At 49.4% G+C, this 284,062-nt stretch overlaps 6 protein-coding genes and 3 long non-coding RNA genes across 35 annotated transcripts; 6 read left to right on the forward strand and 3 right to left on the reverse strand.

Annotated features, from left to right (window-relative positions):
• The first annotated feature begins 15,674 nt into the window (after window positions 1-15,674).
• On the forward strand, window positions 15,675-73,482 carry RSPO1 (R-spondin 1). Of its 19 annotated transcripts, none has more exons than XM_043532457.1 (8): window positions 15,675-15,872; window positions 34,080-34,127; window positions 34,602-34,843; window positions 49,718-50,110; window positions 61,011-61,202; window positions 63,095-63,244; window positions 65,308-65,496; window positions 67,804-73,482. In XM_043532457.1, the coding sequence occupies exons 4-8, from the start codon at window positions 50,017-50,019 to the stop codon at window positions 67,950-67,952; spliced, it is 774 nt and encodes a 257-aa protein (XP_043388392.1). In that variant the 5' UTR covers window positions 15,675-15,872; window positions 34,080-34,127; window positions 34,602-34,843; window positions 49,718-50,016; the 3' UTR covers window positions 67,953-73,482. The 19 variants fall into 19 exon arrangements, with proteins under 19 accessions (XP_043388392.1, XP_043388383.1, XP_043388388.1 ...); XM_043532448.1 differs by lacking the exon at window positions 15,675-15,872 and adding an exon at window positions 33,498-33,604 and having other exon boundaries at window positions 61,011-61,280; XM_043532453.1 differs by lacking the exon at window positions 15,675-15,872 and adding an exon at window positions 33,554-33,604.
• On the reverse strand, window positions 54,524-82,099 carry LOC122463363. 3 transcript variants are annotated; one of them, XR_006286630.1, is made up of 4 exons: window positions 81,966-82,099; window positions 72,480-72,576; window positions 60,878-61,216; window positions 54,524-60,382 (listed from the first exon to the last, which is right to left on the reverse strand). It is a non-coding gene; the product is annotated as an uncharacterized LOC122463363 (long non-coding RNA). The 3 variants fall into 3 exon arrangements; XR_006286629.1 differs by lacking the exon at window positions 81,966-82,099 and adding an exon at window positions 78,822-79,802; XR_006286628.1 differs by lacking the exon at window positions 81,966-82,099 and adding an exon at window positions 78,137-78,300.
• Window positions 82,100-83,448: 1,349 nt separating this feature from the next.
• GNL2 (G protein nucleolar 2) lies at window positions 83,449-101,382 on the forward strand. Its single transcript, XM_007060682.4, has 16 exons — window positions 83,449-83,801; window positions 84,468-84,552; window positions 85,542-85,636; window positions 85,847-85,986; window positions 88,755-88,939; window positions 89,673-89,739; window positions 92,503-92,661; window positions 93,200-93,313; window positions 94,117-94,245; window positions 94,625-94,729; window positions 95,298-95,456; window positions 95,643-95,750; window positions 97,287-97,714; window positions 100,136-100,215; window positions 100,942-101,045; window positions 101,199-101,382. Exons 1-16 carry the CDS (start codon window positions 83,738-83,740, stop codon window positions 101,346-101,348), a joined length of 2,172 nt encoding a protein of 723 aa, XP_007060744.1. The 5' UTR covers window positions 83,449-83,737; the 3' UTR covers window positions 101,349-101,382.
• Window positions 101,383-104,919: 3,537 nt separating this feature from the next.
• DNALI1 (dynein axonemal light intermediate chain 1) lies at window positions 104,920-111,528 on the reverse strand. Its single transcript, XM_037881934.2, has 6 exons — window positions 111,390-111,528; window positions 109,934-110,073; window positions 108,805-108,974; window positions 107,622-107,800; window positions 107,014-107,178; window positions 104,920-105,278 (listed from the first exon to the last, which is right to left on the reverse strand). Exons 1-6 carry the CDS (start codon window positions 111,468-111,470, stop codon window positions 105,243-105,245), a joined length of 771 nt encoding a protein of 256 aa, XP_037737862.1. The 5' UTR covers window positions 111,471-111,528; the 3' UTR covers window positions 104,920-105,242.
• A 348-nt stretch (window positions 111,529-111,876) lies between these two features.
• SNIP1 (Smad nuclear interacting protein 1) lies at window positions 111,877-121,688 on the forward strand. Its single transcript, XM_037881823.2, has 4 exons — window positions 111,877-112,313; window positions 112,710-112,812; window positions 116,584-117,173; window positions 117,884-121,688. The coding sequence occupies exons 1-4, from the start codon at window positions 111,877-111,879 to the stop codon at window positions 118,152-118,154; spliced, it is 1,401 nt and encodes a 466-aa protein (XP_037737751.2). The 3' UTR covers window positions 118,155-121,688.
• A 2,922-nt stretch (window positions 121,689-124,610) lies between these two features.
• Window positions 124,611-134,835, forward strand: MEAF6 (MYST/Esa1 associated factor 6). Of its 5 annotated transcripts, none has more exons than XM_037881775.2 (8): window positions 124,611-124,770; window positions 125,585-125,700; window positions 126,306-126,522; window positions 127,096-127,141; window positions 128,517-128,709; window positions 132,521-132,550; window positions 133,357-133,390; window positions 134,044-134,835. In XM_037881775.2, the coding sequence occupies exons 1-8, from the start codon at window positions 124,675-124,677 to the stop codon at window positions 134,050-134,052; spliced, it is 741 nt and encodes a 246-aa protein (XP_037737703.1). In that variant the 5' UTR covers window positions 124,611-124,674; the 3' UTR covers window positions 134,053-134,835. The 5 variants fall into 5 exon arrangements, 4 of the variants coding, with proteins under 4 accessions (XP_037737703.1, XP_037737707.1, XP_037737704.1 ...); XR_005222800.2 differs by lacking the exon at window positions 132,521-132,550 and adding an exon at window positions 132,655-132,712 and having other exon boundaries at window positions 124,612-124,770; XM_037881778.2 differs by having other exon boundaries at window positions 124,616-124,770; window positions 126,306-126,393.
• Window positions 134,836-137,799: 2,964 nt separating this feature from the next.
• Window positions 137,800-142,255, forward strand: LOC122463311. Of its 2 annotated transcripts, none has more exons than XR_006286547.1 (3): window positions 137,800-137,968; window positions 141,862-142,031; window positions 142,123-142,255. It is a non-coding gene; the product is annotated as an uncharacterized LOC122463311 (long non-coding RNA). The 2 variants fall into 2 exon arrangements; XR_006286546.1 differs by lacking the exon at window positions 137,800-137,968 and adding an exon at window positions 141,376-141,466.
• A 25,689-nt stretch (window positions 142,256-167,944) lies between these two features.
• ZC3H12A (zinc finger CCCH-type containing 12A) lies at window positions 167,945-184,521 on the reverse strand. Of its 2 annotated transcripts, none has more exons than XM_037881907.2 (6): window positions 184,352-184,521; window positions 182,092-182,698; window positions 173,563-173,702; window positions 172,113-172,347; window positions 171,196-171,302; window positions 167,945-171,088 (listed from the first exon to the last, which is right to left on the reverse strand). In XM_037881907.2, the coding sequence occupies exons 2-6, from the start codon at window positions 182,559-182,561 to the stop codon at window positions 170,043-170,045; spliced, it is 1,998 nt and encodes a 665-aa protein (XP_037737835.1). In that variant the 5' UTR covers window positions 182,562-182,698; window positions 184,352-184,521; the 3' UTR covers window positions 167,945-170,042. The 2 variants fall into 2 exon arrangements, with proteins under 2 accessions (XP_037737835.1, XP_043388107.1); XM_043532172.1 differs by having other exon boundaries at window positions 184,430-184,477.
• A 38,608-nt stretch (window positions 184,522-223,129) lies between these two features.
• On the forward strand, window positions 223,130-227,087 carry LOC122463333. Its single transcript, XR_006286592.1, has 2 exons — window positions 223,130-223,195; window positions 226,631-227,087. It is a non-coding gene; the product is annotated as an uncharacterized LOC122463333 (long non-coding RNA).
• The last annotated feature ends 56,975 nt before the right edge of the window (window positions 227,088-284,062 follow it).

Raw genomic sequence — 284,062 nt, forward strand, 5'->3', positions numbered from 1 at the left:
GGTGCGCTCGCTTCGATGAGCATGAAAGAGGCTCTCTCCTTAAATACAGAAGGGGCTCAGCTGGTGCTGGCAAGGAGAGACAGGCTCCAATGGAAACCAGCGGACAGCCGGTTGGTAACAGCAGTACACTAGCATGGGGCTAGGATGTGCCTCTCCCGCTCCCCAAGGCAGGTTTGGGAGGCTTCCTCTTGTGCCTGCCGCAGCCTCACTCCACTGATCACTTACAAATCCCTCTCCCCCAGCCCCTTGCTGCTTGTGGGGAAAACAGACCAAGGCTGAACGCTATGAAGGAGAGGAGCTACAGGCCCTTTTGGCGGTAGAGCTTGAAGGCCCCCATCAGGACCAGGCCCCATTGAGCTGTTTGAATGATGGGAAGATACAGTCCCTGCCCAGCAGCTCCAACCAGGTGCTTTCAGCTTAGCAACGGGCAAGCGTGCCATGCTCTGGGGGCTGGCTGGGTTTGACAAAACATCTTAAAGCCCCGATGCTTGAAGTGAAGCTTCAGCAAAGCAGCTGGGTCTCCTGAAAACAGGGATTTGTTGGTTCCTAAAATGCATCGTGGATCAGGGGACAGTAGCAGGAGCAGCAGCCGTTCCCCCTGGGAAAACAACAGGCCAGCTCTTCTGCTGGCCAAACAAAAACTGGTAGTAAGTGGGGACAACTCACAGCTGCACCTCTTGCCCCAGGGTGAAGCCAGGGAGTGTGAAGGCAACCAAGTGGAGGAGCAGGGAATTGGGGGGGAAGTGGTTAACTGTCAGTAGTGCCTTTGAAAATCTCCCCCCACCTACATGGTTTATACCCACTAGAAGGCTCAGATATGAGCCAAGTTTTACACAAAGGTTTGGGCTGGTTTGTGTTTGAGCTGAACCGGTTCCATTAGCCCTGGGTCTGTTTGTTCTCCCTTAGCCAGGACTCTGATGTTGCTTTTGATTGTGGCAATCAAAGTGTTACCGCGACTATCCCCTCGCCCACAGGCCAGGCAGGTGGCTGTCAGAGTCATTGTAACTACAGTTCAAGAGGGAGAAGGTAAAACCAGAGAGCTGCAGACCATAATTGCTTTTTCTTTGTTTAGAAACAGAAGGGAGCAGGCCAGAGCTACAGAATCCAGCGCTTCACAGCCGCAGAACTTGGCACGGCCTGGGCCAGGGACGGGTTCGCTCTCTAGGCTCTGGCGCTCTGTATTCTGTTCTTTATAATGCCTGTCAGCAGATGAGGGGATCACACGCACGGGAAGGTCTCAAGCCGCCCCGCTGGTACGGAGTCACTCCCAGGCTGTTCAGAGGGCCTAGTGCTGGTGGCACCGCGAACAGGAACCCTAACCAGGTCCTCTCCGCTTCTGGTGTCCAGACATTTCATCAGCCAAGTGGCCTATGCTCCCAAATGGCACTGACCCATGCAGTGGTCCACCCCTGAGACCCTGTGGTATCAGCCGGGGGCCACTGGGAACGTGCTGGTCACTGGTATTATCCGTGGAAGGGGAAGGTGCCACAGCGCTGTGTACGGATCACCTCCCTGGGCCTGGCTGGAGTTCGGTCCCCGCGGCTCTCTGATCGGTGTTTTCGCAGCACAGTATTGGGTCCTCCTTCCAGTCGGGACACCGCAGAGCAGGAGAGAACCAGGCCTTTAAAACAATCAGTCTATACGCAGGCCTAGTGACCCAGCGTTTACCATTCCCCTGATGTTGGTCTGGTGGGCCCTCTCCACAGAGCACCTCTCTCGGTCTGCCTGTCCCCTGGACTGTCCCTGACAACTGACCTCCCCCGGCCAGGCTTTTTAACCGTTTGGTGATCTTAGGTCCCGCCCGCAGCCCTGGCAGGCGCCAGGAGAGGTGAGCTCTTCCCAATTTATAGCCCAGACATTGTGTGTCCCCCCCACCCCCACATCTTATCTCTACTCATGGTTTCCTGTCCTGCTTGTTTTTCCTTTCGATTTAACTCCATCTAGTCAGGACACGTCCCTGGCAGCAGCAACTGGATAATCCTGCAGCATAGGTAACAGTCCTAAATTTAAAAAGAGCACGTCCATGTCCTCTGCAGCTGGTAGGATGGATGCTCAGCTTTGTCCTTCCCTTACCAAGGCGGTGGGCTAGTCGCAACTGAACAGCAATGGCTCAGTGGACTGGGAACCCTCGTTAGCGCCATTGGCCAGTACGGCAGCACTGCCGTGGGATTTAAGAACAGCATGAGGTCCCCACCTTGTGAGCCCACCGGACCCCTCCTCCTTGACTGGAACCAACCTCCTCCCACAGGACGGCTGACCCAAGGCACAAGGAGACAGTGAGAGAAGCAGAGGAGGTTCCAGCTGGATATCCTGCTCAGTCAGTCTCCTCTCTCAGCCAGGGCCAAATCGCAGCCCCTGTACAATCAATGGGTACTTTGCCACTGACATCAGTATGAACTGTCCATATGTCTGGTGGAGAGGACGTGCTCCATCCCTCAGGATGGTGATCCAAGCTCACGTTCCCTGCTCCATGCGTTAGGGAAAATTCAAAGCACGAAGTCCTGAAGCTAAAGCTGGCCCGCCGCCCAAGCCCCTTTCGTAGGAATGCCAGTTAGTTCCAATGGTATTTTTACTTCCAGCATTAACGTACCCCGCAATATGATAGTCCTGCAGCCAAGCCCCGCGAGCCCAAGTCAGCTGACCCAGCCCAGCCAGGCCATGCCACGAGTCTTTCATCGCAGCGTAGACGTACCCTGAAGGGAGCAGGGACCAGGGTGTGCTAGCACCTTGTTGCTTCACAATGGGCTGCCTTGGTTTTTAAATACACAATGCACGCTCTCCAAGTCCATATTCACAAATGTTGGTCACCTAGACAAAAGGCAGAATCACTGTCCACCCCGATTAGAAAAGGAGCTAGAAAATGGAGCCGGGGCAGGAGTGTGTGGATAAACACAAATTAAAACTGCTTCCCACAGACCTTGCTGAAAATCTGCTTTCCCCATCTCCAGTGCCTCTGCGAGTAGCTCTGACCTTCTCCAGGGGTGAGTCTGCAGCAGCTGTGAGCAGCTGTTCCAAGCCAGGCCTTGAGCTGCTTGGGCGTGGAAGTGTCAGATGCGAACATGCCACAGTTAATTATGTGAAGTCATGTCACGCTAGGTATCATCAGTAAAACTGGTGCAGGAGCCTAAGGAGCTGCTGACACATACACCAGGCACGCCCTTCCCCCCCAGCCCTTTGATACAGGGATGGCACTCCCCTTCTAGTTCACCTCAGTGTTTAACACAACCTGCACCTGGTTCTGTGACAGCCACCTCGCTCTGGAACTTTGTTAAACAGAACTTCATTGCGTGTTGCTATGAGGTGTGGATGATCAGTTTCTGGAGCAAGATCAGCATTCCTAAATACACGTACATCCCAGATGAGTTGAGTCAAGGGTTTCCAAACTAGAATGTGACCCCAGGCTGCACTGTTGGCCAGTAGATATCAAAATGTATAGTCATAGAAATTATTGTACTGAAACCAGGTAGCCATTAAAAATAGTCCATGTATGGATGAAAATTCTAGTAGATGCACACCATTCTCTGATCTCTTTTCCAGTAAGCTGTGTGGTCCCAGCACCAGAGCAAATTCAGTTCTATCATGGCCAATTCTCTCATTCATATCTCCTAAAATTGCAATATGAAGTTGGGATGACATACTAGATATAATGTCAAGGATCTTTTTCAGCATTAGGCCTCCATTAGATGCAGCATGTGCATTAACAACTACCACACATCCTACCTTCAAACTGAAAGTGATGGCTATTAGGCATGGAGAATAAGCCTGCCAAGTCAGTAATGCAGATTGCTCCCTTGGGGACAAAACCAGAGCAACACCAGTGTGCTTGTCAGATGTATCACAGGTATGCAACAATCAAAAGATCTGACCACTACGAGTAGGAGCTGTGCTCTGGGTGTTCATATTCCACCATGCTTCTGCACAGCGCATATATAAACATTCAACCTTTCCCATTTTTCCACCAGGAGAGTTGTTCTTCTGATGGCTCTTAATGACTGAACACCCCACAATCTTATCCTCAGATACGGACGTTGCTGCAGAAGCAGACATACTGTCTTTATATCAGGCACAGGTGCTGGAGCACCCACAGGGAAAAATTAGCGGGTGCTCCACACCCACCGGCAGCCAAGCTCCCCCCTCCTCGCCTCCTTCTCCCCCACCCCCCAGCATGCTGCGTCCCCGTTCCTCCCCCTCAATCCCAGTTCTTCCCCTCCGCCTAACAGCTGTTTGGTGACGCTTAGGACTTTCCGGGAGGGAGGGGGAGGAGTGGGGACGCAGCGCACTCGGGGCAGGAGGCGAAGAAGAGGCGGGGCATGGGCGGGGACTTGGGGGAAGCGGTGGAATGGGGGCAGGGCAAGGGCGGTGCAGGGGCGGGAAATGGCAGGGAAGAGGTGGGACCAGGGCGGGAGGAGGGGTTGAGCACCCACCGGGCAGAGGGGAAGTCGGTGCCTATGATATCAGGCACTTCCCCCGTCTCCGATTTATGGAGGTGACATCATCACATGGTTCGACACCTCTGCATATAGGAGAAGATTTAGATGAATCTTGAAACTTGGTTCTTGAAACTGCCAGAGCAGATGAAGCCAATGAAACTGCCAACATTTTATGTCCTTTTCTTCTGCTTGACGAAGCTAGAGACGTATTGCCAGGCTGTCGCCCAACCCTTATCTGGACTTGGGACTGGCACTAGGAACAAGGAACCCAGTGGTGCGGTTCTATTGGAAAGCTTCACGATCAAGTGATTGCTAATAGTTATGTGGCAGCAACTTCCAACAAATATTCTCTACTGGAAGCCTGCTGTCTACTGCAGAGAAGAGCGGACTGTATGTCAGGATTCCAGCACAGAGATTGCTGGCAAACAGCTGGGACTAAGGAGAATGAGATTGCAGATGATACCATGAAATTATGGGAGAGAAGAAAAGCATTTTGCTGCAGAATGGATGCACTGGAAGGCCAGAACTGAGTCAGTAAAGAGAGGATGAAGTGGTCAATAGAGGAAAAGAAATGTCTTTGATGAACAGTCAAGAGGGCCTGTTGGAATGATCATAATCAATGGTGGACTAGTAAGGTGCCATGCATTGAGGAAGCCTCTGATCAGAACTATGTATTTGAGACTTTGAAAGTCCTAACTGGATGCCCATTCTCAGTTCAGGACAAAAATGAAGAATGCTGTCAGGAGACGGTTGCACAACTTAAGTGTTGGCTTGAGCATTTTTGTGAATTAATGAACAGATCCCCCCACTGACATGTAAACTACAACCTAATCTGATGATAAACCCAGCAGAAAACAGGCTGGTGACCTTAGAGGAAGTAATGCTTGTGGTCAAACGGTTATGAAATGATAAAGTGCCTGGTCTTGAAGATATTGCATCGGAACTGCGAATGAGCAGAGGCCTGGATTTACTTCACTGACCTCATAGAGTTGGCTTAAAAATTTAAGAGATTGGTCGCATTCCAGAAAACGGGTGAAGGGCTGCATCATCCCTTTTTCAAAAGAGGAGAGTGATCCCACTTGCTCAAATTATAAGGGAATAACGTTGCTGTTAGTCCCCTCAAGGGTGTTTATGATCATACTATTGAACCAGCTGAAATACTGTCTCAGCCCCAAAACGACAACCAGTGTGGTTTCTGTACAGGTCGATCGGCGATCCATGCTACATATGCTCTCCAGAATGTTGCTGAAAAATAACTGGAGAAACAAAAGGAAGTTAACGTTGCATTTATAGACTTGGCCCACGCTTTTGACTCAGTGCATCGATCTGCACTGCAGATCCTGTTACACCAGTCGGGGATGCTCGAGCACTTCGTGAGCCTAGTGGAGGAACTGTCTCACTGTATGTTTATAGCTGTGTGAGGGTCAACGGTTGTATTCCAGACTGGTTTCGTAGAATCAGGAGTACACCAGAGTTGTGTTCTCTCACTTTACGTTATTCGAGGTCCTAATAGACTATCTGACGACAAAGCTGATTGGCACTAAAGTAGGAGCTATAAAATTTAAAGATTCATCTTTACAGGATCTCAAGCATGCGGATGATATTGCCTTACTTGGAGAGACTACTAATCAACTGTAGCTAATGCTGGAAGAGCTGCAAAAAACTACTGAATATACAGGCCTTAAGATCAATGGTGATAAAACCAAAGCTGTGCATGCTTCCTATAAAATGGAAACCAATGACCTGTTGATACTGCATGTAGATGTGAATAATTTTATCGATCTGGGTAGTTGGTTGAGAGCAGGAGGTTCTATATCTGAAGAAGTCACACCTCAGACTGTGCGGGGGAGGCTTGGCATGGCATGCTTGCACTGTCCTGCTTGGGGCAGGGTTACTGTATTGCATACCATCAGAAACAGGAGCCATGTCACTGGGTGTGGAAAGAAGGGGCTGATTCCCCTCACTGGCTTCAGGAAAGCGTCTGTCAGTTTGCACTTGTCAGGAGAGCCAGGCCCAAACCGGGTCCTTCTGGCATTATTTCATGGAAAGAGGACTTATCCCAGCCCTGGATTTGATTTCCTGGGGTTGTGCTGATGAGACCGGCTCTTTGAACAGTGTCTATTTCAGCTTCCTTGTCTCTGCCATTTGGAGCTGTATTGACCCGTCTCTTGTCCTTCAGACCCTCCAGTTACAAGCACAGGTTAGTGATGTCAATACCATGAGGCTGAAGGATTCTAGGCCTGTTCTCTCACGGATATCTAACGGGGATGGGGACACCCCCAGCCCCACAGGAAGCGGCTGGGGAAAGCAGGCAATTTGCACTGGAGGCGTGGGCCTTACCACCTCTTTTGGTCTGGAATGCCAATGCTGCACGGTGGCTATAACGTTTTAACCACGAAAGAAGGCGCGGGACGGGTTAGGAACGGCGAGCGTCTTGCAGAGCACACAGTGACACCAACTTCGATTTTAGTTATTTTTAAAAACGAATAATAGCAACATGTTGCAAAAGTTGCTTGTTGCGCACCAATGCTGCCCTGAGCCTGCGGAGCAAAGAGAGGCTCCTGGCAGCTCCTGCTCTTCAGGGATTGGCAATTACAGAGCAGAACAAGTCTGTGCCAGATGGGTTCTGGAGAAACCTACTAAGCCTCACACTCTGCAGAGCCAGGGCACTCAAGCCTGCTCCTGCTGGGGTGTGGGTGGGGGACCATCAGCCAGCTCCAAGGGCAGAGCAAAGTGCTGCATTAGGAGGGCAGGGTGGCAGGTGGTGAAGTCCCAGCAGGCCGTGCTCCACCTGGATCTGAGCCACCTGGCATTGCATGCTGGGCCCAGGGCAGCCCTTTGGTGGTAAAGGGAGGGGCGGCTGCCTGCAGGATGCATTTTAGCCTTGGGTCTGGGAGCTGCGTTTTGTGCACCCTGCTTCCCGGTCTTTGGCCAGGGCCCGCCTGTCCATTCACCTGCCCCACCGCCCTGTGCCCCATGGCTAAAGAGTAGCCCAGGGTTTTTTAAAAGCAGGGGGTGGGGAATGTGGGGAGAGCACAGCCCCCCATGCCTGCCTTTATCAGGACAAGGGGCACACTGGAAATGCAGGACCACCCAACTCCAGAATTGTAGCGCAACAGGAGAGAAAGGGGACAGGATACAGGGTCCGTCTAAGCAGCCCAGCACAGGCCGGAGGGGAGGCAGACAGTTCAGGAGGGCGTGCGCTTGCCCTGTAATATGAAGTGGTCCCTCAGGCTTGGGGAGGGCTGGGGGGCTGCAGCGACAATCCTGACCAAGAGTGTAAAAGCACCTGATGACTGTAGGTGCCTAACTTGAGAGACCTCAGAGGGTAGGTGCTCAGTGCTTTCAGGTGCACCCCAAATCCCTAGCCCCTTGTGACAGCCCTGGGCCCTCTCCACATTGCGGCCTGTGTAACAAGCAGCCATAAGGAACCACATGCAACAGCCGCTCCGGGCACTGTCAGGCCCGAGCTGCTGCCGGAAGCAGGAAGAGGCTCGTTAGCATTGGCCAATCCCGATTTACTGACTCCATTTCAGGTCAGGCCAACTGAGGCTGGTGGAGAGGCCGCGGGCATAGTGTCTCCTGCTGAGCCGCGCACTGAAGGGATCTTGGCCCATCCGGGGGTGTTCTTTCCCAGTGCTTCGGACAGGAAATACTTATGGGTTAATTAATCTTTGCGTTTCTAAGCAGAGGCAGATTTATGATCCTGGTAAGAGGCTGGGGCCCTGACATTTCTTTATTCTTCCTCCAGCTGAGCTGAAGGGAACCATAAGGGGAGAGGCTGAGCCACAAAAGCTGGAGTTCGGGCTGGTGCCGGAGAGGCCAAGGAGACCTCGCCCGTGGGCTGCTGTGGCCTGGTGCCTGCCCTCTTGGCTCCTTGGCAGGCTAGCGGTGCGCATGCAAGCAGCCCCTGCTCAGCTGGAGGAGACCTCACGATGCCCAGCTCCCACGGGGTGAAGGAGCCCGTGGGAAACGAGGGTGGGGTCACAGCGGAGAGGTCTCGGCTCCCCTCCACTCGCACTAGGCACCCCCGGGAGGCAGGGTCAGCACAACAGCCCCTGGATCTGAACGGGCTGCAGCCAATGGGCTCGTCTCTCAGCCCTCCGGGGGCGGGGGTGCAGGTCTAGGGCTGTCAGACCAGCCCCTGTTGGGAGCAGCCCGTCTCTGACTGTTCTTTGGGAAGAGAGCACAGCGCTCTATGGAGAGGAGCCTGCAACCTCACTGCCCCATACACCCTTCCTCCCCCTTCCCCTCCCCTCCCCATGCAGCTGCTGGACACACACACACCCCCACCGCTCCCGCACACTCGGTGTCATGAGGGGAAGGTCTGCTCTGGGCCTTCCTGGTGGGTTCAGTGACCTCACCCTGCTCTGACTCCCCCACCTCAACACAGACGTTGTTTCGTGGCTGTCCAGAGAGGGGCTCCGTGGAGAATGGGCTCAACCAGCTTGCAGTTCTCTGGCGCAGTGTCCCAAACTACAGAGGGCGGGATTTACCCTGTGGAGCCCCGTTGCCTTGGCCTGGCGAATCTGTGGAGTTTGATGTTTGTGTAGGGTGAGATCCTACCCTGGGGTCGCGCCATGGCAGCAGGGGAATGGAGCAAAGGCAGCAGTTCTGATTCCCACCGGCTGAGGATCTGATGGGGTATAAGCAAGGCAGAATTATCCAGTTTAGCAAACTCCTCTTCCCCAGAAGCAGCTTGGCAGACGTGGTGCACGAACAAACGACTGCCTGCCTGGGACATGTACGTCTCCTGCAAGGCGAATAGCTTGGAATTCAATTCCCTTTTGCTTCAGCCCCCTTCCTTCAAGCGAGGAGCTTGTGGCATGCACATTCCCCAGCTCTCTGCAATTAGCTGGGTTATCTATTTACCTCAACTGGTGCTTCTCCAGCCTTACTGAGCAGCAAGGCCAAGAGCCGCGGAGAAATGTGGCCACCACATGTTGGCAGCAGTTGAGTTCTGGGCACATTCCTTCTCGGCACAGCCTTTAAACTGTGGGAACCGTGTCAAAGGAAGCCGTTCACCCCGTAACATGCTTGGGATCTGAAGGTCTCTATTTAGATGGCAGCCCGGCATTAATTTAGCAATTCACTACAGAGTTTGGCGTGATGTTTAAAGCACTAAAGTAAATTGTGGTGAAGTCGTTTCCCTCAAACCAGACTGTGTGGTTTACATTATTTGTCAACCCTAAACACAACTGGCATGTTTGTATTGTTCATGCTACTCCCCGGTGCGCCTCTCTCCAGGGGAGAAGAGTCCGCCGACAGTCTCAGCTCCAGTTCCTGTCCCCGTGGGCTTATGCGCCCCTGGGACGTGTGCCTCCCGGGCACTCAGCCCAGTGGTCTGGAATGTTGCCTGTACTTCCCTGAATGAGGTGGGAGTAAGCAGTGTGTGCCCTATTTTGCTAACGGCTGTGCTAATCGAATGCAGATTGCACTTTCTGCCTGCAGTCCCTAAATCCACGGGTCGTGAAGAATGGAGACATGCATGTACACAGACATGCACACTGGAGAGCGCACACGTGTGTGCTCACACTCACACACACACACAGGGACTGTGGGCACACACAAATGTATGGACACACTGTACAGATACATTCACAGAAACTAGGCGTGCACACACAGACTGTGGGAACATTCACACACACACACACACACACGTGCGCACACCCACCCCCACACACTGTGGGCGCTCTCATACACACAGACTGGGCACACAGCAGCACACCCATCGCATGGCAAACTGCATATGCATGTTGTGTGATAATACATGGCCCGGCACTTGGCAGGAACACAACTGCACCCAAACACCTTCCGTCCAGGAAAGCCTTTTTAGGAGCTAGTCGACGCCTTTCCCTTCCAGGGGGCACGACCCTAGGAATGGAATGGGATATTATTTCCTTTCTACTGCTCCTCCATGGCCTAAGGAATCAGTCAGCTCAATATGCACCAGGTCCTCCCTGTGGCGGTTTGCCAGGAGGACCCTGCCATGCTCAGGAAGGAGCCATTTCAATAGGGGCGTGCGATTGGGAGGTGCAGGTCAGGACAAAATGAGGAGGCCGCAGCCCCCGTCCTGGCTCTGCTGACGTGCTCAAGTGGGGACTCGGTAGCTCCTGTCTCTACAAGAAGAAAAGGAGGACTTGTGGCACCTCAGAGACTAACAAATTTATTTGAGCATAAGCTTTCGTGAACTACAGCTCGCTTCCTCTACAAGGAGTGTCTTCCATGATATCCAAGTCATGTCTCTCAGGAATGAGCTTTTCCATAAATATAATCGGGTCAGGAGCAGAGCAGGGGAAAGGACTTCTTTTCAGTTCATGGGTAATTCTGAAAATTTTTTTAAAAAAAGAGTTTTGAGTTGAACAAAAAGATTTGTTTCGATTTCAAGCACTTTTTAACTTTTAAACATTTTTATAATTAAATTACAGGAAATTTCTGAAAAGAAAGTCTCTTCAAAGCAAAACGTTGAAACACTTCATTTAGAAAACCTCAGAATGAAACATTCTGATTTGTTCTTTTTTTTTTTTAAGTGTTTTTTTTCCCCCCAACCAAAACAACTTGAGGAAAGTTACAAGAATTCGCAAAACGTTTCGGCGTTGCCAAATCCGCACTGTTCAGCAAAAGTAAAGGTTTGGTCAAAACTGCTGCCCAGCTGTACTCAGAACACCTTTTGTTCTGAGCTTTCGCAGACCTGGGCACTGCCATTAACACCCTTTGTTTGCCCAGTCCCTGGGTTCTTAACCATCTCCATATTCCTCTCCAGAGGGAACTGTTTCAAGCACAGCAGTTTGGGACCAGTTCTGCAGTCTCTGATGGTTTGCCATCTGCTCACCTTCTACCTCCCCTCTCCATGTCAGACAGGTGCCCTCAACATGCCTTTCTCCAAGGCTAGAGCTCTCTGGGGCCGCTCTGCTTGAGCTTACAGAGCCACCTTAGCTGCAGGGTGTGTGGGAGGGAAAGTCGTAAGGCTGGGGGCAGGGAGTGAACCCAGAGGCTGCACAAGGGCCTTGACACCCGGACGCCAAGGGCCAATGGCTGCCCAGAGGGAAGGGGAGGACACCTTGTCACGCAGGGCCTTTTCTGAGGTGAGATATTATCACTCGATCGGTGCGTGACTCACCTGAGCTCCTGGCCATGCCGCGTGTCCGCCCAAGCCATTCTGCCCAGGAGTGACCCTGTCTCCCTCAGCTGTGCGGCTGCACTCCTCACACTTGTAGTCAGACCTGGATCATTCCTAGACTTTTCTGTCATCTCCTCCTTTATGCCTCCCAGAGACGCATGTGCTTTAAAAGTGCTCTCCCCTGAATCCTTGTAGCCAGAGATGCCCTGGGATGGACAGAGCCAGACTCTCTGCTCCTCCAGCACAGAATGGGTTGGCAGCTCCCAGCTTTTGTTTGAATTTTTCCACCTCCAAACAATTCACGAAGGCAGGAAGAGCTGCGGCATGTGAGGTGGTGAAGGCTTTTGCATTGGCATATGGCCGGTCAGATGGCACCAACAGCAAATGCATCTCCTGGGAACCACCCCCAGAGAATCAGTCCAGGGTGAGTGAGGGGAGCCCAAGGGACCCCAGCACCCAGGGAGCAGCCACCATGCCATGGCTTTATTCTCACATAACGGGCAGAGCAGAGGCAGAAAACTGATTGGCTACCATCCTGCCTTTTTTGGTCAACCACATGGTGCCCCTTTTCCTGGTTTGCTAAGCAAGGGACTGCAGTGCAGGCAACAGCCTGAGAAGCCGACGCGTCTCCGATTCTTCTGCCTTGCTGCACTGAGTCATCCTTTCACTGCATCATGGCAGTGTGTGTTATCCCACTGCACAGCCCTTGTACACTATGCACTACGTGCTCTCCTGCCCTGTGCCCCGCTGGCTGTCCTCCCGCTGGGCAGTTTCCGGCACGTACACCCATCATGCTCCCTGCTGCATGCTAACCCACAAACCTCTTCGTGTCAGTCCATTCTGGCCTCACCATAGCACAGACAGAACAGAGAGGCTGGTCAACTGCTCTTTAGCTGTGGTTTATCGGGATCATAGCCAACAATAGATCCATTAGAAAGGGCATGTAGCCAATGAGAAATGTCCTGTACAGAAGAGCCAGTACAAAGGTGTACTCCTGCCATGGGCATGCTACTGTTTTCATTGAATGATGGCAGAGACCTCAGCTAATACCTTTATCCTTGTCAGATTCAAGCTGGACAGAGCCATAGCAGGGGCCCAAGAATGCAAACAACTGGCAGCACAAGGTCACAGCCTACAGAATCCCAACATCGTTTCTCGGTTGGCATCATTAACTCAGTTCCAAAGCTCCTTGCACACAGTTAACCAGATAAGCAACACACAGTTAATCCACATAGTGTTTATCCTGGGTCATATTTTCCACAAAATGTTACTCAGCACAAATCCATCTATCACAAAAGCTCCAGGACTGTGACATTAAATAATTGTCACATTTTTCTTCTGTAAAGATTAACATTTTTGCTAAGGTTGCAGAGCCCTTATTGAGCTATTAACGCCATCAGAAATGGCACACAATTGCCAAGGGATTAGCATGTCTGGGCAGCAGCCTGGTTTTCCTATTATATTACTCCGATGACCTGCAGAAACCTGTGGAATCAGCTGGTAAGTCTCCCGCTACTAGAAAGCTGGAGGCAGACAGTCGGAAGTTCTGTAATGCAGCTGTGGGAGAGAGTAAAGTTGGGCGTCTCTGACTGCTTCGGGGAGCCATTCCTGGAGCTGAATACAGCGGGTGAAGGCCCTGCCCACACCTACACAGTAGGGGTGAGGACTGGAAAACAATCCAGAATGTGCTATTAACAATACTCAGATATAAACAATAATGAATATGCCAGAAGGCCACACTGAGGACCATTATCACCCCCATGGGGAAACTGAGTCACAGAGCAATTCAATTCCACACAGTGAACTGAGGGCAGAGATGGAGGTAGAATCCACGACTCCTGGCTCCCAGTCTCTTACTCACACTATCAGACAATTATGTCTCTTGTTTGTTTTCTGTCCTGTGTTGCCTCACCCAGGCCTGCTGAATTTGCCTGCAAGGGCCCCTCCTATTGGTTATCACCACAGTTTCACTTGTCCTGCTGGGCTGTGTAGACACCAAGCTGTAGCTGATTCCTTGGTGTTATTTCTCTAGATTGACCCAGAATCTTCGGCAGCCTGAATGCTGTGAAAATACCAAGCCATGGAGGGGAGACTTTGGCGGGGTGCGTAAGCCATCAGCAGTAGCTATTTCCGGGGGTTGTGCCCCTGCACCTGGCAGGAATGCCAGCACACTCTTCCGGCTGCCCTCTGGGAGCTGCAGTGTGTAATACAGCTGGTGGCTAAGGTACAGGCAGATAAAGGGCCTTGGAAACAGGGCCAGCCTTAGGGAAAATGGCACCCTGGGCGCACTTGTATTTTGGCATCCCTGGTACCTGAGGATACAGCACCTCCCCCATTGCCCCTGGCCTCCGTAGGCTCCCCAGGCCCCCGCCTCACTCCCTAACCCCTGCCCCCTCCTGCGCCCACATGGGGAAATTGGCCGGGATGCACGGAGCAGCTGGCATCGCTGCTCGCTCCCCCCTCCAACACTGCTCCTCCACGCACCCCTGGGGTCTGTGTGTGTGTGGGAGAGCGAGGATCAACACCAGGTGCTCCGTGCACCTGGGTTACTTTCCCCGCCTGGGCTGCGTCAGGGGTGGGCAGAGAGCAGCAGCTCCTGATGCCTCAGAGCACAGCCCAGGTGAGGAACATGACCAGGATGCAGGAGCACTTGGTGTTGGTCCTCGCTCCCCCCCCCCCACCGCTCTCTCCGCATGCAGGGAGGAATGTTGGGGACAGGAGCAGTATCTGTGTGTCATTGTTGCCCCCCAAGGAGAAATCTGGGTGCCTCCCCCCACAACGCAGCTCTCCCCTGCAAGCCGAGAGCAGTCTCTGACTCTACACTGGTAGGGCGCACCTCTGCGCTGCTTCAGGGCGCCCCTTGGACTATGGCACCCCTGAGTGGTCGCCTGAGTGGCCCATCCCTAAGGCTGGCCCTGCATGGAAACAGTGAGCCCTGGGGTGAACTCCAGCTCTGATACATGTGGCTGGGAGACTAACAGCAAAAGGACAGGTTAGTCCATGATTTTCCCACCACCTTCTCTTCCTCTTTGCACACACTAGACCTGCTGCAGGGAAACTGGACAGTCTTCTGGGTCTGCAGGTGCATTTAGCATAGTTATCTGATTCCCCATCTATAGCTAATTCAAGGTGATGACATTTATGCAACAGTCGTCCTGGTTTGCCTTTCTGCAACTCTTTTCATCTGAGGATCTCAGCACTGGTAAGTATTAGCTAAGCCTCACAACACTCCCGGTAAAGTGTTGCTATCCCTGTTTTACAGGTGAGTAAACTGAGGCACAGAGAAGTGACTTTCTCAAGGTTGCACACAGAGTTTTTGGAAGAGAAGGGAATAGAACTTCAGAGCCCATACAGCCCACTCCCCTCCCCGAGCAAATAATAAAAGACGAGATTTGTGAAATATTTCTGGGAGTGGAGGAGCTTGGAAGGAAGATGGCAGAGACAACAGAGCTCATTGCTCCTCCTGCCCCACAGGTGGGACTCCAGCTTTCCCCAGTCGGTTGGACTCCACCTGTGCAAAGTGCTGCAAACGTGTGAACCTCGCTTCTATCAGTTATCTGAAAGATGGTGACATCATGCTAATGAGATGGCTAGGTTCCAGCCTGTGCACTGGTTCCAGGGAAGAAGCTGAGAAAGGGAAGGAGGAAGGATTTCTGGAGGAGGAGAGAGCACATTGCCCCAGAGTTGGAGAGACAAAGGAGGGGCCAGGATCAGGACAGCAGCACCAGTGGGTCCTGGGAAGGGAGGCAGGGTACATGAGCAGCTTTGAAAACCAGGAGGACAAATAGGAACTGATTTTGGAAATGGCTGAGAAACCAGAAATGACAGCAGAACCCACCCGGGCTGCACTGGGACACAGTAGATTTCCAGCTAAGGTGCAGCAGGAGGAAAGTTCTGAGTCATTTCAATATGTCTTGAGGGGCCAAGTGCTGAATGCTGGAATGAAATTATTTGGTGGGAGGTAATTGATCATTAGGGCAGTGTGACGGGGCAGAGCGGCCCCGCACTGGTACTGCAGGGGTTAACCCTTCCTCTCTAGCAGAGGAAGCCCCGCCCCTGGGGCTCTGCTGGGCATGCTCCAACTGGAGAACAGGTATAAAAGCCTGCAGAGCTGCCCAGTCTGGGCTGACCGCGGGAGGGGAAGGAGGTGTGCTGCCAGCTCCTGAGGAGGGCCAGCCAAGCCGGGATGTGCGCCGACAGAGTACGTCCCCGAAGGGGAACAGGCCAGAGGACCCCCCGAAATGGAGGACCTGCAGGTTATGGTTGGCGGTGTCCCAGCGGAACTGGAGAGGAAAACGGCGTTAAAGCTGCACGGAGGCTCGGTGTGTTCTGGGTGGATCCCTGCCAAGCTGGGGGCAAGGGGAACTTTCCACTACCAGGGCCCTGGGTTGGGACCCGGTGGAGAGGGTGGGCCTGGGTCCCCCCTACCCCCAGCATGGGAAGCGTATGTACCCTGGCCATTGGGCCACGCTGCCCGATGTTTGGGGTGAGTTACATGGAGTCTGGCCGCTAGGCGGCACTACCCTGCCTGCAAGGGGGGGGATATATGGACTCTGGCCATTGGGCCGCACTGCTCCAAGGCTGGGAGTGATTTATATGGACTCTGGCCCTTTGGGCACACGACCTGGACCAAGGGGTGATTGTGTGGAGGGAGGCCATTAGGCCGCATCGAGCTGCCCACAGAGAGGCGAGCACATGAACTTGGGAGTGGTGAGGTTCTGACACCCCATCCCCCCCTGCCCCAAAGCGGGGGCGATACCAGGCCTGACACAGGCAAGGTCCCAATGCATGTCAGTAGCTGGCCTGGTACAGAGAGGGTCACCAATCTACATGGCTTAAGAGGGGATGAAAGCCTTTTGGCAAAGCATTTAAACACATGGTTATGTCCGTCTCTATTCAGCAGAGCTTTCAAGCACATCCTCTGCTGAATAGGGATGGATTGCTGAGTCAGGACCATTATCTTACAAAAGTGCAGTGCGAGAGGGCGGAGGCAAAGCCCGGGCCCAGCATGCTCCTAGTAGGATTGCTACATAGCTGCTTGCCGCATTTGTCGCATTGGGAAGACGGTATTTTTGTTTTGTTTGTCCCTATGGGATTAGGATTTCACAGTAACTTTTTTCAGCAGCTCAGCACATACTCGATCTCCTTAACAGGGCAACATAGAGAAAAGACTTCGGCTTCCCAGGGAGTGACAGAGCAGCCAAGGGTGCTGATACAGCATGCAGCTCGCTATAAGTCACTGGCGATGGGGTATTTGGCTGCTCTCCTCTTTTGTCAGAGGAAAATGTTCTATTTTCTTCACTGGGGGCTATAACTGGGATAGAAAACGAAGAGTTTTGGTGCAGGTGGGAGGAAGGCTCACTTCTAAAAGAGGGTTTCCTGAGACCCTAAAGTCCAGAAGGACAAACATGAAGGAGCCAGTAGGAACAAATGCTGTCAGTTTATCAAGACCTGTAAGGCCCATCTCACTGCAACAGAGCCCGAGCATTCCAATCAAAATCACCTGATGAAATTAAGGAGATGGGGCAATTCACCCAAAGCTCAAGCGTCATTAGGCCCAAAGAAACGTGAGCTTTGTCTGGAATCCAAAGGCACAAAATGTTTAATTAAATCTGTTCTCTGGCAATTTTGGGTGCCTCTGTTTTTAGGAGCCTGTCTTGAGACACCCAAGCAGGGGGGCTCAGCACTTCCCTGAAATTTTGGCCCTTTTTTAAGTGTCCCAAAATTGCCGGTTGCTTTTGGAAATGTAAGTGATGGTGGCACCATTCCCTTCCAGATGGAGGAGCTGGGGATACCAAGTTCCTTTGCTAATTGCTGCAAGGAGCAACGGCTTAGCTCAGAAAACTTCTAGGCCAGAAATATACATTCTGCAGTCTCAACAAGACTTTAATGGAGCTTGTGTAGCAGGTAGGCTGTAAGATGCACAGAGGCATTCGACAAAATGGTCCAGTGGGTTTCTCTGGCCCTGCTTTCCATGGCTCTGACCGTGGCAGCAGTTCAGCCTAATGAAAACGGACTGCATCCAGTTGCTGGATGTGCTGGGTGAGTGTCATGCACGTTATAGCCACCAATCCCATCAGGATTTATTTGAAACAAACTCAGCAGGAGCTGACGGAGCTGGAAATCACCCTGCACATGAGATACTGGGTAGGTGTTATGTTTCTTTCCAAGAAAAAGATCTCAAAGCCTCGGGAACTGTCTAGTGTCTGCTAACAATAAGTGGACCAGATTAATTCAACAGCTATTTATGCCAATCAAAAAATGCCGGTCATATGAACAGTGCCATCCCATGACTCATTTTTCCCTCATAAAAATGACTGGACACTTTTATTTGTTTCGCAAATTACAAGACCTCTTGTTTCCAAGTACACTTCACAGAAGCCTTACATAAGCCTGGCTCTAGTACAGACGTATCTGTGGTGACATTCAGAGTGGCAAGAAGGGGAGTAATGAAAGGGATTTAGAGAGGAGAGGACAGCCCCCAGGCAGAACTGGAACTCGGGGACAAGTGGGCACAGCTCTTGAGACACAAGGTACAGTGATTTTGAAGAAGCCCGGGGCAGGCTCCTCACTCAGCAGGAGCCGTGGCTTGGGTCAGGTTCTGAGCATGAGCCCAGCAGCAGGAAATGTGCCCTAAAGAGACGTTGGGCTTGTCTACACCACGCAGCTTTTAGTGACAAGGCTGTGTCAACACGGCCTTGTCACTAAACGTCAGCGAGTGTAAACGCTCTTTGTTGGCACTTTTGCCAACAACATACTTCCAGCCCCGCGAGTGGCGTTCGCTTTGTCAGCCGGAAAGTGCTCCTGCCGACAAAGCCACGTTCACACTGCCACTTACGTCAGCAAAACTTTTCTTTTGTGGGGGGCTCTTTTAAGTACCCATGAAAGACCAAAGTTTTGTCAACAACTTCGCAGTGTAGACCTACCCTAGAGAGTCAACAGGAGCAAATCAAGGATTGGTGAAACGGGCTTTTAAGGTAAGAAAGAGAAGCATGCGCCCTGCCTTTCAGCAGCCCAGAATGCAGCGATCTCCCATCCCCCCATCACTCCCTCCATGAGTGGGCTCCCGATGGGGAGAAATGGAGACCACACGTTTTCTTCTCTCACTCTATATTTTAAGCTGTCGTTCTCTCCAGTTAACCCCGAAAACCCGCCTTATCCATCTTGGTTTTATCTCAGCTTGCAGAGAGCAAATATTTAGGGGCTTTCTGCAAGGTTCTGACCTCCAAGAAAGTTCTTTCATTTCGCCTTTCATAAACAAGATAACGAGCTGGAGCACAGGCCGGCTAGCTGGGGAGGGAAACCTGAGCTAGCTGGGTAAAGCTGGCAGCATCGCTGAGCCAGCTCCCAGAGCCGCTAGGCCCCTCTGTCGGAGGAGGCATCCAAGAGCTGTAGGTCTTCAGGCTGCAGAAAAGGCTGATTTCTGAATGTACAGAGCAGTTCGCAGGTTCTAAATCTGGGTTATTTTTCAGCAGCAAGATTGTGAATGTTTCTTTTTACTGCTATGTTATTAATATTTTAACAGAATAAATGCAGTGGACGCATATTCCAGGGTAGCCTCGTGCTTCCAGCACATGGGCTGCAAGCCGGAATACATTGCAATGCTTGCAAGAAATGGCTTCTACAGCATGAAAGTGCAATGTTACAGCCTCAGAGGGGCAGTGGTGAAAGCAACTCAGAAACACGCCAAAGGGGAAAGAGTTGGGAAAGCCCAGGAGGAAATAGCGTGGCTTGAGAGGCCGGGCTAGGGAGATGGACACCTTTAGGCCACAAGTCTGCAGATGGACTTGGGGGTGGGGGGGGGGTAAATAATTAGAAAAGGACAGACACAGGAGATGCTGTGTGTGGAGAGTGGTTCCTAAAAGGATGGCCTCGGAGGTGCTGAGAGGGGACAGGTGCTCCACACCCCACAGGCTCGGGCCTGGAATTTCTCCCATTTTCTAAGACAACGGCGCTGAATCTGAGCCCAGGTTTACAGAGGAGGAGGATGGGCAAGGTGAGGTCCCAGCCAAGCTAGGTGTCTGTGAAGCAATGAATAACACCCACCAAATAAGGTCCTTAGTGTGTGAGTTAGAGAATGCTGAAGAGGGGTAATAGGATATTGGACTATCATGTGCTATTAACCATTTGCTGACAGTTATGCAGGGCAAAGAAGCCACTTGTCTCTGTTTTAATCTTGGGAAAGCAACGGGGCTTACAATGTTTACCTTTTGAGGTAAAGCATCAATCTCCTGGAAATTTGGATTAAAAAACAATATGGGACTAGAGCATCTTGTGTTTTCTCCCTGATTCATTTCACAATATGCCAGACAGCATGGCTTGAGTTAGGGCTTTGGCAGCGGCTTTTATCACGATGGATATAGTGGAGGATGGAAAAGAAATTTGGTTATCAAAGGATGCCAGGACTCAACTTTCTACACATACACTTAATAATGGAAAAATTCTCCTTTAAAGGGCTCCTTAGACAAAGCCTTGGTCATCACAGAATACACAAGATAAATTAGATTACCTTTTAATAGTGGAACACTCGGTCCCCGCCCTAGCGCAACAGTGAAAGCATGTTTTCTGTTAGACAAAAGCAGCCCCGTTTCCAACCCAAATTCTCAGTGCTGCAATGCAGAAAGGTAAATGAAAACTAAACAATTCGGCAGCTTGGAGGACAGAGGCATGGAGAAATGCTTTCATGCTTGTGGTAGCTTTGAGCTGCTATTATAGTCACTGGAATATTCTCCCTCCCCCCCATAAACCAAAAGGCAACCCCGAGAAATAAAATATCTGTGTATTCCATGGGAACAACATTTGGACTTAGCTTGCAATGTACTAAATGAAGTTTGTTCAGCGTAATCGCGTTCTTCCACAGGGAGAAAAGATACAAAGCAACAATCCGCTACACTGAGAAACAACCCCCTGTCCCTGCACCCCTCCCGTACTTCAGAACTCCAGTGGCACACGCATGGAAACGACATGCAACACGTTTGTTAAATTACAGGCGTTGGGGTGGGTTCAGTGGCACAAAGGGGAGTTAGATACACAACGCCCATTAACTTTGATTGTGAGTCAGCTCCTAACTGTGTTTTGTGCCTTCAAATTCCACTCCTTTCCTCTGGAGTATTATCCCTGTTTGTTACACGCGTTGTGTAGCAACATGCAATATAGACAATGCTTGGCACACGGTGCTCGCACTCAAGCTCTGCCTTCTGGATTGGAAGTTTTGACCAGTTTACCCATTACCCATTAGCTGCCATAAGCTGGGGCTGCTCCCCAGAAGTCAACAGAGCAATTCCAAACTACACCCACTGAGGAACGGGACCCAAATGGTCATTTCTCTCAAGGTGGTAAAAGCCTTCAAGATGGGTGAAACATTATAAATGCCACATAATTTTTCCCCATGGGTGCTCCAGCCCCGGAGCACCCACGGAGTCGACACCTATGTGAAACCTGTTTGTTTCTGCGGGGAGGATCGAGCCTTGACTCTGATCCAACCTCCGAGGGGTTTTAGAAATGGTTCAATACTCTACAAGGGATTTGGGGGCATTTTTTCCTGACAGTGATTTATTCTGTGTCTTCAGAGAAGCCAACACAACTCAGAGAATCGGTGAGGAACCAATGAAAAGAAACGCTTTGAAGGTAACAGCTTGGACATTACAGAGAGGAGAAAGAAGGCAAAACAGTTCTGTTAAAAGGCAGAAAAGAGGAGACAAAACAAGGAGGAAGGTGCTCCGGTCTCTGGAGGGTTAATTTGCAGAGTCTTTGTCTCTGGCGTTAAACATGGTCTCAAATACAGGCTTCATGGTCTCTCCAGGCCATTTGGCATGCTTGGTAGATCTCCACATAGGCCAGCAGTAGAAGAGCCGGGGGCAGCAAGGCTGAGGTCAGGAGTGAGGCGTGTGAGCAGAGCTGTGCGCGTAGGAGCCGGTGAGGCTGCTGCGGACGGTCAGCATCGAGAAGCTGCAGTGGGAGCATTCCCCCAGCGGCACTGGCTGCAGGAAGCTTTATTGGAGGATCATGTTAATGAGTCAACACCCCTCCCCGAACAGCGATGAAAATAAACTACAAAGCGGGAAATGCGCATGCGAATGTACTGAGACGTCAGGAAACCAAAGCCCCACTGAGGCTTGTCGAGGGGCGTTTTAGCTCTCCCGTCCAACTGGCTTGTCTCCCTTCCAACCAGCTCTTTCATGGTGGGGACCCACCGCGGACAATGGATTCGTTGTGTTTGTTGATCATGGTCCTAACAACGGAAGGGGGTGGGAGAAAAATGCTTCTCTCAGAGGCAGAAACAGGGACCACGAGCTGTTTTTAACAACTCTGTAAATAAGTGCCGCACAGGTACTTATCTATCCAGCTGCTTATTTGGCCCCCCGTCATGGTGCTGCCTGATACCTATCTGGTGCAGCTCTGGCCCTCCAAATAGTGGAATGAATGACAAGGACAATCATTTGCTAATAGATCCACAGAGGTCTTTCATTCTGGCCCTGGTGTTTTCCTGTGCCCCACACAGACCTGCTGCTACGTCACTCGGGTTTCTGTGAATTCTTTATAGGAGGCTCACGGCTGCTACAGAAAATGCTACAGGAACAAACCTCAGCATCCTGGAAAGCTTCTTGTTGCCCCACCCATGGTGGGGCCTTTGTCATATGCTGGGACCTTAGGGCAGGGGTACAGGAGAAGCCATGAGATGGAGGGAGACACCTCATGGTCGCCACCTCCAGACCTCCCCTTCGGGTTGCTATTTATAAATATCAGGGATATCCTAGGAATGGAATTAGCTGCAGGAGGGCGCTGCACAGGTGTGCAAAGGCAGCCTGCAAGGAGCTGGCACTGGTTTCACATGATGTCCCCAGGGCTGGTCTCTGCTTTGTGCGGACACCGAGGTGGAGATGTGAGGGCAGGGGAGAGTACTTTCACTGTCAGGGGAAGAGCTGGGAAGGTGGACACGGAGGGTCACTGGCAGTTTTACAACCCGCTGCGGGACAAGCAGAAAGATGCCAAGTGTGTGCTTATTTCCCAGAAATGGAGCAGGCAGGGGCATATGAAACTTGCATTTGTGCTGGAATATCCTTTAGGCTGCACCAAAACTCATGGCACTCCTTCTGCTTCCCCTGTGCACGGAGCTGGTGCCTGGCTCCTCTCTGGCAAATGCTTTGTCACTCCGTTGGCCTGATCACGAGGACTGCTAACACCCTGATTCTTGTGCCAGCTCCCCTTGCCTGGCCCTTCGCTGGGATGGAAACACGGCATCAGTCCAGCGTTATGTGCCAATAACCCCCATTAACCCACTGCCTCTCCTGCAAATGGAGTGGTGATGGTAACAAGACTTAACCCTCCAATCACACCTCTCCTGGAGCACTTTATAAACAACCCACTTCCCACACCTCAGTGGCCAGGGGAATCTATGACCCCACCCTTCACAGATGGCAAAGTAATGTTAGGTGTCTTGCCCAGGGTCACCCCGTCTCAGTGGCACGTGTCTGTGACTGAACAGCGCATTGCACAGTAATTAATAACGACAACACCACACACACCTCTTTGTACCTGAGAGGATGTTGGGCTTCCTTTGCCCAGGAAGAACCGCAGGCAATGAACAGACTTAAAATCTCCAGCCCCAGGAGCTGATGCATCAGAGGAAGGAAGGGTGAACAGGGAGCGTCACTGTCGGCTGTATTGTTCCTCCTCTCTGGTGTCAGGACAGAGAAGGATTTTGGTTCCAAACCAACTGGCTTGGCAGTCCCCCAGGCTGTCACCATCTGGCCCTCCCTGACAGAGCATGCTCCCTGGGGAGTGGAGCTGGGGGTCCCCAGAGAGCTGCTCTCCCTCCCAGAGCCAAAGCACTGGTTTGCTTCAAGGAATCTGCAATATCCATCCTACCGCAATTGGAAACAATATTGGGATTAAATTAGCTTCCCTGAGCTGCAGAGAGGTCAGTGCGGAAGGCCGCAGTTAATGCAGAAGGCCAAAGAGAACAGACGCCTCTTTGCATTGGGAAAGGAAAACAAAGGGTCTGATTGCAATAGGCAGGGCTAATTCAAACAGTATTCCTCAAACACTGGGAAGACAGGCCTTCCAAGCAAATGAGAAACCAGCGTTTCCAAATGTAACCTCAGCCATACAAGAGTCAGCAAGGCCCAGGGACACATGGAGCACTGAGCCAATGCAGCCAAATGCCTCACAGAGCTGGATGCACTCCAATGTATGTGCCCCAGCAAAAGATACTGCGTGTCATACCCACTACACTGCATCTGAGGTGTAAAGAGCGACACCAGCTTTCCCAGTGCCCACAGACTTGAGCTGCTCCCATGAGCACTGATTTGCAGCTCTAAATCAATACATAGAACCTTTCTCAGCGGAAACAAGCCATGATGTTCTACACAAGGAAAGAGGTATCGCCTCCCCAAATCCAGGTCAGAGCGTTCCCAGGGAGCAGGGCTATGCACAGACACCGGCAGCTTCCTGAAGAGTGGGGGCATTTTAAAATCAGTGTGTAACGTCGATGGAGCTACACCAATTTGCATCAGCTGAGGATCTGGCCCTTTGTTTTGCAAGAAAGACTTTTGTCTAGAGGGCAGTTTTTACTAGTCCAAAACCCCACTGTTACTAACAGCTTAGCCCAATAGTTTCCGCAAAGAAAAACAGCATATTCCCCTTCACTGATCTAGTAGTGCAGTGCTCCAAGGCAAAATCCACTCTGAAATTGCAGGCAAGATACATTTCACAGCAAAACCCAATGGGCAACATTCTGCAGCAGAAAAACATATTTGTAGTAACCGGTTTCAGATGCTTAAGGAGCTGGAAAAATAGAAAACTGCCTCTGTGTGGTTCTGTGGCAGAGATACGAATCTCCTGTCTTCTTTTTCACAGATATTCATGTCTGAAACATCAGTCTGTTTGCCCCCCATGCATGAGCCTCCACCGCAGCTTGTGCAGGTTGTGTTAAGAATCTGATAGTTATTTTTGCAACTGGAGCCGTTGTTTATGTAATAAGTCAGGCATTCAGGATAACTATATTACTGGGGACCGTGGACCGCAGGTGTTCAGATATATTAAAAACAAATGCCCAGCCTGTCAATCATTCGACATGAGATAATCATTTTGAAAAGGAAACCTTTGTGTTATAAGGCGTGCAAGAAATGCCAGAGCCAAGAGTCTAGGTTTCCAACTGAGTCAGCCATTTTCAAGCGCATCCTTTTGGACCATATTCTTCCTTCCCTTCTGGTCTCCTTTTCTATGGTTATTTTGAGAGATATTATCAAAGGTGGATGTGGAACCAGGGATGGGTAATACACCTTTTCTGCCAGTGACGGAGTGCCAGCCAGAGACCTGTAAGCACTAGTGCATGCCCGTGCGCAACGGGTTGAAATCAAACTACGATATGCTTTACTGGGTGTAGTGTGCGGATGCTGGTGGCCTGAGATAGACCAGATGATCTGGTGGGCCCTTCCGGCCCCAGCTCTGACTCTAGTGCAATCAGAAGTTTATTGGGTTCAAGGCAGGAAACCGTGGGTGGAATTCTACAGCCTGGGCTATGCAGGAGGTCAGACGAAACAGTCGGAACAGTCCCTTCTGGCCTTGAATTACAGTGAAAGACTTAGGAAGCTCAGTCAAAGAGCAAATGAGGAGGTGACTTGATGACCGCCTATAAGCACCTGCATGGGAGAAGATTTCTGATAGCTCAGGGCTATTCAGAACCAGAACTGGTGGCTGGGAGCTGAAGCTAGATAAATGCAAGATAGAAATAATGTGCAAATTTTTCACAGGGTGGGGAATTAATCCTAGGGCAGCTTACTTGGTGACATGGCCTTTTCACTATTTGGAGCCTTTAAATCACAATCGGGTGCCTCTTTCTAAACAGCATGCTCCAGGTTCAACCAGAAGTTACAAGTTTGATGCAGAAACCAGGAGGTGAGATTCTCTGACCTGTGATGATCATAAATGGTCCTAGAATCTATCAATATACGCCCAAACAGATAAACTACCTGAGTGACTCATTAACAGCAAGGCCAGGTTTCTTACCAAGGCGATATTTAGCTCTGGCATTCCTAGGGTAAGTCTCCTTTTGGTGTCACTGGAGTGTATCATCAGGAGGAACTCTGCTGAAGTCAACAGAATTACTCCAGGGCAGATCTGATGTAAGGGAGACCGGGATGGGCCCTAAATCCTTCAGTTCAGCGCAAAAAAAGGGGCGAGCTGATGGGAAATACAGAAAAAACGTATGGACATTTTTATGCTGTTTTCCATTGTCAAAATTCAAAGAATTGGGAGCAGCTCCATCAATGGTCAGAACCCAAAAGCCTTTTAATGAGCATTTAGCCCGCAGGGGCAGCTGGTGTTAGTCTGGGGTTTTGTTGGCAGGGGCGGCTGTTAGTCTGGGGCTTTTGTTGGTTTTTTGTTTGTCTTGTCAAAATTAAAAACTTTGTCACAATATCGAATTTTGGAACCTGGTGCCCAGCTCTAAAACTGGCTCTGTCTTCTCCACTCACACAGTACATGTACAGAGACACCAACACAGGCTTTGGACCTGCAGAGAGGACAGGAAAATAATACTCTGCACTCCCAGACCCACATTGTTTTGTGGGAAACTCCCTTTACCTCGCTGCATCCCCAGAAGAGGGTGGGGGAGCTGCATTCATCCAGGGCTGCTGAGCCCTTGGGAGCTGGAAGAAGCTGGGCATGGTTGACGTCACTCGGAGCGTTACAGAGCGTTTTAGCACAATGCGCATTGCAAACCTTTTCTGGCTGAGCCTCAGGACACCACCTGGGATAGGTGTCGGGATCCCCGTGTTACAGACAAGCGAAGGGGAGTGCTGAAGTCACCTGCCAGAGGCCAAGCAGCCTGCCAGGGACACAGCTGGGATGAGAGAGCCCAGATGTCCTGACTCCCATCTTTTCTTGTTCTAAGCATCTGGACAGACTCCGTGCAGCCAGCCCTCTTCCTGGCTGCATACCCAACTCCCATCAGCACCTGCCTCGTGACGCAGGGTCCCTTACGTATCTGTGCCTGGCACTTGTAGGAGTAAGACCACCTGCTTTTGCATAACTCCCTCCACCCAATAGATCTTGGATGCAATCTGGAGGGACAGTCACTGTCCCGGGGTGGCTGTGGCAGGAGAGGGACCCTGTCCTCAAGGCCCAGCCTACGCCTGGCCCTATATGACACAGATGGCTCCCTCCAGCCTGTGGAACCGCCTTGCTGGAAGAGAGGGAGGCTGCTCCTCAGGGGTCAGCGGAGGGACACAACCAAGTGCCGAACTCTGCCTGGATGGTGCCTGCTGTTGGCAGCAGAGGGGCCATGTGCTGTGCCGGGCATGCCTCTCCCCTGCCCGAGTGCAGACCAACACTGTACTGAAACGTACGGGGCGGACAGGGCGTAGGCACCTCCGGGTCTGGCAGCTCGTAGCCCCGGCACCTCTTTCATTACAAATGGAGCACCGGCTGTGTTGCCTTCCCCAGTAGTGAGGCCAGCTGCTCTCCGTCCCCCTGGGGCCTGGCACCAGTGGGCAAGCACTGGCCGTGGGGGCAGCTCGTCCTGTGCCCTCTCAGTGCATGGCGAGGTGAGGCGGTGGGGAAGGGAATGCCTGCCTGGACTAAAAACCCGTCGGAGGGAGGCCCCGGAGGACGATTCCCGTCAGCCCCCAGGAGAGAGGGGTATATCACTGCCAGCGGCATCCGGCCAGGTACAGTGGCTCCGGCCTCACCTGCTCCATCAGGCCATCCAACACTGCAGGCCAACAACTCTGCTTTCGCTCAAGTGCCCCTTGGACGTTTTTACCCAGCTACATGTGTCGTTTTATCCTGGAAGGAAACAGCTCATTTCGGATTAATTTAGGATCAGGCTCAACAGTCATTAGTTGAAGGAGAACAAAGCAATAAATTAGCCGCCTATCAGCGAGAGGAGAAATGTGGGACTTAATTCTAGATGTATAGCAGCCAGAGCTAAGACAGCATTTAGTGCGATGTACTGTCGTGTGCAAGGATACGTCCCAAAGCAAGGGTCTAGGGAGCACCTCTCTGCCTTTGGCTGGATCTGTTCCACTGCTCACTAATTCCTGGTGCATCCAGTAGCCCTGTTCCTAGGGCAGGATTGTCAGAGTTTCCATTATCAAGCTCTATCTTCAGGGGTTTATTGCGCAGCTATAAACATTTTGCTCCAGGCTGAAACTTGATCTACAGTTGTCGGCTGGAAACTGCAGCGTTTTCAGAAAAAAAAGAAAAGAAAGATTTGGCTGTTCTGTGCAAGTGTAAAAGATTAAACCTTCAAAAAAAAACAACCACAAAGACCCAAGACATTTTCATGCAACGTAGTGAGTAAGACTTTTAAACATTTGCCATCCCATGGACTAAGTGCTTTGGTCCCAGAGGGGGATTTATGGACATTTAAGAATTTCATATACTAAAATGTTAAATAGGTAAAGAAATAGACAAACAGTTCAGCACACAAAACAATAACAATGAGCATGTGGCATCTTTGCGGTTGTCTTCACGTTACCAAGCCCGCCTGTGGGGTAGCTCTTATTACCCTCTTTTTTACAGATAGGGAAAGTGAAGCCTAAAGAGGGTAGGTGATGTACTCACACTCTGGATGAATTTCACCCCTCTGCAGAGGGCCAGCAAAAGGACTTGGGTCGGTACCTTTGCGTAGGGGTGATTTTTCACCTACAGCCTGTCTAATGCTCAGCCAATCCATTGGATGAGGCTGCCTCTGGAAAAGTGGTTTTGATGTATATCCAAGTGACTATAATGCAAAGGAAAAGTCACAAAGAAGTTGACCCTTCCCCCCCCCCCGCCCCAAAATTCCTCTTGATGTCTAAACCCACAGGAGCATAGTGGAGAGAGATGTTTCAAGACTTTTGTGGGTCTGGATTGACACTTCAGTTGGCAGTGTCTGCAAAGGGGATTTGGAGGTTTCTTCTCCAGCCCTTCCAGGAGACGGTATTTTAAAGAAAAGATTTTTAGACAGTAGAAAACAATTTTGGAATCAATAAGAACCCCGCTGTGGTTATTTCTCGTGACTCGCCTTCAGCCCGTGAATGGCACGCAATTCAGCCACTAGGGGAAGAGCTGGGCTGGCAGAAGTTCCTCTAATGAAACCTGAAGGCTCCGGACTTGGATCCTAGGGCCAGCTTTGCACAGTTCACACATTTTTGGCAAATGAAGGCTGTGTTTTTTGTTGGCCAGGCTTTGGGTGACCTTGGAACCAAGTCCCTCAGCACAAAGCTGCGTTTGGGGTGAGTTTGAACAGCATTTGAGGTGAGCCTGAGGCCAGTTCAGGGTGTCAGTTGTATGAAAAAGTTGGCCACCTTGAGTGGAGGTTTGCTCTGGATTTGGGTGGCGGGGGATTCACGGGAGTCCACAGGTTCCTAAGTTACCGAGCTTCGTGAAGGTCTGAATAGACATGTAGGCCTAGCCCATCCCAGGGAGCCTTGCTCTTATAGACCATGTCCTGCAAATTCCTGGACACCGGGGAGTAATGCAATGAGGAGAGCAACAAGGGGACCTTGCATCCCTGGTTCACAATTTCCCAGCTTGTCCGAGTTTTATCAAGATGGTCCTGTTGGAAAGACATTCCCATTTCACTCCCAGACACTTAGCCCATCGGTGCCCAGGCATGGGTCAGCTCTCCTCTGGGCCACATCAGAAAGCCATTCCCCACTTCTCCCCCAGCCCCACTGGATGGGGCACCTGCAGGTTCTCAACCTGGAAGCTGTGAGCAGGCCTGCGGGCTGCCCTGCCGATAGATTCACATGGAGATAATGTTGTTTCTTATTTTCCAGCCTCTTTCTCTGAGCGCTCTGTGGTGAGTCACCCCGTTTGGCTCTGATAATATGTCACCGGCGCCTGCACCATCCCTAGGAGAGTTTGGGAGCCGGAGCTGGAGCATTGCTCATTAAAGAAGAATTATGGCCTTTGCTTAAGTGGATCTTATACCTAAAATAAATACTCAAATGTGTCCAGACAGCTTAAAATGTCAACTTGCTTCCCTGGGAAGAGTAGAGCCATCTGGAGTCAACAGTTATTACAGCTAAAGGAATGGGGTCTAATCACCGCCCAGCACCGAAAGGCATGGGATGCTAACAGTGCATGTGAAAACGCCTCCACCCCACATGAGTAGCACAGGGGGAGACGCTGGCCAGGCTGGAGGGGATGGGCTGGGAAGCCTACCACGGACTGTCTGACTGACCTCTTGACAAAGGTGACTCTTCTACTTCAAATAAACCCTGTTCCACAAAAGTGATCTCATCTGCCTGCCGCTGTCACTGGGGACCATTTTCCTGAGAACGGGCTGTGTCAGTCCTGAGAGATTCCTTGCCCCCAGTACATGCTTTGGGACCATGACACTTCACCCTGTGCCTGCTGCATCCTGCAAATGGTCAAATCCTGGAGCCAGGGTGCGGCATGGCTGCTGCTGTGCTCCTCCAATGCTACTGGGCAGCGAAGGGGACTGCATGGGGCAGGGAAGCCCTTTTCCCGCTGCTGAGGCGTGAACACCCCTGGCAGGGGGCTTCCCCTTCAATGACAATTGTGACTGAATGAATCTAAGCCATGGAGGGACAAACTCCCAAGGAAGGTGGTGGATCCCCCATCTGTTGGTGCCCTCAGATCCAGGCTGGCTGCCTTCTTGGACGATGCTTTAGCCCAGGGGTGGGGAACCTTTTTTCTATCAGGGGTCCCTGCCCCACAGAAAAAACCAGTCAAGGGCCACACAGGCCCGTGGGATGGGGCACAGAGGCTCAGGGCTTCCCCTAGGCTCTGGGGTGGGGCCAGAAATGAGGGGTTCAGGGTGCAGGAGTAGGTGAGGGCTGGGCCTGGGAGTGTGGGCTGTAGTGTGGGGCTGGGGGGTTGGGGTGCAGGAAGGGGTTCTGACCTAGGGCAGGGGGTTCAGGGTGTGGGCTCCGATGGGCTGCCTGCCTGCCTGGGCTCCACACTACTCCCAGAAGTGGCCGCCATGTCTGGCCCCTAGGTGGAGGGGTCAGGGGGCTCTGCGCGGGGTGTGCTGCCCCTGCCCACAGGCGCCGCCCCCACAGCTCCCATGGGCTGCGGTTCCTGGCCAATGGGAGCTGTGGAGCCGGTGCTGGGGGTGGGGGCAGTGCATGGAGTTTCCCTGATCGCCCCTGCACCTAGGGGCCGGACATGTCGGTCACTGCCAGGAGCTGCGCAGAGCCGACCGGTCTTCTGGCAACCTGATGAGCAGGCGCTCATGGCTCCAGCCCCACAGGGGCTCACCGAGGCTCGGGGCTTCCGGCCCATGGCATGGAGACTTGCTGCAGGACGGATTAAATGAAGCAGCGGGCTGGATACGGCCCTCGAGCCGTAGGCTCCCCTCCCCTGCTTTAGTCAGACACAAGTTATTGGGCTCAGTCCCGGGGCTGCTGGGTGAAATGCTCTGGCCTGGGCTTTACGGGACTCAGAATGGAGGAACTAAAGGTCCCTTCCGGCTTTAAATTGACTGTGAATGGGTGGCTCTGATGCTGCTGATGCCCAGGGCTGAGGTGCTACGTCCAGGCAGTGCTAGGGAGGAAGTCAGTCATCTGGACAAAGGTCTCTGGGAGCCGGCCCCTCCCTGGATACCCCCGCACGCAAGGCCTTGTTGCAGTCCCATCGCTGACTCCCCAGAGTGCGGACTGCTCTACGTACACGGACAAAGCAGCCTCACCCATTCCGGTGCCAAGGGGAGCCGCAGGGCCCAGACGATGGGTTTTCACACTCCACCCGGGAGTCCTGCAGCATCCGTGGCTGCTGTCTCTGCCATTCATCCTCCCCATGTTTCTCAGCGTTCCATCGATGGTCTCCGCACTCTCCTTCCTCAGCCCTTTCAGCTGCCCCAGCATTCTCAGGCTGTCCCTTCCCTCCCACGTTTCAGCTGGTGGAGTTTCCTATCAGGGAACCAGCGGGTAGGAGGTGCTGTGCAGTCCTGTGCATCCCAGGGTGAACTCCATTCTGCTCCTTCCAAGCTAATAAAGGCCACTGGTAGGACCAGCCACAGAACCTGGGGTTAGCATTGGAGAGAACTGACAAGGGAGCAGCAGATAAAAGGAGGATGGTACAGACACCGCATTAAGTGCCACTCATGTTTACAACAGTTTCTAGACCATTGTGCCTTGCAAGCCCCTGTCTTGGAACAGCGATGATCACAAACAGCATGCAGGGAATCCCTTCTGCCTGGAAACTCCGCTCAATACCAGTGCCTGGTTCCCAGATAGTTGCCCCACCTCAGGAATTGGCTCCAGTTAGAGATCAAGGTAGAACAAATTCTCCAGCTCCTTGCACTGCTCCAGCTTCTGAACTCACCCCCTCTACACTGAACCTTGCATGGCAAAAATTAACAGCAACACGACATGTCTTCCCAAGTCTGAACATTTGCTCACGTACAAAGGAAAAGAACTTGGAAGAGCATGTGTAACAGCACCCTCTGGTGACCCTTCCCTTGCCTTAACATCTGTCTTGTCTGGCTCCCATCGCCAGAGTGTCCTGTCCTTGCAGACCATGGTAGCTATTATTTATTGCTATTTGTATTGCGGTCAGGGATTGGGGCCCTGCTGTGCTTGGCACTGCACAAACCCTCCCTGCCCCGAAGAGTGGACAGTTTAATGTAAGGTGAGAAATAGCTGGTGGAAACAAGCAGTCGATGAGTGGGTGGGGCACAAGGTAGGAGTCGGACAGTTTTGCTCATGCCGTAAGCAGCGGCTGCAGGACACTATCGGAGGCTGAAGAGGAGCTAAAGCGGTGCCCAGGCCCTAGGCTCTCTGCAATGGGACGAGCTCTCCCACAAGAGCTTTGCTGTGTCGTGAGTCCCTGGAGTGTCATACTGCGGGTGTGGGTCACGCGCTGGAGCCTGAGCTGATTCACTGGACGCTGCCCGCTGCTGGAGCAGATTTAGGGCCTGCTTCCCCTGGGCCCTGCTCCCCGTTCACGCCATTGACGGCAACAGTGCAATGCAGGCACAGTGCCCCAGCTCTGCAAAGCGAGGGGGACTGACCTGCCGGGGGCTCTCCAGCAGCGCACAAAGCAGGCAAGGACGTTTGTGGCTGCTCTGGATGGCTGCGATGTGGGGGACTCTGTTCTCCGAGAGCAGCGCTCCTTGCAGCACTGCAGCTCCTGGAGGTATCGGACTCCTCACTGGGGGGGAGAGCTCGGCAGAGCTCTGAATCGCTCTCCCTGCCTCCTGTTGCTGGCGGGCTCCGTGTGTGGGGGGCAGGGAAGGAGGAATGGACACGCAGGGGGAGTCCCAGCTCCGCCGGCCATATCCCCTTGATGGTGCCCGGGAAACAAATGAGCCCTGTTCTCGTTTAGAACTTTGTGTAGTTTAGAAATAACAGCACTGGGTCAGGCTGGGGGTTTTAACCAACTGCCACCAGGGCCAGAGGACCGGGGAGCTGCTGCCCGGGCTGCACTCCCCCAACATGAAACAAAGAACCTGTCCAGCTTGTCAGCTCATGTTAATCTGCTTGGCGGGGGGGGGGGGGGGGGGGGGGGGGCTGGTGCTTTATGGCTGCTGGGTTTCTTTTAAAGACTGGGTGGGTCATTTACATCATTTGGTGTAACACAGAGAGCATCCCCAAATACGCGCTGGGACGGGACGTTGATATGTCACCGTGACAGTGTCGCGTCAGGACAGCAGTGATGGCCGTAAGAATATCTCTGATCCCAAAGGGTCCTAAAGTGTTCGACAGACATTTTCTAGCCAAATGGATCACTTCCCCACTGCTGAAACGCAGCTGCTGGTCCGGTGGAACCCAGTGTCTGTGTCGCAGGGCAGCACCGCAGTGTCGGAGAGGGACCGGAGAAGAATTCTGTATCGAAGGGAAAGGGCGTGGAGACGTTAGGGACGCAGAAAGCAGTTGACCAATTTGAAAGTTGCCCAGGGCCCTGGAGAAAACATCTAACATGATAATTTTAATGAGCACAAATTACCAGGGCTTCCAGTTTGTGTGTTCTTGGAGAGCCTCCATTCCTGGGCCAGGCAGGCCCAACCCTGTGGATCTGATGGGCTCACGCAGCCTAGCATGGTGTGGCTGCCAGTCATGCTGTGACACATCATTTCTGCATGGCACCGCCTTAGGTATGACCCTGCTGCCATCAAAGCCAAGGGGACGTTTACTATGGGCTATGCTGGGAGCAAATCCAGGGGGTATGCAGAGACAGAGGGTGGGAAAGCTGATTGTCTGTGGTCTCGGGGGTTCCTGCATTTTCCTAGCGTGTTTGAATTAATTCGTGCTGCAAAGTAGAGGTTAGCCATTGACCTTCTCTATGTGTCCATGTTAATGAGAGGAAAGGAAGGGGATACAGCAGCTGAGCAGGAATGGAGGAAAGGCAGATTAGGTATCCGAGACAGCAGGTATCAGAACACAGCTCCCAGCCATAGCAGGGTTGTTTTCCTAAGAAAATCTGTATTTAACTTCCTAAGCATGAATGTTTCCTCCTGCAGCACGGTTACAGCCTGAAAAATAACGAGGCTTTAACGCTCGTCTGCTTAGTCTCTTCTCCCCTCGAGAGGGTAACAAGCTGCTTCTAATATTTGCTGTGTTTATGAACAGATGCAGTAGTGACTGCTGAAGACTTCATATGCCAGTTACCACTGAAATGTAAGTAACAAGTCAGAATTAACGGTCATAAATAAAACAGAAGAACCCTGTATGTTCTGTCCCCCTGCAGGGATTTACTGAGACCCTGTTGGCTCTGGATGTTACATTGGATGGTCCTTTGGTGAGCTCCAGTCCGGGTTTTGCAACAGTCACAATATTTTGGCTGGATATTGTCTTAGGAGGTGGTACTAGTCGGGTGGAATTCCCTCATGCTGGAGTTTGCACTGGATGCTTTTACAAAGCTGGATACTCTGGTAATGATAATAATTTAAAAAAAACAACAACCCACAACCATACTCCTAGAATGGGGATGGAGTCTGCGGCCTTGTGGGCAGGCGTTATTAATGTGCCAATTGCTCTGATATGATCACATACACAGGGAGCAGTGTGGGCTGATGGAGTATAAACTAGCCTGGACAATCTTTACGAGCTTGAAATCCTGCACATCCCAGAAGGGTTTGTTTCTCTCTGCAGAGTTTGTGAGGCTGCTCGAAATCTGCTTCAACCAACCAGCCAAACAACCCCCTGAAGCCCCATTGCACCAGACTTCCCCGTGAGCTCCCAGGGACTTCTTTTTTTTTTTTTTTTTGGACAGAAACTCGCGTGTAACTTTCCCTGGAGGAACAGAGGATTTTTGTGATTGTTCTTGTGGTATTTTAAAACTGAGAAACTAAGTAGAGTCTCTTCAGCAGTCATGAGTGACTGACAGCTCAGAGGTAAGGGTTTCACAATGCATGTTTGTTGAGATTAAGCTTTCGCAATGCAGGCTGTTAGCTAGAAGTGTGAGCATTGTCGGCTTCTGACTTGTGGGTTTGCCTCCTGCAATATTGCTAATGAATTTGGACAATGGAAAGCTGGAAAGAATTACAGCAAACTCTGTGGGGATTTCCTCCGTGCCCCAACCACCAACCTGGGAGAAGTGTTACGGGGAAGGTGGGGTATTGCTTTTTGTTCTCTGCTTGTATGTTACGTGCCAGATCTTAGTGTCGGACACAAGGGGAGTTATTCAGAAATATGTGTCAGGTTATTAAAGTGAGCTTCTGCTACTGGACCAACTACAAAATCCCACCAGCTGCTGCGCAGGAGTCTAGCACTTCGTAACTGGCCGTACCCCCGCTGCCACGGCCACCCTGACTTTCAAAGAGAGTAGCAAGCATGTTGGTTACCGGAACAATCAGGAGGGTAGCTAACTGAGTAGGAAAGTATTTGCATATTTAAATTGCCACGGATAATTCAGCCTCTGCAAAGGAAGGGGCCACGGTGCATAGCAGGTACCTGCACAGCACCCGGTAAGTGCGTTGACTGGCTGTTTCTCCCGGGGTCGCGGCATGGAAAGGATTAGAAGTGATGCTGGTAGTAATCAGACATCTGAGTTAACACCCCTTGCTGATGTGCAGGGGGAGTTCACCCATTGGGAAGTGCTGCTGTCTCCCTGTTTGGCTGTCAAACCGGTGGGAGAACAGGGCACGGGGCTCTGCACTAGGGGGTGCTCCCAGAACCAGAGGGGCTGGCCGCTGATGTTTGGCTTTGCTTTGCTTAATGAAAGGTAGGAGTGTGGAGAAAAAAGCCTGCTCTCTGGGGAGCACCTCTGGGTACAAAGGGCTCCCGGTGCCATCTGCCTATAGCTATGAGAGGGCAGAACGCTGGGAGTTTGGGGACTTTCTGCCCCACAGATTCCTGTTGTCTCCTGCAAAGTCAGGGCTACGGGGTCCTTTGCACCTCCCTCATTATGGAGAGCAGTACCCTAGGGAGACGCATCCCTTGGGAGTGGTAGGCATGTGAAGGAGGCAGGCTCTGCGGGCACTGAGCGTTCTCTCTCTGCCCAGCACTGTTGGGCACAGAGCTGAGCAATGCTAGAAACCTTTGTCTCCTGCCTAGGGATCCATGCACTCAGTGGGACAACTCCCAGGAGTACGTACGCTCAGGGGTGGCCCAACGGGTGCCTGGGGTGGGACTGTTCACAGCTGAGACTCCTGGGAGACAGCCGGCTTGCACTGAGACATCGAAGGTTCCTGGGTGGTTCCCATTATTTCAGACAGTCTAAGGTATTTTTCTGGGACCTGGCACCATAGCATCTGAGCACGTCGGAATATTGACCGGGTCTATCCTCAGCACCCCCGGTGAGGCAGGGCAGGGCGATCCTCACCGTTGTACAGATGGGGAAACTGAGACAGAGAGACAGGGATTTGCCCAAACTCACATCGGACGTCTGCAGCAGAGCTATTAACTGAACCTGCCTTTTCTGCAGCCTAGGCTAACGCCTGAGTATGGGACCGTCCTGCCTCTGTGTCACATACCAGTGCATGTAAAAGGCTGCACGGATTTGCACTCAGACCTCATCTCCTCCCCCCCCCCCCGACCACACACACACACCCGTGGGGGTGTAAAAGGAACACCAGATGTGGCAAAGAGAGAGGCAAACCAAACAACAGGGAGCAAAATATGCTCTCGAGAAGGGCAAGGTTCTCCCATGCCATGGCTGCTCCGAGCTCGACTCCCTGACCTCAGCCAGGGATCTGGAGACAGCCCTGACCCAGAGAGATGCCCTCCTTTGGGGTATGAACAGACAGAATAATCAGGTTTTGCCCAGTATCCCTGGTTCAGACAGCCCCAGCTGACAGCTCCTGGGGATCACACCTTCTGATTTTAGCTTCCCCAAGTTGCTTTTACATGCTGAACTTGGCCTGTGTCTACTGGAGAAAACCTTGCATTACAGACCAACCTGGGCAGGTTGTGAGAGCAGCTGAGCAGTGCCAGGTTTTGGGGGCAGCCCGGCAGCACGCCCCAGGCTTGTGCTGCTGGAGTCCTCCCTGCATCTCTCCTGTCCCTGACCCAGCCCCAGCCCAGTCCCCTGGGTCCCTCTGTTCAAGTGGCAGCAGTAGAATTCCCCTCAGAAGACAGACTGCAAATTAGTTCACAGCTAAACTTGCTGGAACTCCTTGATCAGGGAAAGCACAAGACACCCACCCCCCCAACCTCCTTGTCTTGCCCCAAACAAAGCTGGGGTGTCTCTTGATTTTTCCGTCTTGTTTTTCCATCTGCTTCTGAGGGGCAGCGCAGGACTCTGGGGCTCTGCAGGGTTCAGATTTTGAAGCCAGTGTGACAGTTAGACAGGACGGCAAGAGTGCTGGGAATCCTTTAAGAATCTTGTGTTTAGCGCATGCTTCCTTTGCATGGGGTTTCATCCTCTGCACAGACAGCGCTGCATGCTGCCCTGGGATTCCAAGCCCCTGTGTTTCATCCCTGTTTTGCACAGAGTGATTAGCACATCAGCTTTTGACTCAAGCTGGCTTCTCTCAGGGCAGGTCTATACTGCAAACTTTTGCCAGCTCTGGCAGCTCTGTTGGTCAGAGGTAAGAGGAGATGTGACCACAATAGCTTGCTACCAAAAGGCCCTAATGTAGACACTGCTATAGCAGCAAAACTGCGCTTTTCGTTTATTTTGCCCAGGGGGTTGGAATGAGCTCTACCAGCAAAGGGGCCCTTTTGTGGTATAAACTGTGTCCGCACTAGGAGCGCTCTGCCAACGTAGCATACTGATGTTGCTCTCCTGGCAAAATGCTCTGAATGGACGCCTGGCCTAAGCCATGGAGGCTTGGTGTGAATTTAAAGCAATTTAATTAAATGGACGCAAATTGCTGTGTGGATGCTCTTAAACCGAAAGAACAGGGGCTTGCAGAGGCTTAACCAAAGAGGTTTGTTTGTCGACCAGCCTGCAGCCTTCGGCAGTTTGCTCAAAACTGTATAAGGCTTTGCACTAGTTCTCTGAGGGTCACAGAGGAAGAGTGGGGGGTTCTGTCCTCATGTAGTGTGGGCAGGTGCCTCTTCACTTGTCTCTCAGTCTTTAAGTATTTGTGAGGGAGGCAACACTGGCTTTTGGTGACTGAGGTTAGCAGAAATATTCAGAGGATGCTTCTAAGGGAACAGCTGCACATTTAGCCCCCCCTTGGTCTGCTCTGAAAATGCAGCTGAAAACACCTCTTCTGAGTCTTCTCTCCCTCAGTCTGGTCCTCTGCTTTTCATCTTTAGTTTGCATTTTGTAAGTGCATTACTTAACCCAGGGACAGTTTGTGCAGATGATGCTGAAATTATGCAATGTAAAGTTCTACTGTGCAAAAAAGCACTGGGGGAAATTAGAGAACGTTTGCATTTGACCTGTCTGTGACGCTCTGTACCTCGGGGGAACACTCTACACCCCAATGTTCATCTTTATAAAATGATCGTGTGGTATCCAATGCAAAGTTTGTCATGTTGGGTGTCTTTGGAAGGCTCATAATGCACTGAGCATGGTTGTTATAGTGATGTTATAGTAAGGTTATAGGTTATGATTTCATGTATGTAGTTATGAGGCTGAAAATGTATCCTCATGGTTTAAAGCAAGCCCACACAAAAACTCTCCAAGAACAGAGAGGCAGTTCACACCTCCTCAGGGCATGGATGGGACAAACCCAGCCCAGCCTCACAGGAACAATGGACACTGGCTTAGGCAGCAACAAAAGAATCTGTTAGACCCTTGAGGGAGTCACCCCGCCCTTTCTGTGGGCAGTTTGGGACTGCGATGAGGTAATGCTCACCTGACTCGGGGGCGGGGGGGGGGGGAAAGGAAAGCCAAGAGGGAAGAAAGGACATGATGAAAGGGAGAGATGTTTGCCGTGCGCTCTCTCTTCCACCACATCTACAGACGCCAAGTAACTGAAATGCTGATCAAAGGGGAGAGCCTGACTGAGAAGTAACCAGCCAGCCTGTGGTGAGAAGCATCTAAGTTTTTAAGATCCTTGAAAGTGTTAAGATCAGCCTAGAATGCGTTTTGCTTTTATTTCATTTGACCAAATCTGACTTGTTGTGCTTTGACTTATAATCACTTAAAATCTATCTTTATAGTTAATAAATTTGTTTGTTTATTCTACCTGAAGCAGTGTGTTTGGTTTGCAGTGTGTCAGAGGTACCCTTGGGTGCATGGTACATATCAATTTCTTTGTTAAATTGACAAACTTATATAAGCTTACAGCGTCCAGCAGGCATAACTGGACACTGCAAGATGGAGGTTCCTAGGGTTGTGTCTGGGACTGGAGATACTGGCTAGTGTCATTCGCTTGCAAATAGTTGGGAGCAGCTTACATGCCAGAGGCTGTGCGTGAACAGCCCAGGAGTGGGGATTCTCACAGCAGAGCAGGGTCAGGCTGGCTCCCAGACTCAAGGATTGGAGTGGCCTAGGAGATCACCGGTCCTGATAACACCAGATGGGAACTTCCCACTGTCCCAAACAAAATCCCCATGCACGCTCCTAATCTGCTCCTGATCCCATTTAATGGAGCAGTGCCTGACATGATGCCTCCTGTGCATTTATAATGATACCAGAAGGCAGATTAAGGTGCAGAAGGAACGCAGGTGCTGTGTCTCTCCCTCACTCACACACGCACCTGACCTCGTCATCACTCCCAGAACTTCAGGGCTCCTTTTTGGATTGCTGGGTTTGCTCTGGGAGGTGGCCTGTTTCACTCCAGCGTCTGTCATAGAAGCAAACTGAGAAGATGATGAAGTTTCCTACCTTAAGTGACTGTTTATAATGTGTTGTGCTACAGGCGATCCTGGAGCACTGGTACATGCAGTAATGATTCTAATAAATATTTTAGTAGTACCTAGAGGCCTACTGTGTACTAGGGGCTGTGTAGACACCTAGTGAGAGGCAGTCTCTGCTCTCAAGAGCTTATCGTCTAAATAGACCAGGCAGACTAAGCGTGGAAGAAATGGAGTATTATCACCCCCTTTTCACAGATAAGAATAAGTGACTTGCCCTAGGTCACATAGTGAGTCTGTGGCAGAACCAAGGACCGAATCCAGGTCTCTTGAGGCCCAGTCTTGCCCCTTTACCGCAAGGGCGTTCTTCCTTGTCAGTCTAACCAGCGCTATGGTATCTTCACCCAATGCTGATAGGTGGTGACCGCATGAGCTGCAGGATACAGCTTGGAGAGAGAATCTGGGACCCAGCTCAGGATGGTGGGTGGATGTGAAAGTGACTTGGTAATGTAGCCAAGCAAGGCGGTGGCAAGGGACAGGTGGGACCTCTAGCAGGCAGGAGTCTGTTCTAGACGCAGTCCCTGTTGGTAGGCTCCCAGCAGCGCTGGTGTGAGTGCTTTGCAGAAGCTGGCGGAAGAACTCAGACCTCAACAATGCTGCAGAGAATTCTGCTGCCAGGTTTTGTTTTTTTTCCAGTGCTTAGCTTGATGGTTTATGGTTTTGGCAGAACTTTGGCTCTGAAATATAATATCAAATAAAGACCTTCGGGGTAGGACATTTGACTTAACGCCGCTGATCTTTATTGCCTGAGGGATTAAGCAGAACAAAGTGGCTTTGCGTGTGTATGTGGACGGATGCTTGCCGGACGAAGTGATCCAACTATAAACATACGTGGCACTCTTCACTGGAGCGTCTCAAAGCACTACCCTTGCATGGGTGTTCGCACTCACTTGGTTCTCCAGATGGGGAAACTGAGGCTCAGAGAGGAAAAGTAACTAGTCCGGGGGAACTAGCAATTCAGTGGCAGCTTCAGCGCTAGAGGCCAGATCACCTGCCTCACCCCACCCCTCCTAGAAAACCTTCTAACTACCACCCCTCACTGGCTCCGAGTAACCTCATTGCACATTTTTAATGGGAGGGAAAGGCAAAGCAAAACGGAGCTGGTGTAATATAAACATGGGCTGAATCACTGCGTGCAAGCCTGGCGTTTTACTTTGTTTAACTTGTGAAGATTTATTTTAATCTGTATTTATGAAGTAGGTTTATTTAACGATGCTGAGGACTAGGCACCGTTGTCAGAAAAAGATTCTCCTGTCCACACCAAATCTCTCTGATGATTAGTTGACCTTCCCGACGAGATGTGTAGGTGTATAATAGCTGGGCTTTGCTCCTCCTGGGAACTGGCTGGGAGCGTCACACGAGCAGCTCCAAGTAGGGGTGGGAAGGCCGCCCCGGCTGCGAGATGGAGCAGAAGTGGGTGATGCAGGAGGCCTGGCTTCTAGCTCCAGCTCTGTTGCCAAATTGCTGGGTGGCCGTCGGTACGTCTCTGTTTCTCCATCCATAAAATGGGGATAATGGAAGCTACCCAGCTTTGCACAGAGCACCAGGGCCTAGGAATGCAACGGACTACATTTGTGCTAGGCATAGAGTTTAAGGCCAGACGGGACCAGACCAACTACTAGGACCTCCTGTATGTGTCAGGCCAGCACCTGCACACTAAAGCCACGTACTGAAACGAGCCCAAAGTATCACAGCCCTCAGGAGATGGGACCATTCTGTGCCATGAGGAGCGATGAGGAGGGACCAAAGTGCACCAGGGCGTGAGGCCCCCACAATGGCAGGGAGATGATTACGTGAGAGACACCCAGATCACCCTGGCAAGTGACCCGCACCCAGCTGCAGAGGAAGGCGGCAACAACAACAACAACAACAAAAGACGTAAAACCGCCCTAGGTCGCTGCCAATGTGAGCAGGGGGGAAATTCCTTCCCAGCTCCACATGTGGCAATCAGTGAGATCCTGAGCATGTGAGCAAGACCCAGCCAGGCAAGCCCCTGAGAGGGAGAACGCTCAATGCCGCCACCGAGCCTGGCCCACCTGTTCCGCGTCCCATCTCCAGCCACGGCCACCCTAACGCATCAGAAAAAGGAGTTAAAAGAAAAATCCCGAATACGCTGGGGGAGGGGAGGGGTGGGATATCTCTTTCTGACCCCTGCACCTGGCTGCCTGAAACCCTGGAGCATGAGCTTTTCGGAACACAAGATGGAAACTGTGAGCTCCAGGACTGTTGAGTCCTGGTCCCCACCGTCATACAACCACACGCATACATTAGTCCAATTCTCTCTTAAAACTAATTGTTGTTTGCCCCCATAACTCCTGCTGGGAGGCTGTTCCAGAACCTCACCCCTCTGGTGGTTACAAACCTTCTAATTTCCAGCCTGAATTGTTCATGGCCAATTTATCCCCATTTGTTCTGTGCCAGCATTGTCCTGTAGCTTCAATAGCTCTTTGCCCTCCCTGGTATTTACCCCCGATGTATTTATAGCAGTCAGATCCCCTCTCAGCCGTCTTTATGTTAGACTAAACAAGCCGAGCTCTTCCAGTCTCCTCTCAAAGACAGGCTCTTCATTCCCCTCGTCAGCCTCGTAGCCCCTCTCTGCACCAGTTCCAGTCTGAATTCATCTTTCTTGAACCTGGGTGACCAGACTTGCACACAGGACTCCAGCTGAGGTCTCACCAGGGCCTTGTCCAATGGCGTTAATTTGTCTCTCTCTCTACTGGAAATGCCTTGCCTGATACATCCTAGGATCACCTTTGCCTTTCCACAGCCACATCACTCATCCTGTGCTTGACCCACACCCCCAGGTCTCTCTCCTCCTCTGTCACTTCCAACTGATGAGCTCCCAGCTTGTAGCAGAAATTCTTACTATGAGACCCTAAGTGCATGACCTCGCACTTTGAATTTCATCCCATGATTGAACGAGCACCAGTAACATCACAGTTCAGACCCTTTCCTCGTGGCCCCAGGGACTGCAGGTGATCTTAGTCTCATCACAGTGGGTCTTCTCAGCGGAGCTGCTGCAGACGGATGCAGAATGGACATTTGATGGCGTAATCCCCCTGCAACGTATGTACATGTCAACATTTGAATTGCACCTCGCTCCTTTTCTCCTCTCCTGTGTAGTTGGAGCAGCCCTTTAGGATGAGTTGGGAAAGGCCCGTGTGACAGAGTTGGAGCAGCCTGTACTAATCTGTGGCACTCGTGTACTGGTTGGGTTATTGTGTTGTGGGCTGTCTGCATAACTAGCGGGAATTCACTCTTGGGGTCTGTCGGGGGATACTCAGGAAAAGCACGTTATCCGGATCTTCCTGCTTGGATGAGCAGCAGTGAAGCAGCCAGCGACGTTGACATTTACATGGTCGTCTTTAGGTTTCTCAGCCGAGTGGGGCAGGTCCCACCCCTCTGAGCTATGAAAGCAGGGTCTGTGCAGTCTCAAGTGGCCCATCAAGTGGCTCAAGTCTGTGCAGTGTCAGTGAACCATCAGTCTCACATGCCGTCAGTTACTGGAACCTGACAGACAGGTGGGTGGGAGCAGAGGATAATTTCCTAGCAAGCTGAAAGTAGGAGGGTAGTAGCTTCCTTCTAGCTTTAAAATCTTGGAAGTGTCTGCAGCAAAGCCAAATTTTAGCTAAATATCTCGGCATGCCCCATCTCCAGCCAGGACACAAACTCGCTTGCTCTGCTGGGCCAGCAGCCACCCTGGCTTCTGAGGCTTTGTCTGGGGTAGAACATGGAAAATGAAAGGAATTTGCTTGGAGTCTGTTGGCACCCTCCGTGGCGGGTTTCCAGGTGAAACTCCAAGGCCTTTGCACGGCAGCAGCCCCAACTGGAGGGTTTAAGTGGGATGTAAGTGTTCCACAGACATGATGCTGGCCCTCTGCATGCGGGGAGTTTTCTCTCTGAAAGTCCTAGCAGCTGCGTCTACAGCTGGGAATGTTTGCCTAGACAGCAAATTCTGCAGGAGGACTGGAGACGGTTCTCAGAAGCCAGTTTTGAGTTCATAATCATGATTATTTGAACCAGAAACCTGCTATAATCAGCAAAGGGAAAGCTACCATGTGACCTGTGGGTCCAATCAAAAGGAATAGTGCTGGAATTTTAAATACTGAACACATGCAATGAACCAGGGCTTTATTTGTAATGAAAGAGGTGTCAGGGCACAAGCAGTTTTTTTACTGTCATAACTGACATGGCAAGCCCAGAGGTGCCAGGGCTCTGAACTGCCAGGCCCAGAGGTGCTGGGGCTCAGCCCTGGCACAAATTAACCACTGCAATGGACAGCTTGTGGGCCGAGAATGATCTGCAGAAATTGTTCGCCGACTGATTTTTGCACCAGGAATTCCTTTGGGAGACTCGGACCCCATCTGCAGGGGGAGAAGGAGGCAGGACATGCCAGATTCATTGTTTGTTGCAAATCTTACACCCTGCTCTAGTCTGAGGGGGAGTTTTGGAAACTCTGTTTCACCTTTCTCCTGAATCTGAGTCTGTTGGAGCAGCAAGGGAAATGCATCCCGGAGTCCAGCCCTCTCTCCTCTCTGCAAATTCCCTGTCTCTGGCCTGCAGATGTTACCATGAACTCCTCAGCAGCGGGGTGCACATGGGGAGATTGGTGGGCTTCACATTCAGGTCCCAAGCCACACAAGGCTTTCTAGATCAAAAGCAATGCACAGAATTGCAACGGGAAGCCAGTGCAGATGTCGAGGAATTGGAGCAAAAATGCTCCCTGCGGTGATTGCCATCTAGCTTTAGTCACAAACACAGGGCGGTTGTAACCGTCAGGCAGTATTGTGCTGCACTTGCCCTATGCATAAGTCCGTGTTGTCTAGTCTGTAATAAGAGCCCGGCTGCCTATTTCTCCAGTGCAAGCCCTGCCGTGCGCGTCCAGAGAAGACTAGCCCCCCCGGCCTGCTCCGTAGGCATGCTCCTGGCCTCACTGTGTCGCGGGTGGAGGCTCCCCAGGAGCCACCTGTGGCAGACGGGATCCTGTCCTGGAGCCCCAGACGCTTGTTTAGAGGAGAATTCTTTTATCTGCCTTTGCTAGCTCTGCCTCCCTCCTACGGCGCCTCTGGTGAGAGCAGAGCCCGGGGAGGTGGGGCACCAGCTGGGCCCAAATCCAGGCCAACTCTGCCTCTCCGATGAGCTCTGTGAACCTTGCCTGGGCCCCAGGGAGTAAAATGATAACACTCGGACCAGTCCAAAGCTCTGGGCATGGGAAGCGCCTGGCTGCAGGTGTTAGGAGCTGGGAAGGTGATTGCAGCTGAGGATAAGTGTATCCGACGTTCACTTTGCTGCAGAAGGGCCCAAACTCAGCCACAATCCTCCCCTGCAAAATGTTTCTGCTCCAGGGCTGGATGTCCATGCTGCGCCACGTGACCATGCACACCCTCTCTTCGTGTGTGTGTGTGTGTGTGCGTGTGTGTGTCAGTCCGGGCCAGGGGGAAGGGGCTAGCGCTGCCCAAGGATCAGGCCTCCCCTGCACACATCCCCACTTTGGTTAACGCTCCTCGGCCTAGCTGAAGCTCTTGACAATGTTTATAAAGCAGCTTGCAGCAGACAGCCTTCAAAGCACAGCGCAGGATGGTGTTTACCCGAGTGACTAACTATTTATTTGAAAACCCCCTGGATGCTGCTGCAGGACCTTAACGACAAGCACATGGGAAGCGCTGCGCTCCTGCCAGGGCAGCTTTTGGGGGGGCCATAGCAGGGCTGTGGTGAAGTTCAAAGTCACAGGGACCGGAGGATGGCAATGACCCTTTGCCGGGCGTGTGAGAAATAGTTCCCAGGCCTCAGCATTGTTCTGCAACCAGAGCAGCCCTCAGCTTTCCATTTTAGCATGAACACTCCAATCGGAGATATGCTTCGCAGCACATGGGGCAAATCAGGGGTCGTGTCCCCCTCGAGCAGCTGGTCGATTAGAGGATGATGGTCTATTCCTGCCACCAGCTAACAGGACTTACTCCTTCAGCTCAAGTGGTAGAGGCCTGTAGTTTGGGGCTGGATTCAAATCCTGATGCCAACCAGCGCTCGGGGTCGTTACCCTCTCAGAGCAGGAGAGCGGCAGACTTTCCCAAATCCAGCTCCTCTGTGCAGATTTCCTCTAGCCTGTTCAGTGGAGGCCCTGCCCTGGCCCTCTGCCGCGGCGGGGAGGGGGATCTCCCCCATCCTGGGCAGCGCCAGAGACCCCTTTCCTTACTCCCGTGCTGAGTGCCCAGAGCGGCTAGCTCAGAGTTCCTCTGGGCCATGGGGCCTGTGTTCAGCAATGGAGTTGAATATTCCCCAGCGCTGGCCCTGAGGCACATTCTCACCCTCGCTGCTGCGGAAGCGTGTATCTGTTCCTTCCAGCTGGCGGCAGGCCAAGCCACAGTGAGTGAGAGAGGGGTAAAGGACTTCAGCGGGCCCAGAACTGTTCTCGAAGGCCCTGAGGCACTTCCACCGTCTGCACTGGGCTTTGGCTCAGGTCTCAAGATCGTGTCCCCCTAGATGGGACAAAAGACTAGGAAATGCACTGGGCTGGCCTAGAGGAACTAGCAGGGCTGTCGTGTCTCTGCACGCCAAGGCCAGCCTGGGGTAATGGGAGCGGGATTGCACAAAAAAGATATTTTAAAGTAGTGGGTTTAACACCCAGAGGAGTGCAGTGGAGATATAATTTCTCTGCGCTCTTGGCTACTGTGGTGATGGGCTGGGGGGGAGTGATGGGAATGACCATCAGAATCCTCTTTGTCAGCCCGTGTGTCTCCAAGCCAGGACAGGCTCCCAGGAGAAGTCCCTGGGGTGGCGAACCAGAGGGGTGACCCCCTCCCATAGGTAATGCCTGCACGGGTTTGAAAGATCCATCCAGCCCTCTTCTCCAGGCCAGCTGTCGCTGGTTAGTACCTGCACGCTAGAGGGATTAGAGGCTGTGTTTGCAAGGGCTGGTCTGAAGCCAAAGTCTGAGCACTGTAAAAAGCCCGCTGGCTGCTCCCAGCTGACCTGCTGAGGGAGGGAGAGGCTGCCACGCTGAGCCGGAGGAGGCACCTGCAGGTCGCTGCATAGCTGAGATGAGCAGCACGGCACTCGGCTTGAACTGTTTGCAGACTCATTTTGGAGGCCTAGGGCCAGATCCTCAGCTGGTGCAAATGGCCACGGCTGCACCAAGGGAGCTGCACCAATTTATGCCAGCCAAGCACCTGGGCTCCTAGTGGACAAACTCTGCCAAAGCCCCGTTCCCCTCAGCATGTGAGAGATCCTGGTACCGTGGGGGGTGGGGTCTCTCCGTGCCAAGCGCCTAGCGGTTTACAATCAGCACAAGCCCATTTCCAGCTATGTGTGGGTCTTACTGCAGCCCCCACCGAGCTCCAGCCCCATCTAGACGGGCCCTGGGAGCATCGGTGATGCAGAGTTATTTTAAAGGGATTAAAATCATTTTCCGTTTCATTTGACCTCACAGCGTGAACGTTGTCCCCTTTATTCCCACACAATGGCAGCAGTTGGTGGGGCTTTGCATTGCCAGCTGCACCCAGAAGAGCTGTGTCAGAGCTTTCTATTTAGCCGGGATGTCTCGCTTCCTCCCAGACACATAATACACAGAAAGATCACCTCCTCCATCATTTCCAAAGCGAAGCAGCGCTTTGTTCCCTTGGCTGCACTGTCTGGGCAGTGTGCATATGTCTGAAGTCCAGGCCAACCCTGCCAGTTCTGCATGGTTGCTAGGTTTGTTAGCAAACTCTGTAGCTGTTGATCACACCTCAAATCCTGAAGCTTCCCCCTTTTATCCGTCATTGCTCAGTCTGGGAAGTGTCGTGCTAGAGCTGGAAGGAAACTGCTTTTATCATGAAAACATGTTGCCCTTTTCAGCATCTTTTGTTCAAGGGTCATCAAGATCTTCAGTTAGACCATGGAACTCACTGCCACAGGATGACACTGAGACTAGAAACTTAAGATTCGATGCGCAATTAGGCATTTATCTGGAGGGCAAGAATGTCCAGAGTCGTCATGACAGGTTTCAGAGTGGTAGCCGTGTTAGTCTGTATCAGCAAAAAGACCGAGGAGGACTTGTGGCACCTTAGAGACTAACAAATTTATTTGAGCATAAGCTTTCGTGGGCTAAAGCCCACTTCATCAGAGTCATTATGGATAATCCTGAAAGAAGGGTATTGGAACAGAGATAAAACTCCAGGCTTCAGGGCTTAAACCAATCCCTATTAGGAGTTAGGATGAGACCTTCATGAGGGCAAATTATCCCATACCTGCTACTGCAGGGTTTCTTACCCCTTCCTCTGAGGCAGTTGGTGTTGGCCCCTGTCAGAGGCAGGACAAAGGCCTAGATGGACCCTGAGTCTGATCCAGTCTGGCAATTCCCATGTTCCTGAGAGTGTTTCAAATATGAATGAATTAATCTGCTCTAGGGCACGTCAGTATTACTGGAGTGGAAAAGTGTCTTGTGGTTAAGGCACTGGTCCAGGACCAAGGACATCAGGCGTCATTGTCACAGACCCGTGTGACCTTGGGCAAGCCACTTAATCACTCCGTGCCTCAGTTGCCCAGCTGCAAAATGGGGATAATAATTCTGCCTTGTCTATTTAGGTTGTAAGGTCTTTGGGGTAGGGGCTGTCTCTTACAATGTGTGTGTGCAGCAGTAGTTCAAGGGGGGCCTGTACTTGGTTGAGCATCACTGTAATACAAGTATTAATATAGTACGTCCATTTTACAGATAAAAGAAATGGGGCACAAAAAAGGTAAGAGACTTGTTCAGAGGTTACACAGCAAATCAGTGGTGGAGGCAGATGAGAACTCAGGGGCCCCGACTTCCAATCCCCTATTACAGACAATGGCGCAGAACAATTTGCTTTTTGTCGGAGTTGCCCTTGCCCTGACCTGTCCATCACACCGCCGTGGTTTTCCTCATCGAGCACATGCCGCCATTGCTTCCTGACTGGTACATCACTGTTCGCTGCGGTGATGTCAGCACAGCTGTGAGAATAGTGTTTGTTAATTAACTTGGACTTCCTCTGCTGGCTGGATCTGCAGTAGCCGCAGAGCGAAGGCAGGAGACAGCCCTAAAATGGCAACTCCTGCGCAGGGGTTGGTGAATTTATCAGTTATTTCTGATTTTTAAAACCTGAATGATCTAGGACTCTCTCCAGGTAATGACAATGTTTTAAGGCTGGGACCCTGTTGGGCCTAAGCCTTGTCCCGGGCAGAGCTGACTGACACATGCCAGAAGAGTCATTTTGCTATTTCCAAGGTGTGGGTTTTTTTTAATTTTGTTGTGCAAGAAATTTTGGCTTGTGGTTCTGACCTGGGATTAATGGAAATTTCAAAATGCTGTAATTTCCGGGGGAACAGAACCTCCGAGTTGTGACCTGCCCGAGGGACAATCGTACCTAGTCTGTGTGAGGGAGGATGAGCAGCACTGTCCCTACGCACAGCATGAAATCTCGGTAGCTACAATCACATCAATAGCTACTTGCCCACATTAAGTCACGAGACATTCAATGAGGCCCCCTTGACGGGAGACATCTGTGATGCTGGCAGCCTACAAGAGCCTCACCTACAAGCTGGTAGCGGTCAGATGAGCAGTGATCAGGATTGGCTGCACTTTAAGTAAATTCTAGCCAGAAACAGGCCATCCCTTATTCAATGTCATGTTAACTTTCTCAAAGGAAATAGAAAAGGAGTACTTGTGGCACCTTAGAGACTGTCACAAGTCCTCTTTTCTTTTTGCAGATACAGACTAACACGGCTGCTCCTCTGAAACCTGTCAAAGGAAATAGGTTGCTATTGCTTTTTAAGCAAACAGGAACTTCCAGATATGTCTGTGAAGTAATATTACCAGTCAATCTCCTCCCTGCAGATCGGCTGCCTGGGCCCCCCTTTCTGCCCTTCCAGGGCTCTGTGATGTTGTTATTCCTCCTGGCCTGCTGTTTCGGCACTTGTATGTTAATTCTCGCAGCGTCCCGCTGAGCAGTTTATGCACAAGACGTAAAATAACATTCATTACTCCATAAGGTTAATCTGTTCCTTTTCCCTTCCAGTTTGTGTGGGTGTGTGTTTGGAAGCTACAAGCAGCTAACGCTCACGGCGTGGGAGCCCCCAGATGGGACTAGATCCACGCTCCTGTGCTCCTTATGGGTTTGAAGGTAGACTCATGTTACCTACTACCTAAGTTTTCTGTGGCTGATATTATGGTGTGCGGATATGGTCCCGTACCAGGCATCGTGTACAGACTTTCAGTTCTGATCCAGCCCAAGACACAGTAGCAGGAGCAAACCCAGACACCACGCTGTGGAACGGACTCTCGATCACCCTGCAGTCTAGGCACTGGGAAGTTACTATGCAGCTTGGACTGTTTCTGGTGGTGGTTTTTCTAAGCTTGATGGATCTGACAGGCAGCAGCAAGGTGGTGAAGGGCAAGAGGCAAAGACGAAGTATGTATGAAATGCTTTTCTTCTCCGACTCCCTCTCGCGATGCAGAATGTCAATGTCTGTGCGTAACAGCCCCTGTTGTTCGCTGGCACCCAAAGGGCAGGGGCGGGGAGGAGCAGCTGTTTAGGGAGAAGCTGGCTCAGGGTAAGCAATGCAGAAGGGGGTGGTAGGCGTGGGATCATTACCGCGCCCAAAACATAAGGTAACAGTTTGACATGTCGCTCAGTCCCTGGCTGTGTAAGCTTCTCAGGGCAGGGGCTGGGGCTGTTTGTGTCTTGCCACGTCAGTACCTAACAAATCCCACAAGGAGCCTGGCTGGAAAGATACGTCCCTTTCTCTTGCTGTCAGATAGGGAACATCTATAAGTTTGCTTCCTCTGCACCCAGCTTTTTCTACCGGCTGGACTGATGGTTCCCTCGTCCCTTACTGAGCACAGAGCAGCAACCTGTTCCTCTGACTCCGCAGGAACACCGTGATCTTATGTTCCCCCAAAGCCTGCCCCCAGCTTGTAGCTCAAGGGAGGCCCGCTGGGCTCCACTCTTCCTCCACCGCAGAGTGCTGGGTTTGTAACAACCTGCAGGCCTGTTCCAGATTTCTATTAAGGAACCTGCAGCTTCTAGGCCTGGGAGCAGGAGAGGCAGGGGTGGCCAGTGAGAGCCTGCGGTGGCTACAGAGTGTGTGGAAGAGACCAGAGGCAGGTGCATGGATGCAGGGAGGTAGGAGTAGATTAGCAACAGGGGCTGCCGGTGAATCAGGAAAATTCACTGCGCTGAGGGCTGGCGAGTGCACCCAGGAAACTGAAAAAGGGAGTTTCCTCTCTAGCCTCAGCTCCAGGAATTATGAATGGGCCAAGCCCCTGCCCCTTGTTAACAAAGCACCCAGACTCTGAGCTTTCTGAGGATGGGCTGGTCTGGTCACTCAAAGCAATAAGAGCATGTCAGCCTAAACTTCCTGCCTGAGATTGGCAGAGCCCAGAGACTGTCGCTCACCCTCTGCCCTTCCTGCAAAAACCCTCTGCTTGTCTCAAGCCCAATGAGCTGGCCTCACGCTCTCTAGAGCCTGGTGAAAGTCAGTTGGGCCCACCGGCCAGCATGACTCAGCTGTAAATACCCTGCCTCTCATGTGGGGGTTAACAGCTGGGCCCAGGTTGGCTCAGCAGCTGAGGCTGCATCTCACGGGGGCTCTGAGGCCTGGTCTGCACACAAACTTGCATGGAAATAACAAAGGGGGGTGACTTAAAACCCAGTTAGTTATTTTGGTGCAAGTCAGCATGGCATGAAAGGGGCTGCTGTTTGACTGAGTGGGAGTTGGTTATTGCTTTACAGCCTGCTCTCTGCACAGAGTTGCTCCAGTTTAACTAACAGTGCATTTTAAACGGATGTAGTGACATGGGGGCAGCTTTGTGTGTGGATGCTCTCAGGTCACTTCGGCAGCATCAGGAAGTGTGCAGGTGCAAGTCAACAGCTGATATCTCCAGTTTTAAACTGATGTAAGAACATCCACACAGGGGTTTGCACCGGTTTCACTACTTTGGCTTTTTAATTGATTTAAGTTACACTGGTCCAACTAGTGCAGGTCTGTGAGTCCTAAGGATGCCTGCAGCAGTTGCTTGCTCCAGGGAAGATGTGCTCTCATGGTTAATGTTATAAATTACGAGTCCCAGATGGGTCTCAATTACAATCTTAGCTGGGGGGCCACCCATCAGCACCACAGCGAGGCAATACCTGCCATTGTGTCGAGCTAGTGACTCCTGTGGGCCCTGCGGCAGGGTAAGCATGCCGCCCCTGGCCTTGCAGTGACACCTCCATGTGCAGCTGGAACGAGCCACGCAGTGTCTGCCACTGGGGAGTTGGGGGGAGGCTGCCACCTCCTCCTGCCCCCACCAAATACATGGTTTCCCATCAGCAGCACTCCCACTATAGACATTGTTACACACACACACACACCTCTCTGTGCCTATAAGTAATGCCCAAAGCGCGCGCGCGCGCACACACACACACACACACACACACACCTGTGCCTGTAAGTAATGCCTGAAGCATGTACAGTTGATGGGGGAAGACATCGGGCCTGGAGGACTTTCCCCAAATATATTCATCCGTGGTGCAACTTCAGGGGCATCAGTAGAGTTACAGCAAGGAGGAATTTGGCCCAATGCCCCTCTCTTGTCTTCCTCTCTCCTCCCTACCCCCCCAACAGAGGGGAGCAGGGGGGTGGAACAATTTGTATAGTGCGGGTGCTGAGAGCCACTGAATCAAACTGTAAACCTTGGGTATGATGGAAAACACTTCAAGCCAGGGGGTGCAGCAGCCCCCCCCCCCAGTTCCAGCACCTGTGGAGGGGAGTACAAATGGGCTGGCTGTATCTGCGAACTGAAGTACAGAGCTGTTCTGAACCAATCCAGAGTGAGGCCTCTGTCCCACAGGGCTCCCCACCTCCTTTTTCCCTGGCTAGCACTCACTGGCCCCTTCTCCCAATCCATAACGCACCTGGGAAGCTGCACGCCAAGCCTTGCCCTCCTGGCCCCTTCCAGTCTGATGGTCGCTGCCAGCCCATCCTGCATCGGGGCCATGTGTGGATCCTGTTCCTGCTGCGTGTGAACGCTACATGGCAAGAGATGGTGCTTAGAGAGGTTGCTGCCCTGAGGAAACTGTGGGACCCGCTGGAGCACTCCTGAGATGTTAAAGCTGCCAGGAGTGGGAAAGCCAGGGACCCGTGCTCTCCCCTGCTCTGAGGGCTCACGACAGCCCTTCCCTTTCTGCCTTGTTCCGTACGAGCAGCCAGGCTGGATCAGACCAATGGCCCATCTAGCCCAGTGTCCAGTCTTCCAACAGTGGCTGATGCCAGATGCTTCAGAGGGAATGAACAGAACAGGCCACCTTATCGAGTGATCCATCCCCTGTCATCCAGTCCCAGCTTCTGGCAGTCAGAGACTTAGGGACAGCCAGAGCATGGGGGTTGCATCCCTGACCATTGTGGCTAATCACCATTGATGGGCCTATCCTCCATGAACTTATCTAGTTCTTTTTTGAACCCAGTTTTACTTTTGGCCTTCACAACATAACCCTGGCAAGGAGTTCCACAGATTGACTGTGTGTTGTATGAAGAAATACTTCCTTTTGTTTGTTTTGAACCAGCTGCCTATTAATTTCAGTGGGTGATCCCAGGTTCTTGTATTATGGGAAAGGGTAAACAGCACTTCCTTACTGACTTTCTCCACACCATTCCTGACCTATCACATCCCCATCTCTTTTCTAAGCTGAACAGTGCCAGTCTTTTTAATCTCCCCTCATAAGAAAGCTGCTCCACACCCTTAATCATTTTTGTTGCCCTTCTCTGCACTTTTTCCAATCCCAATATATCCTTTTGGAGATAGGGCAACCAGAACTGCAAGCAGTATTCAAGGTGTGGATGTACCATGGATTTATATAGAGGCAATATGATATTTTCTGTCTTATTATCTATCCCTTTCCTTATAAAGAAAAGGAGGACTTGTGGCACCTTAGAGACTAACCAATTTATTTGAGCATAAGCTTTCGTGAGCTACAGCTCCCTTCATCGGATGCATTGTTGCATCCGATGAAGTGAGCTGTAGCTCACGAGAGCTTATGCTCAAATAAATTGGTTAGTCTCTAAGGTGCCACAAGTCCTCCTTTTCTTTTTGCGAATACAGACTAACACGGCTGCTACTCTGAACCCTTTCCTTATGGTTCCTAACATTCTTTTGGCATTTTTCACTGCTGCTGCACATCGAGCAGATGTTTGCAGAGAACTCTCCATGATGACTCCAAGATCTCTTTCTTGAGTGGTAACAGCTAATTTAGACCCCATCCTTGTATATGTCTACTTGGGATTCTGTTTTCCACTGATGCATTTATCAGCATTGAATTTTATCTGTCATTTTGTTGCCCAGTCACCCAGTTTTGTGAGGTCCCTTTGTAACTCTTGGCTTCCTCATTTTTGTCTAGTTCCCCTTTTTGAAGTTAAATGCTACGTGGTGGGTTTCTGAGTTATTTCCCCCTCACAAGGGTGTTAAATTTAATTAAATTATGGTCACTATTACTGAGCAGTTCAACTATATTCACCTCTTGGACTAGATCCTGTGTACCACTTAGGACTAAATCAAGAATTGCCTCTTCCCTTGTGGGTTCCGGGATTAGCTGTTCCAAGAAGCAGACGTTAAAGGAGTCCAGAAATTTTATCTCTGCATCCCGTCCTGAGGTGACATGTATCCAGACGATATGGGGATAGTTGAAATCCCCCATTATTAATGGGTTTTTGTAGCCTCTCTAAACTCTCTCCGAGTATTTCACAACCACTGTCACCATCCTGGTCAGGTGGTCGATAGTACATTTCTATTGCTAGACTCTTATTATTCAAGCATGGAATTACTATCCATAGAGATTCTATGGTACGGTTTGATTCCCTTTTTTTTTTTTTTTTTTTTTACTATATTTGACTCTATGCTTTCCTTCATATATAATGCCAGTCCCCCTCCAGCACAACCTACTCTGTCATTCCTGTGTCTTCTGTGTCTTTTGTACTTGGGTATTACCGTGTCCCATTGATTAGCATCGTTCCACCAAGTTTCTGTGATGCCTGTTATATCAATATCCTCATTAAATACCAGACACTCAAATTCACCCGTCTTAGTATTTAGACTTCTTGCATTTGTATCCAAGCACTTCTAAAAGGTGTCAATATTTAGTTGTCTGCCTCGTGTGATGTCATTGAACAGGACTCTTCCTTTGACTGTTTCTCTTCAATTCCTACCTGTACTTCATCAACTTCTATCTTCTCCTCTTTACTAGGATATAGAGCATCCCCTTTACTAAACCCTCCCCAAGGGATGGGTCTGTCCGAACCACGTGCTCCTCCGCAGCTGTCGCGTTTGGACAGAAGTAGCATTTCCCCCTCCGAAAAGGGAAGGGGCAGGAAAGCGGTCTCCCTGTTACAGAGAGCCTGGGACTCAGTGTCCCATGGGAGCAGAGCCGGCCCAGGGCACTGCCCCTGGAGCTCAGTGTCGGTGCCTCTCTTGCATGAGTGAGATCTGGCTGGATGCAAGCTGTCATCTCTCCGGAAGGGCGCGGCAGGGTCGCCATGCTGCCGGCCGAGCTGGGAATTAGCTCCCCTTTTCAGCTGCTAAGCCAGGCGGATCAGCTGGGGAAACATGCAGGGTGAGCTTCCTGAAGCAGCCCCAGTTGGGCAGCGCAGAGGGCGATGCGGCCAGAGAATGGGTGCTGCCATTCAGCCATCTGGGTCCTGTCCTGGAGCCTGAGCCTCCAGCGCCCGCACCCAGGGATTCCACCTGCTTCCGCGGTCTCGTCGCCCGCTCCCACCTCTTTGGGAGCTCCTCCTGGGGAACCTGGGGCAGCAGCACCCCCTGGCCGCAGCCACAGAGGACAAGCCCAGGCCTGCAGCAAACGAGAGATTTTGCTCTCAGTGGGGTATCCCCATTCTGTTCCTGAGCCAGCGCAGACCGAGGGGATGTGCTATATCCCAGGGGTTGGCAACCTACGGCACGCGTGCCAATGTTTAATGGCACGCTGAGGCCGGCCGGGTCCCAGCTGCTGGCCCCGCTCAGCCTGCTGCCGAACCCAGGCCGGACCCCGTCCCGGCAGGCAGCAGCGAGCCATTAAAAATCCTGCCTGCCCTGGCCGCTCTTCCCCTGCCCCCCCCGGGCATGGTGAAGAAGCTTGGTCCTGCCGGCTGCTGCTGCAGGGCAGGCAAGTTCCCCCTCCCCTGCCTCTTCCCCCAGCCTGCTGGGGTCCTGCCGCTCCTCCTCCCCTCCCTCCCGGCCGCCCATCAGCGGATGGCCCTTGCCAGGGAGGGCGAGAAGCGGAGCCAGAGCGCCCGAACTGCTCCAGGGAGGAGGCGGAGAAGAGGTGGTGACGGGGCCTTGGGGCAGGGGGGTGGAATCAGGGCATATCCCCTCCAGTCCAGCCTCCTGCACAAGAAACGGGATCCCCCTCTTGGCCCCAGAGGTGGGCCCTGGTGGTGAGGTCTGAGGCGCAGTGGAAGTGGGCAGGCGGGCTGGGAAGCTTGCAGTGGTACTGCCGGTGCGGATACAGAGGAGGTGTCGAGTTCTAGCACAACGTACCCCAAGCCCCGATTCAAACCGCTCCGGTATCCAGCGGAGCCTCGTGGAGCACCCCCTGGGATGAGATGCCCCGGGCTCTAGCTCCGCACTGAAGCCGTCTGTCTGCACGGCATAGGGCTGGTTAATATAAACCATTGCACGATTTCCATTCGGGGAGCGGAGCTGGGTGTCTCTGCTCGGCGGTCATTGAGCAGTCACTATGTTCGGTTTGAAACTCGTGGGTCATTCACTGTTCTGGGCGTGAGGCGAGCTGGTGACATGTACTGATAGTGAGCATGCCTCTGAGCAAACAAGACTTGGGGAGAAGGAGCTGATAAAAACCTCAGCATCTGGCCACAGAGAAGTGGGCTGAGAAGTGAGCACTGCGTTCAGGGACCATGGGGAGAGGAGCTCGCGTATGCCCGAGGCTGGGCTGCAAGCTCTCTGGCCGCACTCCAGAGCGGGATCAGAACATCAAGGCAGAGGGTGGGCTCATTGCTAAGAGGGTCAAAATGAAGTGGTTCTCCGTCCCAGTGGGCAGTGCAGCTCTGCTGAGACGCAGGGAAAGAAGAGGGGAGGTGTCACCCTGCTTAAAGGGAGCCCCTATCCATCAGCACAGTCACCCCTGGACAGATGAGCAGGGCTGCTCGAAACACAGGGAAAGGGTTTCACAAAACAGTGCAAAATTCCTGTCCTGCTGGAGCAGGCACAATGACCGAATGAAATCAGCAGCATCTCCTCTCTGCAGGTAGGGGCCAGATTCTGCCTCCATGCGCTCCCCCGTGGCTCCCTCTCATGCAGCTCAGTGGGAGCCCCTGCACCAATACAAGGGGGAACTTGGCCCTAAAAGGGGGAGGGGCCAAGTCCCAGAGTTAGCAAGAATTCAGTCCTGACCAGTAATTAGAATTTGTTCTGTTGAATCAGGAATCTGCTCCGATTTCTGTTACATTTTCTGTGCTTAGAACAGCCTCCGTAACCCAAACAGAACAAATGCCATCAGCAGCTGCATGGTTCTGATAAGGCAGAGCATAGAGGTTACTGAAGCGATCTAAGGGGTTTGCAAATTGCTCTGGAAGCAAGCGTGAGGTTTTTCTTTTCCTTTGCAAATCCAAGTCCTTGCCGCTCAGTTACTAGCCTGGAATTTAAAGATTCTGTCGTTCCAGTGCTTGCTTTTGAGGTATAATAAATGCAGTATTTAAAATACAAAAAGATGTAGATGTTCTATAAACACAGACAATGCTTACATAATTAACTAATAAAAATAACCTGCATTCTAGCCTGCAAAAAATGTTAGTTTCAAAATAAAGCAGAGTTTTTTATGATAATTAGAAGCAGAAGATGTTCAAACATGAAAGTGGACATTTTTCTTGGCCTGAGATTAGGGCCTCAGAACTGGTCTCAGTTTAGGGGGTACTAAAAGCTCCCTGTTGCCTGATGTAACTGACCTATATAGGAAGTTTGGGACCTGAATCAGCTCCAAGCAGTGTGGAGAGGTATTCGGATGGTTTCCCCTTTTGGAGTCTGCAGACATGTGAGCCCAGCTTATCTGGGGCAGGACCCTGCTCATGAGGGAGGATGCTCCTCAGCTGAGTTGGCTACCTCCCCGTAAAGTATATGGCTGTAGGCAGATGAGGGCGTGTGAGTCTGGGCTGAGTGAGTTGCTCCAGGAGCCAGGCAATAAGCCAAGGCAGGCATGTGACCCTCCCCACTTTGGCCTGCTGCAGGCACATGCTCCCAGCCCACTTCAGGAGCGTGGCCGGGAACCTGCAGAGATGCGTTCCCCTGCAGATGCTCTAGGAGTGGTAGCCAAAGCCAGGCCAGGTGTTATTTCTGAGTGGGAGATGGAGTCGCTGGGCGGGGCTGATGGAAGCGCTTTGGTGAGGGAGTCGGGGGGGGAGGGGCGTAGTTATTCGGGGTTTATTACAGGGTTTGGACGCTGGCCCAAATTGCTGCTGTTGTTTTCATGATATTTATCTCCATGCTCAGAGCAATCAGACCAGGTGTGCAACAGCCCCACTCCCTCCCCACCCAAGTAGATTTGGGCGCGTGATTCCATCCACCGATGCATCCGTATGGACCAAGACAGAGTGCGAGACTCCATCTCTTCTGGGTATTAAGCAATCGCACTCGTCCCAGATATTGCTGCAGTTGCATCTGAAACGAGGCTGAGAATAGTGGCTGTGCGATGCCGGGCTGCAAGTTCAAATCACTTGCTCCTTGGTCATCTCTTCTAGCCTGCTCAGCCCGGGGGAAGGGGGCAGGGAAGGAGAGAGCCCGTCTCTCTGAATATCTAATCCGGATATTTATCGAGCACTCAGCAACGTGCTGTCTGGGTGCCGGTCCTGGAGCATCATGGGATAGGCTCTGGCGTGAGCTGTGCATGCAGCCCTCCTGGGTTGGAAGGGTGCGAGAGGAATAATGGGGAATCCTTGAAGTCTCTTTCCCTTGTGCTGCAAGTTGGACACAGAGGAGTTTTGCAAATGTTACCTTCTCACAGCCAAATATGTTTTTCTCACATTAGCACATATGAAGGCCAATGCTGACCAGGGAAGCCGGGATCCCGAGAATGCTGGGCCGCATTAGCTCAAGGAGCTTACTAAATCTTGCTGAGTTGACAGATGCTTGTGTCCCACTGAGGAAGATGCAGGCCAGGCTTGGAAGGGCCCTCAGGAACAGATGTGTCTTGGCCAGAAAGGACAACAGCGCTTGTAATGGCCACAGGAGCAATCAATTATTTATCTGGGTTTGACTCATTTTCTCTAGGCAGCGTTTAAGCTGGAGCATGAGCTCACTCATTGCATCAAATATTAATGACAGGTCTCCTGAGAGAGGGATTTTTTTCTATGATGCTGCTGATTGGCCAATAAAGGGTCCATTCTTACCTAAGAGCCAGCGCTAGGGAGCATTTCACATAGCAATAAACCATCTCGAAGCTGCAGGATCATTCGTGCCATCTCCCATGAGATGCTGTGTGAGCTATTAGGCCCAAAGACACAGGGCTGCTTGCTGACAAGAAACACTCAGCTCTCTTCATGGGGGCTTTTGGAACTGGAGATTTCAAATGTTCTTCTGGAGTCAGCTTGAGCTGGGTCACGTTTCTGGCAGGAAGGATGTCTTGTGACTCTGAGAACGTTCCAGCACAAAACCTGGGCAGAGTCAATCCCGGTTAAAATGGGAGCTTTTGGGGCGAATTTCAAATGAGAAGCTACTACAGGGAGGAGAGTCAAGGCAGACCCTATCCAAGCATTCCCTGTCCAGCTCTGCTGATGTACCTCCACCCTGAGCTGCAGCATGCTCTGCATTTCCCCTCTCCTCCCCAGCTCTGCTCCTCCACCAGCAGCCCGACCTGCAGCAGCTCTTGCTATGCCGAGTCCTGGTTTTCCTCTTCAGCAGAAACGGCCAAATTAGCCAGTAGTTTTGTCCTAAAGACACATGAACATTGCGGAGAGGTGGACCCAGTTTATCTCCTGCTGGGATTTGAATCTGGGTTCTCCAGGGGCATGTACCTAAACCATTATATCTCCGGGCATGTGTCAGTGCTCACACTCCATCCTCTCCACCCCATCCCTGACTTAGCAACAGTAACGTCTGCTTAGAAGGAACATCAGATTAGATGGGACAATAGGACTCTGCCTGATTCCCTCATCTCAGGGGGCTTCTCTTGGCTCCCAGAGTGTCCCATCTTCTGTTATCCATTGGAAGTTTAGCATTGAATCCTGACCAAATTAATGATGGGCTTGCACTTTTCAGGTTACATTCTCACTGGTATGAGGTTGCATTTGGCCAGGGAGGCACAGCTCTGCTGAAGGTTGGCTTGGGGTGGTGAAAGGTTGGGGTTTGACAGGCTGATATGAAGCGGGTTTCACCAAACAGAAGACAGATTGGGTTAGCTCAGGAACACGCATAGCGAAGGGTTTTCCTGTAATCTCTTCTTTCTGACAACTCCCATGTTGGACAGATTTGTACCTGTTGACACCCACTGGAACATCCTCCTCTCCCGTCATTTAATCATAATTCTTCTACATTTCCCCTATTGTCCACATGTTGGTGCGGCCAAGGCGCCATCCATACTGCGATGTCACACCTAGTAACTCTGCCATGTGTTTCACCACAGAGCCTGGGCAGATCTAAAGCTGGAGCTCGGGAACACTCCTGTCTGAAATGTTCATTCTGGAGCCACATCTGGCCTGCTGTCCTGCAAAGAAAAGGTTGAAGTGAGGGGGAAATAGGAGACAGAGACAAAGGGGGACTCGGAAATGGGGGCTGGGAGGTCAGTGTTTGAGCGACCAGCTTATCTCAGGCCTGAGCCATTTCGTCCATTCTGATGCCTGATAATTTTTCTTGCAAAGAATTCCAAAAGGCTTGTCGGCTATTTTGACACTTTAATTATCAATCCCTGGGCCAGACCCACTCTGCAGGAATTCCACGCCAGCTGGTCTGCCCTGAAAGGCAGCATCCTCTACTTGTCTTTAGAAGGGGCAGTTTCCTACATGTGCTACCCCTTGCCAACTGGAGAGAGGGAGTGCTGGCCTGGAGGAGGGCTCAGTCTTCTTGCCGATCCAGCCCGGGGACTCTTTGCTGAGACCGCCAAAGGGCCCAGATTGGGTTGGGGGTGAGGGGTAGGTTGTGTCTTGCAGACACTTGGCCACAAGGGCTGAGTCCACTAACCACAGGAACACGTTTTATAAACCTGAATAGCAGATGGAAGCCAGCGCGAGAGTGGGCCGTGTAGCAAGCTGCTGTTGTTACAGCCAGTTCCCTGGACAATCTTGCTGCTCTGCAATGTGTTTGTTAACCTGCGGGTATCTCTCTTGCCTTTTCAGTCAGTACCGAGGTGAGCCAGGGCTGCGCGAAAGGCTGTGACCTGTGCTCTGAGTTCAACGGGTGCCTGAAATGTTCCCCCAAACTCTTCATACTGCTGGAGAGGAACGACATCCGACAGATCGGGATCTGCCTGCCATCCTGTCCGCTGGGGTACTTCGGCGTTCGCAATCCAGACATGAACAAATGCATCAGTACGTGCCAGGGCCTGGGAGAGAGAAAGATACAAAACCATGCCCTGCACTTACAGGTCCTCACATCCAGGGCTTGCAGTGAGTCAACCCTTGCCTGCCCCCAGGATGTGGATCAGGGGTAATATCCCCATTATATGGATGGGGGAACAGGCCCAGAGCGGGAAGGTGACTTGCCCAGAGAATATCCATAGAAAGGGATCCCTTTGCGATTTGCTGCTTGCAGCCCTGAATGCGGCATGAGAGCAGAAGAGAGATTTATCCTGTTTTGCACCTGAGACGGGAATGCAGTTCTCTCCCCTGCAGAGGTGGCTGCGTTTCCACCCACGAATGCAATGTCCCATAGGGGTTTATTTGAAACAGATTAAGAAGCAATAGCATGAGCCGAGGTGCCTTAAGCTTTCCCAGTGCCACCTAATAGCTCCTACCAAGCCAGGGTCAGTAGAAGTAGCGCAGTGAGTTTCTCTAAGGTGGGAAAGAGCACGCACAGACTGTCCCACAGAGAGAGAGACATCAATGGACACTCACGTAATGATGGCCTGAAAAGCCTGTCCGGCATCGGTTAGTTTGGACATCAGCCCCTTCTCTCAGCTTTTGACTTGCGTTTTGGCTACTGTGTCTTTGGTCAGGGTCCCCCGGGATCTAAGCTAGGAGCTGACTGCAGTCATTCTTGTTAGGAACAGGAAATTGCAGAAATTAGGTGGGAAGTGCAGAAATGTGGCTTGGAACTACTGCAAGAGAGTGTAAATTGGTGCAACTCTGCTCAAGTCAATGGAGCTACCCCCAGTTACACCAACTAAACGTCTGGCCCAACGTATGTTAAACGTTATGCTTAAACCACGGAGAGCCTCAGCCAGTGACAGACAAAATGTCCTCACGGGCCCATCAGCCAGGGTCAGGTTGCTATCATGGGTCTTTACAAGGTGGGCATGGGGCAGGGGCGGCGGGGGTGGGGGGGGGGAAGGGCTGAAGCAGTGAACTGTCAAACAGACAGACTTAGAGACACAGTCTCTAATTTGGGCATTTCTTATTGTGTTGTGTGAATTGTCTGGCTTACCCACCGGGTCGAAGTGATGCTAACACATTGGTGTCATAGCTGACCTCTCGAGGTGGGCATGCTCTTACTGCCAGGATCTTGTGCGGTATCTGGGGAACCAGTGCCACAGACGCTACCTCTTCCTTCGTCTGCCCATCCGTAATGAATTGGGTCTTTGGCCTGGGTCTGTCTGTCTTCCATTGCAAGGGGCTGGGCCAACTGAAACACCAGTGAGTGAGTTGGACCTATGAACAATCCTGGGGTCATTTCATTAGCAGCTTCATAGAACCTGGCACCACAGCCAGCTTCTATAGCCACACTAGAGCTGGGTAAGGAGTGACTGAAACTGGAGTCAGCTCCTTGTCTTCTTCCATTTTGGCTGATTGTCTGTCAAACTAAACAGGAGCCCAACCCTCTTGCAATCATATTGCCAAGATATAACCCAGCGTAGGCTGCTGCTGATGTGATAACTTCAGCAGAGTGGCTCTATCTTGCAAGGAGCAATGGCAGAAGGAAACCAGTTTCCTTCTTGGTAGCACCACCAGGCCTGGCAGAGTGCTCAGAGACATACACTGGCCGTTTGCAGATTCCGTGGGCCAGGAGGGCTCTCTAGTGGGGTATCTAGTCCTCCCCCTTGCATAGCTCCACTCTTCCTTTCCCCTCTCCAGCAGATGGTGCCCAGTCTCCACCTTGAAATGTAACTTGACTGCAATACGCACTTTCCACTTTCTGTACCTAAAGGCCACAGAAGCCTGCCGGGAGTTGCTTTTCGATCATATCCATGGATCTGCTGATTTTGGCCCTGGGGGTAGAATTCAAACTATGTGGCTGTTTTTTTTTTTTCCCTTTTCCTCCCCAGAATGCAAAATTGAGAACTGTGAGGCCTGTTTCAGCCGAAACTTTTGCACCAAATGTAAGGAAGGTTTGTACTTGCACAAAGGGAGATGTTATTCCACCTGCCCAGACGGCTACTCTGCGGCCAATGGCACCATGGAGTGCAGCAGTCCTGGTAAGTGGCATTAAAGCTGCTAGAGCGATTGATTTTTCTGCCGGGTCCTGTAGCATTCTGAAGGCTCAGATTTGTGCTGCCTGTCTGTATGCAATAGCGTATTAATCCTTGCCCACTTTCCCTGATGCTCCTCCATCACCCTGCTGCATTTCAGTGACGTCCCATGAACAGCAGTGACCTGCTGGGGTGCCAGAGTGGGCAGCCCAGCAAGTATGTGAATGGAACAATTAACAGCTCAGCAGGTGCATTCTAGAGCAGTGCTACTCAAAGTGGTGGTCCGCAGACCGGTGCCGGTCCACGAGCCACCTGCTGCCGGTCCGCACGCACATTGGGAAAAAAAATTGCCGCTCCCCCGCATCAGATAGCTTGAGAAGCACTGGGCTAGATGACCTGGAGGTACCTGAAGTGTTCGGCAACAGACAAGAAATTCCAGCTGACATTGTTGAAAAGCTTTCTTTTCCCTATGAGAACATCCTAGTAAAACTGGGGGAGCTATAGTCTTTCCTCCCAGGAAACACAGAGTGTATATGTGATCTTTCCTGCCTGGAGACAGATTTTCCCTGTAAGACATGCACCTGAACCCCCCTCCCTGCATCCCAGCTGTGCTGTGCAAAGCCAGGCAAACCAGAATCTGCCTCTTCATTTGTTCTTCACTGGTGGCATATTTGCATCTGCAAAAAACAACAAACAGTCAGGGGCTTAACTCTGCAGGAAACTCTCCGCCCTTGCCAATTTAATATTTAGTTGCAAAATGCGTGATCGGTTTTCTGTGCCGGTTGCCTTAAAGCATAGCTGTGGTTTGGAAGATGTCAATAAACCCTGCAAGGGACAAGGCTAGCTGCAGCAGCATTCTAATGAGTGAAAGTACAGCCAGATACTCAACCCTCTGGAGGAGTGTAAAACCTTCTGGCATACTACAGCACACTGTCCCGATTCATTGTTTGTTCGTTACTTCTCCGAAAACACCTGTTGCTGAGACTCACAATCTAAATGACGGACTCAAAGATATAATAGCCTCAGGGAGGGGTGGGGGGAGCACACCTCTGACCTGCTAAAGGCCCAGATGTGGGGTGCAGTGGGTGACAAAGACCCCATATGAGCACGCACAAAAATTAACCATGCAGGAAACTTAAACTGTGGCAGGCTCCCCTCCTCGTGCGAATGGCTCCTCGGTCTCGCCCGTCTTTGTTTCTAAAGTAAATAATTTTCGGCAGTGAAAATGAGGGAGCACCGTGTTTGTGTGGAATGCGGGGAATTTGGGGGCTAAGCGGGTTGGGGTCCCTCAAAATGAGGGACATTCGGGAGGTGTGCGAGGTGCGGCAGAATGCAGGCCACGGCCATGGGGTTATTTGGGTTAGGCAGACATCAAAAAGTGCAGACATGCCCGTTGTTGGCACCCAGCTTCATGTGGGTGAGGTCTGCAGTGACCCACGTCTGGGGTTGCCAAAAGGGAAAGGCCACGTGAGGCTAGGAGACAAGAGCGAGTAGAAAAAGCAGGAAGGGATCGTGGTGACTTGTTCTAGGAGAGGCAGATGTGATGCGCTCTGAGGGTCCAGGCATGTTCGAAGTGAGGCTTCCCATTCCCCTGCTGGGCCTCCAGGACCCTGCTCTGCAGGTGGAGCAGAGAACGGGCCGGGGGAACGGTCCCCTCGGGAGAGATGCACTGAACCTTCTGGCTGAGGCCAGGTGCAGTCAGAACCTTCTCCTCAGGCACACTGACTTGTTACGTGGTCCCTGCCTTGATCACCACAGCCCTGTGTGGTGCAGCCCGGAACTGGCGTTTGGACTCCAAATGTCTCGCAACAGGCCCAGAAAATTCCCATCACAATAGATTTTTCCGCATTGTTTAAGTCTCTGAATAATGCCAGCGGCTCCACCCTAGAGCTCTGGCTGGGCTGGGGTGCGTGGGAGTATTGCACCTCACCAGAGGCAGCTCTGGGGGAGACAGAGATCTGTCTGGGAGGAGCAGGCAGCTGGTGGCACTGGGGAGGGAAAGGGCTCCGGGGACGTGTTGGGGGCACTGGGGAAAGTAGTTTTCTCCTGACTCTCTTGCTGTCTGGCAGCACAATGTGAACTGAGCGAGTGGGGCCCTTGGGGCCCGTGCGCCAAGAAAAGGAAGCTGTGTGGCTTCAAGAAAGGCAACGAAGAGCGATCGCGGAAGGTTCTGCAGGCTCCCTCTGGAGATGTGTCTGTGTGTCCTGCCACCACGGAGCTCCGGAAATGCACAGTGCAGAAGAACCAGTGCCCTGAAGGTGAGCTGATGGCAGGGCATTTCACCCTCTCCCTTTGGGGACACATTCTGTTTGCTTGTCATTAACATGTAGTTTCTCTGCAGGATGTAACAAACAAGGCCCGGTCAGGAACCTGGCAAGGGCAGTCAAGACCCAGGGTCAGAGCAGGGGGAACCTGGGCCTGGAAGTCGTAGACTGCATTCGTAGTCAGGTTCCAGGCTGGGGTTGATACCGAAGGTCAGAATCCAGTTTCCGGTGCCGAGGCGGAAGGCGAAGTCCAAACCAAGCTGAGGGCAAGGCCAGGCACTCAGGAGCCAGGAGCAGGAATGGTCCCGGCAGCTACCTGAGATCCATGCTGCTGCCTGGACTTCCTGGAATGCTCCTTGGTTTATATAGGGCGGGGAGCCAATCGGGAACCACCAGGCTGCCCCATATCAGACCCCTTGAGGAGGGACTTCCCCGATCTGTGTTCTCAGCGGATCATGGGCAGTGGAGCGCAGACTGGGTGGCAGCCTGGAGATGCCCCGCTGCCTGGCAGCTCTGTAGGTCCAGGGGTGAGACCTGCTGGGCCTTACAGCCCCCAAATAGGCCCTGCTTTGTGCTGCATCTCCACAGGACAGGCACGTCTGTGCTGCGTGACCCTCCTTGCCACAGCCCGAACTGACAGATGTGAGCAGCTGTGATGTGTTTCATGCAATGTCATGAGGCACTGAGCATCTTGCCTTGCTCTTTACAGTGTGTGTCCAGTTTGCCTTTCATAGGAACGCAGCCCTGCCAAAAGCCTTTCAGGGCCAGTGTGCAACATGACAACTAGAAAGAACCCTTGGCTGTAAAAACAGAATGAGCCACTGAGCGGTTAGTTTCTAATAGGATCAAGCTTAAAAAATTGTCCCTGGACACAGCTTGCTGTGTCTGCTGTATGTTGGCATTCTTATTCCATTAGCTTCTTCACTGGAGACAGAGAACACACCAAGGGCTGGAGCTCATAGTCCACTTACAATGTGATGGTTGGTAGATGGTTGGTCCACTTACAGTGTGATGGATGAAGAAAAGGAGGACTTGTGGCACCTTAGAGACTAACCAATTTATTTGAGCATAAGCTTTCGTGAGCTACAGCTCACTTCATCCCATGCATTCAGTGGAAAATACAGTGAGGAGATTTATATACACACAGAACATGAAAAAATGGGTGTTTATCACGCACACTGTAAGGAGAGTGATCACTTAAGATGAGCTATTACCAGCAGGAGAGTGGGGGGAGGGGAGAAAACCCTTTGTAGTGATAATCAAGGTGGGCCATTTCTAGCAGTTAACAAGAACGTCTGAGGAACAGTGGGGGGCGGGGGGGAATAAACAAGGGGAAATAGTTTTACTTTGTGTAATGACTCAACCACTCCCAGTCTCTACTCCCCTTACAGTGTGCATGATAAACACCCATTTTTTCATGTTCTGTGTGTATATAAATCTCCTCACTGTATTTTCCACAGTATGCATCCAATGAAGTGAGCTGTAGCTCACGAAAGCTTATGCTCAAATAAATTGGTTAGTCTCTAAGGTGCCACAAGTCCTCCTTTTCTTTTTGCGAATACAGACTAACACGGCTGCTCCTCTGAAACCTGTCAATGTGATGGATGGTTCCTCTCTAGCCCCCTTTGCAGAATGTTGTGTTTTCTTTGCTGTTCCTCACAGTCACTGGACTTGTGAGCTCATGGAGGCTGGTGGCTTGTTCATTCCCCTCCGGATTGCATTAGGACTGCAGTTGTGCTGGCTGCTCTGGGGAGCCCCGTTCTGGATAGTGCCTAACCCTGCAGGCAGAAGACAATAAGGAGCAGAGGGGAAAAGGCAGGCGTTGAGTTTAATGGCTCTCAAATGCACAAAGTGAATTTTCCAATCATGCTAAGGAGTCTGGCCTGTAACCTCAGCAAATGCCGGCTCTGAATGCCCTGCCAGAGATGGAAAATTACAAAACCAAATTAGAATTTCAGTCATCTCACCCCTTTGTGAACACAAATAATACTGAGCTCATGGGCGTGCACTTCAACCACCCTAATGCCTCAGAGAGCAGGAGAAACACAGGCCTGCAGCGTGCAAGCTGGTCACGAGGCAGTGTCAGCACTCACTAGCCATTGGGCCAGCGTGCCTGCTGGTCACGAGGCAGTGTCAGCACTCACTAGCCATTGGGCCAGCGTGCCTGCTGGTCACGAGGCAATGTCAGCACTCACTAGCCATTGGGCCAGCGTGCCTGCTGGTCACGAGGCCGTGCTCAGCTCTGTGATCAGCCAGCATTCCATTCGATCGTCTCATTTTTGCTCCTTTGCTTGGTTTCAGGAAAAAGGAAGAGAAAGGAAGAGCAAGATAACACGAATGGAAACAGAAACCGGAAAGACACCAAAGATGCTAAATCTGGCACCAAGAAAAGGAAGGGCCAACAGAGAGGGACTGTGGTCCCCATGACTCCAGCTAGCCCTGCTCAATAGCTGCCCCTTTACAGTCACATGATGGCAAGAGTTCATTGCTGCTATGTATATGAAAGCTTTATTGAACCAGAGCACTGCTACACAACAGACACAATCAGAAAGATAGACAGACAGACACAGAAACTACACACACACACACACACAAAGACTGACAGAGACCACACACATACGCAACATAGACTGCAAAGAGCAAACTTCTAAGAAGAGGAGTAAGAAAATATAAGAGATGAAGCTTAAATGCCAAGGACTTTACAATGGGAAGCTGGGGAGAAAGTGTGAACCAGAGTAGAGGGCAGTGATGCAAATATTCCTGATTAAATGTCTCAAATAGAAGCCAGCCATGTAAACCCCAGCATAACGCAGCTTCAGCCAGAGACTAGAACTGATTTGCTACTATTCCAAATCAAAGGATCTGGAATCGTGCAAAGGCAGTGGCCTGTTTCTATTCCCCCTTCCTTTATTTTGTGTTTTAAGCTGTAAGAGAATATATGTTAAACCTTTGTGAGAAGGGGTCAGAGATGTCTGCCCTGAAATGGCTTCAAAAATTTATTTCAAATTAAAAAAAAAATCCAACAAAATGACAACCAAATTTCTGAGCGTATGGTTCATGGCTCAGCCCCCGCAGAAGCTGGTGGCCCGTGGGGCAGGGCCTTGCTTGCAGAAGGAAAACTCATAAAAGCTTTAAGAAAATCTCAGAAAATGTTGCCAGCTGCATCCTAGCCACAAATCAGTCGTCATTCACTTGCACAATCCCCATCTGTGTTCAATAAGCCCCGTCGGGAATTTCCCATCATGCAGCAAGTTGAGAAAATTAGAGGTTACAGCAAACCACAGGCTGTTTGATATTGCGATTCTGACAACAGTCGCAGCTGAAAGGATTCTGTGCTGGACTGAGGAAGGTGCTGGTGCCTTTGTGCAGACTCCTCCCTAACCTAATGGAGAAAAGCCGTGCGGTCCCGTCTCTGCAGGGGGCAAAATGTGCAGAACCTTTACATCCATTAGAAAACCATTCATCGGCATGTCGCCAGTTGGACTGGCTTAGAATTAGCACCAGCACTCTCTAGGTCTCCCCACTTCTCAGCAAAGATTTAATCTCCCGGGTGAAATTCACCACTGTGCAACACGGGGCCTGTGGCCACAGGGCTTCCAGGAGACTGAAGCAGTGCGCACACACTTTGTGCAGCCCCTGTGCACAGGGTGGATTTTACCCAAAGCACTGTAGTGAGGCTGCATAGTATTCAGACTTATCCAGTGGTGCAAGGAGGGAGGTCCGATCCGGTACGCCATACCAGTGAGCTATTTATAGCTGGTCTGCTGTACCAGTGAGCTATTTATAGCCAGTAGGCCGTACCAGTGAGCTATTTCTAGCCGGTCCGCCGTACTGGGAAGACACGGGAGGAGCAGAACGGCGGCCCCACAGCCCTTCCACGCAGCTGTGACTAGCATCTCCTGTCTGGGGTCTGTAGGCAGCCCCGCTGGAGGACAGGGCTGGGGGCGGTAGAGCAACACTGGAAGAGCTGCTGTCGTGGGGCTGCCCCATGTTCTGCTCCTTTCGCCCCTGTGGTTCCAGAGAGGCCTGCGGTTCAGAAGTCTCTGGCGCAGCAGGAGGAGACAGAGCTCCCCCCAGGTAATGTGGGATGGATCATGGGGAGCGGAAGGAGAGAGTGTGGGGCCCCAGGCTGGGGGCGGGATGGGTTCATGTGAGGAGTCACGTGGGGGGGTCATGTGGGGAGGCCACGTGACCCCCCCCCCAGCTGGTGCAGCATACCGGTAAGAAATGAATTCTACTTGCCCCACTGGTCTTATCTTTCAAAGTGTGCATCCCTTGGTGTAGATATTTGCAGACCCTTCTTCATCCCTTTAAGATCCAGCCGAAATCACTGCTCCCGAGGGATGGGCCCAGGCGAGCTGCCCTGCCCCATAGGGCAGTATCCTGGGCAAGCTGCCCACCCTCCTGGGGGTGTCAGGGGCAAGCTGCCCTGCCCCCAGGGGGGATCAGGGTGAGCTGACCTGCCCCCCAGCTGATCCCTAGCACTCAGCAGGTTTTGGTTTACCATTATTATTACACCTCTTTTGTTCCTGCTCTGCTTCCTGGCTGTCGCAGAGTGCGAAAGCAACCACTGCTTCTCAGAAGTACATGCGCTGGGGGAGAGCTGCCCCCAACACGTAATGTGCTGACACCTTCCGAGGTCACACATGGCCACCTGATGTGGCTGGCTGCATCACCTCACACACCCGTCCTGCCGGCTAGCTGGGAAGAGTGCTCGTTGTATTTCGGAAACACAAGTCCATGCAGCTGCAATTCTAGGAAAAGCTACTGGAATTCTCTTTTTGGCCCACCTGCCCTAGTGCAGTTTTGGCGGGGTTCAGAACGTGGGAGCCGCATAGTTGTCCCAGTTCCAGAGCTGCACGAAGCTCTCCGTGCCTGCCGTGCTGACAGCAAGGCCTTTGGGCCCATCATCCACTCTGTATTTAAGTAAACAAGCGGCCGTTATATCTTTTAGAGGGGATTCCATTTCAGCACAATGATAAATGAGCAGCATACCAGGCAGAGAGTGCGAGAGGTTCTCAAAACTCGTCTTTTCGATTGTTTATAGATCATGTTTAGATGAATCCTGGAGGAGACCTCCCCAGTTGAAAGGCTGGATCTTGCTTTATTTTCTGTTGTCAGCGAGCGGTGAGAGGAGTAGTCTGTTTGTACTGTGGCTTTGTACCTAACATGGACCTTTTCCCCTCCAGCTGTTCAGCAGCAATATCCGGTAACCCTTTTGGGAGTCTCACTTCACTAATTTCCAGCACCATCCCCAGGGCCCCAGCCCGCTCCTCAGCAAAGATTGAAGAGCAGAGAGCGAGGGCATTAACAATTAACGATAATTATATTCCTGACTGCTACCATTCAGGGTTCCCTACAGTACAGAATATCCAGTATTAGCCTCCATATTTAAAAACTAAACTGCACATCAAGATAAATCAACCAGGCACATGTGGTGCTGCAGGGTCTTTGATTTGCTGTTGTTGTCATGTTGGTTTGGCAGTTACTTGTTATTTCAGAGGAGGAGAACAAGGCCTACGCAACACTTCAGTTCCACCCCAGCCCTATTTTGACATCTTAAGTGGTGCATAGCCCTTGTGTTAACCCTGTCCCAGGGGGGATTTTCACTCCAAATTTGTTAACTTGCAGTGGGGCCCCCAGTCATTAGCGAGGGCTGTTGGCAAAGGTTTCCAATCCTCTCTGCTGGGTTGTTTTGGAATGGCTGCTTTTCCTGTCAGAGCAATACATCCAGTACAGGTGTCTGACACTCAGAACTTTCCTCACAAATGTCACTCAGATCTTTCTGTTTCACAGTTAGTGCCGGGAGGCTTCACCCATTAGTGCCAGGTGTGTCCAGGGAGCATCACCACCCGGGGTTTGGTTTGGATCCACGTACAGCTAGTCGAAATTCTTCAATGGCCTTTTTTTTTTAAACTGAAAATTTTGCAAAAGAATTTCATTTTGTGAAATTTGAGGGGTTTTTTTTAGTTTTTTTCCCCTCTCTGCCTGTTTCAGCAGCAAGATGGAAAAACACAAAACAAAAACATTTAGTTTTGAAATTTTTCAGTAAAAAATTGTGATTTTTTTTTAAATCCATTCTTTTAGAAAACTTTGACAGGAATTTTTTTTTCTAAAATTTTTGAAAATGTTCATGATTTTTCCCCGTGTGTTTTGCTTGTTCATTGACACCCCCAGATAGCTGGTTTGTGTTTGGGGATTTAAAAGCATTTTCCCTTTAGCCAATATGTTTCCAAGAAGAGGGGCCTGGGTTCAAACATCTGGGGAATGCTTGGGGGTGCGACTGCTCCCAGTTTTGGAATTTTTTAAGAGGGCTTCATTCATCTCAGTTCAGTTACACGTTAATGCTTTCTCAGTGGTGCTGGAACCATTTGTATAGTGGGGATGCTGAGAGCCATTGAACCAAACTGTAAACCCTGGATATAATGGAAACCACTTCAAGCCGGGGGTGCTGCAGCCCCCGCCCCCCCCCCCCCCCCCGCAACACTCCTAGTTCCACCACCTATGTGCTTTCTTTCCCTTTACAATACAAAATCTGCTGTGATGTTCTCCTCATGGCATCACCATAAAACATGCTTCTTAGCAGGCTGTGGTGCTGATCATTTTTGTTCATGTATCGTTCACAAAAATCAGGGTGTCTCTCAAACAAGTGGTTTAAAAATATTTACAGGAAGGACAAAACATCTCTTATGAAGCAGTTTATTCTCCACAATTCCAGGCAGATTAATGCTTCAGGTATCTGTATGGCTACCTGTAAGGCAACACTATTACCTCTGGCGTCTAAAGCTGTCCCACACCTCCACCCAATCTTTAATGGAATTGGAGGAGTGTTCTGTGCTATTCTGATAGATTAGATAAGATAGAGGGGGTGGATGGGGATAGATAGATAGATAGATAGAATCATGGACATTGTTGGAAGCTCCTTTGGACAGAGATGTCTTTGTTTAAATTAGTGACACAAAAACATTTTTACTCACGTGTCAAGTCAATGGCAGATTTCTTTTCAAAATCTGCCTGCATAGCTTCCAGATATTTTGCTTAGCATTTGGGTAATTTTTCCCAGTTCTGATGGAACTAGAGCAAAGGAGAAGGAACAAAATATCACCACCCTACAACCCTCAGTTTAGAAATTGTTTAATTTCTAGCTCATTTGCTGAGTTTTAGGCGCCGAGACAGACCCATCTCACCAAACACAGACTGGTTGTAAGTATTATGCTTTCACCCTCCATGTTTAATATAAATCCAGATTTTCACCTGCCATGGTTAGGTTTAAAATGTGCACACACAGAATCCTCAAATAATAATTTACTAACCTTCTACTGCGGTAGAAGTGGAGGGAATGTATACATGTTTTAGTTCATGTTTACATTGAAATGATTTTTCACTCAGAAGAAGTCCAGGCTTTGATTAAAGGAAGGATATTCAGATGGTGGCCTCGGTGCTCTTTGATGCCATTATCTGGGTTACATTGCTGAAGGATTGCTGAGAGGAGATTCAGCACCTATTGACAGATTTTAAGTAAATCAGTGGACCTCACAGAAAGGGATGGTAACGCTGAACCGTTTTGGTTTTTTTTAAATCTCCATTTAAATGACAGAAATCCCAACTTTATACAACCAGTCATCCCAAATAAATCATTCTGATGGTATTTATATACAGGATAATATCGTGTACCCACCTGAATACCCCACTACAGGTCAGGCAGAGCAGCCTGCCAGCACCCCCCGGTATCTGAAGAGCAGCAGAGCCCTGCTGAGAACAACAGCAGTCTGGGGGTTGTAGGTAGATTATATAGTATTATTTACAACCAGTGCAAAGCAGCTTGGCTAGATTCTTGCGTGCCACCCATCTTGCACATGAACCAATTGTATGCAAAAGTCCCAGGACGCGGGCTGCTGGAAGATAAAATGCAGCACATGATATGCACCGCTTTCTGGAGAATAAATCACATTTTGTGCCGAATAAATTCAGATCACAAAATCTTCCTGTCTTACTTTATTTTCAGAGAGAATATTTATGTGTGAATGCTTCATATTCCAGATTCCTAATAAATACTTTATACATATGATAGAGAACATTGGCCTGATTCCAGCCACGTAGCCAGGTGGAGGGAACAGAGGGAGCGATCCAAAAAAAGGCACCATTTGTGCTCCCCCCCCCCCCCCCCCAGCTACGCCAATGCTGCCATAACTCTGTGGCCTTCCCCGGAACGACGCAGTGCTCAGTCAGGCCCTATACATCTAAGAGAACTGAAGGGGTTGAGTCTGACAAGCACTCTGCTCTCAGAGGACTCAATCCTGCAAGGTCTTGAGCACCCACAGGTGCCACTAAAGTCAATCACTGCCCATGCTCTTCATTCTCCCTGTTTTCTTACCATCACCTCCTTTTCCCCCCTCCTCTTCCTCCTGCTCTCTTTTCTTTGCTGATTTGAACTGCAGCTGTGGGAAGGATAAATCAAAGGCATTGAGCTCTGGGGTCTTATTCCTCTGTTAAGGAGTCACCAAATCTGGGCCATGTGCCAAGAAAGCCCTGTCACCCCGTCTCCCTTCACAAGCTTCACCCTAGAGGATGACAACTTCATAGTCCCTGAGGGACAGTGTCATCAGGAGAGGTTGTGGTGAAGTATCTAAGATCTTTTGTTTCAGAGTAGCAGCCGTGTTAGTCTGTATCCGCAAAAAGAAAGCTCACAAAAGCTTATGCTCCAATAAATTTGTTAGTCTCTAAGGTGCCACCAAGTACTCCTTTCCTTTTTAAGATCTCTTGTGCCACCTTGGAGGACCTTGAAGACTAATACTGAAACATAAATCTGCCCTGGTATTCTGTGGGGACCAGTGCAGTGAATGGAGTCTCTAGACTGGTGTTGCCCTTATCCTAGCAGCATTAAACTAACAACAAATACAGTAGCTCCACACCACTCTGAAAAAGTGCTCTGAATAGAGTCAAGTCTCAGAAGGAGACTTTCTCCTTGATTTGCTCCTTGATCATTGAAAACTTGAAGAAAGATGGAGGTGATCTATTGCAGATGATGCTTGCCAAAAAGAACGACAACTCCAGTTCCTAACAATATGGTAAGAATAACTTAACCAACCCCCTTAGAACATCATAGAATCATAGAACTGTAGGGCTGGAAAGGACCTAGAGAAGTCACCAAGTCAGCCCCCCTGTGCTCAGGCAGGACCAAGTAAACCAAGACCATCCCTTATAAACTGTCCAACCTGTACCTAAAAAACCACCAATGATAAGGATTCCACAATCTCCCTTGGAAGCTTATTCCAGTGCGTTACTACCCTGACAGTTAGAAAATTATTTCTAATAGCGAGCCAAAATCTCCTTGCAGCAGATTAAACCATTCCTTCTTGTCCTACTTTCAGTGGACATGAAGAAAAATTGATCACTGTCCTCTTTATAACAGCCCTAACATATTTGAAGACTGTTATCAGTCTTCTTTTCTCAAGAATAAACATGCCCATTTTTTAACCTTTCCTCATAGGTCAGTTTTTCTAAATCTTTTATCTTTTTTGTTGTTTCCCTCTGGACACTCTCCAATTTGTCTACATGTTTCCTCAAGTGTGGCCCCCAGAACTGGACCAGTACAGCAGCTCAGGCCTCACCAGTGCTGAGTAAAGCACAACAATTACCTCTTATGTCTTACATACGACACTCCTGTTATTACACCCTGGAATGATATTAGCCTTTTTTGCAACTGTGTCACATTTTTGACTCTCATTCAATTTGCGATCCACCATAACACCCAGAGCTTTTTCTTCCAAAGCGTTTGCAATCCTTCCCGGCTTGGTGTCATCTGCAAATTTTATAAACCTACTCTCCATTCCATTTTCCAAGACATTAATGAAAATATTGAATAGTACAAAACCCAGAACTGACCACTGTGGAACCCCACTAGCTATGCCTACCCAGTTTAACTACTCTTTGAGTACGGTCTTTCAACCAGTTGTGCACCCACCTTATAGTAAGTTAGTCTAGACCACATTTCTCTTGTTTGAACGGCATGTGGGACTGTGTCAAAAAGCCTTACTAAAATCAAGATAAATCATGTCTATTCCTTCTCTCCATCCACTGGGCCAGTAAAGAAGGAAAATAGGTTGGTTTGGCATGATTTGGTCTTAGCATATCCATGTAGGCTATTCCCTACAGTTCTATTGGCCATTAGGTGCTTACAAACTGATGGTTTAATAATTTGTTCCAGTATCTTTCCAGGTATCAAAGTTAGGCTGACTGGTCTAAAACTCCCCAGGTCCTCTTTGTTCCCCCTTTTAAAAACAAGTACTATATTTGCCTTTCTCCAGCCCTCTGAAACCTCATCTGTCCTTCATGAGTTCTCAAAGATCATTGCTAATGGTTCCAAAATTGCTTCAGCTACTTCCTTATGTACCCTAGGATGAATTTCATCAGGCCCTGCCAACTTGAATCCAACTTATCGAAATATTCTTTAACATGTTCCTTCCCCCATGTTGTTAATATTAATTGTGTTGAGTATCTGGTCACCACTAATCTTTTTCATGAAGGCCGAAGCAAAATTGGCATTAAACCCTTCAGCCTTCTTGATGTCATCAGTTATTAGCTCTCCTTCCCCGCTAAGTACAGGACCTACAGTCACCTTCATCTTTCTCTTGCTCCTAACGTAGTAAAAGAACCTCTTCTTACTATTTCATATGTCCCTTGCTAGGTGCATGTCATTTTGTGCCTCAGCCTCTCAGCTTTTATCTCTACATGCTTATGCGATTCTGTTGGACTTCTCCTTAGCAATTCGCTCATGTTTCCCCTTTTTGACTTTTAGGTCATTAAACAGCTCCTCATGGAGCTATATTGGCCTCTTACTATTCTTCCTATCTTCCCTTCACATCTGGATAGTTTACAGTTCTGCTTTTAGGATTGTCTCCTTCAGAAACTGCCAGCTCCCCTGAACTGCTTTTCCCCTTAGATTTTCTTCCCACGGGACCTTACTTACCAGTTCTCTGAGTTTGTTAAAGTCTGCTCTTTTGAAGTCCATTGTCCTTATTCTGCTGGTCTCACTCCTTCCTATCCTTAGAATCATGAAAATTGATCATTTCATGATCACTTTCACCCAAATTGCCTTCCACCCTCAGCTTTGCTACCAATTTCTCCCTGGTGATCAGAATTAAGTCCAAAATGGTTTTCTCTTGGTTTCCGAAACAAAAACTTATCCCCAGCACATTCCAATAACTTACTGGAAATTCTGCTATTTGCCCTATTACTTTTTCAACAGATGTCTGGGTAGTTAAAATCCCCCATTACTACCAAGTCTTGCGTTTTGGATATTTCTGTTATTTGTTCTAGAAATGCCTCATCCACCTCCTCTTCCTAATTTGGTGGTCTATAGTAGACCTCCTACCATGACATCACCCATATTTTTTACCTCTTTTATCTTTACTCAGAGACTTTCAACTGGTCTGCCTCTGGCCTCCTTCTGGATCTCAGAATAAGTATATATATTCTTGATGTATACTGCCAACACCCCCTCCTTTTTTGTCCTGCCTGTCCTTCCTGAACAAGCAATTCCCATCTGTACCAATATGCCACTCATAAGATTTATTCCACCACATCTCTGTGATGCCAATTCAGTCATAATTTAGGCTATGTACTAATACTTCCAGTTCTTCCTGTTTATTCCCCATACTCCTTACACATGTAATTATGGCAATGAGTCATTCTGCTGCCATCACATGGCCACATTCATTGGGGGGTGTTTACAGTAATCAGACCATAACAGAAGGTGTTGAGCAAAATTCAAAATGACTAAACATCAACAAAGGTCAGACCAGCCTTGTCAATGAAACTAAAGGCATTTGACAGGTATGACAGCCTGGCATGATGCCCTGACCTGCCCCTCCTGGTCTGGGAGCTATGGTGGGAAACACACCACTCTACTTATTTGAGAAACAACAGAGTGAGTTAAAAAAACAAAGTCAGTATGTATCAGTATTGAAATGAATAAACTCGTGGGCTGCAGGGCAACAAGTGGAAATGGCTGAATCATATATAATTAGATACATCAGCCCAGTAACCTTAGATGCTGGAATTCTTCCTGCCAGACCAAATTTGAGGATGATTCCTTCCACAGCTGCAGAGATACTGCAGGCCAAATAGTGCCTATGTGATATTTAGTCAACTTAGGTGGAATGCCCAAATAGTCAGTTCAGCTTGACTCTGCTAAGACTTCTGAAAAATGCTGGAATCCTTACAAATAACTAACATTGCTTTATTTGAAAGAACAGAAAATGGTAGTTTCAGAAAAGTAGTTAATGTCATGGAAAACTAGATAGATGATACCAAGGCCAGCTGGGACAATCATGATCATCCAGTCTGGCCTCCTGCATAACACAGGCCAAAGAACTCCCCCAAAAGAATTCCCAGAGCATATTTTATAGGAAAATATCCAATCTTAATCTAAAAATGATCAGTAATGGAGAATCCACCACAATCCTTGGTAAATTATTCCAATGTTTAATTCCTCTGATCATCAAAAATTTACACCTAATTTCCAGTCTGAATGGGTCTACCTTTAACTTCCAGCCATTGGATCATGTTATGCCTTTCTCTACTAGACTGAAGTGCCCATTATTAAATATTTGTTCCTCTTGTAGATACTTACAGACTGTAATCCAGTCACCCCTTTAACCTTCTATTTGTTTAGATAAATAGATTGAGCTCCATGAGTCTATCACTGTAAGGCAGGTTTTCTTATCCTTTAATCACTCTCATGGCTCTTCTCTGAAACCTCTCCAATTTATCAACATCCTTCTTTTTCACAAAACGCACAGTCAACCTGTGGAACTCCTTGCCAGAGGATGTTGGGAAGGCCAAGACTATAACAAGGTTCAAAAAAGAACTAAATAAATTCATGGAGGATAGAACCATCAATGGCCAGAAGCTGGGAATGGGTGACAGAGGATGGATCACTTGATGATTACCTGTTCTGTTCATTCCCTCTGGGGCACCTGGCATGGCCACTGTTGGAAGAGAGGATACTGGGCTAGATGGACTTTTGATCTGACCCAGTATGGCCATTCTTATGTTCTTGAATTATGAATACCAGAATTAAACACAGTATTCCTGCAGTCCCAAATACAGAGGTAAAATAACTTCTCTGTTCCTACCCAAGATTCCCTTGTTTATGCATCCTAGGATCACACTCGCTCTTTTAGCCACAGCATCACATTGGGAGCTCATGTTCAGCTGGTTATCCACCAAGACCCCCAAAACTTTTTCAATCACTACTTCCCAGGACAGAGTTCCCCATCTTGTAAGTATGGCTGACTGTAATGGGGTTCACTCACCACTCTTGCGCCTCCTGCCGGCTGTCATGGGAATTAGATCTTCAGGTGGTGCCTCGCCGCCATCACTCCTGATCTAGGACCCGCGTCTCTCCAAGGACCGCGGCATCCTCTTCAGCGACACAGCCCTCCGGCCATGCCGCACACTGTGCTCTCCCCTTCTGGGGGACCAGCAGTCCACTGTTCACAGCCACTTCCCTTAGTGGCTACTGCAGCAAATTTTCTGGCCACTTCCTCGTGGCCCCAGCATCCTCTTTGCCCTTGCCTCAGGGCCTCAGCCTGCAAACCTCAGCAGTGAGCCAGGAGCTGTCTCTAACTCCCCTGGTCCCTGCTAGCAGCACTGCTCTGTCCAGAGTGCTGGCAGTTCTCTCAACCTTCCAGAGACACAGATCTTCCTCCCTGGACTCCCAGCAGAGAACTCCTCTCTGCTCTGCAGCTCCCTTTTTATATGGGAATGCTTGACCCTGATTAGCTCCTCCCTTCAGCCCTTCTCTGATTGGCTGCCTCCTATGCAGCCTACCTAGGGCTCTATTAATCCCTTAGAGCCCAGTGTGGGGCAGGCGCCCCATCACACTGACATTCTTGTTCCTAAATGTATGCATTTATATTTAGCTGTATTAAAATGCATACTGTTCACTTGAACCCAGTTTACCAAGCAATCCAGACCACGCTGAACCAGTGACCTGTCCTCTTCATTATTTACCACTCCCCTAATTTTTGTGTCATCTGCAAATTTTATTAGTGATTATTTTATTATTTCTTCTAGATCATTGATAAAAATATTAAATAGTGTAGGGCCAAGAACCGATCCCTGCGGGAGACCCCACTGGAAATAGACCAGCTTGATGACAATTCTCCATTTATAGTTACATTTTGAGACCTATCAGTTAGCCAGTTTTTAATCCATTTAATGTATGCCATGTTAATTTTACATCTAATTGTGTAATCAAAATGTTGTGCGGTACCAAGTCAAACACCTTACAGAAGTCTTAATTTATGACATTAACTATTTTGCCTTTATCAACCAAACTTGTAATCTCATCAAAAAAAATATTACATTGGCTTGACAGGATCTATTTTCCAAAACCCATGCTGACTTGCATTAATGACATTAACCTCTTTTAATTCTTTATTAATTGAGTCCCATATCAACCGCTCCATTATGTTGCCTGGGATCAATATCAAGTTGAGAGGTCTATAATTAATCAGCTCTCCCATTTACCCTTTTTAAAAATTGGCACAATATTAGCTTTCTTCCAACATTCTGGAACCTCCCCAATGCTCCAAGATTGATCGAAAATCAATACTAATGGTCCAATGCGCTCCTCAGCCAGATTTTTAAAATTCTTGGATGCACGTTATCTGGACCTGCCGATTTAAAAATGTCTAAAGATGTTTAAAGATGTTGCACTTTGAAGATGAAAGGAGGAACGCACATTAATGTCAATAAACTCCCTGTATTTCACCCTTTGCTGCCCAGTGGAAGAATAAATGTGTGCAGCCCACTCAGTACATCTGGATTTGAATGACAGGACTTCCCATTCTCAAGCTTGGGGGGATCAGCATTGTCGCCTGTATGCCAACTCCTCTGAAAGGCAGAAATTCCCCCAGCAAACCAATCCAGATGCCCGCAGGATCCAGCAGGCATTTATAACAGGAGTTCTCCTTAACATACACTACATTTACGAAACCGACTTTTTCTGTTCTTTCAAAGAAAGGAACATTAATTTTCTGGAAGCAGCCCAAGATTTTTAGTTACCAATAAAAAGAGTGTTTTCCGAAGGAAAAGGGAGGGAAAAGGGGTGGGGTGGGGGAGGAAGGCAAGTATTACTCAACTATTTAGTCTAAGAGTTTGAAAATCAAAAGGATCATTTGACAGATTGATATCAACTCTAATAGAAAACACACCAGTCCTGGGAAAACTCTTCCGCATAAGCCTTAAGTCTGACAGCTTAACTAATTATCTACAATTTGGAATTAATTTTTTTAATTCCCACATCAGTGTGTGTTTTGTAAATGCTTAAGGCACATATAATTCTGCTAAGAGAAAACCAGAAATTCTAGGCTTATCCAAAACAGACTGAAAATTAGAGGCTATTAATATCATCTTACAAATCATTCCGGAGCACTTCAAAAATTAAAAGTACCTCACACCACAGGGACTATAGAATATCAAAAAGCAAAATGCTGCAAGTCATAAAAAAACCAGTCTCATTTTTAGAGTGTCTTAGCAGAAATAAAAAGAATTCTAAAACCAGTAAAGTATACTTCCCACTCCAGTGCTAACAAGAAGTATTTGGAAATGAGGAGCTAGAACCTCAGCTAGATCTTGATCCTGGAAAAGGTAGTTTCTCTGAGATTATGCCAATTTACAGTAGGTGAGGATCTTGTCCAATGTCTATTAAAATCTGGCAGTGACATGAATATATATATATATATATATATATACAGGGATGTTAGATATATAATTCACCCCAACTTGTCGTCTTGCATTTGTTTGCAATGTCCATGCAATTCTTAACAGGACTGCTTAAAACATGTTTCAATCTTATCAATTCTATTTCTAAAAATCATTGCCAACAATCCCACACTAACAAGCCAGTGAACCCATGAGCATCACTGCTATAACAACAAGGTGGTGCCACCATGACCAACACTACAATACCAAACCAGTGCATCCATGGGCATCCCTACAACAACAAACTGGTGCCTCTGTGCCCCATGCTACCATAATAAACCAGCATGCAGTCTGCATGGAGACATTTTAGGATGTGAATAGATTTCACGCTCAGACTAAGGATTCTTATTATTTTTCTGTGGGTAAAACAAAAATTTAAAAACAATGAAAATTCCATTGGCAGTGTCCTTGAAAATTCAGCTCTCCATTCCTCTTGGATGACTGTGGCACCCCCTTTTTAGGCCAGGGAAGGACGGCCTTGCTTAGCCTATCCAGTAGGTAAAGTATTGCCTCCAGCCCTGAATGACTTTCTGTGAGGGATATTGTTGCCAACCCTCCCGGACTGGCTGGCAGTCTACCAGAATCGGCATCAATCTCCTGGTGGCTACTGAAATCACCAATCCGGGAGATTTGAATAGGCGTCTAAAAGTCCGGTCAGGGGTGCAGTGGGGCTAACGCAGGCTCCCTACCTGCTCTGACTCTGCGTGGTGCCTGGAAGCAACCGGAGTGTTTGGCTAGGCACAGGGGCAGCCAGGGGGTCTCTGTGTACTGCCCCCAACCCGAGTACCGGCTCCACAGCTCCCATTGGCCGGGAACCAATGGGCGGTGCCTGCAGGCAGGGGCAGCATGCAGAGCTGCCTGACTACCCCTGAGCCTAGGAGCCGGACATGCTGGTCGCTTCCGGGAGCCGCCCGAGATAAGCACCTCTCACCCTCTCCCGCACCCCAGCCCTGAGCCCCATCCTGCACCCAACCCCCCTCCCACAGCCTGCACCCCAACCACCTGCCCCAGCCCAGAGCCCCTCCAATACTCTGAACTCCTCGTCCCCACCCCCCAGCTCAGAGCCCACACCCCCTTCCGCACTCCAACCCCCTACCCCAGCCTGGTGAAAGCGAGTGAAGTGGGGGAGACCGAATGACAGAGGGAGGGGGGATGGAGTGAGCGGCGGGGAGCCTCGGAGAAGGGTAATTCGCCGAAAACGTCCGCTCAGTGTGCAGTTACAGTAAAAAAAAGCTAGGAGACTGTTAGGAACTATTAGGAAAATAGATGATAAAACGGAAAATACCATAATGCTACTATACAAATCCATGGTGCGCCCACACCTGGAATAGCGTGTGCAGCTCTGGCTGCCCCAGCTCACAAAAGCTTTACTAGGATGGGAAGAGCTTTGAGGAGGGGTATGGAACAGCTTCCGTAGGAGAAGCGGCTGGGCCCGGGTCTACCCTACATGCTTCCTTTGGGGGAGCGACGTCGCGCAGGGCTGTGAAACGTCCATACCCCCCAGCGATGCAGTTACGCCGACCGCAACCCGCCGTGCAGACAGCGCTGTGCCCGCGCTGCGAGGCGCCCAGCTCGGAGCATCTTCATCACCGCTGCATGCAGCGCCTGTAGTGTAGACCTGCCCCGGGACTCTCGTGACGTCACGGCACACGTGACTCTGGCCTAGGGTGATGTCATGGCCCCGGATCACCCTGGGCCGTGGTGACATCACGGCACGTGTGACTCTGGCCCAGGGTGATGTCATGACCCCGTGTGTCTCTGGCCCGTGGCAATGTCACGGCACGTGTGACTGGCCCAGGGTGATGTCATGACCCCGGATCACCCAGGCCCGTGGTGACGTCACGGCACGTGTGACTCTGGCCCAGGGTGATGTCATGGCCCCGGATCACCCTGGGCCGTGGTGACATCACGGCACGTGTGACTCTGGCCCAGGGTGATGTCATGACCCCGGATCACCCAGGCCCGTGGTAACGTCACGGCACGTGTGACTCTGGCCCGTGGCGACGTCACGGCACATGTGACTGGCCCAGGGTGATGTCATGACCCCGGATCACCCTGGCCCGTGGTGACGTCACGGCACATGTGACTCTGGCCCAGGGTGATGTCATGGCCCCGGATCACCCTGGGCCGTGGTGACATCACGGCACGTGTGACTCTGGCCCGTGGCGACGTCATGGCAAGTGTGACGGGACAGGTGGTGAGGTCATGACCCCGTGTCCTAGGCCCCCCGTTGTGACGTCAGGATGTCAGAGCCACCTCGGGGCTCAGTTACGGACGCCGCAGCGGGCGGGGTTGCCAAGGTAACCGGGAGCCGGGGCAGGTCTTGAGAGCGGGCGGAAACACGTCCCGTCGCCGCCGGAAGTGCTCGTGTAGCCGCTTCCGGGTTTGCCGCAGCGCGTGGGGCGCGCGCCAGAGAAGCGAGACCCCCCGGCCCGAGACCCCGAGAGCCCCCGGCCTCAGCATGGTGAAGCCCCGCTACAAGGGCCGGAGCAGCATCAACCCGTCCCGCGCCAGCACCAACCCCGGTACCGGCCCCCCCGGGACACCCCCGCCTCCCCCGGAATCCTCCCCCCGCCTCCTTCCCCGCCCCCCCAGGACCCCCCCCCCGCCTCCTTCCCCGACCCCCCCGGGACCCCTCCCGGCCCACCTCCTTCCCTGCCCCTCCGGGACCCCCCCCCGGCCCGGCCCCCCCGCCTCCTTCCCTGCCCCCCCGGGACCCTGCCCGGCCCCGCCTCCTTCCCTGCCCCCCCGGGACCCTGCCCGGCCCCGCCTCCTTCCCTGCCCCCCCGGGACCCCCCCCGCCTCCTTCCCTGCACCCCCCCGGGACCCCCCCCATGCTGTGCCGCGACACCCTCCCCCCCCCCCCCGCGCCACCTTCCCTGCTCCTCCCCCACCATCTTCACCACCCTCTGGGAGCTGTGCCACGACCCCCCCACCCACAACATTCTCCTCCGGGGTGCGACCCTCCCCCCGCGACCTTCCCTGTCTGCCCCCCCCCTGAGCCCCCCCGTGCTGCGCTGCGACCCTGCCATCTTCCCTGCCCCCCTGTGACACGCTCCGCCCCCCCATGCTCCGCCATGCCCCCCCATCCCCCCACCCGTGCTGCGCCACAACCATCCCTTTCCTCTTCCCCCCCCCCCCCCCCCCCAAGTTCTTCTCTCCTCCTCCTTGACTCTGCCTTGTTTCCCTAGATCGGGTGCTGGGCGCCGGGGGGCACAATGTGCGGGACCGGGCAACCATCCGGCGGCTGAACATGTACCGGCAGAAGGAGCGCAGGTGAGGCTGGCAGCTGTCCAGGGCCTGAGCACGGGCCGGAGTGGCCCCTCCACAGTGGGCTGCCTCTTGGCTCATGGGGGCCAGCTGAGCACTTCCCCTGGCTTGTAGCTGTGGGTGAGCCAGGGCAACGGGAATTCCAGCAGCCCCATCCTGCACATGCACTTGGGTCCAGAATAAAAGCTTTCCCGGTGGCAGCCTTGGGTCGCCTGTTAGGTGCAGACCTGTGCCATGAAGGGCCACCGCTCTGCTGCGCCCGTGGAGCAGGTGCAAGTCTTCTCCAGGTCTTCTAGGTGGTTCCCAACCCACCAACCCACGCACAATGTTATGGGGGTTGGCGGCACTTGTATAGCTTGCCGTGCCAATAAAGACTTGTTGATGATGCATGTTCTTGTCTCCCACCTGGGTGACCCAGATGTCTCCTAATCTGATTCTGAGCCCATGGGCAGTTGTTCCCAGTTGTTCACCCATAGTGAGGGGGGAGGAAAGGTTCACTGAGGGAGCAAATGTCTGTGTGCGCGCTCGTTCCATTGGCACTGGCACATACGGCCAAACGTAACGGCTCCATCCAACGATGCCTTGTGCCATAAAACTGACTGCCTAAGGCCTGGCGTCATATCCCTTTTTCAGTAGACTGAGCAGGTTTAGGTCTGGTCAGTACTTGGATGGCAGACTGAGATCCTGGTCACACAGGGCCCTGTGGCATGTTTGCAAGAATAACCCTGGCATCTTGGCCAAATTCCAGCATGGGTAAGGATATGCTGGCTGACCTAAATTCTCCTGTTGTCTCAGCTATATAAATTATTCTGCCCTTCCAAACAGTGCTGTTGCTGGTAAAAGTGCCCTTGTGTATACAGTGTTTGTTTGCTTAGGGCCTTTCATTCAGACAAACCACAAGGTATTCGTATTGTCTTGGAAAGAGTGAACTGTGACCCTTGTTATGTGTCTCTGCTGCTCATGTACTTACACAAGCTCTCATTTTTCTCTCTTAGAAACAATCGTGGTAAAGTGATTAGGCCTCTGCAGTACCAGTCCACAGTGGCACCAGGCACAGTGGCAAGAGTGGAACCAAATATTAAATGGTTTGGTGAGTGTTTCTACCTTGTGACTCAGCGAGTTAAAATAATGGTCACTCAGGTGTTCTAAGGTTTGACTGTGCCTCTATCCAGTGAAGCCATCTGTTTTTCTCCCTGGTATTTTCAGCTCCAGACAGAGCATTAGCGCATCACTCGGTTTGTGTGCCCTGTGCCCAATGTGGGGGACGTGTGAAGGTGCAATGTTTGTTTTTCTATACCAGGAAATACTCGTGTGATCAAGCAGTCGTCTCTGCAGAAATTCCAAGAGGAAATGGAGACTGTTATGAAGGATCCATACAAAGTGGTCATGAAGCAAAGCAAGGTGCCGATGTCCCTTCTCCATGATCGAATTAGACCTCATGTGAGTATCTCTCATTTCCTCACACGAAAGACCTGTTCGGATAGTTCTGGGCAGGAGCCTTAGTTCCTAGGGTTATTTTCTGGAGTCATTTATGAATGGTCATGTTGTATCTGTTCAGTTTGGTGAAGAGCTGTATGGTGTCCTCTAGGGGCAGACTTGATTCCCTCATTTGATGTCACGGTCTCTTCTCTGGTAGAAGAAGGATGGATGCAGCTCTCATGGGTGCCTGCTAGGGCCACTGTGTCACCCTGAAGGAATCACTGAGTGATCTGAGGTTTCGTAGCAGCTTACTATCCTTGGCTGTGGTCTTATAAGCTAAGCACTGTATCAACCTGTCAGTACTTGGGTGGGAGAGTACAAGATGCTGCAGAAAAGGTTGGTGCTGACTCCCGCTATGTCTACACTTTGAACTGGGAGTCTGACGCTTCCCAGGGATACCCAGGCCTGTGAGGCACCTCACTACCACCTGCTCTTAGCGTGAGAGAGCCTTATCTGTGCTTGCCGGGGGTCAGCTCCCTAACTCCACAGGCAACACAAGCACTTTCCTCTCAGCCTATGCACGCTTTGCCATCTCTTTGCAGGTTAGCGATAGGTACGCTCCCACTCTTGAGTCCTCTGGGCATCCCCCTAGAGTTCCCAGCCCCTGATCTACTGAACACTCACAGAATTCCCAGATCCTCTGCTCCCAAAGGAACAGTACTCCCTAGCTTACCAGTTACACTCTGGATCACAGCTCTGCTTAACACACAGCACTTAGGTTATTTTATAGAGAAAGCAAAATATATGTTTATTTAACTGAACAGAGATTCAAATGACAGCAAACAGAAATATTGGAAACAAAGGGTTAATTATAAAATAATTACACATAAATTAATTACACATGTTCTAGAGCCTAAACTTCACTAACAAGATGCCCTCTTGTCTAATAAGGTATTGGTTACCACAAGTCCTTATCATAGCTTTTTTTTCCAGCCAGGATGGCTGAGACCCTCCTTTCATAAGCTTGTCTCCCCAGATGAAGGATGCCAGGGCATCTTTCTGCACCCCTAGATATATTAGACCACTCCTTTGTTCTTTACCTGTAAACAGGGTCCTTGGATGGGACCTACTTAACCACCTACTTCAGGATAATCTGTATCTTAATTGGTCTTGGTCTCTAAAGGCTTGGATTTTATTGAGGCTCTACAGAGTTAATTGCTTAACTTGCCATGGACCTGTAAGTAACACATCCTGGGTGAGCACTCCCACCTGTGCATTGAGGCTGCAAAATCTTATTCCTTTAACACATCTGTTTGTCAGAGCTGGCTGGGCTGTGACATTTCTACTATTCATGAAACAGCAAAACAGCCTGATATTTGGTAAGACACATTTCCCATGCCTTGCAGAGTAGTTACTAGCAGCATTCCTATTAGTAGAAGGCTTTTAACCAGACACACAAATCAAACAAGTTCAAAGCACTTTCCTCTTAGTACAAAATAGAAATTAAGGCATCGTTATCGCTTCATGTTCAGTCAGCTACAGAGAGTACATCAGTACCCCGTATTCTGCTTTTCAGTACCCCCGAAATGATCCTGTTTAAATGTAGCTCTGGAATCCTGCTTATGAGCAGGCAAAGGTGGTTGTAATGTTGGGTGTCTTGGTCTGATGACTGGGGAGAGTGTGGCTCTGTTCCGAGTGAGAAGGCCTGACTCTGGGTTTTCATCAGGCTGCTTGTTTGCCCTTGAATATCCTCTGTGGTTCGTAGTTGATGTACTGTGAACTCAGACTGCAGCTAGCAGTACTTGGAGTGGGTTACTGCCCTGGAATATTTCCCAGGGACTGGGAAGATTTATAAAATGAATATGAATGAAATAAAGCAAGTGTATGAGCTGTGTGTAACCAGTAAGAAGGTCTGTATTATCCACTGGGACTTAATCTCTTTTGGCAGGAAATTTGCCTGAAAGCAGTTTGTGTTAAAGTGCCAGGATAGGATTGGCTGTGGCAATTTGTTCCCATGCCATCTCTGGTTCTGGTGCTTGTGATGGCACAAGTGACAGTCTGACAATGAGTTCTTGAGGATGCTGGTCTCACCCTGCTTGCCTCCTGTTGTGTGACAGATCCTGAGTCAAAAATTCCTGTGCATATAACCTTCTTTCAGGCACATCAAGTTTTAGTTAGGATCAAGTTTCTTTTATCACATCTAGGCTATTATTTTGGACTCTTGCTAGATGTTTTCATATGAAGACTTCCCATGTGCATCTAATAAAATTTTTACCTAAATTAAGGGAAATGTTATCTGAAACTAAAAGGCACATTAAAAATGAGTGATTCTTTTTATCCATGAAGTAGATTCATTTCTAAGAAAACTTTGGCATTTGTAGCTGGTCTAAAATAAAAACTACAAATTTGAGCATGATTATTCTTGACAAAATTTGTGAATTTGGCGAGATTTGTGCACTTGTTAGAAAAACAAAGGACTGATCAAAGATAACAGTTTTAATTTTCATCATTGTTGTCTTAATTATATTTGACTAAGTTTATAATAAAAGAAATGAAACACAGTTCTTTGGCAAGTGTAACATCATTTGTATTGGCTGTCCTTTTTATTAAACAGCTATTCTTGTATTTCTCAAAGGGAGTTAAAAAAAAAAATTTAACTCATCCAGAAAATGCATACAGGCTCTTCTTGTGACAGGCTCTTTGGAACTGAACTCAGCCTTTGTATGTTTTGAGCCATGGCAAAGTTAAAGCATGTTTTTATTACTTTTTACCAACCTATCTTCCCTCAGAATTCCAAAGTCCACATTCTTGACACAGAAACTTTTGAAACGACCTTTGGCCCCAAATCGCAAAGGAAAAGACCAAATCTTTCTGCAAGTGATGTGCAGTCTCTTCTGGAGAATGCTGAGGTCTCCGCAGGGACCTATGACAGGGGCAAGGACCGAGACCTGGTGATGGAAGATACTGGAGTGAGGTAAAAAGCAGGGAGGAGTTAGTTACGGTCAGTGTTTAAATTCCCTAAGAGCAACGCATATTTTAGTTTTACCCTGGAAAATGTCCCCTGTGCTACTAGTACTGTACACCTTTTGGGGGGGGGCCTACAGAATATAAGAGGCTGAGGGGAGCTAGACTATTTAAGGTGTCCACTTGGTCAGTATTTGACTTGGATTTTTTCTCTTGCCATCTGTGTGCCTGCATAGTTAACCTAGTGGTTGCTTCCATATGCAAGTACCCTCAAGTGTAATTCATGATGTGTGGCACCTCTGAATATCTACCAAGGGTGTCTTGAGATTAACAGGAGCCCAGTAAAAAGAAAAGGAGTACTTGTGGCACCTTAGAGACTAACCAATTTATTTGAGCAGAAGCTTTCGTGAGCTACAGCTCACTTCATTGAAAGCTTATGCTCAAATAAATTGGTTAGTCTCTAAGGTGCCACAAGTCCTCCTTTTCTTTTTGCGAATACAGACTAACACGGCTGTTACTCTGAAAGGAGCCCAGTAGGTGCACAAATACAGGCATATGAAAAGATATATCTGTTTGGAACCTCTTTATAGGTATTCTTTCTGCATATTCCTAGGCTGATCAGGACTGTGTAAAACCCAAGTATTTGTCACTTTGGCCTCATCTCCTGTGAGTGCAGATGGCATCAGAGAATGCATCCTCCAGGTATTTCAGCTGCTGACATGTGTTTGATATCCACATCTTAGGGATGAAGCACGAGAGGAGATCTACAAGAAGGGACAGTCCAAAAGAATCTGGGGTGAGCTTTACAAAGTAAGTGTAATCATGTAGAAGTAGTACATGTAGTGATCAATGGCTCCATGTCTAGTTGGCAGCCGGTGTCAAGTGGAGTGCCCCAGGGGTCGGTCCTGGGGCCGGTTTTGTTCAATATCTTCATAAATGATCTGGAGGATGGTGTGGATTGCACTCTCTCAGCAAATTTGCGGATGATACTAAACTGGGAGGAGTGGTAGATACGCTGGAGGGGAGGGATAGGATACAGAAGGACCTAGACAAATTGGAGGATTGGGCCAAAAGAAATCTGATGAGGTTCAATAAGGATAAGTGCAGGGTCCTGCACTTAGGATGGAAGAATCCAATGCACCGCTACAGACTAGGGACCGAATGGCTAGGCAGCAGTTCTGCGGAAAAGGACCTAGGGGTGACAGTGGACGAGAAGCTGGATATGAGTCAGCAGTGTGCCCTTGTTGCCAAGAAGGCCAATGGCATTTTGGGATGTATAAGTAGGGGCATAGCGAGCAGATCGAGGGACGTGATCGTTCCCCTCTATTCGACACTGGTGAGGCCTCATCTGGAGTACTGTGTCCAGTTTTGGGCCCCACACTACAAGAAGGATGTGGATAAATTGGAGAGAGTCCAGCGAAGGGCAACAAAAATGATTAGGGGTCTAGAGCACATGACTTATGAGGAGAGGCTGAGGGAGCTGGGATTGTTTAGTCTGCAGAAGAGAAGAATGAGGGGGGATTTGATAGCTGCTTTCAACTACCTGAAAGGGGGTTCCAAAGAGGATGGCTCTAGACTGTTCTCAATGGTAGCAGATGACAGAACGAGGAGTAATGGTCTCAAGTTGCAATGGGGGAGGTTTAGATTGGATATTAGGAAAAACTTTTTCACTAAGAGGGTGGTGAAACACTGGAATGCGTTACCTAGGGAGGTGGTAGAATCTCCTTCCTTAGAGGTTTTTAAGGTCAGGCTTGACAAAGCCCTGGCTGGGATGATTTAACTGGGAATTGGTCCTGCTTCGAGCAGGGGGTTGGACTAGATGACCTTCTGGGGTCCCTTCCAACCCTGATATTCTATGATTCTATGATTCTAAGTTGAGAGAGATTCATACATTTGAATTCCCACGACTTGCTCATGGGAGGTGATTTTTAAATTGGTGATCGCTCAGCCAAAGGCAACAGCACACAAGCCTGCACAAACTAGTAACTCCATAGAACAATGATTGGGATGGCTCTGTGAAGACCCTTTGTTGATGGAGCTGGACTGTAAAACCAAGTGTGGGCGTAGCGGCATTCCCTTCTTTTTCTGAACATATGTACAACATGCCTCACTTGGCATGTGACTAGAATTTATCACCAAACTTGGTCCGCTGGTTGGATCATTAAATTCCCCAGCCCGGGCACTGATGAGGAGCGTGACATGAACGTTGATCCATATCCCTCAGCATTTCCATGGTTAAAGCTCACTGGAACCATAAAATAGATGATGGTTTCCCTTATAAGGAAGGGTGGCAGGTATATTGCTTGCCTGCCTGCTCTCTCGTCAGCCTGCTCAAGAATCTAATTTGAAACTTGACCCCTCTTAACCCCGAGGTCTGGTACCACTGTGCAACAGCAACTAGAACACGGGAGAAGAAAGGTGTAAACGGACAGGGATTCCCACAGTCGTCACTCAGACTGACCTTGCATCTTGAACTCCTACCTCAAGGGGACAGATATCTCCTGTAAGCATACAACCTAGTGGGTGACTGTCAGGGTTAAGGCACAAACCTTCCCTGGGTCTTCACTACAGATAAACCATTCAGACCATGTCAAGGTCGTTTAGCCTAAAACATCAAATTCCGGTATTTTGACAGGGTTTCCTGTGGAAGGCTCTGACCTTCAGCTCCCTCTGAGTCACACTGACTACTCGAGGAACGGGAAACAGTCAAAGCTAGAGTGGTAACAGGAACAGATGTGCATCCTCTTACTGCTAGACTAACGTGACGTTGCTCTGAGTTTCTGAATGCAGCTTATAACCTGTACAGCCACCTCTCCACTTAGAGACCTTGTAAAAGTGCTGAGAATGATAAGGCAACTTGAATGGATTTCAATTAAATGGGTACCAAAAATGCAAGAAATAGATGTGAAAAGAATTCACTTGGTCTGAATCAAGCCATAAAATGACTTCTCCCTGCTGCAGATGGTTAGCTGACTGCACGTTCCCCTTGTTTCTTGTGTGTGAAAATTGATTCAAGAAACATTTTTTGCATCATGATCACTGATAAAATGGTAGCAGTGATTCTGGAATTTGCCTGCTGGAACTGCATTTGTACTCCATTCAAGGTTTTACCAGTGCCCCTGCTGTGAAACAATTGCTCTTCAACTCCACTGATTGCTGGAAACAGTGCCAGTAAGGGAACACGATCAGGTGGCCTAGGCTCCACATTTAGGTGTAGAGTTTTACAAAATCAAAGTGACTCTCTCCTAGTTTATGCAGAGTCATTTTAATTCTGTTTCTTAAGGTGATTAATTAGAGCCTTTCTCTGCAACCAAACTGCCACAGCATCGTCCTTGCACACAGGAAGCCAGTGACAGTCTGTGGACACAGAGTAACTTCACCGTCCACCACAGCTTCAGTGGGGAAAGTAAACACCTTGGATGTTAGTCTGTTTGATTAACCGAAGGGATAGTGCGAGTTGCACATTGAGTGGGGGAAAATATAAGTTTTTTTTTAGCTTGCCCATTTCCCCTTAAAAGTGCTGCATTAGCTTTCAGCATGAGGGTCCAAACTCCTCTCTCCATGGATTTTCAGGTGATTGATTCGTCTGATGTTATTGTGCAAGTTCTTGATGCTAGAGATCCCGTCGGGACTCGTTCCCCACATGTCGAATCTTACCTCAAAAAGGAGAAACCATGGAAACATCTCATTTTCGTCTTGAACAAATGTGACCTTGTCCCTACTTGGGCCACCGTAAGTACTGTCCTTCCTGCAGTGCCTTCGTTTTTCTTTGGGGGTTTTTGTAGCCTATGCTCTGGTGCAAGTGTCAGCCCTCATGCTGCAGGGTACAATGTAACTGTGGTCAGTGGGAGCTCCTCTAGGACTTCCTGTCATCAGAGTAGCAGTTACACTGCAAATGCTCCCATGTTTTGCTTAGCTGATCAACAGTCACCAGCCACAAACTCTTTACTTCCTCTGGCTGATTGTAACAGTTCAGCTTTTTTCTCGCGAGTATGCTAAGTGTTAGTCCTCTTCAGAGCTAGCCTGTTTTATATTGTTCAGCAAATTGGATTTAGCTAGCAATGAAACATTTTTGGAGCATTGTCTTGCATGTATAAAATGGAAGACGAAGCATGTACTGTAGCGTTTGAGAAACAATTCAAAGATCTTTGAATTAGCAGTTTCCTTAGCCAATTCCTTAGGCAGTCCTGTGATCAGGCTAAGTTGCTGCACTTGTTTTTCTGGGTCTGTAGCATGACCCTCCTTGCTCAGCACTGTGCTTTCTCTCTAGAAACGCTGGGTTGCAATCCTCTCCCAGGATTATCCAACACTTGCTTTCCACGCCAGTCTCACAAATCCCTTTGGCAAAGGAGCCTTCATACAGCTGTTACGGCAGTTCGGAAAGGTATATAACAGGTTTTGGTTTTTTTTTCTCTGAGTTGCTGGGCTTCAGGGTGGAAAATGTCTTTCTGCAGCAGCCTAGACACTGGGCTATCCATGTCAGTGGCTGACTCTATCTGTGAAAAGCCCTTCTTTGGGAAGTGATTGGAACGCGTTCCCTGTTTATTGGGAGTTATTGAGAAATGTGCAACAAAACCCAGCCAGGCTGAAAACCCAGTCTGACCAGATACATACTAGTTAGTGGGTGTTGTCTTGAGGGCACCCAGTAAACTCCCATTAATACTACTTAGGAACACATGAGCATGTAGAAGGGAAGAATGTACTTGTGAGGCTCATTTATGCCCTGCAAACCAGTACTATCCCATGAAGATGCTGCCACTTTGAAGTATTCATCTTTCTGAGAGAGACAAGTCAACAGAATAGTTTCCTTTGTAGAGGACTAATTTCCTCTCGAGTCCCACATCTGTGTCTATCTTGTTGACAGATTCCTATTTATATTTGTTTCTCAACCTAAGTGCTTTTCAACTTAAGACATCAATGAGTAACTTCATAGCAGCTGAAAAATTCTGACTCTTCAAACAAAAGTTATGGAGTATTTCCTTCAGCGCTTGAAATCAGCTCTTTGAAGGCCTGTTAGCTGCAATAAATTTCTCTTATTAGAGGGAGCCTGTTCCTTGTGATCAGGTTTGTGTTGGGACTGAATTTGCTCTTCATTTCTAAGAGGAGAGGAATTGCTGAGAATTCACATTTTGGAACTTTATGCATTTCTCTACAAGGCATTCATAAATGTGTGTGATTTCTTAACAGTTGCACACAGACAAGAAACAGATCAGTGTGGGCTTCATTGGCTATCCAAACGTTGGCAAGAGCTCAGTGATTAATACATTACGATCCAAGAAGGTCTGCAACGTGGCCCCCATTGCTGGTGAAACAAAGGTAGGTAGGTAGGCAGGCCATGAAAGAACCTTGGTCTTTGGGCAGGTAAGGGTTCCTAGACACAGAATATAAACTTAATCCCTGGGGCAAACCATGGGCTTGAATTTATGCAAAAATACATGGACATTAGTGTTACGACCTGGTTCAGTCCTCCTGTCTGAACGAACACCATCTTGTGATGGGATCCAACCTCTTGAATCCCACATAATGCTCAGCTTCCTGGCGCTGGGCAATAGCTGGTCACTGTCCTTAACTCTGGGTCTCTCGGTCCCTCAGGTTCATAAATTGCAGTGCCTGTTTTAAGGGTAACCTTAAAAATGCAGACTCCAAGGCTGCTTGTGGAGAAGGGTAAAGCAGGGCGCCTGTCGGTCTCTTGCAGGTCTGGCAGTACGTCACCTTGATGCGGCGAATCTTCCTCATTGACTGCCCAGGTGTAGTTTATCCCTCGGAGGACTCGGAAACTGACGTTGTGCTGAAGGGAGTGGTGAGTGTCTGCTGAGAATGCTGCAAAGGCCCGTTTCTCTGCTGCTGATGCAGGTGGTTTGGAGAGATTTTAACACTGACTTCCCTCACCCCAGGGACAACTTGTGATCTGTACGTATGGTAAACTTCAGAATGGGGAGGAAGCTGCGAGCAGTAATCGTGCTCTTTGGCCCGACCATAGGATGGAGTAGGGTTCCGGGAGCCGAAGCAGTGCGCACACATGATATCTTACTTAACGTACAGAGTAAAGGGAAATTTTACCCATTTAAAGTGAAGCTGGGTGTCTTGGGGGGCGGGGGGGTAAAGTTTGACCCTTCATTAGAATCTCTGCATTGCTTGGGACACTGTAGAACTTCTGCAGTATTAGAGCATAACGAAGAGCTGCCTTTCCCTTTAATATCAAGCTAGAAGAGTTTCCATTGTGGGTGGGAGGAAGAAGTTGGAGAGGAATTGCTGAGGCTGAAATCAGTTTGCAGCTGTGCTTGCCCAGAGCATCTGAGCCTTTGAATTCTGTCTGACCCACAGTGATGCTCAGAGGGGCTGGCTCTCTATTTCCCCCTCATTTTTAGGTTCAAGTTGAAAAAATAAAGAGCCCTGAAGACCATATCAGTGCAGTGCTCGAAAGAGCGAAGCCAGAGTACATCAGCAAGACGTACAAAATTGATACCTGGAAAAATGCAGAGGATTTCCTTGAGAAGCTAGCCTTCAGGACTGGAAAACTGTTAAAGGTGAGCCAGATTAAAACACTGTCTGCATTTTCACAGCTCTGTGTAACCTCAGGTGAGTGAGGAGTGTTTGAGTGAAGTCCCACATTATATACGGGGAATTCAAATCGCCAAGCTCCGGTGAGGTGAGGTGAAGCGGGTACATTTGCCCTTGTGAGTGCAGACAGAAATCATTACTATCTATTCCAGGGTGGAGAACCTGACATGCAGACTGTGAGCAAAATGGTCCTCAACGACTGGCAGAGGGGCCGTATACCATTCTTCGTTAAACCACCAAATGCAGAGCCAGTCCCTCAGGTGAGAACACATACTTCCATTCCTGCAGACGTGGTAACCCATTTCTCTTTTGCGCACCATTTCTTAGCAGTTTCACTAGCATAGCTGAGGAAGGTTTTCCTTTAGTGTTTCAGGTAATGCTCATTTGAATTCATTAAACAGAGGGAGAACACAGCAAGAATGCAGCAGTGTCCTGACTGGTTATTTTAGCTGGTTTGTGTTGGCTAACATGCAGACATTTCAGTAACTTTCACAGTATTAACTGGTGTTTAATTTGGGTGGCAAATAAATTTTCTTTTCCAAAGAGATGATTGGAAATTTGTTATCATGAAACTTGTGCACAGCATTAGGGTTTGTTTTGTAGTAAGTGTAACCATTCAGGACAATGGCCCCTCTCTTCCCTCTCTATGGTCCACCAAGGGCATCCACCCTTAGGCCCTGGCCATCACTTCTCTTAGCTGGAGACCTGCATCTCTCCCTTCTGACCAGGGTATTTCCAGGTTGTACTGTTCCCTGCCTACACTGTCAATTCCCCGTGTCTAAGCAGGCCTGCTCTGCTTTTCTCCTCAAAGGCAATAAACAGCGTAATTGTCCACAGTTAAATTACCACCCAGCTCTTTCTAAGCAAGCACACTTATTCTTAAGATAAAAGAGAAAACACATAAACTACAGAGAAAACACATAAACAATAAAAGAACCTACAAGCATGCTAATAAGCTCACCAGAGATCACACCAACTCCAGTAAGGGCTCTGGCAGGTGATCAGTCCTTCAAACTCCACACGGGTTTTTCTGGGGCCACACGTTCATAACAGGTGTTGGCTCAGAACAAGCACCCCCATGGGTCTGTGAGTCACAGCTTTATACAGTTTGGGACTTGGATCTGTGAATAAGTAATTCTGACAACGGGCTCCTTTTCAGGGCGAAGCTTCAAATGGCTGATTTCTTGTCTAACCAAAGGGGTTACATGTGCATACGCCTCCCCTTAGAGGTTTCCTGGGAAACCCACTTAACTTTGAAAGTTCACTTTGTTTCAGATGGTCCTTTGAAGCTCTTATCTGATGTGTAGCACATGAATTACTTATTCGGTAGTTCCTGAATTGCAGAGACTCTTGGATTGTTTCCAGCTTTTGCCACTCAGTAGCAACTGTGGATATTTTACCACGAATGGTTTTTTTAAGGGATTGCATTATGGCCAGTCCCAGTTGATAGCCCTGTGACCCCTGATGGAGTTTCTGGAATTATGTGCACTCTTTCAGGATTACTCGTTTTTTGAGAAATGTAAGTGAATGTGAATTGCTGTGATACATAAAGGACAGAGGGTCCATTCTGTAGGATGTGGTAACTGATGGCAAATTATTTGAAGATACTAATTGTTTCTGAGTCAATTTACTGGCCCAGCTTCTTCCTACCCTACCTGAGACTATGGCGGTACAACAAGGCACATGGCTGATTTGGTACAGATTGTTGGTGGTCAAAGTGCATTTGAATGTTAAGATCTTGCCTGTAGGTGAAATGCCTGTGGTGCAAGTCTCACCTTTCTTCCTCTTGTTTATAGCCCTCATCTTCTTTAGAAGTAGCTGCGGTGCCAAGCCAAGCTGACAGTGATGAGCAGAGCTCAGAGGCTGTTGCTTCGAACACGGAGTCGATGGGGGAAGGGGAGAACAAGGCAAACGCAGAAATGAAGCAACTCATGTCTCACGTCCGGCAGAATTTTGGGAAGATTAATGTAGCAACTCAGTTCTTGGAAGAAGATCTGGTTCCTGTAGATATGTCAGATATTAACACGATGGACAGTGATCCTTCTGGAGGGGAGGAGGAGGAGGAAGAAGAACAGCAGCAAAATTTAGCTGAGGATGACTCCAACTCCCATGGAGAAGGTGCCAGGGAGGGTCCCAAGGCAGTTATTAAGGTTTTGGAGGAAAAGATTGCAAAATACAAAAAATTCCTGGACAAAGCCAAAGCCAAGAGATTCTCAGCAATAAGGTACTGGACTCTGTTCAGTTTTGAGAGTAAAGAATTGTACAGGAGAAGAGACTGGGCTGAATTCAGTCCTATTATTGGGTTCACTGAATCACATTTCATTCAGCTGCTTCCCTGTGTGTTAAGATTTCTGTTCTGGGCCAATATATTCACCTTAATTGAATAATCTTCTCTCAGAACCAAACATCTACTTAGCTGAACTTTGAATGAGGCATATTTATCATCTTAAAACATCGAATGCTCTGACATTTATGGGAAAACAGCTCCTTGTGCTGTCATGAGTGAGTTAGTATTCTGTTTCTGCCAGCTTGGGCTGATGCATCTTCTTTCAAAGCATTTAGTTTGCTCCATGCTCACTTCTTTAGCTCTCCGGAGGGAGATGAGCCAGTGGAAAAGCCATAGTTTGCCTCATTTTGGTGTCCTTAGTCAAAGGCCCTTAGAATCACTGAACTATACCACATAGCGAATCTAGAACCAGTTACGCTGAGATCTTGCTTGATCTTTGATGTAGTGAAGCCAGCGGTTGTAGCTTGATGCATCATCTGGACATGCATGGATCCCTGAGATCTGGCTGGCGGATACTGCTGGCCCAGTTTGGGCATAACTGGGTCTGCGTGGATAGTTGGAGATCTCCCACCAACTTTGTGCAGGACAAAGAGGATGGGGATCCGGCAGGGTTGGCAATTTCCCAGAAAAATTTGTTTAGGACAGAGCTCTGGTAAATACTGGTTTCAACCCAATTAAAACCAGGAAACTGGTAAAAAATAAAATTATTAAAATATACTCATGAAAATTACTGAAAAATATTTAGCAATTTGATAAGTTTTGCAATGCATATAATATTGAAAACTGAAATGAGCTGTGACATTTTCCTTGAGAAAATACTGAACCAAATGGCACAGACATTCCAATGTTCAGTACTATATTACATGTATTCGTATTACACCCACTGCAGTTTTACTCTTTATTTGTAAACCCTAAATTAATCTCTGAATCTGCTGCCTTAAGTAACCACCATTTCAGTGTGTAACTAAAACTAAGTATAATGTGGTTTGCAGTAACAAAACAGTTTTTAAACCAGAAAATGCCTTGAACTGGGATTAACTAGTTTTTGCTGGGGCAGTAGAAACCACCTCTGGTCCATACCATGCCCTCCCTGGTACTAGGGATGACTTTTTCACTCTCCTTGCACTGCACAAGGTGATCAGCATGGAGACCAGATTATCTGAGCATCTATTTCCTGAACGTGACTGAAGCTTATGGCTTTGCTGGTATTCTATGGGGGAGTTAACACAGTTCCCAGAGCTGCTAATGGAGTCCCTTCATAGAATCATAGAAATGTAGGACTGGAAGGGACCTCAGTAGGGGGTCATCTAGTACAGTCTCCTGCACTGAGGCAGGATTAAGTCATATCTAGACCAGTGGTTCTCAAAGCCGGCCCGCCTCTTATTCAGGGAAAGCCCCTGGCAGGCCAGGCCAGTTTGTTTACCTGCTGCATCCGCAGGTTCGGCCGATCGCAGCTCCCACTGGCCGCGGTTCGCTGCTCCAGGCCAATGGGGGCTGCAGAAAGTGTCACGGTCCAAGGGATGTGCTGGCTGCCCTTCCCGCAGCCCCCATTGGCCTGGAACGGCGAACCACGGCCAGTGAAAGCCGCGATCGGCTGACCCTGTGGACGCAGCAGGTAAACAAACTGGCCCGGCCCGCCAGGGCCTTTCCCTGAACAAGTGGCGGACTGGCTTTGAGAACCACTGATCTAGACCATCCTTGACAGGCATTTGTCTAACGTGTCCTTAAAAACCTGACAGGGATTCCACAACCTCCCTAGGTAATTTGTTCTAGTGCTTAACTACCTAACAGTAAGGTTTTCCTAAAGTCTAACCTAAATTTCCCTTGCTGCTATTTAAGCCTGTTTTTTGTTGTCCTGTCCTGTCCTCAGTGGTTAAGGAGAACAATTTATCACCCTCCTCTTTATAACCACATTTTACGTACTTGAAAACTGTTATCATGTCCCCCTTAGTCTTCTCTGGACTAAACAAACCTGATATTTTCAATATTTCCTTGTAGGTCATGTTTTCTAGACCTTTAATCATTTTTGTTGCTCTCTCATGCTACTGTCTTCATGATTTTCATGCACGCAGATGAGTTTGGATAAGTTAGACTATCTGTCAATAATGGACTTTCTAGGTCTTAGCAAGAGGGCTGAGGAGGGCTCCCAGCAAAGCCATATGACCTTGTACAAGTTTTAGGTATCTTGCAGACTTCTTTGAATTGTTAACAAGACTATGGTTTTAGAACTGGCTTTTTGCTGAGCACCATGGGTACTGTTTGTCTATATGTAGGAGAGGCCTATAGAAAAGGTGGTATCATGGTGCTGTTTAGGGCTATCACAATCCCATAAAAATGTCTCTGCTTTATCTGTTGCAGAATCCCCAGAGGGCTCAGTGAAAAGGTATTCACAACATCTGAGCAGAAGTCTGAAGAAACCAAAGAACCAGAGGCCAGAGGTAACATGAAAAGGTCTAGGGATGCCCCAGGTCTTAGCACAGAAACTCCAAGCAATGGGGGCATTTACTGCTAGTCTCTGGGGCCAGTTTCCTAAAACTATTTAAAACTTGCTGATGAGCTAATCTGACTTGAGGGCTCCCTGCAAAGCTGTAGGTTGTTCTTGTTTCAGAGCTCTCACCTGTTTGTCCAGATTGTAAAGTGTTCTGCCCCCTCTAGCTATGCGAATGAGGGCCAAGGGGTGGTGTAAGAGTCCTGGTGTTTCAGGCATGGAGGGGGTGATGGACAGCTCACATAGCACTCCCTGTACTTAGCAATAGTCCTGGCCCAGCAGTTTCCCTTCCCAGGGAAACGTGGTGAGGCTTGATCTGACGGCTTCCAAGATCCTGTTTCCCTTGGAGTCACCACTGAGCGGGCTCAGTTTGGGAGGTTTGAAACCAGCAGATGGGGATTTGACTCTGACACTATGGGTGTGCAGTGGAGTTGTCCCATTAGATAGAATCTTGCACAGTGCTTTGAAAATCTGCCCTTAATAGCAGCTTTTATCATATCAAATGTCAAATAGTTCTCTGACAAAACAGACCACATGTATTACAAATGTGTCTGGTGCAACTCTGGCATTGTTCCATGTGCTGAAAGGCAGGATTGGCATGGAGCCAGCTCCCTTGACCTATGCGAACAGAGATCAGTGCTGGAAGGTGTCTTACTGTTTAAAATACTGCTCTTAGGGTGCACAAAAAAGGGAAAGAAAAGGAAAGCACAAGAGGAAGAGGATGAGGAGGAGGATGCCCTTCAGGGTAAAAAGCCTTGTAAGAAGCTTACATCCAAAGAAGTAAGTGTTACCACCTCTAATCCCAGCTGCAGAGGGCAGGGAGTGGAAGCTTTGGCTCCTTCCAGATACCTCAGCTTCTTGCATGTAAAAGGTGGTGGGCGATGCACAGTGCAGTGTGTTAGTTTTACCAAGTGTGACTGCATCTCTTTGCAGAGGAGAAGAGCTGAGAGGCAGCAGCATACCAAGAAAGTTGGGGTCCGATACTACGAAACTCACAATGTGAAAAATAAGAACAGGAACAAGAAGAAAAGTGACTCAGAGGGACAGAGCTCAAAACACAAGAAATTTAAACATAAGCAATAACTGGGGCTTTTATTAAATTTAACATTTAAACCAGTGCCTCTAGAAGTTTTTTCTTCATGTACGACTTGCATTTCTAAATTCAAAGCCCAGCCATGTGTCTTGGTACAGTGATAGATGAACATAAGAACGGCCTTACTGAGTCAGACCAAAGGTCCATCCAGCCCAGTATCCTGTCTTCCAGCTGTGGCCAATGTCAGGTGCCCCAGAGGGAATGAACAGAACAGGGAATCATCAAGTGATCCATCCTGTCACCATTCCCAGCATCTGGCAAACAGAGGCTAGCTACCATCCCTGCTCATCCTGGCTAACAGTCATTGATAGACCTGTCCTCCATGAAATTATCTAGTTCTTTTTTGAACCCTGTTATAGTTTTGGCCTTCACAACAGCCTCTGGCAAAGAGTTCCACAGACTGACTGTGCATTGTGTGAAGAAATACTTTGTTTTGTTTGTTTTAAATCTGTGGCCTACTAATTTCATTTGGTGACCCCTAGCTTGTGTTATGCGAGAGCAAACAACACTTCCTTATTTATGTTCTTCACACCAGTCATGATTTTATAGACTTCTATCATATCCCCCCCCTTAGTCATCTCTTTTCCATGCTGAAAAGTCCCAGTTGTATTAATCTCTCCTCATATGGAAGCTGTTCCATACCCCTAATTATTTTTGTTGCCCTTTTCTGAACCTTTTCCAATTCCAATAGATCTTTTTTGAGACGGGGCGACCACATCTGCACGCAGGATTCAACATGTGGTTGTACCATGGATTTATATAGAGGCAACATGGCATCACATTTGGTTCATGGTCTCTGTGTGCATAAAAAGCATTCAAATGAGTACATGGTATTCCCACAATGGCACTGCATAAAAGTGGCTAATGTTAGTCCATGCTGTGATCTAGCACCAAATTAAAACCTAGAACCATAATTACAAAATCCTTTTGGAGAAGGGGTGACTTGAGTTAGGAGCTGCAGGTTGCTGGATAGGCAGCAGTCTGTAAACATCACAGGGTTGGAATAGTGGAAGCGATTGCTTGAATTCATGCCATAGGTTCAGCCTTTTACCTCATTTGAGTTTAGCCATGTATTCAAGATAAATAGTGCCTCCAGCTTCATTACCTGCCACTTACACTGCTAGCCATATCTCTGTATCATGAAACAACTGCACAATTAGGCACTCTTCAGCACAACTGCTTGCTAAGAGACCTGGGGGACAGGGAAGGAAGGGCTATGGCAGATGAAGAGACACTGGAAATGTGTGTCTGGGGCAGGGGTCATTCACAGGGCTTTGAGCCTCTTAACTGTTTTTAATTAGATGAATTTTATTAAGGGCCATGTTTGTCATGGGATTTGAAGCAGGAACAGCACTTATGTTCTAGTGCCTTTGTCAGAATAAGGTGCTGTTTTCCAGAGTAACAAATTATCATGCCCCTGGAAATGGCAGTAATGGGAATCCTTATTGGAAATCAGAGACATGGCATAAAGTTAAGTTGTGAACCTGGGAATTCTCACCTGTGCATGTGTGAGTTTATCTTGCTGGGAGTTCTAATCACTGCTAAACCAAACACTCGTCCACTTCATTGGATATTTGGCCATCCACAATTCTTGAGCATCCAAATGACATATGCCTTGGAAGTGTTCTTGTGTCTTTGGAGTTATAGAATCACTGGGTCCTGCTCTTACTTAAAATGAACGCCTTGTCTTAATTCCTTACTTGAGTGAGTAACCACTTTGCAGCTTGTCAGGACCACTGAGCCCCAAGAGTGATTCTGGCAAAGGAATGAGCCTGGGATAAATTAAGTTTCAGGCTGAAAATGAGCAAGGGAAAACTGAAGCAGTAACAGGAAACACTGTTTTGTTAGGTATTCACAAAATGGAAGTCTCTGGAGGAGACTAAAGTCTAAGTCCCTCAAAATTTCTTCTTTTCTGGATATTAGAGTCCAAGATAATGGAAAAAAGGATGCAGCCCTCATTTGCAATAACTTTCCCTATGCTGTGAAAACAGAAGCTGGGAATTATGACTTAAATGACTGTTACCCTATGATCCTTTTCATTCCTCATCAGCTGAACAGAGTACAGCTGGTAGTACCAAAATGCAGGCTGAAACTTGCTTCAGCAGCTACTGTGACAAAGCTCTTTAGAAAGTCTTTCTGCAGATTCTGAAAATGAGCTTTTCTGATTCCAATTCATAACTTAAAATGAGTCCTCTTTTTCAACAATATCTAGTTGTATAGAACATGCTAGTTATGCAAGTGCTACAAGTGAAGATTTCAGTCACTCTTGTTAAGACAACTTGTGCTTGGGTGAGCCCCACGCTCCCTTTTTGCAATGATATTAAGTCCAGATTAATTTTTAATGTTGAATTAATTCAAGGTGCGCTGGGAATAACAGTTACTATTTTTAGAGGATTTTGGTATGGCTAACAGTAGCTTTCTTCTCTGAACTCTACTTTCCTAATAAATTACTTCCCTCTTTAGTTAACAGTAGAACAAAAACCTACACAACTGCATGGGAAATGCCTTTTAAGTTTTCTTTAGTGAAGTGTCTAGTATCTGGTTCTGAGTGGTACGCAGCAAAGAGACCTTTAGGCCTCAAGTTGAGTGGTTCTCAACCAGGGGTCCAGGGCCCCATGGGGGGCCACAAGCAGGTTTCATGGGGTCCGCCGAGCAAGGCCAGCATTAGACTTGCTGTTTCTCCTCTCGTATACAGAGTTGCATGTACAGAAGGTGTCACTACCAGAGTTTCTAGGAAAGAAATGCAGTTGCAGCTGGCAGTGAGAAAAGAGCACCCCCTTGGCTGGATGGCTGGGGATTACGTAGGTGTTCTACTTGCTGAAGGGAACTGAGGACACCAAGTGATCACACTTTTCGTTGGGTGGGCAATGTGGTAATTGTGCATGTTTAACACTAGTGATGAACTATAAACAGAATAGTAAAGAGAACTCAGGGTTGGAACCAAGCTGGGCTCTGGGCCATAACAAGGTTCCAAGAATTTAACCTTCCATTGGGGTAGATATGGCCCTTGCTAGGAAAGGCAGAAAATGCACCGAAACCTGCCCTTTCTTAACTAAGACCAGCACTTTTAAATTGTTAGAGTGCCCCACCAACTGCCTGTTGAACACTGGAGCCAAAGGTACCCAGTTGCATTCTGTCCTGTTTTATAAATTTTTATTCCAGGGAGGTACATGTGATGTATGCTAGAGCTCAGCAGGAAGTACAGCGTGTCACAGACATGCACTGAAAATAGTCAGATGTGGGATGCATTATACAGTAGCAATGAAGGTGCTGGGCCAGACAAGTGACTGGGATGAGGAAAAGCAGGCTAGCAATGTTACAGCATCTTTCCCACACATACAGCTCAGAAGAGCAGAAAGCAGGCTGGCCCCTTACCATTCACATCAAGCTTAATAGAAAGCTCATGAGTCTGGACCTGCTTCCACCCCAGAAACAAAATACATTCATTTTAGCAGAATGAGTATTTGAACGGTACCCTCCATTTCATATTAGTCCAATGCTTTGTGTATGGTACTTCTGAAATCTGTACAGCATCTAACAGATCTATAGAGGCAGAAGTGCTAATGTAAAAAAAGTTTATTAAAAATAGTATGACCTTAACAGTGATAGGTTAGAGAATCACAGAGGCAAATCCCAGACATGTTCAGCATACAAAGAGCTGGATGCTGAAAAGTCACTGAAAATGAGGTCACAGTAATTAGCAAAACATTTTAATCTATTAGACTAGGGAAGGGGAGAAGGAATACAACTGCAATGTTTCTAGTTACTTTAAGTGTGGAAATCAGGATCACTTTATGAAGGAGACAGACCTGGGTCACTAACCACAACGGCCTTGCTGAGAGAAAGATTTCATGAGTTCTTCCTGCAGGGCCCCACAAGGAAATCTACTTCTTTGGTGCAATGATGCCTTCAAGTTGGGCCTGAAAGACAAACAAACAACTCATTAAGTTCACTAGACTCAATCTACACCCCCACCCACCATTGCTGAAAGGCGACAGTTTTCCATTGTTTCCAGAGCGAGGATGCTAGGAAGTTATTTGAATACTCCAGCGGAACCAGGCCAGGATTTTCTCCTGATTATTTCATTCCTTACTCCATGTTTTATAAATTAGTTTGTTTCATTCTTGGTACAGATGTGTTGCATTATAAGAAAACTAAAAGTTGGTCTTGGTTCTATTCAGTGTAAGACCCATTTTATAACGTAAAGTACTGAAAATGAAATTAAATAAAAGTTGCTGAAAAAGTGGTTTGGTCTCTGATTTCAGGCTGTATTATGCTTGCTAAATTAAACATTTGGCTCTCAGGGTTTGGAATGCAAGCTCTGACTCAAACAAAAGTATCTGGGAACTGCAAATTTTTCAGTCACAGAGACAACTTGACGCCCAAGTCCTGGATAAAAGAACTTGCTACTAATGCACAGGGAGCTTGTACTGTATGTAACTTCCAGTACTTAAATCAACAAAATAAGTGGTAGCAATTGTAAGTGTACAGCTCTTTATAAATACTTCTGGCTCAGGAAAGGAATATGGATTTGGTAGCAGCATATCCTTGGTCTAATGGCTACCCCATTCTGTGGCCTAAGACTCTGCAAGGTGGTCTGAAACTAACATTATCTGAGGAAGTCTTGAGTGTAAATGTGATAAAGTCAAAGATAAGGAAAGTAGCTCTGAGTGCTAAGTAAAGAGATTTAGTTCTGGCCAGGAAGGTTCTGGGTTGCTTTAAATAGATATTTTTACCACAAGCATGAAGTAACTTTTCAACAGCAAAGAAAGACATGTTATCCTGGGATCAGCTAACACAAACCCTGCTTCCATCAAATTAAATATTTTTGGCCTGGAGAAGCATCTTAATTGCCAAAGCCAGGGTGCTTTGTTTTAGAGTGAGAGTTACTCCTTCTGTCTCAGAGAACTAGACTGCTGTGATCCACATGTATCAACCAGCCAAGCACAGCCATTGGAAGAGTTATTTTGACGTATTCTGGCTCCAGGAGACAGCACTAGCAGACAACTGGAGAAGTACTACTAGTTACAATACAGTAGTTATGCTTTAATCTGATCAAAGCAAATGCTTCCTGCCTTAGGAACCCAGTTAGTAATGCGTCACTACCATTTACTATCTCTAATTCTACTGCACAACAGGAGAGAGAGACGGGAAGCTCCCAGAAAATGTAGTGATATTGCCAACGAGTTCCCCTAAAGATTGAGATTCCAATGCAGCTGAAGACATGTGGTTATAAAAAATTAGGGATTCACAGAATCAGCCCATGTGACAGGTTCAGATTCAAGTTTCTTCCAAACAATTACTTTGCCCTCTACTGGAAACACACACATTTAAATTTGTAACAAAAGACCTATCCAAAAGCTCTTCAACTAAATCCCAAAGTTGCCGCTGACCCACAAGCAAGCTGTGAAGGTCAGCAGGTGGATAGGATATTATACTGACACATGAAGAGAAGTATAATAATGTGTCAGTATAATAATGCCTGCATCTGTAATTTTCACTCCATGCATCTGAAGAAGTGGGTTTTTTACCCACAAAAGCTTATGCCCAAATAAATATTAGTCTTAAAGGTGCCACCGGACTCCCTATTATTTACAAAGCAAATATTTCAGTTGTTTTCCTACTAAGACATTGCAGTCAGGGTTTTTTACTAACCTTCAACTGCTGATTAGTTCGTTTCAAGAACTGCACCTCTTCACCATGTTTCTTCTCCTCTACCTGCCGCCTTTCACTTTCACGTTTTTCAATAGCTTCGCATTTAGCTTTCTGCTCATTCACTTGTCTTTCCAACTCTCGCTTTTCATCTTCTAATTCTGCAATCTTTTAAAGAACATAGATATGCCTGACATTCATTGCTATGTTTGTGAAATACAATGAAGATATAAGTTATGCATTTTACAGTCTTTGAAGAATAAAAATGATAATAGCCAATTTATCCATTAAAAAGCAGCCTCAGGGAATCAGCAAGATGTGTGTTTTGATGATCTGTACTGCCACCCAGTGGAACTAGAAAGTTAAAAAAAAAATCTAAATGGCATATTTTGAACGAGTTTATTGATGAAATCAGAAAACGACTCAAATGTGAGTAGTGGAGCTGAGTGAAAAACAGTGAAGGTTTTGTTGGTTGATTTTGTTTGCAAAAAATGTCAGAAAGCTCTACTAGATATGTGAGAAAATATGATCTGCTGAGCCAGCATGAGGAAGATAAGAGACATTTGTGTGCCAGATCACAGGTAAATTATGAAGTTATCAGCACCACTTACTCTCTTTTCCATGTCAGATTTGCCCTGCTCAGCCTGTAATGCCTTCCTCATACCAAAGGCAACACTGCTCTCATACAGTGTCTGATAGGCAGCGATGGTCATTCGGATTTCATCTCTGACTCGAAGCAGCAACAGTCCCCGCTCTGCACAGTTAATCGTAACCTCACGGATAAGTTCATCTTTAAATAAAAAGGGCGTAACAGCAAAGATAGAGGGAAAATGTTTACGTAAGTATCAAGACAAACATTTTGACATGGGCCAGTGTGCCTGGCAAGGTAATTATGGCCATGACATTTGAGGTGTTCAAGGCAAGGCAGTGTAGACCTGAAGCTTCCTATTGCTAAGGAATTACAAATCAATTATATTAATAAGAATTCTCTCTAAACCAGTGGCTGGTGTCTTCCTCCAGCCTCCGGAGTTGGTCTGTAGCAGCTGGAGGACTAGCATAGTGTTACCAAGATGTTTAATAATTTAAGATGAATTAATCTAGTTACTGGAGTATGTTCTAAGTGTGGTTGGATGAATCTTTCCCTCCCATGCAAATATGCAACAGATCCCAGCTTACTCTTCAATGCTCTGTTGCCACAGTAACACCTCCTCAGTGTCAGCTTGTATATAGATTTTTTTTTTAAAATACTATTCTGTATACAAGCTGACACTAAGAGGAAGCACTCCTGTTGCAACTGGGCTTCATCTATACATGGTAGTGAGAGATGCTAGAGTGACAGACTGGGCAGCCTCAAGAGGGCAAGTACAGTATGTTTAATAACAGTGCAAGCTTCCCACATGCACTGTCTCCTGTCAGTGTGCCTCAACCCTGCCCTGTAGGACCCATTTAGGCTGAAAGAGGAAAATTTCTCTTTAGATTTCTCTTTCTAGAATGTATGTCCATTCTAACCTTGGGTTCTTCGCTGAGACGTCACACAGGGGCCTACTTGTGTTAATTCTGATGTCGATCTCTGCACCAGGAACTAAACCAAGATCAACAGGTCATCAAACAGGCATGGGATGGTAATGATTCTCATTCCCTATTGACCGGGGTAGACTGGAACCCATACACCTTAGATGAAAGTCTCTATTTCCCATTCCCTATGTCCTGAGCTATTCAGAAACTTCAGGTGTTTTAGTATCATTCAAATAAGCCTTCTGCTATGATTTCTGGGACCTGGATGCATTCACTAACCAAAGCATTGTGAGTAGAGTTCCCTGCGGACAGGACAAATCCCAGTTTCTCGAGCCTGTCTTTGCTGTAGTTTGAGATCCAGCTCTTCCTGCAGATGAACTACATCCATTCGGGTACTGGGAGTGGTGGACACCTGCTGAATCCATAGCTGATTGTCTTCCACCCATTCTCTGCATCACAAAAGCAGCACAGCTTAGTTTGTTAGCCATATTCATTGCTTTCATCATAGCTTCACTGCCAATAAAAGCATTGACTGCTATCAGAAACAACCTAGGAGCTGCCTCTGGATATGGTTTGATCAAGCATATGCTTGAGCACTGATTTCCACCACAGACTGAAAGAATCCCATTTTTTGTTCACAGAAGTGTGCAATACAAGCATTCTCTCCACCCTCCATAGTCATTACAACTGAGAGACAATGTCAGCACAGCTTCCGATCACTGCCCTGATCCTTAAACAAATGCTGCCTTCACATCTTTCATTATCCCTGCTGAACTGGCATTTCAACAGCAGAGGGAGCGCCGGCATTTTACACATGCATGCACACTTCTCTAGTTACAAACTATAGAAATGATCCCTGAAAGTAGTCTAGCAAGGCAGGAACTTTTAGCTACACAACACTTGGATGACAGCAAACATGGCTAACTGCACACTACACGACCATCAAGCAAGACACAAGACTTAAAAAGGCTTGGGGACTGCTGATTTGTGTCTGATACTGCAATGTCAGGAAAAAATTTCGATTATATTACTTTAAAAACTGATGTATAATTAATCAGGGCCATTTGCTACCTCAGTACGTCATTGAGGAAAGCATCTTTGTCAGATTCAGAAAGAGCCAATATTGTTACAAATTAGACAACATACTTATTTAACTACCACTCATCACCCAGCACAAATAACCAGCTATTAGATGGGCCACATTCATTGACAGGCACAAATATTTCATTTACCTAGAAATCCATCCACCACTCTCTCCCCAACACCATTTTGTGACATTCACTGAATCCCAACTTCCAGACCCCCTCACTGCCTGCCTCTCCCTTGCCCTCCAGGTTAGAATTTTACATTGCTGACTCCTCCTGCGATCCTAGAACCATGGTGAAAGGGAGAAAGAGGAGCTTCTTACCTTGGTGGCAGGATTGCGTTTAAGATTTCTTCTGCTTGTTTTGTTGGATCTACAGATGTAGGAGTTGTCTTGGGTTTTGGAGGAGGTGGCACAGGTCCTGTTGACACAGGCTGCTGAGGACTCACTTTCAAAGAACGCGCCTGCAAATGAGAAACATCCCGGGACTATACAGGCAGGGCACACATTCCAGCCATGGCGTGTGCCGAAGCAGACCCCAGAGAGACACTGGGGCAGAGAAGGAGGCCACTGATCCCACAAGGGAAGCCAACCTCCCCCTCATCCTCCACTACCCCCACTCCTTCCTTCCCATTCACACACCCCTCTCCCACATGTTCAGAGGATCTATGCAAGTCAGGAGAAAAGAGAAAGCCCTTCCCCACAAAGACCGTCAGCACACGTGGGGAAGGAAAAGTAGCGAGAAGCAGGCTCTTTATTGCCCTTTAAGGACTCTACTGACAAACACACAAGGCTCCCTATGTCTCCATCTCTTTCACCCCCCACCCCGCAACAGGGTCACCCCCAGAGTCCCCATCTTAGGCTTCAAACATGCTCCATCCTTTACATACCTCTCCCCTCCCCCCCCCCGAGCCCCCGCCCCGCGTACCCCCAGCTCCGCCCCGGCCCCCCCCCGAGCCCCCGCCCCGCGTACCCCCAGCTCCGCCCTGCCCCCCCCACGAGCCCCTGCCCCGCGTACCCCCAGCTCCGCCCCGCGTATCCCCAGCTCCGCCCCGCGTACCCCCCCACGAGCCCCCACCCCGCGTACCCCCAGCTCCGCCCCGGCCCCCCCCCCACGAGCCCCCACCCCGCGTATCCCCAGCTCCGCCCCGCGTACCCCCCCACGAGCCCCCACCCCGCGTACCCCCAGCTCCGCCCCGGCCCCCCCCCCCACGAGCCCCCGCCCCGCGTACCCCCAGCTCCGCCCCGGCCCCCCCCCCCCCACGAGCCCCCGCCCCGCGTACCCCCAGCTCCGCCCCGGCCCCCCCCCACGAGCCCCCGCCCCGCGTACCCCCAGCTCCGCCCCGCATACCCCCAGCCCCGCCCCCCCCCACGAGCCCCCACCCCGCGTACCCCCAGCTCCGCCCCGGCCCCCCCCCACGAGCCCCCGCCCCGCGTACCCCCAGCTCCGCCCCGGCCCCCCCCCACGAGCCCCCGCCCCGCGTACCCCCAGCTCCGCCCCGGCCCCCCCCCACGAGCCCCCGCCCCGCGTACCCCCAGCTCCGCCCCCCCCCACGAGCCCCCGCCCCACATACCCCCAGCTCCGCCCTGCCCCCCCCACGAGCCCCCCCCACTCTGGCCCCCCACGAGCCCCCGCCCCGCGTACCCCCAGCTCCGCCCCGGCCCCCCCCCCACGAGCCCCCTTCCTCACAGCTCAGCCCCCCCCGCCCCGCGGCTCCCCCCAATATCCCCCAGTTCGCCCCCCACCCGCCTGCCGGGCCCGTCCCCCGCAGCCCTTCACCTTCGGGGAGCGCTTCTCCGGGTTGCGGCTCACCAGCACCGGGGTCTCGTAGCGGAGCAGCGAGTCCGCCGGGGGGATCATGGCGGCTCGGGGGCCCGCACTCTCCCCGTGAGCGGTGTACCGTCACCATGGCAACAACGGGCCGCGCGAGCGTCGTTTCGTCATGACGTCCCCCCTCCGCGCTCGTGAGCGGTAAAGCCACGAAGACTCATATGCAAAAAGCAGCAGACGACGGCTGGACGCGCATGCGCCGTAGCAGGTGTGCTGGGGGGAGGTAGATGAGTGCACCTGCGCCGTGCGCATGCGTAGAGTGTAAAGCGTCTCGGCCGGCCCCTCAGACGTGAGCGAGATCAAGGGATCTCACTCGCTGCCTCCGTAGGCGGGGAACCGCTCCTCGGGCCCACGCGGCCCAGCCGTCCCCCGAGCGGGCCCCCCCGCAGAGAGCCCGGCTGGGGCTGCGCGGGCCCAGGGTTTCTGGGATCCCAATATGGCGGCGCGCTCGCTCCCCCGTGTCCTCGCGCAAACCCCGCCCCCCGCTCGCTCCCAGCCCCTGCGCCCCGCCCATCCCAGTCGGCGCGTGCGCCATGAGCGGAGCTGCCGGGCCCGCGCGGCCCCGCCCCCTGGCGGCTGTGCTTCCGGCTGGCCGCGCGCGCTGCGCCCCGGAAGCGGAAGCGGGCGGGGACGGAGTCTCTCTTCCCGTTGGCCTGTGACTGGCGGGGCCTCGCGCAGCCGCTGCGTCCCCGCCTGCCGGGGGCTTGCGGCCGCAGCCATGGAGGAGGCCGAGACCGAGCGGCGGCGGCGGAAGCGGCGGCGGCAGGAGCAACCGGAAGCGGCGGAGAAGCGGAGCCCCCGGCGGCCCCGCTCCGCCCGGGGCAGCCAGTCCCCCCCCGCCGAGCAGGGCCCGGCCCGCCCGGGCCGCAGCAGGTACCGGCCGCCAGACCCCGCTAGTCCTCCCGGGCGGTCCCTGTGTCGCTGCCGGACCGCCTTGTGCTCAGGGACCCCGTGCCCCCGGGGAGAGCCCCCCCCCCCCCCCGTCCCGGCCCCCACCGGAGATTTCCCATTCCTCCCCCCCCGCTCAAATCTTTCCTCCTCATCCCCCTCTTCCTCCTGTAAGGCCGGTTCATCTCCCCCACCCCCAGTACACACAGTGGGGAGACCCTCCAACCCTTCACCGTCACCCCATCCTCCCGCGACGCAATACAGTGCAGGGGTAGCTATAGGTCAAGGTTAAATTACCATGTGCATTTTGCACAAACTTTCCCTTTCCTTTTTTTTCTTGGGGACTGTGGACCCAACAAATTATCTTTTTAATATTTAAAGGTCACCAGCAAAAAGAAAGAACAAGTCCTCTGCTAAAAGAAGCAAGTCTCCTCGAAGTAAAAGAAGTAGAAGCCCTCATCATATTGTAGTCAAAGTAAAGCAGGTAATTTACTGGATATTAACTACTAAGGGCCCAGTGCTGAAAATTATTCCACATGATTAATCTCCTCCTTGAAGTCCATGGGGATCTGTGAAACCACAGTTGTCTGTCTCCATGGAGTAACATGTGGGAACTGGGTCTAAATGGGGCGATGTGACTAATGTGTCACTTGATTACCCCAGTATTTTCTTTTATCAGTTGTTGTAATTTGTATATTTAGGAACCTATATTTAACTCTTAAAAATAAACAAATTATAACTACCTCAGATTTTGCTGTAAATGGTTGAGTATCCACAGGGATTAGCTATTAATGATTCAGTAAGAATGTCAGGACTGTGTCATGGTATACCTTACCCTGCAAGCTGTTCCATTTGCACAGAGTGCTGTTGATTTCAGTGTTGTCACACCCAGGTACAGGATTCTGATCAGGTGGAGTAGTACGCTCTCTTGGGGCCTTGGTGACAGCAGCAGGATTCATAGACTTTAAGGCCAAAAGGGACCATTATGATCATCTCGTCTGATCTCTTGCATGTTATCGGTTACAGAACCTCACCCATCCACTCCTATACTAGACCCACAATCTCTGGCTGAGTTACTGCAAAAACTGAAAATGTGGAATGCTGTGCTTAACTTAAATAACTCCTTTCCCTCCTGGATATCTATCCCTTTGATGTATTTATAGAGAGCAATCATGTCTCCCCTCAGCCTTTGTTTTGTCAGGCTAAACAAGCCAAGCTCCTTGCGTCTCCTCCCGTAAGGTAGGCTTTTTATTCCTCTGATTATTCTAGTAGCCCTTCTCTGCACGTGTTCCAATTTGAATTCATCTTTGTTAAACATGGGAGACCAGAACTGCACACAGTATTCCAGATGAAGTTTCACCAATGCCTTGTATAATGGGAATAACACTTCCCTGTCTCTGCAGGAAATACCTCACCTGATGCTCCTAGTCATCCTGTGATCAACCAGTGCACCTAGGTCTTTCTCCTCTGTTGCATCCAACTGATATGTCCCCAGCTTATAGCAAAAATTCTTGGAGTCCCTAATTGCACTTTGCATTGTTAAATTTCAACCCATTTCTATTATTCCAGTTTTCAAGGTCATCAAGAGCCTCTTGTATGATATTTCAGTCCTCCTTGGAATTGGCAGTACTGCCCAACTTTGTGTCATTTGCAAATTTTATTAGCACACTCCCACTTTTTGTGCCAAGGTTATTAATAAAAATTTTAAATAAGATAGGTCCCAACACTGATCCCTGAGGAACTCCTTTCAGTTCTAATATTAATCCCTATCTTCTCCACTATAACTAATAATTTGTCATGTGGAACTATATCAAATGCATACTGAAATCCAGGTAGATAAGAGCTACTGGATTTCCTTCGTCTAAAAAATCGTTATCTTCTCAAAGAAAAAGATCAGGTTGGTCTAGCACGGTCTGTCTTTTGTAAAACCATGTTGTATTTTATACCAGTTACTGTTTAGCTCTATTCCCTTAACTACTTTCTCTTTCAAAATTTGTTCCAAGACCTTTCATACAAGTGAGGTCAAAATAACAGGTTTGTAGTTTCCCGGATCACTTTTTTTCCCTTTCTTAAAAATGATACTATATTAGCAATTTTCCAGTCATAGCCAATGCCCCTTGTTCAGGGATTTATTACAAATCCTTGCTATTGGCCTTGCAGTTTCATGTGCCAGTTTCTTTAATATTATTGGATGCGGACGATACCAAGCTGGGAGGGGTTGCAAGTGCTCTGAAGGATAGGATTAAAATTCAAAATGATCTGGACAAACTGGAGAAATGGTCTGAAGTAAACAGAATGAAATTCAATAAGGACAAATGCAAAGTATTCCATTTAGGAAGGAACAATCAGTTGCACACGTACAAAATGGGAAATGACTGCCTAGGAAGGAGTACTCCGGAAAGGGATCTGGGGGTCATAGTGGACCACAAGCTAGATATGAGTCATCAATGTAACGCTGTTGCAAAAAAAGTGAACATCATTCTGGGATGTATTAGCAGGAGTGTTGTAAGCAAAACACAAGAAGTAATTCTTCCACTCTACTCTGCTGTGATTAGGCCTCAACTGGAGTATTGCGTCCAGTTCTGGGTGCCACATTTCAGGAAGGACGTGGACAAATTGGAGTCCAGAGAAGAGCAACAAAAATGATTAAAGGTCTAGAAAACATGACCTATGAGGGAAGATTGAAAAAAATGGATTTGTTTAGTCGGGGAAAGAGAAGACTGAGGGGGGACAAGATAACAATTTCCAAGTATGTAAAAGGTTGTTACAAGGAGGATGAAGAAAAATTTGTTTTTCTCAACCTCTGAGGATAGGTTAAGAAGCAATGGGATTAAATTGCAGCAAGGGAGGTTTAGGTTGGATGTTAGGAAAACTTCCTGACTCTCAGGGTGGTTAAGAACCGGCATAAATTGCCTAAGGAGGTTGTGGAATCTTCATCATTGGAGATTCAGAGCAGGTTAGTCTTGCCTTGAGTGCAGGGGACTGGACTAGATGACCTCTCGTTCTATGATTCTATGTAGCCAGCAGCTTTTTGCCAACGGAAGAGAGCTCTCCTGTCAACATAATGAAACCACCCCTAATGAGCGATGGTAGCTTTGTCAGCAGGAGAAGCTCTACAACTGCCACTTATGCTGGCGAAATTTACGTTGCTCAAGGGGGTGTTTTGGGGTTTTTTCGCACCGCTGGGCAACATAAGTTTTCCTGACATAAGTTGTAGTGTAGATGGGGCCTAAATCGTTAACATAAAAATTACTGAGTTGTTATAGTTGGGGATTATTTTTCCAACTTTAATATTGTACAGTGCTCCTCCAGAGTGTTACTCATACATGTGGTCCATGGTACCCTTCTTGGGGAAACTGAGAACCAAGATATGGGATGTTGGTAAGTGAGATAAACCATGAGAGGAATCTCTTGCAAAGAGGGTTGCATAATGGAATGACTAGAAAACTGTGGCTGTTGAGTTCAGGCAAGGAATAAGCAGACAAAGCAGAAGAATTCTGAGGGAAGAAAGATTTAGGGTTTATGCAAGTGTCAATAGTACTGAAACATGCAGAAAACTGAATAGACAAAATATTAGGAAAATTTATTCTTAACATTGCTCTGTGAAATGTCAGTAGAAGAGCAGTAGTTTGGAAACTTGGTTTAGGTGGTTTTTTCCCATGCGTGGAAGTGACCAAACTGTTAGACCATAGAAAATATCAAATATTTTAATTTATTTTTTTAGATTGTAAACCTTACAGGCCAAGGATTATCTTTTCTGTTTGTACAGGACCCAGCATAATCCTCAGTGAGGCTTTTGGGGTACTACCATAATATAAACGTTTATAATAATATACAATTTAAGCTAAGAAGCCAAATACTAGTAAACTGTATGCAACTCAAGAACCTCTACTTTTTAGAATAAAGTAACTGAAAAAACTATTCTGCTTATATTTATCTTACAAAACATGAGTTCATGGTTACATATTCCCTGAACAGTCAGTCATCTCATCAACCCCCTAATTCAGTGCAGGGATTGTAGGTCTGTATTCTCTTCTGGAGCTAATGTTATCTGCTCTAACTCAGAGACCTAAACATGGGTCTTAGCAGGTGAATGAGGAAGTAATTTTCATCCACTTTTTAAAAACCTGTATACTTGATTGAGTTTTGTTCTATAGTTTCGTATTAAATTGAAATTTTAAAGACCAAACAAAATTCCCCGTGTTTTTTCATCCTTAATTCTAAATAGATCGCTGTAAGGTTTTCTTTGTTACAGGAGCGAGATGACCATTCCCGGAGAGGACATGAGGAACGACAGCACAGAGGTCAGTCAGAGCAAGAACACAGACGAGATAGAAATGGTGACAGAGACAGACACAGAGATCATTCAAAGAGAAGGAAAAATCCCAATGAAAGGCCAGGAGGTCGAGGGTATGAAAGAGAGAGGGATACCCAAAATCTCCGTGAGCAGCAAGATGAGAGGGAATTTTATAATGAGAGAAGACGTGAGCATCGCCAGAAGAATGAAGCAAGCAGTGGTGATGAGACTCTGGACCTTGGGAAACCTGATGGTGAAAATAAAGACAAAGATCCAACAAATAAAGAGAAACCAAGTTTTGAACTGTCTGGTGCACTCCTAGAGGATTCAAACACCTTCCGAGGTGTTGTGATTAAATATAGTGAGCCCCCGGAAGCTCGGATTCCAAAGAAACGATGGCGTCTCTACCCTTTTAAGAATGATGAGGTTCTCCCAGTCATGTACATCCACAGACAGAGTGCTTACCTGCTGGGCAGGCACCGAAGAATCGCAGATATTCCTATTGACCACCCCTCTTGCTCCAAACAGCATGCTGTGTTTCAGTATCGGTAAGTGTTACTCACTGTGTCCGCCTAGGAAACCGGATTGTAGTGGAGGCTAGAAGTGAATGGCATGTAGGGTACTCAAAATCCTCTGCAAACTAGTACATTTATAAATTTATTTTCTATTTCAGAATTAGCCAGATTTTACATACAACAGCTGCATATCCTTTTAGTGGTAATCAAAATTACCTTTGATTCCTCACATCTAACCATAGGCAGCCTTTAAGTAAGGCAAAGAGTACAGCAGTAGTCAAAATAGAATTAGACATACATTGGAACTGGAGTAACACTTGTAGTTTTGATTAATAGGTGAAAAGGAGCATTTCCAGATTGGCCCAACACAATATGGGGTGCTGGCTTTCCTTTGAAGCAGCAGGGATTGCCCACCGCTGGAGGCAGAGTTGCTGTTCGTTGATGGAATTAATTATTCTGGTTTAACAATTTGTATATTACTAATCTTGATCTTTTTAATGTTTAAAACATGGCACAGGCTTTCATTTAACTTCAGCTCATTCTATATGGAGAGAATTATATAGGCAGGCTAAGTGCCTCATATCTTTTCAGAGACTTAACTTTCTGTATTTAATGAGATTTTTGGAAATTGAGGTATTAGCGATCTTGAAGTTATTCTGAAAGATCCATCTCCATTTTTATTAACAGCATAAAGTGGCTGGTTATACTATCATTATGGTTTAAAGGTTTTCTGTCTTCGCCAGGCTTGTGGAGTACACCCGTGCCGATGGTACAGTTGGCCGCAGAGTCAAGCCTTACATCATTGACCTTGGCTCTGGCAATGGTACTTTTCTAAATAACCAACGGATTGAACCTCAGCGTTACTATGAATTGAAAGAAAAGGATGTGCTGAAGTTTGGGTTCAGCAGCAGGGAATATGTCCTTCTCCATGAATCTTCAGATACATCTGAGGTGGACAGGAAACCAGATGAGGAGGAGGAGGAAGAAGAGGAGGAGGAAGAGTCAGACAGTTAACGGATCAGAAAGAGACTTCAAAGATCTTCTTCCAGTAGAACTTGAATCTGGATGTGAACGTTGGAGCATCACAGCACTGATGCCTCTTATTGCCTTAAAGTCTTTCCTCTGTTGCTGATCAGCTCTCACTGTAGTTAATTTTGGGAAACTCCTGACTTACTCATCTCCTTTGTAGTTTTGAAATTCATCAGGAAATACAGCTTTTGCTTTAAGAGGATTCTCCCAAATAAAATAGAAGGCACCTGAAAGTGAGAGTTCCAGGGATGGAGCTCTTCATCACATATAAAAATAAATATGTAAGGTTGTACTTAAAGGATATGGAACAAAATAGGCATTTTTAAAAAGAACATGGTTTTGCAAACTCTTTTGTCGACAATCCTTTGAAATTGCTCCTTTATTCTTAACTAGAATCTTAGTTACAGTGAACATGATCTGATGTTTTGTAGTGTCCAATTATTTGATGTGATTTGCTGAAATGTACGCACAGCAAACCACTCACTAAGCAGAGGAATTGATCAGGTTTGTGTCACTGAAAAGGAAGATATGTTGCAAATCTTCTCTTTGTATTCATATGATTTGGGTAGCCAGTTTGCATTGAAATGATTTTTCAGGGAAGGACATTTCACCAGAATACCTTGTAATTTATAAGCAGTGTAGCTTGAAAAGAAAGAAAATGCTTCATGGGACCTGAAGCTATGATAGCGTGGCTTGCTGTCGAAGGCTGTATGCACTCAGTATGTTGCAAATGTTTGCTGACGTTGCCTCTGGATGCTGATTTTTGTCCATATTTGAAGCTAGTTTCTTTGTGACTTTGACACCACTCTGACCCATGAATCATTTCACATAATTTCTGCATTTAATTATGTTACCATCAAAAAGAAAAATATCCAATGTTTTAACCATAATTTGCACTATTTTTTTCAAATTTTATGTTATGGAAAATATCGTACTGTCATGTCTGAAATACTTTTTCACCTGCATGTAACAGAAAACAGTCAATACTTTATAATTGTGAAGTTTGTTTCAGAGAAACATTTTCAAAACATGGAACTATTTAGATTTGCATATATTCAGACATCTGCTTCCTGAGTTTTACCTTGTGATATAAGAAATGTAACTTATTTCACTTTGATTACTAATTTTCCCTCGTATTTGTGATGTATGGGCACATACTGTCTTCATGTGTTATGTATATACTTCTTGTGTGTATATACATAAGTTGTATATTATACACACAACTAAAGTTTATTGTGTAAATATGGGGTGTACATGCGGGTTTTCAAACAGTAGGTATAAGAAGAATGTGTTTTGGATAGCAGACTGTCCTTTATATGTACTCTGGGGTTTTTAAATAAAGAATTTGTAAATTTAGCCCTAGCTGCCTTTAGTTGTAACGTTTTTCTAGTGTCCAGCTTGCTTTATATTTTCTGAAATAGATACTATATATATTTTTAATAAAAACGCACAAATACAAAAAGAGAGGATGGGGGAAATTCTAATATTGAGGGTAGGCATTGTTTAGAATGCTGTAATACATTCAAGGAAAGGATAGATGGGTGAAACATAGATAATTCTAGAATTGTATTACGTTTGGTAATTCATTACTTTTATTTTTTGTTAATACTATAGTACTACATTATTTCATCATAAAAAGCAGGAGTACCAGTCGTAGGGTGAAATCTCTCATCCTTACAAATGGCATTAATGTGGTTTCATGGCTCAGTGGCAGATCTGCGTGCGTACACTTGAAGATTATTTTGTGTGTCTGCTTTAAAATCGGAGTGATCACATGTAATTCAAACCAGTGCTGATTATACTTCTTGCAGAGCTGAGCAGTGTCTCACTTCTACCGGCAGCACCCAAGCCATCCTAGTTTTTGGTGTCTGTGTGCTGTTGCATGTTTGTTTTGTAATCTGCATGTACACCCATCAGGTACTGAGGTCACCAAAGACTCCAGCTAGGTGATTTTATGTTCTACTCTGGGGGATCCTATCTGTACACTCTTAAAAATGCAGTGAGTTTGTTCTGAAAGTGAGAGAGGGGTGCATATGGCTCAAACCAGAGCTGTGTGCACATCTGCTATTGCTGGGCAATGCCTGAAACGCTTGCGTGGCTGCATGGTATCTAACCAAGTTTAGTGTCTGTGATTTTCTGTTGTGTTGCATCTTCTGGAATGTGGACATATATTCATTAAGGGGTGCCTAGATCACCAAACAGATTATATGACTTGACGGATTCAACCAATACTATGAAAGATGGGCTAGTTTGCCCTAAATCTTTACTTTTTTCAGAAAGTGTCACCAGCACATTTGGATTATTTTTAAAATTTAAAATGTTGGCTGCAACTAGCTCAACAGGTTTAACCTAGTTAGACAAAACAGAACATATAAAGCCTAATAAAGTGCGGTACTGATTATGACACTGGCCCATTAGAATGGATCTTCCTTCCACAAAGAGAAGAGACAGAGCTCAAATACTCATAGCTGTGATGTAATGGTGAGATGAAAAATATGAGTAGAACACTTTTTCAGATTTGTTCACTATTTATACACTTCTTGATGTTGCTGATTTGTGACCCTTTCCGCTCCGTCTAAGGAGTGGCATTGATTTGCTTCAGGCTGAAGTCATGTCCAGTCATGTGTCTGGATGTATGAAATGTCTACTGAAATTCCTAAATAGTGTACAATGTGGTGATTTGTGAATTACCCTTTTCAGACTTGATTACACTGTGTACAATAGCACAAAACTATTATCTTGATTTTGCTGTACTGCATCAGTTGGGGTTTTTTTATGCTAGACCAAACCGGTTTCTTGTGGTGGAATCCAACAACTGTAGTACACCAACACTCTATGGTGGTGTGAAAACCAAAGCAACCCTCTTTCTAAATGCAACATCCAAATCTACATGCAAGTGATTTCTTGCCCTTTTTTTTATTAGTGTAAAATCTGATGACTCCTTGTATCAGGCCATGAAAACACTTAGAAATGCATGTGTGTAAAGTTAGGACTATTAATATTATGCAACTGATGTGCTTAAGTGTTTGTAGGATTGGGCCCATAAATTGTCCTGCTTGGACAATATAAGAATTTTACTCAGTATTTCTTTCCATTGTTCTGTTCTGCTGTTCCTGGGAAATAGCTTGCCCCAATGTGGGCATGGACCAGCTCAGTAACTACCAATGCAATGTGATGTTTTACCGTTGGTGATTGAAGTATTGATTCAAATATGATCAAATTTTCCTTAAATTGTTTAAAAGCTTGCATTTTTTAAAAAATATCTTACGGCAGTTCAAGCTAGCTGCCATTTGCTAAGCATCACAGAGGTTTACATTTTGGAACTGAGTTTTACCTATGGAAAAATGTTTTACTACAGTATGTGGAAATATACCAGTTGTATCTTTTGAATGGTTGTGTCTACACTTTGTTATAAATGGCACAGTATTTAGCATACAGTATGTTCAAAAGTATGTTACATTTGTATCAAGTCAAATGTATAAAATCCATTTTAAATTAAAATTCTAGAATTTTATCCGACCTTGCTTTAAATGGCATGGTGAATGTGTTTTTTAACAAAGGTGCTGGGTGCAAGGCTATTACTGTACTTATTAATACTGCAGTAGCGCAGGGGAAGGGAATACATATCAATATTTCTTATAATATAGCCTTTTGTTCATATACCCTTTAATCTGGCCATCGTTAATTGGCTGATTTCTTAGTGTGTCCTGGGGAGAGGTGAGTCTTCAGAAGGATATGGAGCAGGAAGAGAGGAGTTGCTTCCCACCTCAAGGGGGGGGGGGGGGGGAGGGATTGAGGAGGCTGGGATCAGCTGGAGAGGTTATAAAGAGAACAAATAGAAAAGGAGTACTTGTGGCACCTTAGAGACTAACCAATTTATTTGAGCATAAGCTTTCGTGAGCTACAGCTCACTTCATCGGATGCATACTGTGGAAAGTGTAGAAGATCTTTTTATACACACAAAGCATGAAAAAATACCTCCCCCCCCCCCCCCCGCCCCCCCCCCACTCTCCTGCTGGTAATAGCTTATCTAAAGTGATCACTCTCCTTACAAAAAAAATACCCCCCCCCCCCCGACGTTCTTGTTAAACCCTGGATTTGTGCTGGAAATGGCCCACCTTGATTATCATACACATTGTAAGGAGTGTGGTCACTTTAGATAAGCTATTACCAGCAGGAGAGTGGGGGGGGGGGGAGGTATTTTTTCATGCTTTGTGTGTATAAAAAGATCTTCTACACTTTCCACAGTATGCATCTGATGAAGTGAGCTGTAGCTCACGAAAGCTTATGCTCAAATAAATTGGTTAGTCTCTAAGGTGCCACAAGTACTCCTTTTCTTTTTGCGAATACAGACTAACACGGCTGTTACTCTGAAAAGAGAACAAATGAGAAACTAATGCTGTTGGTTTCTGGCCCCTTTGGATATCTGACTACGGCCGAGAGAGAAACTTTAATAACCCTAATCCATGCTACATGACTAGAGCTATGAAATATGTCAGTGCCATAGGCCTGTCTACACTGACAGTTGTACTGATGTGACTATGTTGGAGGGGCGGGTTTTTTTGTATTTTAAATTATACAGATATACTGGTACAAACTGTGGATGCAGTTACGCCAGTATAGCTTATTCCCTTTCCTATACAGGAATAGCTATGCGGGGATAGGACACCTTTATAGTCCCATAACTGCATCCACACAAGAGCGGTGTAATGCTTTAATTATACTGGTACAGCTAGAGCAGTACGACTTTCCAGGGCAGACAGGGCCTTGCTGGCCCTCCTGTGCGTCACGTGCTTATTAGCTGGTGTCAGTAAACTTGAATCTTCAGCAAAAATGGAGCAAATGAAGCCACTTGCTGGAGGTAGCTTTAGTATTTCTAAATCTTCTGGACCGTAAGTGGTATTTGCGTAGAAATCAGAGCGGGAGGTCCACATTGCTGGGTGCAGCAGGAGCAGAGCCCTTGACAAGCTACACTATGTTCAAGGGGACAATGAAGGACGTTACAAACTTCCAAACTCATTCAAAAATCTCAGTAAAATTCTGATCTATCCACCAATGTCCCTGGGGATGTACATTTTCTTTACAAGAAACTAACTGCCAGGTAGAAAAAAATGATCATTTTGCTAGAGAAGCAAAACAAAATCGTGTGAGGTTTGCATAGTTAGTAACCAGGGCTAATTAAAGACAAGCTTATTCGGAGAACAACTGATAGGATTACAGTGAGGTCACTGTAAGAGATTAACCTGACTCCAGAGAACAGCAAGGGGTGACTAGGCTAATGAAAACTGTTTCCTTTAGGAAAGTATTAAGCAGTGAAAATACAGAAGTGGATCTCCTTCAAAATGCATACGAAGGGCTTGTTGTGGGGTGGTGGGTGGAACTTGAGTAGGGGGTGGCAGGTTTTAGTGCTTGTCTGGGTCTAGGTTGGATGAGGGTGCCAGGGGCTGGGTGGGGGAGTTTCTGGATGGGGGTGCCAGGAATGGGCTCTGGTGCAGGCTGGATGAGAGCACCAGAGGCTGGGGAGGGCTTTGCTTACAGGGTGGATGGGACCGGGGGGGCACTGGATGGAGGTAAGTGGGGGTAGGGCTCAGGTGGATGGTGCTGGGGGCTCTGAATGCAGGGTGAATAGGGATGCCATAGGGGACTCAGTGCAGGGTGGCTGAAGGAAGGCTCTGGGGGGGGTGTGCGCCAGGGTGCTCTCAGTACAGGGTGGATGGGGGTCCTGGGGTGGGGGTCTCTATGCCGGGGGGTCTCAGTGCGGGAGGTTCCTGGGGGGGGTGGGGGGGCTTGGCGTGTTGTGGATAGGGGTCCCTGAGGGGTTCGGGGTGGCTTGGTGCAGGGTGGCTGGGGATATTGGGCGGGTGGCTTGGTGCAGGAGGTCCCGGGGGGGCTCGCTGCAGGGTGGATGGGGATATGGGGTGTGTGTGTCTCGGTGCGTGGTGGATGGGGGTGCCTGGGAGATTTAGGGGGGTCCTAGAGGGGTCCCAGTGCAGCAGGATGCCCGGGGGGCGGCTTGGTGCGGGGTGGATGCGAGTCCCTGGGGGTTCGGGGGGGTCCCGAGGGGGGCTCGGTGTGCGGTGGATGGGGGTCCCGGGGGTTTGGGGGGGGCTCGGCGCGGGAGGTCCCGGGGGGGGGCTCGGCGCGGGAGGTCCAGGGGAGGGTTCGGGGGGGGGCTCGACGCGGGAGGTCCCGGGGGGTTCGGGGGGGGCTCGGCGCGGGGGGTCCAGGGGAGGGTTTGGGGGGGGGCTCGGTGCAGGAGGTCCCGGGGGGGCTCGGCGCGGGGGGGTCCCGGGAGGTCCCGGGGGGTCTCGGCGCGGGGGGCCCCTCCCGGGGCAGCGGGGAGCCCCTCCCGGGGCAGCGGGGAGCCTGGGCTCCCGGGTCGGGGCCGGCCGGCCGGCGCGGGCGGGTCTCAGCGCTGCCCCCGGCGGCCCAGGCCGGCAGCGCACCCGGCTGCGGCCCCCTCCCCCCGGCGCGGCTCCCGCCCCGCCGCAGGCCGCAGCCCATCATGGCGGCGCTGCACACCAAGGCCGGGGGCCCCCCCCAGATCCCCGACACCCGCCGGGAGCTGGCCGAGCTGGTGAAGCGCAAGCAGGAGCTGGCGGTGAGGGGCAGGGGGCGCGGCCGCCCCGCTCCCGCCGCGTCCCGGCCGCCCGCGCTACGAGAGGCCGCGGGCTGGGGAGGCGGCTAGGCCGCGCCCCCCCCGGCCTCCCGCCCGCGCCCCGGGTCGAGCTGGGCCCGCAGCCCCGCCGTGGGGCCAGGGGGGCGTCTGGGGAGTGGGGCTGGAGAGCCCGGGAGCGGGGCCGGGGTGCACCGGCTCTGGGGGGGAAGTGGGGTTGGGGGTGCAGCGGCTCTGGGGGGCAGTGAGGATTGGGGTGCAGCGGCTCTGGGGGGGAAGTGGGGTTGGGGGTGCAGCGGCTCTGGGGGGCAGTGAGGATTGGGGTGGGGATTGGGGTGCAGCGGCTCTGGGGGGGAAGTGGGGTTGGGGGTGCAGCGGCTCTGGGGGGCAGTGAGGATTGGGGTGGGGATTGGGGTGCAGCGGCTCTGGGGGGCAGTGAGGATGGGGGAATCTGGGGGGGATTAGAAAACGGGGGGGATATAGAGGGCACATTGGAGAGTAGTGGTATCTGGGGGGTATCCCGCTTCCATGACAACAGGCACGAATCCCCAGGCATCTTCTGCATCCTCCCCCCACCCCCTTTTCCATCGGTCCCCATCCCTCCCTGCCTGCTCCCCTGCAGCAGGCATGAGCCATGAGATCTGGGGGAGCTGACCCACGTCCAGAGCTCTCACAGCCTCTGCAGACTCCTGGGAGTCCCTTGGCAGTGGCCAGCTCTGGTACCCCTGGGTCATTGACCGGCTCTGGGGATGTGCTGGCGTGAGCCTCGTCTTCTTTTGTTCTGTGCTTCTTATACCAGGAGACCCTAGCGAATTTGGAGAGGCAGATCTATGCTTTTGAGGGCAGCTACTTAGAAGACACCCAGATGTACGGCAACATCATCCGTGGCTGGGACCGCTACCTGACAAACCAGAAGTGAGTGGAGAGAGGTGACTTGTCTGGGTGCCCTGGTTCAGGGGATAGTAGTTTCACTCTGGCATGTAACTTTTGGGCTTTTTGCTTCGTAATATGTTTCCATCCCAGTCCTGAGGTTCTGGCTTCTAAACAGCTTTGATAAGTGGAACTTTTAAAAAAATAAGAGATTGGGATGGTCTCTGAGGTTAGCTAATACACAGGGCATTGTTTCTCTTAAGATGCCTTGTGTGTGGACCAGTTGAAACTATATCAGCCAATAAAACTTCTCTGTGCACTTGTATCTTGTCTCCCTCTTCCCAGCACTAAAGGGGGCCTTATGGGTACCAGGGACTCGTGGAGCTCCCCAAGTCTCCATATGTTTTCAGGGGACACAGCATGTAACAGGCACGATTTCTCTTCAGATAACTCTAAGGACATAGGTGTAGGGCATTCTCAGGGATTAGTAACTGGTCCATTAGGGACTTTTGTGCAGTGTCCTTGGGCTGCAGTGTCTTCCTGCCTTGTCGTAACCTGCAGGTTATGCCTTGCGTGGGTAGATAAGGGAACAGAACACCGTCTGACATGGTGACTGAATATTTGCAATGAGGCCGTGCTGTGTATTTCAGAAACTCGAACAGCAAAAATGACCGAAGGAACCGGAAATTTAAAGAAGCTGAACGACTCTTCAGCAAATCTTCGGTCACCTCCGCAGCAGTGAGTACGGCGCTTGTGGCCTGGCAGCATGCAACGCCAACTCAAGTCCTGAGCTTCCTGGGCAGAACTGCCTGGCCTTTGCCCATGAACATCGGGGAGGACAAATCTGAGCTGAACAGATCCTATATTGTACGCTCTCCCCTCCGTCATTTCTCACTCTTCTCCTTTCTTCCAGGTTGTGCTGAATTGTTCTTCATGGAGTTTCCTTCAGTTGTTCACTTTGTACCTAACAAGGGGAAAATAGCCTGTTTATTCTGCTTTCTTTGGCCTCATTGAGAGGAAACCCTGGGGTAGCTGATCTCTCCCTGTTCTTAGGACTAGTCCCCTTGGCATAGTTTGTGCCCTTTCAGTGGGTCTGTTGGTCTGTCTTCTCCTCTCACAAGCATCTCCCATCTGCCCATAAAATTCACATCTGCCGCAATGCCCAAATGTCTCTGAGAGGAGGGAGTGGGGGACAGACCAATGAAGAAACTTCTGTGTCTCACGATCCTATTTCTGCCCTCATTGACATTCTCCCTTCTCTTCCTTTTTGGCTTTAATGCCCTCTCCTGTCGTGACATGCTGAGTTTAGACTGCAGGGTCTTTGGAGCAGAGACCAAAGAACCACTTCTTGTGCTGTGAGGGGCCTTGCATGCTTTTGAGAGCTTGAAAAAAATAATAAATGGGAATCTGTCTTTATTAATGTGCCTTCTGATTTTCTAGGCAGTCAGTGCATTGGCCGGAGTTCAGGACCAGCTCATTGAAAAGCGTAAGCTGCTACTTCTTTCCTCTCACCACCTGACTAACTTGGAATGAAGCAAGCTGCTTCCTGAGGAATTAGGTCACGTGTCTGTTCTCTTCACACCACAGGCACCGGCTTCTAATTCTCCTTGGGGGTGCTCAACCCCTGCGCAGCCCCAGGCCCCGTCCCAACTCCATCCCGCCCCTTCTCCGCCTCTTTCCGCCCCCTCCCCTGAGCACGCCCCATCGCTGGTCCTCCTGCCTCCCAGCACCTCCTGCATGCCACGGAGCTGTTCCTCTGCGTGCAGGAGGCGCTGGGAGGGAGAGGGAGGAGTTGATCAGCGGGGGCCATCTGTTGCAGGAGTTGTGGCGGTGGGGAGTTTGGCTGCTGGTGGATGCTAAGCACCAGCTAATTTTTTCCTGTGGGTGCTCCAGCCCTGGAGCACCCATGGGGTCAGCACCTATGCTTCTCCCCTTACCAGGTGCACGACCAAGGGTAATTATGGTCCTGTTAGAGGGTTCCCCTTCCAGCACTGTTTTATTGGTCCTTGTGATTCCCTGTCGGTTAGGTGTGCTGCTTTTCACACCCCAGCAATTGTGTTGCTCTAAATAAGGTCACAGTTGTACTCATTACAAGTGTATGTGTTAAAATGTAGACCTCTCTTTTAGCAATGGCATTATCTTTTGTGTCTGCTTGAACTGCTGTCTGCAAGTGAAGTGTGTTTAAGTGGGTTTGGTATTTTTGGGAGGTGAGGCTCTGGGGGTTGGAGCTCTGGCTCTTTTTCTTTCCTGACATTAAATGGTAAGTAATTGTCAGTGGATCTGAGTGCCTGCTGCCCAGAACCCCTGGCATCTGTCACAAGTTTCACACAAGTTTACATCTTCCCTCCTGAGTTAGCAGAATCGCTCACTGTTCGGCTTTGATGTAGAGGTTGAGTGCACCAACTTTTAATCCACGATAAAAGGGATTGTTGGGGCAATTAGGTGCAGTGCTGGCTCTCTGCCTTTGGGGCTGAGAATTTTTGCTCTTTCTTGGGTGCTTAAGGGCATTGTGTGGCATATACTATAGAAATTGGTATGCAGTAAATCCATTTTTACCCGGGTTATTCCTGAATCAGGTGTTGATTGAATTGGATTTGATTCTAGCATGCATCTGTTTCTAAGGGGGTAACTTGCCACACTGAGGAAATGCTGCTTAGTCCCGCTTAGTGACCTTTTTCTTTGCTATCTACTGGAGACGTTAAGCTGCCCTCCATGTGGCTTCCATATGCGGTTTGCTGAAGCACTCGGGATTTGGCTCCAGCGCTTCCTTATTCTGGGTGCGAAGGGATTCACCAGGGTCTGTGCTGGGACTGATGGATGGGGAGTAACAGCTGTGCTCTTGTGGGTTTGTTGTGTTCTAGAGGAGCCAGGTAGTGGCACAGAGAGTGATGCTTCTCCAGACTTTCACAATCAGGAGAATGAGCCCAGCCAGGAGGATACTGAAGAGCTGGATGGGACTGTGCAGGGAGTGAAACCCCAGAAAGCCGCTTCTTCCACCTCCTCGGGGAGTCACCACAGCAGCCACAAAAAACGGAAGAACAAAAATCGACACAGGTTAGTGGGGCCAGCTGCCCTCACCACGTCCTCTGAACAGCTGGTTGTTGCCCAAATGGCATTATGGCCTGAAAGTAGCCAAATGTATTCAAGCAATGAGCAGTTCAGACCACTGGTTAGTTGGGGTCATTAAGCGCAAATGACGATCTGATTTCTTGCTTCACGTTAACCTGCAAATCACTGAATCAAATTTATTACATTCACTGGGTGACATCAGACAACCTGTCTGGCCCCGCTCCCATAATCTCCGGGAGAGATAAGAGTGGGAGACATTTAGAAATAGTTGGGCTAGTGGACTGAGCAGGGTACTGGAAGGCAAGAGCTTCTGATTTCTAATCCTGGCTCTGATAAGATACCTGTGTGGCCCTGGGACAGGACCACTCCCTTTTCTGTGCCATTTCAATTTCTCAATCTGTAAAGCAGAATAATACTGGCCTGCCTCCCAGGGGGAGAGGTTACAATCCAGTCCCCTTGGTGCCTGCATCTTGTTCTCTGGAATTGAGTGAGGTAGGGACGTTGACAGATCTGTTTGGGGAAGAGGATCAGGAAATAAACAAAAACGCTTTGGGAATCCAGTGATTATAAAAGTCCTGGAAATCCTGGATATTTTCATCCAAACTTTGATCCCAAGCCATTTTTGTTGTCATTTGGCTCCAGACTGAGCCTCTGTTCCATGTGGTGTTCTGGAGCTGCCTTGCTTTTCATGTTCATTTGAACGCAGTTGTAAGGAAGCTGTTGTAAGGAAGCTGACCTCACAGCCATGTAAGAAGTAGTAAAGATCTCACAACCTTCACTTGGTTGCCCTTGGGTGGCCAATTCTGAAATAGGTGGCTTTAGAGATGGCCTATTAGAGATAGTACGTGTGAGGTCACACCACATAGATAATGCCATTTTCTCTACAAAATGATGTCCTCTGCACAATGTGACCTCGTACGTATTGTGCATTCAAAGTCACTCTGTGTGGAGGATGCCATTTTGTAGAGAAAAATGGTGTCCTCCAGGCTTCGTGACCTCGCATGCGCCATACATATGAGGACACACTGCAGAGCAAAATGGCATCTTCTGCACACTAGGGATCACTGCTGCCCCATCTGCTGGAGGCGCACCCCCATTTGGGGTCACAACTCACAATTGGGAACTGCTGGGTTATGGGCAGGTGTTTTGCCTGAGTACTACACTGAATACATTTAACTCACTTTTTGAAGTTGACTGGATTTTGTGGTGTCAGTGTCTCTTTAATTCTTAGATCCAGGATTTCCTTCTGCTATAATATTACAATTTAAAAATGTTTGCTCAGTTATATCTCCTTTTAGTTCCTCATGAGCTAGGAATCATGAAGTAGTCTAGAAAGACCTTTTTGGTTTTTCCTGTAGGTAGCTAGAAACAATTACAGAAGTAACAATAGTTTAAGAACATAAGAACGACCATACTGGATCAGACCAATGATCCATCTAGCCCAGTGTGCTGTCTTCTGACAGTGACCTGGTGCCAGATGCTTCAGAAGGAATGAACAGAGCAGGGCAATTATCAAGTGATCCATCCCCTGTTGTCCAGTCCCAGCTTCTGGCAGTCAGAGATTTAGGGACACCCAGAGCGTGGGGTTGCATTCCTGATCATCTTGGCTAATAGCAATGGGTGGACCTATCCTCCAGGAACTTATCTATACTTTTGGCTTCACAGCATTCTCTGGCAATGAGTTCCACAGGTTGATTGTACACTGTGTGAAGAAGTACTTCCTTGTGTTTGTTTCAAACCTGCTGCCTATTAATTGCATTGGGTGACCACTGGTTCTTGTGTTATATGAAGGGGTAGATAACATTATAGGTTTCTTGCAATATGAGAGGAAAGGGACATCCTGTAAAACTAATAGACAGCACATTTAAAACTGACAGAAGGAACTAGTTTGAAACAAAGCATACTTAACCTGTGGAACTCCCATCTATGAGATATCTTTGAGACCAAGGCTTAGTAGGATTCAAATAGCAGTAAGCCTTTATGTAGGCAATAAGAAAGTTCACAGTTACATTAGATCTGATAAAAACTTTATAAACCTTCATGCTTCAGAGCATAAGCCAACCACTAGCGCCAGGAGTTAGAAAGAAACTGCCACTCTGGGCCAGTTATTCTGTTACGGGGTTTCTTGTACCTTCCTCTGAAGCAGCTGATTCTGACTACTGTTGGAAGCAGGACATTGAACAAGATGGAAGCCGGGTCTGATCTGGTATGGCAGTTCCTGTGATCCTAGAATGTAAAGCAGAGAGAAAAATCTAAATAATACAAAGTCACTTACAATTAATTGACTGTTGTTCTAAAATGCCTTAGTGTGGCCAGTTACTGAATCTGACAAGTCTAACTGTATTTGATACAGCTCTGTGACGTAAAAACTGACTGTTCTTACTAACTACTTCCTAAAATCCTTCCAGCAAAGGAAAAATTCCAGGCACCATCCAGGAACATGAAGCTAGTCGCAAGAAATTAATGATGTAACTCTAGGTGCTTTGAAATGAAATATACTGGGAAATGCTCTTCGGAAACAGACACCTCCTTGTTTGCCCATTTCTCTTGAATGTCCTGAGATGAAAGTATTATATAAGAAATCTTGAAAGTCTGTCACTGGGGCTGCCCTCTGACTGCAAATCCTGATTCACGGCTCTCCCAGTTGTTTGCGTAAGCTGAGTGCTGACTGAAGCTTTGGTGGCCACTGGAATGGGCTGTCTTCAGGCATGGCTGACGCTGCTTGCAAAGTAGTCCAAGCTTTCCTACTTTATACCTCACCAGCTCTGCTAGCAGTACTGGTGCTGTTCCGGCGTGGCGGGCACCTAGCATGAATATCCAGCTCTCACGTCTGGCATCTGAACATGGCGAACCAGGTGAACGGCGTTGGCCATCGCTCATGGGGGCCCTTAGTTCCACTCTGCTGTGCAAGTGCCAGGGATACCATTCCCTACCAAAGTGCCCCAAATTCAGCTACTTGCATCAGCCGAGGAATAGCTCACATTCCGCAGGAATGCTGCTTCCTCTTAGACGTTCCGTTGCAACGAGGCTACTGAGTTAGGACTTAATACCATTGAAGTGTCATGTTAACTTCCCTCTTTCTAACCAGTACAATTGTTGGATTCCAGGAGGAGCTCTCTGAAAACAGAGCGCCATGGTGGATGTGCGAGCGTGTGTGTATGGATGCTAGAGTCTGCTGATGGGAGTGTAACTGTTTGGTAACTAGATTCAAACAATTCACAATGTTTTCTTTTTAGGTTTATAAGTGAAAAGTAAGTGTGTGTGTGTATGTGTGTGTGTGTGCGCACTCGTGTGCATACAACCATATTTGAATGCAAAATTGCTAAATATTTGTATGACATCCTCCATCTAGCTGCCTGAACCAACTTCTTTGCTTCTGCCCTAATAATCTAGAGAGAGCCTCTGCTTTCTGAGTGCCCACTTGGTTGTCTTTGCGTGCATTGAAAGTTCAGTCTCTGTCTGGAAGCTAATGTGCTATTCCAAATAGCTGATGGCTTCCTTTCTCTGCATATAAAAATACCTTACATAAACCACTCTTCCTCTGTTTAACACCTCATTTCCCAGCAATCCACTTGGGGAGGGGGGCTCTGCACTCCCGAGTCCGGAGTGCTTTTTTGTGCCAAATTCTGGTAAATAAATAAATAACATATTCTATATAAAATAAGAACTTTATGGCATTTGGACATTGGCTTTATTTTTTTCTATAATCTCGCTAGGGTGGCTAATCAACCTATTTATTGAATTCATTAGTATATTAATGGCTATTGCTTTCTTCCTTTCAAATGCTGCCCCTCAGCCCGCCTGGCATGTTTGATTATGACTTTGAGTAAGTTTGACTTGAATTAGTACTTGTGCTGTCTTGTTAGTGTGTAGACACCGATGTGCCTTTCTGAGACCTTTCTAACCCATAGTTTATCTGTTTAATTGTAGGTATGTATATTAGGTTAGGCTGGGAAGTTTTTTTAAAAAACAGAAAAACATGATGGAGGTAACATTTTATTTAATAACTTCAGCAAAATTAAATCAACTTTACTCTTCTGCCTCTTTATTTCGTTTTTAAAACTACAGATAAACTTTATCTTAATAAATAGTTAAAAACTGATTTCTGGCTTTGCTTCCTAAAGAGATTAGTGGCATAAATTTGAATATTTTCCTCTGGAGAAATGTAATAAAGCCAATCCCCTTGATTTTATAATACCTGTTGTCTCAAAATCCTCTTTCTCTGTATAGTCCAAGTAAGTAACTATTACCACTATGTCTGAATAATTATCTGTGGCATAGTTACATCTATCTCTTTAACAAATTAACATAGAGCATGCATTTTAATCCCATTTTTGCACGCTGCATAACTTCCCTGTGATTTTATTATGAACCTTTGATAACTGTTTCTCTGATTGAGTGGGTGGAATATGCATTTCGGCAAGGTGTAAAGAGTCCGCTCTCATTGATGTTGTTGGTCCTTGCCCAGTAATGTTGGGACAATGATTTGGCTCGTCCAGTTCGGAGAACGTGGATTGAATTAACCAAATAGCCTTTGTTGTAGCCTGTGCCATATGCTGTAGCTGGTTCTTGGAACTCCCACTGAAGTGTAATGTATTGAAATGGACATTTCTCTTCTCTTTCCCATCACAGGATTGATCTCAAGTTAAACAAAAAGCCACGAGCTGTAAGTATCAGTCCTCCTGTGTCATTATTTTTATTGTTAGTCTGTACTCTGAGATTGCAGGCTAATCCCCAGCACTCTAGAGTCTGCGTCTGCCATGGTTTATGCTCTCTCATTTTCACGGTGGGGGAATAGTTAGCGTGAAATGAGCAATTTCCTTGTGGGTTTATCATAGCTGGATTTATCTGTTGCTTGTTACCAGATGTTGGTGACAGTTGAGAGCCCCATATATTTTACTCAAGAAAAATTGTTTCACACCCTTTCCAGCTGTGATTATTAATCTAGTAAATTGAAAACTATTGGCAAAAAGAAAAGGAGTACTTGTGGCACTTTAGAGACTAACCAATTTATTTGAGCATAAGCTTTCGTGAGCTAATTGGTTAGTCTCTAAGGTGCCACAAGTACTTCTTTTCTTTTTGCGAATACAGACTAACACGGCTGCTACTCTGAAACCTGAAAACTATTGGTGATTGGTCGACATATCTCTTAGTTGAAGATTTTGAAGTGCAGATGAGGGTGTTCAGCTACAGTAAAATTCTCTTCTCTCTGCCTGCCTGCAAAGAGTGATGTGTGTGTGTGCTTCATGCCGTTGCGTGTGAAAGCTGTGAAAGCTACTCTGGGGGATATTAATGACCTGCCCTTTCCCCTCTCTGCAGGACTACTAGACTCATCGGTGCCGAAGCTTCCCGGATCTAGGCCCCCACGTTGAGTCCACACTAAGAAAAACATCAGTCGACTGAATGAGCACAATGGGCAGCTCTCCCACCGAGTGTCTGCACATAGGAGTAGTTCACTCAAAAGTACTAAAGTGTGTGTGTGTTTGGGGGGGGTCGGGGGGGGGATAGTCTTGTTTGGCTACATTGGACCATGTACTTTGTGTCATTTTAAAATCACCTGAAATGCAGGAGGACTAAGCTGTGGTGTCACCGATCTCTGGTTCCCGAGTGCGACATTCTTCCCCCACAGCTGGCAACACACACCCTGCAATCGGCTGGTTTTGCTGCTGCCATCACCATTGTCTGTAATAACCATTGAGAGATGTCGTTGTTCCATTTTATACCGGAATGGGGGCGTGGCTCTGTGTGTCCCATGCAGGTTGTAAATCTGTTAGGTTATTTTTTTAATGCTGATATTTAGTTTGTTTTTTTTTAAACCAAACTATACAGTTGACAAATTGGCTTTTGATTTTTCCTTCTTAAATCTGATTAGGCTGTTCATTTTTCAGAATGATCCACTTGAATTCTTACCTTAGTAAAGAAGAAAGTGGCTCACCCCTTTCCTTCATCTTTGATTTTAACACTTCCCCTCCGTTTTTTTCGGGGCACTGAGCTACAGGGAGTGGTTGGACCTCGAAGCCATCTTGCTCCTAAAGGTTGGGTGGATTCTCTTTTTAATACAAACATCTGTCATTTGTATATAAAACAATAAAAGTCACGTTTGTCTCTCTTCTCATGTCTTGCTTTGCAATTGGAGACGTTTCTGTGTTTTGTTTGTTCTAAGCCACTCAAGAATTTCCATCATTCTTCTCCATTTATTCTGTGAGGTTTTCCTGAATTCCTCTACTTTCAGATACTGCGTGTGTTTATGCAGCTCCATGAGCCTCTTAGGAATTGTCTCCTTTACTCCTCCTCCTTGTATACACACACAGTGGTGACTGTCAAGGGAGCCAGGAACGAGCCTCCTTTTGTGCTAATTATTCACAGCTCACAACTAGAGAGATCTTGGGCAGACATGACCACTTGCTGATGTTGCCGGAATACCTCCTGGTAATGGGTGAGCAGCCCTGACTGTTCTCTGAACCAGCACGCCCATGCACAGGGATGAGTGTCCTAACCAGGGTCAGGAATGTGGTGCTGCCCTTTCCTGTGGGCAGAGCTTTGAGTGCCGCTCACCAGTGTTACCTGGGGCTGAGTGGGGTTTTAGCACCTTTGTTCTCATGCTACAGTCTCTGGAAGGGAGTTGTGCCCATTTGCTTAAACCTCTCCAAATCGCCATGAGGTCTGTGTGCTGCGCCCCTCAATTGCTCCGTATTAGACTCCATGTTACTGAGCCTTGCCTTCTTGGGGACTCCATTTGCTTCCTAGCTTTTGCTGGGGTGGCTGCAGCTCTGCCCTTGCCAGTGGAGTAGCAGAGGCTTGACTTCAATACCATGCAAGGACTGCTAGGTGCCGTTCTACACCAAGACACTCATTTAAGGCCAGGTTGCCTGCGGGGAAAGTCCAAAGCGACAGCAGCAGCGGCTGAGTCCCTTCTTATTGTACGTTCCAGTCTTGGGTTCTCCCACAGAGTCACACTTGCTGTAGTAGCTGGGCAATTCCTGTAGGCAGCCTCTCTGGGCAGGGGCGGCTGCTGTTTTGGCTAGCGTGGAGTGCTGGCTAGTGCTGAGAGACACTGATTTAAGAGGAAGAGGCACACCTGTTCTGCTTTATTCTTCTCTAATCTGTTCTTCCTTGCATTATAACTTGGCAGTGTCAGAAGATTAAAACTAGGGATGGGTAAACATCCAAGAAACTGGACAAGTCCTGAAAATCGCCCTGTGTTCCCCAGCTGCTTTGGAATAAGAACAGCTCTGGCCTTGAGTTTTTGGCTACTCGGCCTTGGTAGCATGGAAAACCCACAACAGCTTTTCCTGTGCTAATTCCCCTTATCCTGGCCCAACGCAGGGACTGCAGAAAGGCATGAACTTGGTAGAGTATCGTTGGCGAACCTTTTCCGACCTTGGAAAACCTGCTGCCGCTCCCAGCCAGCGTCGGCCGGAAGGGTGCGGTGGACACAGCTTGCATTGGCAGCCGGGCACAGTGTGCTGGAATGGAAGCTGCGCTGGTGGTGACAGCAGTGGGTACTGCTCTGTGCTCTGGCTGGTGGATCCGTGCTATCACTTACAGTTCCCTAGACACTTATGCAGAAGGAGATTTGTACTCTAACGATCGTAAAGGGGGGCAAGGTTAATGCAGAGCCATCAGCAAAGAGCTAGGGGTTGGCATTTTGGGGCTGGGGCCTGGGCTTTGAATCTCTGGGGAGGTGATGACTTTCAGCAAACAGCCAACTCTCCCCTTTCCCAAGAGGCCTGCCTGTGCTCTCTGCCCGCCCCAGCTCCTGAATCTCTTTGTTTCGATGCAAACTGTCTGGTGCCCTACTCAGCTCAGCGACAGGGACAGGGAGATCAGGCTGGGCCAGGAGCCCCGTGAGACCAGGAGCAGGGTAGGGCATGGGACGGTAGCTTTGTACCTGTGCAGACACTGAACTGCAATTGAGCAGCCTTTGGAAGCAGGTTCCATGCATTGTGGTTTTCGTTCCCTTTAACGATATTGTGCTGAACAGAGATGTGACCACCCATTAGTCCTGGGCCCAACCCAGCCTAGCTGCAGAGATGTTTTGGTTTTAGAGCTGAAGACCTGGTGCCCTTTCTGGTATGTAATGTATACACTGTAATTACCTCTGCTGGAGCTGCTCACTCCTCCCCGGGCTTCTGTGCGTTGCTGACGTTTTGACTCGCTTTTTTATCCCAGTGTGTTAGGGGAGCAGAAATCCCCAGTCCTAGGCAGGCTGGACAATCTGAGCTGTAGCCGCATCAGTCACTGTAAAGAAAAAAAAAAAAAGGCAAAGCTCACTCCTCAACGAGCGATGTTTTTTTCCCCAGCCTCTGACATTTCAGGAGTCACCTCAGTGACTGGAGTATGCAAATTAAATGGCAAATGCTTTGCTCACAGTCAAAGCAAATTTGGTTATATTAATATCCAGCAGCTTCCTTTCAGGCTATATTGAATTATAGCAGCACTGTAGCCATTTAGAGACAGGAGAAATGAAAAGACCAGGCCCGCTCTCATTCCCTAGGGCTTGTTCTGGCAGAGGGACTCATTCCTATATCTGATTGTCAGAGTAAGAGCCAACACTGTGTCCTTCACTTCGACAGCATTCTCCCAGCTGGGTATTCAGCATGGAAAGCAGATGAGACGCTATGTAATGTCAGTTAACAAAACACCAGTTCATTTCGAGGGTTAGGAAAGGAGCATTCGGAAACTGACCCTGTCCTCCTGAACCCGGAACTTCTGCTCTTCCCTGTGTGCGCTTTTTTTCTAATGAACAAATTATTAAATGCAAAGATTTCAAAGCTGTCCAAGAATAGAACCCTGGTGTGTTGCCCCTAGCCCTGTGCTTTGATAGCATATGCCCACAGGGCCGTGGATCTAGGCAGACTGTTATATACATGCTAATGAAGAAGGCATTGAAGAGAAGGGGGGACACATCCTTTCCTGGCAGCAGACCCACTCTTTCCCATTGCACAGGGCATGGGCTGGTACAGGAGAAACTCCTTATAGACACAACAGGGGCAGCAGGGAAAATCCACTAATTCCCTTCACTGCCTTGGTCACCAAGAGGATTAGCCAGGAGTTTATCAGTCCCGAGCAGGTGGCCTAGCAACAGCCAGGAGCTTGTAAACAGCAGAGAGGAAGCAGCAGATCTGGTCACCGCCTTCCCCAGCCCATTCAGCACCTTGCAAAGAGCAAGACTCTTCCATTGAGCATTTCGCTCCGTGCCCCACGCTTCCCAACTCCTGCAGCTCTGGCGCCCTGAAGGCAGGTAAGGGATGGGATGGTGCTGGCACCTGCCCTCTTCTGTACACACCATTCTATACAGGAGCCTCGTTGTCTGGATTAAAGGGAGTTGCAGCCCCTGCAGGGAATAGTTCATGTTGTCTGTAATTAAAGGATCATAGAAATGTGGGGCTGGAAGGGACCTCGAGAGGTCATCAGGTCCAGTCCCCTGCGCTCTCTGAGGCAGGACCAAGTAAACCCAGACCATCCCTGGCAGGGGTTTGTCCAACCTGTTCTTAAAAGCCTCCAGCGACGGGGATTCCACAGCCTCCCTTGGAAGCCTGTCCCAGAGCTGAACTGTCCTTAGAGTTAGACATTAGGAAAAGTTTCTAACGATAGCTCCCTTGCGGCAGAGTAAGGCCGTCGCTTCTTGTCCTACCTTCCGTGGCCAAGGAGAACAATTGACCACCGTCCTCTTTGTAACAGCCCTTAAGATATGGGAAGATTGTTCTCAGTCTTTCCTCAAGACTAAACGTGCCCCTTTTTTTTAACCTTTCCTCACACATCAGGTTTTCTAAACCTTTGATCATTTTTGTTGCTCTCCTCTGGCCTCTCTCCAATTTGTCCGTGTATTTCCTAAAGCGCAGCACCGAGAACTGGTCACAGGACTCCAGCTGAGGCCCCAGGAGTGCCGAGCAGAGTGGGACAATGCCCTCCCTTGTCTTACATGCTGCACGGCAGTTAACACACCCCAGGACGCTATTAGCCTTTTTGGAAGCTGCATACAGCACATAGTTGAGAGGGAACAATCAAGCGAATGAGAACTGATCCGGCGAGCGGCTGGCGGCAGTGTGTGGCCACAGGGAGTATGTGATAGCAATGCAGGGGCCTGGCCTTGACTCTTCTTCCTGGTTTCTCCTATTTAGGGACTCAATGAGGAAACCTAGCCCCCCATCACTGCCCCATCGGTGGCTGCTTCGCTCGCGAGCCTGGTGCAGGTGGCTCCTGTCTCTAGTAAGGACGTCCCTGTCTGGGCTGCTGGTGCTCTGGAGGCTGATGTGGGTTAGTGTCATTCGAGGCAGTGAAGGGAGAGCTGGGCCACACCCTGACAATAGTGGGAGCTTCCCGCCCTTCCTAGAAATGCAAGTTTCACATACACAATTGAGTGTTGACTTCCAGGTGTGAGCGCTTGCTCCCTGGGCAGGTAAGGCTGGGAGCACCTCAGGGTGGCTGGGAGCACCTCAGGGTGGCTGGGAGCACCCCAGGCCAGGCAGGCTGCTGGAATGGTTATTATTTATGGCTGGTATCACCTTGACACTAATTTAACCATAAATTCCTTCATTAAATCCAAAGTGGAATAAGAAAAGGAGTACTTGTGGCACCTTAGAAACTAACCAATTTATTTGAGCATAAGCTTTCGTGAGCTACAGCTCACTTCATCGGATGCATCGAAAGCACGAAAGCTTATGCTCAAATAAATTGGTTAGTCTCTAAGGTGCCACAAGGACTCCTTTTCTTTTTGCCAATACAGACTAACACGGCTGTTACTCTGAAAGCGGAATAGTATTTACACAATTACGCTAAACATGCCTAAAGAACAAGCAATTGACTACGTCTTCACAGCCCATGGACTAACCCCAGGGGTGCTGAGACCCATATGGGATGGCTCCGGTGTGGTCAGGCAGATATCAGCAATGAACCCTTTCACAGGTTACTTTTTTCATCCCCTTTGACAATCATGTGTTGTCATCACTAGCCATGGCCAGATGAAGGAGTTTCTTAAATAGTAAATTATTTACTGCATCTGGTAGCCTATTAACCAAGTCTGATTTCTGTTACTTTGCCCAAACCTTAAGGAAGGTAACTGGTATTTCGAAGGGTCACCACAAGTTTGACACAACGAGTCGTCTTTCTCATGCTCTCACGCTTTTTGGTTCCATGCCTATTGTTCATGCTAACGTCCCAACTCAATGTAAAACCATACTTCACCCAGAGCTAACGTGGGCCTGTCTTCCTACCCGGGGCGGGGAGTGTGCCTTCTGCAACGACCCCCTCCCCCGGCGCCATCCCCAGAAGTGAGGTAGGGGCAGGGTGACCAGACTCCGGCTGCGGAGGGTCACGTCTCCCTTTGGAAGGGCAGGGTCGCTGGCACTGCTCAGAAGCTGGGGGAGGAAGCACAGGGATAGCTGGGGGCTCCTGGGGCAGGGAGTGGGCGCTCTCAGCGCTGAGGCCTGGAACACGCTGTGTGTCCCACCCTCGCTCAGTGCAGCTCATGCTGGATTTGTGCTGGGAAAAGTGACAGAGCAGCACTGCGGGTGCCACGGCAGGGCTTGGCTGGGCGTCATTCTCTTCGTGGCGGTGCAGCTGGGAAATCCTGCCTCTATGCCTTCTCCTTTTCCCGATAGAGTTTATTCCCCGGCCCAATAACAGCCCAGCTTCATTGGTCCCCACAGGCTCTGACCGCCGTGTGCCCAGCCTGGTGTAACGCCGGCGGACACAGTCCAGCCCAGACACCGCAGCTGGAGGCGCTCCGGGAAAGGCCCAACAGACAGAGAGGTGCAGGGCCGCCTGCCCTCTGTCCTGGCCGGGCGCTTCCCGTCTCATGCTGACGCTATTCTCGCCCATCTCTCCTCTTCCTCTCTAGCACGTGTTGTTCTGCTACAAGGTTTTCTGGGAGCTCGTGTTCCATTTCGTGCGTGAGGTAAATGGCACTTGCAAATGCTGGCTCTGTCCCTTGCCTCCACCGTCATGCTCGCATGGGGTTCCTTGTTCCGAGCCGTGACCATGCACACGGGTCTCCATTGGAGCTTTGCCGAACGCCTCCACTTCGTTTCCACCTCCCATGCACTCGGAGCCAAGACGCATGGAGCCAGCGCACCCCGAGTAGAGGAAGTGTGCTTATAAGACAGGGGCAGGTTGGCTTCCACCACCTGGAAAGGGGTCTGGGCGTGTGGGGGCGTTAATTAGCTCTCAGACCCATTCATATCCATTATACGAGATCCCTGCACTTACTGGGGAGGGGTACAGACACCTGCCACCTGCCGAGGACCCTCCGTGATGCCCAGAACGTTTCACTTGCATCCAGTATATCGCATACCCAGAGTCACTCCTGCAGCCAGTGTGAGTCTGTGCCTTGTGCTGGTGGGTCAGCTCTGCTCTGACCCAGGTGCACTTCACTCCCCTGTCTCTGGGAAGGGCTACAGGCGTGTGTGTCTCAGTGGGTCTGAACCTTCCTGGAAGGGTCTGATGCCAAAGCAGCGAGCAGGCAGCCTCTGGGCCCTCCTCCCCCACTACCTGATGCAGAAACGACCTGGGCTGTGTTTGCCTGGGGGCCCCAGGCCGAAGGGAGTGAGTTGGGCTGGGCCGAGCCTGTCTTGGCCATCTCTGTATGGGGCTGCGCGTGCTGCCCCAGTGACAGTGCCGGCACTATGTCTGGGTCCGACTGGCTTGCAGGTCAGCGCAGCGCTGGGATCATGGCTGGAGAGCTGTAGCGAAGCGGATGGCGCTTGCACACCTGTTCCTGACCGGCAGCAGCCCGGGGCAGGTCAGTACTCTGGGAAGCCACAAAGCCCTGCCCCGGGTCAGCAGTGTCCTGCAGCGCCCGGGACGTGCTGCGGGCTCCCTGGGCTTTCCTCACCGGGCAGCGAAGGCTGGGTGCGCTGGGCTGCAGTGCAGGTGCCGGGCTGCAATGAGACAGGCCCTGGGGGCTTTCTGGTTCTCTAGTCACTTTGCTCTCAGCAGATGCAGGCCCTGGGGCCCAGGCTCTCCCTGTACATATCCAGAGGACGTGCTCAGCCTTACAGCTGCAGCAATCAGCTGGTCAGGCCATGCAGCCGGGAGAAGCGTGGGAGTTCTGCAGTATGAGGCCGTGTCCCCGTGGGGAGCATCACGCGTGGCTGTGGGCAATTGCACAAGCAGGGCCGTCTTGCTGTCTCCTAGGCCGTGGGGAGCTGCAGAGGCTGCAGGATGCCAGCACTGCCGTCCTGGAAAGGCTTATGGGGCTGGAGGCTGAGGTCAAGTATGTCAGCACTGAGCTGCGTGCAGAGAAATTACTGTGGAGCAGCAGGTACCTGGAGCTGCTGAGGGAGCAGCAGGAGCTCCGTGAACAGGTAGGCCTCAGGCAAACGCCACAGCCACACGGCTGCCTCCCCAGCGTGCCAGGGGGCGGGGGCCTTTCCTCACCTGCTCGCCCCTTTCCAGTTCCAGGAGTGGGGACGGAGCCGGGGGCCCGAGGCCAAGGACACCCTGGAGATGCAGAGCAAAGCTGAGGCTCCCAGTGCGGATGGATCGGATGGGTGGTGCATGGGAGACAGCGGCTGGGGCCTCCAGACGCCGTCAGGTGAGGAAACCTCCGGGGGATTGGGGTGGCGGGAGGCGCAGAGAACGGTGTGCCCCCGTGAGTGTGCCACGGGGGTGGGGGCCGGGGGAAGGACCCCCGCCCCCAGCCTCACCCAGGGTGCAGCATCACCTGGGCGATGAGCGCTACCTGGCTCTCTGGTGCAGGTTGGCCACAGGGCGACAGCTGGGGCAGGGGGGACTGCGGGGCCAGCGGCTGTCCCAGCCCGTGCAGAGGGGGAGGTGGCCAGCGTGCTGTGGCGCCCTGTGCTGCATCGGCGTGGCCTGCTGGCACGTGGCTGGGGGGAGGGGTCGGGCAGGTGGCATGTGTTGCTGGATGCCCCATGGGCCGAGCCTGGCTGCCGTCTCCCGTACCCAGTCACCCTCCCATCTGCTGCCTCGCAGGGGAGCGGCCGCAGCCTGTCCGGCCAGACACGAGCTCCTGCGGCCAGCTGCCCAGGCCGGGCGTCCGCATCTTCGGCTTTCGCAAGCTTCGTCCCCAGGCCCAGCTCAGCACCCGTGGACGTGGGCAGGTGCATCCCCGGCTCCGGCTCCTGCCCTGCACTCTGAGTGCAAGCTGCTGTGGATGGGGCCGAGGGGGGAAGTGGCGGGGCTCCTGCTGCCAGCCTCGCTCCCCGGGCCTCACCCGCTGAGCTGGGCCCAGCTCCCCCGGCAGGTGGAGCCCGGACTTTGCAGGGCCCAGCCCCCAGGATTGTTCCCTGTAGTCTGCTCCCCACGGCAGCGGCCAGTTCACATCCAAAGGGGACAAGCAATGAACCCCCCCCACCCCTGTTCTTGCTGCCTTACATGCCCCCCAGTCCCTGTTCCATGGGATGGTGCTCGCGCCTACCCCCTCACATGGTCACCAGGCACACCGTGCCCCAAAGCACACCAGTGCCGTGGGCAAGGGCCGTGTATTATCCCTTCTACAGAGCCCGGGCAAAACACGTATGGAGAGTGCTGGAGAGGGTGGGGGGTCCAGGCCATGGGCCCTGGTGCTGGTGTGGGGAGTGGGGGACAGGCCCTCGGCCCCAGTGGGGCTGCAGGTTCGTGCCCCGGCTGGGAGGAGGAGGCAGGCCCTAGGGAGTGGGGGGAGAAAGGAGAGGCCATGGCCCCAGTGTCAGTGGGTGTGGCAGGCCCTGGTGTGTGTGGGGGGGGTGGGGGGCGGAGGAGGGACAGGGTCTCAGGCCCAACGCCGGGCTGTGGAAGGGGAGAGGATGCGGCTGCAATGAGCTGAGGCAGGTGCTGATGGGGAACCGTGAGCTTCGGGGAGCTGCCAGCAGGTGGCAGGCGCAGCACGTTGGCGCCCCGGCCCGGCTCCCAGCCCTGCTGGGGCTGCTCCGGGCTCACAGGGGACTAGCCCCCTGGGCTAGTCCATGGCGTGGCCCCCCCTCAAGGGCTACAGCTCCTACAGCCTCCAGGGAAGGGCCCTGCCGGAGCCGGGCTGGGTGCGATGGGTAATTGGCTTCCCCCCACTTCAGTGACTGTGCTCCTGGGCCCAGCAGGGACTCGCTCCAGGGGGTGCCCCACCAACTGTGTCCCCTTTGCTGTCTCTTGCAGCACCCAGCTTCGCAGGGCCCAGCAGCACCCTGGTACCCGGGCGTCCGTGCCACTTTCACCATGGGACCTGCGCCTCGGGCACAGAGCCAAGGTCCTGCTGCAGTCAGGCGGGGTCGGTGCGGGCACCATCCGGTACCTGGGGGTCTTCCCCGACCAGGCCGAGTTCTCCGTGGGAGTGGAGTTAGAGGACCCGGGTCATGGGACACACGACAATGTCCTGGTGGGGCACTGCTGCTTCCCCTGGTGGGTCCTTCCTCTCCGCAGCGGGGCGCGGGCATTGGGCACTCGTGGGGCTGGTCCCAGGGTTGGGGCCCCTCCCTTGCACACTGGGATGCCTGTTGGCAGCACACAGCGAAGACGCTCGTAGTTTAGGCTCAGCCAAAGGGAGGGGAGCCACAGATGGAGGGAGACGGGGTTACTTGGAGGGATGACCATGGGAACAACAGAAGCGGCGTGCAGCCCCGTGCACCAAGGTTGCGGAGTGGGTGCTGGTATGAGCAGCAGCCAGTGGGGGGCGCTGGAGAGCAGTGCTGAGGCACTGGGCCTGGTCCCTTTGCAATCGCCCCAGCCGGGGACTGGGCGCACGCAGAAGTCTCTGCAGCCCTAAGTGGCCTAGAATCGCCCAGCCCTGCAGAGGATGAGCCAGCCCTGCGGGGGCCGTGCTCTGAGCTGTACGAACGGCAGCCGTGCTCTCGGCAGCCCTGGCAGCAGCTTCACGCGCTCTGTCTCTGTGGTTTTATTGCTGGAGCAAAGCCGGCCATGGAGCATTCGTGCCCTTCCGCAAAGTGCTAATGGTCGGGGAATAGGCCCCCGCCCTCGGCATGGCGTTGAGCGGGATACATTCGCGGGGCGACAGGAAATGGCCTTTGCCCAGGGGCTGGGCCCATGGGGCACAAGAGGGGCCAGGAGGAAGAGCCCAGCATGACTGAGCTGCAGCGAGACCCGGGGCAAAGGGCCTGAGCCGTGTGGAAAGCCAGACGCACGGCAGGACCCGTTCCTCCAGCAGCAAGTCGTCTTGGGACCCTGGGGGCTGTCACTTCCGAGCGGGCAACACCAGGCGGGGGCAGGTTCGGCTTGTGAGCGCCCGACCAAGCACCATCGGCAGGGCAGGAGCCTGGGCAGGGGCCATTGCACTGCGCAGAGCCCACTGCCCTCCCGCTAGGCAAGGCTAGAGCTGAGGGGAAGGATCAGGCTCCCTGCTTGCCAGATTACCTCTCAGGGGACCGTCTCTGGGCCCTCTGCCTGTGTTCAGCTACTTCTGGAGTAGCTTCGTCTGGGCCAGGGGACTGCTCCCTCTTCCTCGCGGCTCAGTATAAGGGCTCCCTGCACACACACCCCGCCTGCCCTCACATGTGGCACTAACACAGTGTGGCCAAGGGTCGGGCACTGGCGACTTGGGCCCCCGCACTCGTGGTCCTCGGGCTGTGTGCCGCATTCTCTGAAAGGCCGACAGACCCACTCCCCCGCCGGCTGGCAGAGCCTTCCGCTGGTGCCACCCACCGCTGGCTCATGGCTGGGCTGCGGGGCTACATACTGGCCCCCCGGGCCACATGTAACTGCATGTGCGGCATCTGTTGGGTGGGGAGCCAGGAAACCACCTCCCCACCAAATTCACTTGGAAACAGAGGCCTCCCCCCCACAACTCCCCAGGCTTGACCAAGCCCTGGTGTCTTTGCAGTGAGGCTCCCATGAGCAGCTGCACCAGCCAAGTCTATCTATGCCGCCCCCCCCCGGTTCCACTCTCACTGCATGACCCTAGTCACTCCTTTGGTCTGTCGGTGTTTGCCTGGCCCTGGGGGGGGATGACGCCCCTGCGGGGGGGCTCTACCTTGGGCCAGGCCCTGGCCTCAGGCCTCACCTGCCTGACTTTGGTGCCCCAGGTTTTGGTGAGAAGAGAGGACAAGCTGTGGCCTGCTGGCAGCTGGCTCCAGCAGGCTAGGCTGATTCACGGGAAGGCGTGAAGTGTCTTGCCCACCAGCCAGCTGCCGGGAACCCAAACCAGCCACAAACATGGGGAGCTGGGAGCAGCCAGCCTAGGGTGAACCGAAATCACAGGAGGGAGGGGAACCAGAGACATGCCAGGCTGAGCCAAGGGCAGTCCCGCTCCAGGGATGTCACGTCAGCACCGGCCCCAGCTCCTGCCAGCTGGGTACACAACTGTATCAGCAAACGGGGCTGGAGCGACTGCCAGGGAACGAAGCAAACAGGCCCGGGCTTACCTGCCCTGCCAGGAGCTGGGGCAGGCCTGGCCTCTCGCCCAGAGAGCCAAGGGAGGGGACCAGCCCCGGCCAGCACTGGGAGTAGGCTCATGCAGGCCCCTTGGCCAGACCCAGCCCTGCTGCGAGGGGAGAGAGCTCCCGTCCCCAGCCCTGGCCCTGCAGCGCTCCCAGCAGGTCTGTTTTGTAACTGGGTGGTTTGTCCTCAGCCCAGGCTCCTTCCTGCTACCCAGCCCTTTCCCGCTAGTGATCAGGGCTCAGCGAGAAGTCATAAACCAGGGCCTAGCCCACGGCAGGGGTGGCCCTGGCACGCTGGCTGCACCAGGAGTTACAGAACACCCGTCATGCTGCTAGCGCACCGGGCATCCTGCTGCTGCAAGCTCTGTGCCCCCGGGCAATGGCACCAGGCCCACATCACGGTTGCTGCCACCATGCTGCTGACGCGGCGGGGAGAGAGCAGCACCTCCCCACTGCAGGGCACCTCCGCGTTCTTTCCTGCCGCCCAGTGCAGGGCTTCCAGCTCGCTCGGGCGGGTGGGTGGGGGAGCCCCGCGGCCAGACACCCGCTCTGCTGCTCCAGGGCCTCTGGATAGGGGCACAGAAGATGCTGCTTGGGATGGGGAGGCAGTAGGGGTGAGCGCCCCCCTCCTGCTTATGGGCTCATGCAACCCCCTCTCCCCCAACTGCCTGTGGGGAGCCATGCAGATACTGGAGAAACATCCAGCTTCTGGCCACAACCTCAACAGCCCCTCCAAACCCTCGTCCTGCTCGCCCGTCCCGGCCACACCCTGACACTGGTAACGACCGAACAGGGAGGAACTGTGCCCCAGCCCCATCTTCACGTGCCCTTCATCCCTGCCCCTACTCCCCCGTCTGCCCCTGGCCCTGGCCACTGCATGCTTGCCAAAGATAGCCCCACCCCAGCCCAGCAGGTGGTTACCAGCCCAGCAGCTGTTTCCGGGGCTAACGCTTGACCAGTGACCTAGAAAAGAGGAATAAAAGACAATGCAACAGTAGCATAGAAAGGCTGCATTTGCTCCAGGACACTGTGCCGTTGTAAAGGTCACAGCCAAACAGCTGTTCCTGCTCCGTGCTCGGTCGGCTGCCAGCCAGCCTGCCAGACACCCACTCGGGCAGTGAGCTGGACACACTCGCTGCACACAAAGATGCTGGCACAAACTGGGAGCAAGCCGCCAAAGGAGGCAGTGAGATGGACAGCCAGGGTCCCTGCCCAGGCACTTGGAGGCTGCATCCTGGCTGCTGCTGAGCCCAAGGACCGGCGGTCACACCTGGACTGCATGCCTGGGCCTAGCTGCACTAAGAGACATGGTACCCAGGTTTCAAGCAGGCTACAGCTGCCCCGTGGTAGCCATGGGGTAAATGCTAGTGCAGAGCCCTAAACACGCCCGGACCTGGCTAGTCGTCTGCTTCCACCACTGGACCCAGCCAAGGTGAATGACAGCAACTAAGGTCACTAGGGCCCATTCAGCCTTGGCCTGGGTTCGATGTCTCAGTGTTTGGAGATGGGTTTCTTGGCCAGACTAACCACAGGGCCAGCACGGAGAGGACACTGACTCTGCCCTTTGGTTTGCTTTGCTTAGACACGATTCCCTCCTGGTCAGCTGTTATTCCCATTGAACGTCCTAGCTGCTTAGGAGGCCTTTCTGGCCAGCAGACAGAGTGACTCTCTCACACGATCTATCATCCCTGCCTGGCCCAGCCCCGCTCTCAGCTACAGCGGTGGCAAGCTGGAGGAGCACCACCGCCTCCGCACGAAGCGACCCCCATGGTTGCGTCTCTGACTGTAATGTAAGAAGGCCTGACAAACCCTTTAACGCAGAGTTACACCCCTGTGCGTTTCACCAGCCCCTCAGCTTGGCCCAGCCATTGTAGTTATGGGCTGGCGCTGGCAGGAATTAATCTAGGCTACAGGCGCGTCTCCGTCTAGCTCTCAGTTCTGGGTTGCTGCAGGTTCTCTCAGTCACCATCCTGCAAAGCTCAGGCCCCCCTCCTCCAGCCCAGCCAGCAGCACTGCAGCTGTTTCCAAAAAGGGGAAATAAAGCCTTGCAGGTCTGGGCTGCGAAGGAAAGTGCCGGGCACCTAGCCCTAACGCGAGCTCTGCTAGCTAAGAGCCGCGGGGTGGCTGCCCGGCCTGCACCTCTGCCAGGGCAAGCGTGGTGAAAGCTTCTCTCTGGGTGCTTTCCTCTCCAGCAGCTGCTGTGGCCAAGACCAGGCAACGATGACAGAAGCCAGATTTTCCTCTCCTGCTCTGTCGCTCAGCAGCCAGTGGATGCCCACAAACATTCAGCGAAAGCAGTGCGCACAAGGCTCTGGGGGGGGGATGGGCTGACCAGCCAGTCTGTGGGCTTCCCAGATAGGCTGTGTAAGAGCTGAGAAGCTGGTGGCTTGCAAGTGGCCCTGATGCTGGAGTCTGGGTGATTGGGTGGGTCTGGCCCATCTTTCAGCTCATTCCCACCACCTGAGATGGACAAACCTCTTTGACAATGCAGGTCAGAAAGCCCAGCCCAGCCCAGCCCACTGGCTGAAGACACTTGCTCTGCAGCTCCTGCCAGCTCCACCCTTGGTCCTGGCTGCTGTCTCGGCTCACTTATCTGGGCAGGTCATGCGGAGGTAGACTCTGAATCAGCGTGGGAGGCAAACTGGGAGCCAGCAGCTGGAGGGGATGAGCTCCATACGAAGTGGTGTCTTCCTGCGGCTTTCAGGCACAGGGTTTTACATTAACGCATTCTAGGGGTGGGAAATGTGTGCGCCACCGAGGCTACGGCCTCACCGGAGAATGAGAGGGCACTGGGCTACCTGGGCAGGCAGGGTCAGCGATCAGTCTATTCTCATGGCCAAAGTGGGATTTGAGAGGTGCCGAGGGCTTGTGCTAGGCTCTCTGCTCTGGGACACCCTGCTGCACCTGGACATGAGCAGCGTCACGGCCAGCAGGTTCTCGTAAGTCAGACCTGAGGTTAGTGCTGCTCAGGCCCAGGCTGAAATCAGTCATTAGTTCTAGTGTAACCCTTCTGCCCGTCAGAGCTGGCAGCAACAAGGGCCGGGGTCAGGATCTAGGGGATCCATTCCAATAACACAATGCAAAACCGGCTCGAGCCCCCACCCAGCGACCTGGGACAAATATATACCACCCCCGCTGGGCGCCTCCAAGAGGCAATACTTCCCCTCTCGCAAGCACAGAGTCTGAGTGTAGCAAAAAGCCTTTTAATAACAGATTTCAGAGTAACGGCCGTGTTAGTCTGTATTCGCAAAAAGAAAAGGATGAAGTGAGCTGTAGCTCACAAAAGCTTATGCTCAAATAAATTGGTTAGTCTCTAAGGTGCCACAAGTACTCCTTTTCTTTTTAATAACAGAGAGAAACAATGTGGCATTATGTTGGGGGAAACACCACCAACAGGATTCCTGACGCAACCCATGAGCAAAAAACCCACCCCAAACAAATTGGGGCATGTCCTTTCCCTTTGGTTCTTGAGTCCAGCAACCCAAAATCACCCAAAGTCCCAAAAGTCCAACAACCCAAAAGTCTCTGTCCCTGATCAGGACAGCCCCAGAGTTCAAAAGTTTATCTGCAGAGTTTTACCTCCCAACCTGGGTGGAGATGGGGGGGCAGGGTTTAAGGGGCACCTTACATGGTCCAAAGCTGATGGCCCCACCTCTCCATGGGGCTCCACTCTGCCAGCCACCCCATAAGCTGCTCTATGTATCCAACAACCTGCTCTACTCCACCAGCCGCTCGGCTCACCATCCTGCAAACTGCTCTACCATATATCTTCAGGCTCCCCCACTACTTAACACAACACTCAGTGATTTCAGCTCTTAGTAGAGAAGAGGAAATGCAATTAGCATGTAAAGCCCTCACCAGGAGGCCTATGCCACCAAATATTAACGCCTACCCCCAACCTCTCTCAATTCACAGAGTTTTGGAACCCATGTCCCTTGCCTAGCGAGTGCTACTTAGTTGATGGCGAGTCCCTCCATCATAACGAAAGGCCAAGTACAGTTCCACTGTCCTTGATTCCCATAATCAGGGTAATAACAATTTATTCTTCCTGCCCCAATAACAGACACACTGGGTATCCCACAGCAGCCAAATTGACCATTTGGGCAGCTATGGCCTCATGCTAGGCGGGGTGGGTGTGCCTATGCAAATGAGATCGGCCCCTGAAGTTCTTTTCCACAACTTGCCACACCTCACCACCAGGTGTCAGGGTGGAGCTCATCCTGAATCTGCTTACACTAGCATAGCTCCTAGAAGCCCTTGTAGACCAGACCCCCTTGTGCTAGGTGCTGTACAAACACATGGCCCATGTCCTAAGGTGCTTACAAGCTACGTTCTTACCGCCTTGGCTTTTTGTGCATGTCTCAGAACAATGCAGAGTGGGTCTAGGCTGGCTTCTCCCATGGGCCCTGTTTTGTCCTAGAGGTGCCCTCCCAGCACCAGTGTCTGCTGCAGGCCTGGCTCTTCTAAACTAACAAGAGCATTTACAGCTGCTTCGTCGGCAGGTCTCAGGTGGATGATGGTTATTAGCTCCATTTTACAGCCACAGGGAGGGACTTGCGTTGGGCTGCACAGCTCATCACGAGACAAAGCTTGGACTATAACCCAGTCCCCTGCTCTGACCACTGGCCAGCAGGGCCTCACACAGTATGCATGTGGACACCTGCTCGTCATGGTTTCCCTTGGAGCCAGCTGCAGGGCAGGACACAACAGATGAGTTCTCCTCTCATGCGTGGTGACTCCAACTCGGAGTCAGAGGAACTTAGAAAGCAAAAGAGAGGAACTGTGATCCTATCTCCACCAGGGGCTAGTGATCTGGGAGTGGCGTCCTGCAATGGGGGGTGGAGGTAGGTTATTAGAGTGCAAAGCCAGGGGATGTCCAGAGTGAATCTGCTCAAACCCAGGCAAAGTTGTAAACCAGAGCGGGCTGGTTAAAATCCTTCCTCTAGTCGCTGATCCACGGGATGCTCGAAGGCAAGTGCTTGGAGCAAAGCTCACAGGCTGCAAGTCTCAGGGCACAGGGCTCCTGCTGGGCCTCCCACGGACAGGAAGGGACCAGACGATAGGGCAGGAGTCACTGGGTTTATTTGCAGAGTCCCAGTGCGCAACCCTGAGTCACAGTAGTGAGTGTCTGCACCTCCCCTGACTGGCTGTGTGAGTCAGAGCTCAGCGCCCAGCTCTGGATGCACTGGGTTACTGTTTCCGTACGAGCTCAGGGACTGAGTCAGAGGCTGGCAGCCTGTGGTTATCCAGCGAGAAGATGGCACACAACCTGCAGCCAGTGCCACTAGCCGTCAGCCCCAGGAGAAATGTGCCAGACAGGCACCGCTGACTGTGCGAATGATGCCTGGGAGCGTTATTCTCTGAACTGCTCGCCGCTTTGCTTTTAAACACCGGGGCTTTGTAGCCGGCCTGGCTTGGGAGGTGAATGTGCTGCTGTCACCTGCCCGGATTTTGAACCAAACTTTTTTTTACATTTGGAGCCCCCCAGGTTTTTGTTTTTTAAGATCTTTCATTTTTCCCCTTTGAGCAGGTGACGGGAGACATGGCTTAAGAAGAACAAAGTGGGGTGGCGGGGTTCCTGGGCAGCTGAATTAAAAGAGCAAGTAGCCCCTCTCCAACAAAGACTTATGCATGTGCTTTACTTGATGCACTGAGCAACTACCCTTTTGAAATCAATGGGACTTCTGCAGCGTGCAGAGGTAAGCACGTAGCTAAGCATTTGCAGGGTCAGGGCCCAAATTCCACCCGTAGCCGCAACGTTGCTGTCGAAAGCGTCTGCTTGTGGAAAGGCACCATCTCTAAGGGATACATCAGGCTCCGATTGGTCCAGTGGTCACTGAATGCATTTCCTGGGGGAGTGGCGCTGCCCTAGGGTGTGCGCATGGGCAGCGCTCTCTTTCCTCTGTCAGGAATCACATCGAGTTGTTTGGTTTTTTAGTTGCAGTTTCTTAAGCATTGTAAGATCCCTGTCCTTGAAAGCCGCCTGCTGAACGAGGCCAGTCACTGCCCACCTCTCTGGCTGGCTGGCATTTCTAACGTGTGTGGCCCAGCGTGGCTTTAGAAGGGACAGGGAGGCTACCCGGTGAGAGTCCGTACACGCTGGGTGTGCGGTCGCACAGGGCTGGCAGAGGGACACGCAGACCCCTAGGCACATGGCACGCACAGCTCAGCAGGGCCTGCTGCAGTCTTTCACTCCCCAACAGCTTATTAGAGCCTGCTCTGGAGAGTCGGAGTGGGCTGCTGGCTCTCAGTGAGGATGAAAGCCCTGGAGCCGGGGTCGTGAGGATTTCCGCTCTGGGGGCTGCCGCCGCTTGCTAACAGCCCACATCCGCCTGGAGCGCAGGGACTAGAGTCCAGGCCCGAAAGATCCCGAAAGACAGGTCTCTCCCGCCAGAGCTCAAAGCCGAGCTGTCTAGGAGCTGTGCTGAGCGCTCCCAGCACGTGTGAAACTCTGCTCGGGCTGCACTTGGCACCCACTTGCATGGTGCAAATGACGTCCCTGGGTACGACGCAAAGTCGGATCCGCCCCGGGGCACCACCCCTGCTCCCACTGTGATCCAAGGCCACCCACGTCCCTGAGAGCAGGATTGGGCCCAGAACTGCCGAACAAACCAGTGGGCACAGGCTCCAACCCAGAACTTGCCACAGCTAAAACCGTTAATAACTTTGAAGGAAACGGGTTGTCATTAAACAAATGCAGCCGGCCCATGAGTTTCTGAGGAGACTGAGCGACGGGGCCAGGTTGAAGGGGCAGGAAGAAGGGGCTGTGAGCTACAGGGAGACAACGGACCGTTGGACACACATCATCCTTTCAAACAAGGGCACACTTCTGGATCTCTACCACAAGAGCCGGCCGATGGGCTAGCTCAGGTGCTGTGCGCACTTGCTCTCCTGGAGCACCTGCCCAGTGCCAGGCCAGTGCAGGTTTCCCAACCACGGGTACAGAAGGGGCTCTCTGGGTCAGTGCCTGGACCCAGCACCACATTCGAACCTCAGCCCCCCTCTCCCCCATCCCAGCCAGTCCTCCCACAGGTCCTGCACCATAGCTCAGTCCCACACTCCCACCTCCTGTGCACTCAGGCCCATCTCCTCTGGGCCTAAGATTTAGTCAGGACATGGCTGCATGAGGCAGCTTCCTTAATGTTGAGCAATTTCTTGGAAGCCTCCAGGAATTCTCCTGTGAGGGATACGGCCAGAACAGTCACTCAGTGGTTCCACTGTTGTCTGCCTGGATGAGTCTCTTTCACAAGCCGGAGAAGCTGTAGCAATGGAAGGGTTGCAAAATGCAGGCGCTGCCCTAGTTACTGCCTGGCTTGGACAGATAAATCTCCTTTGTTAGCTTCTCAAACTCGCGCTGTAACTCTCCGCTGGCCTCTTGGAGACACACTGTTTGCACGTGGAGGAACAAGCCCCCTGGGGCTGCTGCCCTTGAAGTGCACATCTATTTGTAGATTTTTAAGCCTCTCATTCTTACCCCAAATGAAAGCAAAGCTCAGTCTGCAAAGAAAAGTGGCAAAAGTCAGCCCTCTGCACTGGAAGACTGGACTGAGCCCTGTTCCAGGAGCGGCCATGTGCCGTACGCTGCACCAACGTGACCTGGCTAATCCCCAGTGACTTCATTCCTCCTTAATCACATGGAGCGAACTGCATCTGGGACCTGGAAACAAACAAGCCACTAACCCTCTGCAGCAGGAAACACAGTCACCGGATGGCTCATGCTGGGTGTGAAAAGTGGCCAGTACGACAGGCACAGGGGTCTGTCCCTCCCGCACACTGACTGGTATAAAACTAAGGGTCATGGATGTGACTCACCCCTCTCCAAATGCCCGAGGTGCGGCCTCCCTGCCTGGAGGCTTTTAAGGACCTAGACAGAGGGTAGCAGGAACAGACTCACATCATCCTATTAACCACGACAGGGAGATGATTATCCTTGCTTTCTCCCACCTATTGTCTTGTTTATTTTCACTGTGAACTCTTCTGGGCAGGCCTGTGTGACGGTGCCCCCCATAAGGCTTTATGGAAATATGCTTATGAATAAATATAACATAACTGGCATATGTTCTATGCTACATATGCCATGTAACATATCTCTGTAAAGGTTATGATCCACTGAATCTATCAATCCTATTTGTATGCATGTATCATTTTTGTATTCAAAGTTATGAATATTGGCTGTGTACTGGCTTGATTTCTAAATAACCTTAGTAGAGCATTTGGTCAGTTCCTGGAGAAAGGACTTCACAAAGTTAAGTGCCCAATCAAGAAGCACTTAAGGAACAGTGCATCTTGGAAGGCTCCAGTCCACATAAGAAGTCTTCCTGGAGATGTTCAAGATGCCAGGTGGGCAATGGCTTCTGTCTGTAAAAACTGTGAGTCTTGCATGGACCTGTGACTTGCCCAGGCGACTCCAGAACTCCACCTTGGAGCTGGACTTTGCATAGGAGAGAGGAGGGGGTCTCCACCCACAAGAGAGAGTCTATTTAAGCCCAAGGGAGACCCCTCCATTTGGTCTTCAGCTGGCTAAGGAGATAGCCTTTCCTCTCCCAAGGATACCTGAAAGAAACTGGAACAAAGGATAATAACCACAGGGGGTGCGAGTGATTGCTGGACCCGGACTAGAAGGAGATTAGTCTGTAAAAGGAAGCTTACTGGAACTGGTGAGGTTTTGTCTGTATTCAGTTTTATTAGATGTAGACTTGCGGGTTTTATTTTATTTTTGCTTGGTAATTCACTTTGTTTTGCCTGTTACTACCTGGAACCACTTAAATCCTACTTCTGTATTTAATAAAATCACTTTTTACTTATTAATTAACCCAGAGTATGTATTAATACTTGGGGCAAACAGCTGTGTATATCTCTCTATCAGTGTTATAGAGGGCGAACAATTTATGAGTTTACCCTGCATAAGCTTTATACAGGGTAAAATGGATTTATTTAGGGTTTGGGCCCCATTGGGAGTTGGGCATCTGAGTGTCAAGGTCAGGAACACTTCTGTAAGCTGCTTTCAGTTAAGCCTACAGCTGTTAGGGGACATGGTTCAGACCTGGGTCTGGGTTTGCAGCAGGCTAGCGGCTCTGGCTCAAACCAGGCAGGGCGCTGGAGGCCTAAGCTGGCAGGGCAGGAAAGCAGGAGCAGAAGTAGTCTTGGCACATCAGGTGTCAGCTCCCAGAGGGTTTCTGTGACCCAACCCGTCACAGCCTGTCTCTCACTGTGCCAGTGCAGCACCTGGCGCAGTGGGGCCTGAACTCAGCTGCAGCTGCTGGACACTGTTATAATGATATTTAAATTGAGGATAAAGCGAAAGGGGAATTACGGCTATTGTCTCTCCTACTGGAGTAAATGACCCTGATCCTAATAAGATGCTCAGGTGGAATGGAGCGTCTCCCTGGGACCAGGGTCTGGATGAGCTCGTCCCCAGCCTATGGGGCAATTTGCTTCTGGGCTGTTCAGAATACAGGCAGGAGCACAAACTAACCATCTTAGTGCAAAAGGAAATGGGGCGTTTCTGGTGCTGACTGAACTCCAGGCTCTGAGAGCCATGGAGCAACAGGCCGGCGGGTCAACGCAGGTTGTACCAGCAGTGCCGGGAGCAGCTGGGAACATGGACAGCTGAGGAGTTCTCTGAGACTGTGAAAGTCTGTGACGCTGTGGATAGGTGGGAGCTAATCTCAAGTGTCCGTTCCCCAAGCACTGGGGTTGATGCGACGGGCTGGCCGTTTGCTCTGTGACTTTATACCAATGCACATTCCCAGGCGGGCTCCGAGGTGTCTGTTCAGCAAACAGTGGATTGATTCCACCTTTCTGTCAAGGCAGGAAAGCCCGTGCTCCTGGCCAATTGCCTGGGCAGATCAGCATGTGCTACAGTCACGGAAATGTTCATTGCAACTCTGCAGACAGGGTTGTGTGGCTGAAAGGGATGACATGTGACAGCAGCACCTTGTGTCTTGGAGATAATCCCCATTAAGAGGAGTCTGGGCAAACCAGCCTTCGCATACCTGATGTAGCTCAACCCCCTTTCAGCAGCATTGCCACGGCTCGCGGCTCAGAATCCCGATCTCAGGCCCTTCCCTGCGGGCTTCTGCACGGCTAGGTTCTGCCGCTCATCTGCCGGCGACACCCTTGGCAGTAATGGCCTCCCTGGGCAGGGGGAGACTGATGGGAAACCCCTGGATTTAGCAATTTCTTTTTGTGCCAGATACAAAATGACTGTCTGGGAAACAAGCTGTTACTGAGCCTGCCATTCAGGCTGGTGCCGTGGTGCTCTCTCCGCTCACAGCACAAGCCAGCCCTTCACTGCTCCATCTCTGCGCCTCCAGCCTGGCCTGCAGGGCCCTCCTCTCAGTCTCGAGGCTAGTTTGCAGAGCACCCCTCAGGGCCACTTGTGGGGCTGGTGCCATGGACAATTGCACCTTAGGAACTAGTCTGACTCCCAAAGCTGTGATGCAACTCATCCCCTGACTGCCGCACTCTGCTGTTCCCGCTCAGTCGGGACCTGCAGCCCCCAGCAAGTCCTGGGCTGCTCCCTGTGCCTGAGCCCCGCCGGTCGCTCGTGCCTGACCTGCAGCAAAGCTGTCTCCATTTCTGGGCTCCCGCACAGACTCCTGCTCTAGGCTTCTCTTGTGCAGACACTGCCAACTGCACCAAGCTCTGCGGTGAGGACAAAGTCCAGCCCCGAACTCCCCCAGAGCTGGGTCCTGTCCAAGACGCCTGATTTCTGAGCACTGAGCTTCCTGCCTGGATGCGTCGCCCTGGCCAGCACAGACAAGCAGCAGAGCCTGGAAGCCATTAGACCGTAATGACTAGGCCTTGAGGCCCCAAAAGAGTGTCTCTGAGCTCTTAATGAACAAAGGGTCCCAGCTCAGCACAGTAACCACCTCACCTGACACAGGCAAATGGCTCTTCTCTGCTGGCATGCAGGCAAGGATCCCAAAGCTCCAGTCCCTCCCTAACCAGTGCTTACTTTGGTCTGGTGCTTTTCATCTGGCTTGGCTAATGTTTAAGGTCAGCTAATGAGATGTGATGCTTCTTGGTTCCATACCTCTGGCCTCTGGCATGGAGCCTTACGCTGGCTTTTACTCTCCAGGAGATGCGGGTTTGTTGGAAGCTATTTGCCAAGGTCTCGTGGTGAAACTGACCAGCGGCACTGTATAACTGGCTATGGCAAAGCTGGGCCTGTCCCTCTCACTATCCCTTGCAAGCACGAGCACAATCCTACCCCAGTCTTTGCACCACCCTTCTGAGAGCCAGCTCACATACCTGGAATCAGGGAACAGGCTAGGAGAGCGTGGGGACTGTCCCTCCCAACAGGTCTGTGCAGCGCCCAGCACATTCTGGGCACGGCTGCAACACAGATAACAGAGTCATGACTCACACTGTTTGCACTGACCTGTCTGCACTAGGAGCTAGAGATGGGACAAAATGCTACGTGTCTGAACGACCAAAACTCGGTGTTCAGTCGTGTGAAACCTGGACCTGAGCCCCTGCTGGTGCTGGGTCACATCAAAATCCCAGCCCACAAGGTCTTGCAAAACCCAAATCATGTCCACACTGACATGAGTCTAGATGGCATCCAGACACACAACCCCACTTCGGCACATCTGTGCCCTTGGAGGGTCAGCTCAGACAGCCTCTGGGGTGTTCGTCTGCAATATTGTACCTGCACGGGAACATAGTAGCTGTAGGTGAGCATGTGGCAAACTCCCCAAACTCCGTGCTCCCCTTCCTGCTCTGGAATTAGTACCAGCATAGCAGGAAAATAATAATAATCATCCTACTACACCTAATTAACAATACTGTCCCCTTGTCATCTCAGGCACTCAAAGCCCTTTACAACTGTTAACTCCCACAATGTCCCCCACCTTCCCCCAAGTCACCCAGGTATTTATGTAACAGCTTTCCTTCCAACCACTTAGCCCCAGAGCCGCTAGACACTTTTAGAAGCATTTCTTTTTTAAAAAAGACAAGAACAACAATCCAAAATATACACCACAATCAGCCCATGCAGGAGCCAGCCCCCAGTCCTCAGCAATACTCAGTCAAGATCTCCCCATTTTACAGATGGGGAAACAGAGGCATCAACAGGTGAAATGACTTGTCCAAGGACACAGAGTGAGTAAGTGGCAGATCTGGGAACGGAGCCAGAGGTCCTCACTCTTAGTCCTAGACTAGGGTTGCCAACTTTCTACTCGCACAAAACTGAACACCCTTGCCCTGAACCCTGCCCTGCCCCTCCTCTGAGGCCCCGCCCTGCCCCACCCCTTCTCCAAGGCCCTGCCCCCCCCATCTCTCACTCGCTCTCCCCTCCCTCCCTCACTCACTCATTTTCACCAGGCTGGCTTGGGGTTAGGGTGCAGACTCCGGGATGGGGCCAGAAATGAGGAGTTTAGGGTGCTGTGGGCTGAGGCAGGGGGTTAGGATGCTGGAGGGGTGAGGGCTCCAGCTGGGGGTGTGGGCTCTGGGGTGGGGCTGAGGATGAGGGGTTTGGGGTGCAGGAGGATGCTCTGGGCTGGCACCGAGGGGTTTGAGGGCAAGAGGGGGATCAGAGCTGGGGCAGGGGGTTGGGGCATGGGAGGGAGTCAGGGGTGCAGGCTCCGGGCAGTGCTTACCTCAGGCAGCTCCCAGAAGCAGCGGCATGTCCCCCCTCCGGCTCCTACACAGCGGCACGACCAGGTGGCTCTGTGTGCTGACCCGTCCAATAGGAGCTGCCGCTCCCAGCCAATAGGAGCTGCGGGGGTGGCGCTTGGAGCGGGGGCAGCATGCGGTGCGCTCTGGCTGCCCCTACGCATAGGAGCCGAAGGGGGGACATGCCGCTGCTTCTGGGAACTGTGTGGAGCCATGGCAGGAAAGGAGCCTGCCTTAGTCCTGCTGCGCCCCACCGGACTTTTCACAGCCTGGTCAGAGGTGCTGACCGGAGCCACCATGGTCCCTTTTCGACCGGGTGTTCCGGTTGAAAACCAGACACCCGGCAACCCCTGTCCCAGACACTCACTAGCCTGTAGCTGGTGCAGTGCTTAGATTCTGCTGTGTCAGGCACTAAGATGGAAAGCTCTTGGGGGCAGGAACTGTGTTTTCATGTGCATAGACAGCTCCCAGCACAACGGGTCCCTGATTCCCCACTGGGGCCTCTAGACACTACTGCAGAGTAAATCATGAACAACCCGAGCAGCCAGGCAGCTGGGATAGTGCGGTGCGTGATGGGAGTGCTTGAGATGTCAGACACACACAGCACATAAAATCCCAGCCATGCTACAATTCAGCTGGATTACAGTCAACCACAGAACCACGTTAGACACAGCCTCCCAGCGTGGTGCTGCACGTGAGTCACTGACTCTCCTGGAGATCACTTTTAAACTGCAGGATGGAGGTAAACAGCATTGAACTGCATGCACACGGCGTCTCTTCCCCACTCAGTCTTGGTGGCCCGGCTCCCAGCTGCAGCAATATTCACCACTTATCTCCACATTGGGCAATAGTTGCTTGGCTGATCCCGTAAACCTCCCCCCAGGCCAAGTGCCTGGGTGAAAACAACATGCAAATTCTCCTGAAATGTTGCTCAACAAGACGCTGTATCTCCCCTGACGTGTTTGTGCAATGCAGGCCCGGGGTGGGGGGAGCGGGTGGGGGCTCCGCACAGCTGGGGAACCTGCTGCTGATTGTTAGTCTCTAAGGTGCCACAAGTACTCCTTTTCTTTTATCAGCTGATGGCTTAATTACTAGCCTTTGATACTGACCTGCCCTCTGCCCCTTTGATCACTGTCTACCCCCCAAGGCTGCGGTGGGGGAAGGTTTGCCTAGGGTAAAGGACACAGGGAATTCTACCCAGAGAATGTCTGACATGGCAAGAAAGTGCCTTTGTCACCTTGCTGTGATTGCATCTCTGAGTGAGACAGAACAGCCCACAGCTTTCTGCTCAGTGCTGGTGTGTTTAGGGAAGTCCCCATTGCCATGAGACCCAGTAGGGAACTTGCTACACCAGTGCCATTTACATGAAGAAAACTTGGATACTATGGTGAGGGGCATTATGGTGAATCATGTATATGGGTTAGAGTTAAGGCTGCGTGTCTGTCACGGAGGTCACAGACTTCTGTAGCTGCCAGTGCTGGCTCAGGGGCTGCCCACCAACCTTCCTCCCCCCAGACTAGCAGGGGTCCAGGCTGCACGTCACCGCCGGCCTACTCTCCAGGACCAGCAAGGGTCCCAGGCCACCTACCCCAGTGCCCCTGGACTACCCCCCCAGAGCACCTCCGGCCCAAGTTTTAGTTAGGGGTATATAGTACAAGTCATGGACAGGTCACGGGCCGTGAATTTTTGTTTACTGCCCGTGACTTTTACTAAAAATACCCATGACTAAAACGTAGCCTTAGCTATAGTGGATCACAAACTGAACATGAGCCACCCGTGTGACACAGTTGTGCAAAAGGCTAATATCATTCTGGGGTGTATTAACAGGATTGCTGTACGTAAGACACGGGAGGTCATTGTCCCGCTGTACTCGGCCCTGGTGAGGTCTCCGCTGTAGTACGGAGTGTCATGCTTAGGAAAGATACAGACAAACTGGAGAGAGTCCAGAGGGGAGCAACAAAAATGATCAAAGGTTTAGAAAACCTGATGTGTGAGGACAGGTTAAAAAAACTGGGAACATTTAGTCTTGAGAAAAGACCTGATCACAGTCTTCAAATACGTTGAGGGCTGTTACAAAGAGGATGGTGATCAATTGTTCTCCAAGGCCACGGAAGGTAGGACAAGAAATGACGGGCTTTAATCTGCAGCCAGGGAGCTATCGTTAGAAATTTGTCCTAATATCTAACTCTGAAAGGTAGTTCAGCTCTGGAACAGGCTTCCAATGGGGATTGTGAAATCCCTGTCATTGGATGTTTTTAAGAACAGGTTGGACAAACACCTGTCAGGGATGGTCTGGGTTTACTTGGTCCTGCCACAGCAGGATTTGATGACCTCTCGAAGTCCCTTCCAGCCCTACATTTCTATGATTATACAAAACCCACAGATGGATAGAGGGGTGTGCATGGGGACAGCCAGCCAGATTTCCTATACAGCAGTAGATCTTTGTTCTGACCCTTACACATACTCCCCATTTCCTCCTTTGGGTGGTTTCCTTCCCTTTTGCTGGACCCAGCCCTGCTTCTGGCTGTTCCTTTGTCTGTGTCCTAGGATCATATTTACTTTTGCACTTCCTTCCTCCTTTATTCAGTGGATGCCCTCACGCTTCTATCTGATTACAGAGATGGGGAGGTTGAGAGGGTGGGGCCTGGTTGGCTCTCCCAGACCCCTGTCAAGCCTTCGGGGTCAAAGCAGAGGCCCTCACTCACACCTCGCTAAAGACAGAGACTTGCTCCCTTGTTGCATAGTATTGTTTAAGGTGCCTTAAACCCCCAGGTTCCAGTCAGAAAGCAGGAGGCACAACAGCTCAAACAACATGGCTCTCAAGCCCCATCTTCTTCCCCTTGGCCCCAGGAGCCAGGCAGGAATCTCTGTCCAGCACCACTGTGAATTGTTGCTCATTTCTAGCAGGTGCAGCCGCATCTTCCACCCACATACTAAAGTCAGGGAAGCTACTTCTAAGCCAGCCACTTCCTGGGTTCTGGGAAATCCCCTCCAGGAACCTGCTGAATTCACAGGAACATCCAGCACCAAAGAAAGGCATGGGAAACCTCAGCTAACAAAGAACTAAAAGGAGGACAGTGTAATTAATCCCAATCAACAGGGGTTTATGGAAAATAGATCCTGCCAAGCTCTCTTGCTATCTTTTTTGATGAGATTATAAATTTGGTTGATAAGGTATTAGCATTGCTGTCATGTACGTAAGAGTTCTGTAAGGCCTTTGACTTGGTACTGCACAACATTTTGATTAAAAAACTAGAAAACTGTGAAATGAGCTTGGCCCACATTAAATGGACTGAAAGCTGGTCTCACCTTGCCACTGTAAATGGGAAAACATCAAGGTTAGGGTCTTGGCTCTTCACTATTGAACATTTTTATCAATGACCTTGCAGAAAACATGAAATCATCACTGATAACGTTTGCAGAGGACACAAATACTGGGGAGTGGTAATTAATGAAGAGGGCCGGTCACACATTCAGACTAATGTGGATCACTTGGTAAGCAGGGCACAAGCAAACACTACATTTTGATATGGCTCAATGTAAATGTACACAACTAGGACAACAGACTGTCGGCCATACCTACAGGATGGGGGACTCTGTCCTGGGAAGCAGTGATGCTGGAAAAGACTGGGGGGTCATGGTGGATAATCAGGTGAACATGAGCTCTCACTATCATGCTGTGGCCAAAAGGGCTAATGCAGTCCTAGGATGCATAAACTGGGGAATCTCCTTATTTTACCTCTATATGTAGCACTGGTGCACAGGGCCGGATTATCTCTCCTGTGGGCCTGGGGCTATTAGATTGTCTGGGGCCCCTGTCTACAAGTCTTTTTCCTAATTTAAAACAAAATGATCACAATTATGGCATCAAGGCTATTAACACTATACTAAACTTGCCTTTTAATTAATATAAAGCCATTCTGTGGTTACATTTCAGTCTTAAAACATGTAGAATATAGTTAAGTTAATGCAAAATAGCTGTTCTAACGTAAGAAGTAGGCTGTTATAACAGTTTCTTTCTGGGAGGGAGTTTGGGTGCAGGAGGGGGCTCCAGGAGAGGATGAGGGGTGCAGGCTCTGGGAGTTGGTGCAGGGGGTTGGGGTGGAGGAGGGAGTCCAGGGTCTGGAGGGAGTTTGGATCTGGGGCAGGGATGCAGGAGGGGGTGCGAGGTGCAGGCTCCGTCCCGGAGGCGCTTACCACAGGCGGCTCCTGGCTGGCGACACAGCATGGCTCAGGCAGGCTGCCTGCTACCATAGCTCTACACTGCTCCCGGAAGCAGCCAGCTGCTGGCATGTCTCTGCGCGCCCCTGGTGGGAGGGGGACAGCGTGTCTCCGTGCGCTGCCCAGTACCCGCAAGCGCCGTCCTCGCAGCTCCCATTTGCAGAGCAGAGCAGAGGCTCCGGGATCAATGGGTTGATGACCACTGAATTGTATATAATTATGGATTTATTTTTGCAGGGGCCCCCTTAGCCTGAGGCTGCAGCCCCTAAAGCCCCTGCGTTAATCAGGCCCTGCAGGTGCAACTGCTGCTGGAATCCTGTGTCCAGTTTTGGAAATAAGGCCTAACTTTCTAACAGCAAGAGTAATGGACCCCTGGAACAACTTACCCAGGGTGGTGGTGGATTCTCCATCACTGGCCATTTTTCTAACAGATAAGAATTACTGGGAGGTGGGGGAGTATTCTCCAGCTGGGCTATGCAAGGAGTCAGACTGGATGACCTCAGTGGTCCTTCTGGCCTTGGAGTCTCTGCAGAGGGAAGGCAGACAGCCCCCCTAAGGAGCAGGTCAGTGCTGCAGGGCACCAGGGGTAGGACCAGTGCAGTGCAGACTCCTGGCAAGAATTTCACTGGTTCTGAGAAACAGCCTGCACCCTGCCTGGTGTTTTACCTGCAGCCCTGCTAAGCTGAAAGAGGAGCCTTGGTTAACGCTCCATCCCACCCTCTTCCCCTGTGGCTCTCCCCAGCTGGGTCATTGCAGCCTGAGGACCAGACCTCTCTGGGCTTTGCCTTTTTAGTCTTTGTTTCCTGCACAGGCCATGCCTCCCCCTCCTGCATTTAGTGCAAAATTCAAAACAAAGCAAATGTCAAACATCAAAATGGCTGAAGAGGGACCTCCCCCCCACGCTGTTCAACAAAAACATATCAGTGAATGGGTCAGGGCTAGTGCCCAGTGTAAAGGGGAAGCAACCTCTTCCCCCTGATCAGGAGGTAGTGAGATTGAGTGGACAGAGCCGTAGACTGGGATGTGGGAGACCTGGGCTTGTTCCTGGCTCTGCCATGGGCCTGCTAGGTGACCTTGGGCAAACCACTTCACCTCTGTGCCTCAGTCTCTGCATCTGGGAAATGGGGATAATGGCACTTGCCACCGCTGGTGAAGTGTTTTGGGATTTACGGTATCTGAGCTAGGTATCGTCGTCATTGGGAGCCCCGTAGCTCAGAACACACAGCACATAGCGATTGCCAGACTGGATTGGACAGAGGTCTAATAGCCAGTCTCCAAGAGCGGTGGAAGAAACCCTGCAGAAAGCATTGCACTTGCCCACAAGCAGCTTCCCTCCTAACCCACACGGAGATTGGCTTCTGCCCTAAACCAGGAAGGCTTCCAGCACTCTTGTTTTTTAAACTCTACTGGTTCTTGTTATCCATAAAGAACTCCATTCCTTTTTTGAAGCTTGCTGCACTCTTGGCCTCAGTTATCCCTTGTGACAGTAAATTCCACAGCTTAACTGTGCATCATGTGATAAAGTATTGCCTTTATCCACTTTAAAGTAACCATCTTTCCAGTTAATTGAATGTTCCCATGCCCCTGTACGTTAGCATAATGGATGGTCATTCACCATAACCTGTGTACATTTCTCATGGCTCTCATCTACGATGAACAGTCTCAGTGCTTTTAGTCTCACTAAATATGAGAGTTTGCCCAGATCTTTAATTTTTATCAGCCATCTCTAGCCCTCTCCATTTCTGCCATACCTTTTCCGAGATGGGAATGTGCAGAACTGAGCTCAGCCATCCTAGTGATTCGAGAGGTCTGTATGGCTCAGGAGACACTCAAGCAGGACCCAGAGAAATCATACTGACCCATACTGCAGCAGGGTAAAGAAAAGAACAGTTGTTTGGAGGAGGGACAGAGAACAGATAATGAAGGTCTGGTCAGACTTGTTCTGCAGGGCTCAGAGCTGCTTGATCAGCTTTGTCCATCCCCTGCTTCCTGGGGTGTTACAGGAGTGGCCCCTGCTCTTCCACTTCATCTTGCTCCGCTGGAGTCTACTGCCCCATGCACCATACCCAGACTTGCCCTGCAACATTACAAGACTTCCCTTGCATTTGTTGCTTACCCCATGGCCCCTGCTTCCCAGCAGCAAGGCAGGAGTTCCCCACATTTTTCCTTGCCTTATAGCAATGGGTGGGACTGTCGCTCAGACATAGGCTTGAGGGGTTCTGTATTTAGGGGCTGAACATATCCAACGTGCCCCAGACTGAGCCAGCCGCGTACCCAGCCGAGGTGCAACACGCTTTTCAGAGCACGTGTGTGCATGTGACCTCTTTTTTAAAAAAGAGTAGATCTGCACATTGCAGAGGAGGGGATAACCTATTTAGAGAGATAAGGAATATGATGCAGATGCAGTGATCACCAATCTGACACCGGGTTCCATCTGCACGGAGGTACCCAAGAGGAAGTGGTGAGCCACCGGATGTTTCTTGAAAATTACACAATAGCAGAATATACTAGAACCAGTGTGGAGGGGTTTGGGGCAGGTTTCTTTGATTTGATGGACATGATTGTGGCTGCAGTTTAGGATGAACCAATACATGTAGCAGTTCAAATAAATGCTGCCCATTCCTTCTCAACAGGAGGAACGACAACTGCATCCACCAGGAAACAGACGGGCAGCCTCTACAGGCCCAGCTTGAGCGACCGCTACTGGGGCGTGCCTGTAGAGGCTCCAGCGAGATGCTGCAGAACAGCAAGGCCATGCCCTGTCTAAGGAGTGCAGAACGCTGCTCGACTGGTAGCCTGCTCCTGGGGACAGGGAGTCAGGAGATTAGCATGCCATGCCCAGCTCAGGCATGGCCCTGCTGTGGGACAGTGGGCAAATCACTGCCCCATTCTCCCCGGCTGCCTTCGGCTGTCAAAAGCTGCTTGGTGGGGTCTGAACTCTAGAACCCTCACTCCTGAAGTCTTTCCCTCTGGAGCCAGACACTGTTACAAAATCTGCTGCAGAAACAGAGGCAAGACCAAGCTCCATCACCATCACCGCCTGAACAGAACGGCCCCAGCTCCCTTCCCTGTCAAGTTATGTTAACAAACCTGGGAACGTCGGCACTAATTTACTCGGGATTTGTCTACCAACTTGTTTGTACAATGGATCAGTTTTTGGTTTGATTCCAGTATACAAATAGGAATGGCCTAGAAAGGGAGAGCTTTTATCTATATAAAGGAGGCATTTCATTTAGAAGTGCATTCTTGAGTTCCTACAATAAGCTTTTAAAAAGTTTTCTTGTGAGAGTAGTTGTTAGGGCACAACTTTCAAGCATCAGCTGCATGTGAATTTCAGCATTACCACTTGCAATTCTTTTTTTCACCCTGAGACCTTAGCACAACGAGGTAGAGGGACATTTAATTCAGTACCTGATCTCAAATGCACGTGCACAGCCCACCTCACCTTTCAAAATCATGGTGATGTACTCACTGTATCCACTGGGAGCTGGAGGACTTTACTTTCCAGAAGAAATGTGCCCTTGAAAGGGCTTCCCTTATCCAACGAATAAAAGCCCTTTCACCCGGTAGGGCTCAGAGGAAAACTGCAGATTCTTATCAGAATACTTCACCTCATCCTGTTCATTGGGGTCAGCAGTTCAGACACAGAGCCTGTGTGATTAGTGCCATTTTTCCAACCTGGCTGACGTTTTTGGCTTGAAATCAGAGTTTTCCTTCCCCTAGGTGCCTGCCCCTGCTGAGCAGCTCACCTGCCTGACAGAGGGAAGGGACTTGCTCAAGCTCGTGCAGCAGCTCAGAGCCAGAGCCAGGAACAGAACCCAGGCCTTCTGAGTCCCAGTCCTCCCCCTCCCCGGCTGCTGCTCTCAGATTCCCATTAGAACACAGATCCACCACTACCTTCAGAGGAAGTCCCTCTCTTCCTCCAGTTTAGGGAAGGGATTTATTTCATATCAGCTGGAAAGAGCTATCTGACTGTACCAGATCAAGTGAGCACATTTGAATAAAAGACCATAAAATAATTTACAAAGTCAGATAAGACTATGTTGTACGGAACTCTAGAGGGTGGGGTTGGGAGAGGGAATATTCCCCTGGAGAAATTTGAGTGTTAAATTCTTACTAGACTTCCTCCTATGCTCACTTACAAAGACCCCTGCCAAGAAAGTCTTGCATACGGCGTGGTGTCATGATTTATAGTGATAGATTTATATCAACAGTTTGCATAAATGATATGGTGCTAGACAGTGCTTAATTTATGCCAGGGCTAAGTCCCGGCTCCTTTAGGGTTGGCGGTTCATAGCCCTGGCACCTCTGGATTTGCTGCTTCCTTGATGAAAGTTAAAAACATTGCTTGCGCCCCGACCCCTTTCATTGCCTATAGAGCACTGGTACTCATCCGTAATAGATCGCCACTCTCTGGTCAGATGTTTACACTAATCTCTCTATGTAGATCACAAAGCTGCAGAGCCAAGGCTGGGAGCTTTGCTTTGAGTGTTCTGTTTGAATTAGCGAGCAGCACAGAAAACCGGGTTTTGTTTTTAAATTCTGTCCAACAATTGCTAGGAGGGGTGAGGAGAAGCAGACTTCATGAGTTCACCCAAACAACAAAAACAGGCTGTAGCATCCTGGGTCACTTATGACAGCTGCCAAACACAACAGCAGACTTCCCCACACAGCCTGCTGAAAAACCCACATGCCAGCAGAGTGTCACTTCCCTGGACCAACCCCACACTTGCTACCATGGTGTATCCCAACACTTCCATGGTCCTCAGCCCCACAACCATGAATGAGTCTCGATGCCCAGCCCCCAGAGGCAGGGAAGTCTCATGCCCATTTCACAGACGAAGCACAGAGATTAAGTGATTTTCCTCAAGGTCATCCAGGGAGTCTGTGTCACAGCTGGGAAGTGAATCCAGAGATCCCAAGTCTCAGTCCAGTGTCTTAACAGCACAGCTGCCTTTCCAGAAGCCTATTGTGGTACACTCCTTAAAAATCCCCACCAAGCTGTAAAAACAGTCTCCCCAAAAGCCATCAAAAAGAGACCCAACAACCTAGCCACGCAACCTAGCCATTTTTATTTGGGTAATGCAAGTTCTTACTTTGCCATGACATACACAGGGCTGCCTCTTCCACATGACTAGCTGACTGCGTGGACTCCAAGTGATACAGCAAGTTTCAATAACTGTCAACTTTAAGTATAAAAGTGTCTAAGATCTTTGACTGCAATAGAACAAGTATATATTGCTATTAACTCTTCCAGAAAACACCACTAACACACAATGGCTGAGTTAAGTACAGTACTAAATAAAATAGTATCATCAAACAAGTTTCTGGACAATACCATTAAAAAACATCTTTCCTGTAATTTACAAATATGCAAAGTTATCAGGTTACATAAGATTAAGAAGCATTTTGCTTACTAACATGAAACATTACAGTTTTGTAATGTATCATAATTAACCAGGTATACAGGGTTTCTGTGTCCTTGTGGTTTCCATGGCACATGGTGCCAATTTGGCTAGGCCATCCATTGGAAATCTGAGTGGTAAGAACCAGCGAACAGAATAGCCTCCAACACACCATTGAGAAGTGGGGTGGCTCAGCTACATCTGTGCGCAGTTCTCCCTCTCATGGTTTGCCACTTAGAAGGACCTTGATTTAACCACAAGATGGACATAATTAAAAAAACACCGCCACACAGATACAATGTGTATCAACAAGTCAACTGCTTCTGGCCTGCAAGTGAAAGTTTCCTTTGCACCCTAATTAAAATGCTGGGACCAGAAGCAATTGCTACAGTATTTGCTTTTGTATATCTTAAAATTTTAGTTACAGTATCTACAAGTCACCAAAGATATCCTTAACCGAAACAGACTTAAGAGGGTCAATTAGTCATAAACAAAAGTGAGACCACTTTGGAGATCTTGGGAGTCAGAAGGGTGCTTGTGGGGGTGGGGAGAGTGAAAGGATAAAGGAGTGGCAAATTCAAAGAGAAAATACTGAATATTGCCAAGAATTTGGAGGAGCCATCAAAATTGTACCGGCAAAAGGGCAGACACACAACTTGCAAGTCCAAGTGGGACCGTAGTCACTTCATTTTACTGATCCCCACAGCTATGGTGGGGTGATGACGAAGGGGGAGCTAATATCACAGGCATTCCAGGCCTCTCCTCAGCACTATACGGATGATTCCACGGCCGGGCATAAGGGACGTGTTTTAGAAGAGCAGCACAAGCCTGCTCTTCTCTGAAGTTTGGTACAGAATGTAGTTTTGGTGGAGAAAGTGCAGGAGGCAAGGCTCCAGAGACCAGAATGCAAGTCACATGGAGGTTTGGTGCAGTGCCAGGCCCTTCCAGGCAAGCAGAGAGAAGATGAACTCCTCATTCTTTGGATTAGCGGGAGTCCTGCAGCAGGCAAAACAACTGCCCTATTCACAGGGCAGCCCCACATAAGGCCAACTCATTAGGGGTGGGTAGGGCAGGGAAAGGCCGTAAAAATGGACTCGAGTCAGCTATTGGAATCTGCCGTCTCCTCACAAGGACAAAATGAAGATGGCTGATGGGAGTTCAAGGCAAGCGACTCAGTTAAGAACTAAGGAGCAGACTGGACAATGAGCACAGACTCCAGCCTTTCCCGAGATGTAGTTACACAGACACTTATTGCAAAAGGCACCGTCTCAGAGTAACCCCACAGACCCCACTCGCTCAAATGTAACCATCAGATCTTTTTCATAAAGCGCCATACATCTGACTGTGTGCTACGCCACCTTTGAATGCTGCAGGCTAATGGGAAGAACCATGGTCAGAAGTGCCCAACTGACAATTGCAGGAGCTCAATGGGCAGGACATACCCACCTGCTCCTATAGGGGAATCTCTGCTCTGTGCTCCTGAGAAAGGCAAAATCCACCCCCTTTCCCCAGATTCCTGCTAATACGCCCTAGGGGAGGATGGGACAGTTTCCTCACAAGCGGTTTTGTGAGGTGCATTAGAATTGGCCACACCAGACTACGCCATTGGCCCATTGAGTCTGGTATCCTGCCTTCATCTTGGACCTGGCGCTTCAGAGGAAGGTGAAAACCCTCACTGAGGCAGCCATGCCGGTTGTGCTGTGCTGTCCACAGGAGAGACATTGCTCCCAGCATACCGACTGCCTCACATACCTGGGTTCTGAGACTTGTACGTCAGTATTTCAGCAGCTAGTCTTTGGGGATCCAAAAGCTGAGGGAAACGGCTCATCACAGCATCTACTAAATGAGGGTGGAATATGCCACAGAGTTTCACATGCACATTGGCTCGCTCCTCTGCGAAGCGGTCTGGCAGGGCCCACTGGCACTGGTCACCGTACGCTGGCCCTGGGGCTCTTGGCAATGGGTGAGGGTCTCTAATGTTGCTAGGTCGTGTTGATGTGGCAGGCATTTGGTACGGCTCAGACCAGTATTCACGAAGATGTCGTGCTGGGGTGTTATACTCATTGGGAATGCTATAATGCCCGCCACCTGCTAGATGTACGGGCACTCCATAGCCTGGGAAAGAGTGAGAGGACCTTGGGAGAGAGTTCTCAGAACTATATGGCAAGTAGCTAGTATCAGAGGAGACCGCTTTGCGAGAGCCGTGCTTATAGTGGCCAAGGGTGTCCTGCTCTCCACTAGGAGAGTGCTGGTAGACAGGTCTCTGTCTGCTGCAGCTACAGACTGCCATCTGTTCGGGGGGGGAATGCTCACAGTGAGCGGAAGATCTGCAAGGCCACATCTCAGACATTTGGTTCTCAAGGGATCCAATGCCTGAGTCAAGATGCTCCTGAGAGATGTAAGAGAGAGAGTCCATATGGGGAGAAGGGGGAGGGTGCTGGTACCAGTCAGAAGATCGATAGCTGCCATTGTTAGAGGGGACACTGCCCAAGGCACAATCCCCCTGGATTAGGAGGGGACTGTCGCTAGGTTTTGCTTTTTGGGCTGAGCTTTTCCTCTCCATGGAGACCTTCTGCACAGAGCCTTTGTCACTGTCTGTGGACACAGAGCAGAGGGGCTCTGCCTGGGAAGGTCTCCTGCTCCTTTTCTCCTCTTTGGCAGTGCTGGTGGGGCTTCTGGTTGGGGACAGCCTTGCATTGGCCCGTAGTTCATCAGCTACAGAGCGCTGTGGTTGGTTGATCCTTTCGGGGTGATAGAATTTACACTTAATCCCATAAGTGCATTTCTTCCCTGCAAGGAAAAGGCAGAACATAGGGTGACCTGCTGCAATTCACCAAGTGTGTACAGTTTACTCTGTACAGACACCGCTGCCCCCAAGCATATGAGGGTAGTCTTACCGTAAGGGCACTGCTGTTTCTTGTGTTCTGGCACCAAAGGTTTTTTTCTCAGGAAGTTCTCCAGGCTGGGGCCATGCCGCCCTAAGGGGTCATCTGGAGGCATAAACCTAAAAGAAGATAATGAGCATCACTCAGGAGCAGCCACTTTCCTGGGCCAAGGTTTCAGTCTCTCGGCTGCATGCGGATGAAAAATTACTCACATCTGCCATCCCCTCCCCATACCAGCCAAGAAACAAACGCTGGCATGGCCACAGGAGTGTCTGATTCAGACAATTCCTCTAGACCCAACAGGGTGTCCCTATTTGGAAGAAAAGTTTCCCTTTTAATCCTCTTAATGACCATGGCAGGCTGACCTGTTCGTTAGCCATACAGAGAAGGGTTGTTGCCCAACAGTACTGTTCAGGTAAATAGAGAAGGATTTGATTGAGATTGTTGCAAGAGGCTTCTTGCCCCAGGACCAGAGCAGGCTGCCTCCCCCACATTGCTGGTCACACCAATCCTGTGCTCTGCTGTCACACGCTGGGCCAGCTGATCATCTTCTCATTTGTAATGCAGAGGAAGTGAGTGGTCTGTACCAGTGCCAGGCCTGCCCAGGAATGTCAGCAGGGAGGAGTTCCTGGCTCCAAGCAAGCCAAGTGCAGTCAGAGCCACTCTTGGCCTTTTCTTTGTGCCCTCCCTGTGACTTGCTGCCTATTGGGAGGAGCTGTTCCACATAGGAAGCACTGAGTCACTTCCTCTCAAATACTCACCTTAAGTCATTTGCTTTACCCTATGTTTGACACACCTTTCCAGCCCCTGCATGCCATCTCCTCCTAACACTGGGATGCCACTGACCTTCTATTAATCAAAGGCACACAGTACTATGGTCACTTAAAACTGCTGTATTGTTTTTAAGCGACCAGGGAACATGAACGTACTTGTCATTAACAAAGGAATACATCAGCAAGCGCTCCTCAATGAACTTCTTCCATTCGGGACGCTCATTCTGCAGGTCACGGTAAGTGTCGTTGGAAACCACGATGCCATCAGACTCATATGCCAGTTTCACAATGAAGCGGTCATCATAACAGACAACGCGTTTGCCTCCAACCCGCCTGGAAGGAGTGAAGACCAGAATTTTCTTCTTTTCAAGGTCACGGAGAATGTGCTGGTCTGGAACAATCATGAAAATGTGGCATAAACACATACACAGCCTGGTATCATTTCCAGGCAACAGATGCCAAAAAAGTAAAGTGTAATGTTTACAGGCAAAAAACAAACAAACTAGCTATGAACATGCAGAGTCCAGAGTTCCAAAGGGGCATAGCGGCAGGTCCAAGGCTACTTTGACATTTCAGTTACTCTGTGTCCTGCACAGACTGCTACTGTTAAAATCTTTCCAATTTTTAGGAAGCCTTTCAATTTCCTCACCCACACCTCTCACGGTTTAAAAGGGCACTGACCCAAACCCAATTTAACATGGACCAAGACTGTCTTCTGGCTAAGGCACTGAACTAGGACTCTGAAGATCTGGGTTCAGTCTGTGGCCCAGCCAGGAATAACTGCTGTGATCCTGGGCAAGTAACTTAGTCCCTCTGTGCCGCCAATCCCTGATCTGTAAAATGGGGACAATGATTCTTCCTTGTCTTGCACACGTTAGCTGTGCTGTCTGTGTAGTTTGTAAGCTTTGAGGCACGAACTGACTCCTCCTATAGCACAGTATAGTTTTTATAGCACCTAGCACAGTGAGGTCCTGATTTTAGTTAGGACTTGCAGATGGTGCTGCAGTACAATGAAACTCCAGTCCCCATGTTTTCTTCAACCTATGACAAGCAGACCAATAAGGCAAGGCCAAAGCATGCCTTTGATGGAAGTGGCCAGCCTGACTTTTTATAGTGCTCTGGATATGTATGGATTTCTTTTCAGAGCTGAAATACTAACTTTGGAACAACTCAAACCTCAGTTCCTTGGAAACTCAAAACAGCAATTATCACCACCTGGACCCATCTGAATAGATACCCAAGCTGCTTGTCTGTTAACATTTCATACAGGTGGGCTGTGTGGCCATTTACAAGAGGAGAAAATGAATTCTGGAGATAAGAAAAGGTAACACACATCAAGTGAGTAAACCTCAGGAATAAGGAAGCATTTTGGAATAAAGTTAGTTATGTTCTTTGAACTCAGCTACCTTATCTGAGCAAGAACTTGCTTAGAGGAGAGGTTAGGGATTTGAAATCTCACTGGTCAGAAGTTTGGTTAAGTTTCTAGTGCTCTTATTTTCCATTTGCTACCTAAGAGCTTACTGGCCCAAAAAGGACCTTGGCAGGCTTATTAAAATGCTACAATTGGAAGCTTTAGAGATTTAGTTTTGGCTTTAGAGTTCCACACCTGTGATGGGCACATCTGGTCTTGGCTGTTCTTTTCTCCAGGATGGCACAAAGACTGTGATATCTGGGTGTCCTCTGTCCCAAAACCAGTGAACGGCCAGCAGGATACCTCGGCAGGAGAACACTTCTTTATTTCCATGGCTGCATTAAAGAGGATGGAAGAGGACCTTGTTTTCAGTATTCAGATACAATGTACTTTTGCGTATTCACAGACAGCACATGAGACAGTCCAATACTAAGCAGGAAGAGCCAGTGTTTTAGACATTCTTTTCAAGGTGGTACTTTTGTAGACACAGTATCCTATTACTTGACAGCCTCTGAATTTGTCCATTTATTGCAATGCATTAAAGAGGTTGAGGGGACCAGTAGTTCTGTCTTAAGCTATTCTAAAGCTGCAATACCCACAAATCCCCAGACGCGCAGAGCACTGACAACTTTCATCAATTTTTAGCACCTCTGAAATCGGAGCCCACTTGTTTATAATGGGGCACTCAAATCTATATTTAGACTCTTAAGTTTTGCTGGCAAAGCTATGTCAGTGGGGGGGGGGGGGGGGGGGGCGCACAGGAGAGAAAAGAAGAGAGAAATCACACCCATAGCCAGAGTGCTATAGGCAAACCCTCCTAGTATAAATGCAGTTATGTTGGCAGAAAAGTCCATTTGCAGTATAGCTTCATTTTGTTTGGAGAGCTGGGGTAAGCAAGCGATACCGACAAAAGGACTCTTGCCACTACAACTTCGTTCAGGCTAGGAGGGGTCGCCAATGTAGCTAGACCAGCAAACGGTTGTAGTATAGGAGTCTTTTTCCTTTTGCTTTACTTCATACCAAAAATGTGTTCAACAAAGATCATCTGTAAAGATGGGGAAGGACAGATCCTCTCCTCATTATACAGAGCCCAGTATGTGGAGAGACTACCTGTGACTGCACTGTGTTTAGGAAATGGCAGCTTCAAACCTGAAAGCCCCGAATAAATTCTTTATATCCAGCTGGCCTGTTAGAGACAATCAAGAAAAGGAAAAATTCTACCAGAAGAAAAGGGCAGTCACAAGTATCAGAGGTTAGTTGCTAGTACAACACAATCCTTCCTACTGAACAGTCAATTAAGTCAGATCAATAAGTCTCTGGCGAGTTTCTATATAACACATGGCTGGTAATCGTTTCTTTGCAGGTTCCAGTATTCACAATGTTATCAGTGCTTATGTTGCACATTAACTAGAAGTATTATCAACTGTTTCCAGGTTACTAGTTTCACAGTAGTGACAGATCAGGGCTGTAGGTGGTATTTACTTTAGGGTGACTTTCAGAGACCCTGCATGTTGCACTGAAGAGTATGAATGGGGAGTCACTCTTCAAGAGAATCGATTTCCCCTCACTGCCCACTTAAACAAAAATTCATATTACATTTCTAAAAATATTAATATCTACAATGCAAAATAATTAGATTATGATCCATGCAAACTCAAGAATCCATCAGACTTCAAGGAACTTGCTTTATGTTTAAGCAACCCTCCCTTCAGTAGGTAAAAGATACTCTGGAAAGCTATGTTCAGAGTCAAGTATTTTTGAAACAAATAAGAACTACATTAAAGTGCATTACCAAGTTAACAAAGAAATGCAGTACCGTACTAGCACACAAAAAGCCTGGTCTCCCATCTCTTGGGTGGTGGACAACTGACTACCGTTGAGCCTAGTTCATTTTGTTACCCAGACTCATGTATTCTAACTGGCCAGCTTCGATCAGGCCATCTTGTGATCCACTATCATTACATACAGTCTGTGATCTGGGGCTCAGATACCCAAAGAAAACACGTGAAAGGCAACGACTCATGTTGGTGTTCTCTGAAGAGCATACATGTCACTTCACTTTTCACAAGAAACAGGGTTGTAACTCTTGTATCCTTGCCAAATTCTAATTTAGGTAATTACATGGTGCCTACTTAAGTTCCCTTACAGTTTCAGAGAACAAGATTTGTTTCCTGTCCTAAACCGTAGTGTAATGTTAACATGTGCCAATAAAGAAATGTCACATTCCACATCAGAGGCAGCTGCATTTCACTGATGAAGATATTCCTGGTTCAAAACTGCTTGAGGAACCTTCATAACAAAAGATGCTATATAAATGTAAGATAACACAAACAGGATTAGTATTTTCTGTGAGTATTGCCTGCAAGTCTTATCACAATTTTTAAAGGTGAAAGTTCTTATGTGGAAAAGCAATGGGCACCTAGTCAGGAAAAATCTGCTTATTTATATCACCACCATCGCAGGCTCAGAATGGCTTATGACAATACAAAGGTACACAGATCACAAAAAAAATGAGGAGTCCGATGGCACCTTAAAGACTAACAGATTTATTTGGGCAGAAGCTTTTGTGGGTTAAAAACCCACTTCAGATGCATGGAGTGAAAATTACAGATGCAGGCATAAATATACCGACACATGAAAAGAAGAGTTACCTTACAAGTGGAGAACCAGCGTTGACACGGCCAATTCAAACAGGGTGTATGTGGTACACTCCCAATAATTGATGAGGAGTTGTCAATACCAAGAGAGGGAAATTTATTTTGTAGTGAGTCAAGGTCCATACCATATTAAGTCATTCTGCAGTCTTAGAGACTGATCTGGCAAACTCTTGGCCAACCAGAGTAATGAGTACTGAGTAATCGCATTGTGTCCTCACAGTAGGCAGAGCTACACAGTCAGTCAGCGTTTGCAGTGTTGAGGCATAAAGCAGGTACAGTATACTTAAATGAAGTCAGAGATAACTGGAAAAAGCTGAAGCACAGACATGAGAGGGGGTATCTTTTTTGGTGCATGTGAGTGTACAAACATCCCCCATAAAACATACAGAAGTAAATGCTCTGTGGAAAAACTTTGGACACAACTGTCCTTGTATTAGCCATTGCATGCTATATTCCTGAACCCTGCTCTTGAGTTCTTTGGGTAACAATATCAATGTCTTCTGCAGCTTCCACAGTATGCATCCGATGAAGTGAGCTGTAGCTCACGAAAGCTCATGCTCAAATAAATTGGTTAGTCTCTAAGGTGCCACAAGTACTCCTTTTCTTTTTGTGAATACAGACTAACACGGCTGTTACTCTGAAATATCAGAAGTGCCTACCTTCAAAGAGACCACTTGTTTCTCTGCAAAACCATTAAATGCCAGAAACCTTTACATCAATGTGAGCAATATGTAGGGTGAAAAATACCAAAGGCACTAGAGTTTTGGCCTCTGGATCCTCTTGTCAGGGTCTTATGAAGTGAAAGCAGAAGGCTCATTATCCAAATTTAGCTTTTTTGTGAGTAAAGGGAAAAAAGGCACCTATGTTCTTTCCCCAATAATAGATTTTTAAAAATGGCAAGCAACTCAATAGTGCTCCTATTACAAGCCTAAGCACAGCATTTTGTGGCTTTTGCCAGTTTAGTCGCTTTGATGCAGTAAGAGGTTTTTTTTTTTTTTAAGTCCCTATCAATTTGAATGAAAAAACCGAACACATGCAGCAGCCACTTTCTAAATGAAATAACTTCGGCATGTTTTCTTCCCACCCACCGCCACAGCAACAAAACACGATTTCTCCTTTGCCTTTTAGAGTACAGTACAACCTCAGAGTTACGAACACCAGAGTTACACACTGACCAGTTAACCACACACTTCATTTGGATCCGGATTTACACAATCAGGCAGCAACAGAGCCCAAAAAAGCAAATACAGCACAGTACTGTGTTAAATGTAAATTAAAAAAATTACGGGAATGAAGCATTTTTCTTCTGCATAGTAAAGTTTCAAAGCTGTATTAAGTGAATGTTCAGTTGTAAACTTTTGAAAGAACCACCAGAACATTTTGTTCAGCGTTATAAACCACCTCTATTCCTGAGGTGTTCGTAACTCTGAGGTTCTATCGTAGAAGGGTTTAAAGAAACCCAACACAATCCAAAGTTCACTTCCCCACGGAGCAAAACTCCAGCCTAGAAATAATTTTTTAAAGCTCCTGAAACAGAGACTATATTACAACTGAAGACATGCTCAGACACAACAGCAATGGGAGTCAAAGAGTACCTGACAGGGCAGAACTTTCACTGCTGCGGGACCAAGAATTACTATTCTTTCTCCTTAAACTCCCAGCTCCAGGGTATTTTACAGATTATAGAACCATCATTTGAATTGGCTCTATATGGACACAGATTTGAAGTGATATTTCCATTTTATCATTATATGGAATTCTCTAGTTTAATCAAAATGGGTCCTTCATTTTGTAGGAAATAAAAAGAGAGCCAAGCTGGGGGAGCAACTTCTGTTGGTGAGACACACAAGCTTTCAAGCTACACAGAGCTCTCCTTCAGATCTCAGAAAGATACCCAGAGCATCCCAGCTAAACACAAGGTGGTACAAATTGTAACATGTTTTAAGAGACCATTCAAGGTGAAGTGAGCAATTAACAGTAGTAGGGCAAGGAAGGATCAGTGGATTATCGATTGTTATAATGAGTCATAAATCCAGAATCTTTACTGAGTACATGATTTTTAGTGTCTAGTAGAGTTATGACTTTAAACTCCCATGCTTGTCTGTTGAAGTTGTTGTGCAGGTTTCCATTGAGGATGAGGACTGAGAGGTCAGATATGGAGTCATTGTTTTGTGAAGAGTGCTCGTCCATGGGTGATCGGGTGTTCTTGTTTTATTTTTCTGTGAGAGTTCATTCAAAAGCATAGTGATTGTGTGGTTTCACCCACATAGTTATTGGGGCACATAGTGCACTGGATGAGATACACCACATGTTGTGATAGGCACGTGTGGGACCCACAGATCTTGAAAGATGTGTTGGGGGAGGGTCCTATAACTGCAGAAGTGTTATCTGCCCACTCGATTGGTCTCTTACCATGTTAACTCCTTATTCTAAACAATCTTGTTCCACCTTGTATTTAGCTGTAACAGTCTGGGTATGTCTACACCGCAAAGTAAGCCCAGGCTTGAGCCTAACCCCCCTTCCATCTACATACAAATCGTGTTAATCCAGGGCTCAGACCGAGGATCCCAAGCGGTTGGAGGGTATGAGTCTGAGTTAAGCCAGGACCCAGGGTTCAAGCCCTATTGCAGAAGCAGCCCCACTGGACTCATGTTCTGGGAGTATGCTACAAGTATCCCTCAGTCCCACAGGCCAACTTTATTTGCCCTCTGCAGAGTCAAGTTTTCCCCACATTGCAACACGAACAAAGGGCTAGAGTGTCTACATTTTGGGAGTGCGCAGGATATGAGTGGTTGGACTCAGACCTATGTACTGCAGCGTAGATGCCAGAGCCCCAGGTTAGGATCCAGGGTTCAGTAATTCCTAACCTGGAGTTACAAATGAGCGTAGACTCTCAAGCTGTAGATTAACAAACCCAGGGTCTGCTAACTTGAGTTCTATTAACCCTAGGCTTACATTGCAGTGTAGACCTACCCTTTGAGTACCTTTCCCAGACCTGAAGAAGAGCTCTATGTAAGCTCAAAGCTTGTCTTGTTCACGAACAGAAGTTGATCCAATAAAAGATATTACCTCACCCACTTTGTGTCTCTAATCTCCTGGGACCAACATGGCTACAACTACACTGCAAACAGGAAAAAAAAAATTAGTTTTACTGCATGTACGATTTAAGCCACAGACCAATTTCAGACTGTTGCAAGGTCTATTTGGATATGGAGATAAACAGGGGGAACAGAACATCTCCCCCCCCCCAATTGTTCAAAACAAATGCATAAGCTTACTGTACCCCAGGGACAGCTTCCAGGCAGCAGTGCTATCTTTAAAACTTCATTGAGAATGTTTTAAAATAGTAAGCTCCCAAAGTTCAATTAGCTTGTATCAGTGACCAGAGGAAAAAAAAACTCCAAAAAGGAGTTTTTACAAAACCAATAGAGTTGAAAGATACCCAAACATTTACCACCACAGTTCCTGAAAGATTAAATGAAAAACATGCATTCAGGTTTCTGGAGTCCCAGCTAACAAGTCAGAGTCCGTAATGAAAACGGTCAAATGGGCTGATCTGATTTGGCAACTACTGAGAAATTCCCTTAGAAGGAAGTAGAAGCTAATTTCCACTGAGATTTGCATATGATGTTGAGAGCTGTACAGGGAGGCCTGCTGCTCATTGTGCAAGTGAATCAGCAGGGAACATCATACACCATTAATACAGGAAGTTTCAGAATGGAATTCCCCTCCTGGTAAACAGCTTTAAAATAACCCACACCAGTCAACTGACTGCTTTGCAAACATTAAACTTTGTTCCAGCTGCAGTATTACTACATCTTTATAGGAATCAGAGGAGAAATATTCTTCCTTTAAATGGCAGCTAAAGATCAAGTGTTATAAGTACAGAAAAAGAGAAACCAAGACAGACATTTCCAGATGGACAGATTCTGTCCTGCCAAGTTTTCTCAAATATATTGTAACAAATATTTAGATGAGCAGAATCAAACAGTATTTGCTTTGGAATCATTCACCCTAAAGTTTAGTCATAACAAGTGGCACACTTCTAATGGGGAGAAAAGCACTGATTAAGGCAACAAGGCAGGCATAAACCTGGATATGTAAATCAGCTACTCCCCTGAAGAAGAGGCAACTACAGGCATGATACTGAAAAAAAACCCCACCAAGTCATACTTATGCTGGATGCCTTACCCCCTGGAATGTGTTTCAACTCCTCCTTCCTCAACACGGCTCCCTAATGCAGAAGGCCCAACCCCTCTGGTGGTCTAGAAATCCCACTAACTCTGAAATGGACAAGTGGGCCAATTCTTTTCTGCAGTTATTTCATGCAATACAAGTGAGGAAGAGAATCTTTCTCCACAGTCCCAAATCAAGAAGACTAGTCACCGCACACCTGGTCTGCCCATGACCACATCTGCCAGGCACTCGCCTTTGCTTGAGGTGGCTTGATGGAAGAGTATTCAGGGGTAAGAGGTCACTGTAGCCTAATACTTTGTCTGCATGCACTAAAATTCAGAGTTAAAGGTTTCTGCAATAAAATTAACACTACCCACTAGCACATCTCTTAAAATAAGGTCTTTTCTCCCGTGAACACACTATGCTGGGAAATGCAGCTTTGTTGGAGAAACAATTATTAATGGAAAGGGGCCAATCTCTCTCCTACACACACTTCCAGGTTAAGTCCACTGGCTATAACGTCTGGTAGGTCAGTGTGAACATCAGAGCGCAAACACAATATTTCCTGATCATACTGGCTAAATTGGGCCTTGGCCCTCGGATCTGTTATACAGTCAAGGGATAGGGTGTTCCCCTTCCTTCCTCATACAGTCTTACTCAGCCATACTGCCAATCATGACTTGGGGAAAAAACCCCACACCTGTAAGGCAGTCTCCATAAAGGACTTTCTTCTGCCCCACGTAAATCCTCTAGAGTAGCTCTGTGTGCACTGACATGTATCTTCTCATTACAAGAGAGATTAAGACAATCAAATATAAACTGAAGGAAACTTGTATTTAAACTGAAGTGGCGGAATCAGATTTGAAGTCCGAGCGTACTACCCTCTGGCCAACTGGTTCCACAGGACTTGATATTTTTTTTAAATCTAGAGGTAAGTATACTGTATGTGCAAAAAGAATTCACTAAAGGGGAACCTTCCTCATATCCTCCCACTTCTCCCCCCCAAAATCCACTTTACTATTCTTAGGGGGCAAAACGAGGCTGAAAACTTTTAATCCAGCCTGGGCCAGTACTGAATCTGTCCAGTACACATGGTACCGGACACATCTGTCCAGTACACGTGACAGATCTCTTGATCAGATTGCCTATGAAAAGAGGGCAGGCTCTCTCAACAGAAGGTATGAGAGATTTGCAGATAAGTCATCATCTTGCCTCCATGTTCACAGCTGTCAATGATGCTGCAGAACTGGTGTACCAGTGTCATTCTAAACTGGAAATCTGTCCCTCTTTTCTTCCACCCAATCTGCAGATCTGCCATGAGATTTAACCAAAAAGTTGTGGAAACTAGACCAGAGACTCCGCTTTACTCAAAGCTACAGCCTCTTCTAATTAACCCTGAAAAAATTATTTGTTGAGCAACTTCCTGCTTTTGGAGCTTACGTACAGTAATTAGGTAACAGGACTACACATCGGGGATTTCACTTCTGCTTGCTAGTTTAAATCCAAAAACTTTAGCATTTCATATGAAACAAGTCCAAAATTCCCACTGGGCATAAAAGTCCCCATCATTCGCACCCTAGTAGGACATGGCAGACAAACCAAGGACTGAACGGGCCATTAAGACAGATTGAACCTCACATTTGTAGATGTTGCCCTTCGAGGTGAGGGAATGAGACAGGTTGGTGAGACTGCTCTACCAAAGCCCAGCCTGGCCTCACCTTTGTGGAGAGCTTGGATGCCTCCAGAGTTTTTAATCTGGTACCTTTCATAAGCACTAAATTCCCCAAAACCAAAAACCTTAAGAAATGTAAAGAAATTACTTTATAATTTAATCTGATGCCAACTACACTAAAATTAAAGATGCTTCTCCCACTTAAGGGGACCAACATACCTCATTGCCACATTGCTTCCATCAATAACAATGGGTTTTAAATTACTGCCTTCCTTCTCCTCCAATGGCGGCACAGGTGCAGGGGTTTTGTTGGCAACTCCCCCACGGGGTATCAGTGGGGCTTCTACGGCCTCCTGGGGGGGGTCGGTAGTCTCTCGGTCAGCAGCTGCAGCACCATGCTTCACAAGCTCCCCAAGGACAGTATTGGTGTCAGCATTTGAGCCCAGTTTTTGGAGAACGATATAGATCTCTTCTGACGAGTAGCCCAGTTTGCGGAAGAAGTCCACTTTCATTTGCATCTCAGCACTGTCCATGAGGTCCTGCTCCGAAATCCTGAGCCTTTCCTGTGCTGCCTGGGGCACCACATCCACCATGCTGAATGGCTCACACTCTGTAGGGCTCTGGCCCTTCGCAGGAAGCACACAGTTCAAGTTCAGGTGATCGTTTTCAGATGTATCTCTGGAGCTCATGCTTTTGTCAACCTGAGCAACTTAATGTTTGCCAGCTGGAAACATCTCACTCCAGCTGGGAAAACCCAGAGCAGAAGGAATACTGTCCAAGTTCATAATTTTCCTGGGGCAAGTTGTCTTTCATTCACACACCGTATCTGTGAATCAATATAGTGATCGTTAACTCCTAAAGACTTGACCTAAAATAAAGGAAATTCAGGAACTGTTTTCACACTAACATTCTTCAAATTCTTCTCTGTGGCTCAGCTACTCAAGAACTCTGGAAATTCTTTTATTGATACTTCATGTTTATGTTTCAAAAGCACATCACAAGAATTGAGAAATCTTTAGAAATCCCATCCCCCAACAACCTTGTTAACATGCATACTGTTTGCACTAAATTTAATTCAGTGTTTGTCAAAATAGGGTATCACTTTCCTATAGCACATCAGATGCACTTGTTTCCCCCCCCCCCACTGAATGCATCCGATGAAGTGAGCTGTAACTCACGAAAGCTTATGCTCAAATAAACTGGTTAGTCTCTAAGGTGCCATAAGCCCTCCTTTTCTTTTTGCGAACACAGACTAACACGGCTGCTACTCTGAAACTTGTTAAAATGGTCACCTATGCCATGGTTTTTGTAATAAGGATCCTGGGATGTGCAACATCATTCTTAGCACATAAATAGCACTTTTCACCTTCAAAGTGCCCTACAAATATTAACTGATTAAGCCCCACAAACATCCCTATGAGGTAGGGTCAGTTATTAATCCTTGCACAGATGGGCAAACCAAGGCTAAGCAACTGGTGCGAAGTCATGGAGCGAGGGTCAACGACAGACGCGTAACTGGGACCCAGATTCCTGGTCCCGTGCTCAGACCACGCAGCCCCCTGGTCCGTGTTCCCCCTCCCAATGGGGGCACGCCGACAGCCCTCTGGCTACCATGACACGCTAAAACGTAGGCTCGGAGTAGCAGGACAGCGCACCTGTGCTCAACCGTGGCCTCAAGCTTTGGTAGAAAGAGCACATTTCCACCCACTCCCAGGTTCTTCTTTCAGGCCCGTGCACTCCTGCTTCAGGGACAGACACGCAGGGGACAGACACAGGGCGCGCCCGGCTCCCGTCCCGGGGTCTCTCACCGAAACCCCGCGGTTCTGCCCCTCGCCCGGCCAGCGCGGCCCAGCAAACGGGGCCCCGGACCAGGGAAACCCGGGTTTTCGGCCCCCCTCTGCCAGGGGCCTGCGGCGTGACCTTGGGCAAGTCAGGTCCCCTCCGGGCCCCTGCCTCTCCCTGCGCCCTGGCGCTGTATTTCGGCAGCAGGCTCTGTGGGGGCAGGGACTGGAGGGGCGGGGGGGGGGGTACCGTGGCTCCACAAGGGGGGCCCCGATCCCAGGTGGGGCCAGAAGAACAAGGAATAAAGCAGAGATGCACCCCACGCCCCCCGACCTGCGCCCCCCCCCGCTCCGGCCGCGAATGGAGGGGGGTGAGCCCCCTGATCCGCCCCCCCCCCCCGCTCCGGCCGCGAATGGAGGGGGGGGGTTGAGCCCCCCCCCCGCTCCGGCCGCGAATGGAGGGGGTGGGTGAGCCTCCTGATCCGAGTCCCCTGATCCGCCCCCCCCCCCCCCCGCTCCGGCCGCGAATGGGGGGGGGGGTTGAGCCTCCCCCGCTCCGGCCGCGAATGGGGGGGGGGGTTGAGCCCCCTGATCCCCCGCTCCGGCCGCGAATGGGGGGGGGTTGAGCCCCCGCTCCGGGCCCCCCCGGCTGTACCCGCCCCCCTCAGCCTGCGCGGGGCCGGCCCGGCCCGACTCACCGGCCTGGGCGCCGCGCGCCGCCGAGGGTCCATGGGCGGCGGGGCCGGGCGCGCTGGGCCGGGGCCGCCGCTTTATACCTGGGCCGGGCCCGGCAGGTGGCAACGCGGAAGCGGGGCGGGGAGGAGCCGCGGCCGTTTCCTCATCCGCCGCGCCCGGCCCGGCTGGGCCCGCCCCGCGCCCGGCCCCCCCCCGCGTGGGGCGTGGCGGAGCCCCCTGCTCCCGCGGTTCGGGGGACACAGAGCCCCCCACAGGGGGGCAGGAGCCCCCCTTCCCCCAGGCGGAGCGAGGGCGGGGTACATGGCACCCCTTCCCTCAGACCCATTGAAATGGGGTGGGGGTACAGGGGTCCCGCTTCCCCCCCCAAACAGTGGGGCAGGAGCCCCCCTTCCCCCAGGCACAGCGAGGGCGGGGTACATGGCACCCCTGTGGGGTGGGGGTACAGGGATCCCGCTTCCCCCCCCCCAAACAGTGGGGCAGGAGCCCCCCTTCCCCCAGGCACAGCGAGGGCGGGGTACATGGCACCCCTTCCCTCAGACCCATTGAAATGGGGTGGGGGTACAGGGGTCCCGCTTCCCCCCCAAACAGTGGGGCAGGAGCCCCCCTTCCCCCAGGCACAGCGAGGGCGGGGTACATGGCACCCCTGTGGGGTGGGGGTACAGGGATCCCGCTTCCCCCCCCCCAAACAGTGGGGCAGGAGCCCCCCTTCCCCCAGGCACAGCGAGGGCGGGGTACATGGCACCCCTTCCCTCAGACCCATTGAAATGGGGTGGGGGTACAGGGATCCCGCTTCCCCCCCCAAACAGTGGGGCAGGAGCCCCCCTTCCCCCAGGCACAGCAAGGGCGGGGTACATGGCACCCCTGTGGGGTGGGGGTACAGGGATCCCGCTTCCCCCCCCCAAACAGTGGGGCAGGAGCCCCCCTTCCCCCAGGCACAGCGAGGGCGGGGTACATGGCACCCCTTCCCTCAGACCCATTGAAATGGGGTGGGGGTACAGGGATCCCGCTTCCCCCCCCCAAACAGTGGGGCAGGAGCCCCCCTTCCCCCAGGCACAGCGAGGGTGGGGTACATGGCACCCCTGTGGGGTGGGGGTACAGGGATCCCGCTTCCCCCCACGCACTGGGGCAGGGTACGGGGGGGGCTCTCCTCCCCTTGTGTTTTAGGGCTGAGCTGGGACCGGCAGCCAGGTGCTGTGTGTCCCCAAAGCTGCCACTCCTGGGCAGCGAGGGGCAGAGGTGCTGGAACTAGGGGGGGGCTCCTGCACCCCCTGGCTTGAAGTGGTTTCCATTATATCCAGGGTTCACAGTTTGGTTCAATGGCTCTCAGCACCCCCACTGTACAAATTGTTCCAGTGCCCCTGGCGAGGGGGGAACCCTGCTGGCCCCACGGCCGTGGCCCAGTCACTCCCTGGCTGGCCCCGTTCTCCCCAGAGTGGGTCATGGCTCCTTGTATTGGCGGCTGCTGTGGTTTGATTTATTTGATTTATTTCTCCCCCCTATTTGTGGTGTATCTTAAAACCCCTGCCCCAGGAAGTTGTACACTGCTGAGAGCCCAATTTACACGGGCGAGAGATGTTTCTAGCTCTCATGATTGCAGAGAAGAGTACGGAAATGTGACCAATGTGCACCTCAAAGGCTCAGACACCAGCAGGCCAAGTAATGTGACAACCCCCCAGCATGAATACTTTTGAAAGTCTCAGGAGTTTAAGTTTCAGAGTAGCAGCCATGTTAGTCTGTATTTGCAAAAAGAAAAGGAGGACTTGTGGCACCTTAGAGACTAACCGATTTATTTGAGCATAAGCTTTTGTGAGATACAGCTCACTTCATCGGATGCATTCAGTGGAAAACTGAATGCATCCGATGAAGTGAGCTGTAGCTCACGAAGCTTATGCTCAGATAAATTGGTTAGTCTCTAAGGTGCCACAAGTACTCCTTTTCTTTTAGGAGTTTAAGTGAGTCTCATAATTTTTGAATACTTGGAGTTGGTAACACAGAAAATTTCAGAACTAATGTGAGTCAGAGCTGCTGGGCTCCAGGCCTCGGGAAGGTAGCCGACTTGATCAGGTGCCTCACTTTAGGCTGCCACATTTGTGGGAGAGGGGCAGGGAGCAGTATTTTCAAATCAGAGACAGAGCTGGCTCTTCCTGGTGCTGTGTGATCTTCCACAGGTGTTTTTCCAGCAAGCTGTGCAGATTGAAATCCTAAAGCTACAGGGACCCATCTGTTGTTTTGGCATGTATTATTCTGCCAATCCTACATTAGACTTCCTTTTGCTCCATCACCTATTCCTTGTTCTTCATCTATAGTTTAGTGATAATTACTTCAGGGTATTTGAGTTTTTCAGCCCATTTTTGGGGTTTTGTTGTCTCCATATCTGAGATAACTCATGTGCTTTACATTTCTCTGCTGCCTCTCCTTTCCCGCCCATTTTTCTACATTTTTATGCAGTTGCTGTGTTCTTACTCTCAGACATCTGATGAAATGAGCTGTAGCTCACGAAAGCTTATGCACAAATAAATTGGTTAGTCTCTAAGGTGCCGCAAGCCCTCCTTTTCTTTTTGTGAATACAGACTAACACGGCTGCTACTCTGAAACCTGTCAGACACCTGAGTCTCTTCAAAGTTTTCATATTTACATAATATGGCACAGGTTCTGGAAGCCACTGATTATAATTTACCCTGCTGAGCTGGTGCTATTACTTCTATACAGTACAATGCAGCCAGCTAAGGAAAACTACAGTTATGACAGAAGCATTTTAGACATGTCCACGACCAAATGGTTCAGTTCCACAAGAAGTTCATTTAGAAATCACAGCAAAAGTGAGAAAGGAGGCAATTTCATGTCCTATATCCATCCTTGATAGCTCATGAAGTTCCATTTTAGTGATAATAAAAAGCCAATGCTTTGCAAAATAAGTGCACAATGCTCTTTAGATTTGTTTGTGCATTTTAAAACTTGCATTAGTAATTCATTTATTTTTAGATTTTTTATGTGTGCTATACAAGTATGTGATTTTTGGAGGGCGGAAAGAAGGGAGTATGGAATATTGTTTAAGAAAGAAGGTCACTATCATATTTGCTTGATAGTTTCCCCTTTCATTGCCTTGGTCTCTTTCCAGTACCTGACTAAGGTATTTATTTGTAGAATAATCACAGTTGATGAAGAAACCGGTCTTTTTCTGAGAGCACCTGGTTTTTATGCAAATCATTTTACAATAAGGAAGATTTGCATCAACAAGTGTACTCATTAGCCAGAGTAACTCTTCTTCCTGGTGTCCTTTAAGGAAGCCTTTGCCTAGATTTTGCTGTTTGAGTGCCAGTGCTGTTTTGCCTGGCTGCTTTTGTATTGGTAGAAACAGCAAAAGCCACAGCTGACAATTTGGTAGGGATGTGTAGCCAATGATTTTAGTATCTATGGTGGTGTAATACCACATTACAAAATTCACTTTAAATAAAATAAAAGACTACAGCTGAGAAAACCCTTTTGTCTGGTAATTTTCAGACATGTGGCCAGTTGGTAACATTCTGAGTTTAATAACTTAAGAGTTAAATTTTAAGAAGAGCTGCAGGCCTGGCCATTTCCCCTCCCTGATGCAAGTTGCAAATTAGAGCATATATTATTACAATTTATCAAAGTACTCAAAAGTTTGCTAGGCACCTCCCAAAATAAAGAGCACATGCCTTCTTTATGTATAATAAAGATGAAAAAACATTAAAAAGTCAATTTCCTCCCCTCTGTGTCCTTTAAAGGTTAGGCTCCTTCAGACTGTACCCTAAGGAAATTGAGCAAACAGCACCCCCTGCTGGCAAACAGAGGGGAAGAACAAGTTGAGAGTGTTGTGCGTAGTTTGCTTTTCTGTTTTTGTTTTTTGCAACTATTTGGATTTCAAACACTTCCCAGAGTTAGATGATAAATAAACAGAGGGAGAGAGAAATTAAAAGAGGGCAAAGCTGTTTCTTTTGTGAGATTTGATACAAGATAGAGACGTGATGAGGCAGCAAGACTGCTCCAGAGAGCAACCTGCAATGCTGAGATTGTGTGGAGGGAGCTAGTCTGGGAGGAGGAGGAGGAGAGTCCATGAGCTTGGCTGGCCGGTAATGGATGGTTTCAAGAACGAAGCCAATCCTGAAATTAGGGTTACCATATTGAACATTCAAAAAAGAGGACGCTCCACGGGGGGAGGTATTTTCTCGTGACCCCCCGCTCCTGGCCCCGCCCCAACTCCACCCCTTCCCCAAAGTCTGCCCCAACTCCACCCCCTCCCTGTCCCACTGGATCCCGCTCGCTGCTGGCTCCCTCGACACTCGCCTCTTCACCCTCCCCGCCCGCCAGCCAGCCACTGGCTCCCTCGCCGCTCGGTGAACCGCCGCTCGCCTACTCACCCCCCCACCCACTGCTGGCTCACCGCTCGCCTGCTCAGCCCTCCTGCGCAGGTCCCTCTGGCTCCTAGGATCGGGGCAGCCGAGCTCCGTGCTCCCATTGGCCGGGAAGAGCGCCAATGGGAGCTGCCGGAGCCACGCAGCGGGGCTTGCAGGCACTGGCAGAGAGCCCTTCACCGCCCTCCCCCCCACCCCAACCTGACCCTAAGAGCCAGAGGGACCTGCTGGGGGGTGAGGTGGGGAGTCCCAGCGGTGCTTACCTGGAGCTGCTCCCGGGAAGCATCAGGCAGGTCCCTCTGGCCCTTCCTAAGGTTGGGTCGGGGGTGGTGGAGGGCTCTCTGCCTGCTGCCGGTGCCTGCAAGCCTTGCCCCCGCAGCTCTGATTGGGCAGGAGGGAGCCAGTGCAGCACGCGGAGACCCCCTCCGCCTCTGTGCCTAGGCTCCTGCGGGCAGGCGGGCGGGCGCCGGGAGCTGCCCCAGGAAGCGCCGCCAGCCCCGGGACTTTGGTGCATGCGGTGAGGTGAGCGGTCCCCGATATCGGGACAAAGGGCGTCCCGACCGATGTGGCAAAATCCTGGACGTTTTAGATATTTAAAAATTCCTCCCAGATGGCGATTTAAGAACTAAAAAGCTGGACCTGTCTGGGAAAATATGGACGTATGGTAACCCTACTGAAATGAATAGGAAGCCACTGAAAAAATACCAGTCTTCCAGTGGACCATCTGAACTAGCGGAGCTTCACCCAGCTTTGTGTACTCCGTGAACTCGAGACACAGTGGGAATCTGAATGATCTGACCGGAGGCCTGTGGCTGGCCTCACAAGCGTAGAGAGAGTGGACTGCACACAGCACATCCACCTCTACAGCAGCTCTCAGCACCTTGAATCTAAAAGGCTGTGAGCCTGAAGAAAGCAACAGACTCTGAGGTCACCTAGGAGGCAAGGCTGAAACTAAGGTCAAATTGTAAACAAATGGGCTAAATCTGGATTGTATCATGTTACTTTCACCCAATGCAGAATTTAGGTTTATGTATTTTGCTTCCACTGAAGCTTATGGCCTCTGGAAGCGAGTTTCCTAGAAAACAGCCTATGTGAGAGGTTTCAGGTCACAGAGCTGGAGCTCTTGACTTAGGCAGAACAGTGATGGCAGCATGCGCGTACCTGTTCGTTGGTTCAAAACAAACAAGAGGAGTTCTCATTTTCCTATCCATATCCTGGACCTTTTGCAGTAGGGCCTTGTATACTGGTGAGGCAGAATGCACATTGCTCTGCTGCTGAGCAGAGGCACTCTCCCCTCTTTTTCCAGTGTGTGTGTGCGCCTCTAGCTGACAGGTAACCTCTCTCATTGAGTAAATGGCATCCAGGGCAGTTGCAAGTTAATTAGGGCTGGTTTCTAGTTCCTGTCTTTGCGTATTTACATTCACAAGAAAGGATGTATGGAAATCCCCTCTGCAGAATGCATATGTACAGGTCTTTCCTGATAAAGAGCTTCCTGTGAGTGACGGCAGCTGGGTAGGCAAAGCTAGACACCACACCACACAGTTTATTAAGATGACTCTACTCTGGATGGCAGCTGTAGCTAGCCGCACATTTCACTCTCTTTTTAACCTCTGGCAATAAAGGAGTAGATTCTGCTCTCCACAAGCACACTGAGTAGCACCTTACTCCCTGAGTACTCCTGCCAGAGTAAGGTCTTAGTGGAGTTATTATTCCAGAATAAAGTCACTTTTATTCAGAATAGAGTGTCCACACAGGTTTCAGAGTAGCAGCCGCGTTAGTTTGTATTCACAAAAAGAAAAGGAGGACTTGTGGCACCTTAGAGACTAACCAATTTATTTGAGCATAAGCTTTCGTGAGCTACAGCTCACTTCATCGGATGCGTAAAGTGGAAAAAAAGTATCCACATAAAGTGGACATAAAGTGTCCACACAGAGAGCTAGGCCAGAATAGCTATAATGGAATAGTTTATTCCACGGTAGCTATACCAGTTAGTTTAGCTGGCTAGGCAAAACCTTAGGTGCTACTCAGGACTGTATAGCAAACTCTGGGCCTGAGAATGACAAGTGTTACGTTGCAGAAGTGCTGACTTACTTCCTCGGAGCAACAGCCCTTTCAATAACACCCTATGTTATTTCAAGTGCGCTTATTTGAGGAATTAAGCCATCACCTCATAGATTCATAGACTTTAAGGTCAGAAGGGACCATTATGATCGTCTAGCCTGACCGCCTGCACAACGCAGGCCACAGAATCTCACCCACCCACTCCTGTAACAAACCCCTAACCTATGTCTGAGCTATTGAAGTCCTCAAATCGTGGTTGAAAGACTTCAAGGTGCAGAGAATCCTCCAGCAAGTGACCTGTGCCCCACGCTGCAGAGGAAGGCGAAAAACCCCCAGGGCCTCTGCCAATCTGCCCTGGAGGGAAATTCCTTCCCGACCCCAAATATGGCGATCAGCTAAACCCTGAGCATGTGGGCAAGACTCACCAGCCAGATACCTAGGAACGAATTCTCTGTAGTAACTCAGATCCCACCCCATCTAATATCCCATCACAGACCATTGGGCATATCTACCGCTAATAGTCAAAGATCAATTAGTTGCCAAAATTAGGCTATCCCATCATACCATCCCCTCCATAAACTTATCAAGCTTAGTCTTGAAGCCAGATATGTCTTTTGCCCCCACTACTCTCCTTGGAAGGCTGTTCCAGAACTTCACTCCTCTGATGGTTAGAAACCTTCGTCTAATTTCAAGTCTAAACTTCCTGATGGCCAGTTTATATCCATTTGTTCTTGTGTCCACATTGGTACTGAGCTTAAATAATTCCTCTCCCTCCCTGGTATTTATCCTTCTGATATATTTATCGAGAGCAATCATATCTCCTCTCAGCCTTCTTTTGGTTAGGCTAAACAAGCCAAGCTCTTTGAGTCTCCTTTCATAAGAAAGGTTTTCCATTCCTCAGATCATCCTAGTAGCCAGTTTGAATTCATCCTTCTTAAATGTGGGAGACCAGAACTGCACACAGTTTTCCAGATGAGGTCTCGCCAGTGCCTTGTATAACAGTACTAACACCTCCTTATCTCTACTGGAAATACCTCGCCTGATGCATCCCAAGACCGAATTAGCTTTTTTCAAGGCCATATCACATTGGCGGCTCACAGGTCTTTTTAGCCCTTAGAAATTCATGGTGTTGTTGGAGGTTAACAGGACACAGAATGTAAACCCTTAGGGTCAGTCAGACCCTGTTGCATTTGTATTTTGGAGCAGCAGTTTGAGCCTGTGAATTCCAAGCCAATCTACTAGGGATGAGGATACGGAGCTATCACCCCCGGGTTCGGAGGTTAATAACTCGAAGTGTTGTGGAGACGTAAAGCAACGAGTATCGTAACTATTGGTTTAATGTATTAAACCTCCCCCAGTGCAGCAAGGGGCTCAGGTGCAGCTCAAAGGACATAATAGCAAGCAACAATCTGAGCTGTCAGTCCAGTTCTTAAGTCCTCAACTCTACCACACAAATTATGTTTACTAGCCCCTTTATTGGCCATCTTGGCTGAGAGTCCACAGACTGAATGGGCCATGGAGACTGAACCCCCTCCCCCTTCTAGCAGGGGTCCTCTTTACATTCCAAGCTAGCACATTGGCAGGAGACAGCATGTGGGGAAAGCTAGCCCTGCCATTGCCAGGCTGTACCTGCTCTGTGGTTAATCAGAGGACTTCAGCATTCAGAGCTGCCCAATTGGCATTTATTTTGTCTTGTAAAACTTGTTTATCAAGTGTTTGGATCTTTTGCTCTCCAAGCAATGACTTTTTCTTCCTGAAGCAGAGAAATCTCTCGGACTCACTGGGTAATCGGCAGTATACTGCAGCAGAGTTAAAGAACAGAAAGCCCATGCAAGCAACACACTCTGCTAATAATTGGTGGGGGAAAACAAACTGGTTGCACAAGTGTCCCTCTCACACCAGCCACTATATTGTTGTGCTACCTCCTTCCTACATGCTGCTCACCTGCTGCAAAATATCAGCTATAGCCGCCTACAACAGAAATATCCCTGTCGCTTGCTAAGTCCACGAGTCGGTTGGCTGCAGTGCTCCTACTCATGGATATACTGTATGCTCTGAGACGCCTAGGAGATATTAGCAGTGCAAAGCGAAAGGCATCAGAGAACACAGTTTTTGTTGAACAAATATTTGATTGTTTAAATGAGATCTTTCACTAGATCACAGGATATTTCTGCCCAATCAGCGTAAGCGGAGGAGATGAGGATTTGTGCTGGTCCCTGAACACTGTCCTTTAGGAAAACCAAATCCTTCTAGGAAATGGGAACTTTTTGTTTTGTGAAAATGAAAATGCAGCATCCCTGAAATAACTGAACGAAGGGGATAATGATGGATGAGTTCTGATACCTCTCCGTCAACGCAGGCCCTCAGAGGAGTTGTGTTAAAAAATGACCAATGGGTCTGTAAAGAAAATCCAACCAGAGGGACGTAGGAGAAAGATCTCAGGTGTGGAGATCTCAAGCAACTTGGTGGGGACAAGTTTGTTACAGTGTCTCTGTTCTGAGCATAGGGAAGTGGGATTGTAACCTAAACAAGGACAGCTAGAGCTGTGTCCCCTGTTCCTGCTCTGTCGCTCACTGATGAGGTGGACGCTTGCTCTCCTCCAAGTTCTGAGTAGGGGGCAAAGCATTCTGTAGAACACCTGAGAAGGGGCTGATCCTGCCCCACTTACACCCTGACTTGAATGGGATTGTTCGCATGAGTAAGTGCTGCTCAGGCTGAGGAAGGGATGCTGCGTCAGGCTCCAGGTGTGTGCATGGAGTGTGGAGGGAGCAGAGATTGGCTCACTGATGGGAGGGAAAGAAGGAGAGGCTAAGCATTGTGTCTCACCAGAGTTAGTCACCTGCAGGAGTGTTTCTGGGGTGGCTGGAAACATGTGCCAAGTACCTGAAGTGTAGAATTTTGCCGAAGCAAACAGGTCCGCAGCCTTACACTGTTTGCTTGCGGTTTGTTATGTTTCATCTCCAGCCCTGAGAACAGGAACTCCACAGTGTGTGAGTCACTGAGACATGCTTTCACCTCGCAGCTTGTGACACATTCCTTCCTCACTGCCTGGGCCCTATCACCTAATCCTTGACTCATCCATGCCAACACACGGAGGGGAGCAGTAGCAGTGGACCCAAGTTGGGAAATACAAAACGCCTACATCTGAGAATATCCAGTGTGTGTCAGCTTTCATTTATGGCTAGGCTGCAGGCCTGTCCTCTCGTCATGGGCTAGATAGCGTTACTTACACAGAAGGGACAAATAACTTCTGCCAACACAGCGATTACTGAGTGGAATGGCTGGTCTGTGCTATGCAGACTGGTCCCTTGTGGCCTTAAAGGCAGTGACTCCCTGCTGCATGCTGTTAAAAACAAACATGGTGAAGGCAACGCCAGGCACAGAGTCGCTTGGAGAGAAGTGCCCTAGTTGGGAAATAGTCTGAACACTTCAATATAAGTAGACTCTGTGGACAGCAGGGAGGGTCTGTCACTGCCGAAGGGCATGTGGACAGGCAAAGAGAGAAGCAGCAGGATGCTTAGTGAATAGATTTACCAGAGACAAGACACATGGGGCATAGAACATCAGGGTTGGAAGGGACCTCAGGAGGTCATCTAGTCCAACCCCCTGCTCAAAGCAGGACCAATCCCCAATTTTTGCCCCAGATCTGTAAATGGCCCTCTCAAGGATTGAACTCACAACCCTGGGTTTAGCAGGCCATTGCTCAAACCACTGAACTATTCTTCCCCCCCTAACATCAACAACCAGGCAGGAGAGCTGAGTCCTGAGATGGCAGGCAGGGGGCTGGCTGTCCCACCGGGTGTAAGCAAGCACCACGAGGGAAAATATCACCTCCTTCCAAATTCCCTGCAGAGGCCGAGGTGCTGCCAGCTTCTGGCCAAACCTGAATTGCATGGGACAGCCAGCCAGAGAAGTTGAATCCCACAGAACATCCCAGCAGAGCTGAAATCTCCTACTGAAACTCATTCATATGGAAAGAACGCCCTCCCTGCCAGCCCCAGCCCCGCTCTTCTTGCCCAGAGCTACGCTAGAGCTTCGGAAACTCTTAATTCCTTCCCATGACAATGCTTGTCAGATGAAGAGGACCTGTGAGTCCAGCTCAGTGTCGGCTGCAATTGGGCTGAGCGGATGTCTGCTTGAGTAATGCTGCTTCATTGCTGCCCACCCCAGGGCCCTCCCACAAACTGGGGGCAGAAATGTAAATACGGTAAGCAGATCTCCCCCTCTCTGTGTCCTGATGTCAGAGCCAGCGGAGAGACAGAGCGCGGGCGGGAGGCACTATCTGACATGACTCAGTCTGTGTCAGCACAACGGTGCCTGGATCTGGCCTGCGGGGACCAGGAGCTCATTGCCTGTCTCCTCACCCTGAAGGCGGAACGGTTGCTAACCAGACCCAGTGCTTTGTGGCTTTGCTCATTTCTTGAGTTTGGCAGGCAGCAAGATCCTTATCGTCACCCATGGCCACGGCGGTAGAGAGCAGAGGCACAGAGAGGCTGATAACACAGCTTCCCTTCCACAAAGCTGGTCTCTCACTTAGGCTGGTTTCACCTGGCTCTACCTCTGCCAGGCCAGATTCTCTCTTCCTTTTCCCATCGGGGGATTCCCACAGGGTGGAGGGAGTCCCTAACCGGCATAGAGCTGCCGTAGCCAGTTCTTATGCCGCACATTCAGTGTACGGGGTGAGGCTGGAATGCTCCTGTGCTTTAGCTGTTCTTCGCTGGTAGATGGCCAGGGGGCCTTTAGTATCTGGCACATTCAGCAACCCCTAGACTAGAACCAGCCGTGTAACCAGGGAGCTGCAGCTGGCTTCTTTGTGTCACCTCCCCAGCACAACTGCACCCAGCAGCTACTGAGCAGAGCAGCAATTCTGGCCTGATACGTGTTGTGAGCTGCCTCCTGGTTTACAGTAGTGTGAGAGGACAACAGGCCCCAAAGACCTTTTCCCCGTTCTATGATAACGAGGTGAAAGCCCGGCTGTTATCAGGTGTCATTCTCAAAGTGTCGAAAAGCCCCAAATGCTTGAGAACTTAAATACGGTGGGGTGGTAACAGAACCGAAACCCAGCGTTGGTCGAACTTGGAGATAATCTGAGAGCTTTCAGCCATGCTTGTAGCTGTTTCCATTGCTTCACGCTAACTCTGAAACTAACTCAGCAGTTGTTCAAGGCTTCAGAGTGACCCACAGAATGACAGTCCTGAAATCTTGTTATATAGATGCACCAACCAAGCTACACATTCATTTCAAAACAGAACACATGGGGTAGGACAGGAAAGTCAAGAGAGGCCATTACCAGCAGGTTTCAGAGTAACAGCCGTGTTAGTCTGTATTTGCAAAAAGAAAAGGAGTACTTGTGGCACCTTAGAGACTAACCAATTTATTTGAGCATAAGCTTTCGTGAGCTACAGCTCACTTCATCGGATGCATTTAGTGGAAAATAGAGAAGACGTTTTTATACACACGTTTATACACGTTTATATACACGTGTATATACTATACACGTTTTATACACGTGTATATACTATACACGTTTATATACACGTTTTCTGTCCCCCCACCCCACTCTTCTGCTGGTAATAGCTTATGTAAAGTGATCACTCTCCTTACAATGTGTATGATAATCAAGGTGGGCCATTTCCAGCACAAATCCAGGTTTTCTCCCCCTCCAAAAAAACCCACTCTCCTGTTGGTAATAGCTTATCTAAAGTGATCACTCTCCTTACAATGTGTATGATAATCAAGGTGGGCCATTTCCAGCACAAATCCAGGGTTTAACAAGAACGTCGGGGGGGGGGGGGGGTAGGAAAAAACAAGGGGAAATAGGTTACCTTGCATAATGACTTAGCCACTCCCAGTCTCTATTCAAGCCTAAGTTAATTGTATCCAATTTGCAAATGAATTCCAATTCAGCAGTCTCTCGCTGGAGTCTGGATTTGAAGTTTTTCTGTTGTAATATCGCAACTTTCATGTCTGTAATCGCATGACCAGAGAGATCGAAGTGTTCTCCGACTGGTTTATGAATGTTATAATTCTTGACATCTGATTTGTGTCCATTTATTCTTTTACGTAGAGACTGTCCAGTTTGACCAATTACCAGCAGGTAGGAAAAGATAAACTAGGTCATGACCAAACCACGAAGAGCAGCTACATGAACTCTGTCGTCTATCAGAGCTGACTTCAAGGTCGGACCTGGCAAACCTTCTACAGCCCCCTCCTGGTGCACAGGACTCAGTGATTTGACTGCAGCCAAACGGTGTGTGTGGGGGTGTGTGTGGGGGGAAACCTGGCTGCATTGCGCCCTTTGAGAAGCGTTTGTTTGGCAACGTGACTGAAACTGATTGTAAAAGCACAGATGAAACGTGGAAGTTCCTGTGATGTGCTACCAGGTTTCCAATCAGCGGGTGCGTGTGTGCAGCCTTCCATCTAGTGGACTATACAAGGTGTTGCAATTTGCACGAAACTTTCTGATCATTCGACACATACGGCCGTGACTTGTAACTTGGGGTGGAAAATGGTATAATCGACAATCCATTACTGCCAACCTGATGCCCAGTTAATGCCATCTCTCAGCAGCTGTTAAGGTAATATACATTTTACCGCATTTCCAGGCTTTCATCTCTCTATATCAGAGGTGTGCAGAAAGGAAACATTCCTTTGAATTGTGTCACTTTTGCACCCTTCATAGAAAAACCCCAGTAGCTTCCCCTTGTTACACAACCTTCGTATGGCCTGTCCACGTTCCTGCTCAGGTGAATACGTTGTCTGTCTAAACGTCCTCCTCAGTGTTCACTGGTTAGAGGAGTTCTCTTCCCCTTTTTTGCTAAACAGATGTGCGACATTTCTGTGAGCTGTGAAAGAACAGCTACTTTCCATTCCACTGAGGGCTGCATTTTAATGGTGGGAATTAGTATATTAGTTTGTGAATGGGCCTGATTCTGCAGCTGCCCTGCACGTTGATCTGCCCTCGAAGTGAGTGGAAATCCCACGTGTGGAGCAGCTGCAGAATCATTGCCTCAGTGTGTTAAAGTGCCGGCAGATCCTTTAGGATGAAAGAGTCTGTAGAAATATAAATCAGTGTGGTTATGATTGCTTGCAACAGAGTTGACTGTCACCCACGTGCCCCCTCATAGCCAGAGATTGGCTCTGCAGAGCCCTGCCTCTGTTTTCCCCTTCTTCAGGGCTCCTTTAACCACCTCCACAGTCTCTCATCCAATCACTGCCCTTCTTGGGACTGGCTCCTTTATTCACAAAACTCCAAAAGCAAAGACAAAAACAAATCTTCCACTCCACCTAAAGCAGGGCCCAGCCCGGGCCCCTCCTCCCTGAGGTTCTGGCTCAGTCTCCCCTTAGCTCCTGATCAGCTGATTTCCAGGCCTCCGGCCTGGGGCAGGCTCAGCTCCCCTCTCAGCCACTCCCCCCTTCGCAGCTTTCTGCTGCCTCTTATGCTAGAATCAGGGGATTCCTCTCAGGTGAGGTCATCTCAAAACAGAGACAGAGCCCCCACCTCCAAACTGCCAGCCCCTATGGACAACAGTCCCTATGGTCTATTCTCCCACCCGCCCTGTCGCCACCAAGCCTCATGCTCGCTTTTGGGTGAAGAGCCTCAGGCTGTCACAGCCACTTTGGGAGGCTCACACTCCTTGTTCAGGAAGCTGCTTTTTATGATGATTTAAACAAGGGAAACAAATAAATGAAACGGTACGTAGAAAGTCTCATCTGCAGCCTCTCTTTAGAGACTGGTTTCAGAGTAGCAGCCGTATTAGTCTGTATTCGCAAAAAGAAAAGGAGGACTTGCGGCACCTTAGAGACTAGAGACAGGTTTCAAAGTAGCAGCCGTGTTAGTCTGTATTTGCAAAAAGAAAAGGAGTACTTGTGGCACCTTAGAGACTAACCAATTTATCTGAGCATAAGCTTTCGTGAGCTACAGCTCACTTAATCGGATGCATACTGTGGAAAGTGTAGAAGATCTTTTTATATACACACAAAGCATGAAAAAATACCTCCTCCCACCCCACTCTCCTGCTGGTAATAGCCCTTTTAGAGTCTTTAAAATTTTAGACACTGTGACCTTCCACTCCTGGTTAGCCATTTGCCCCTGGATCAGAATTCTCCACTCACTCAGCCTGGTGCGCCCAGCCTGCACTCAGTCTGTAATGACTCACAAGGGGTCAGGCAGGGGAGAGCCAGGATCTGGGTGCCCAAATTTCCCCTCACACTGGTGCAGGCTGACATCGGTGCATGGGAGGAAAGCCAGGCTCTGGGAACCAGTGATGCCCCTAGCCAGGCACTGGGTGTCTCTGCTGCTCCACAAACCTGCAGTTGGTTCAGCCTCCCTCTGCCAGTGTAACCAGAGCAGGAGAGAGGTTGGGGTGGAAGCAGCCTGGCAAACAAGCTCACTTAGTGTTTAAACAACAGAATTTGGGATGGTCACATGCAGTTTATATCCTGTTTATTATGCAGCCCCACTACTAGAATGCTCCCAGTCCCCTTGTGGGATTTAGCCTCCAATCCCCTTTCCTCAGAGGTTCTCTGACACCTAAACCAAGCTCTCCTAAGCCACCCCAACCCACGTTGAGCCCCCCTGAACTGCCCCAGGGTGACTCACCACAGCGCCACCCTCACAAACCTCAGGCTGGCTGAGTATGATGTCACATTGCTGCCTGCCTGAGTATTTCTTAGCTCCCACCCCTGGTCCAGGCACGGGGGAGGCTTGTGCAGCAGCCGCCAGGCTCGTGTGCTCACCATACTTCCACTGCACACATCCCCTCCTTCCCAGTGCGCCAAAATTGGCCCGAAAACCTCAGGTATCATCTGTGCCTAGGCTGTGCTGTTGTGTCCTGCAACACTGGGATCCCCCTGCAGCAACAGCTAGTCCAGTCTGTGCAAACAATGCCCGGCAGGGCGTTGTATCTAGTTTATCTTTGCAACACCAGTCCTGGGACATTGTTTCTAACACTTCTGACCGTCAGCCCCCATTCCTCTGCACCATGGCTCCCAGAACTGCCGCCTCTGGTGGGTAGGAGTGGGGCATACCAGCAAACATTTCCAAGTGCAGGCAAGGTCCCAGGAAACAAAAATCTGAGGCAGGGATCTGCATTTGCTTCAGATGCTTTCCAGCCTTGGCAGCCCAGCTGTCTCACCCAGCATAGGCTCCCTGCTGACAGCAGAACCAGACTTTTCAGTGTTGTGCAGTGTGTGGCTGTGTGTCACGCTGTTTGGAGACACAGTAAATTAGACTAAAGCCCTTAACCCAAGGGCATTACTGAAAATTACTATCCACTTGAATAGCTGTTAAGGGTTTAATGGGAGGACCGGGCAAGGCAGGGAGAGAGGTGAAGGTGGGAATAACTTAGAGTTTGAGAAGAGAGGGAACCTTTACGACCTGAAGCAGCTGCTCCAAATGAATATTGAGGCAGAGTTTAAGGGAAACGCCTCGATTCAACAAAGTCTGAGCACCCAGCCCTCCCCTCTGGGAGACACTAGCACGCCCTGCATGGGGTCGCAAACATCCCTGTGCTAGAAGTGAAGTGTCAAGTGTCACACACTCAATCCATGTCAGGCTATTTCTGTAGCTGCTTTCTTTCTTTTCTTTTAAACAGCTGTCTCTGATCTGGGAGCAAACAGGAGCTGGGGAGAGAGCGAAGGGAGAGCCTATTGCAACTTGAAGGGTAGACAGGTCTGATTTTGGCTTCTCAGATCACCAATGAGCCTGGAGCACCACCATTCCCCCACAGAGGTGTTCAAAACCTGCCTGCCATACCAGCCCCAGCCCCCAAGCTGTTCTGAAAAATCTCTAATCTACCTGGAAAGAACAGCAAAAGCCAGGCTGGAAATCAAAGGCCAAGCTCAATTCATCTAGCACGCTCCCTGCCTCTCAGGGGAAAGCATCCCAGAGATTGTAGCAGATCTTCAGCTAGCTGGCACAGAAATGAAATCAATTGAATCAGCCTAAATCTGTTGGGTGAGCCCTACTGCTGAGAAACAAGGGGCCTGGTTTTCTGCTGCCAGGCACCTTGTGTTATTATATCCACCTGTACATGATAGGGGTAAAACACTCCCCGATCAGGATTCCCCCCCTCCCCTGGCAGGAGTGTTTCATGCCTACTTCGCACAGGCGGAAAGGATGACGCAAAGTGTCAGGCAGTGATGGATCCTGCCCTCCACCTTCCAGGCCATCTATTCTGCATCTGCATGTCGCTCTGTTTCATTAACTGATTTCCCCTGCCACATCAGAGGGGGCAGGCCACTGTTATCCTGTATCTCACCAAGTGCACAACTGCCGTTATTCACATTATCGGCCTCTTGCATCGGACTGGGCAGGGCAATGCTGTGAAAGTAATGTGGTAGCAACTGTGGCCTTGGAGGTCCAGATAGCAGTGTGACACCCACCTGCAAAGAGAAAAATAATCAGGCACTCAGCAGGCCTGGAATCTTCCTACGGAGAGGGAGCCCTGCCCTGCAGGGGCTGATGCAGGGGGTTTGGATCGGGCTGGCTCATGGTGGAATAGTGGAGCCAGTGCTATTTTCTGGTGACTGCCCTGATGAGCTCCATAGATTCCAAGGCCAGAAGGGACCATTGTGATCATCTTGTCTGGCCCCCTGGCTAATACAGGCCAGAGAACTTCCCCAAAATAATTCCTAGAGCAGATCTTTTAGAAAAAACAGCCCATCTTGATTTAAAAATTGCCAGTGATTGAGAATCTACCACGACCCTGGATAAATTGTTCCAGTGGTTAATTACTCTAATTATTAAAAATGTATACTTTATTTCCAGTCTGGATTTGTCTAACTTCAACTTCCAGCCATTGGATGGTGTTAGACCTTCTGCTGCTAGACTGAAGAGCCCATTATCAAATATTTGTTCCCCAAGTAGATACTTATAGACTGTCATCAAGTCACCCCTTGCCCTTCTCTTTGTTAAGCTAAATAGAGCTCCTTGACTTTATCACAATAAGGCATGTTTTCTGATCCTTTAATCATTCTTGTGGCTCTTCTCTGATCCCTCTCCAATTTATCAACATCCTTCTTGAATTGTGGATGCCAGAAATAGACACAGGATTCCAGCAGGGTTGCACCCAGTGCTAAATACAGATGTAAAATAACCTCCTTGCTCCTACTTGAGATTCCTCTGTTTATGCATCCAAGGAAGGTATTAGCCCTTTTGGCCACAGCATCACACTGGGTGCTCATATTCACCATGAATCCCAAATCCTTTTTAGAGTCACTTCTTCCCAGGATAGACTTGACCCATCCTGTATGTATGGCCTGCATTCTTTGTTCCCAGATATACACATTTACATGTAACCGTATTAAAACACGTATTGTTTGCTTGTGCCCAGCTTACCAAGTGATCCAGATCGCTCTGTATCAGTCCTCCTCATTATTTACCACTCCCCTGATTTCTGTGTCATCTGCAAACTTTATCAGTGACGATTTTATGTTTTCTTCCAGGTCATTAATAAAAATGTTCAATAACATAGTCCAAGAACCGATCCCTGCAGGACACTACTGGACACGCACCTGCTCTGACTGATTTGTAACAGTAGCAGGTCACTGACAAGCACCCCAATATGCCAACCTCTTCATGGGCCACCTTGAGGAACAATTGCTGACAAATGCACGTCGAAACCAATGATACACCTGAGACATTTTCATCCTCTGGACAGACGACCTAAGCTCCCTCATAGATTTCCACCATAACTTTAACAACCGCCAGCCATCCATCAAACTCTCTCTCAAACACTCCTGCACCAGCATCAGCTTCCTGGACATCACACTAAGCTTCAGCAATGGAACCCTACAGACAACTATATACAAGAGACCCACTGATCACCCCACCTACCTTCATAGATCCAGTAACCACCCCAAACACACCAAGAAATCTCTTATCTACAACCAGGCAGTCAGATACCACAGAATATGCTTCAAGGAGAAAATCCAGGATATACACCTTAACACACTCAACACCACCTTTATCAAACAAGGACACTCCACCAGAGAAGTAGATCACATCATGGAATGGGGAACCCAAATATCCTGAGAGAACCTGCTTCAATACAGAAATAAACCCCCCTCTGACCGCACTCCCCTAGTTGTCACCTCCCACCACATGCTGGAACCCAGGCGGGGCATAATTAAACAACTACAACCTGTACTCAATGGCACCCCTTCCTGAAAGAAATCTTTCCCAAACCCGCTCTTCTGGCCTTCAAACAACCCCCCAACCTCTCCAAGCTCATCGTCAGAAGCAAGCTCCCTACAGACCAGCACACACCAACTCAAAGTGACATCAGACCCTGCCAGAACAACAGATGCAAAACCTGCAGACATCTCTCCACTGTTACACTGATTTATACCCCCCACAACACACCATTTAAGATCCATGGGTTCTACCCATGCCTATCACAACACGTGGTATACCTCAGCCAGGGCACTAAGAGCCCCAAGAGCAACTATGGGAGTGAAACCGGACAATCATTATAGTCTCACATGAACTCACACAGAAAAGTGATAAAAGACGAAAACACCCTATCTTCTGTGGGTGAACCGGCATCCGACGAAGTGAGCTGTAGCTCACGAAAGCTTATGCTCAAATAAATTGGTTAGTCTCTAAGGTGCCACAAGTCCTCCTGTTCTTTTTACTTTTCACAAAGTGATCACTCCATAGCTGACTTCTCAGGCCTTATCCGCAGAGGAAACCTGCACAACCCCTTCAGACTAGCTGGGAAGATAAGTTTGCTAGAAACTAAAAATCATGGTCTTAATAAAGACACTAGATTCATTGCTTATTTATTACAACAATCTGTAACCCACTAACCCTGCTCTTCTTTATCCTATGACTGCACATGTGTTAATTGGCCACTTCACCTTGAATGGTCTCTTAGAATGTGTGTTAACTACTTTGACTAACCAAGCTGTTCCACCTTATATTTAGCTGTGACACTGTGAGTACCTTTCCCAGCTCTGTGTAGCTAGAAGGCTTGTCTCTGTCACCAACAGAAGCTGGTCCAATAAAAGATATTCTCTCAGCTTCCTTGTCTCATTGACAAGCATTGGCCTTTTCAAATAAGCACCGATACCCCCGTGAAGCTTTATCAGTGGGATGACATGAGTGTCGCTGAAACCCCTTTGGGCCTAGCTTAGTGCAAAGCAAAGAATATTAATCCATTTAACTTGGCTATATAAAAAAATCCCTGCCTAATAACCTGTTGCAGCTTAAGGCATTTAGACAATTTTCAATCTTTCTGTAATTCTTTGTAATAATAATTAAATGACCTTTTAAATGGCAGTGGGTGGAAAAATTCAGCAAAGCTGAATAGTGATTCAGGGGCTGCAGCAGAATATTGAAAACCAACAGGAAAAAGAGGTACTCTGATATTAATAAGAAGGAAAAAGAGAGAAAGAAATTAAGCAGTTAAGTGTCGGGCTGGAAGTTTGTTTTACATTTTCACAGGATGATGAGCCACTACGTTTTGAGGCTCTATTTTTCAGATTAAACATTTAAGTTGTCTAACCATGGAATATTTAATAACATAGGAATCACTAGACTGGCTCAGATCAGGGGTCCATTTAGACCAGTATCCTGGCTCAGATAGAGGCCAGAACCGGCTGCTTCGGAGAAGGGAAATTACAATTGGCAATAGTACAAGAGTTCCTTTCTGACCACTGTTCATTAGAAGTTGCTCACACCCTGAAACGGGAGGGTTTAGAACTGGTTTTGTTAATGTGAGTGTGGTTGATCACCAGATGCGTTTATAGATCGAAGTGCGTTGGTGCAGTTCTGGTGTCTCCCTGCAGAAGGTGCTATTGAGTAAGCGGAGTGGATCAGCAGGATGTGGAGGGAACAGATTCAGGCCTCATGCCAGACTCCCTGGGCCTCCCTTCCTGGCCCCTTAGGCCCTGTAGGCCCCACACTTTGGGCCCTATGGGCCTTGCTCCTCACTCCCTGGGCCTCACAGCCCTTGTGCTGGGCTCCCCAGACTTTGTCTTGGGTTCTTTGAGCTACGGATGCCAAGTCCAGGAGCCGTGGCCCAGAGCTGGGCAGAGACATTATTTAATCTGTCTCTTAGTGTAAAAGCTGCCTCAGTCATGGGAAGGCAGTTGAAGATGGACGTTCAGAAAGTCTCTGTGCTGGTGCCCGATTGGCAGCCCAGGTTTCCCTCCAATATCATCACTCTCCAGAAGCCCCACGCTGGGTTTGATCCTCCACAGTACATGGATTTATCACTGCCACTTTCATGTGCCTTTAAAATCCCACTACTTTTTATCTCATTTCTGCTGCTTTTTAACAGCATGAAGAGGTTTTTAATGAAACGAGACTGCGTCTGTTTCCACGGGCCGGATCGGCACGGGTGATTTCAATATAAAACAAACAAGGCGGCTTTCAAAATTAAAATTTTATGTGTGGAGTTTTCTCATTTAATGGAATGCACAAAGACAGGCAAAACCAATTAACAGGAGGGTGAGACTCAGTGTTTGGCAAAATTAAACAACAGGCCTCTGCAAGAGGAGCGATTTGTTCAAAGAGACCAGGAGCAAGAGAGATTGAGGCTGCTATTCAGAAGTGCCAGTTCTGAAAACAAACAAACCAACCCACACACCACCTTGCGGCTCTTAGAAGTGCTTTTGAATGAGGCAGATTAACTGTGGGGAGGGAAGTGAGGGAGGAGGCAGGAAAAATTCTTAAATGAGGTCATTGGACCCTATGAGGAAGAGAGAGAAAGAGGCTTCCTGAAAAACAGAAGAGTTTTCCCATTGAACTGCGCTGCAACGGAGCAGCTGGAATGGCCACAGCAAAGAATTGCAATTAGCCAGAGCCAGGAGCCCTCTACAACCAGATTAGCTGTCCAGCCCTAAAATATCCCACCCTGGCTCTCCCTGGAGCAGCACCACCATTCTTAGCAACCGTGGAGATGCTGGCCTAGCCCAGATGCCGATGTTTTCCCTCACCCGGTTTAGAGCAGGTCAGGCTGACACGAAGGTAGAAACACTTGCAGCTGCAACTGCCTTGTGCTGCCACCTCAGCTACCCCAGGGGTAAAAGGCTTGTGCAGACAAAGCCAGAATGTAGGAGAAAATCTGCTCCCCACAGAGGATTGCACAAGAGGCTGCATGGCAAGGTATATTGTCATAAACTGTATTGCTGAAATCTACTGGGCAGGGCAGGGGACTGGGAGTCGGGACTCAGGTGCTAGTCTCTGCTCTTCCACCGACCACGGGCAAGCCTCAGGTTCGCCATCTGCAAAACAGAGCTAGTGCCTCTCAGAGGGTTTGTGAGGCTGTTTGTGAGGTGCTTCGAGATCCTCCGTGAAGGGCAGGTTGTAATTATCCGTAAAAAAAATTATCAGTAAAAACCCTTCCGAGCCCTTTTCAATTCCAAAGCGAGGTTCCCGCAGGAGAGGACGTCAGGCTGGCATTCCCTCTTTTTGATCCTTTTTCTGCTTCGCCCTCTTTATACGTTAAACATTTGTTCCTCTCCTTAACATTTGCTATCCTGGCTTCTGATTCGAGTCCCCTTTCTTCTGATTAAAAAATAAAGACGACGGTCCAAACGACACTAACTTGGAAACAATAAAGGGACAGAGATAAAGAGCAGAAAGCGAGGCTGGGTAGAGGGCTGCTGGTAAGCGAAAGGCTGGTGAAGGTGGCAGGGTGCCCTGTTCATTGCCATGGAACCGTGGTGCCCTAGCAACTTGGGGAACATTTGAGGAGCTGTGATTAGCTGGTGTATTTAGCGTCTCTGTGGGGGATTCTGTCTGAGCCATCCGAAATTAGAGTAAGAGGTGGAATCAAGTCCAATCATTCTTGTTATCTGCCTGGAGGTTGTGCCGGCTGAGCTCAAGATTTACAGCTCCCGAGAGCAAGCCGGAGCTGGGCTCTGATTGCAGCAATCACTGTAAAATGGGGCGAGAATTTATTTGGTTGTTTTGCACATGTGGAGCAAACTACTGAATCCATTCAGGAGGCAAAGCGAGTGACCCTGTCATTTCACCGTCCCCACAGACAGACTCCCAAGCTAGTTAGAGTTATATCTGCCACACTCGAGTAGACATCACTTAATAGCTGAGTGCCCCACAATTTGGAGTGTGTGTCTCCTCCTGTTACTTCAGGCCAGGTGTGGACAAGGGCTTGCAGGACGTGAAGTTGGTGCCATAAGGTGTCATCCCCCTGACTAAGACTACGGGAATCATCCTGAGTTGGTCTCGTTGGAGGTCACTTCTCCTTGGTGAGAATTACGTTGACATGGGTCTTCGCTGTGCGCTGCCTGGATGAGCTGAGTCAGTGTCTGGTGTGGAATTGATTTCCCCAATGGAGCTGGTAGGGACCATGCCTAGGTGGTCTCTGTTGGGAGTCACCTCCCCGGGGATGAGGAAATGCACTGAGCTGTTCGCTGCTGGGCTTTGCTTTGTGCAGAGATCAGATATGGGAGGGGATAATGCAGAGGAGTGAATGTGGGACCGAGTGAATGTGGGCCGGATGTTGAGCAGGATGCTCTGTGTAGTCAGTGCTGCAGTCCCCTGGGGTGGCTAGTCCCTGGGTACATGCGATAGATTCAACACGATTTTGTGACTAACGATTTGGCCTTGGCTAGGCAGGAGCTGAGTGGTGCAAGGGCTGCAGGTCCTGCGTTGCTGTGTATTACACAGGAGCTGGTTGTGTAATTAGCTCCGGTGTCCGTCCCAGGAGCAGAGCAAGGGGATGGGAAGGGGATGGGGATGCTATTCATTGTCAGTAAAATCTGGACATGAATAATGTAAAGTGCCTCCAGCTCTAATTTCCCTGGATTTTTGGGGTCTAACACTGAAATAGCCAGTTCCTCATAAGGGTCACCTGCAGTTCAGCCCAGGCAGAAGCTCCCTATTTGTGTGGATCACAGCTCCGCTATTTAAAGGGCCAGAACTAGGTTCCTAAGGGAAAGAATTTCTAAAGGTGGTGGTTTGAAATGTTAGAGGGGCAGGCATATGTGAATGCAACCTGGGGACAAAATGGCGGGGGTCAGAATGTTTCACACCCCCTTTCCACGGGGATAAACCAGGGGCAAGGCAGTGGAGAATAGGTCCCTCAGTGCGGTCAGACCCTTGAGTGAGATTAGCATCCGGTGATGGGGAAAGTGGATCTCAGAGGTGTTTTGAGCCTTCACTAATGAGAGTTTGGTAAGTGCCTTTCTTTTTGAGCCATTCTTATCAGGTGACAAATCTGAGGAACTCTCCCAGACTGAGGTGACAATGAAGGAGGTTTTGGAATAACTTGATAAATTAAACAGCAATAAGGCACCAGGACGAGGTGGTATTTAGCTAACAGTTCTGAGGGAACTCAAATGCGAAATTGCAGCACTACTTACTGTGGCATGTAACCCGTCGCTTCAATCAGCCTCTGGACCAGAGGACTGGAAGGTAGCTAATGTAATGCCAGTTTTTAAAAAAGACTACAGAAGAGATCCTGGCAATTACAGGCCAGAAAGCTTAACTTCAGTACCAGACAAATGAAAGGAGGCATGAAGAATGGGGATTTTTTCAATATTCCTTTCCATCGCTTTCCTGGAGGCAGCTGAGTCAGTTCCTTCCACGTGGGAATTGCCCAGAGAGAACTATCAATATAAGTTTTTACCTGTAATAAAAAAGTTCTCTAAAGTTTTAATTATTTTTAAAGCTGCTTCCCCCCGACCCCCCCCTCCTGTGGCCTCTCCATTCCCCTCAACTCTGCCAAAACACAGCTGACAGCAGCCCGGCAACGGCAGATGAAAGTAAAATGCTTACTACAGACAAGGATTTGAGCAGCATGGAAATGAAAGGGGGACAAGAGGGGATTTCCCTGGCTCTGGTGGGTTCATCACCGTCCCCCAGCCCCTTCACCCTGTATGTCTGGGGCATCTCTCCCTGGCTTGTAAAGCTGCCTCTGAGATGTAAGGGTCGCCCCGTCGGAAGGCACCCGCTCGCAGCAACCAGCACAGTGTTCCGGAGATGGCGTTCTCCTGCACAGGGCCGGGCCCCACCTTGGGCCTCCATTTACATCCATGCAACATGCCTGGCAAATGCTGCCGAGTCAGAATGGTCAGGCTTTGTGCCCACAGTGGGCCAGGCAGTGCTGAGTTGGGCCCTGAGAGTTCACTCCCTGCAATAAGCCAGCCCTGCAGGAGAAAAGGCCTTGGGGTTGGACCCTGGTCCCCGCTGTTCCCATCACTTCCCAGGGGCCTCTGCACCGTTTCGAAGGAAGGTCTGATGGGAAGGGACTGTCTGGGGGCTTCTTTCCTGAACCCTCATTTCTGTAGCAACCACTTCCTTAATCTATGTTGAAATCCATGGACTCTTTGGGAGCCAGTTGGACTGTGGGAAGTGAAAAGTCCCAAGGCTTTGGGAAGTGAGGGGAGGGAGAAATGCAACGCCCAGGCAGCAGCCCAGAGCTCCGGGGAGGGATTGTCTGTCGCTGTCCGTGGCAGGGGGAGGCTGTGGAGTGTGGGACTGTGCCGTGGGAGAGCCCTGACTAAGCCTCTGCTGCGCTTGTCAGGTCTGCTGAAGAAATGAAGCTTTTTATGAATGAATGAATGTATACCAGATGGAGGAGTAAAGCCCAGGAAGAACTAGGGGCTTGTCTACATGAGACCATTGCACTGGTAGAAGGGGAGGGGTGAAGTTAAGCCAGTGGGGATGCCCATTTCGGGCTGAGTGTCTTGTTTTAGTTTCAGTCTTGTCTTCCACCCGAGACTGTTGCACCGCTATAACTTTGGATTATCCAGCGGAAGCTGCCTGGTATCCACACACCCATTGTCTGTTTTTGGTTTATCTCATGCCTGAGATCGGGTTCATTCAGCTGCTTTGGAACCGATGTAGCCGGGTTTCAATAGGAATTCTATCGGTCAAACGTTTGTGTGGAGCATCCCCATACCTAGATAACTATAGCAATCAGTCCTCCCACTGATATCCCACAGTTCATCGGTTCACCCCTCTATTGGCCTGTCTGGTTAACTGCACACCCCACTGCACTGCGGCCATCCGCACCAGATGTTCCTGCTCTGTTAAGATGCCATTGGTCCACGCATTTGAGCATTGCCCCTAGTCAACGGAACCAGCCATGCTTAAACTTAGGCATGTGCTGAAGTACCTTGCTGAGCCAGATCCCGGGTTATGAGCTATCCCTTGGGGATACAAACACATCTTCTGGGATCCTGCTTCTCGGGGGGAAGTTATCCTTAAAAGCTGGAACTCCAGGAGAATCACTCACCCACTGAGGAAGCCACCCCTCCACTGAGTCCTGTGCAGTGACTCTATTCCTAGGTTCATGCACAGCTACCTTCATGGTGGGACTTGCAGGCTATTAATCAAGGCCAATGGAAGCACCCTGACAGAGCCCAGTCCTCGGGAGCCAATGCAGGACTGTTCCTTGTTGTGCATGTATTCCTGCTTCATCGGCTCTAGCTGGGAATGGCCCAGCTGAAGGGGCATCAGTCACAAGTTGCTTTTAGTTTGTTTATTTATAGTTCTCACGGTCTCTCATAACCTGAGCCAGGGTCTGCAACAGGCTTTTCTCCAGAGCAACATCACAGCAGGATCTGCAATCACAGGAGCAGGTGTGTGTGAGTGTGTATGTGTCCATGCTTGTGCTGGTGTTTGTGTGAAACAATTTTCTGCTCTTTGCATTTTATAATTCCATCTTTAGAACAATGTAGAAAATGCCCATGACACAGAGAAAACCCTGGAGCAAAACAAAAAGGGCCCAGACAAATAGGATCCCTTTCCTTTTCCTTCCTGGGCTGATAAGCAACATCTGTGGGGATTTGGAAGGCTGGGCATGTGTCTGCGGCTGCCCTAGGTGATTCATTGAGCCTGTTGACATGCTGCACATGAGGAGCTGACAGTGCTGGGAGGTGTTATCAGGAGACAGCACAGTTTGGGGGAAGCCAATTTGTTCTGAGTGCCCTCATGGCCCCTAATGCTGGATGGAGATGCCCTGCTGTTATTAAATGGCCATAAATCCAGCTACGAGCTTTCAGGAAGGGGAAAAATAAGCCACGAGCCCCAAGACCTATTCATTACATAGTCAGTGGGTAGTTAATCAGAGCTAATTAGTGGCCCCAAACCCCAAAGCTGGGGTAGTTTAGTAGGAGATTGGGGCTGAGGCTCTTTTCATCCCTGCTTTTTTACATCTTGTGCTGGAGCCAGGTATCAGTCACAAGCACTGAGCACTGAGGTGCATGATCAGTCTGTGTCAAGGGTTGGAGCGAGCTGGGGGCTCGTGGGACGTCACACGAAGTTACCATGCCACCGTGACCCCGCGTGCAGTTATCCTGTATGTGCAATGCCTGGGACCATGTCGCCCTGGTGGCCACCCAGGCGCCGCTGCAGTGACACTCATTCTGGGTCCTTATCACCGGATTGCAGGTCTTTTCTGTGCCGTTAAACCTGAACTCACTTGCAGCCTCCCCAGGAAATTGTTAGCAGCCCCCTGAAGTTCTGCAGCCCCGGCCGTCCAGCCGCAGTTCGGCGTTTTTAATACACTCTGGACATGAAGTGGCTGATCTCCCTGGGTGCGAAAGCCTAAGATAAGATGCAACAGGAGGAAATTAGCTCTAGTAGAATAACAAGAGGCACTGGCAGTGACCCCTTCCACAGAGCTGCCTCTCCTGGTGTTGAAATCACACTTCCTGCTGGGAGTGCCTGTGAGTTTGAGGCTGATCTTATTTACACCAGCTTTGCACCCTTATCACTCACTCACACTGCGTGATTAGTCACCAAAGCCACAAGCATTTGAGGTCACTGAAATGCTAATGGGAAACTTTTTGCAACGTCTCCATTTCTTCTGAGCTGACAATCAGGCAGATACTTGCGCTAGCATGCTTGTAGGGGCATAACTGCCGAGGTGGATGGGTGGGAAGCCCCTTTCCTCTGGGAATCTGTCCTTTCCTTTCCTCTCCCACTGCAGCCTGGAATGCTCTTCTGCTCTCATCACAGGGATAACTGGAAACCAATGGTCGATAGACATGGTGCTGCCTTGTGGGTGGACGTAGCACAGCAGCTCCACACCCTTGTGCGTGAGGCCCGGTGCCAGCAGGCAGCCATAAAACATCTGTGTCCTTCCAGATGTTTAGAGCAGGGCTGCACCTGGGATTACTATCTGGCTTCCCTGGCATGTAACCCGTACAGGCCTCAGGGGGTCCTGCTGCTGACAGCTCATCACTCATTCCTCCATGCCCAGCACCGCTGCTGACAATTAGAAGGCGGCTCCTGCTCCAGTTGCCCCTTCACAAGGTGGAGGAGTTTGGACGGGGAGCACAAGGGGTGCCTGAGCTTCCCGTAACACGGTGGGAATGGCGCTGTGCCTTGTTTCTGAGCCTGGATGGCCCTCCCCAGCCATGAGTCCATGCGGCCCTGTAAGGCGGGGGAACGCCCGTGTCCCCCTGTCAGGGATGAGACTCAGAAATGCTGCAGGACCTGCCCAGATCAGTGGCAGAGACAATAACTTGGAGTCCTGGTTCCCAGCCCCTTCCTTAGGCCAGTAGATATTTTCCCTCCCATCTAACTTTCCTCTGTCACCCCTAGCTCTCACAGTTTGGGGATGTGTTGAAATATGATGTCACACATGACCAGATCTTGTCTGGAGCAGGCTAAATACAACAGAAAACAACCTTCTATTTCTACCCAAATCCTTGGGCAGAGCAGCAATGACTAGGAAAGGCTCACAGCTGAACTCCAGGACCCTATGAAGGGGTTTCAGCAGTACAACATATTTCAGAGTGCTTGCCTAAGGGAACCAGCGCTGCTTGCAAGAGATCAGCTATTCCACACTTCCAAAATGGTCCCAGCTTGATTTAGCATGGGGCAGTCCCACAGGCCTGCATGTCACTCCTACTGCTGCTTTGCAGTTTGCTAGATTTAAATTCTCCGTAAGCAAAAATTGAATAGTAGTTAAAAAAAAAGAAGAAGAAGAAGAAGAAGAAAACGAGGAACTGGCTTTGAAAAACTATCTTGAATTTTTTGACTGGAAATTGTTCAACGTTCTCAATAGCAAGCAATTTCAGGGAGTTGGTCCTGTCACGGGGAGCTGATTCCAGGGAGCAGAGCACTGATTTGGCAAGACATTTCATACGATCCAGAGTCCAGTCCACATTGCCTCATTCTGCGAACCGAACTCTGGGCTAAATAAGTATGTCGATAGATAGACACAGAGATTAGATAGGTGATAATCTGTAGAGGGTAGCTTCAGGAGGATATGTACCTACTGGGGCTTCATTCTGCGGTCATTTACTCCAGTTTGACACCAGTGGTATCCGTGCAGTTACTCCTGTTTGACACTGGTGTGACTGAACTCTTCGTGTGTAGACACACCCCAGCACAATGCTGCACACCTACGGCTTTGTAGTTCACATGATTGATGGGCAGATTTAGCCATGTGCACAGTGGATTAGAGTCGCCTATACCTGCCAGAGGTGGGGGCCAGGCCGTTAGCCCAGGTGCTGGCGGCTCATGCGTTTGGAGCTCAGGTCCCAGGTTCGCAGCCCTGTGCTGGTGCGGCTGGGGCATTACGCTACGTTGTGGCTGGGTGCACTCGCTGTTGACCATGTAAAAAGCGTAGAATAAAGATTCCAATGATCGCCCTAAAGTGACGTGCGCTCATCAGACAAAGGCAACAGAGCCAGCTGTGTGGCCTGTGAATCCCGCTGGGGTTTAGCAGCAGGACAGGTCGGGACAGGGCCCTGCTCTCGGCTCCCCCAGAGACCTGCCCTGTGGCTGACAGGTAGCAATGTTTCCCTCGGCCGAGAGGTGGCTCTGGCAGACTGTCTCATCGGTCCCCTCTCTCCCCGCACCTGCGAGAGCAGGGAGAGCCCGTCTGGGTGACTTTCTCGCTCCCTTTGGAATCGGTTCTTTGTGGGACCGATGGGGCTTTTCTGCCCCCAGTCTGAGGCCATGGGACGTCCGGCCCGTCAACGGCCAGTCCTGTCTGGAACAAATGCAGACGGAGAGTGGGACTGAGGGGGCAGCCAGGGGCCCCGCTGTGGAAACCCTGCCTGGTTGCTATGGAGAGGAGAGGTGGGGGCAAATCCTTCCCCTTATCGGGTGTCTCTGGCCCAGCGAGCACCACGTCCCTCAGGCCACCCCCCTTCCACTCTGCCTGTCCCCTGCCTGAGGTGAGCAGGGGTAGGGATGAGCTCCGGCCTGTCGGATTTCAGGGTGGCTCCCCGCACGGCCGGGACCCGCCAGGCACCTTGCCTTGCGTAGCCATTGCACCGAGCACGGGGAGCAAGGGCAGGCGGTTTCAGGGCAGCGAGGCAGGCGAAGCCGGAGCAGGGAACGCGCGGAGGCCAAGCGCGTTCCCCACCAGCTGCGCCTCATGCCCAGAGCGCACACGCGTCCTGCCGTTCTGCCCACAGGGTGCTGCTGACGCCCATTCCTCGTGGCAGGCGTCCGGCCTGGGACAGGCCCGAGGCCGAGCCGCTGCTGCCTTGTCGTGACCGAGCTGCGTGAACTGACTCCAGTGCAGGGTGCGGTGGCACTGTCCTCCCTGAATTCCCTCTCGGCCCTCAGCTGGCTGCGGGATTCACCTTTACGGGGGCGTTGTGAGTCGGCGGGGGGGGGAAGGGGGGGGTCAATGCGACAGTGCCCCCTCCTGGCCAAGCGGGGCACGGCCCTGGCTCACTCAGCTCCACGGGGCGGTCAGGCCATTCCTGGTGCCCAGCAATCTGAACACCCTTCCTGTTCTCAGGTAGGGTTGCCAACTTTCTAATGGCACAAAACTGAACGCCCCTGACCCTCCCTCCATCACTGGCTCTCCCCCACCCTCACTCACTTTCACCGGACTGGGGCAGGGGGTTGGGGTGCGGGGGGGGGGGGAAGGGCTCCAGCTGGGGGTGCAGGCTCTGGGGTGGGGTTTGGGGTGCAGGAGGGGGCTCCGGACTGGGGCAGGGGATTGAGGTGCGGGAGGAGGTCTGGGGTCCCGCCATTGCTTACTGTGGCTCCCAGGAAGCGGCCGCAGGTCCCTGCAGTCCCTAGGCACGTGGGCGGCCAGGGAGGCTCTGCGTGCTGCCCTTGTGCCCGCAGGTGCTGCCCCTGCAGCTCCCATTGGTCGCGGTTGCTGGCCAATGGGGACTGCAGAACCGGCACGGAGGCTGGAGGCAGTGCATGGAGCCTCCCTGGCCGCCCATGTGCCTAGGGGCTGCAGGGACCTGGCAGCTGCTTCCGGGAGCTCTGCAGACCTAGGGCAGGCAGGGACCCTGCCTTAGCCCCGGGCCGCTGCTGTGTTGCCAACTGGACTTTTAACGGGCCAGTCGGCAGTGCTGACCGGACCCGCCAGGGTCCTTTTTTGACCGGGCATTCCGGTCGAAAACCAGACACCTGGCAACCCTATTCTCAGGTGCAGCAGGGGCTGGAAACCCAGTCCCACCCACTCGACTGCGTTCCAGCCTAGGCCCCTCAAGCTACACACGTATGACCAGGGTTCGTGGACTCAGCCAGTGCCCTGAGCTCCTTTCTGCCTTCCCCGGGGCCTCTACGGGCTCTCCAGCCTGTCGGTCTGTTGGCCCCTCCCTGGGTGCTGTCCCTGGGTGCCTCTCTAGCAGTTTGCTGACAGGCGTTCCCTCCTCCAGCCTGCTCACTCCTCTGACAGTGTCTGTGCTTCCCAGCATCTTCCCAGGGCCCGCAGTGCCTGTTTTAACCCTTTGGTTGCGGGGCCAGTGTGGGGTACATACACCTCATGAGAGGCATAATGTTGCTATGTGCGGTTAAATGACTGCCACAAGAGGTGACTGCATTTAGTGGCTGGTGACCTGTCTCCTGGGCATGGGTTTTTTCTCTCAGCCTGTAGAGCAGAGCAGGCTGTGGGGGATATAGAGGGCTATATAACGGAAGCTGCTGCTGTTATTATTAGACAACTGGCATTCATTTTCCCTCCTATCTTTTGGTTTCATGAAGATCCGTTTTAATGTACCAGCATGAGTACTTTCCAGCTTTGCTGCCTTGTGCAAACTTTTATATCAAGTACAAATGTTGACTTTATGTCAAGGCTCAAAGGAAATCACTTTCAATTGAAAACAGCTTCTTCTTCTTGGGGAAAAAAACCCAAGACACTTCAGCTCCTTCAAACTATTACAGAAAAATCCTTCCCCAGGGAGATGCTATTGGAGTCGCTGGCGTCACCCCGACCTCTAGAACTAAAAGGATGATTCTGATAAACCCTTCACAACTGAATGGGATGTACATGACTCCTGGCTTTGAATCCCCAGTAGGCTCATCACATGCATTACGTTCTATACAGCAAGTGTTTCCAGAGGATGTGTGTGTCTGTGTGACTGATTGGCTTGGAGTAACGTTATTTGAGATCATTCACTGACAAATCCCCTCTCTTTCAAACCCTAATCAACAGGTACCATCCCTTAGGATATCCCAGAAGCACAGACCAGGGCCTCCATCTCTTTGGAGCTCAGACCTCTTTGGTCTCTGGGAGGTACAATCCCAAGTTCAGCTCTCTGTGCAGGGCATGGTGCATGTATTATACAAGGTGAAATTTGGTAAAAGTTTCAGCAACTTTCTGGGATGCAGAGCTGCCTTGGGGACAGTTGGGGTGAGTTCCTGCAGGGTGAAATTAATAAGTAGTTTTCATCCTTTGAGAAGAGAGGGTGGAGAATGCAACAGGAGGCCTGTAGTATCTACTGGGAAATAAGAAAGCAGAGGGAGTTAGCATATGGAAAGACATGGCTTGTGTCTGCTGGGATTCCATCCAGGTCAGCTGATTGTGGTCGTAATGCAATTTCTCTCCTTTTGTAAAGAAGTTGGATGCCCCAGTACTAGAAGACTTGGTAATAATGCTTTTGCTTATATTTAGCATGGGACTGTGCAGGGCCAGCAACATAACCGTTCACGTATGCCACTGTGTGTTTGACTACCTCAATTTCCAACCCCAAACCTGGGTGAGCAATAGGTTATGGGCTTTGGACCCTCAGATTCTTCATCCCAAGCCGTATCATTGTATTTTGACTTAAAATCAGAGATGGCTGCATCACGCAGGTGTTGCTAGAAGGTCAAGTCCTGTCACACGGAACATTCCTGGCAGGAAAATGTATCTGGTGTGTGAAATAAAGGGTAGGGAATCTCCTTAACTCTTTAAAACACAGGAGGGTATTAGTTTGGGAAGTCAATGGAATGACTCAACTGGTATCAATGACCTTTAGATTAGGCCTAGGGACCAGGATTTTCAAGAGTAACTAGTGATTTGGGGTATCTCAGTTTTTTGATGCCCAGTTTGAGGCATCTTAAAAGGGTCTGATTTTTAATGAGTCAGTGCTCAGCTCTTTCTAAAGGGCAGGATCCTTTAAGGTGTCTCGCCAAAAATCACTCATCGCTTTCCAGCACCTTTTCAGTTAAAGATCACAAAGTGCTTTACAAAAGTGGTAGCATTGCTCCACTTTACAGATGGGGAAGATGAGGTAAAGGGCTTGCCAAATCTATCTACCCATCTACCTATCCATCCATCCATCCCTGTAACAGCTGAGCCTCAGGGAGTCAGGGGAAGAGATGGGAATATATGGCATGATCCAGCTCCCACTGAAGTCACGGGCAAACTCCCATTGGCTACATATTGCTAAAGGCTTGAGTCCATAATCCAATGTCTCCTGATTCCCTGCCCCATGCTCTAATCGCTTGCTGCGGTCCTCACAGATCCAACAGAAATGTTGGGGCCTTGGCAGATCAGCCAGTCTCACTGGGAGCCCAGGAAGGGCAGACTTGTGTTTGTGGCTCACGGAGTTATTATTTCCAGGTTTCAGGACAGGCCAATCAACATTCAGCACCATGGACAAGGCACAAACAAGGTCCTTGAGACGTAAGGGGAGGAGACTGGTGTGACTGAAATAGTTGGGAAGGAAAGGCAATTTAAAGCTGGCCAGATGATTGCAGGAGCTTCCTTGAAGCACTCAGGGATGGGAGGTGGAGTCATCATGTAGAAGGCCCCTGTGTGAAGCCTGGGAGTGGCTTGGAGCTGAAGTCTGGCACTCTTTTCTGAAACAAGAGGATTTGCTCTTCTGGTCAATCCTCCCCAAAGCCATCCTGGACTCAGAGCATGGCCTGCAGGCCAGACAGCAGGGACCTCAGGACTGGTGGCACACTCCCTGTCCTGTCCTGGCACACAAGGGGTTCAGTTACCTATCAGCAAAATACCCAGTAGCATCCAGGTTTTTTGGAGTGAGGTGTGGTGAGGGAGAACCAGACGGACTGGCAGACAGACAGCTGCCCATACCCACAGCACCAGTTATAATGTAAGCTTTGCTGTGGTATTCATAGCTACAAATGTTAACAGACACCCTCCTCTGTAACAGTCCCTCCCGCTCTCCCTGTATCTCATCCCACCCTGGCCATCCCCAGCAGTAGGCTGCTCTCAGTGGCAGGGTCCTTTGGAGAGGCCAGGTGGCAAGGGAGAGGTTGTTCAGGATACAGGCCAGCATCACTGCAGCAAATGGTGAATAATGCACAAGGGTGGGGAAAAAATTATGCCTGCAACAGCCCTTGCCCAGATTAGAGGGAGTGTGTTCATTTGCTGGGCTTCCCAGGCACACACAGCATGCAGGGAGATGAGCGGGAAAGTTCAGCAAAGCTCTCAGGGTATCGCCAACCCCTGCAGTGCAACCTGGAGGTCCCATTGTGCCCTCGGGTATCTCTCCATCCATGCAAAGTCTGTTATCTAGGCCTGTTCTCAAGACTCACCCTCCCCAGGGCCCAATCCAATGTCTCTAGTAGCTAACGGGAGTTCTTCTGTTGATTTCAGTGGGTTTTGGACCACGCCCATAGCCAGCTTCCACCCCAGCCACAGAATGTTTGCATTATTTTAAATAATAATAATGAGCTATAAATATTTGTCTCCACAACCCACACCCAGACACCCAGTGTCACAGATGCAGCAGTGCCCGTCTCCCAGTGCAGAGATGAAGTGGCATGGCTTACCCAGTGCTGGGCGTGAAGGGCAAACACGCTGATGAGAATGGTCTAGGAACCAGGCGGGGCCAACATTTTTTAAAATTTTGAAATGTCAATGATTTTTTTTTTTGGTCAACATTCCAAATTTTGACACACTCCCAACAAAAATTTCCAAACTAGCCAACCAACCTACTAACCAAAAACCAACCAACCAAAAAGCCATTTTATCTGATGGTTTCACTCTGTTTTAATCCTGGCGTTTGACCAGGTCTAGGAGTCTTCCCAATTTGTCAAGTTTCAAAATTTTGATGTGAATTTTCATCCCCATTTTGAATTGGGATGAATGAGTAGGAAAACAGTCAGTTTTAATATGATTCCCCCCCTTGTTTTTCAACCATCTCTATAAAATGAGGATGTAAAGAGTGGGCCAGGCAGGCAGAGGGAATGAGCTGCAGTCATCCTAGCAGAAGAGCAGATATCTTACTGATGGAAGCATGGGTATCAAATGCGCAGACTCTCTGGCCCCACAGTCTCCTATCTTCCATGCCATCTATGATCCACATCTGCTCATGAGCAGAAAGAAGCTATGCTGTTCCATTATTGTTCATTGCAATGATAGTTAACCCTGATGATGTGGAGTAAATCTACCCATGACATCAGCACTAGGGCACAGGGTCCAGTGGGAATGGCTTTGTGTCCATTATAAAGGATGTTTCTGCTTGCAAACCCCAGTGCTTGTCTATCCTTCGCTTCTCTTTAGAAGAGCATACTATTCAAACATGTTAACATGGGATTTTCATCCTGTGTCCATCTTGTTTAATATGAACCTACCTATATCAGTTCTCCTAATGAGCATCCGCACGACAGACAACACTCAGTATTAAACAGGGGTTAGCTTCAGCACTGGAGGAAATTACAGGCTTCTGCCTCTGCTTCCTTTCTAGTTAAATCCCTTCTGGAGAACTTTAGTTAGAGAATTCCCAGGACATTGATCTGCATATCTGAAGGTCAGGAGGATATTTTGCATGGGGGTGAGGGGGAGAAATGAAACCATATCACTTTTCCAATATAAATCCATTTCATTTGCATATCTAAAGCCCACTTTATTTGTGTGTATCTTTTAAGTACCATTTTTCCCTTTCCCCTGACATAGACTCTGTTTTAGAAGGCCCCTGTGCGCAGAATACAGAAGCTGCAGCCAGACGCCAGGGGAGGGGAAGGCACTTTAATACAAGGAAGACGAGATGGGACTAAAATGATAATTTTAAGCAATCAATAGTCTACTGTGTACATTTGATTGTTCTGTTCTGCTGTGTGGTGGGAAATCACCCAGCCTTCATTCCCCATAGGAAGGAAGTAGCTACCAGAACCACTCTGCTCTGATGGGAAGGGACAGGGCTTGTAATTGTTCCCGGGACTTTCTCCCACAGGTGGAGAGAACATTAACCCTTGAAATGCTGGAATTTACCAAGTGGCCAACCAAAGACATGCTCAGCAGGCTGTGCGTGTGTTTAGTGGGCAGGGACAGCTGGGGAAGAACAGCTCACAAAAGGAACAGTCTCCCAGCCCAGATGCCTCCTTCGAAATGCTGGGTTTCTGCGACCTCTGTGAAGTGCTGTGATACCAGGTTTCAAACCAGACCTACCTCTGTAGGGTCTGGGGAGAGCCATCAGCCATTACAGAGACTCCTTGTGGTAACGGGAGCCTTCCCCGGCCTGGGTGCTTATCTCCGTCCCCAGCCACGGGGAGTGTGCTGGTAAGCTGTGCAGTTCCCCCTCCGTGGCCAGTGTCCTGAGAGCTCCCTTTCCTAGTTCAAGCCACCCTACCCCTGAGGAGAAGAGAGACCCTCTGTTCTGCTCTTACGCTGGCCTTCCGACACTGGCCTCCAGAGAGTTTCAACAAGCATCTTACTGCCCCCGTGGCTGTGACAACAGGGGCCATGGACGTCCCTGAGGATTGGGGGCTGCTCAGAGTGAGGGCACTGCAGCAGTTCGGAGCATTAGTATTGGCCTGTCTCCCTGCCTCCAGCACTGAGAGCTTTACAGCCCATACAGGGCTGATGAGTTTATGCAGCGGCAGTGCGCCTGCGTTTGCTGAGTCAAATGGGGATAACGTCTCAGAGACTCTAGCTCAGCCAGAAGTTCTGGGCTGGATGCAGGAGTTTCTGGGGGATGTTCTGTGACCTGTGTGCCGCAGGAGCTCAGGCTAGAGGCCCACAGTGATCCCTTCCAGCCTGCCAGTCAGAGAGCCGCGCATTTGGGAAGCGGGCTGAACACCTCCCAGCAAGCCCTTCTCTCTCCCGCGACATGCCTAGGGCACGCTGGTCTCCGCTGGAGCAGGGAAGCCGGGAGAGCAGCTTTCAGTGCAGGATTTTGGCACTTCTGCCCTGGCAAGAGCCAGGAATCCCAGAGGCACGTCAGACGACAAACAAATGCAATAAAATTAAGTGAACTTTTTCGGGGCTTCCCCAAAGTGCCGTGAGCATGTCTGAGCCTGGGACAAAGGCTCGGGTGAGGGGTGTGTTTATTTCACCTGACTTGGTCACCCCAGGCCTCAGGCGCCCATCACTCCCTTCTGCGATAGTCTCTTGAGGCAGGGGACCAGTGGAAGACATTGCATTTGGTTGGGCATGCGCTCATTGGAGGCTGTTAGTTAGCACTCTCAGGTGATGCAGGAAGGCAGCTCCTGGCGCTTGGGCCGTGTAGAACAGTGTGTGTTAAGATCGAGCCCCCACTGGGAAAATGAACCCAGCACCTGGAGGGAGATTAGGGCTGGAGTCAGATCTCATTATGGGGCTATCAGGAACAGTCACTGCTTTTCACTCTCTGCCCTCAATGGCAATCAGCCATTACCATTCACAGTGGAGCGCCCGGAGCCGGAGTGCCGTTTAGAACCCAAGCCACAAGCTCTGCAGCAGCTGGAACGATTAACCGCGTTTGCTGGGAGGGGAGGCCTGGCTGGGAAAGGCTCATCACTCCCCTCAAGAAAGTGGAGAGTCACAAGCGATGCCTGGTGGGAGGTGAACTCTGGTCTTGCTCTCATGGCTTTAGCAGGGCCCCAGGGGACAGGCGGCTTGGAATAAAAGTGGGATTTGCCCTTCTGACTGGCCTTTTGCAGTGAGATGTTTCAGAACTTTCTTGTATCATCACCAGTTCTGTAAACTCCAGGGTACGGTGGGGCGCACACCTCACCTTGCGCCGCAGGGGTCTAGAGACCCACAGTGTGCTGCACACAACCCTCTACAGACCGCAGCCAGCTGATCTCACGGACTTAGGCCAGTTTCTCAGCCGCACTGTGACTGCTTTGCCACCCCCTCAGTTGGTCCAGAGCACCCCTAACGCCCCAGGGATAGCTTGAGGCTGGAACAGCCCCTTTGGGCGACGGGAATCCAGGATCAGGGAAATGTAAAGATGATGTGGACCCAATTCAAAGCACAGTGAAATCAGAGGGAATCATTTTCACTGACTTCCATGGACTTTGGATCAGGCTCTTAGCGTGCAGCCCAGAGAATCGCTCTTTCATATTCTCTGTCCCTTGACAGAAATTCCCTGCTCTTGGTGCAGGAGCTTTCTGCTCTGTAGCTGCATCTCCTGGTCCCAGGAGCAGCCTTTCTGCATCTCTCTGCATCTTCAGAGGCCAGGCCTTCTTTCCTTGGCCTGTTCATCTTTAATAATAGCAGGAAGAAAAGGAGTACTTGTGGCACCTTAGAGACTAACCAATTTATTTGAGCATGAGCTTTCGTGAGCTACAGCTCACTTCATCGGACGCATACTGTGGAAATAATAGCAGGGAGATTCTGCCAGTTGACTCTGCCGTGCTTAGGGACACGGCATGTATGAGCGAGACGCTGCGTGACACAGCACAGTGCCTATGGGGTACTGACTGGCTAATGCTTGTGAGCTGACAGGTAGCAGGTGCATTGCTTCAGTCTTTGCACATCTGCAAGCTGGTAAGTCGGCACCTTCCACTGCAGTCTGCCAGGCTGAAGAGGCAGTGCTGCTGTTGCTGGTTGCAGCCACAGCTTTGAAATTCAAAGGGAAGGGGATGGTATAAATCCTGCCGCTCTGATTGTGAACAAAATCCTAACCAGGCATTTCCCCATGTTCACTGGCCCTGCCAAGAGCAGGCTGGTGCTTTGAGATACGGGTGCTGTGAAGTGTGGCACTATTTTCAAAACCTCTCCTCAGCCACAGGGGCTTGTACAATCCAGGGGCGAACAAACTGCAACGGAAATATTTATCCCGCGGTTTCTTCTGTGGCATGATGTTATTTTAACCCCTGTGTCATAAATATAAAGGGAAGGGTAATCACCTTTAAAATCCCTCCTGGCCAGAGGAAAAACCCTTTCACCTGTAAAGGGTTAAGAAGCTAAAGGTAACCTCGCTGGCACCTGACCAAAATGACCAATGAGGAGACAAGATACTTTCAAAAGCTGGGAGGAGGGAGAAAAACAAAGGGTCAGTGTCTGTCTGTGTGATGCTTTTGCTGGGGACAGAACAGGAATGGAGTCTTAGAATTTAGTAAGTAATCTAGCTAGGTATGCGTTAGATTATGATTTCTTTAAATGGATGAGAAAATAAGTTGTGCTGAATGGAATGTAGTTTCCTGTTTTTGTGTCTTTTTGTAACTTAAGGTTTTGCCTAGAGGGATTCTATGTTTTGAATCTAATTACCCTGTAAGGTATTTACCATCCTGATTTTACAGAGGTGATTCTTTTTACTGTTTCTTCTATTAAAATGTTTCTTTTCAAGAACTGAATGTTTTTTTTCATTGTTCTAAGATCCAAGGGTTTGGGTCTGTGGTCACCTATGCAAATTGGTGAAGATTTTTACCAAACCTTCCCCAGGAAGTGGGTTGGGAGGATTTTGGGGGGAAAGATGTTTCCAAACGACGCTTTCCTAATAAAAATAAACCCAGATAAATGTTTGGTGGTGGCAGTGGAAGTCCAAGGGTAAAATAGTTTGTACCTTGGGAAAGTTTTAACCTAAGCTGGTAAAAATAAGCTTAGGAGGTTTTCATGCAGGTCCCCACATCTGTACCCTAGAGTTCAGAGTGGGGAAGGAACCTTGACACCCTGCCTCATGCAGTGTTATTTATGTGTGAGGCTGCCCGACCCCTCCAGAAGAATCCCTTTATACAAGTGCAGCAGCAGCTGCCTGTGTCCTGCGAGCTCGGTTTGCAAAGCTTGCGCTGTGGCACCTACATTGTAGAGTGGCCAGTAACCTCTGCCCCAGGCGTTTGCTAAAAGTAACAGAGCGCCTCATCTTATGCCTGGCTGCCTCTTCAGAATCCTGCTCCCCTGAAAAAATGCAACAGCAGAGAACATTCAAGAGGCAGCCCAGGGAGCTTCTCTTGTTGATCTGCTGCACCTCTGGGAATCTCCCAAAGGGCTGGTGAGATCAGTGCCCTTCTCACTGGGTGCAAAGCCTACAATTTTATCTATTGCAAACACAGGAAACTGCACTTCCAGAAACATACCAGGGCGTTGCACAGCCTTGGCATGGCAGCGTTCAGTAACAAGAGGACACTGGCAGGGACAAGGGACAGGTCCCTCTTGGAGGCGGGAGGGAGAGCTCAGTGGTTTGAGCTTTGGCCTGCTAAACCCAGGGTTGTGAGCTCAATCCTTGTGGGGGCCATTTAGGGATATGGGACAAAAATTGGGGATTGGCCCTGCTTTGAGCAGGGGGTTGGATTAGATGACCTCCTGAGGTCCCTTCCAACCCTGATATTCTATGATTCTCTCTGTCTGCAGGGGATGCATAGGATATTAAATCTCTCTCTCTCACACATGCACATTTACATCTAACCCAGCAAAGGGCAGGAACTTCAGAGTTAAAGTCTATCCTTCCATCCTGAACTCACCCCGGCTTTGCTGCTGCTCCACACCCTGTATGGCCCGTAGCAGCATGCCCACAGCAACAACTGAGCCCAGCGGAGCCAGCTGTAGAGGGGATTCCCTGGACTTTGGGAGTTTCAGGAGCCTGACGCTCCCAGGCAGAAATTACAAGAACTTGCAGCTTATAAAAACTCCACCGAAGGCATCGGGGACTCTGGCTATGTAAGGGGACTGTTGTCTCCTTACTAACATTCAGTGGGGGTGTTTTAGTTTCTAGCTCCCAGCCCTAAAAAGGGGGAAGGGTCGATGGGGAATTGGGACCCTGAGACTGACAGCCCCCAGGAACAATGGGGAGAGGCCAATGCTTCAGGTCAGCCTGAATGACAGGGTGGTCAGAGAGTCAGGAGGCCAGGGAGGTCCCTCCTCTATGTGAGCTGGATTTGCCTGGGTCAGACAGAGTGGGGCCGAGCTAAGGAGAAAGCAGGGGCCCGAGCTAAGCTGGGGAGCAGAGCTGTGCCAGATCCCAAGGGACCAGAAAAGCAGCCCAGAGAGAGCAGACCCTGTCCTGGGAGCAGAGCTGCAGCAACCAGAGCCGGAGGGGCCAGAGAAGCAGCCCAGGAAGCAGGTCAGTGCTGGGAGCAGAGTCACAGAAGCAGCCTGCAGAGCAGACCTGTCCTGGGAGCAGAGCTGCAGCAACCAGAGCCAGAGGGGCCAGAGAAGCAGCCCAGGGAGCTGGAGGCAGAGCAGCAGCCGTGCAGAGACCGAGTGGTGGGGCTGGGGCTGGAGCAGTCCAGAGCTGGGTGCAGTGAGCAGCTGGGGAGAGCGAGGGGGACCCTGGGCAGCGGGCCCAGCACAGAGAGACGTCTCAGCCCAGAGGCTCTGCAGGCCAGGCTTGGATCATAACCCCGACAGGGCAGGAGCGACACTGGGCTGAAGGGTCCTGCCACTTCGAGCCTGAGAGCGTGTGGCCACCACCAGAGCAAGTGTCCAACCCACAGCATCCCTGCAGCACAGCCAGGGCCGGAGCAGGAGGCCTGGGACTTACAAGGAGCAGACTGTGAACTGCCCTGACATTCCAGAGACACTGTTTGTGATGTTCCTTGCCACAGAGCGGGGTGATGTGTTTCCTTTAACCGTTCCCATTTTTCCTTATTCTTTTTAAAATTAATTGTTGATTAAATAACTTGCATTTGCTTTAACTTGTATGTAATGGTCAGTGGGTCAGAGAAGTGCCCAGTGCAGAGAGAGTACCCTGGAGTGGGAACACCCTAGCCCCTGTCCTAGGTGACCACAGCAGGGTTGGGGGTCAAGCCCCCCAGGAATCCTGGGCCCAGCCTTTTTGGGGTTACAAGGACTCTGCCAGACAGCAGAGTGGAAGGGGAGTCCTCAAAGTCAGGGAGGCCACTGGGTAAAGGAAGTGGGAGCGAGGACTCAGATCCTTTCACTAGCCCACTTCACCGGGGTAGTGCAGAAGCCAGGAAAGTTTCCCACAATAGCGGGACTATTCCCCCGCTTACAGCTAGATCCTCTGTCTCATCAGTGCTGCTATACCAGGCTTGTGGTGTGTGAAGTCCACAATCTCTACCTTGTGAATAGAGACAGGAATGCCAACCTGCCTGGCAGGGGTGCTTAGGAGGATTAATTAGTCAGAGTTTGTAAAGTACTTTGAAAGTACTGAATTCCAGCCAGTAGTAGGAACAAATACAGCTGTTCTGGAAGCTGTCACAATAACCTCTGAGAGAGAAGTATTGGGAAACTTGAGGCTCCCAGGGCTAAAGTGTTTGTCAGGAAATGACTGAAATCCGAACAAGCTGGCAATGGGGAGAGCTCTGCTCTTTGCGCTCTTCAGGGAGTGGCTGGTGTTTAGGGGAGCAGAGACCTGTGGACTAAATCACACCGTTTCACACACGGCACCTTGTGGGGCAAGCTGGTTACAAGGGGAACCAGTCTAAAAACATTACCACGAGTTGAAAGGTTCAGCCCGTGAGCTGTGAGCTTTCTGGGCGGAAACTGGAGCTGCAGCACCAAAGAGAAGGAAGAGAGAAGAGGGCTTGGCATTTTTCTTCACTAAGTGAGTGGAAATTATTTTTAAACAGACCCTTGTCTCTGTTTTCTTCAGAACATTGTAGCTCCATGAGGATGAAGCTCCGAGCCTGGGGACACTGGGAGGAGAAGGCGAGAGCAAGACTGCTGACTTGGTACATGCCTCACAGAGAAAATGGTAAAATAAATCAGGAGACTTGAAGAACCTGCTCCTCGTTGTCCTCTGGCAATTGAAGGATGGATTTGCTGGATTCATCAGCTGTTAGCCACAACCTCCAGGCAAGTGGTGATGTTCCTGAAATTCATCACTTCACCATGTCATCTTTGCTGGAGGAAGGACTCCCCTTCATTTGCAGAAATCGGCATGCTGGGGATTAGGCTGCACATTTCAGAGGACTAGAGACTTTCTGTCCATAAGCCGCAAAGCGTTGTAGAAAGGAAGGTAACTCTGGAGGCAGGGGCACATGCAGGGGAAAGGCCATGCCCTAGGTCACACAGCAGGCCAGAGGTAGAGCAGGGATTAGAACCCAGTTCTCGCTACCCTCACTGCACCACGCTGCTTCCTTTCCAGAGATCAGCAGGAAGTTGCTTTTCAGAGAACAGTTTTCAGATCTGAGCTAATTTGCAAGCTTCCAAAATCAGCAGATTTCTGTGGATCAGCCCCCTCGCCCCCAACCAGATCGTAGCTTTGTGTTGGTTTGCTTCCATAGCCAGGGCTTTGCTCGTCGCTGAGGTGAAGAGTTTCATAATGTACAAGCTAGAGAGGGCAGAGCTCTCCTCAGAGCTCTCCAGACAGCCCCATTCCTGGCACTGGCTTTGCAGATGCAGATTCCATGCGGTGCACATTCAAGAGGAGAGGCTACCTTGAAACCCTACTGCAGGTCTGAGCCGTTACATAATCTCTGGGGCTGAGTGTAGCTGAGAGTGCATATCATTAAAAGGTTTGTCTGGAAGTCCTGCAAATGGTAACAAAGCGCAATACATGTGCTAATGACCCAAAGACATTTAACATTCATTTACTTTATGATGAGAGTATTGTTTCTTTTCAGACAGAGTGATTATCTACTTGCTTAATACAATCAATAAACTAATAACAGTTCAATGCAAATGACATTCGTAAACTTGCACAATCATTTATAAGTCACATTTTTTATGTCTTTCCTAATTAGCAATATCAGCCATGTACAAATCCTGCAGAGTAATGAAAGCAATCAGACTAGTGAGAATTCCTTGTAGTGCAGGACTGGTTTTTGCCGCCAAATGGAAATGGGGAATTTGAAAGCAAAAGAGGAACTCCTGTGTGGCAAACAGACCAATAAGGTAAAGGGACACACCAACCCAGACCTTGAAGTGAAGTGTTAGCTGAACCCCAACTGGGTCTTAGAGTTTTGAAAACGTTTGAGCAATGTTTTTACTTCCATTCGTTGGTCTCTTTGCTAGATCTGGGGTGGGTTGCAACTTTCTCAGTTCTACATGCTAATCCCAGCAGGCAGCTTCAGCTGGGAATCCTTGCATAGGCTACAAAAAGAATGATCCTAATGTCTTTCTTGCTTTTAGTTTTTCTTTTTAAACTGGTAGGTTTAAAAAAGGAAGAACCCCAGGGACTGCCAAACTGGGTCACGCAGCAGTCCATGTAGTCCTGTCTCCAAGAATGGCCAGTATCAACTGCTTCAGAGGAAGGTGCAAGAAACCCCGCAGAAGGCAGCTATGGGATAACTTGTGCCCAGGATAAGGGCCCTGTATCCATCAAATTGCTGTGTAGGTCCAGAAGGAGACATATTCTGAGCTGCAAGAAGCATTGTTGGTGATTCAGTAAAGAGGACTCTTCACTGTGCATCCTATTGAACAGCCGTTGCAGCCTGCTGACAGGTAGCACTGTGCTTTGGGAGGTAATTGTCTTTTGGAGGAGATGCAAAACAGGTCTTCACCAGTTGTCCATAGAAGGTTCCTTGGCACTTTTCTCAAGGCTAGGGGTGTTAGATTGGTGTTCTGGCTAAATCATTCTCTGCCTCTCTCAGTCCCCCTGGCAGTCTCAACTGAGCACAGCATTCTTCACTTTCTTCCTGTGCTGTCAAACAGCTGCCATGTTCAGTTACAGAGGTGGCTGCACAAGGGTGAAGGTGATATGATATAGATAGAGTTTGTCAAGTCCTGTCAGGTACAAATGGCTATATCAATGAAGGCTATTATTATACAGCAGGGAGACCTATAAGTACATGAAGAAATGAAAACCCAAGCTGTATTATAAAGGGAAGATACACAGGATCTCCACTCCAGCAATACCAAGGTTAGACTGTGTCAGGTCTGCAAGTGAGCTCTAAGGAAAAATAATAGCACTCACTGATTGAATTAGAGCATTACATGACAACTGTATCCATTACTGTCATTGTTAACATGATGCAGCTCTGAGTTTGACAGTAATTTGGATGGAAAACACAAACAATTTTTATATCTTGTTTGGACTATTTACTCCAAGGAAAGAGATTGTATCATTTCCCATCCTTCATCCCCCTAACTGGACTAATGGCCTCTGGCTTGCTAGAGCCACATATTGTAAGCTTCTTCTAAGGGGAACCCAAAAGAAAGAGTTTCCTGGCAGACTTGGTCTTGTGGACTTCATCCTGATGTTAATTTGTCTTGCACACAGCATATTGTGTGTTGTGTTTGTTTGTTTTTCAACTGTTCAAAAGAGAGAAGAAACAAACTTTTCAGTCTATTATCTTGGGCTGTTTTGCATCTGTTGCCCCAATGGCTGGAATCCCAGTGCTGGAAGCGCCATATGGTTTGCATTGTTATTAGGAAAAAGCACATGCACAAATAAAGAGCAGCAGGACTGAGAAACTTGGTTCATAATTAAATACTCATATTGCTGCTAACTGCAGACTGAATGACTGAACCAGTGGGAATGGAGATATCACTGCTTCGGTTAGGGAACTATTTCTTCCTCTTTTTGAAAGAGCACTGAAATGTTTCAAAGCTTGCGTCCGATTTAAAAACATGGGGCTCACTTCTACCCCAATGTACTGTGCATAGTAAGTTCTATTATTGCTAATGGGAGATGCACGTACATGAAGATGGTAAAATAGGCCCTATAACAGTACTTAAATATTTCATAATATAGAAAATAGTGACCTGGTGGGAGCTGCTTCTGCTAAGTGCTGGCATGGTGGAAATAATTTATACTTATACTGAGATTGTAAGCTCCTTGGAGCAGGGGCTGTCTTTTTCTTCTGTGTTTGTACAGCACCTAACACCATAGGGTCCTGATCCATGGCTGTGGCTCCTAGATGCTGTGGTAATACAAATGCATCATCATCATCATAGAATCATAGGACTGGAAGGGACTTTGATAGGTCATCTAGTCCAGTCCCCTGCACTCGAGGCAGGACTAAGTATTTCTAGACCATCCCTGACAGGTGTTTGTCCAACCTGCTCTTAAAAACTTCCAGTGATGCAGATTCCACAACCTTCCTAGGTAATTTGTTCCAGTACTTAACCGCCCTGACAGTTAGGAAGTGTTTCCTAATATCCAACCTAAACTGCCCTTGCTGCAATTTAAGCCTATTGCTTCTTGTTCAATTCTCAGAGGTTAAGGAGAACAATTTATCACCCTTCTCTTTTACATACTTGAAGACTGTTATCATGTTCCCCCTCAGTCTTTTCTTTTCCAGACCAGACAAGCCCTTTTTTGGTCAGTCTTTGCTTGTAGGTCATGTTTTCTAGACCTTTAATCATTTTTGTTACTTTCCTTTGGACTTTCTCTAGTTTGTCCGCATCTGTCCCAAAGTGTGGTGCCCAGGACTGGACACAATACTCCAGCTGAGACCTTATCAGCACTGAGTAGAGTGGAGCAATTACGTCTCGTTTCTTGCCTGCATCACTCTTGCTAATACATCCCAGAATAATGTTTGGTTTTTTTGCAGCAATGTCACATTTTAACTCATATTTAGTTTGTGATTCACTATGACCCCCAGTTCCCTTTCTGCAGTACTCCTTCCTAGGCAGTCATTTCCCATTTTGTATTTGTGCAATTGACTTTTCCTTTCTAGGTGGAGTGCTTCACGTTTGTCCTTATTGAATTTCATCCTATTTATTTCAGACCATTTCTCCAGTTTGTCAAGATCATTTTGAATTTTAATCTTGTCCTCCAAAGCACTTGCCACCCCTCTCAGCTTGGTGTCATCCACAAACTTTATAAGTGTACTCTCTGTGCCATTATCCAAAGCATTTATGAACATATTGAATAGAATCAGATCAGGACAGATCCCTCCAGGATCCCACTCAATGTGCCCTTCCAGCTTCAATGTGAACGACTGATAACTCGCTGAGTGTGGTTTTCCAGCCAGTTAATAATAAATTACTAAAAATAAAAACATATGTGCAGCTTCTGTGCTTTCTCCATGGCCTGGCTCATCTTTTCGCACAGCAAAACTTAGGATTCCCTGTGCTGGAGGTAGCTGGCTCTTTGGATCTCTGTCGTGAGTCTCTAGCTGTCTGTTTACATGCGTTCTCAAGAGGCAGGGCTCTGTCATGGCAGCCCTCAGGTACAGGGCACAGATCTCAGTGGAGTAGGGGTCTCCATAACTGTGCTGTGAGACTCTCTCTATTGCTAGTGCCTGGATATTTATGCTCTGGGAGACAAATCACCATGACGCAGGACTCCATGATGTGCAGATGTGCAGGGTCTTCGGTGGTGTGAGCCCTTGGGCTGCAGCCAACTTTGCAAGTGGAAATACCAGAATATCTATAAGAAAAATCTCTGATTCTAAAACTCTTTGGTATCTCAGACATGGCCAAACCAAGAAATTTTACCTCTTCTTGCTGTGAGATCTCTGGAACCACAAGGTTTTGGCTGGATGTAGGTATGCAACCCACCCTCCAAATGCTCATCCGTCACCACACTTCAATGCCAGGCACATGAAAGGGGCCCAGGGCTAAATAACTGACATCCCCATCGATAGAGACAAGTGATCCATGCATACTTTGGGCTTTGCAACTACACACAGTACATCCTGTACCCTCATAGTCATAGACTCATCTGTCGGTGTTCATTGGGCACCGGTCAAGGGGGACAAAACGGGGAAAGAGAGAAGGGAACAAAGGAAGAAAAGGTTTTTGCATCCAAACAATCCTGTTCTTTTTCATTTAATTCAGTGGCTACCAATAGCTGGTTTTCTATCTCAACAGCGAGGATGCAGACAGCTGGTTGTTGACAAACAGAGCTCAGCATATGCTCATGTAAAAAGAATAAAACCCAAGTCTCTGTTGTGTGAGGTAATTGCATCTCTCTGGCCCAGTCTGTCCAAGATGCTTTGGCTTCACTCACCTCCTTTGCATCCGATGATGAAGTGAGCTGTAGCTCACGAAAGCTTATGCTCTAATAAATTTGTTAGTCTGTATTCGCAAAAAGAAAAGGAGGACTTGTGGCACCTTAGAGACTAACACGGCTGCTACTCTGAAACCTCCTTTGTATGTAGAATACGTGTTTCTCCTTCCTCCTGGTTGAATGCTTGAGCAGAGCGGGGTTTGAAGACCAGAAGGCATTAGTTGGAGATGCTTCCTGCTAATGAGATCTCGGAGGGTTTCTACCTTCACCTTTCTCCCTTCTCTTCTCTTATTTATAATGGCAGTGTCCATGGTAGCTCCACAGCCACGGGTCTATCAGCATTTCCTGCTACAGTACCAGGCTGCACGTTCAGCAACTTACAAGGGGCAATTAGCCACAAACCCGGTTTTCAGAGCTGAAACTTGCTGTAAAAGCCCCCCGTCACCCTCATGCCCTTAGTTTGATTTTATTAGTCAAGTTAGACAATAAAACCAGTGTGGCTGTGTCTAAGCCACGGTATGGTAGCCTACCGGGAGTCAGTGACAGGAAAGCCTCACCTAACATGCAGAGTGATCTCAACTCCTGAGCCCTCGCTCCCCTCCTGAAGATACAAATCTAGGTGCGGTCTCTGATCTTCACTTCATTCACCCTCCCCAGTAACCTATTCCCCTCCCCTTATCCCCCAGCTCCTCATTTCCAGATTATACGCCCATGGCACACATGTGGCAACATCTCACTGTACTGAACCTTTCTTTCTAAATCTAAACCACCAGGGTCACCTTGAAACCTGCCCTTCCCCAATTAGAACGAACCTGTCCCCCACAAACCTCTCCTGGTACTGCAGGAAGCAGAAAGCATCAAAGAAGCCAAGAGGGAAACAAATGAGAAAGGCAGAAGTGCTACACAAAAGCAGCATTATGTTCTGTCATAACAACGATTTTCTTTGAGGCTAGAACAGTGCAGAGACATTTAAACAATCTCTCTCTCGCTTTCAGAACAGGGAAGAATTATCTGATTGAAATTCTCCTGGGTAACTATATTTGCATGGTTGTTTGTGACACAGATCTTTGGTGGTACAGCTGCCAATAATGAACACTTACAGCGATGGAAGCTATTTTATTCATGAACCGCTGCGGCACCTTTATTCATCCTTCTCTTCCCTCAAAGAGAACACAGATCTCCTTCCTCCCCCATTCTTTCAATAGCAAACAAAAGGAAATTGCTCCTAATTGCATCCAGAGCCATGGGGTCCCCCCGCCCACCACTTCGCATTTCCCCCCAGTGGGGTGGATCAAAAGGAGGGGCTTTTGCTGATGACTGGATTCATGGCACTGAAGGCATCTAGAGGTGTGTCTGAAAGGGGCCCAGGCAATGGACTCTTGGTGGGAGGCACCTTCATGCTGCTGCACCATTGGTGATTTAGTCACATATACCCGTCTAGAGACCAGCCTGGACATCTGCAAGGAAGTGAGGATTTCACACTCGCAAGCCAGGATCTTTGTACAGCCTGAGCTTTACCTGCCAGTTATTCTCACTCTCCACCTTGCTGCCACTGAAGGGTTCTGTGATAAGACCTCCTTTCCCTCCCAGCTGAGCATCTCCAGGTGCTGGAGCCTGCACTGAAGTCAGAACCCCCAGCATCTCAGAGGGGCACCCCGTTCAGAGGCCCATCTAACCCTTGCCCTCTCTGCTTAGCCTGCCAACAAGGGTCTCCAAGCTAGTTGTGAACATGTGGCGATTTGTCCACCAGCTCATTTCACGTTGCGCCCAAATGAATGGCTTTTGCATGCTTCTGGCCGAGAGCTCTACAGCCCGGCCTCAGCCCCTGGGAGCTTGCCAGTCTCTCTCTCCACCAAGACAAACGTTCCCTGGCGGGACGAAAATAGCTTCTTCCTAATTAACGCAAATGGAGAGGGTCTCCGCCAGCCTGCGCTCATCTCACATGGTTTCCTGCCTCTGGTTTCTGATGCTCCACAGGAAGACCCCCAGCTGTAGGAGGTCCTCATCCAGTCCAGCTTTGAGCCTTGTGACTGCCTCAGTTTCCCCTTCTCAGTAGGGGAGACTCTTCACTGTGGGGGTTTTCTCAATGACCCTCCTTTTTGGGAGTCTGGTTTATTAATAAGTTCAAAGCAACAATCTCTCCCCACCCCCAACACCTTCTTGGCTGGCTCCCAACCCCTGATGCTGGGTCCTTAGTCCTTCCAGCTATAACAGGCTCCAGCAGCCGTCTTGCAGGCTCAAAAGCCTTTCCCAGGGCTTCTGATTCCTAAGGGAACCTTCCTCCTGGCTCACAATCCTTTGCAGCCCTCCTGGGGGGGCTTCTCCCCCTGCAGGCCTCCTCTGCTCAGGCTTGTCCCTCACCAGCTCTGTTCTGGAGAGTCACCATCAACCTGCCCCCCTCTCAGCAGGCTCCCTGAGCTCAGGCTGCTCTTTGATTCCCCAGCAGACTTGGCTCCTAGTCACAGGCTCCCATCACGTGACCTCACACTCAGCTGCTCTGCGCCTGGGGAGGCAGCTATACCTGGCACAGGTGAGGCCTAGCCCCACCCCTCGTAAAGGGCCAGCTCCCCTGTGACACCTTCAGCAGGCGCCCTGCCAATTATGTGATGCTGTTATTTACGTGATCAGAAATAACCAGGTCCCAGACACTGTCCCCCAAACCTCTTTCGTAACCATGGGGACGAGAGCGTCTGCTTTCAGATGGGACAAGCCCCATGTGGATGGGCAGATTACAATGTCCTAGTAAAACACAGCCAGAAATTTTATTCTTATGACCCTCCCTCCTCTCTCGTCCCCATAAATTCCTTCTCCCCAGGGACTGCTAAGGTTGCCTGACAGCCTGGCCTTTCCACAGGGAGCTGCTGTTCATTGGGGGGAGGGATAGCTCAGGGGTTTGAGCATTGGCCGGCTAAACCCAGGGTTTTGAGTTCAATCCTTGAGGGGGCCATTTAGGGATCTGGGGCAAAAATTGGGGATTGGTCCTGCTTTGAGCAGGGGGTTGGACTAGATGACCTCCTAAGGTCCCTTCCAACCCTGATATTCTATGATTGGCCTGGGAAGACCTCGGTCACCCTGCTAGCCACAGTCTTCCCCTGTCCTTCCTGAGCAGCAGCAGGATTAGCCATGGCACAGTCACATTGCTCTGTCTCCTGGGCGTGATTCTTGTCTGTGGTCAAACTCCCCATTTTTGTATCATCCCGGAACAGTATTTTGTCCCAGAGGTTCTTTAAGAGTGAAGAGAAGCAAATCTGCTCTGGCTACTCCGCAGTGAGGAGCTCTTTGCGTTCTCTTCGGCAGCATTATTGAAAGCTAACAGAGACTGACAAAGCTCCCACTTGAGTTCAGACTTCTCTTCTCTTCCTTTTAACCTCTTGCATGGAGCGACTTTCCAAGTCTCACAGCTACCTTTGATCTCAGCAAATTGGTGTAAATATCGCCAGACCCTGGCTTCAGCGTCCGGCAGACAGAGAGACTCAGTTGATTGGCTCTTAACCAGAAGTTCAAGGATCTCAGAAAAACAAAGGTTTCAGAGTAGCAGCCATGTTAGTCTGTATCCGCAAAAAGACAAGGAGTACTTGTGGCACCTTAGAGACTAACCACAGCTCACTTCATCGTATGCATGAAAAACAAACTGATTTTAATGCAAAGTTTCTCAGCTTAGGTATAATACATTCTCTTTCACAATAGCTGTCAAGCAACCAGCTGTCCTGAAAGTTTAGGGCTCACTCTTCTCCCATGAACTCAGTGGGTGCTTTGCCATTGTCTTCAGTGGAGACACCCTAAGCCAAGCAGTAGTTTGTTACTTCTTAGCGAATTGTAGCTCATAACTAATAAATTAATCGATTATAAGAGCTGGATATAAAAGACTAATAATAGCTGATAGGTAACAGGTAAAAGACAGCTTAAGGTTTAAAGCTGCAATGCTAAAAATCTACAGGCTTAGGACTGTAAACTATTTACCTTGGCCAGATTTGGCCTTTGGACCAGTTAGCAATATGTTGAAAGTAAGTTCGCACAAGTGCATTACTAATAAACTGGCTAAGCTTGTGTCTGTATTTGTGATACACCCATGTGAAAAGAACTGCGGAGTTTGGACTATAATGTCTGGGAGAGCTCAGCAGACACCTCAAGATGGATGTTGGTAGTCAGGGTGAAATGTTAGAGACTTTCTTAAGGTAACTGCCTGTTGCTATGGTGATACGGCGGTGTAACTATTGATGAGGATAAGGGGAACTAATGAGTTAGCCTATTGAAAAAGGGGCATCCCAAAAGTAGGGGGGTGGGGAAGTTCAAATAAGGAAAAGGGTTAAAAACCTTTATAACTATGTGCGAACCCCAGTGGGCAGCAGCAGAAAGCAGTGCAAGAGCTGCATCCAGGCCTGCCCTGGCGGTGGCGGGCTGCCAGCCACTGCCCAGGGTGGTGACAGTGACGACGACAACTCCCCCACCTGGGGTTTTGCACAGCGGAGAGGGGAGCCATGGGCCTGCCAGACGTTCCCTATTGTTCTCTCGCTCCTGGCCAGACGGCAGCATGTGTGGGGTTGTTGGGTTGGCTAATAAAGCAATTACGTATTACAGAAAGGGCACTGCACAGTCTCTGTTCTGCATCGGGCGGGGGGGGGTCTCCCTGCTATTCTCAGCCTCTTTCCTGTAGCCCACGTGTGGACTGAGCTCTCACGGAGTAAAGCAGGTGTGGACCCTCTCCTTGGGATGGGTAATTAGTTAAGGAACCCACATTCTCTGGTAGCCACAGCTTGCTTTGTGTTGTTTTTGGGGGTGCAGAGGAGCCCCCCATCCAGCATGACTGGCACCAGTGACCCAAAGGAGCCAGGACATGTTGGCGAATCTGACTCATTGTTATTTATATGTATTATGGGTGTCTCCTAGAGTGGCCAAGCAAAACGGGGCTCTGTTGTGCTAGCTGCTGCCCACACCCCACAGTCCCTGCCCCAAAGAGTTTACGATCTAAATAGGCAAGATCGCCAAAGGGTGGGAGACAGGCAGAATGGATGTTCCAGATTCCTATGCCGGTAGGAATGCTTGCTGCAATTTACCCATGAGCCTGGCACAATAATCACTGAATGGAAGTCCATCCTGCTTTCCATGGGCATTAATACAACCCCATCAGACTCATCACTTTAACAATGCCCTAAGTAACAGCACAGAAATAATCAACCAGCTCCCCATCGCCTAGCCCTAAAGCTATAGTTATATGCCAGTGGCTTGTGGGAATAACTCGGAGCCTGTTGTACGGCATCAGCAACTCCAGCCAGAAGAGTTGCCTGGATTTAACTCCGTGGAGACTCACTGTCCTGGGGAAGAGAAATTCACTGGCATCTCTCAGGCCTCTGGTTCTCTGGGCAGGGGGGCCTGGCCTGGCCGTGGCTGTGGCTCTCCCTTCAGTCTGCACAAGAGCTGCCCCGCTAGTGACAGTGAGAGGCACATGCCCCCTCCCACCCCCCGTCCCAAGACAAGGGGAGAGCCCTGCTCTCTGGCCCTGCTCTCGCCGAGTTCTCTCCTGCTGCAAATCCCTGACGTATCTATACTGAAGTCCGGCTCCATGCAAAGGCTGGGAAGCCCACGCTGTTTCTCTAGCTGGAAGAGGGAATTAGTCATTTTAATGTTGAGAGAAGACGGCATTCTTACTGGAATGTCACTTCTGGCTTGAAGTGTAATATATTTAACTCTTCGCAGAAGAGCATCCATAGGATGCTCCAGTCACGTTCACATGGGAATAATCAGCTGGCAACGGTTACGGTTTAATTTTTAATAGCGCCTGACCAGGAAAGAACCCACTTATGCTCGTCAGGATCAGACAAGCACTGAAACTACTTAACCGAAAAGGCGGGGGACACGCTAAATGGGCTAACGGCTGAATTAGCCTGCGACTGGGTGAATTCCAGAGCGCTGCGGAGCGCCCAGTGCCGAGCTATGTAGAAATGTGACTGGCTTCCCCGCTCCTTAGGGAAGCCGGTGTGGAGCCATATCTGCGCGAGGTAACACAAATCCCTTTTTTAAAATGAGTTGGCGGAATACTTCCCAGCTTTGGTAGCTGTCCAGTGCTGAATATTAACCCAAAGAGTGAGAGAACCAGCCAAGACAAGAAGATAGCGAGCGAACACAGGAAAACAGGAACTGCCAAGCTGGATCAGACCAGGGTCCATCTAGTTTAGCATCCCGTGGCCAGCCAGTAGCAGCTGCTGCAGAAGAAAGCATGAGAACCCTGCAGCAGGCAATTATGGGACAACCCGCTCCAAGGGAAAGTTTATTCCTAACCCCTCAGAGGTTGGCTAATTCACGGAAAGAGAAAACCCTGGACATTCTTGTCATCCGACTTCTTTGTTATTGTAAATCTGTGTAAAATACTCTTTGAAAGGAAGGTATCGCCGGTAAGTGTATACAATGAACTTAGCAGGAAACAAAACCCGCCCGTGGAGAAGTTCCCCCATTTCCAGATTGTTGCGTGGTTTTCCCGACTCTGGGGAGAATGAAAAAGGGAGAGCGATGCTTTGAAACCCAGGACGGCATCATGCTGAAGAGCTCGCCTCAGACCGGCAACAGCCTTATTCTTGATGGAGGAGGCTGGCAGCCGTGTGCTGTGCCAAATGACCTCCCCCCCCTTGCTTGTATTAGTGATTGTTACAGAGCGAGGGGCCGCTCTCGGCGAGCCCAGGAAGCCGGGCTGCCATGTGTGAAACATTCCCGGTCTCACCGGATCGGCGGGGTGGCCGCCGAGAGTTTCAACATGTGCTGAACAGCTGCTTGAGCAAGGGAAGAGTGACAAAGCCCTAGCAGCAGGGACAGCTGAAATGGTGCTGTACCCGGGCCAGCGGGGTCCTGAGCCCTCTGTCAGGGCCCCGAGGCACTGCCTCAATAGGAATGATCATAAATCATAACCGAGCCTGCAGGTGAGAGGTCTTTGCTTCAGAGAAGGGTCCAGTTGTAACAGTCACTTCAGTTAAGATCTGGGGGGGTCATTTTTCAGTTTGCCAGCTCGAGGATTTCCCCTCTTTCCTGACGGCCTTAAAGACTGATTACAAGCAAATCTGCTCCTGCAGTAGTCACGGGTGCCTGCTTTCTTGCCAGTTTCATTGCAGCCTATTGTGATTTTTTGAGGTTCCAGCCACGGATGCCTCTGCTTTTGGCTCAGAGGAAGCAGAAACACACTGGCCTGTCCCTGCTGTCTCCTGCTGGCCCGGAGGCACTAGCCACTCAGTCCAAGTTTGCTCTGTCTAAGCGCTTTGGATTGTATTTATACACGAGTGGGGAAGGTGTTGGTTGCACTTTTACCTGGTTCCCCAGCTTGTGGCCCTAATGAAACCAGCAGCAGTACTGTGTTCGCTCCCGTAAACGGGTGACCCCCCCCCAGCTTTCCATTCACACACTGACCAGATCCGAAAGGTGATTTCTTGCGCCAAAAGAACCGGTTTGAGCTGGTGGAGTTCAGGTCCGTGCAGGGACTTGGCGAGCTCAGGCGTTCGCCAGGGCCCGTCTCGTCACGTAGGGTATGTCTACACAGCATCCTGGCCCCAGTGGGAGCGCTGACTGACCTGGGCTAGCGGGGCTCACACGCGTGCTCTAAAAATAGGGGCAGTGCTTTGAAGCGGGGGCGCTGAGAGCAAGTGGACTGAACTGTGAAGCCTGTGTATGATATAAACCACTTCAGGCCCGGGGGTGCGGGAGCCCCCCCTAGTTCCAGCCCTTCTGCTTTGAAGTTGCAGCTTGGGCTGGAGCTCAGGCTCTGGCGGGGGTGGGGGGGGAGGTAGCTGATGCAAAGCCCGCTGGAGTCAGTGGATCGGCTCCCACTGGCTTGGGATCAGGCCCCAAAGGGCCCACGTTCGTCAGTGTCTGAGGATAAGCACCAAGAGCAATAGGAGAGAGCCAGGGAAGATGCACGTTGAGCTGGGGGGGCAGGAAAGCCGCGGGCCTGGAGGGTTACCGAGACCAGCCCAGGTCTTTCACCCCTGTACTCAAAGTCTAGGCACCACTTAGACCCCACTCCAGCTCCTAGGGCTGAAGCCTGAAGCAGGACTTAAGGGACACATAGACCACCTGGGGCTGGGGGAGGGGGGGGCACCGTGCTGGCCGCTCTGCACAGGGCTCTGTAAGTAAGCTGCCCAGGCGCCTTGCGTCTCCTCGCTGCCCCCAGGTCCAGAGGGGAGAGCGGCAGGGACAAACTGCAGCCTCCCGGCGCTTAAAGTCAAGACTGGGAGCGGGAGCGGCCTTCAGAGCTTTGTTTTGTTTTTGTTTTGTTTTGCAACTGCTTTTCCCCCGCTTCAGCTTTCTGTGACTCAGGGCACCTGGTGGCTATTTGCCAGTTGACCATAATTATCCCTCAGCCATCACCAGTAACATGCTCACCTGGTCCACTTGCAAATCCCTTGGGCGCCAGGCTTGCCAGTCCACGCGTCCTTAGTCCGAACTGCACCCAAAGTGTGGGGAAAAGTCCTTCCCCTTCCAGAATTAACCTTTTGCTTGCCCCTCTTGCAGGCTGTACCCTCTCCGGCCTAATGTGGCAGCAGAGGTAGTGTGGGGGCCAGATGCTACATTCCCTTCGGTATGAAGAAGTTGCCAGTACAGGTCACAGATGCACCTTTAAAGGTTGGATTAACTTTCTTTGCTATTACACCCCACTGCTGAGCTCTCATGTGATTCTCAGCGGCATCTTCAGAAAGGGTTTGAAAGACCCAGCACAAACCCCTCAAACTGAAAAACCTCCCCATACGTCTCCAAACTGAGGCAAGTTTGCAAAAAAGCCTCCCAAATCCCACCCATTGCGCTAGGTCAGCAAGGGGTGCTTGTCTGCACAATTAGCCCTTTCGTACACGCCTGGGCAAATTCTGCAAGGGAAGGTTACGAATCTGCTTTGAAGATGTGGGTCTGTAAGTTACCAGCTTGACTCTGCACTTGAAGTGAATAGGACTTTTCCTCCTGACTTTATGGGGCTCAGGATGAGGCCCCAAATGCTGGGAGGTATGTGAAGTGCCTTTTCACGTGCACTGAAACCAGCCTAGAATGGTCCTTGGTGGATTGCTTTCATCCCATCAAAGTCAATGGCACACGAGGGTATGTTCAGACGCCCTAGAGCTCAGTCCTACCTGGCTATACATTCAAAGTTCTGGAGCAAGGCAGGTAGTGTCAGCCCAGTCAGACCTGGGACGTGCTGCGGTCTGGCAAGCTCCTGCTACCTGGCGTGTCCAGCAGGGACCCAGTTATTTGTATCTGGCTTAATCCCAAATGTTCAGAAGCCATCAAAGTTCTTAGAATAATTTTACCCAGAGAGGAAAGGTCTCATTTCAACTGGAAAAATGAACAAAGTGTTGATTTCATCTGCAGGAAATGCATTCAGCCAGACGCCTCACTTTGTTGTATTAGGTTCCAGGGCCCCTCGAGAATCATTCACACCCCATTCTACAGACGCAGCAGAGTCCCGTCCCACCCCGTATCATTCTTGGGTGAAAACGGTTTAAGCCATTTATTTAAGAACAACTTTGATCTTCCTGGGAGCACAAAAAAGCAGGAACAAGATGGTCCGGGACTGGAAACGAGCTTTGGGGACTTTCAAGGGCTTCTGCAGAATGAACAAAGCGTGAATATAAATAACAGGGTCAAAAGAACCTAAATGGCACTGAAGCAGCATAGGCCTTGTGCGGCTCTCGGGGCAGGGGTAATTCTCCCCACCACATGCCACAGGAACACATGCCCAGCACGGGGTCAGGTTTATATTGGCTGGTGGTAGAGGCCAGATTCTGGCTTTCGGCACAGCTCTGAGTGACGGGCAGGGCATGAGTGGCACTGACCAAGAAGGGGATGTTGCTCAGAGACACCTCTCTGAGTCTCACTCCTGCCCCTTCCTCTTCCTGGGGGCTAGTGATTGATTGCAGTACTGGCCCATACCAGTCGCAAATTCCTACTCCCCGCACCACGTCAGCCACTTTGGCCATGAGCGTGTATTGTGGCAGGAGCCAAGTCTCTGCTATTCCCTGGGCACCTGCCTTGGGCAGGGAGTAAGCGGGTGACCAGCTCTGCTGGACCTGGAGCCGAGATCTGGGCAGCCTCTGGAGAGGCGCAAGGGAAATTCCTCCCCCGGGTGGCTCCCCGCCGGGTGTGGGCGTGAGCGGGGAGCGGGGCACAGGTCCGGCACCTGTAAAGGCTCTGACTCATTCCTACCCAGCTGTATCTTCCTTCCCAAGCTCACGCCGATGCTAATAGCAGGAAACTTCGTTCTAACAAAGGCCTTTTGTGGTGCAGACAATCGCATACAGAAGCAGCGCGGGTGCTAAAGTCAAGTGCTAATACAGGAAGGCACGTTGGCAAAGCACAGATTTTATTTCAGGTTTTCATGGGGTCTGAGGAGAAATAATGCAGATCTCCCTGGGCCAGACGCAGCCCAGCGTTGGAGCCCGTCAGGAAAACGCAGAGCCAGTGTGCAAAGAAGAGGCGCTCGGCAGCAGCAGATTGCCAGGGGAGTGCACAGGCAAACTGCCGAGCAGCCTGCCTCTGTGGGTGGAGTTCATGGCATGGAGCAACAGAAGGAAGTAATCCAGCTTTCTACTCCTCGGCCTTAGGGAGGCACAAATGCACCCTCAGTACAACGGGAGTAATGCTGGGCCGTGCGGACCCTGTGAACGCAGGTGAGGACCTGGACGGTGGAATTCAGGATGAGACACCATCTGGCGCTGCCAGTGGTTTGAGAGTCCAGCAAGGAGGTGGAGAAACTTGGAACAGAAGAAGCCAGGCTGGAGTGAGAAACACGAAAGAAAGAAAACTGATTCTGAGAGTCATTGCAATCGACCTTTCAGCTAGGACAGCAATCTGGAGTCTCGCCTGGGCAGCTTGATAGGCAGCCTTGTTACTGGGCAGCGTGGAGGAAAACAAGCTACTTAATCCAGCCTTCAGGCCTAGCTGCCTTTATACCTAGAGCGCTCTAAATGGAATATATGAGAGTGGCTGATGTTCTGCACAGCAAGACCCAACCACGGCGGTGCCCCGATCTCTTCAAGGAACATCTCACGGGCAGTTGTTCAAGGGAACAGCGCATCATCCTGCGGTGAGACCATCTCAGCATCTCAGGACATGCGACATCATTTACGCTTCAAGGAGACGCATCTGAAATGAGAAGATAGGAGTTGCCAGACTGGATCAGCCCACTGTCCTCTTCTTGGCAGAGGTCGGAGCCAGCTGCTTCAGAGGAAGGTTATAAGAAATTCAGCGAGGGATAGTTATGGAATAATTTCTCCAGAGGGGAAGATTCTTCCTAGTTGCTTGGGGCAGCCACATCCACAGGAGAGGCTGATTGCTGAGAGGAGACAGAAGGTGTTTGGGTTGTCCAGCAGGGAGGTCATTGGCCTGATTCTCAGAAGGGCTCAGCTCCCATTGAGGCACCCAAAGGAAGCATCCAAAATTTCCAAAATGGCCAGCTGCCAGCAGCTTCCCTTGGAGAATCCCCCCTTCCCCTCCTAGCTGGAGCCAGTGGAGGATCCCAGTTCCCTCCTTCCCCTCCCATCATCTCAACAGGACCTTTTGGATGCTTAGTACTCTGGGAATTCTCGCTCCACGTCCATGTGTCCACAACACACCAGAGCTTGCCATGGGTCACCCCTGCACTCACAATGTGTGAGCCAATGGATTGTTGGTCCACAGTGTCCTAGAGGCATTTGCAAATTGTTGTGTCCTTTCGGCTCCGGCTGGGACAGGGTGGCAGAGCAATGACAGGGGTTATCTGAGAAATACAGTCACAAGCAGCAGGGCAGTTTGCATGGCGTGGGTGGTAGCTAGCAGTGACCACACCTCGAAGGGTTCAGTTTGGACAAGAATCCAAAGGGCTCGATGTCTATTCAAAACTGCTGTAAATAACCAGACCCTGTGGCGTTTGCCAAGCTGGGCTGGACATTCACACATAGAGGCTTTCTTGTGACATTCCCAGAGATCCCTGCTTTGGGTTGGGTTGGGATCGTGCCCCCTCTGTATCCTGGACTGAAACGACCCAGCCAGCTCTGGCAGTTTCATTGTGTGAGTTTGATAGATCAGATCTCTCTGTGCTTTAGCAATAGGACAATAATACAAATCATTTTGAGTTCACACATCTTGTCCTGCACTAAGCGCTACAGGGGGAAAAACATACAGTAGACCAGGAATAAAATCGTGCAGAAGTTCCAGTATAATGAGCTGAGAGTTTATCCCTGAGATGGGATGCGGCTATCATCCCTGCCTGGAAGTGACTGAGCCTTGATGCCCTGCGATGAATTGTGCAGCATTAAGGAGGCATGGAATGGCAGGAAACTTTTCTAAGGTGACATGTGCCACTGTCACCTAAAAAGGGAAGTGATCAAGTGACAGATGGATTGGGGCAGTTTCGCACACGGAGCCTCCCCTTTCCTATTGCTTGGGCCTCGTGCAAAAAGCAGCACTCGTCAGGCCAGGTAGCATTTGGCTTCAGCTTGGGGATTTGAGGATTTGACCTTTTTATGAGGTCGCTTCACAGAGCACATGACGCACCCGCATCATTGGGCAGCTCGGGTGATTGGGAAGCTAAAATGCGGACTCCCGGCACCTGGTCATTACGCCGCCCGGTGCCTCTGCGGGACCGCTCAAGGGAGAGCATGGCCTGACAGGGATATGACGGCTCCTTGTCGGCTCTTGGGGTAGCACAGTGAGGAATGGCAGCCTTAATGACGGCTGCAGGGATAGTCTAAACTGTAGGATGTCTGACTGGTTATGCCAACGTTTGTAATTACCACAGTGCCCTAGAAAGGGGCCAAGAGAGACAGAAGTCAGGAGCGAGCGACCTCCAAGGGTCCTGTAGACGGATTAATAATAAAGACGAGCCGACGCGCCGAAGTCACTCAGTTTGCCATTTCTGAGGAGACCGTGCATGCCCAAACGGAGGGACATGCGCTCCCTGCGCTCGGCGGCATGTGCTGGGGGCAGGTGGGCGCTGGTTGGGCTCAGGGGCAGATGAGAACACGCTGGCGGCGTTCCCACGTCCATGGGGCATCAGCCGGTTTTCAGACAGAAGAGTCTACCCTGTCCAGTCCGGGTACTCTGCACCAGCCGGGCCCTGCGCACTGCCTTCCTTCTGGGCTGGCCCCGGCCCTGAGGGACGGCTACACGCCTCGGCCGCGCAGAGAACAAGTCCTGGGCCTGGAGCAGAAGGGTTACATGCACTTCACTGGGATGCACGGACTGCTGTGGTCTGCAGCTCTCGCGGGACGAGCCTCTCCAGGGAGATTTCAGAACAGCCCCGATCAGCCCCCTTCCTAGCACAGAGCCATCTGCCCCTCTGCCTTGGGCATCTGCCAGGGCCCACTGGACGCTTCAGCCTGTCCATCCCGGCATTCCCGGTTCAACTCAGAGTCCTGCTCCTGCTCCTTGCAGCCTTCCCTTTCATCTGGGACAGCCACACCTGGCAGAGCCCTGAGGACTGGGAACACCTAGACTGAGATCCTCGGGAGCCGGGGCAGAGGTGATGACCCGGAGGGGTCTAGGCTGTGGAAGATCCTACTGGAGGAGGTCTGCAGCCAGGTCTCTGTCAGAACCAGCCCGAACGCTCACTCTTACCCATGGATCTCAAAGCACTTTACAAAGCAGGCAAAGATCATGATCCCCATTTCACAGCTGGGGAAACTGAGGCACAGGGAGGTGAACTGGCTTGGCAAAAGTTACCCAGCAGGCCAGTGGTGGAGCTGGGAACAGAACCCAGCCCTGTGCTCTATCCGCTAGGGAATGCTGCCTCTCTTTGCTTAAAAGGAAACGAACCCAGGTTTGAATGACCCAGTTAGTCAAAGGCAAGAGCACTTTGGTTTTAAACATCTGCCAGTCCCCAGTGTGTCTCAAGACAGGGGACAAGGAATGGCTAGCATTCCCCAGCGGATAGAGCACACAGTGCCCCTGCAGTCCCCGCACCCAAACAAAATACCCACCGCTCCGCGGTTGCTCTGCCAGCGAATGCAAAGAGCAGAATAAGGTCGCACCCAAATTTTCCTGGAGTTCCTCGTGCTGTTGTTTAGATAAGTTTAAATTAGCTGTGATTAAGCTAATTTCAAGGTAATTAACTCGGAAAGATATCCTCCACTTTTTACAATTCTAAGTGGCTGTTCATTAGCAGGAAGCAAACGAGCGAGCTGTGTGCCATTTTAGAAAGCTGCGTAATTAAAGCACGAGGAGCTAAATGCGGAACAAACGGCGGAGTCGTTAATGAAATATGAATATTCTTTATCTAATTAAATGGCACAATTAATGGGACATGCTCGTAACACTGCCGTGGGGGAGGGGTGCCCCGGGGGCTGGAAGGGGAGCTGGCTCGCCGGAGCACCGCTCTTTGCCACGCTGCTCTTGTTACCTGTCGGGACTGGCTGGTGCAGACGCCTCTGGGCCGGAGTCGCGGTCCGAGGTCCGGCGTGCGGGCCCAGCACCGGCGGCTGGCATGGAGCTCCCTCCTCCCCACGCCAGCCCCAGGCAGGACCAGAGAAGATGGAGCTGTCAGAGCGGGTCCGAGGTGCCTGGCAGACGAGTGGACACGGGCTATTGGTAGGCAGAGCTACCCTGGAAGACTTCGCCACCTCTCAGCTAGTCTGGGCACGGGTCAGACTTTAGCCCCCAGGGTCTCCTCTCCCTCTCTCCATGGGATCTGTGTTGGAGCTGACAGGCGGGCCCTAAGGCAGCCTCCTCCAAACATCAGGGCAGCTGGGACCAGTGGGCTGGGCCTTGCCCGAATACACCAGAATCCGGGGTGGCACCGAAGGGGAGAGGGGCATTTGCTGAGACACAGGAGGAGAAAACTACCAAGGGTTCTGTAGTGAGACTGCAGTGCCACGAGCTGGGAGAGGCAGAACTCACACCCGTGCCCCAGAGCTGCAGATTCAACGAGCGCTGTGGGATTAGCCAGGGAATCCCATGGAAGGGAGACATGGGGTCTCTTAGTTATGGCGCCGTGTGGCCATCAGAACTGTACGTGCCTTTTGGTGACAGGCCAAGCCCCCCCCGAGGTCACATCCGCAGGCCAAGGAAAGCGAGGGGTTGGGCAGCCAGGTCCCTGTCCTCCAGTGCCGGCAGCAGCGTCATTAATCCCGGCCTCTGCCCTCGCACGGTGGGCGATAACAGAATGAACCGAGCCGGGCCGGATCCAGGGGTGCGGCTGCGGTGCAGACAGCACAGGCCGGAGGTATGCATGCGAAGCTCACCCCAGCCCAGGCCTGCCTCGGCGTGGGGCAGGCGCCCAACACAATCACAACGGTCTCCGAGCTGACCTGACTCTTATTTTTTGCTGACATTAACCCTGAATTTCACCCATTTTTTCTATTTCTAACGGACTTGAAAAACATTTAAAATCAGGAACAATAAAGCATCGTGTTTAGAAAGGGCCTTGGTCTGATGCAGAGCCCAGTGAAATCACTGGCAACCTTTTCATCGACTCCACTGGGCTTTGGATTAGGTCCAAAGAGTGCCTAAGAATAGAGGACTGTGCCCCTAATATTGATGGGCTCATTTAGGCCAAGCAATTTTCCATGAGCTGATTAGACTGGTCCGTTCCTACAGGCAGCTAGTCACCTGAGAGCTTGCCTTCACTGCAGAAAAAGTGTGGTTTAACCTTGCGATAGCTCACTCCAGAGCGCACTCTTGAGGTAAAACCCCAGCACAGACAAGTCACAGGTATCCCTCACCTGGAGAGAGCGATCCTCTCCCTGGGGCTGACCTCCATGAGCTACAGCACTGCAAGAGCTACCGTGCCTTACTTCCTCTGGAGTTTTACACTGAGGTAAGTATCACGGAAAAGCGATCTCAGTGTAAAAACCTACCCTTTGGGCAGTGACGAGCCAAGCTGTGCTGTGTGCATGTTGTCTCGCTGAGAGAAAAGAAAAACACTTCAGTTAACTCAGAGCTATCGGGGTAGTGTCGGATTTGAATGCAGTCTGGACAGTTGCTTTCTTTAATATCATGTTCCTTCAAGTGTGAAACCTAAAACAACCAGAGAGGGCCAGGACATATATTTACAATGGTGTTACGAACATCAGGCTGAAGAACTGAACCCTGGCCGCAAAGTCATTCCCTCTTTGGTGCAAATATAAATACAGCTGACTTCTGAGCGATGGGCTGGGTTGTACCCTGGGAAAGAGGAGGAAGGAATTCCCTGTGTTGCACCCTTGACCTGTTAGGACCGCGTGTTGCAGCTCCCCACTGCCCGAGGGCAGGTGCTCCCCTGGAACGGCTGCAGGGGCCTGGGGACTCCACAAACTGCCTCACAGCACAGTCTCTGGCGCACATCTGCCCCAAGAGCGGCCACATTAAAATATTTTTGATGCAAAACATTTTCACAAAAATACTGCACTTCTTTTTTGGGGGGCCAGGGGACAGCAAAACAAATGTGTCCTCAGGTTTGGGGCTTTTTTTACATTGAAAAAAAATGACATTGTGATTTTTTTGGGGTGTGTGTGTGTCTCTTTTCCCTTTTCCCTTTTGCCACCCCCCGCATCTTTCCAAATGGAAAATTGCGGCTGGGACTGGACCTGTGGGAATGAAATTGTTGCTTCCCCTGTTCTTTTTGTCCGGCTGGGATGAGCTTTCCCAGTAGTGAAGTCAGGATCATTCTTAATTATTATTATATTATCACAGGCCAGGGGCACTGTGCCAGATGCTGTGGAAGCAGGGAACCCATTTATTCCCGCAACGAATATTTTTCTCAAAACAGCCTAAAGAACAGAGCAGGGCGAACAATGGATATTTCGGTTCGTTGGGGGAAAAAAATCATTTCAAGTCCTATGAAAAAAAACATTTTTCAAATCTTTTGGTGATTGAAAAATTTTGAAAAATCATTTCAAGCCGAATAAAACATTTTCTGTCAATTTCAAGCATTTTTTTACATTTTAAAATTATTTTAAAACAAAAATAAATGAAATTTCTACGTGAAAAGTCATTCTGAATGGAAAAAATTGAAACATTTCATTTCAAAAATGTCAAAACAAAACGTTTTGATGTTTTCAGTTTTCCAGCCGAACCAATGTGGTGAAAATCGGCACAAATTCGTGAAATGTTTTGGTGTCACTAAATCTGCATTTTTTGCCGAAAAAGGTTTTAGTCAAAAAATTCCACCCAGGTCTGCTAAAGAGCTGAGCTGAATTGGTCAAATGTTCAGCCCCTGCCCCAGTGCAGGGTTTCTCCCCGGCAGCCTGGATCACCACTGACCCCCACTCAATCTGCCCGGGCAGAGCCCTGGGCACGTAGCAAGTGGCTCTAAGGGACAGCTGCTTCCCGGGCACTGCGTGTGGCTGCCCAATACATGGCAGAACATCCCCACTCGCATCCATCTGTCCCTGTGATACCCAAGGCTGCGGGAGGGCCCCGGGGTAACTGAGGCCCCCAGGAGTGTGGGCTCCTCTGTCCAGCAAAGGAGGGGTGAGGCAGGGTCAGGAGCTGGGCATTTGGAGTCCATTGTGCCCCTTAGCTGTTTGGATACCGGGTGTCATTTCGGTGCCACGTACTCCTGCATTACACCCCCTGAATTACTAGCGGCTAATTTATAGCTCGCTCTTTCCCCCTGCGCTCAAAGGCGGGTCCCTTTCCAGCCCCTCCTGCGTATAAAGTGGCAAAGTAGCTTTGTGTATCATAGTGGCCTGATTCCTTCTCACACCCTCCAATGATATAATTGAAATTCCCCAGTCATCAGCTTCAGAAATGGTTTCTGACATTTCCACTGTACTCTGTGGTCAGGATAATGTATTCATACACATTTCCCCCGGAGCATGGGGCAAACGAGCCACCGCCCTCTTCAACAACTCAGTCCTCTAATGTTTTAAGTTTGCAACAGATTTTGTTGGTTCGTTTAGACCCACCAAGAACCTGCCCGTCCCCCGCTCTACTCCCTGTTGGTGACATCTAATAAACGCATCATCAAAGCTTTGAAAAGCAGGGCACCCGCCTCCCTCATCACCTGGCTTGTGACACATGGCAGCTCTCTGGACTGACAGAGCTCAGAATTCTTCCCAGGGAACTCAGACATTTTCTAACCAGTCTGGATCTCCTTCACATCTGTTAGAGGCACGGGGGCAGATTTTCAAAGGCAAGACGAGGAGTTGGCACCTCACTGGCGTTTGACAAGCTCCTTGAGAATTCTTGCTTAGCTGAAGAGGTGCTGGAGGCGAATGTTCACTGTTCTGGGCTCCTCACCAGATAGATGGGCTTGTGTTATGGCTGGAGGTGTGTGTAACGTGCCAGTTACAGCACGTGGGAGCCCCTGCCATGCTCAGAATGTCACCGAAACATGTGCGGGACAGCATGGGGATTGGCACATCGCTTGATAAGCAGTGAAAACCCACATTGTTCAACAGGGCTTAAGCGCTGGTGAGCAGAGGCCCGATTCTGCACTGCCTGGCACCTCACCTCGTCAGTTACCTCCATGCAAAATGGGCATAGCGTCACACTGCTTTGCGGGAGTGTAAAGTGATGGCACAAGAGAGAGGAGCGTCCAGCCCACGGACCCTCGCGAGCTGAGCACAAGGGCATGAGGATCCACCATGCCTGGGGACTGCAGAGTGCCGAATATCTTCCCATCAGGACTGAGTCACTACAGAGATTTTCCCGCTTTACTTAATAAAATGATCATGTTAGCTGCAGAGAAGAAACCCTCCTCAACGTGCTCTGACCCCCCAGCTTAGGCCTCGCTGGAGACACGTGATATGAACTACATTTAGAGCTGAATAAGTGCCCCCTCCGATCATGGTTTTTCCATACGTGCAAGCTCAGCTTACAAACCCGCATAGTTTGATGCTAATTTAAGGTAATGAGTTTACTTTAAACTGGTCATCTCCAGGCCTCCAATTCCCTTGTCTTTAGGATCAGCCGTTTATTAAAGGGTCAATGCAAACGAATGCTTTATGATCGGTAGTGATGACAGCAAACACAGCCTGGTTATTTAGTTGCACTCAGAAATGCAAAGGGACTTTCCTCCTCTCTGCATCTTTGCCTCCTGGTGGACAAAAGCCCCAGCACAACTGGGAGGGGAAACTAGGGAAAAGCATCCCTGGCCCTGGGACCTGACAGCATGTCCCTGTGGGCCCTTTGCAGCAGTGCATGGCAGGGCAATTACTGATTAAGTCGCTGCTTCTGCAGCAGCACCTTCCATCTGAGGCTCTCACTGTGCTTTAGGGTGTTATTATCCCCCTCCTACGCCCTGGGAAAGTGAGGCACAGACTTGCCTAGCCCAGATCGCGCAGCAAAGGGGTGCCGTAATTGGGGAGTCCCTTGGAATACCTGCTTCTCCAGACTATGCACTGGTGTAAGTCCGTAAGATGCTATCTGCTCTTCCTGGGGAAACACAGAGCCCTGACCTTAGTTGGGGAGCTCACGGGGCCTGCTTCCTGCCTGGCTTTTGCCCCACAGAATTTGCCTTCTTCCAAAGGATCCTTCAGGGCCCAGAGATCCTGCCTTCCTGGGGCCTACACTCATAGGCCCAGCTTCCTGCCTGGGATGGGGGCCAGACAAGCCCATTTTCCACTGAAGATCATAGCCACACAGAGCCACCCTCCATTGTGTGACTGGGGAGAGGCCACCCAGAATCCTCCCTCTGCTCCAGGAGGCCCGAGGTTTCAAAACAAGAATGGCCTGGAGGTTTGAAGAGCTCAGAATTCAGTTCCCAGTTATGCTGCAGACTCCCTGCGTGACCTGGGGCAAATCCCATAGTCGCTGCTTGCCTCGGTTTCCCCTCTGTAAAATGGGAATGATAAGCCCTTCTTTCTCCCTCCCTTGGTCTGGCTGGTCTGTTAGAGTGAGAGACAGTCCTGGCCATGAAAAGCTCACAGGCAGAGTCTGTGCAGCTCCTGACACAACTGAACTCATCAGCTGGGGTCCTGAAGTACTGCAGTGATGTGAATAAAAATGCTGCCTAGTAGAACAGTTGCTCCCCATGGGGCTGGGGCCCCAAGAAGCTGCTCTGTGCATTTCCACCCCCCGAAAGGTGGTGGCTTACAAGTGTGCTCCGGAGCCTGCAGCCAGTGGAGAGGGGCGTCTTCTCCTCAGCGACAGCAGAGCCAAGGGAATCCTCCAGCTCTTTTTTACTTCCTCATGAACTTCATCTGGCCCCTTCGCCTCGCCCTCCCTCATGTCTGTTTGTTACACAGAATATCGCTGCTGTCAACATCAGCCCCCTTTCCTCCTCCTCCCCATCATTCCTCTCCGACAGGTGGGGAAGTTCTTCTGGCATAGAAAGAAACAAACGACAAGGAAGATCCCAGCACAGCCCAGCCCCTGGTTTCACAGCGGCTGCATCTCCAGAACCCCTCAGTGTGATTCTATTTTTGCTGCCCTAGAACAAACACAGTGAGATTCCTTGGGGGCCCTGGAAGGGAAAACAATAAATCAGATCTACAAATAAACGATACTCCAAAGGAAAACACTCTCTTTCGGCTTATGAAGGTTGAATTCTCCACCAGCCATGAAGGAGCAACGAGGGAGCTGCATGGGTTTGTCAAAGGGCAGTATCAGGAGGGCCTTAAGCTTGCATTCATGTCTCTGAGCCGCTGTCCCTCAGCCGCTGCCCTGCCCCAGAGGGGAATGGGTACAGCCAGAGACTGGCGTGCCAGGCACGCCTGGGGCATGGCCCTTGCTGAGCCCTTTCCCTGGAAAGAGTGCACAGAAATAAGCAAGGCCGCCGACCCTCGACTGTCCCCCGGTGGCTTTAGCACAGCCGAGCTGAGCAGCTCTTCGTCCTCCCTGTCCCCTGCCTTCGGAGGCTGCCGGGAGAACTGGCTGCCTCCCGCCCCCGGCCACGCCTCCAGTAGCCTATGGGCGCGATAGGCAATGGTAGACGTGGGGGAACGGGGTGCTAACCCAGTTCACTCATGACACAGTCCGACTGGATATTGGAGAGGGCTCTCAGCCAATCAGGCACTGCGATTTTGTTGACCTTTGGGGGGTGGGGAACTGATTAACCTTTTAAAAGTGCAGGACTGTTCGCTCTCTCCCAATCCCTGCTAATGACAAGAGCAGACATTTAGGAGGACTACCATAGGCCTTGTCCCCAAGTTCTACTCAGCACAGGACCTGAAGATTGGGCTGGGGGAGGAAAAAGTTACAGTTCACTCCCCTATCCTGATCCGGGGCTGGTGTGGCCCCTGTTGCAACACAGAGCAACCGCGGGGCTGCTATAATGGTGCACAGCGGCAGAAGCCTGAAGGGGCCATTCCAACAGCTGGGGGCTGCCTGAGTGCAGTAACCACATGAAAGCTCCCCGGCTATGTGGGAGGAGACTTTGTCACTCGTATGGCGCAGCGCCAGCAGTGTTAGCAGATGATGCGGAATGGGTGGCAGAGACACCATCACCACATGCTTAAATCTACTCGGTTTCAATGGGACTGAAAGCATGTGCTTTGCTGAATCGGGATGAAATTACTCTGGTGCTTAATCTGCCCCTGGGATCATGGCCTTTCTGCAAAGAGGTGGGCAGGCAGGGACTTTTTAACACTTTGCTTTGTCATGTGCAGAGATCTGGCTCCTTGGATCTCGGAGGGAACGCACTGAATGTGGTTATACATAACAACAGCAAGTGAAGTGGCATGTGACATCTGAGAGCATCTAAATCCAAGGCATATACATAATTCCTGACTGTAAAATATTCATCCTCCTATGTTACAAAACAGGAAAGAGAAAAAAACGGAAAGCCCTGGGAGCTGGAGCGGAATCCCTGGAAAATGATTAAGCAAGTGCCACAAGTATTCAAAAATGGAGAAGTGTCTTGAGAGAGCACTTTCCCAACAGCCGAACATTTCCTTTAAGTTTCGTCATCTTGTAACAGATTAAAGGCAAAGAGGCATTTATCCAAGGGAAATGTGCTCAATTGTTAGACCAAATTACCTTTAGAATATTGTCCGAGATTTAACTTGTCATAAAAGGAAGAGTGCCGGAGTGGGGTCAGCCTTTCACCCTGGCTCACATAGCGAAATGCATGTGTTATCTGCGATGGCACTTACCCAGTCTAGAGGGATTCATTAATATAAATAATGGTTTAATCCCAGACAGTTTGTAATATATATGACATCCCACTCCAGCATCACTTGTTATCACTTTCTCTGCCTCCACTGAGGACCAGAGCTTCAGCCCATGTAAACTGGCATTCATTCAGGCTTCAGTGGAGCTGTGTGTATTTTCATCTGCTGGGAATCTGACCCTTGGATACAAAACACTCACCATGTTTCACCTGGATCTGTGGCTAAATAAAACATTCCATTGCTCACATATGACATGCAATTGCTAAGCTGCCTGCCTGGCTCAGGGGGAGTAGCAGTGAAAGGAAGGGGTCCTTTCCCACTGGGTCAGTGGGTTAGAAACATTATGGAGAAACAGAGCGGACATTTGCCAAGGACATTCCTCTGGCGCAGTCTGTGATGGGGCCCTGATAAAGCTGGCATCTTGTGAGAGACCCCTGTGCCGTGTTGCTGCATGTGCTGGCATAGGAGCACCTGGATCTACTGGGGCATAAGGTGCACTCTGGGTATGTGAAGGGCAGAGGTCCTGGCCTGCACTGTCATTCCAAGAGGCCACCCCAACCTTCCAGTGCAGCACCTGTTCTGAGGTCGACGACAGCACTGAAATTCACTTGAAAGAAGAATTTTAAAAAATGATGTAGTTCTTGCCTTGCCTTCCAGAGTGACAGCCCCGAGAAAACCGTGCCCAGACTATCTCACCATGACGTGACATTTCAGAGACAACAGAAACCCAGCCGCCGATTTATAGGCCTGCCTCAGCAAAAAGCGAATTCCTTCTTCATGTTCTGTTAACTCCCCATTGCTCTTAGTTCTATAACATTTAATACCCTGCAATGAAATGAATGCTGCCAATGCCCCTAAGAGCGAAGAGACAGAGGAGAAGCAGCTAATTGCATTGTGCCTGACAGTTTGGTTTACACCATGCACATCTGTGTTGCCACAATATTAGACAAGCTGCTTAATTAAAGTAAAACCACCAATTATTGTAAAAAAATTCACACAAAAATGGCCTCTGCAGATTACAACTGATAACTTCTGATAGTCTATTTGTTAGATAATTATCTCCAGGTTCAGCAGCGGTGGAACAAAGCAAGCGGCCCCTTTCCATTTGCACACTCCTTCACTGTTCAGGGATTGGGAGTGTCACACGGGTTACAACAGCTGAGGAATTCGTGCTGCTAATTGGCAGGGAGCATTTGCCACGGGAGCTGCAGCTGCAAAGACTAACGATAAGGCTCTACGCAGAGACACCAGATTTATGGCTAGCGGCTGGAGAGAAGGGCAAGCAAACCAACTTTAATAAGGAGCTCCTCTCTGAGCCTTGGACTGACAGATTCTCCTTGGACTGACAGATTCAGGTAAACAATGACTCCTTCTGGCAAGTTAATAAGCAGAATTAAATATTCAATGGGCATTTCCAGTGGTGAGGGAAAAAAAACCCTTAGTCTGAATGGGAATTAGAGATCGCTAATAAATCAGAGAAACTCAGCGAGGAGGGAAAAAATACAAACACAATCCTCTCCTCACCCATTACAGAAAGCCCTCTGTCTGCAGTGAGCAGCAGGGAGCAGGTACTGACTGATTGCCATGGAGACGCTGCAAAGGAAAACAAATCTGTTGGCACGTAAAGAAAAGAGGTGACGCGGCTGGCCCCCCGGAGAACATCAGACGCGCCCCTGTGTTCGGCTGCTCCTCTGACTCCGCTATTTCATTCTCACACGTTGTGGCTAGTGCGTCTCTGGAGCTCTGTGGGCCTTTCTGTGTAGTAGCAGAACTGGTCTGCGGCCTGAGCCCAGGCCTGTGGCCTGCCGTTAGGTGAGGGCCTTGCAAAGAGAAAGGAGTTTCTTTTACTGCCTGTACTGCCCTCCTCGCCCTGATGTACCCGAGTGCCTGCCAGGAGCGCATTCGGTGACGGAAACGGAGGGGGAATTCTCTGGACCCTGGATCCTACCTAGTGAGGACACAAATGACTGGCTCATGGCACTATCTATAGCCTGGGGGGTGCAGCCACATGGCCTTACCCAAAGACGGGGAAGACTGAGGTGGCCTCTTGGAATGACAGTGCAGACCGGGAACTCTGCCCTTCACAAAGCCCCGGGGCATCTGCCGTGTATTATGTTCCCCTCGATCCAGGTGCTCCTATGTCATCACGTGCAGCAACACGGCACAGGGGGCTCTCACCAGATCCCAGCTTTAGCAGGGCCCCATCACAGACTGCGCCGGGGCGTGTCCTCCTGCAAAGGCCTGCTCTGTTTCTCCATAATGGCAATGCCCCATGTTTCCCCGGTCCCAGTGGCACCCATCTGGTCTGGCAGTCGAATACTTGACCAGTGAGTCTGAGGAAAAGAGGTCAGAGGGTGTAACGACATGTGGGAAACCTACTAACGTGACAGGCTCACATTCATGGGCAGAGTCTTTGGCAGGCACCAGCAGCCGCCAAATCATCTCAAGCACAAAGCTACCATGTGTGCAGAGGGCAAGACAGAACTGATGCTCGCTGTCTTTAATGTCTGACTCTCTTAATGGCTATCCATGCGTCTCTGGACCCTCCCAGATGTCGAGCCTGGATGGTTTTCCACGACCTGAGGGTAGTGATGGATTGTGAGGTGGGGATGGGTGCGAACCCAGCCAATAGGGGCAGTCCCCGCCAAGATCTGAGCCCTCTTCCACACACCGATTAGGGCTTGACTTTATGCTGGTTGGGACCCCACAATGAGGAAAGCCTCTGGATGGCAAGTCCAACTGCTGCCTCCTCGTGGTGAGAGTCAGTAACTGGCTTGGATAGCCGGACGGATTGCAGAGGACAAACCCCCCACATTCTGGGGGGGTGGGGATGGGCATCCCCAACAAAGCTGCCCCCCAGTAAGGGAGCCTCCTCCAGGTATGGGTAGACTCCCCCTGGTAAGGGTTAGTTTCCCCCTGGTATGGGTTAGTTTCCCCCTGAGAAGGCTTATATCTTTTAAATATGGAAAAAAGAAATTTTTATTTATATACCGGATTAACAATGCCCCCGCTGTCAGCTTCGATGCCCTGGCCGACAGTGTTAAATATATTAGGGGAGTAATTAGGGTCCCTGGACCGATGGACAAGACAGTTGGGAATGAGATGATACCTCAGGAGAGTGAGATCGATGGATCCCAATGGAAAAGGAAAGGGGAGTTGAGGAAGATGAAATGATAAGTAATGATCGAGGTGAGGAGATTTTATCTATTTTACCTATGGTTTTTACTAAGGATACTTTTAATAATTTATTTATGGACAATTTTAATCCAGATTTTGAGGATTTAAATACATTTGATGAGCTGTATTTTAAAGAACCTGGTCATTTTAATATTAATTTATCAAATTCAGTTAATTCTATTGCAGATTTTAAGGACGGTATGATTGATAATTCAACAAATTTGTTAAATATACCAAAAAGTAGTTCATGGAAAGATGGGGTTTTCTATTGGGAATACCATGTTGATTGCTTCAATTGTCCAATTTGCCCTCCGGTTTTATCAGCATCTGGAAAATGGGCAAAACATATTAACATAGTTCATAAAAGTAAGGCCATAAGAGTGATATGTCAGAAGTGCAGAAAATCCTCTCAATATCAAAATATAGCTTGCATCTACCCCAAGTGCGTGTCCAGGGAGGTGGATACCCCGGCAAAGAGCTATACCTGTTCTATTTGTGGGCTGGCATTTCATACTAAATCGGGATTAAGCCAACACTGTAGACACAGACACCCGCCATTAGAAACAAGCAAAGAAAAGAAGATATAGCAGTAAAGACTAAGAATAGAGAGAGATCTTTTTAATCTCGGATTTGGACAGATAAGGAGGTCAAATTGCTTCTTCAAGTAGAGAATAAATATTTAGGGAAAAGGAACATAAATAAATGTATTGCAGGATAAAAAACTAATAAACAAATATCAGATAAAAGGCGAGAATTGGCGAAGAAAAAGATCAAGATAGATGGACAGATTAATGAAGTGAGAGAGGTAGACAAATTTGAAGAGAATGTATTAGAAACTCCACCTCCCAGAGAAAGAATTTTACCATTAAAAGAACATCCGTTTGTGGATAAAGTGGAAAAAGTTTGTAGGCAGGGGAAACAGAGTAGAGAAGGACGGGAAATAGTTAATAGCCTAGAGGAAATTTAAAGGTTATTAAAGGATAATCAACTTGGATGGGCCATGTTGGAAAGGGTATGTAATTCGCTGTTAGGGGAGAATATTAATAGGAAAGAGGAACAACAGGAGGTGACAAATAAGGGGAAGAGAAGGAAGGTAGTGATAGGAGATAGGAAAAGACAGTCCACCTCTATTAGAAAATATGCTACTAAGAAAGCAAAATATAAGTTTTATCAGCAGTTATTTGAGAAGGATAGAAGAAGATTGGCTCGAATTATAATGGGAGAACCGGATAGAGCCAAATGTAACATCCTTATGAAAGAAATTGAGGCATATTATGTTGATATATTGGGTAAAGTTGGACATGGAAATACCGTTGGTTGGCCTTCATCCACAGAGAGTGTAGATAATGATGTATTAATGAGTCCAATCTCCGTGGATGAAATTAGAGAAGTATTAAGAGAAATTCATAAAGATAGCGCCCCTGACCCAGATGAAATAAAGGTGAGTGATTTATGGGATATTTTAAATATAGACTCTCTTAATTCTCACAAAAATTTTTAATATATCGTTTTAAAATGGTCAAGTCCCAGATGATTTTAAAGAAAATAGAACAATTTTAATTCCAAAAGTGGAAAATGAGGAGGAATTGAAAGAGGCCTTTAACAATAGGTTCAATATGGGTTTGACTATATACTAAGATTTTAGCTAAAAGATTAATGATTGCAGTTAAAATATGTAGTAGACAAAAAGGATTTATTTCTGCCCCTGGCTGTGAGGAAAATATAGCAATTTTAGATAATTTGATAAAAGGGGTAAAACGAAATGGTGAGGAATTAGCTACAGTATTTGAAGACTTAGTAAAAACATTTGACTCAGTTGGACATGGACATATTATGGCTGGCCTCAGAAGATGGGGAATAAATGAGCATTTTATAGGAATTATTGGGGACTTATATGATAACTGTACCACAAGGGTTTGGGTGGGGGATAAAAGTACAGAGTCTATTTTAATTAGGCGCGGGGTCAAACAGGGTGACCCTTTGTCTCCTATTTTATTTAATATTGCCATAGATCCCCTTTTAACTAGGTTGGAATCAGAGGGCTGTGGATTTTATGTTCAGGGTAATAGTGTCACGTCATTGGCATTTGCCGACAACGTGGCAATTTTAAGTGATTCATATCAAGGGATGATTAAAAATTTGGGTATTTTAGAATGTTTTCGTAACACCACTAATCTTCGAATTAATGTGAAAAAAATGAAGGGTTTTCACATTTTATCAAAATATAAAACTTATATAGTTAATCCAAAGGATAATTGGAATATAGGGATGGATAGGATTGAGTATGTACAACCAGGAGAATTTGAAAAGTATTTGGGTGCAAGAATAGATCCCTGGATAGGGTTGGAGGACTGTCGCTTTGGGATAAATTGAATGAATGGAGTGAGAGTTTGAATAAGTCCTCCCTGAAGCTGGCCCAGAAATTAACGATTTTACAAACATTTATTTTACAGAGGCTATTTTATAATCCACTTTTAATAGAACCCCCCTTTTATCTTTTAAATGATTTGGATATTTTAGTTAGGAAAATAGTAAAACAAATTTTACATTTACTGCAATGTACTACTGTTGGTTTATTTTATTCTAGAGGGAGAGATGGAGGACTTGCGCTGACAAAATTTAGTATACAAATCCCTAATATGTTGATTTGGAAATTGAGAAGACATATTGTTTCTAAGGACAACTGGATAGATCTTTCATATTTATATGCTGGAGAAAATCTAGTTGACAAGATTCTGGTATTTAGTGCAGCAACACCAAATCCTAAAAAATGGAGGGAGGAAGAATTCTCTAGATGGTGTGGATTGAGGTGTGAGGGGGTAGGAACGAAATATTTTAAGAATGATGCAATTAGTAATTCGATTATGAAAAATTCTAGTAAGATTAAGTCCTCTTCATTTATTGCAGCGTTACAATTTAGGGCGAATATATACCCTACAAGAGAAACATTAGCAAGAGGAAGAGCTGGAGTAAATGCCTCTTGTAGATGGTGTGGCAAGGTGAAAGAGACAATACCACACGTATCAGGACAATGCTTTAAAACTAAAGATGAACGAATTAGACGACATAATAGGACTGAAAGTATTTAGGATGGAAATATTTAGGATGGAAAGTATTTAAAGAACCCCATTTGAGAAATAAAAAGGGAGAACTCAGAAAACCAGATATAGTCTTTACAAAAGGAGATATGGCGGTGGTTGTGGATGTGACAGTTAGTTGGGAAGATAATGCCAAGAGTTTAGCGAAAGGCCTCAGAGAGAAGGTAACTTACTACCTCGAAGTGGAGGAAGAGATTAAGAACTTGATGGGAGGTAAAAATATACACTTCTTTGGCCTCGTACTTGGGGCTCGTGGCAAGTGGAGTGAAGGAAATGCTGGCAATCGTAAAGGTAAAAATTTTAAAGAGAATATTTGTAGATTGGTTTTATACTCCACGATCAACATGATGGCTATGTTCAGTGACAGGTAAAGATCCCGGAGGTCCATTCCGTGTATCTTATGTGGCAAATTGCGGGCACTACTATGGTGGGTCTCGCGCTTTCTCTTCTTGGGAGGGGGGAGGGTTCAGGGCACCGTTTCTTGCCGCTGAACTGGGGTATTAACTGCCCCACTAGTGTCCTAGAGGAGGGGAGTGGAGAGGGAGGGACCCGGGCCTGCCCTCTACTCTGGGTCCCAGCCCAGGGGCCCTAGGGATAGCGGTAAACCACTTGAACTAGCGGTTCCTTCCCCTGGGTTACTTCCCTCTCCTGCCCTTCAGCTTGTGGGGCTTCCTGCCCTCCCTCTGCACAAACCAGGTGTCCCTTTACCTAGGGTCTTGGTCTTCTTAGCCCACCTCAGCACTTCTCCAAACTCTCCTCTGCTTCCCTCCAAACGGCTCTCTGCTCCAATACCAATCCACTCTGCTTCAACTTCTCCAAACTGCTCTCTGCTCCAACACCAATTCCCTCTACTTCAACTCCTCCGCTTGTCTGATTGAAGCAGGGAGTTTTTATCATGTGTCTGGCTTCAGGTGCTTTAATTAATTTATAGCAAACTTTCTTCCCCCCTACAGGGAATAAGGCTCCCTTCTAACACTCTCCTGCTGCCCTCTGGCCATGCTGTATCACACTTACCATAACTAAATGTTAGCTATTTTGTTTCCATATTTTAAAATATTGGATTATTGGTTTCTTAACACCATTATATCCATTGCTGTTGATCTATCTGTCCTTTTAGATAGTGATTTTAAATACTTATTAATAAATACTTATAAAATGGATTATAGCCTATTTTAAATTATTATTTTTACTGGATTTGGATGCGGACTGGCCGCTTACAGTAACCAGGAAAGGGCAGGTAGTCACGCCTGTACATAAATATGTCTACATTGCAGTTAAATACCTGCAGCTGGTCCTTGTCAGCTGACTCAGGCTCACAGGGCTTGGGCTGTGGGGTTGTAAAATTGTGGTGTAGATGTTCCAAACCCAGGCCCTGGGACTCTCCCCACTCACTAGGTCTCAGAGTCTGGGTTCCAGCCCAAGCCCCAACGTTTACAGCCCGGCAGTCTGAGCCCCGCGGGCCCGAGTCAGCTGACACAGGCCAGCTGCCAGTGCTTAACTGCAACGTAGACACACCCTCTGCCATCTCAGTCACTTTGCTCCAGCAGGTGCATTCACACACTTCACATTTCTGGGACAGTCAGGGTCTGACCCAAACTCAATGGCAGTCAAGGGAAGTTGTATGATTTACTTCCAGGGGCTTTTGGATCTGGCCCTTAATTCCTGTTCCGTTACTTAAATATCATTTGATCAGCAGGCAGGAATTATTTATGTTGCCACCTGGAAAGCTTAGTTTTTAATTACATGTGCACTAAAAACACTGAAACATGTTTCTGTTCCTGTATTTTAACTTGGGAGAAATGTGATACTATTAATTGCCATTAAAGAGGAGAGTTACAACCCGTTACTCCTCCTTTTCAGTAAATAAAATTCCACCAAGTGCCTTGTTAACCCAAAGAAATAGTGTGTACCTCAGGGAACATGACTTTCCTGTGATCGGCAGAGGACCCTACCTGCTGGCTAAAAGGACTACGTATATGCTTAAAGTTAAGCATGTGCTTTGATGGATGGGGTCTTGAATGTTGAGCTGTACTTATTGGTCTGTGCTTCAGCTCCCCCTCTGTAAAATGTATCCTACCTCATGGAAGTGTTGTGAGGCTGAAATAATTAATTCCTGGGAGTGCTCAAATACCATGATGTTAGGGGCCAGATTAGAGCCGTTCAAAATATTTCAGTTGATTTTTTTTTTTAGGATTAAAAATGGCTTTTTAATAAAAACGGAAATTTCTGCAGGAAATCGTTTCACTTTTCAGGTGCTGTAAACTGAAAAATATTTGCCAGTTGTGTGAAAATGTTCAGTGAAACCAAAAATTAGGATCCTGCACTTTCAGACCTGAAGAGCTTCCTAGGTATTTCTAAGTGGAGTTCTTGTAACTTTGGCTCCTCTGCTCTGTGGAATGCAGCTGCTAAATCCGCTGTTCAAATAACTGATGATGGTGTCCCCGCCGCCCTTCCCAGCTTTTCACTCGTTCATGTGGTGGTGCAAATCAATAGTTGTTTTTTTTAATGTTATAAAATAACCAAGAATGATGCACGTGGGCAAGAAATGACAGAGGAGTGGAAAGCAACCCTTCAGAATCATAAAAAGGTAAAAGGGGGCATAGAGGAAGATTTGTATTGTGGTTTTGCAGAAAATCAATGAAGAGTTGCTACTAGGCTGTGTTGTAGATAACAAGCAGATTATATCAGTTTTCATGGAACATATTGTTTGGCAGGCAGGATGTACTGGGAGGCTATAATGACGCATCATAAAACTGACGTTAGTCTTGTGGGCAAGGAGATTTAAATAAGACCTAAATGCTGGAATTTTATGATGGTTATTATTTATTCAATAGCCTGAGATGGCAACTCTGGCTGTCTTCAGCTTCCTAAGCTACTAAAAGTCCAAGTGGAGGCAGATGATCAATAAGCAGGTGATGGAAAATAATTTCATTGTGTGCCTCAGCAGAATACCCCAATTAATAGTCACTGAGAAACAGGCCCAAGAATTTTCAGAGAGATGCTTTTAGTTTTGACACAGAGGTTTCCAGTTGCAGAACATCTGTGCCAGCTCTTTGCCTTTAGTAATCTCATTGCAGTGACAGCCCTTCCCTAGCTCAGTTGTTGGACGTTGGGAACCTGACATCATTCTGGGATTGAAGTAGGAAAATGATCAAAAATACTCAGCCATTAGCTCTAGTAAACCCTCTAAAACAGCGATACTCAGATTGAGGCTCGCAGGCTACAAGTGGTTCTTAAATGTGTCTCCTATGGCTCTGTGCAGCACACAATATTGTGTGATTTAATGATTAACAAATCTAAGTTATTAATCAATCAGGATGCTTTTACTATGTTATTAACCAATTGTAGAATACTTGGTCAGTCATTTTGCTGTGAGAATAATTATATATATATAGTAAACGAAACAATGAATTCACACTGTTTGGTTCTTTTGGGCAATGTTGATCGCTAATTTGGTCCCTGAACCACTGAGGTCTGAATATCACTGCTCTAAAATATGCAAGGAGCAAAGTCAAGTCTATTGTTGAACATGTTTAATTTATACGTTCCATTTTTTAGTAGTGGTGGAATGATTTGCATTTTCCATACAAATTGGATATGTTCTGGTTCTACTCTGATACTTTTCTGCCCGAATTCACCCTGCTCAGACAGGCCAGCATAAGGGGAAGGCACCACTTAGGCACCTGACCTGTTCAGATGCGTTTGTAAAAGTGGGACTTAACTCATGGACAGTCAATGGGTGTTCGGCGCCCGGCTCACTGAGATGTAAATTGCACCTAAATCCCTTTGGGAATCTGGCCCAGAGTCTCAGACTGACCACAGAGTGTCCCTGGAGGAAGGGATCTTCACCAGAAGCAGGTTTTCGTGGCAGCTGGCTCTGCTGGGCCTGGCAGAAGGCGGCTGGAGCATTAGGTGACAGCACAGCAAGCCCCTCTCTAGCTCAAGAGCCAGGCCTGGTGGTGGAGTGAGATGCTGCACTTTTGATTGTGTTAACAACTCGGCATGCCTCTGCCTTGTGGGAGCTGAGGTGCTGGAAATCTAAGGACGGATCTAGCAGCACAAGCCTCTATGCCTGAGCTAAAAGACCCAGCAATGCAAGCCAAGGCAGTAGTAGACTCATCGACCCCTCTCCGTGCGCCAGGCACCACTGGAGACAGCGCTGCCTGGAGTGGGTGTGGGTAACACCAGCTTCTCCTGGGGCCAGGGCAGAGAAGAGTTGCCATTTGTTCACCAGTACCTTGGCCTCATACGTGAAGCTCCCCAGGGCACCTTTTGCTTCCAGATGGCCAGGCTTGGTGGGCAGCAGTCAGAATGAAACAAGGCCTCTCGGGCTGGCTCCCAGCTGGCCCCTTTTGAGCGCTGGACCTGAGCTGCCTGCTCAGACAGAGTCCATATGGAGCTCCAGCCTTTATAATAACTCTGGAAATCAGTCAGGTAGAGTACTAATGGAACGGGCTAATTGCTGTAGGACTCCATGACATCCATAACAAATCTAGGTAATCAAGGCCACGGCAATGAAAGGAAAAGACGTTCTTCAGGGAAAGGGAAGCCCCTTTCTCAGACTGTGTGGGAAGCTCGATTGATAGAAGAAATATTATTAGTCCTTAAAGTCAGACTGTATCCATCTACCCAACGGAAATGCTATTTTTTCTCCTCGACAGGACACATTTCTGATACGCCTGTTGCCTTTTGCATGCAGTCACGGAGAGCTCATTCTCATGCTAATTGCAAAGCTAATTGTTCTTATTGCAATACCATTATAGAGCATATTTATATTGCAGATAATGAGATGTTTGGATTAAATGGCCCACTAAAAGTCAATAAAAATAAATTTGCTTGACTATTCCTCTAATTTTTTAGATGCAGTATTAATACATTTTTCTCTCTCCCCAAAGGCCTGAATTCATTCAACTGCCTAAAGCAGCACAAAAAACGCACATGCAAAGGGAAAAGGGTTGTACCACCACACACAACACATTGCAGAAATGAATGAGCAGTTGCCCAGCTGTGTCAATCCCAAAGGATTAGTCTTTGCATGTAACTAAGATTTACTAGAAGAGCAGTGGTTACGCCACTCAGCCTGGTGTAAACCTCGCTGTCCTTAAATCTATATATATATATGAGAGGAAAAAAGAAAAGTGTCTCTTTATAACCCTGGAAAGACACTGAAGCTGGATTAGATTCTGTAGCGGAGGGTGGGGGGGAATGTCCATGGTATGTGGTCTTTTTCATGCAAGGGACACTTCGTTTCCACACGTTTTTTCTCTTCCCAGTCCTAAGACCCAGCTCTATAAACCAGAATCAACCATGCCTCTTCTGACTTCCTTGCTAACTAGGTTTCTCCAAACTGCACCTTCATGAATACAAGGACACCGTAACTTCCTGATAGGGTAGGCCTCCCTGACCCATGGGAGGCTGACAGCAATAACACAGTAGGGTCCTGCACAGATATTTATCATTAAGAATTGTCTGTGGAACTCTTTGACACATGATATCTTTGAGGCCAAGAATTTAGAAGGATTCAAAAAAGATTTAAATAGTTCCATGGATAATCATATCTAGAACTCTAACAGTGAGGATTAAAAAACAACAAAGTGTTAGATGGGATACAAACACTCACGTTAACGGGCATAAATCCACCTCTAACTGCTGTGGTTAAGGAAGAAGCTTTCCCTGGGGACAGGTGATCCCATAACTGCTACTGCAGGATGTCTTGTACCTTCCTGGTGAGGGCCACTGTTGGAGGAAGGATACTGGATTAGATGGGACAACGTTCCAGGAAGGCATAGCAATCCTTTGTTCATCGACTCATACATTTTAAGGCCAGAAGGCACTATTATGACCCTCTAATCCTGCTCTGGTGGGACACCTGGTGCACCAGTACTGATGTAAATGATGCTGAGATTGGGAGCAAGGACCTGACTCAAAGCACACTGAAGTCAGTGCGGGTCAGAATTATTGAATGCTCTCCTAGCCACTTCTCGGTGGATATCCAGTGACTGATCCCAGTACATATTGCATTCCCCAATGGAGGTATCTGATCGATGGGTTTCCCAGTTAACAACGGTGCTAGAATATGAAACTCACTGTCAGCTGCCTTCTCTGCACGTCGGTCCAGTCATAATTCCATTCATCCATTCGCATTAGATTACAATACAAATACATAATTTAGCCTCCTCTGACAGCAGCAAAGCAACAAAAATACTGTCTTTTCAATAGGTGTAAAATTATCCATCTTTGAGGATAATCTCAGATGAGTGACTGCAGCACCTCGGCAGTCAATCAGAAATAATGCCCATTACCACAATGAAAAGCTGTGATCATTTAATAAAACTGCTGTATTAAAAGCCAAGTGAGGGGAGAAGTAATGTCATTCATTTTAATGCCATGAAATACACACTGTAGATTTGCACTTAACTTCTAATTATTTTCACAGACAACTCCAATACTGAAAGGGCTTTAGCAGAAATAGATGGAAGAGGAGAAGAAAAGGGGTTCAAAGACTGGCTGGAGTTGTATCAGGTGGCCAGTGTGCATACATGGAGTTCGCAGCACGTCGGGCGCCGGTCTAAAGGCTCCGTGACCATCTGTTACTAGTGTTATTTGTTAGCTCTATTACAGCAGTGCCCGGGAACTTGCCAAGCGTTACCCGCAATACGATGACGCTGGCGATGATAATGTTCTAGCATAGAGTGTGGATCACAGTGACCAGAGCTGTGGCTGGGACAAGGGATCATAAATTCTGAAGCTTTCGTAGAAGAATTAAAAATCTCCCTGAACGCAGGTGGTAAAACTAAAAGCCCATTTTATCCTGGGCTGGGCGCTAGGATCCTCAGATTCTGGTCACCAGCAGCCAGGTAGGAAATTGGTGCTGGCAAAAGACGCTTCTGTTTATCTGTTGGCAACCTGCACCTGCCCACCCAAGCCCAGGAGTCACACGGATGTCAGCTGTTATGATTTATTTGTATGACAGGAGCTGAAATTCCAGCTTCATTGTGCCAGGTGCTGCACGTACAGACAATACCAGAGAGCGTCTGCCCCAACCAGCTTACAGACACAGGGTGCGGGAAAGGGAGCATTCTTATCACTATTTTCCAAATGGGGAACTGAGGGGCACAGAGTGATCACGTGACTTGCCAACAGTCACACAAAGAGTCTATGGCAGAGCAAGGAACTGAGCCCAGATCTGCTGTGTCTTAAGCCCATGCCATTGTAAGCCGCACACCTCCCGGGTGTGGTGCTCGGTCCCCTCTAGTGGCACCGAGATCACGTAGAGATTAATGAGTCTACTCTACAGCCTTAGCTAATAGCCATGTGGCTTTTAGTTCATGCAGTAGAGGCTCATGCATTTAGCTCCAGAGGTCCCAGGTTCGATCCCGACGACCGGGGTCTGTAGGTATTACGCCATAACCACCGGGGAAGCCAGCCTCTCAGTGCCGCGGGGCAATAGGGGAAGATAAACTACATGCAAAGGCACATTTCCTGGCCTCTGAAATGAGACGGAAAGAGACAAAGAGAGGGAAACAAAACCAGCATCGTGTCTCTTGCTGAGGGAAGCCCTCACAACACATGTTGTGCATTGAGAACTCCTCATCCCTGTGCATTTAGGGCCTGATCCTAAACCCCTGATGCCAATCCAGCTATTCAGTGGGCTTTGAATCAGGTCACAGCATCCCATAATGCTGCCAAGGTCACCACAGCTCCAGGGCATCTCCTGTGCTCTATTCTACACATTCTGCCCACGCAGGCTATGGCCCCGGGGAAATTGCTTTGTGTTTGAATTATTCTGAGATTTCTGTTTCGCCAGAAGATTCCGCAAGAGGATATTCCAATCTTATTAGAATTATTTGTCTCATCTCTAATAATATATCGTCTTCCAGCCCAAATGCTGATTGAATCAGATTTGCTGCATTCACACTTGGCATCCTTTATGGATTTCCAGCGTAATTTAAATTCACTGTTAGGTGAGGGAATGGTTCTGATATTGTGCCCTGGTTGGTTTTTATTGCGTGCGGTTATTGTTCCGTGGCTGGCTGAACAGCTCAGCTGCTGCTTACAGATCACAGTGTCTGGGATGACTGCTACCTGTACCAGTTCATTTGGGTTTCCCAACATTTCCTCTGTAATTTCTGAAAGCAGATTGTCAGCCTTTCAGGACACAATAAAGCGCAGCATGGACGTTATTAACGTCTTTTTTGCAAAATTAGAAGAGCTTACAGCACTTTTCAAAAGAGATCCTGAGCATGTGAACTTTGAATGGGGATGCCCTACTTGACCTGCAATGAAGCATAAAAGATGAATAAATGCCTTTTATACTAAACTTGCTTTGCAAAAGAATTCTTTCTAAAATCATTTGCTTCATTGTCGATGTACTCAGAAGGAACGGGACTCCATGTTTCTACCTTCCATTTTAGCACAAGAATTATGGTCACTCAGAGAATAATCCACCTAACCAGCAGGATGAATTTGACCTCAGTGGTCTGAAATATTCTGCCGAGATGGCAGTAGGAGGAATGGGGAGTAGCAGAGTTTTGCACTGCAAGGGTTTCCCCAGGGATAACCAACATGATCTGGAAATTTTAGCATGAGTGAAAGTTTGGCCTAGTTGCATTCTCGCTCGCCATGCCAAGAGACGGGCTCTTGGCTCACTGCTACACAGCTGCTTCTGTTTCATGAATGGAAAAACATTCCTGAGAATTTCTCCTTTAAGCTTGACCAGGGGAGTAGAAGGTTAACGGCGGCACGCGGGGAGTAGAGGAACCCCAAGCTGTGACCTTGTCAGATGACTCAAGCTAGGCTGGGCCAGCGCTTGACTGAGAGACTTGGCAGTAGGACAACAGGGTGTTGCAAGATGCGGTGGTGTTGATTCAGTAGGTGTCCGTCTTGCCTCTGAGTCAATACGGAATCAGAGCCCCAGATGGCACCAACCTGTGCTGTGCTCCAGAGTACATGGAAAACCAAGGTCTTAGACGCTTAGGGTCCTTCTAGGTCCAGTAGCACTTTTCACAGGTATTGAGAGCATTAACCCCGGTGCTCTGGCCAAAATCCAACAGAGGCAGTGGCATTCTCTGTATGTGCCCCTTGCAGGATCAGCTAGATACAGTCCCTCTTTTAAACTGCTGGGCTGTGTTAAACAGTTGTGGTTCCTCACCCTAGAGGTGGTTGCATTTCACCGGGGATAAAGTGACCTCTTGTATAGCATTCATGCTCATTTTGTGAAGTGCTTTGGGAGCAGCCTGGATGTATGTTCTGCTTCAAATGCAGGGGGCTCCAGAGCAAGATAACGGAGGTACTGAAAGAGCCACTTACTGATCAGGACACCAGCCTGGGAGGCAGGAGAGCTGGCCTCCATTCCTTGCTCTGCCACCGACCTGCCGGGTGACCTCGTCTCCCTGCGCCTCTCTCTTATTGAGACAGTAAGCACTTGAGGGCAAGCTGGTCCCTTGCGGTGTGGACAGCGCCTAGCACGATCTCAGCTGAGCTGGAGTCACTAGCCACAAAAAACAGTTTAATTCATGGGCACAATTTTTAAAAAAACCAGAAGCAGACTTCACAATCGGCTGGGGGAAAAGGCAGTTTTGTTTCCTTTTGCAAAAGCCATGAGCGTTTGTCTGTGCCGTAGTGGGGTTGGGGCTGACCAAGGGCCAGACACTCATGTCAGTTCCACGAGAGCAGAGCCAAACCCCTATTGCGTGACCGTCGTCCTGGGGACCAGGAGAAAAACTCTTCTAAAGGGACTCACTAGTCAAACCCAGGAGCTTGTTATGAACCAACTGGCAAAAAAACCTTTTCTAAATAAAACCTGACTTGTTCTCTGACCTATGTCTGCAAGCCTGATCTCTTGAAATACTCTTTGATAACAGTAAAGATTAGGGAAATGTCCGGGAATGTGTGAACCTCTACAGCTGCCTGCGGAGACATTTTTGACATGCCTGTAACAGGGGGCGAAGTTGTGGGAGAGTCTAATACCTGCATCTCCCCCTCCCCTGCATCCTTCAGGCAGACAGAGTTAGCCTGCAGCATCCCACTAAACCTGCCTGCAATCCAGTCAGGTGGCACTGGGGTAATGCCAGGAGGGTTGTGTGCTCAGGCACCCATAAGTTTTGCTTGGCAACTGCCTGAAGCTTCCTTTCCTGGGTGATCATGCTGCATTTCTGCACCTCGGACACTTTCCGCACAAACAGCCTCATGGTTATACGGCAACCGATAGGCGGAGAAGAAGTGAAGGCTTGATGGAGTGGTGACGTCTAGCCTAGTTCCTTGCCCGAGTCTGGAGCAGCAGATTAGCTGTGCTCGGGGCTCAGGGGCCTGTTTCCACATACATCTGCCATTATGCCCCCTGCCTTCTGACTCTCCTGTGCCCCTGCTGTCACCCATTGACACCCCATTTCGAGCAGTGAGACATCATGACGCACCCGGGGTGTTCAGTGCCATGGCAGGTGCATTTTGCAAGGAAGAAGCTCGAATGTTCAGCGAGCACAGCCAGTGATTTTCTACCTACATGTACTGGAGTTCCCAGGACAGCTGCTTTGACTCTGGTGTGCAGCAGCCCCTTAGATATAACAGGGGCACTGACTCCCGCGATGTGCCCAAGGTAGGAGCATGGAGGGGGAGGGGGATTGTGACAATGCTTCCATGTGGCCCATCCCAGGCACTGAGAGGAGAAGCCTCTCTCCACAGCTTGAACTTGCGTATTGCTCTGTTCCACAATGAATGGCTCAGACTTCACTCTGGTGGAGCACATCTTCTCCCCCCACATGGAGAGGGGGGCACATAACCAAAGCAGGAGGGTTTGCCTTTGGGTCTGGTTCTCTTGGTTATGCTGTGAAACAGTTCACTGGAGCCAGAGCTATTAGGATTGGAAGGGGCTTTTCTCCATCTTTCTGCATCCTGGTGGGATAAGGGCCTGTGAATGCTGATGAAAAGAGCTATATGAATTATGGGCAGGGGGTTTAATTCACTGATTCGCCTTCATTATCTGGCACATTTTAAAACACGTTTTTCTAGGGTGTTTTTTTGTTTGTTTTTATTATTCTTAAAAAGTCAAGAGGTCAAATCGTGGCTTTTCCATGGGGCTTTTCCAAGTGTGAATCTGCCCTGTTACGTCATGTGAATTGAACTAGCTAATCAATTATCAGCACAGTTAATTTCATTTTTCTCTCTCAATATCCAGAGGGATCTTTCCTTAGCAACATAAAATAAACACTCCCAGAGCCGTCTCCCCATCCCAGGACTGCTTTGCACTAGAGCTAGGCTTACGGTTCTACTGCACACAGGGAGATATGGGCCCATGGGTGCCTTTGAAAATCATAATGGTAAAATCAGAGCCTGGGAGTCCTTTGTGCAAGCGAATGGAGTATAATGTGCAGCATACACAGTTTGGCTACTTCAAAGTGTGCAAAACAGAATACACAAGATGACAAGAGAGCATGAAAGACATAAACATGAAATGAGTTCTAATGGGAGTTCAGAGTCATTACCTAGATCAAAGATAGAGGAGACACAGACATCTTTAGAAATCAGCAGCAAGAGCAGAGAGTGAGAAAACATCCCTCTAAGTCCTCACCTTTAGGCATGACAAGTAAAGGAATGGTGGAGAAAGAAACCATTAGGCAAGAATACAAAAGATCCCTCCCCTGTGCAAAACATCATAATGCCAAGATAATTCCCTCCTGAGTAACAGCATTTAGGGGAGTGAATGCTGATGATAAGCAAGGATTGTCTTTCAGGTCACTGAGGTCAGCTCCGAGGGAGACATGGCTGGGTTTTGGTTGCCCTCTCCCACAGTTACTTACAGAAAACCATACCATCTCAACTCTGAGAAAAGCAGAGGGTGTTCTATAACCTTGGGGCATCTCAGAACCATGGCAGTGTGTGCTGGGTACTTCCTGAGCCACACACAAACTACCCACTGATATCTGTCTTAGGGAGGTACATGTCTGCCATTGCCACAGGATCTGAGTGCCCCTCGCAATCAGTAAGGTCTTCATCCTTATGGTTGCTGTTGCTATCGAGGATCTGAGGTGGATAAAGAATCCATTGCAGGAAAGCTAAGTTCAAGAAAAGAACCTGGCACACCCCAAATAACCTCAAGTACATGTGACATGGAGAAAACCATCCCAGCTCACAAAGGGGAAGATACACGAAAGACAAATAAACACTAGCATGGGATAAAATGGCCCTAGTGGGCCTCCTAATTTTGCTCTGATGATTATTAATTTATATCACAATAGAACGTCGGGCTTGGCCAGGCTGTGCTAGGTGTTATACAAAACATGGTACACTACAGTCCCTGCCCCAGAGAGCTTCCATTCCATGGGAACATCTGGTACTGCAGCTTTGGGATTTGCTCTGACTCAGAATGAGAAGTCCAAATTTTGAAACTGCTCCATTGGACCTGGATTGTGAAAAAAATTGATTTGGGATTTTGATAATGTTGAAATGTTGTACTACAACATGACATGTAATATATATATTACAAAATCTAATAAGATATTAAAGTTATTTTAGTATACTATAAAAGTCAAAATGGAACGAATCAAAATGATACAGTTAATATTAAATGCTTTGATAGTATTGAAATGAAATGAGAAAGCCAAAGTGATTTGTATTCCTACAAAAGAGTTCAATTTCAATGAAACTGTTCTGTTGAAAATTTTCCGCTCTGCTTATATCTCACTCTTGGTTGGGCTGCTAGCTTTTGAAATCCTGTTCGCCTGGCCAGCACGGCCAGCGTCACTCTGTATGTCTACTGCTCCTATTACCCACACGGCAGTGTCTAGGAGCACCACAAAGAAAGAGCAATTGCTGTTGCAAAGGGCTGTACCCTCTGTTAATCTCACAGTGGTGGTTTGCCCCAGCTGTCACCCTGCATGCCTGGGCTATCCTGCAGCTGCCAGGTCTTGATCTTGCCCCTTAAATTTGGCACAGCTCAGGCTCCTCTTGATTTCTCTGTTGAAGGGTTCAGCAGGGAAGAACATTCCACCACACAATGCTCTGCACCTGGGGCCCCTAGGTTGCAGGGTCCATGAAGAGAGCAGACGGCAGGGAGAGGGCAGGGCCCTAGGAGTTAGAGAAGTCAGAAGGTGGAATCCCTGAGCAACGTCCCCAGTGTGGTCCGACTGCCAAGAGGACAGGCTGCTGTGAACTGTCTCCTTTCTGGGTGGCCAGCCCAGAGGAGAGGCGGGCAGGAAGCTTTTCCTTGTTGTTCTCGCTGGAGGAGAGGGCCGAGCAGAGGGTGTGAAGTCCGACGCATGCACTGGTAAACGGGATGGGCTGGTCACCCCAACAGGTCTGCAGACCAGTGCTAATGTTTATGGTTCTATTATTCTACCTGCACTTGGCCTTCTTTGCCTCGTTTTTGTAGGTGCCAAAGGCAGACAGCTCAATCTGGTGGGTTACTTGACCAGCTAATTGCCTATAAAAATTCAAGAGCTCTGAATTAATAATCCAGCAGAGACGGCTAGAGCCAGGGCCAGGGCCTGCAGGACAAATGTAACACTAATAGGTAAAGCATCGTTCTTTTAGTGCTTGACCTGCCGGCAGACTTCAAACGCGAACCAAGAAGGCCGGCTAGAGCCAAGGTCTGTGCGCTTGCAGAGGGCCTGGAGTCTGCCCCACTCTGCCTGCTGAGGCACAGATTGTGTTTTAAGTTCCAGTGGCCTGATTCCTTCTCACCAGCTTTCTTGCATGAGGGGACGTTGCTGGGCATGCGATTTAGGGAGGGATGGATCGTGCCACTTGTTGGGGTTTTGCCTCTACAGACTCATGCGGTCCATGTTTGAGATGGAAGGGGGACAAACAGCTAATTGGCTCTGACCTCTCCCTCTCCATGGCATCACAGCACACGCTCCGAGAAGAGCGAGATGTAACCTTTGTGCTCCATCTGGCCACTCCTCCATTCTTGCAGCCTTCAGCACGGCCGGCTGCTACATGTTCCTCACATCAGCAGCACCACCGACCTTCCGAATACTTTGACGGAAACACGTCAAACCCCCTCTGATCCTTTCCGTGTTCTGTGGGAAACCTTCCCCTCTCTAATAGCTGCAGACCTCAGCTGCTGTGAGTGTTTTTTGTACAAAGCTCCCTGCCCCCTACGGGTGCTGTCGGGAGAGGGGAGCTGTGTTCTGGGGTGCAACTGGCTCTCAGATGGGGGGCTGGCTGGTTGTGAGATAGGGCCCAGAAGATAGTATCTGTCTGGGGTGGTCCTGTGTGTGAGGAAGCCTCTGCATTCCACAGGGCTGCCTGCTGCATTCAATCTGCAAACAGTACATTTCTCACCGGACTCATCACACAGCCCCTACTGCGAAGAGTCCTGAAAGCTGGTGTGGTTGGCTCCCAGGGGCCAGGAAACCCAACTCCCCCCACTCCATTGTGCATGTTCAACTCTCTCTCTCTTTCTCACACACACAAATAATTTCTCTCCCCGCTCTGCCAAACTTGGAGCTATTCAAGTCAGCAGCTAACACAAAGCATGAGGCTCATTGTGTTGATTTCTGACCCACTCCCTTGTATTATTTACATGTTAAAATGAACTTTAATATTTAAACTGAAACAACAGTGTGCTGCAAGACCCGCATTGCAAATGCAGCATGACACAATGGGAGATGGAAAGGCTATTGTGCACGGCTAGGCTTAGGAATTCCAGGGTTGCTGGAATTAGCAAGTGCAATTTACAGGCTCTGAACATAAATTTCACTTCAATTAAAGATTCAAGAAACTACTCTAAAACTCTATGCAATGTGTATACATGTGTGTGGGAAAGAGGGAATAGGAGAGGGGGAATTTTGCTATGAATAAAATTTAAGTCAAGTTCAAGCCTCAGGAACCAAAGTCTTTGTGTACTGAGCCCATTAATTTATACCTGAAATTCAGAAAGGAAATCAGTGTATTCTGCTGCCAATCCTCATTGCTTCTGAAAATCACATTGTGTCAATTGAGCTACACGTACTGTGCATGGCTCCCCATCAAGTTTTATATTTTACTTTAGAGTTCCTTCCATTAAAAACACAAAAGAAAATAAAATGTAGTTTTAATTCCCCAAGGTTATAGTCATTCCGGCTCCTACTCCAACTGGGGAAGCGCAGGGAGTGATAAATCACAGGAGAAAGGAAACTGGCAGCAAGTAAAGTGCTCTCAGAAGGTGCTCCCTGATTTCAGGCCTGACTGGGAAGCCATCCAATCATTTGCTTCCTACTGCACTGAGTAAAAGAATACCTGGCCAGAGAGTGAAAGTTGCAGACAGAGCAGTGGAATGGAGGAGGGTAATGTGACGTTGCACTCCATATGTTTTATGGAAATATGCTTATGAGTGTAAATATGACATAACTGGAATATGCTTTATGCAAATGGTCTCTTGTAAGGTATCATAACAAAGGTTATAACCTATTGAATATATTCCTCCTATTTATATGCATGTATCATTCTTGTATCTGAAGATAGAAATATGAAGTATAACTCTGAGGTCCTATTTCAGAGTAACAGCCGTGTTAGTCTGTATTCGTAAAAAGAAAAGGAGTACTTGTGGCACCTTAGAGACTAACCAGTTTATTTGAGCATGAGCTTTCGTGAGCTACAGCTCACTTCATCGGATGCATAGCATATCGTGGAAACTGCAGAAGACATTATATACACACAGAGTTTTGTTTCATGGTCTCTGTGTGTATATAATGTCTTCTGCAGTTTCCACGATATGCTATGCATCCGATGAAGTGAGCTGTAGCTCACGAAAGCTCATGCTCAAATAAACTGGTTAGTCTCTAAGGTGCCACAAGTACTCCTTTTCTTCTGAGGTCCTATTGTAATTATGCAAAGTGTGGGCCATTAACGGTGGTTTAGAATCTTGATGGCTCCCATTGACCCAGACAATTGATTGTAAATGGTTTATTTACCTGCAAACCTTCCTGTCTATGTGTGGGCCAACCCAGGAAGAATGGAGACTAGGGGGTTTTACAGTCACATGAAGCTGGAAACCATCTCAATCCTTGTACTTTTCCATTGATGAAGTGGGGGTGGGGACAAGCACAGACAAAAGATTCCTGCCTTGTGCCAAAGCTATAAAAGGGGGTGGAGCAGGACAAAGGGGCTGCCAGTCATGAGAAAACCCCTGCTTCCCACCTGAGATGTCTGCTGGATCTAACAAAGACTGTACCAGGGGAAAGGATTGGGCCCAGACTAAGAAGGAGTCTAGTCTGTGAAAGAAGCTTATTGGAACATCTCTAAGGTTGAGATATTAATTGTAATCAGTTTCTTAATGTATTAGGCTTAGACTTGCATGTTTTTGCTTTATTTTGCTTGGTGACTTACTTTGTTCTGTCTGTTATTACTTGAAACCACTTAAATTCTACTTTTTATACTTAATAAAACCACTTTTGTTTATTAATAAACCCAGAGTAAGTGATTAATACCTGGGGGAGCAAACAGCTGTGCATATCTCTCTATCAGTGTTATAGAGGGTGGACAATTTATGAGTTTACCCTGTATAAGCTTTATACAGAGTAAAACAGATTTATTTGGGGTTCAGGCTCCCAGAAAGGCTGAACACTGGGCACTGGGAAAGTCCCTGTTAACTGAGAAGCCCCTGGGCTGAGTGAATCTCAGTTTCAGTGAACTTCAGAGGGGTGTGGCCCAACCTCTGGGTCTGTGCTGGAGCTGACTGGAGTGTCTAACTCAGCACCACAGGAGCGGAGGCTGGCTCAGGTGCTGCCACGTTTTTTGATCCTGCCAGGAAGTACTTGACCATCTGTCTTCCGAATAACATCTCCAATGCTGGCAAACACAAGCATAAAGTTAACCCGTGGAACTCACTGATGCAGGATATTATGGAGAAAAATAATTAAGGATTAGATATGGGGCTTAGAGTCAAGACCCCCTGTTCAAAACACTGACACACTGTATAAGCTTGGCCTAGTATCTTCCCCTCCCTGTCTCCCAGTTTCCACACCTGTAAAAAAAGGAAGAGATGATATTCCTGGGCTGGGGGCAGGTTCCTTCCCCACACCTCAGCACAGTCTCCCTGGGCACAGCTCCTTCAGTTGGGCTTTGTGCTGGGCCAAGGATATAGCCCTGTGGGCACTATGGAAAAGTACGATTTTGGGGATGTTCTCTGGTCTGTGTTAGAGAGGCCGTCAGGCTGCATGATCACAGGGGCGCCTTCTGGCCTTAGAATCTATTATTCAAGCTATTAAATGAATTGATCCTGTGGGGTGAATGGGACTTGGCTACTGGAGCTGGATTTCCCCTCAGGGGCATCTGCGTTGTTACTGGATGTGGGAAGCAGCTTCCCCTCAGCTGGTTTCTCCTGGACATGGAGATGATGTGCTGCTTTGCAAAACACCGAGTGCTTTTAGAATGAGACAGGCGTAACTGTTATCACAGAGAAAGGGAGGTGGCGTTTTTTCCCTTCCTCTCCGATTGCAGCATAATAGAAAAGGCTATAGTGAAAAGTAACCCCTCTGAGGACAAGCTGTAATCGGTGCAGTTGCATAATGGAGAACGAACTACAACAGGAAAAAAACAAAAAACAAGGAGCTGGGGAGCTTAGGCTGGTATCACATCCTGGATCTTTTGATGTATCACGGCATTAGGAGAAAACAAACGTGTGGGTGTACAAAGGGGGAATCTCGTTTCAGCCACATAATGGAAAATGCTAAGTAAATGCAGCTTTAAAGTTATTTTCAAATTAAATTACAGGATTAGGGAAATGCATGTATTACTTTCAAGCTTTGGATTACAATTTATCATCATACTTTATTATTTGTATAAAGCAGTTTTGCTTTCTGAAACGTTTTCCTTTATGTGACACTGATGGCCAGGCGATCAATTGTGGGGACCGCTTTATCAATTCTAGCTCCTAAATTAATGCTCCGTGTGTCTGAAACAATTCTAGGCAGCCCTTTCAAAATACCAGCTTCAGAATTATCCCTCCTCCCCCCGTACAGGTTATCCATTATCTGCATAAAAATCTCCTTTTCTGAATCAGGACCTGCATTGTCACATGGCTACAAAGTTAAAGCACTGGAGAAAGCACATAATGAATAATTTAATGGCCAGTCCCACCTCCAAACTCTGCAAAGCAGAAAGCTATTCACTCTCACCATGGGGAGCTGCTGGGAAGCAGAGTTTAGGCCCAATCTAAATATCAGAGAGAAATCTAAATGTAGCTTTATTAGAATCTCTCTCTTAGCTGTTCATGCATCACTGGCTTCCAAATACCAGCACAATTTCAAATGACTCCAAAACAGTTTAGCAACAGAGCATGAAACATTTTCTCCAGATATCTTCTGATGCTGGGGGTATGTTCATACTCAGGAGAATCTGTTGTTTGTACTGGGTACCTGCATATAGCGGAACTGCCAGACTGGCTCAGATGCAGGGTTTGTCTGGTCCAGCACCATCTCTCCAACAGTGGCTAGCACCAGCTTCTTCAGAGGAAGGTGCCAGAAACCTTATAGTGAGCAATTCTGGAAGAGCTTGGCTGTAGAGGAAAATTCCTCTCTCTCTCTCTCTCTGGAGGGTTTAGATCCCTACTCAGTGTATTGTTTCTGCTACCTAATGAAACTGTGGACGTTCTCATTATCTGCATAACGATCTAACCCTCTTTTGAATCCTACTACAAGCTCTTGCGGCAATGAGTTCCACTGGCTAACAGTGCAGTTGTGTAATACAGTGTTTCTTTAAAACAGTTTTAAATGTGTAGCCTTTCGGTATCACTCGGTGTCCCCTTGCTCTTGTGTTATGAGAAAGGGTTAATAGGTGACCATTCATTATTGTGTAAACTTCTGTCCAAAGCCCCTCACCTCTAAATTAAACAGCTTCCATCTTTTTAACTCCTCCTCAGAGACAGACCAGACAAACGTTTACACTGCTCTTCTCTGAATCCTCTTTTTATTGGGGTGAGCAGAAGTGAGTCCAGTATCCCACACCAGGCCTTCCTGCCCATTCACAGAAGAGCAGCGTTAGAATACTGCCAGGATTTTCCGACCCATCCCTGCACATCCTATGGCTGTGTTTGTTTTTACAGTACTAGCAGGACACAAGGGATAGCATGGTCAGTGCAAAGTTTGGGGGCTCATGGAGAACATCGTCAATTTCTGGATTATTTTTACGAAAATTGTGTGTGACATTGTTTACCCACTCACTTCTGTATTGCAGCTCCTTGCTACTGCAGTTAACCAAGGGGTTAACTTCTTTTCAGAGACGCTCACTGACAGCTGGGGAATAAGTATTGAATGGACTGGTTATGGGTCACGTAGAGGTGGCTAGGTTGGTATGAATCAAGTATCAAGAACTGTCAGCAGGTGACTGGAGCCACCTTGGAGATACAGTGGAGACCAGCGACTGGACCATTAACTTTAAATGATAGCTGGCCAAGTAGACTTTTTGGAATATGGATGGCCAATTTCCTGCTCCTCCTGCTGGCATCCTTCGCTTTGTGGTGGTGAGCCTAGACAGCCCTGCGCACTGGCAGAAGGGATGGGAAGTCAGGTGTGAGGAATACCAAGGCGGCTTTAAAGAAAGATCCAACAGCACCATCTGGATTAAATCCTGGAACCCAAGTTCCGCAGCACTTCTCTGCAGAGCAGCACACCCCCTAAAAACGAGCACCCCAAATCTCACAGCAGTCCTTGCCCTGGCACCCCAGCTTCCTGCACCCCTCTGCCTGATGCACCATATTGCACAGCACCCCCTACCCCAACCTTGGCACTTCTGATCTCACAGCACCCTGTGCACTGGGAGAAACCCCACCTTCCTAACTCCCCAGATCTCACCGCATTGCTCAGACACTTTTGTTTGTTTCACTTTCAAGGCCTTCCCTTTGATTGCTTGTGTACATCTGTGCAATGTGACCTCCAGGTAAAAGCATTCTGTGCCTCTTTCCTGGAGCATTTTATCACCAAGGACCCATCTTCTTCCTTAAGACACACAATGCTAGGACATTGGGACCAGGGTGCATTGTTATTCACTGCAGCTGCAATCATTTATTACGCTGGTCAGTAGATCACAGGCAAGAGTCAGAGAGAAATCTACAGTCATTCTGTTAGCTCAAGTCCTGACAAGGGTCATTGGCTCAGAGACCACCATACAGCATATCAAGTATCAGAGGGGTAGCCGTCTTAGTCTGGATCTGTAAAAGTGGCAAAGAGTCCTGTGGCACCTTATAGACTAACAGACGTCTTGGAGCATAAGCTTTCCTGGGTGAATACCCTCTTCGTGGGATGCATGTCATACAGCATATGATACAGCAAGCAGGGACTTTCAGCAAATCCCCACTGGCTGGGGAAGGAAGGCTAGGCAGCCAACAGGGATATGGGGCGAGGGACAGATGATGCTCTATATTGCCTTACATACATAATGAGGGGAATTGGGGACAATATGTTAAATTGCTCACCCAGGAATGATGCACGTAAGCTAGACACATGGCCAACCCCGCTCAGTCTGTGTCACACTTGCCAGCTTGTGCTCATCTTGTTCCCTGTGGTTGTCTTCGTCTTTACCCACTAATGAATTCACTGCTGTAGAAAAGAAAAGATGTAAAGCGGATCCCTGTGGTGATGAGAGCGGCCTGGATTCAGCACACAGGAGCCCAACTCGATTTAGGGAGGAACTCTCTGAGCTCATCAAGGCGGCTGGGAACATTCTCAGGACCAAAATTTCCAAAAGGGCCTGCCCAACCGTGCCCCGCGAATGCCACAATCCTATAAACACACGCCCGGGAGGAACCTTACTCATGCGAGTTGTCTAGTTTGAAGTCAATGGGACTAATATCATGAGCAAAGGTAGCTGCACCTGTCTGTGTCTGCTGGGTTGGGCCCCGAATGCAGCCCGGGGCACACAACAGTCCAGGCTTGCATGAGCATAAGCTTGTGCGCACAAATGGACATGCTCCCCATAGGCGCTGGAACTAAGGGGGCTCCCGCACCCCCAGTGGTTTCCATCATACGCAGGATTCACTGTTTGGTTCAATGGCTCTCAGCACCCCCCACAGTACAAAGAGTTCCAGCATGGCTGGCTCCCAGAGCAGAGGAGAGAGTCTTGTGGCTCAAGCACTAGAATAGGACTCAGGAGAGCTGAGCTCTGGTTCCTGCTCTGCCACACACCCTCTGAGTGACCTTAGGCAAGTCATTTAGTCGCTAATGCCTCAGTTTCCCCATCAGTACAATGGGGACAAGAGTTCTTCCTTTCTCCCACACTTTGCTGTTCTTGTCTATTTATACTGTAAACTCTTTGGGGCAGGGACTATCTTACTTTGGGTCTGTGCAGCACCTAGGACGATGGGGCCTTGATCCCAGGGCAGACATCTACAGCTGTACTGCAATACAAATAATTACCTGGGTACATTTATAGAGCCCCTCTACCATATTGCGCTCAAGATCTGGGGTTAAAATTCCTGCACTGATGCAGAAGGCAGACCAGGTCTTGCTCCTCTGGTTCCTCTGCTGAGGCTCTAGTTTCACTGATTTCAGATTAATTCGCCAAAAGGAAATGTTAGAACTTCTCTGCTGGACCAATACAAACATTTCCTCAGGGGGCAGCATGACCCTGTCTCAGCTACATCATCAGAGCAGACAGACAGGAGCGAGCTCGTTGCCTTTCTCACGAAAGCTTATGCTCAAATAAATTGGTTAGTCTCTAAGGTGCCACAAGTACTCCTTTTCTTTTTGCGAATACAGACTAATACGGCTGTTACTCTGAAACCTGCCTTTCCAGGGACTTTTACGGAGCTGTGTAGTAGGTTAGAGTTCCTGGCCTAATTATGGAGTGTGAAGTTACACTTTGCATTAGTTAATTAATTAGTTAATGACTGAAGTGCTCTGAACAGCTAAGCGCTATGCCATTATTTCTGATCAAGGTGATTGATTAGTGACAACTAGGAACATGTCTTTAAAGTGTTTTGGGAAGTAGCAGTTCTGCCTCCTACCTGGAAAGCTAGGCTCCCTCAGCTCCCCCAGGGTTGTCATTTTCTGGGCCAAGCGCAGGGCAAGACCCAGCTTTCGAAGATCCCGTGATTTTTGGCCAGTCTCAGCAGCCCTATACCAATTCCTCATGAGCAGGAAATCTCAGACTCTGCTTTTAGCCACAAGAGTTACCATATGGTCCCTGGGCACAGCTCTGTTCAGCGCAATCAGGACAAATACCCACACCCCAGCTGGAGTGGGATCCAACACTCACTGCTCAGCATGACTTAAAACACCCCATAACATCCCCAAGACCCTGTTAGCTCATCAGCGACTAAGGAGTATGCTGATAACAGAACAATTGCCTGATCAATATGCATTTGTTTGGGTATTGATAGGAATGCATGAATGGCAGTGAATCGAGGGGGCATATTGACACAGACACTATGCCTTGTCAGAGGACATACGTTGCAGTCAAAGTGCAAGCAGGCGCCTGCCGCCTTCCATATAGTTATTTATTATCTCTGAAATATTTCCCCTGGAAATAGATCACAAAGTCTCTGAGAAACCTTATTTCTGAGGGCATATGGAATGCCCTCTTCTTGGGCCATTTTCTTTATCACTGTAGTTTCTGCGAGATCTTGGCCAGGCTTTTTGCGGGAGACTCGCACCTGGCCCGTTTAAAGTCAGTTGTAAGCATAGAACAAACCTCACGGTTCCAAAGTGCTGGCAGCAGAAATGGTTAGAGGTTAGGGGAATGCCAGAGGATTTTCCAGTTAGGGTAGGCAGGTATTTTATGATCTTGACCCACCACTGTCAGTTGCATCCAGGGATGCTTTTCTGTGTCATTTTCATCTCCCAGCATTCATGTCACCAGCATCTACAGCTTTGCCAAGACAAAAGCTACTGTTCCATTAAACTAGTCTTCAATTTCATGAAGAGCAGGGCTTGACTGGTAAATATTTAGCCAGGGGGAACTCCCTTGTCTTTTCCTGCCCTCTTCCTACGTTTATTAAAGCAATTAATATGTTTTAACGAGGGAGCCATGTTTCCCCTCAGCTCCCTCACACTTTTGTGCCCTGATTAAAAAACATAAATCAGTGACTGAGCAGATCTCCTGCTTAACAAGAGAGTAAATTGGGCAGCCTTGAAATCCTCGGGAAACTCAGAACACAAAAGGCTGAGCACTGGGGCTGGAGCTCCTGAGCTGAGAAAAGGGGAGACATGGAGGTGGACTGGAACATCCCATACTCACAGCTCTGCACACCTCACCGAAAGGTTCTGATTGACATTTCAGGAGGAACCTCTTTCATTTGCATCAAAAGGGGTCTCGGAAGGATGTTCTCATCCATGTGGGGCTTCTTGCATTGGGATCATTTGAATAGCAACCTCCCCCCCATTTCCTGTGCCTTCCTGTGTCTCCCCGCTCGACAGCACTCCCCTTGAATTCTCCATCCTGAGAGTTAAAAGCACAAGCACCGAATGTAGCCAGGAGGGCGAGGAAGCTGGAGTTAGCAGGGAAAGCCCAGGTACACCAGCCTCTCTGGAACTAACCTGATCGAGACAATGGACTCCCCCCCCACACCCCGAACCCCAGTGTCGAGGCAGGGACCATCCTCACGGAGTTCTGCTCCCTTAGTGGCTCCTCCCTGAAAGGGGCAGATCCAGACTGATGCAGACATTGGAATGGACGCTCAAGGGCCCTGTCGTAAAAGAAGAGACTGCATAACCCTCTGAGGGCCTGATCCTGCACCACTGACCTAAGGGTGCGGGGTCAGAGCCTACTCATATAGAGAAGTGCCCTGCCTGGGGCAGGGGTCAGACCAGCTGACCCAATCAGTCAGAATAAGGCCAGCTAAACTCTAATGAGATCAAGCTCTTCTGCTTTTTCCTGCAGGGGCTCCTAGGGCAGGAAGGAGAGTCACCTGGTCCTGCTGGCTGCTATTCAGGGAGAATGGTCTGTTGTTCCTGCTGCTCATGCCTTTGCTAGCTAATGAGGACAGAGCTGTGTTACTGTGCATGCACACAGACAGA

Source organism: Chelonia mydas, chromosome 19 (assembly GCF_015237465.2).
Source record: "Chelonia mydas isolate rCheMyd1 chromosome 19, rCheMyd1.pri.v2, whole genome shotgun sequence".
Taxonomy (NCBI): Eukaryota; Metazoa; Chordata; order Testudines; family Cheloniidae; genus Chelonia; species Chelonia mydas.

Excerpts from the sequence above, each read along its gene's own strand:
- RSPO1 (XM_043532448.1), top strand. The coding sequence starts at position 50,017 with ATGCAGCTTGGACTGTTTCTGGTGGTGGTTTTTCTAAGCTTGATGGAT. Across the intron at positions 61,281-63,094 it reads CCTCACATCCAGGGCTTGCA|AATGCAAAATTGAGAACTGT; the intron begins GTGAGTCAACCC and ends TTTCCTCCCCAG. Across the intron at positions 63,245-65,307 it reads CATGGAGTGCAGCAGTCCTG|CACAATGTGAACTGAGCGAG; the intron begins GTAAGTGGCATT and ends GCTGTCTGGCAG.
- GNL2 (XM_007060682.4), top strand. The coding sequence starts at position 83,738 with ATGGTGAAGCCCCGCTACAAGGGCCGGAGCAGCATCAACCCGTCCCGC. Across the intron at positions 92,662-93,199 it reads TTGTCCCTACTTGGGCCACC|AAACGCTGGGTTGCAATCCT; the intron begins GTAAGTACTGTC and ends CTTTCTCTCTAG. Across the intron at positions 94,246-94,624 it reads CCATTGCTGGTGAAACAAAG|GTCTGGCAGTACGTCACCTT; the intron begins GTAGGTAGGTAG and ends GGTCTCTTGCAG.
- DNALI1 (XM_037881934.2), bottom strand. The coding sequence starts at position 111,470 with ATGATCCCCCCGGCGGACTCGCTGCTCCGCTACGAGACCCCGGTGCTG. Across the intron at positions 107,801-108,804 it reads ACTCTACTCACAATGCTTTG|ATGAACTTATCCGTGAGGTT; the intron begins GTTAGTGAATGC and ends TTTTATTTAAAG. Across the intron at positions 107,179-107,621 it reads AATCTGACATGGAAAAGAGA|ATTGCAGAATTAGAAGATGA; the intron begins GTAAGTGGTGCT and ends GTTCTTTAAAAG.
- SNIP1 (XM_037881823.2), top strand. The coding sequence starts at position 111,877 with ATGGCGGCGCGCTCGCTCCCCCGTGTCCTCGCGCAAACCCCGCCCCCC. Across the intron at positions 112,813-116,583 it reads TTGTAGTCAAAGTAAAGCAG|GAGCGAGATGACCATTCCCG; the intron begins GTAATTTACTGG and ends TCTTTGTTACAG. Across the intron at positions 117,174-117,883 it reads CATGCTGTGTTTCAGTATCG|GCTTGTGGAGTACACCCGTG; the intron begins GTAAGTGTTACT and ends TGTCTTCGCCAG.
- MEAF6 (XM_037881775.2), top strand. The coding sequence starts at position 124,675 with ATGGCGGCGCTGCACACCAAGGCCGGGGGCCCCCCCCAGATCCCCGAC. Across the intron at positions 125,701-126,305 it reads CGCTACCTGACAAACCAGAA|AAACTCGAACAGCAAAAATG; the intron begins GTGAGTGGAGAG and ends TGTGTATTTCAG. Across the intron at positions 127,142-128,516 it reads GGACCAGCTCATTGAAAAGC|AGGAGCCAGGTAGTGGCACA; the intron begins GTAAGCTGCTAC and ends GTTGTGTTCTAG.
- ZC3H12A (XM_037881907.2), bottom strand. The coding sequence starts at position 182,561 with ATGAGCTCCAGAGATACATCTGAAAACGATCACCTGAACTTGAACTGT. Across the intron at positions 172,348-173,562 it reads ACCAGATGTGCCCATCACAG|ACCAGCACATTCTCCGTGAC; the intron begins GTGTGGAACTCT and ends TGATTGTTCCAG. Across the intron at positions 171,089-171,195 it reads GAAACAGCAGTGCCCTTACG|GGAAGAAATGCACTTATGGG; the intron begins GTAAGACTACCC and ends TTTTCCTTGCAG.